Source organism: Prionailurus viverrinus, chromosome D4 (assembly GCF_022837055.1).
Source record: "Prionailurus viverrinus isolate Anna chromosome D4, UM_Priviv_1.0, whole genome shotgun sequence".
NCBI classification, from domain to species: domain Eukaryota; kingdom Metazoa; phylum Chordata; class Mammalia; order Carnivora; family Felidae; genus Prionailurus; species Prionailurus viverrinus.
The window spans coordinates 64535929-64824286 of NC_062573.1; positions in this window are offsets into that span (position 1 = coordinate 64535929).

A 288358-nucleotide genomic window follows, 5' to 3' on the forward strand; every position below is an offset into this window, starting at 1 on the left:
AGCTATTTTAGGATATATCTTGAACACCAGTATAGCTCCTTTGACACCATCTGCTCTCATTTGGAGGACTATATATTTAAGTCCCCCAACAGCAACTGGGCTCAAACCCAGTGCTGACTCTACAGTCCAGTTCAGGATAAATGCTGTCCTGTTGTTAGGTGTTGACCTTTAGATGAGACATTTAAATCCCCCTGCCAACATTCCACACCTTCTGCTTAAATTGGCACAGTATAAAAGATGTGGCTGCAAGAGCATTCAACAGTGGTCATAGTTGCTTGCATATTATCATAATAATAGAAGCATGTGATTTATTCCTTTGAAAAAAGAGTTGGACAATATAATCCAATATAATAAATCATTCTTGCTATGAGGATCATGGTGGCATCAAGAAAGCAACTTGCACTCACATTAGGATTTTTTTTTTCTTTCCACAGAACTAGTCTTGCCTCATAATGAAATAAGAATACTTATCTAAGTGCCTGGGATGAATACCTGCCTTCATATGTGACATTTGCCAGTGAACTCCAAAAAAGAGTAATTTCTGTCCAAATTCCTTTTAAAACCACAATTCCCAAGTGTGGCAAGGGTGGTAAAACTTGGTTTTCAAAGCCATCAAAACAGACCTTAATAATTAACTCGAAAGTTATTTCAAATAATATGTAGTTCAAAATATAAATTACTGATATTATCCTTTGGATTGGGAAGGAACTGGCTGGCAAAAATCAGAAATTAAAGGCTTTTAACACAATGAGTCAAATCGTTTTTTTTTTTTTTTTTTTTGCTGTATTTCATGAATGCTTCTGCACTCTGGAAAACAAATGAGTGTTGTTTTGTTGAATTGTAAAGTAGTTATAATGTGTTTATCGTGTGCTCAAAACTAAACTGCTGACTTCCAAGTATATTTTCTCCCAGCACCTAATACTCCTTCCTCCTCTCTTATAGTTCACAATAAATGCTGATGGCATGAAATTTTGTACACAGAGAATAAACGTGTGACTATGAATCTAGACTCTTCCTTACCACTGATGACATGGACATTTTCTATGATTTATTGAGAAAACATAGTTCTTTAAATTAAACCAATATTAATTGTGCACTTCCATTTTTCTAGGCAATATGCTAAGTAACAGATATAAATAGAAGGGCAAATAAGATGTGGTCCCTAATCCAAGGATTTCACTCCCTATCTTCACTGCTCTTCTGTGTCTCTACAACTATTATTTATAGCAAAATAAGCTGAGTAACACAGTCAAATTGCAATCACATAACCCATTCCACTTTTTGCAGCTGAACAGGTTGGCTGGAGAGTACTGGTGATCAATATATGACAAAGATGAAATTAATAGGTTGGACTAAGGTTACAGCCGAATTTCTGTGAAGTTGGGGGACATTTAACTATGTTCTCTATTGTTGACAATACAGGGCAAAAATGAAAAAACATCCATCAAGACTTCCAAAATATAAGACAGTATCATTTATGCATCAAGTGAACATTAATTTTTAAAAATTAGATGTAATGTGTCCAAAAAAAGATACAATATCTCAAGAAATTTATGTGACCATAGATGTTATCTTGACAAACACCATGGAATTGAATCCCTTCTATATAACTAGCATGTCAGCTGGTGGATCCATATTTGAACATTGCTAGGGAGAAGGAATTTCTTCAAGGCATGGTCCATTCCTCTTCTGATACATTTCTAAAGATAGCCATCTCCACTGCCACCCCACCACTCCAGTCAAAACAATCCCTAATTCTTTCACATTCATCAATAATATCATTGATTTATGAATATATATCTATCATAACAATTCACTTTTGTTCCTCTTAAAAGATAGACCATAGAAATGGACCCAAGACTCTAGGTGTACCTATACAAAGAGGTTGACTAGGACCATCACTTCCTTTAGTTGAGACAATATAATGTTATTGATGTAATCTACCGTTCTGTTAGTGTCTTAGGCAACTCTAGCTACACTAATCCAAATGAAACTTTGAGTTATCAGGATGTTATCCTTTCATATAAATTCTTTAATTCTGTAGGCCTAATACAAATCAGGCACAGACATAACCACTTCTCAAGAGTGTGCACAGTGAGCTTACCATGATGAAGGATGCAAGATTCTAGACCTAAAACCAAAAACTGTCAACAAAAGATCAGCAAAATGGGATCTTTGTGCCAAACAGAATTTATACAATGTAAAACCCGTTTCATAAAAAAAATCCTCTTTACCTCTAGATCAGATATACCTTAATTATGACCCAGGTCCAACTTCAACATACCCAAATCCAACCCTTGATTTTACAGAGAAGACTAATTTTTCTTGGAAATATATTTGGAATTTTATGATGTAAATTAAAAAAAAAATCTGCTTCTCTCTTACTTCATACAGAAAGAATGTGTCTAGAACACTCACTACTTACATATCTTATAGTATTAATATTTGTATTGTAATTGATCTGTTCAACAGGAAACTCTCTAAAAAGATTCTCTAAGTTCCTATAGAAAAGGGGATTTTGGGGGTGCCTGGGTGGCGCAGTCGGTTAAGCGTCCGACTTCAGTCAGGTCACGATCTCGCGGTCCGTGAGTTTGAGCCCCGCGTCGGGCTCTGGGCTGATGGCTCAGAGCCTGGAGCCTGTTTCCAATTCTGTGTCTCCCTCTCTCTCTGCCCCTCCCCCGTTCATGCTCTGTCTCTCTCTGTCCCAAAAATAAATAAACGTTGAAAAAAAATTAAAAAAAAAAAAAAAGAAAAGGGGATTTTGTTCCAATTTTGTATTTCTAATATGTAGAAAAGTACCTGGGGTAGAGTACATCTTCTTACCACTGGTTGAATGAAAATGAAGAATCTACACTCAGTGCCAAACATCAAGACAACTTATAGTTATCATAGAGATGTTGGGTATTATTTTACATATATATGATTTTACATATATATCATATATATGTATGTGTATATATATATATGATTATATATCATACATTATTATTACCCTCTGTGGAGGTAGATGGCAGGATTACATAGCTCTAACCTACTTCAAATTAAATATGTCAATGTGACTTTCTATGGCCAATAAAATTTGAACAGAAGGAACATGGGTCAATTCTTGGTGAAAGCTTTTAAGAGACTGTATATGATTCACCTCAGTAATTTTTCCTACCACAGTGATATAATATTGCAGATGGGTGAGGTCCTGTCAGTCTGGGTCCTATCCAAGATGAACGTGAGCTATGAGTAAAATTCATATCAGTATAAAATGAATGTTTTATTTTAGGCCACTAATATTTGTGTGTAGCCTACTGTATGGGTATACAATCTAAATGTTCATCAATAGTGAATGGATCACTATATTCTTGTAGATGTATACAATGGAATACTACATAGCAGTGAAAATCAAGTAGCAGCATATATTAATATGAATGAATCACACAAATATAATGTTAGAAAAAAAGAACTGTTGTAGAAGGATATGTGTACTATGAAATACATGGACCTTCAACAGTATTAGTAATAATATATTTCTTAAACTGGGTAATATATATTCTTAAACTGGTAAATATACCTGAGTAGGTTATTAATCTTTTCTGTATCATACTTTTCTTATGAGATAAAAAGGTTTTTAATTAAATAGAATTATATATTCTGTTGGATAATTACTGAATTCAAAAATCAAACTGAGACTTTGTTAAGAATTTAACTAGTCTGGGGCACCTGGTTGCTCAGTTGGTTAAGTCTCTGACTTCAATTCAGGTCATGATCTCGCAGTTCGTGAGTTAGAGCCCTGTGTCGGGCTGTGTGCTGACAGCTCAGAGCCTGGAGCCTGCTTCGGATTCTGTGTCTCCATCTCTCTCTCCCCCTCTCCCTCCATCCCTCTCTCTCTCTCCCTCTCTCTCTTAAAGATAAATAAATATTAAAAATTTTAAAAAAAGAATTTAGTCTAAAAAACTCTAAATTTCCCTCACTCCTCTAAGTAGAGCTACTGAGTGACAACTTTGAAAGCCAGAGCACAAGATCCATGATCAAGATGTGGGTTGTTCATGTCTCCCTACTATCAGTTTTCATCTTCCACAGCCACCAGTGAGTGTGTGCTGGGGAGCCGTTTAAGAAACACATCCTATGTTGATTTGCTAAGAGATACTGAGGAGGGTCGAGTGGCTGGTTGACTGAAAGAGTAAGAGAATGCAGTGAAAAGACGACACTGCTCAACCTGGACATAAGTGTTTACATTACAAAATAATTTATATTTCCAACAACTCACAAAACAAGACCTGGGGGTATTCCCTGCCCCCAATAATTCATTTCTCTTCTTCACCATTTTTTTGCTCTTCATAATAAGGAGGAATTTTTATTTAGAGCTACTAGAGGCACATTTGTATCACATTTGTAAGAACAGCTAAGTTATCAATGAAAACAGCTAATAACCTTTGTTACAGGATTGTTCACATCTAAATAAAGGCAAGCATAAAGGCAACGATTGCTCTAACTCATTCAGTGGCTAAATGTCACTTACAGGTATTACTATGATCTAAGATACATATGGAAAAGTAATCGTATAGGTCTTTTAAAAAAAAGGCAACTGACAACATCTAAAATGCTTACTGATGATTTCATTTCTTTGTTGCTATTGTTTTAATAATAACATAGGAGGACAACAAATCCTTTTTGGTCACTTAAAAAGAAAAGAAGAAACAACAACACCCCCAGAAAATAATTATGTGAGTACTAGGAATGCTATTATATAAGCCTTTAAATTTATCAAGTGTTTGCAATGGAAGACCACATATCCCATTCCCCATTAATGAGTATTATAAATTTTTAATCTTTCCCAGTTTCACAGATGAAAAATAGAATCTCACTGTTGTTTTAACTTGCACCAAAAAGGTTTGAATGCCTTGTATGTATTTAGTGGCCATTTCAAGTATCTCTTTTGAGAATTTTCTTCATGTCTTCTGCAGCCCAGGGTCACAGAGCATGGAAGATGCCAAACTTTACCAGTAGTCAAATCTAATCCAAATAGCTGTTCTGTCCTAGGAGGTCGGAGAAGATGGAACCTGACATTTCGTTGCCAAGCCTCCTGGAGCTTGGCAATACAGAACTGTGCAGAACTGGATGACTACATTTTTCTCCAGCTTTCCCAACCAGGTACCACCTACCTGGCAAGCATTGGGAGTAGGGTAATGGCCACTGCCACCACCTACTCAACAGAGGCCTTCTGCAGCATGCAGCTGGGGAAAGGGGATCTGCCAATGTCTACTGGCTACCAATCCACTGGAATAGTTCTCCCACTCAAGAAATGTAGGAGAGCTGAGACCTGCCACTCCACTGCCACTCCACTGCTGGAACCGCTTTTCTGGAACATGTAGCTGTGAGGCAATAGGTGCAGTCCCGAGCACAAATGCCATGTTCTCATGCAAGATTCTGTAACCTCTGCTGAATAAATGTCCCTTAATGTGTCATAAGCCCTTTGATCCATCTCCAGAGACTTTACATAATTGTCTTTGCTCATTTTGACCAGCTCAATGTCTCTCAGGGGGAGAGGTTTTCCCCAGCTCCACTATAAACACCTTGTTTATAGTAAATTTTGACATAGAAAACTTCAAATAGTTATAGAATCTAAACTATCAATCTTTTTCATGGTTCTAAACAGACTTGTTTTAAGTTTAGGAAAGACTTCCACATAATTGATTCAGATAAATATTAATCTAGAACCCAATTTTTATATTTAAATATATAAACCATATAAAATCTAAATCTTATTTCATTTTTTAAGGTATGATTTTTTTTTGTTTTCATTACTAATTAGCCAAAATTTCTAGCACTACTTTTCATGTAATCTCTGCTTACTGTACCATTTTTAACATACACTTAGGCCTAATTTTAGATTTTTATTTTGTTCCATGGGTTAATTTTGACATACGGTAGCTTTATCGATCATTTTAATATTTGGTAGTGCAAATATTAAACACATTATTCTTTCTAGATTAATGTTTCCTTCCTTGTTATATAGCTGGTTGTATTCCATAATTTCAAAATCATTTCATCAGATACAGCCAAAAATGCACTGTACTACTTGCATTACATAATTTATGATAAACTTGGGGAACTCTGATATCTTTAAAATCTTTATTCTTCCTAACTGAGAACAGGGTAGGTCTTTTCAATTGTTTAATTCTTCTTAAGTGTCTCAGTAAATGTTTTGTAGAATTTTTTATGTGGGTCTTCCAGATTTTGTTTTAGGCTTAAATTTACGTTGCTATTCTGAATGGCATTTTTCCTGTTATATTTTCTAAATGGTTATTGTCAATCTATAAGAACTACGTGAATTTATGTATTATATAATTTGTGAGAAGTACCTTTATCGAACTCCGTTTCTATTACTAGTCCTCAGGGCTTTCCAGTCAATTCTTTTAGATTTTTCTAGGTAACTAACACTGCCATTTAAAAATAATTGTATTTTAAATATTTTCATAGTTTCTTTTTCTTATATTATTTCCTTGGATGGAAATTCCAAGGCAAAATTAAACAGCAATAATGCACATGCTTACTTGTATTATTAACAGGCACATAATATTTGTCACAAGGATGTCAACTCTCCATCATCCCCAGCCCAATATGCTCTCATCTAGCCTTGAACCTAAAAATCTTAGAATAGAAACTATTCCATTCCTTACCTTGCTAGATAAGTAGCAAGTAGGAGTCCTCTTTGAGTTCACCAGCATCTTGGGATGTATCACAGAAACATCGTCCCTAGAGAAATGAATCAATTGGAGCATGAGATTTTAAAGCACCAAAATAGCACAAAATTACCTCAAACCATAACTGAATGGCACTCAGGCAATATCTTCAAGGTGCCAGATGAAGTCTCATGGTGTATGATGCGGTCAGGCAAACCAGAGTCAATTCCTTGGACTCTATCCAAGTAACCTTCATGATATTTTTTTTTTCTTCTAGTCCACTGGCATCAGCTTCCCCAAGGCTGTGGATTTACTATGAGGCCATTCAGTGTTAAGGCTTAGGAATGTGAACATCTAGATCCAAGGCTCCTCCTCGTTAGCTTTGCTCTCTGCACTCTGGCAATGAAAAATCTAGTATCACTCTCTTTCCTGGGCTGTCTTGATGAACTCCTTTCCTTGTAAGTTGCCTTAAGTTTCTATATATTCATTCACAAGGAAACTACCCTTAATATTTTAATTATGTAGAAGGAAAACAGACACAAATTTAATTTCTATTACTATCTTTTAGGTACTGTGTAAAGCTATTTACAAATTATCATATGATATAATAATAGCAACCCCATAAGAAAATTCTATTATTTACCTCCATTTTACAGATGTGGAAACTGAGACTTATAGATGTAAAATGTGCTCTCAAATATTACTCTATACTTTCCTTAATTTTTGACGTTTAGTTCAAACATGTGCTTCAGGTTTAGAAGAGTTTTTATCATGCTAAGTATATATCCTTCTATTCCTACTCTGTAAAAGTGTTCTTTATACATTGAAGTTGAATTTATCAAATGCCTTTTTAGCATTATTTGCAATGATCACATAATTTTCCACTTTCTTTGATCTCTTGATATGATGAATTGTTTTCATAAATTTTCTGCTTTTAAATTTTCTTTGCATGTCTGTGATAAGGCCAACATGTTCATAGTGTATTAGTATTTTAATAGAATGCAGTATTTGAGTTGCTATTATTTATTTAGGGTTTCTGGATCTTTATTCTTAAGTGAGTTAGCTATTTTCACATTCATAAAATGAATTGGGCATCAATCCATCTTTTTCTAAACTTAATAAAATGTTCATAGCATATTATTATTTTAATACAGTCTGTATTTGAGTTGCCATTATTTATTTAGGGTTTTTGAATTTTTATTCTTATGTGAACTAGCTATATTTTGCAATTCACAAAATGAATTGGGAATCAATTCATATTTTTCAAAGTTCAATAACATTTTAAATAATATAGGAATTATAGGATTGGGGGAAAACACCCTCAAATATTAGCCTGGCATCGTCTTCAGAGTTAGCCTTTAAAAATTTTCTCAAATTATTCCATGAATATTCAGATTTTCTATTGCCTATTGAATTATTCTTAAACATTCACATTTTCCTAGCAAATTGTCTCAAATTAATAAGAATAAAAGTTGCTCATCACAGTCACTCCATATCTGATCTTAGAATCATTTTTTGCATCAATTGCCCCCTTGTTGACCAGCTACTCTCTGCCTGACACTGGTCAGAGCACGGATGAACAAAACATATACGGTTTCAGGCCCTGTAGGATCTTACAGTCTAGTGGGTAAGAACAACCAAACACATAAGCACACAAGTAATTACAAATTGTTATAAGTACTACGAAGGTAACAACCTACAGTAAGAGAAAACAACTGGGGTAGGATTACAGGGCTAAGAGAAATTCAAAATTAGATGGAGAAGTATGGGAAGACCTCACTATGGTGTGATATTTAAATCCAGACCTAGAAGACTAGGAAGAACAAGTTCTGTGAAGGAAAGTAAGAAAAAAAATCCCAAAATATTCCAAGGCAGGACAGACCCCCCTGTATTTGAGGTATTGAAAGAAGTGCAAGGTGACTAAAACCCAGGTGATGTGGAGAGGGCCTTGCGAGGACGTTGGAGAGCCAGGCAAGTAAATGAAGCATGCAGGTCTTTCAACAGCTACTGGAGAATTCCTATAAAGGAGATTGGGTACTGGCAACAATCAGTTCAGAAGGAAACATTGTAAATGACTGTACATAGTTCTTTCTGTACAATGCAGAATAATTCAGCCATCCGTATCTAAGAATGAGATTATGTATCATAAGCATTTTGTAAATCACAGTAAAGAGTTTAGATAATTTTTTTAATTACTAGACTTTGCATTTTAACAGGTTTTGGTTTATAAAAGTTGGTTTATAAATAAAACAGGTTTGGTTTATAAATATAATAATATATATTTAAATATAAAAAAACAGGTTTGGTTTATCAATAAAAGTTAAGCAGAAAGTAAAGAAAGTTCCCCGATAACCCCTTTCTCTCCCACCCTCATTTGCTCCCCCACGTCACCACCTCACATAACCTCCCACCCAACTTTCCCTATTATTAACATCTTACATTAGTGTGGTACGTTTGTTACAAATGATGACAGTTTGGGCAATTATGAATAAATCATAATGAATTGTTATTTATATCCATAATTTACATTAGGGTTCACTCTTAGTGTTGTACTTTCTACAGGTTTTGGCAAATGTTTAATGTCATGTATACATCATTACGGTGTCATACAGAATAATTTCATCACCTTAAAACTCCCGTGCTCTATCCATTCATCCCTTTCTCCCTCCCACCACTGACAACCACTGATTTTTTTACTGTCTCCATAATTTTGCCTTTTCCAGAATGCCATATAGTTGAAATCATTCAATATGTAGCCTTTTCAGACTGGATACTTTGATTTAGCAATACGCAATTAAAGTTTTGTCATGTGTCTCCATGGTTTGATAGCTCATTTCTATTTATCACTGAAGTAAATTCCACTGTCTGAATGTATGACAGTTTGTTCATCCATTCACCTCTTGAAGGACATGCTGATTGCTTCCAAGTTTGGGCAGTTAAGAATAAAGCTGCTATAAATATTTTTGTGCAGATTAGTTTACGGGCTAGACATTATTTTACCAGCACTGGCAATCCAGCAATGAATTTTGAATATATATTCATTAAAAAGACAACCCTCTGTCACTGCTGTGTTTAGAATAGTGTAGAGAAGGCATGTGTGAAAATGAGGCTAGTAAGGAGGCTACTGCAATAATCCAGGCAAGAGGGACTCACAGCGTGGACCAGGGTGGGGCTGAAGAGATGAGAAGAGAATTCATTGGGTTATATAATATGGAAGGACTTGCTTAAAAAAGGAAAAGGTAAAACAATAAAGACTGAGATTTCTGAGCTGTAAAACTAAGAGATAACCTCTTTGTTATATCTTCTATTGAGATAGGGAAGAAGAGTTGAGGAACATGTTTGAGGGAAAGCAGGCAACCAAGAGTTCAACTGCACATATATCAAAAGTGAAATACCTGGTTTACCTCTAAGAAAAAGTACCAAATAAAGAGCTAAATATACACATTTCAAGGAATGGACTTGGAGTGGGAATGTAAGGTTGGAAATCACAGATGAGTGAGTGCTGTTCAAATCCAAGGGAGAAGAGGGCTAAGGACCAGCATTGAGGAGCTCCAATATTTGGAGTTCACAGAGGAAAAGCAACTTTCAAAGGAAACAAAGGGTGTCCAAGGAACTATAAGGAAATCCAGTGCAGCGGAGCATAATAAAAGCCAAATGAAGAATGCTTTGAGGAAGGAAACTTCAGCCATCAATTGTGCCTTTTGAGTGTTTTTCCTTCATTTCATGTTAGTTAGAGGCTATCAATGTTTTTTCTTAAAGAATCAATTCTTGAGCTTATTTTCACTGCTTTTTTTCTTAAATTTATTCTCAGTAATTCCTTCTGTTACTGTTTTGTTTTTATCTACTCCATGCATTGAATTTTTTCATTTGTGCACTTAATTTGTTTAATAACTAAATGGTTTAAACAAACAATTTACTTCTGGATTATAATATTCTTCATTTACCAGAAAACATTGTGTGAACATTTTTGCTATCATTATTTTTTAACTAGTGTGTAATTTCATGTTTTACTTCCTGACAATAACATAGTAAGAGAGTGTCTTATCTAAATTTCCTTTTTTTGTTGTTGATATTCTTTATTATTGATATTGTTAATATTTTTGTTGCCGTTTGGCCAGGTAATACAACCTTACAAAATTTATGATTTGGGGAATTTATTGAGACTCTGTTGTATAACACATGATAAGTTTTATAAAAAACATTTAGGCCAACCCAAGAGAAAATATATTTTGTTTATGTAAGTTGTTGAGTTATATAGGTTTCTATTAAACCAATATTATTGTTTTATTATCTTCTACTTTCTTGGTTTATTTTTCCTATTTCATCTGTCAAAACTTACAGATTTTATATAGTAACATTTGTACTATCATCATGATTATATATCCTTTGTATTTCTAATAGTTTTTATTTATATCTTAAGCTATATGTTTATTCATCAAATAAAGTTCATGACAACCATACTTCATTGCAGTTTCTAACATTCTTGCAATGTAAAGTAATAAGGCTTAATGGTTATTTGCCTTGCATTTATACTCAAATAATGGCTTGAAATCTACACTAATGTTAATTTAATATCAAGTACTTTATTCCCTGGCTTTTGTCTATTAACTTTACATAGCCATTACTTTTTAATTATTCTCCATAATTTTATTTTAGGTAACATTTTTATATAAAGCATAGAGCTTTTTTAAACTATTTTTTATTTATTTTTTAAAGTTTTTATTTAAATTCTAGCTAGTTAAACATAGTGTAATATTGGTTTCAGAAGTAGAATTTAGTGATTGACCACTTACATATAACACCCAGTACTCATCACAAGTGCCCTCCTTAATACCCATCACCCATTTAGCCTATCCATCTCCATCAACCCTCAGTTTGTTCTCTATAGTTAAGAGTGTCTTATGGTTTCCCTCCCTTTCTCTTTTTTTCTCCCCTTCCCCTGTGTTCATCTGTTTTGCTTCTTATGTTCCACATATTAATGAAATCATATGGTATTTGCCTTTCTCTGACTTAGTTTGGTTAGCATAATACACTCTAGTTCCATCCACACCATTGCAAATGGCAAGATTTCACTCTTTTTGATGGCTGAACAATATTCTATTATATATATTATTTGGCTATTGTTGATAATGTTGCTATAAATATTGAGGTGCATGTACCCCTCTGAATCAGTATTTTTGTATCCTTCAGGTAACTACCTAGTAGTGCAATTCCTGGGTTATAGGCTAGCTATATTTTTAATTTTTTGAGTAACCTCCATACTGTTTTCCAGAGTGGCTACACCAGTTTGCACTCCCACCAATAGTGTAAGAGGGTTCCCCTTTCTCTGCATTCTTGCCAACATTTGTTAATATTCCCTCTTAATGTAAATGGACTAAATGCTCCAATCGAAAGATGTAGGGTATCAAAATGCAATGCCTATAATAGACTCATTTTAGACCTAAAGACACCTGCAGATTGAAAATGAGAGGATGGAAAACCATTTATCATGCTAATGGATGTCAAAAGAAAGCCAGAGTAGCCATACTTATAACAGACAAACTAAATTTTAAACCAAAGATTATAACTGATGAAGAAGGGTACTATATCATAATTAAGGGGTCTATCCAACAAGAAGATCTAGCAATTATAAATATTATGCCATCTTGGAAGACTCAAACATATAAATCAGTTAATAACAAACATAAAGAAACTCATTGATAAAAATACAATAATAGAGGACTTTAACACCCCACTTACAACAATGGACAGATAATCTAAGCAGAAAAACAACAAGGAAACAATGGCTTTGAATGACACACTGGACCGATGGATTTAACAGACACATTCAGAATATTCTATCCTAAAGCGGCAGAATACACATTCTTTTCGAGTGCACATGCAACATTCTCCAAAACAGATCACATACCTCAAAAAGTACAGAAAGATTGAGATCATACCATGCATATTTTCAGATCACAATGGTATGAAACTGAAAGTCAACCACAGAAAAAATTTGGAAGGACCACAAATACATCGAAGTTACAGAACATCCTATTAAAAAATGAATAGGTTAATGAAGAAATTAAAGAAGAAATAAAAAAAATACATGGAATCAAATGAAAATGAAAACATGACAGTCTAAAACCTTTGGGATGCAGCAAAAGCAGTTATAGGGGGAAGTATACAGCAATACAGCCTATTTCAAGAAACAAGAAAAGTCTCAAATACACAACCTGACCTTACACCTAAAGAAGCTAGAAAGGGAACAGCAAACAAAGCCTAAAGCTAGCAGAAGAACTTAAAAAAAAAATCCCAGTTATTTTTTAGTACCTATATTTTACCTGGTTTTATCTATTTTCTTGAATAATAAATATATGGTTTTTTATTATTTTACATTTTGGTTCTTTGTATTTTTGACATTTCTAAAATCTTTTTTCTTTAATAACGTATGTTAACTATCTTTTTTCAAGTCAAAGATTTTTCTAAGCATAGTCAAATATTCTCTGATTATCAATATCTGTTGACTCCCTTATATGAAATAGGGAAATTAATCCTTTTTAATTTGTTTCCAACCATTTTCTGTTTTAATCTATATAATTTACCCTCTGGACCAAATTTATTTTTGTACATCTTAAATGTTCTCTTTCAATAATTATGTATGATATTCATATTCTCATTTGCATTTACTTATGACAAATAATTTTACTTAATGGTAAATTTACTTGGTTTTGAATTTACTACCCATCTTCCTCAAAGTGTGACCTAACTCTATTTAAGTTGTTCGTTTTCAATTCATCTCTTAGCTGACTGCTAATTAGTCTTTGGTTATTTTTTCCTCTCAGGAAATATACGTAACTGAACTACTCTTTCAGTCATTGCCTTTTTGTTTGTTCCCCTATGAATGACAATTTGTTGTGAAATTATTGGATTAAGGCCTTTTCCCCAGGAAACATTTATTTCATGGTGTCATATCATTAACACTGTTAGAGAGGAAAAGTCTGAAACACATCTGATAGTTCTTTTTTCTATTATTTTTGATTAGATGCTTCCAAGATCTCTTTATGTTTAAATATAATTTCTTTAGAATAAAGAAATAATGAGTCCTTCTGTTTCAGTAGAGGCATTCATTTGTCAGAATCATTTTCATCTTTTATAGGTTTTGTCTGTTACACTTACTCTAATCTCCATATATCTGTCACCATCTCTATAGATATGTTTGCCTCTTAACCTGTCCTTCTGTACTCTAGTTGAACTTACCAAGTTTGTTTTCCAAACTGCTCCTTTTATTTTCTGCACATATTAATTCTAGTATTATACTTTATTTTCTTACTTTTCTAAAATTAATCTTACTAGCTCCTATTTAATTCTCCCTATCTCTTCTTCCCAATTCCTCATGCTAATATGTAATCTCTCTTACCTTTAATATTTAATATTAAAGATATTAAATTTATTGCAAGTGCAAAGCAAGTGTCTACAATTACATCTGTAGGCAATATTTTTAAGTTGTATTCTCTTCCTTTGCATTCAGGATGTCATTTTTTACTGCTCCTAAGCTAAAAATCCTTTCTATAAACACTTCTCCCCAGTTTCTAGATGTAGTTTATTTTTCTCTGGTCAATATATTCGGGAGTTTGGGTGATGAGAGAGAAAGATAAGGATAATATCTTACTAAGAATTTTAGAAAAATAAATAAATAAATAAAAACTGAAATAATTGCATATATAAAAAGCATGTAAATTTTGTGTTATATTAGGCTTAACTTACATATTTTCATGGAGGGAAGAGGTACAGAACTGATTTTCAATGAGCTTATATTATGCAAAATCAGGAAAAAAAATTAAATTTAATAGTTTTTGCCTTACCAAGATTTGGGGATATTGACAGTGTCTTATATATAAAACCAACATGTTAAATTCACAACCTCATTAGGACATTGAGAGAAAGCTCTATTCAAACTACAGATGGATAAAGGGAGGCTCAACTAGCCAGTTGCTCAAGACACCATAACTCAATAGAGAAGTCAGGTTCAGAATCACAAAGCCTACCAATCCACACAGTTAAAACTGAAAATCAATAAAGGAATTTAATAATTTGAAAATTCAAACACCATGGTGCTATTTTTAAGAGCTGAAAGCAAAATATTGATTCATAACATTTCCCCCTTTTTTTTTGTACTCCTGTCAAATTGTTACTTTTCCTAGCAACAACACATTCAGAAATGGAAAATGCTGAACTGCATTAGTCAAGAAAATCCAACTGAAAGGCACACATTAATTTTGTGAATTTGTTCAAAATAATAATGATTTTGAGTATCACGCATCATGTAAAATCAGACTGTCACTAAAGTCTGACATGTGCAAGAAAAGTCCCCTCAGAGTTCACTAATGAACAAAGCACTATGTAGTAACAGCAATTCTAGCAATAAATGGAGTAATTAGAATGTGCTTGGTAATAGTGACACATAATTACGGCAATCACATCAAAACTGAATGAAAATAAAGGGGAAGAGAATAGAGGTCTAATCTTCATATTAAAAAGAAATAAAATAATAAGTTAAATCTCATGCAGGAGGAAACTCTCCTTATTCCAAATGCACACAGGCAGCTCAGACCAGCCCATTCACAGCTGTTTGTGGCTGGTTAACCACCTGACTGTCTCAGATACAAAACCTTTCGCTCTCCAGCCCTGGGGAGATACAAGTCTTGGGGGACAGGCTTGGCTGTTTGGCTTCCTATTTATTAACAGAATTTTCCTTCTCTGAGGCACATGGTCTGTCCATGCCAATTTAGGATAAATTACTTCCGCAGGTGATCAGCTGTTCCTCATCTCCTTTGAGATCAGAGAAAGAAAGAAAAGCTTAACCATGAACATGTAGAATCTAAAGGGACTAAGAATCACTCTGACAGGGAGTTGTCTAAGCACTGGAATGGGTTACTAAATTAGACTTTGACACTAGAGAAATACTACTGAACTGAACTTTATGAGGGTAGTCGTATATTCAGAAAACATCTTAATTTAAAACTGTTAGCCAAAAGAAAGCAGTTTTAAACAATATACTGCTTAGAGGATGTAGATGTTCTACTGATGGGCACTACATGTATATGTAATTTTTCTGGGAGAGAGAGAGAGGGAGAGAGGAAGGGAGAAAAGCCCCAGAGCTTTAAATTTTTCAATGGTGAGAAATGATCCTTGTATTCTAACATCTTGCTACTCAAAGTTTGGTCTACAAAGCAGCACAATCAGGATTCACCAGGAATTTGTCAAAAATGCAGCACCTCAAGCCCCACCCACACTTGTTGAATCAGAATCTGCATTTTAAAAAGATCCCCAAGGGATCTGTATGGCATTAAAGTTCTAGATGCATTGATTTAACAAACTCACAGGATACCAGAGGGAAGAGATCTTGGAAAAGGTCTAATATCATTTTTCAAATTCAAAAATTCACTGAAATTGCATGGCTAAGAGGCAATAAATGTCAGATGACCAATTAATGTTAGAGATAAAATCTAGATCCTGGAACACTGTTCTGTCCATGATCTACACTATCAACCAAGAATTTCCAAATACCCAACAAAATGAAAAAAAAAAACTGCTCAATTACTGTTTCCCGACTCCTCCCCCATTCAATTTTATATTAATATTCTAGTACTGGACTCGATATTTAAAAAAAATACAACTTTCTCATAAATGAATGCCCTGTCAAAGTATAAACCCGTTAACAGGACAGATTTACTGAACGTCAAGGTTATGTATTTAAAAGATCTTCTCTCTTCCAGTCATTACTGCTGCAATCAAAGGTACTGTGAGAGATTGCTGGAAATGATTAAATGTGTTTGATTTTAGATTGATAACTCTGGTCAGAAGGGTGAGAGAATACTGGAGAAGGAGGAAGGCAGGAAAACCAGGGAAGGTGGGAGGGGAAAGCAGGAGCCTAGTGGTGGCACTGCTGTGGCATGCCTGTCTGACATCACTGGCTTAACATTTGTATTTCAGTCCATCGCCTGACTAATAACACCATGTAGTGAAATAAAGCACCCATTCTGGAGGTAATTGTTATGTGGTGGAATATAAACAAGCCCCATTCTGCAGTATATTTACCACAGTGCATATTTACGAGTTGGGTTTAATTAAAAGTCGGGAACACTAGAGCTATTTTTTAACTAGATGCCTATTATCTAGTGTCAAATGCTTGGTTTTAATCACGCATTTTATATCATCGTGACCTAGATCACTGCCTGTGACATATGAGATAGTGTGTTGTCTTTCCTGAGAAGATGTAGCAGGGCTTGATGGATGTTTTCTCATTCCTAACCTCATTACTACCAGCTTCCCATCCATCTAATAAAATGCTATGATAGAGAGTGGGAAGGTGCTATAAATCATAATATTCCAGCCGCTTCCAGCAGATTCATTAGAAATGCTGACTATATATCTCACAAACAGAAAGTCAACACACAAAGTAGGTTGCTGCTTCTCCCCAGGACCAAGACACCCTGTTCCTTGCCTCTGCCTCTCCCAGAGGAGGAGAGGTTCCTTTTAAATGGCAAAACCCGCCATTTAATGAACGACTACATAGCCCTCTGTCCTAATGTGCTTTATCCAATACAGAGTTGATAGATACTAGATTCAGTCTTGTTATACACAATCTGATCATTATTCCTCTGACTGGAAAGGCTGTCAACCTCTAAGTGTCAAGGAGATGGATTCAGTTAAAATAGATTAAGTCTTGGAGTTTTTATCCTTATTGTTTTTGTCCTGACAAAGACAAGGCCCTTTGTGTCTCCTTAAGGTCAAGGTGGAAGCTGCTGAAGAGATAAGTGAGAGCTCTGACATTACCTTCATATAATCAGGCATGAAACCTTGGTGACATCCTTGTCTCTTCCCTCTTTTTAAATCACCCATTTTGCTCCTTTATGCAACAAGCATGTCAGGAAGATCTACCACGGGCTAGGCACTATGTCAGATACTGGGCTGTGTAAATCAGATATGGCCTTCCCTCAAGGATCTTGCACATTAAACTCAGAATACAGTGAAAATGCAGAAGTCCTAATCCAGTGGGCAGGATAGTGGTGGTCAAGGAAGACTTCCTGGAGGTCATGAAACCTAAGCTCACCAGACAAGAGGGAAGCAACTATTCTAGAGAGAGAAAGCAGAGCACATGCAAAGATTCAGAACTGTAAGGAAGCTATGATCCATCTGAGACCAAGAGGTGCAGGGAATGGTAAGAAAGGAATTTAAAGCAATAGAGCCCAGACCATGAAAGACCCTGCATGTTCTATAAATAAATTTAAGCTATTCTGAGAGCAATAGGTAGCTATTAAACAGGTTCCAGCAGAACAATGACATGGTGAGTTTGGCCACCAGGGATACTCTCACAGGTGGGGAACGGAGAATGGATGAGTGGGGGACAAGAAGTGAGTCAGGGAAACCAGTAAGAAGGCAGTGGCAGTAACAACATGAGGTGTGAGACTGAAGAAAGCTGGAAGTGGTTGAGAACTATTTTTGAGATGGAAAGACAGGACTGTGATTGATTGGGTGGCTATAACTTAGCTGGTCCCCAAATCTTCTTTCAAATTAAGCCTTATTCAGCTGTTCCTCTTTGTTTGTACAACCACTACAGGCTCTTTCCAAGATGATAAGCCCTGTGCTGCACTGTAACTGACATCCAAATCTAGGCTGATCTCTCTGGTCTCCAATTCATGTTCTACAACCTAATAAATCCTCAAGGGCCTCTTCTCTGTTCTGAAATCTCCAGTGTCTGTCATGCACCTGATCCCTACTGTCCACAGAAATAGTCCTCAAACTTTAGCTAATATCTCAATCACTACAATGCTGGGGTGGGGACTTGTGGGAAATGCAGAAGCCCAGATCTTATCAAGATAAAATTTCTGATTTAGATATGGCATGGTATCTAGAGATAAGTCTTTTAAACAAACATTCAAGATATTATGATAGGAAATGCACTTTGAGATAAAATTCAGAGCTATAGCCTGGAATTCATGGATCTCAACAATTTCTGTATCCTACAGTGACTTGATATCCATTGTAATTTGCCTCTCTCTCCAAACTGCTTTCTGTTGTCCTCTGGCTTCGTTTCTTACTGTAAAAATGACTATGCTATGATCACTCCCACATCCATGTCTTCAATCATGTTGCTCTGCCTCTACCCTCTGCTTTTCTGAATTCAGTCCATGTGTGAGAGCTGCAAAGGGCATGGGAGAGATTAACTGATGCTGAGTTACATTAGAACCTTACTATTCTATGACTCATTTTAAATCCCACCTCTTCATAAGCTCATCTCTGATTACTCCAGCCTTCACAGCCTCCTTTCTGAACTTAATCAGTCCCTCTTTTTCTTTCTTTTTTTTTCGCATTTAATTGTAAAAACTATTTTATAGCTTACTGAACACAGTATAGAATTGAAATTTAGAGCATGGAAACTGGAATCAAATACACCTGGATAAGATCCTGACTTGAACATTTACTAAGTGTATGGTATTGGGAAAGTTTCTAAACCTCAGCTTCCTTATCTGTAAAATGGAAATAATTAAAGTTTCTGCCTTGTAGAACTATTGCAAAGAATAAAAGAGACAATCTGCCAAAAGCAATTAGTACAGTGCTTGAAACTCATTAAGACATTTTATAAACATTACTAAAAACCAGTATAATAGCCTTTGCCTCTGCTTACAACTGAGTTGTAAGCAACTTGAAGACAGAGGTTGAAACTTCTATTCTATCACTGACCACTTCCCCCATTCTAGAACCTGACCCAGAATAGCATCACCGATGGGATGCTTGTGGATTGATGCTCGTAGTGCACTAAAATAAAAATAAGTGAGCATAGCAGAAATGAAGCTTAATACACAAACTCAGGTATTCCAGAATTGTCACATGCCCACGTTTTCTTTAAATTATTTCAAATGTGACTACAGCTCCATCCTACTATATTGAAGGAAATTTAGTGCTAGTCATGATTAGCTATCCTGGGAAGAAGAGTCCCAGGGCCTTGTTTAGCATCAGAACATCAGGCAGTTCTCACACTGATCACTACGGAGATGCCCAGGGACATTTTGTAGGTCATAGCAAGCTTAGCTGCTTCTCTGGCTTGCATGGGATGTAGGCAATTGGACTAGGTTTGGAACTCCTGAACTCAGAGTTCAGTTCCCAGTGCTTTACTTGGCCATGATTTCTGAGATCTTGTCATCTCCCTAGGACTTTGCTAGGAGAAAGACATGAGCCAAGAAGGTCCTAATCATTCTCTTTCCCCATCTTAGTCCAAGGGATAACCTCCCTGAACACCCTGCCTTGGGAGACATCTCCCTCTCTTACTCTCGGGGCACCTAATAATAACTTTAATGGGGTACCTACATAATGGCTTTAATAAGTTTAGGATTCTGCTCCCAGTCCTACCAAAACAAAAATTCTTGAAGCAGGAAATTATTAAGGGTCTGAATCCTGTGTAAAATGAGGAAAGAAAAATAAATGAAAGGATAGCAAGAACAAATTAATATTTTAATAAATGTTCCTTCCAAACAAGAGGAATCGATTTGCCCAAACGCAGAAGGATAAAAGCACAAAAGAAAGGGAGGCTGGAATGTTAACAGCATATTACCTTTTTGAGTTGGACCAGACCTTTTTTTCCATGATTTTGGCACTGGGAAAAAGAATGGGCCCTTGGTCAAGGTTAGGATACATTCTGTCTCCTTTCCAAATTTTAGGAAAATTGTAGATTGTTACAATGAGAGTGCCATCCATATAGGCAAAGCACATCTTGCCTCTTGAAAGAACAAAGGCTCAGAGAAGCCATAAAAATTGCTCATAAGTCTTCTTAGACATCAAAGGACTCTTACCAACAACAAGCAGATGACTTAGTGAAAGTAAATCGGGAACATATGGATTAAGATTCTCTTAAAATACACATGGGTTTAGAAACTAGGTGAGGAGGGAACTGCTTAGGGCCAAATGCATTCTGGATTTTCTAAACACATGTGTGTGGCTATCACCACTAACACTCTGCTACCCCACCCTCACACACAGACATACAAATAGTCTCTCACTGCATGACCCAGAGACCTAGAAATGGTAAGACTCCTAGAGACCACACACCATGGGAGATTCAGAGCTATTTACCCAAGGTTAGATTAATTCAACAGATGACTTTTCTAAAGTTTTCAGAAAAGGGGGGGGGGGGGGGAGAAGGAAAAGTCAGCTGGTGATTCAAGATAAAAATGAACATATTTTTTATTTTCATTTCTGATTTCAATAATAAACACATGTCTACTTTGTTGGCATCCGTTTTCTTGTCTATAAAATGTAGAAAGTGGATCTCAGAAATGCTCAAATGCACAGACCAGGTTTTTCATCTGCTATTCCTCTTTGTTCTTCCTTTCCTAATTTGGGCATACGCCCATTATTAAAGCAATAATGAAATAAGCTCTGCAAGTTGAGCTAAAAAATATCCCAATCCAACTTTGAGCCCAGGAAAAACTGAGAGGAAATGAAAATGAGTCTCTCAAGTATCCACAACTTACTTTTTCTGCTCCTCTTCTGTCCCTGGAACACCACTACAAAGCACCTCTGTCCTGATGCTCACCCCAACAACCGAAAGCAGTCCATTAGAGAACTCATACTCAGGGCTGACCTAAAGGATATGATGATCTCTTTGTACACAGAATGTAGTTTGGAACTTAAAAAAACTGATTAATGACAATCAGGAAGCTCCAAGAGTTAGGTCTAAAATTATAAGATTAGAAATTGAAAGGAATGAGGTAAGACATTTTATTACATATTTAAATCTTCATTAATAATTCGAGAGAAAAAGTTACTATCAGTACCATCAGCATTGGGCAGATTTAATATCTACTTAAGACTTCTTTCTAAAACCAGGTTTCTCATTCATAATGTTCCTACTATCCTGAACTTGAAACAACTCATTCTAGGAAAGCCTGTTTGTCTTCTGATAGAAGAAGTAAAGATATTTATGTACTAAAACTATTATTCAGTAGCTCTCTATCAGTGTGGTGACTGTTGTGGTATGATCACAGTTAATTTCATAATCACTATTCTAGATTGTATGCAAAGTAGATAATGATTGAGATCTACATTTTATTTACTTATTTTTTTAATATATGAAATTTATTGTCAAATTGGTTTCCATACAACACCCAGTGCTCATCCCAAAAGGTGCCCTCCTCAATACCCATCACCCACCCTCCCCTCCCTCCCACCCCCTGTCAACCCTCAGTTTGTTCTCAGTTTTTAACAGTCTCTTATGCTTTGGCTCTCTCCCACTCTAACCTCTTTTTTTTTTTCCTTCCCCTCCCCCATGGGTTCCTGTTAAGTTTCTCAGGATCCACATAAGAGTGAAACCATATGGTATCTGTCTTTCTCTGTATGGCTTATTTCACTTAGCATCACACTCTCCAGTTCCATCCACGTTGCTACAAAAGGCCATATTTCATTTTTTCTCATTGCCACGTAGTATTCCATTGTGTATATAAACCACCATTTCTTTATCCATTCATCAGTTGATGGACATTTAGGCTCTTTCCATAATTTGGCTATTGTTGAGAGTGCTATGAACATTGGGGTACAAATGGCCCTATGCATCAGTACTCCTGTATCCCTTGGGTCAATTCCTAGCAGTGCTATTGCTGGGTCATAGGGTAGGTCTATTTTTAATTTTCTGAGGAACCTCCACACTGCTTTCCAGAGTGGCTGCACCAATTTGCATTCCCACCAACAGTGCAAGAGGGTTCCCGTTTCTCCCCATCCTCTCCAGCATCTATAGTCTCCTGATTTGTTCATTTTGGCCACTCTGACTGGCGTGAGGTGATATCTGAGTGTGGTTTTGATTTGTATTTCCCTGATAAGGAGTGACGTTGAACATCTTTTCATGTGCCTGTTGGCCATCTGGATGTCTTCTTTAGAGAAGTGTCTATTCATGTTTTCTGCCCATTTCTTCACTGGGTTATTTGTTTTTCGGGTGTGGAGTTTGGTGAGCTGAGATCTACATTTTAAATAGTGATCTAAGTCCTGTCCAAGAGCCGCTGATATCATCAGACCTTAATGTAGAACTAAGTTTTGAGTTAATGACATAAGTGAACCCAGATACAGTAGTGACATCAAAACACATGACCTACAATGATTCTTTTCCTTACAACCTGAGAATATCACTTCTAACATGGATGAAATATCAAGATATACATATCCTAATCTGCTTGAAATATTCTCTGCTGTCACCATGACCAGCCAGACCATGTTAGTCTCTCCTCTTATATGCTCCCATAGCACTTTGTACTTCCTTATAATACTTAGGATTGTGAGATCTGAGAGGGAAGGAATTGTCACTATCTTCTTCTCAACTGTATTTTCAGAGCCTAAACAGAGCATGGCATAAAAAATAAATATCTGCTGAAATACACATAAATAAATGAATTTTATTTCAAAGCTCTGTTTACCTAAATTGATACTGAATAATTTTTTTGCTGATTCTCCAGTCTAGCCATCTCTGTCTTCCTAGTTTACGAACATAATAATTGGTGTCTTTGAGTCTTCAATGGGCATTTTAAGGCATTTATTTGTTACTCTCAATATGTGATTTGAGAGCACCATTAATTCCATTTCATGGATGACAAGCCTGAGGCAAAACCTTCTATTTCTGGTCCTAAAAAATAAATGTAGTTCCTGAATAAGGGTGAAGGTGAGCACTCAGAAAATCCTGACTTTCAACTCCATTTATAATTTCTTAAAAGGAAAAGATCTTAAAATGTTCCTGTGGAAACAAGGCCCTCCTGGTGGGTTTTGTAGACATGCTTTTATAGGCAGATAAGCAAAATTAAAACCTGATAATGAAAATGCACTTAAAGAATCATTCAGAGTAAGAAATCACACTGCACATGAAGACACATACATTGAAGTGATCCAGGTGGAGTTTATTAAAGCCTATTCTGTTGACACTCCAATGCATTTTATGTTGGGGTCACAGAGCTGAATAATAAAAATAGCATCCTTATATGAAAAATCCTATCCAGATAAAAATTCAAAATATACAAGTATGTGAAGACTTAATTTGAAGTCCCCATTAATGTATCTCTTTACAAATCTACTGGCCAAGGATAAAGATATTGCAGAGCTCTTCTTGCTCATTTTTTAATAAATTCACAGAAGACAACAAAAGAAGGATTTGTTATTTTGTAAAAATGCTGCATACAGACACCATAGGAAAAGAATATTCTAAGCATTTAGACCCATTTTTGCCATAGCATGGACTTTTAAATAATGAGACATCTGTACAGAGAGTACAAAAGGCATGGCATGAACAGAACACACAGGAGATCTGGCTTCTACTAAAACGGTTGTTAACATATGTTCAAATATGCGTTGTGTAGAGGAGCTGACACTGAAACAATGCCAGGGTATTTCAAAACAGAGTTGGACAAGCCACACAAATTAATACATGCTCTTTATATTTCCTGGTTTGGAAATCATTTGTAATGAATAGTGACGGAGAGTATCAGTTTCCCTTTCATACTAAACTTCATTGGCTTTTCCAAACCAAAACAAGAATAGTAATTGTGTGAATATCTCAAATGGAAATACATGTTTGTTAAGTTGTTTATAAAATAAACATCATTAAATATATTTCAAACATAATATAATTTTGCTACCTGATAGCTTTAATGAGTGGAAGAGATTCAGTTTGGTGCCACGGTTACAGTGTCTCAGTGTATTCACAACTACAGGTATGCTGTCAGTAGTGAAATAAATTAAATCTTTAAACCTAACATGCTAAGTAAAATAAACTCGTAAATTTGATTTGTTGAAAATCTGGGAATTTCTGACAAAGGCAGGCACAAAGTGTCTAAAATGTATTAAATTACAATTTTAAGCATCTTGTAATGCTTTAAAAGAGTATTCAAAAGGTATTTCCCTATAAAAAGTGAATATTGAGGCACATGAGTAAGAACTTCCTCTTAACTGAATACTTACCAATAATGATACACGAGCAGTTTTTATACATTGGCCATTGATTTAACTTTGTGCTAAAAGTTTCTACCACAACCTCTTTTAAGTTCTGGTTCAGTTCAATTGAAAATGCCTCTGAAATTGCAAAGCAAACCATTTAAACACTGTTACTACTTTTAAGTATTTAATTGTATGACTCCAATGCTGTGGAACCAAACAAAATACAGAAGTAAATTGGATGATGAGTCTGATAAAAGACTTTGATTGCCATTCAAACCCTCAATTTTCAAATTTAGGTGTTAGTCCAAATAGCCAAGATATTCTCATTGATTTCTTTGTAACAAGTAGGCAAGCATAAAGTAATGTTATACATATAAGAAAAGACTTTTTTTTTTTTGTAATTTGAAATTCCATATAAGGATTCAGTCTTTAAAGAGTTTATAATGCTAATAATGATTGAAAACCACTGACCTGATCCAAACTCTTCCCTCGACAAATGGTTTAAGAAGGCTGGAAAGACTAAGATACTGCCAAAGATTGGTCAGCCTTTCTGGGCTTTTCAGTCTTTAATGTGCAGGAGTAATTGTGAATTTCCACAAAGGGAGGTATTCTGTGGTCTTAGTTTGGAATCCCCCAGAAGCAGACCCCAGAAGAGGATTTGAATGCTAGTGGCATTGGCAGGGATGGGGTGGTGGGTTGCAGAAAACAAGGGTAGTGAATAGAAAAGTGAAAAATGAAGAGAAATCAGCAAATCAAGAGTGTGTTATCAAGACAGTTGACTGAGGGCAAGTGGAGCATAATTCCACAGTAGAACCTATGTTGTTTATCTCTCACACCTGAGAGGTGGGAGAGCTCTGTATTCATACACCACCTGCCGTCAGTTACTGGAAGAGGTTAACTCCAAAATGTATGAATTCTGGCACTTCTAATGCCGGGAAGGCCGGGAAGTCAGGCCCAGCATAGAAATGGAAAGGCCTGGGAATACGTGCAGAGCCCAAGGAGCTGCTACAAATACATGGCATTTCCCAAACTACACAACTTCCATTAAAAATTCATTGTTTTAGAAACACTAAAATCAGTGTAAACACTATACAATAAACAGTGCTTTTACCTACATTACCTAATCTGAGTCTCAGAACACCATTTATTATTATCATCATTGTACAAATGAGAAAAATCAAGGTCTACATAGGTTAATGGTTACTGGTAGACCCAGAAAGCAAACTTGGGTTTCCGATCTTAAGACTCAAATTCTCAAGTACATCAAACTGCTTCTTTCAGAAAACGCATTTTCAACTAATATATATCAGTCATTTTTGCCTTTTTAATCCATGAACGCCCCTTATAAAGACCTTTTATTCTATTAAAATGACCCACGACCATACCACATATACAGTCCTGAAGAACTAGTTGATTTGACATTTTTTAGATAACTTTGAATTCCATGGTTACTATAGAGATAGTGAAACTTGCTGTCACTTTAATGTACTGCTCTGTCTATAGTATTACTGATAGGTACCTGAGATAGCCTTATAAATTTTAAGCTTTTATGTGCCTTCTATATTTCACAGTATAGGATCACAATTTATAATGATATGATGTATTGTTATAGAAATTGTCAGCCAGCAAAGTCTAAATATATTTTAAAGATTTGCAGTTACTAACTGTACTGTAGGAAAAACAAAAAGTCTTCAAAAGTGTATAGATCAATGATTTGGGTGGGGTTTTTTGGTTTTTGTTTTTGTTTGTTTATTTGTCTGTTTTTTTGAGCTAACGCTGAGTATTTACTATGTGCCCAGCAATGATCTAAGTAATTTATATATATTAATTCATGAGTCCTCAGAACAGTCCTCTGGGGTAAGTACCTTATCATCTACTGTATTTGACAAATAGGAAACTGAGGCACAAAGAACTTACATAGCTTGCCCAATTTATATAGCTTATAAATGGTAATATTGAGATTTGAATCCATGAGATCTGGCTTCATAGGCTAACTCAGAGACGTTTTGCCTCTGCCATTCCAGACTTACCACAAAGTACTGAGTGCTATGAATTGGCCCCTTAATTATTATTGAGGTTCTAATTATTTTTTAATACAGTTTTTTTTAATGTATACTTATTTTTCAGGGAGAGAGAGAGACAGAGACAGAGTGTGACCAGGGGAGGGGCAGAGAGAGGGAGACACCAAATCCGAAGCAGGCTCTGAGCTGTCAGCACAGAGTCTGATGCAGGGCTTGAATTATTGAGGTTTTAACTCTTATTTAATCAGGGTAAAGGAAAGTACTTTCAACATTTCTAAACAATAATTGTCAGATAAAAGATCGTTTAGACTTGTGCCTACATTTTGCATAATGACTTCTAACAGACCTGACCCAAACTATCTTAGGTAGAATTTAAATTCCTGAGTTCTCACTGACATTTTATTCTCAAGGGCTTTTTAAAATTTTCACTTACTGAAATAAAATCTTCATATGCATAATTAGAGGTTACAAATGGGAAACGAGGGGGAGAGAGGGAGAGAGAATGTAAATTTCTAGACCGAAACAGAAAACGTTGGTAAGTTAGAAAGTCACTTTCTTGCTAAACTAAATCAAAGGACATTATTCTGAACAGAGGTATATCTTAATTTGTTTAACAGATATTCTCCTGAAAGAGTTATAGGTCGATTCAAAATACGTGAAACCACATATTAACTAACTTTGCTTTTTTTTTGTTTTCCCATTGACCCAACCTTCAAAGGTGTTTTACCTCCTTTTTGAGTGATTGATCAAGTAGCAAATAAACCTTAAACCTGGAAGTACAGTAGTAAACCTTCTTTGTAAATCAAAGCATCCTTTCAGAATGATAACATCTTTAATGGAGCAAAGCAGGGAATAAGCAGAAACTTATTTTCTTGATGAGAATCTATGGCTTTATAACATTGCATGTGAGGGAAAGGAGGCTGCTATTGAAGATGTTTGGGGAAAATGAAGTCTTTCTAAAATATGTAAAGAGACACTGAATGAAAGACTCCAGACACTAATGCATACAAGGTCCATGACTCCAAAACTTCTCAGTTAAAACTACATTAATAACAAGGTAGACGTCACAGTTGCAATAGAAAAGTCATTTTAAGAGGATAAACATTAATGCCAGCGTGGTGAGGTCAGCACTTATGCAGTGACATCATGCCAATAAGTAATTTCAACATTACCATAGTGATCACACTGGCATCCTTCCTACCAGCTACATCGCATCCAATGATAGCCCAATAATCTAATGGATTACTCACTACAATCATCAAAGCTAGTGAGGGACAGCTGGGGATCTTATCTACTTCTGAGAAGTAGGGATGAAAGAGATACTTCAGTTTTCACTTATGTGGTTGATATTCACTCTGCATGTTTTTTAATTAAAACAAAGACATTACGGGCACCTGGGTGGCTCAGTCAGTTGAGTATCCAACTCTTGATTTCAGCTCAGGTCATGATCTTGTGGTTCATGGGATTGGGACCCATGTCAGGCCTTGTGCTGGCAGTGTGGAGCCTGCTTGGGATTTTCCTGTTCTTTCTCTTCCCTTCACCCCCATGACTGCACATGCAAGTGTTCTCTACTCTCTCTCTCTTTCCCAATAAATAAATAATAAAAAACTTTTAAAAAATTTTAAAAAGATATCAAATTATCAAGTCATCTAAATATATAGATAATATTAAGTGATTACAAATATAAACAAACTTAATTGTGTGCATGTGTATAAATGTGGCTTAATGTAAGATTTCAAGTCTAAAAAGTACTCCACATATGTGCATTTTAAATATCTGTATTCTTTTCATGTGGTCACAGGTGGGTATTCCTTTAGTTGTGAGAGCAGTTCAAATTCTTCAAATGAAGAGGAACAGAGTCATTCTCTGGAAGAAGTTTTAAACCCTTTCCAACTGCCCACTCAAAGTAAAGCAACTTATACTCACACACATTAATACAAATGTTTGTAGTCACATGAGTGTGTTTGACAAGTCATACATTAGCTGACACCCACTACATTCTTTAAGTCACTATAGTGTTTTAAATTTCAACTAACTTAAAATCAAATTGACCAAATGCTGAGGCAGACAAGTGTCTGAAGGGTAAGATATATACCATGACTCATTTGGTTGAGGTCTTTATGTTTGACTCTAGTCATAGAAGTAAATTAGACAACTGCTCCCAATTTACGATATTGACAGGTAATATATATATATATATATATATATATATATATATATATATATATGTTGTATATGTATATATACACATCATGACTCCTGAACTCAAGGAGCTTCCACTCCATCTGCAGGAATGAAAACAACTTATGGTGAATTATTTAGAAATGATTCAGTGTCAAACAGAGGAGGGAGAATTTGACCCTGACCTTGAAGTATGAGTATAGAGAACTAACTCAGGTGAAAATAAGTAAGGGAACAGCATGAGCTGGGGGGGAATGGGCACGCAGAGGGCAATAGTGAGAGGAAGGAGAAGAGTTCTGTGTGATGGGAAAAGGAGTTTAAATTGGAGAATCATGAAAATATGTTTGAATAGGTAAAGCAGGACTAATCCAAAATCATAGAGGTTAAAGTTTTTATTGTTCCAAAAATTAGGAAAAGCTGTTGTATTTTAAATCAAGAGGCATCAGAATAAGCTTAAAGGTTTATTTTTATTGTTTTTATTCTATTGTTTAATAAATATCCTATTCCTTCCTTCTTTTAAAAATATACTCTTTAGTTCTTTCATTAAGAGTGGTGAGGGGGCACCTGGGTGGCTTAGTTAGTTAAGTGTCTAACTCTTGATTTTGGCTCTGGTCAACATCTCATGGTTCATAACATGGAGCCCTGCCTAGGGCTCTATGCTCACAGCAAGGAGCCTGCTTGTTATTTCTCCCTTCTCTCTCTCTGCTCTTTCCCCCACTCATGTGGGCATGCATCATCTCTCTTTCTCTCTCCCAAAGTAAATAAATAAACTTAAAAAAAAAGGAATTGCTAGTAGATAATTTTAACAGCCTTTGGGGACTTTGAAACTTTGTGTGTGGGTTTTTTTTTTGTTTTTTTTTTTGCTGTTTTGGTGGTGATATTTTGTTTTTGTCTTTTCTTCCTAGAGGGCCAATGTAAAACTTTATTTTCTCTTTTTCTTTTTTTTCTTTTAAATGTTTATTTATTTTGAGAGAGAGAGAGAAAGAGGCAGAGAGAGAGCATATGCACGCACGACTGGGGGGAGGGGCAGAGAATGAGGAAAGAGAGAGAATCCCAAGCAGTTCTGAGCCGAAGCAGTGAGCTGGACATGGGCCTTGATCTCAACCTTAGTGAGATCATGATCTGAGCCAAAACCAAGAGTCAGACACTTAACCTACTGAGCCATCAGGCACCTCTTTTGTCTTATTCTTGAATAATACTTTTATTAGATATATTCTAAACTGTGGGCTCTTCTAGTTTCCAGCCCCCGCATTTAAGAGGTTGTAATTTGTCACTCCCATCAACATAACCAAAAACAAAGCTAAAAAAAAACACAAATCAACAACTCTTCCTCGATCCAAAAGAGAACTTAGGTCACAGAGCAAACTACTGCCCCCCACATTTAATAGTCAAGTACAGAAATCCAGAGAATCACAACTTACCAATCAGAAACCTCTGCAGGAATTAGTACCAGGGTAAGTAAACCTAAAGAGTAATTAATGAATTGCTGGAGGTTCAAGGTGGACAAACTTTAAGAGTTAGAAACTTAGTGGGGGGTCCAGTCTTAGCGGGGGCCTCCACACTTTCATGAGTTTATCTCTAGAAGCTCTATCAGGTTTCTCTTACAGTAAAGAAAAATCCCGTTGTCTTTCCCATAGGAGGAAAAAAACAGTCACTTTGAAATATGCCCAGAGCATTCTTATTTTCTTAGCAAGGCCTGTCTTCAAGAGAACTTTTTCACCAGAACCTAATCAAATGGGGTTTTACCAAAGATTAACCAACCTTGGGAAAGAGAAAAGTCTAACTCTAGCCTCTCAAAAGTTCCTGTCCCACCTACAAAGTAAAAAATAAAATAAAATAAAGCTAAGAAGCACTTGTGAAGGTCACAGCCCAGGAAAACAGGCTCACTAACAGACAGAAATCAAATGGATGACAGAATGCTTTCCTGTCCCCTATACCTTATTACCATATCAACAGGGTTCCTATAATGATAACAAGAGAATATAAATGGAAGAACCGTGCATCCCAGCCATTACTTAAGAAAAAGTCTCTGGAGAAATCCCCAAACAACAGGGGAGACAAAAAACAAACAAACAAAAACAAGGGTACCACAGGAAATTTTAGCTTCTGACACCTGCAGCTACTGTAAACTAAACACAGCCTAACCCAATACATATAAAACCTCCCCAAATGTTTTATTACCTCAGTTGCTTTTATCTACTCCTGCATGTCCTACATGTCCTGTTTACAACAAAAAAATTACAAGGCATACTAAACGATAAAAACACAATTTGAAAAGACATCAGAACTTGGAATGTCTGGCCTGCTCAGTCGGTACAGTATTTGACTCTTGATCTTGGGGTTGTGAATTCAAGCCCCATGTTGGGTGTAGAGATTACTTAAAAAAAGAAAACCAAACAAACAAAAACTAGACTCAGAGACGGTGGAAGTATCAGACCAAGAATTTAAAACAACTAACTCTAAACTAACACTTGAATACATTATTCCATTTTTTTGTACGTTATTATAGTGGTTATGTATCCTTTCATTCTAAATACTGTTTATTTTGTAGACAATCTGTGTTTTCTTTATAGTTGCTGTTAAAATTATTTCTTCATTTTTTGTGTGCTACAATTTTTCTATGATACTGCCAGGAATGGATTTATTTACACTGCTAGAACTTTTGTTTCTTGAAATGGTGTTGTGATATTTTTCCTCAGTTCTAAAAAATTTTAACCCAATACTCTTTGAATATTAGCATCCATGATTATGAAACTATTTACATGTTGGTTTCTTATTCTATCCATAATATTTATAAATCTCTCTTTCATATTTTCCAACTTTCTCATCTGAAATGTAATCCATTTAATTTCTTAAAATTGATCTTCCAGTCTAATTTCTCTTTAGTTATGTCTAAACTTATGTTTAGTCTGTTCATCTAGCTTTAATTTATCTCAATTTCAAAGATTACATTTCATATTCTTAAAAGTTATATATCTGATCTTTTGCAAATATACTATGCTTATATGGTATCTTATTAATAATTCATAAGAGTTTAGTGTTATAGTATCTAATTAAGAGTGTTCATTCCAAACATTCTGGTGAGGCCTGATATAAATTGTATTTACTGAATCTCAATCATAATTGTAAGCTTATATATTTCATAGCTTTTTTAAGTTCATAGGTAGCCTAAGTTTTTCCGTGAATTCTACAGACTCTGGTTTGGAAAATGTTCCTCCAAGATGACCCTTTGTTTGCCTATGTCAGGTACTCTGGGGCTAATTAACATAGGACCAATGTTTATGTTCACTTTTCAGTTGGGGTTTTCTCACCACACCAAAACCACAAAATCAGACTCTAAATGGAACTTCAGTTTCTAAACAAAGGAAAGTTTCTTTGTTATTTTTCTGTGTCATTGAGTAGAATCTTAAAACTTTGGTAGTTAGCTATTACCAAGTATCTTTTTCTTAACCTCCTCTACTCCAGGACTGTTGTGGCATTTGTTCATAGACCAGTACTTGGTTACTTTCCTTTCTTGCATGAATTTTTGAAGAAATTTTTATGTTTTTCTTACTGTGTCTAAGAGTTTGCAGTGGCAGTATGGTTATATTGGTTTAGACCATATCTTTCCAAAACTAAAGTCCTAAACTATTTTTTAATTCAGTATTTTTTAAATCTCCAGGTGAACTTTAATTTTCTACCACAAGCAAAGGAGAATAAACTTTAGAAAATAAAGGGAAGATAGGGGGCGCCTGCATGGCTCAGTTGGTTAGCAACAGACTTTGGCTCAGGTCATGATCTCATGGTTCCTGGGTTTGAGCCCCGCGTCAGACTCCGTGGTGACAGCTCAGAGCCTGAGCCTGCTTCGGATTCTGTGTCACCCTCTATCTCTGCCCCTCCCCCGTTCAACACTCTGTGTCTCTCTCTCAGAACTAAACATTAAAGGGGTGCCTGGGTGGCTCCGTCGGTTAAGCGTCTGACTTTGGCTCAGGGTGTGATCTCACAGTTTGTGAGTTTGAGCCCTGCATCAGGGTCTGTGCTGGCAGCTTAGAGCCTGGAGCCTGCTTCAAATTCTGTGTCTCCCTCTCTCTCTCTGCTCCTCCTCCACTCATGCTCTGTCTCTCTTTCTCTCCTTCAAAAATAAATAAAAACATTAAAAACAATTTTTAGAAATAAACATTAAAAATTAAAAAATATATACAGGGGAGATAGATCTATGGCTATGTTTTTTTTATCTCTTTATATAATACAGATACGGACACAGGATGCACACATACTCCCCACTTCCTCTCCTTCACAGAATGTATCTGAATTGAGGATGGTAGTGAGGGCAGAACAGGAGGAGTCAGAACTGTCAACTAAAAAGGGAAAATATTTTATTCTATACTAAGAATCTAAAACCCAAAGATTGAGACCAAACTCATTCTGTCATTTACCCATGTATCCAAGCAAGTGGGTAGATGAACCATGGGGCATGGCACCAGACAAACTGCCTAAAGTGGGAATGGACTCTTTGGGACAGGGGCAGGGGCTGACATGGGTAGGCAGTTACTACAAAACTGACAATAGCCACCAGGGGTAACTGGAATAAACCAAGTGAGAATCCATTAGAAATAATTTTTTTAAAAAGCCCTAAATACCAGGAATCCCAAATATTAATGTGTCTCCTAATCTCTAAAATGGAAATAACAGTCGCACTTGCCTTCTTAAAGCTGTGGTCAGGAATATGGGGCGCCTGGGTGGCGCAGTCGGTTAAGCGTCCTACTTCAGCTCAGGTCACGATCTCACCATTTGTGAGTTTAAGCTCCACATCAGGCTCTGTGCTGACAGCTTGGAACCTGGAGCCTGCTTCAGATTCTGTGTCTCCCTCTGTCTCTGTCCCTCCCCTCCTCGCACTCTGTCTCTCCCTTTCTCTCAAAAATAAATAAATATTAAAAAAAATGATCTTGGGGCGCCTGGGTGGCGCAGTCGGTTAAGCGTCCGACTTCAGCCAGGTCACGATCTAGCGGCCCGTGAGTTCGAGCCCCGCGTCAGGCTCTGGGCTGATGGCTCAGAGCCTGGAGCCTGTTTCCGATTCTGTGTCTCCCTCTCTCTCTGCCCCTCCCCCATTCATGCTCTGTCTCTCTCTGTCCCAAAAATAAATAAACGTTGAAAAAAAATTTAAAAAAAAAAGCTGTGGTCAGGAATAGTATGAAAATATTAGTAATGACTAGAGCACAGCCGCCAACCAATCAGAACCAGAGGTAAAAATTCAGTCCAGCCACATACCACCACCTATAGGTGAACACCCTAGTTGTAGTATATGTTAAATGAGATGGTATAAGCAAAGCATTGCTCATTGTACCTGACACAGACTGAGTACTCAATAAATATAAACTGTTATTATTAGTCAATTTTGAAAACAGAGATTAAACTCAGAGTCACATCTGGACCTGCAGTTAGAGAAGATCAAATAAAAGCAACCTGGAAACAAACAAAGAAGAACTGAGGTTTACCAAACATAAGATTAATGTTTTCAGCTAATTTTTTTTTTATGAAATTTATTGACAAATTGGTTTCCATACAACACCCAGTGCTCATCCCAAAAGGTGCCCTCCTCAATACCCATCACCCACCCTCTCCTCCCTCCCACCCCTCATCAACCCTCAGTTTGTTCTCAGTTTTTAACAGTCTCTTATGCTTTGGCTCTCTCCCACTCTAACCTCTTTTTTTTTTTTTCCTTCCCCTCCCCCATGGGTTCCTGTTAAGTTTCTCAGGATCCACATAAGAGTGAAACCATATGGTATCTGTCTTTCTCTGTATGGCTTATTTCACTTAGCATCACACTCTCCAGTTCCATCCACGTTGCTACAAAAGGCCATATTTCATTTTTTCTCTTTGCCACGTAATATTCCATTGTGTATATAAACCACCATTTCTTTATCCATTCATCAGTTGATGGACATTTAGGCTCTTTCCATAATTTGGCTATTGTTGAGAGTGCTGCTATGAACATTGGGGTACAAGTGGCCCTATGCATCAGTACTCCTGTATCCCTTGGATAAATTCCTAGCAGTGCTATTGCTGGGTCATAGGGTAGGTCTATTTTTAATTTTCTGAGGAACCTCCACACTGCTTTCCAGAGCGGCTGCACCAATTTGCATTCCCACCAACAGTGCAAGAGGGTTCCCGTTTCTCCACATCCTCTCCAGCATCTATAGTCTCCTGATTTGTTCATTTTGGCCACTCTGACTGGAGTGAGGTGATACCTGAGTGTGGTTTTGATTTGTATTTCCCTGATAAGGAGCGACTCAGCTAATTTTTTTTTAACTGGTATATTCATGCAGCAAGGGAGTTATTTGCCAAGAGAACTAAAATTATGTCAGCAATGCTCAGAAAGTATACCTGACCTGACTGGTGTCATACAGTAATTCTGAGACACAGCCAGAAAAATATGGGTTTCCTAATTCTTGTTCTATCATATCAAAAGCCCTCTAAAAAATAATGATAATTTATATTAATATGGATTTTTTTATTTGAAAGGTTCCAAAACATTTTAACATGCATCATTTTCAATGATTATCAGTAAATAAACAAATAGATGCACTATTTGTTTAGTAAGAAAAAAAGTAGAGCAATACAACTGGATTTCAAATCCACTTTAGGGTGATCCAAATTTAAAGAATGTGTTGTTCTAAATGCCATAGCTCAAGAACTCAGCAAGTTCAATATATATCGATGCAAATATGTTAGATGCAGTGAAGATAGTTGCCATGGTAATCTCCATATGATGGATGGATGGATAGATTAAATTTTTGTTTTGAGCTTCTGAAAACAAAAATATGACACAAAGCAAAAATTGCTTGAAATCGTATCTCTCAAAAGAATCTTTTCCTGGTAATACTCAAGACACATCAAAAAGAGCCTTATATACCTATGGATTTGTCAATTAAAATTTTGACTTAGTCTTCTCCTTTTATGATACGGAAAATGTAAATCAGAAAATATAGTATTTAAAAGCCTAGCCTCTGGAACCTGGAATCCTGGCTCCATCCACTCCTAGCTGAGGGCTGTCAGGCAAGTTGCTTGACCTCACTATGCATGTGTCCTATTTATACAATGGGTATACAACAGAACCTACTTCATAAGCTTGTTATGAGAATTGAATGAGTTGGTGTATGTTAAGTTCCTACAGAAGTGCTTAGCACAGAGCACATTCTCAATAAATGCTAGTTTTGTTTTTTTATTGTACTCCTCATTGACACTTTCCCACATGACTTTTAAAAGGATTTTTAAAATTTTTCGTTTTGTTTTAATGGTGGGGCTATAGCAAGGGCTTTTTAGACTGGATGCTATAGTTACGAATGTACTCATCAAGCAATAAAACAGCAAGCAATAAATATCAGCAAGCAATAAAACAAAACATGACCTGTAGTGACTTAAAAAAAAATAGAGAGTTCTTTTTTGTCAAATAAGAAGAAACCCAAAGGCAGGTGACTACTGACACTGATTCAGTGGTTCCCTGACGTCTGAGTCTGCAACTGGCCATCTCTTGATCTGTACTTGGAGCTACTTTAGCTCCAGACATTCAAGACAGGGAGAAAGTAGAAGGGACAAGAGTGACTCCGGCAACATCTTCCCCTTTTCTTAGGAAAAAAAAAAAGAACATTCCCCACACACGCCCAACAGTACTCCATCCACGTCTCATGGGACAGAACTCTGCCACTTCCCCGACCTTGCCCAGACTCTCAGACCCTACCCAGCTAGGAGAAAGCCCGAGGAAGCTATTATTTAGCCAGGCATTCTGCCATCCTGTTCAAAATTGGAATTCTGTTGGCAAGAAAGAGGAGGAATGGATAGTGTTTGCCACAGGTGCATAGGGGATCTTGCAGCATCTGATAAAAAGAATTCATTAGGTAATGCTCTCTGAACACTTTGAGAATAAAATGAGATGTGCAATGTCTACGTAGTTTCAGCTGCCAGTTAGAGCACATATTTTGCCTTCTCTTCCTTTCTGAATTTATTCCTTCTGTTGGGACTCTCATTCTGCCTATAATCAGAATTTAGGAATTACTGTATGTGGGTTAATGCAGCCACATTACCATGGAAAGCAATCGCCTCTAGGTTGTTGTGGTACTTCTGCAGGTGTATGTAAAGGTATCGGGAACAAAAATCTGAAATACTCACAGACTCCCATTGCTTTGCTCCAGAATCCATACTTACTCTGTCTCTGCAATGTACATCATCAAAAGAGTGCAGGTGCTCAGCCTGACTGAATTGAGCCCTCTTCCCTCCAGACTACCACAATTCTCATTCAGGGGAGTTGTACAGCGGATGTGATGAAAGAAACCTCTCCCTAATTATGGAGATTTGTCGTTGGCGTTGGAGGTTATTTTTTGTATTATTTACACTATTCTGTCTGGTGGTAATATTTCTGTCTGCTGGTGACAATTACATTGCTCTTGACTGGCACAGACCAGCAGTTTGTGATAGTTCTGAAAAGCCAGTGTGCAGCACATGTCACTGGCAGACATATTAACGTTGGCGATGAGGAGTGCATGTGATGTAACACGATTAGATGGCACTAAGATAAAGGACCATCTTGAAGTCCATGAATAACCAAGAAGCAGTAAGGTGACAACTATCAATTATTTATTGCCCTTGTCCAGTATATTATTAACAGCTCCAGGAAAGCACACAGTCTTCTTTTCCTGCTCTCTCCCTCATGTTAATGCTTGACTCCTTAGCTTATGGGAAGTTACATCCTAAGGGAGACATTTTGCTCTCAGCTACCATTAGACAATCCAGAGGAAAAAACTGAAATGACCTCAAGGCAGACTACATTCAGATTTTTTTTTGGCTACCAAAAAAGATGCATTGCTCTCTACTCTCCGCTAGTGATTTCTCTTATCACCTTCACATGCAGAGCCTCCTCTTTACTCTACTTCCCTCAAGTCCAGGGACCGCTGATTTAACAACAGTTCACACTTAGAGGAGACATAGTCATGTTCTATGATTAAATCTCATGCATATACCTGCAAGTTCAGCCCTCATTTCCTAGGGAGATGGTTATAGGATTTTATTCTCATTTTACTGCTGAGTCAGGAAGAGGCTATTTTATATCTTAGCTTACATAAAGCACAGAAACATTATACATAGGTACTAGTTAGGCTACTTTCAGTTGCAAATAATAGCCAATCTGTCTCTAAATTATTTTAAACACTAAGAAAATTATCTCGCCCATGCAGACAGTAATGTCACCTATGCGAGCTTTTCACCTCTTTGTCCCACTAGGTATGGCACTGGTTCCCTGATCAGTTGTTCTAAGATCAAACAAGGCTCTGTTCCTTCTCATTTCTATCCAGCAAGCAAGAGAGAGAGAGTGTCTTCTCAACTAAGCAGAAAAAGGACCTGTTTCCAGCCTGACTGAGGTCACGGGGTCATGTGCTCATTACAAATAGTCCCAAGGGGAATATCATATACTGATTGTGTTATGCTTGGTCTCCAGGGCCAATCCATAGTGAAGAGTGTAGAGTATATACTGACTGGTTTAAACTCATCTGGAGCTGGCGATGACATTAGTGACCCCTAAATGACAAGAGCTATTAGGGAGTGGACACCTTAACAAAATCTGAGCTATGTGAAAGAGGAAGGAACTAATCAAGTAACAGTACACAGTAGGTGATATAAATGTTTATGAAACACCAGGGTTCTTCACAACTGAGTGGACACATAAAAAGATAATATTTTTAAAGTCTATTTATTTTGAGAGAGAGAGAACATGCGCGAGCGGGGTAGGGCAGAGAGAATCCCAAGCAGGCTCCATGCTGTCAGCACCAGGCCCAACACAGGGCTCGATCCCACAAACAGTGAGATCACGATCTGAGCTGAAACCAAGAGTCAGACACTTAATCTACCAAGCCACCTGGGCTCCCCAAAAAGATAATTTTATTAACATAAAACACATTGCTAATTCTAAAAAGTTATTCATTGTAAAGATTTTATCAAAGAGAAGTTACTATCTATAACCATAGAACTATTGCATCTGTTTATTATTTGTCTTGCGTTTAATGATAAAGTTGCTACTATACTGGTATTATATGGATCTTTTATATAAAAACAGAGTTGTGAAAAACTCGAGAAGTCATTTGATTTCTGTCCTCAGGTAAAACTTCATCATCACTCTTCCTTGGGTATTTACTTGTTGATCACTAATAGACTTCAATGAAAAACTATTCTTTTGTTAATCAGTACCTACTATGTGCTAGATACTAAAGACACCATTGTAGATTTCAAGGAGCTCACAGACCTGAGAAGAAGACCTACAAATAAGAGAATAGATCTCTAGAAAAACAGATTTCCACCAGTCTGGTGGTAGGAAGGATGTGCTCAGAATCTTCCTGGGTGAGATCATTCAACTTAGTCTCAAAGAAAGCCAACTATAAAAGTAGGAAGAACAGAAAGCAGAAATTATCAACACTTCATACTACTGAAATGAGACAGAAAAGTAAAAATTGAGTCCACAATGGAAGAGAAGATCTAAAGCCTCCAAAGGTGTGCTAAGGAGTTTTGACTCTCTCACCCAATGGCAGGAAGCCATTGAAGTACAGAGAAAGAGCCCAGCCTGTTTGGCACTCCTGGTAGTCTATTCTGGCAGTTGTGTGGAAGATGGAGTTTAAAGGAGAATTTCGTGAAGAATTTTAAAGGATACTCACTGTGAGGAAATCAAAATGTAATATTTATTGACTAACCTCAAAATGTGAGCACTGTGCCACTTTCACATAATAATCTTTTAACCCTTATAACAATTCTGAGATAGTTTTTAATAGGTTTTTAACAAGAGAAAACTGAGGTATTAAGGGGAAAATAGAAGAAGGAGCACAGCTTTCTTGGGATTATAGAGATAACACATGTGATCACTAAATTGAACAGTCAGTATCACTTATGAAAACTGGGTCCAATCTGGAAGCACAAAAGCAAAATTAGGATTTGAAATATGGTGTTCTGGGATTCTTAGTTAAGTTTACTAGTCTTCCATATAATGTGTACTTTTAAGCATAATAATATTAATAATAATAATGACATATAGAGGTCACAAAGTATTTTCATATTTGCATCTTCATTATAACTAACCTAATCCATTAATTCTCTGGGCTACTTTATTTATAGAAAAAATAATTTAATAATAATAAAAATAATACAGAGCACATGCCATGAGCCAGAATGTATACTAAGATCCTTACATGTATTTATTGCCTGTTGATACCTACATCAACCGTATCAGGTAGGTATTATTTTTATCCTGCTGTTTATAGGTAACCATACTCAAGTGAGAGAGTAACTTCTCTCTCAGTAACTTCTTTGCCAAAGATCATTCAGGCATCACTTGCATAGGTGAAATAAAAACCTTGCCAATTTGACTTCAAAACTCCAACCCTTAACAATTTCACTTTGCAGCTTCCTGAGTCCAGGCATTTTTTTGAGAATCTGCTCTGGATCCAACTCCCATTAAGTTTGCTTGTAGCTATAAAGGATGTATAATTTCTAACTGCTCTTGCCTGCAAGATATGATTACCACGTGGAAATAATTTTAAAATGGCACTAAATAGAGTATAATACAGTACAGAACAATGTAGTGTGGATTACCATAGCTTTAGGAGTTCAAAGAAAAATGAGACCAAAGTGGTCTGATGTAGTCAGGGCAAGTTTTAGGGATGCAAGTCTTGAACTAACTCTTTGAAGAATGGTTAGGATTTCTCTAGATAAGTAAAGACAAGGGTAGGGAGAGGCATTATGTCATGAAAGGAAAGCATTAAGGGAAACAAAGTTTTGCACTGCAAGGATAATTTCCCTAAAAAACTGGTAGGACACTTCTAGGAGAAAACACAGAAGTAAATCTTGGTGACCAGTTTGGCAATGTCATTTCTGATACAACATCAAAAGCATGACTTGAAAAAGAATAAAAAATGATTAAGTTGGACACCTTTAAAAACTTCTGCTCTGTGAAAGAAACTATTAACAGAGTGAAAGCCACAGACTAGAAGAAAATATTTGCAAAACACATATTGGATAAACGACTTGTCCAAAATATACCAAGAACCCTTAGAATTCAACAGTAGGAAAATAACAACCCAATTAAAAAAACTGGAAAAAGATCTAAACAGACACTTGACCAAAGAGGATCTACAGATGGTGAATAAGCATATAGAAAGAAATTCAACATCATATTCATTTGTGAATTGCAAATTAAACCCACTAGAATGGCCAAAATCCAAAACACTGACAACACCAATATCTGGTGATATCAAACAACAGGGACTCTCATTCACTGATGGTGATAATGCAAAATGGTTCAACCACCTTAGACAGTGTGGTGTTTCCTACAAAGCTAAACATAGGCTTACCAAAAGCTCCAGAAATCACACTCCTAGGTGTTTAACAACATGAATTGAAAACTTATGTCCCTACAAAAACCTGCACCTAATGTTTATATCAGCTTCATTCATAATTGCCAAAACTTTCAAACAACTAGATGTCCTTCAATAGGTGGATGGATACAAACTGTGGTATATCCATACAACAGAATATTATGCTAAAATCAGATGAACTATCAAGCTATGAAAAAAAGGAGGAAACTTAAATGAATATTACTAAGTAAAAGAAGCCAATCTGGTGGTTCCAACTACATGATGCTCCAGAAAAGGCAAAACTATGGGAGACAGTAAAATGATCAGTAGGTGCCAAGGGGGTCAGAGGAAAGGGGGAGGGATACATTGGTGGAGTACAGGGCATTTTTAGGGCAGAGAAACTATTCAGTAGGATACTGTAATGGTGGATATATGACATTATAGATGTGAGAAAACCTATAAAATGTACAATAGCAAAAGTGAACTTTAATGTAAATCATAGGCTTAAGGTAATAATAATGTATCAGTTTGGTTGATCAGTTATAACAAAAGCACCACACTAATGCAACATGTTAATAATAGGAGGAACTGTGGAATAGGAGGAAGTAGGAGGGGTATATGGTAACTCTCTATACTTTACAAGCAATTTTTCTATAAACATAAAACTACTCTAAAAAAAATAAAATCTTCTTTAAAAACTGATAGAAAAATTCCTTGCTTAATTTTACCAAATATGCTTTTAAGCCACCATGTCCATTCCCAGAGAGCACTCACAATATGGGATGAATTGGGAGATCTATAAATATTCAACATTTACAACATTAGTTTCTTGTATATGTTCCAGCCTGCTTGGTAGTTCCCCCAGATGCCAACCATGCTTTGATTCTCCATTTTTTGGCCTCATTTTGTCTTTTTCACTTAACTCTTAGCCTTACTTCTCTTTTTTATATTTCTATAGGATGGGGTATGCATGCATTTTTGTATACACATACTAAACTCAACAAATATATGAATATGAGCATAGTAGTATTCAATAAATTCAACATGAACTGACAGCAACAATTACAGCAAACACTATGTAGCTGACACTCTTATAATCTATATAGGCTAACAAATTTAGTCCTGACAATATCAACATCAAATCACTGAAATTTTTAAATTGGTAACCATTATGTTTTTGAGATTAACAAAACAGTAATATGTTGAAGGTCACACTTAAAGTATATATTTCTGCTTTTCTGATTTATGTTGACCCTTAATTATTAAACAGTACCTCAGCCTAAAGTTGGCATTAGCCCAGCATAGAATATTAACCTATATATACATAGTGTCATACAAGTTGGAGATGCCCAAGACTCAGAGTTTGATAGAAATTAGGTTGAATCAGAGATATTTGAAGTGACAATCAATGGAAAATTTCAAAACATACAAAGAGGATGCATTAAAACACCAGAATTTTTTTGTCATGAACTATCGTCAATATATTTGCAATGATGGTAGTAAAGAAAACAAAGGGCTGGGGAAATGTTCATGGCCAGGTAATATTGTGATATTACTATATTATCTATTTTCTAACTATTGATCGATAGATTGATCTATTGATCTGTCCACCTAGGTATGTATTATTCATACTATTCTATGTACTATATCATATATCACATATTGTATATATTAAATTATTATACTTGGTGTATGTACATATAAAATTATTTCTCTTGCATGTGAAATATGTCTAATTAGAACTAAGAATATAGAAAACAATAAAATCTAATTATTCAAACACCTGTATGCATATATATATCTCACCTCTATCAGCTCTCTGACCTTGTCAAATAGAATATAGTGAGATTACTTGGCAATATCTAGTAGCTTCAATTACGCCCTGTGTGAGTTAGTGAGCATTGGAAGACTCTTCAAAATGGGGTGTCAGGGAAAAGGATTGATGCTCTCACGAACTGACTTGCTGTGCTAATCAATAAGATTTAAAATATATACACATACACCCATATACACACAGGAAGAGGATTAGTAACTTAATCTTAATCTCCAAATTACCCACAGCCTGTCTTGGTAGAATCTTTTTACATATCCTTTATTTATAGGGAAAGGCCCACTGTTTCAGGTATTGGTTGGGAATATAGCCTTTCTCACCCTAGTTTTTGATTCGCCAAAAGACACTTCAATTTCAACCTCTAGAACTCAGTTATTAAAATGTATGCCATTGCTTTACCAAATAGAGATATAAAATTTTTTCTTTAATTTTAAAAAAGTCAATTATCCAATTCATGATTGACAAACATTTTCTGTAAAGGTCCAGAGAGTAAATATTTTAGGCTTTGTGGGCCTTAGGGTCTCTGTAGCAATTGCTCAACTCTGCCACCATGGTGCAAAAGAGGCATAGACAATATATAAATGAATGGGCATGGTTGTATTTCCATAAAATTTTATTTACAAAAACAGGTGGCAGGCTGAATTTTTCCCATAGGCCATAGTTTGCCCACACCTGATCTGATCTAATATTCATTTTCTAAAAGATGAAAGGACTCCATGGATCTTTGTGTTAGTAATTATGGTTGTTACTCCTTTCCATACGATTACAGAGAATCATTCCTCTCTGTATCTATTCCCTGAGTAGTCCTCTCCCACAATGGCTTTGCTGAGCCATGTGACTTGTTTGACCAATGAGATATCACCAAATAAGATGCAAGTAAAAGCTAGACAAACGCTTGTGTGCTGGGACTCACCTTGTCTGCTTAGTCTTCTAGAACTACATGTAAAAGGTTGGGCAAACCCCCTAGAGAAGGAGAGAGCATGCAGACAGTAGCCTGAGCTGTCCCAACCATGGCCCAAATATAAGATTGAGTCTAGTGCAACATCTGGTGTTGCAGAGCCAAGCCATCTCAGCTGGACCCAGCCCTAGTTGCCACCCCACAGAATCATAAACCAAGAAGTGGTTGTTTTGAACCATTATTTTGGGCTAGTCTGGTGCACAGCCAGAGGTAAATAATATAATAACCTAGAAGTATAAAAACCACAAATAATCATTCTCAAACATATTTTCTCTGTCAGTGTAACCAAAGCAAGAAATAAATGAGCTATATATTTTACTTGTGAATATGTGGCTTTCTTAACAGTCCATTCAGATGATTCTAAACTTCCAGATTTTCCTAATATTCAACTGGACTATTCTGATATTTCTCTGAATATTCAGAATAACAGCTAAGATTCACCAAGTAATTAATAATAAACCTTCAGTTCCCTTCATTAAAAAGTCTCCATGATGATAATTCATAGAGAAACTAATAGAAATAGCTAGTTTTCTAAATTTTTTTTAACATTTTTATTTATTCATTTTTGAGACAGAGAGAGACAGAGCATGAATGGGGGAAGGTCAGAGAGAGAGGGAGACACAGAATCTGAAACAGGTTCCAGGCTCTGAGCTGTTAGCACAGAGCCTGACACAGGGCTCGAACTCACAGACCGCGAGATCATGACCTGAGCCGAAGTTGGACACCCAACCGACTGAGCCACCTAGGCGCCCCTAGTTTTGTAAAGACACTACCCTGAGATTCCCACAAACTACTTTCCCTTGGCTTACAAATACCAAATCCAAGTGGAGTTTTATTTAACAAATTGTCATGTTAAGTGATTAATTCATGAATCATTGGATTAATACATATCATGTTCCAAGTTTACGAAAGTCCTGGATTCTAGACTTTTTTGATGTCATTCTCAAGACTGTGTTGTGTTCTTAATAAGCTTGGTATTGCCAATATGTCTGCCTTAGGAGACAACAAAAAAATCCAACTTCATGAATACTGATCACATTATTTTATAAATTTCCTTAATACTAAGTCTTGAAATATATATAGCCAAGAAAACTATGGAGCACATATACTTTGCATATGAAATTTCCTTGGGTGAGACTCGGAGGCAAGTTAAAATTTTCTAAGCCTGCAAAGATAAGCAATGACTCTTACATGGAAAACTGATTTCCTACAATTGACAAGGATCTACAGCAAGATTTAAAGGATACCAGTTAGAATTAGTGAAATGTGACATTATGGATTATGAGTGTTAAAGTAGGGAAACCTTTGCATTTGGGTTGAATTTTCTGATATCATGTTTTCATAGATGTGTTTGTTGGTAGGCTATACAGTACACTGCAACATGGTTTGTGGAAAACAGAATATCATTATAAGTCTTTTGTTCTCTCATCTGTAGAGTATTTGGCTCATGAATAATCCTATAATATGTGATAGTTACTCTTTACTAATTAAAATAATAAACTAAAGTATTCTGGGGGAGGAGAGTCTCTAAAACCTGGGGAAAGATTCAGAACAGTCCAAGATGAAGATAAGTTCAAAGATATATTTTGGGAAGTTTCAAAAGCATTGGGAAGAAGTTAATAGATGAAGGGCAGACAAGGTAAGGAATTATAGGTAATAATGGGAGCATCGAGACCCTGCAAAACTGCACCTGGAGACTAGAAATAGTGTCATTTCTGGAATGGAGAACATGGGACCTGTTATGGGAAAAGGAACTCTCTATTCAAGATGCCAGAACATATTTAGAAGGACTGGGTCCAGATTCCACAGGCCTCCTGCCTCACTAGCCTGGATTCTTCAACCACTGGCAATCTTGTACTAGAGAGGTAGTTAGGTATAATGAGACAAAGAAGCAAACATGCTCTTTCAACAACTAAGACATACACCACACTTATTTTTGCTAACCATGCTGAATTTGACTTAGACAAAGAAAACCTGTATGGGTAACATCCTAAAGGTCTGAGCACTAAATTGATTCATTTATGTGAATGCTATACCCCAGCAGGGTATCTGGCATCTAGGAGACCCTCAACAAATGTTTTTTTCTTCTTTTTCTCTCCTGCCTCTAGCATAAAAGAAGTCACACACTGACTCTGGCAAGGTCAATTCCCTTTTGCTTCCACTTCTTTTCCTACAAAGTGGATGGACTCATTTAGTCAACTTTTCAGGTTCTTTCCATCTATAAATCTATGAATTGTGAAAGGATATTACAGGTGTTCACAATAACCCTCTAGTTTATATAAATATGTATGCAAAATATTAACATACTCATTATGGTGATCCTAATATAATGTGTCACCTGCTCTTTTAGATTTTAGAAATTATTAATTGGACAGAAACTTGCAAACCAATTTTGTAGTTGATGAAGTCCAGTGAACACATTCTCACAGAACACATATGTGCTATTTTGTCTAGGAAAGGAAGATTAAATGTTATCAGCCCCCTGCCCATTTCAGTTGGAGCAACTGAGCTAAGCACTTGCCCCAGGTTCGCAAAGGAGGTAATGTCAGAGCCAGGCTGAACACACAGGGGTCCCCCTGTCCCTAAGCCTGTGCTCACTTCACACCTCTCAGTCAAAGCCAGGATTGTTCCTGGTGCCAGATTATGCTCAGCAGTGCTTTCATTTTTTATTATTTAAAGATTTCAGGGATGTGAGGAATGATTAAATATGAGTTCTAAGAGATATAAAAGGATATGGAAAAAACTCAGGGGACTTCAGTGAAAAATATATGCTGCCATTATTCAAGTTTCTATTCTTATCATAAAGAAACATGCATATCTAAATTTGGGAGTAATAATACTGTGGAACTGAGGTACTACTATTAAATAACAAAAGGAGCATATCAATTGGGGACCACTGCTACAGGATGACATTTTTTTCCTACTATTTGTGAACACACATGCCTTCATGGTGGGACAATTCACTTACCAGTTATTGAGCCTATGATTTAATTCTTATCTGCTTTCCTAATTACTTCATGGATTTCAGATTGCGTAAAAATAACCAGTTAGCATCTGTTAGGCAGGGGATTGATTTTGGCCGATCTCACATCCATTTGTAGTCACATTTATAGACTAGAGACTTCCTCCAAGGTCTGTACTCACACAGAAGCAGAGAGAACCTGAGGTACTGGAGATTCAGAAAATGTAAATCCCTCCCAGAAAGTCTTTTTTTTTTTTCATCATTTGCTTTTTCACTCCAGCCATTAGAAGTTACTCATCCAGGAAACATTAGCCTCCCTACTAAGCCACGAAAGGACTTGGTTTGATCCTGAAGTTTGTGAAATCAAGACCCTATAGTCAAGGTTAGGTTTCCAGTTTTCTGTAAAAGTTTCTAACCAATAGCAACTTGAGAAGCTAAGCAAAATGCTTAAAGCCTTGCCATTCCAAGAACCAGCAGCATCAATGTTACCTAGGATCTTTAAAAAAACAACAACAACAACAAAAAACACAGAATTTCACACCTCACCAAGAACCTGCTGAATCAGCACCTAGATTTGAACAAGAACCCCAAGAATTTGTATACTTGTTAAAGATTGAGAAGCACAGTCTTAAAGAATTTCTGGCACATGTACTCCAATGTTTATAGTGGCACTATCAACAACAGCCAAATTATGGAAAGAGCCCAAATGTCCATCAACTGATATATGTATGTGTGTATGTATGTGTGTGTATATATATATATATATATATATATATATATATATATATATACACCACTTTCTCTGTATATATGTAATGGAATATTACCCAGCCATCACAAAGAATGAAATCTTGCCATTAGCAACAATGTGGATGGAACTACAGTGCATTATGCTAAGCAAAATAAGTCCATCAGAGAAAGACAAATACCATATGATTTCACTCATGTGGAATTTAAGAAATACAACAGATGAACATGAGAAAAAAGAGAAAGGAAGCAAAACACAAGAGACTCTTAACTATAAAGAACAAATTGAGGGTTGCTGGAGGGGAGGCTGGTCAAGTTATGGACTAAATGGATAATGGATATTAAGGAGGGCATTTATTGTGATGAGCACTGGGTGTTACATGTAAGGGTGAATCACTAAATTTTGCTTCTGAAACCAATAGTATGCTATATGTCAACTAACTTGAATTTAAATACAAACTTGGAAGAAGAATAAATAAATAAATAAATAGTTGAATTTCTTGGGAATAAAAAGAATTTCTGGGTCAAGACTATGCTGTCTTTCAGAAGGACACATCTCAAACACATTTGGGTAGGGGAGAGAGGTAGGTGTGTGGGAGAATCATAGACCACAATCCTAGAAGGGTATAGATTTTGCTTTGTTATTAAGAGCAATAATAACTCAACTATGAAATAAAGTAATATTTTAGGATCCTGAGTCTCACATGCTGCCATTCTAAGAGGATTTAGGGAACAGCTATGGTTTTTCTCTTTCAAGTGTTCCTTTCCCTTACAACTATCTTTTGGTAACAGAACTCCTTTTTCCCTCTTTTCTTTCACTTATTTCATGTGGTACAAGAGTTAACCACATCACAAGATAAAGACAGATCACAGTGACAACACTGTATCGGCTCCTGAATCCAGCCATATCTGAAGATTTTTTTGTGCTTTATGCTTGTGTATGACAAGGGATTGCCCTTTATTCTTAAGCTAGTTTAAATTGAGTCTCTATAAGTAATTAATGAAAAAGTTCTGACAAATATAGTAGCCTATCAATTTTTTAATGTTTATTTTTGAGAGAGAGGGAGACAGAGTACAAGTGGGGGAGGGGCAGAGAAAGAGGGAAATACAGAATCCGAGGCAGGCTCCAGGCTCTGACCTTTCAGCACAGAGCCTGATGTAGAGCTCGAACTCACGAACCACAAGATCATGACCTGAGCCAAAGTTGGACACTTAACCGACTGAGACACCCAGGTGTCCCTCAATTTTATTTTCTGATGCCCCTATTCACTGATACCTATAAGTCACCAAGCATTTGAGAAAAAGTTCCAACATAAATGTAAGATTTTTACAAAAGAAAGAAGAGAGAGATACTTGTAAAATTTTTCAAATATTCAGAGTAATAAAAGGAAATGTTATGTCTATAAAACAATAACTCCATGCTATGTGAAATAGAAAAGCAGAAACACAAAAGAACAAGAAGAGTAATTAAAATATGCTAACCAAAATAAACATGTTAACATTATAAGTGTTAGAAGACAAAGTTGAGAAAAGTCTCTCAGTAAAATAAAAATATAGAATAATAGAGCTAGGAAAAGTGAGAAAAATAACAAAAATTGGAGAATTAAATTCAGGAGCTTTACCTTCTCATTGAGAAGAGTTCCAAAAAGAGATAAAAGGGAAAATAAGGGCTGGTAACTATCACATAATATAAAGGAAAAATTCTAAGAAGTGAAGGATATGCATTTCAAATCACACAGGTCCACTGAAAGCCCAGAACAATTATTGTAAAAAGTATCAAAGTACATCATCATGAAAAGATATACTACAGAATATGGGAAAGTTATCTATATGAAATCCAGGAAGTAAGGAGGGTAGTAAAAAAATGTCTCAGAATGCCATCTCTCTGACAGAAACAGAAAGTGAAAGACTAGGGTAAATTGGAGAGATGTCAAAGGAGGGTGTTGGGGAGGAACAATTTTCTATACCATTCAAAGTCCTTCTAGCTGGACTAAGGATCAAATTAAAAAGAGACAGATTAACAGGAAATAATCAATTTAATAGCCTACTTATGGGGAATCCATACAGACATGGAAATTCCAAAGACAATGAGGCAACATAATGCTTATAGGAGCTAAGGAGAGGGACAGAGGTATGAGGATAGAAGAGGAGAAAGACCATTAGTAGGAAGGTAAAAGGAGATGTTTGGAAAACAAAGGTTGCCTTATCACATAGTAAAGTTTCTTAAGTAAAGAGGAATGGGGAGAGACGTGTTGTAAGCAGTGTGGCCTCTGCACAGGCCAACAGCAAAATCATGAAAAGTGCATCCTTTTCATAGGGGAAGTCACCTACTTGATGTGCCAGGAGTGGAAGCTACCTCCATGGTACAAAAACAAAAAGTAACTGGATTTTGAGGAACCTCAGTAGATAATCAATGAGAATTTCAGAAAGGATGAAAATAAAAAGGAGTGTATTTGACCGGACTCAAACTCTGAGGCTTAGTTAAAATTCTGTAGAAATTATGGAAGTCAAACTGCTAGGGCAGAGTAATTTTAGGAATAGTAGAAATAATTTGTTTAATGACAGGAGAAGAAGAAGCAATAAATAAAAATATGACAGTTTTCTGAACATGGGTGAAAGCTGAGAGTTCAAAGAAATTGGACAAGAAAGAGAAAAACTAACAAAGGAAGAAAGAGGTTATATTGCTGCTTGAAAATTGCAAAGATCCATAGTACAGGCAACTTTCCAGGTAAGTCAATATCATGTCTAAAGAATTAAATCCCTAAGTTGATATTTACTGTGTGACCCTGAGCAATTCAATTAACGTTTTAGATCTCAGTTTCCAATCTGTAAAATGAAGATAATACCTACCACACAGTGTTGATAAGAACACAACATTGAAATTATTTTAATAGATAGGAGCATGTAGGAAAAGGTAAATTTCTATGGGAAATGTTCCAGTGTGAAAGAAAAATCCTCACCAAAAGAATCATAAAAAAAGAATAAAGTTAGTGAGGTGAGAACACCAGGGTACAAAAGAAGCTCCTGGTTTTGCTATCTGTCTTCCTTGGAAGAATATGCCAAGGTTATCATCTGTTTGGACATCCCAAAATTGATCCATTCTGATTTGGTCCTGGCATTTGTATTGATGAGAACAATATAATAATCTAGAAATTAAAGAAAAATTTTTTTCAACATTGAAAAATATTTCCAATGGCACAGCAATTTAAGCAAAGATGAGTATTTACATGATGGGAAAATCTAGAAACAAATAATAGAAATACAATTTTAGAAAAAATAGCAAATATATGTCAGAAAGGCTGTTAGGTGATTTGTGGCAAAAGCCTCTTTTTCCCATTATGATTTTTATTTTGTTTCGCAACAACCTGGTTTGCCTCACTCTGACTTTCATTGCTTTGGCTGTGTATTTGAAATTTCTGATTTCTTGCTTTATTAGTCCCTCATTGCATTATATCCAAGTCCTTTAGCATGTGACATAATAAGAAATAAATATTTAACTTGATAATGCAACTAACTACAGATATCTAATTTCCCATAGCATAAAGAGAGTCAGGAATAGTAATTTCCTTGCATGTTGATGGATATTTCCATCCAAGTTTGGATGATAATGGTTACCAAAAGCTATTTTAGGCTTTCAGATGGTTTTCAGAAAAAAAAAAAATCAAATGATCATAAATTGAATTCATTTGAGATAATTCTTCAAAGAGAAAACCCAAAATTTTCCTTTTTTTTTTTTTGGTCAACCTTTAAATCATCATTGGAATATATACCCCCTCCCTCAAATCCTTAGATACATAGATGTTTTTTCTGATTCCACAGCTTCCCATAGCACTGATAAAATCAGGTGAGTTTAAGCTATTACCCAAAACTGTCATTTTGTGAAAAAAATTAAGTAAAATGATAAGCTGAAAGACACTACATGCAACAGTCTGAATGGATATTTGGAATGCATTTACAGCCACATTTTTTTTCTTTCCTTTGGGGAAACATTTTTTTATTCTAAGGATAAAAAAACTGACATTATCACAGGGGCTTTGTAGTCTGAAATGAATGAGTTGCATTAAGGGAAACTGGCATTTGTTGTCTTGAATTTCCCAAGAAATGATGGAGATTCCTGACCAGAAATCATCCATTAAGGCTATCCCTATTTATTTGTTCAGCCTCTGGTTTCAATATCTGAAATCCTATACTAGCACTTCCCTTAGTTTTATATTTACAAATGGAATTCAACTCTTAGGTTTTGTTTTTTTTTTTCAAATTTTTGTTAACGTTTATTTATTTTTGAGACAGAGAGAGACAGGGCATGACAGGGGAGGGACAGAGAGGGAGGGGACACAGAATCGGAAGCAGGCTCCAGGCTCTGAGCCATCAGCCCAGAGCCCAATGTGGGGCTCGAACTCATGGACCGCGAGATCGTGACCTGAGCTGAAGTCGGACGCTTAACTGACTGCGCCACCCAGGCGCCCCTCAACTGTTAGTTTTTTTTTAAATGATTTAAAAAACTGACAATAATTAGATACTACACTACTTCTCAAATTGCATAAAATCTAGGATTTGGAAACATCAACAAATGCAATAATGACACAGAAGGATGTCCTATATATCAAATTTACCATTAGGACCACCCATCCTATAATTGCTAGGTATTATGTAATTTATTTAACATTGAATGATATTTCTACTGGATTTTTTTTCTATTAGAGTGGCCCCTGCAATGCATGAAAAAGAATTCCCCATTATAAATATAATTACTTTTTGGTAGAGGGTTTAACAGATATTCTTTCAAAATAGGCAAGTGAGTTAGCAGACCCAGACTATGAGTTCCATTTCTGATGCTACATGTCCTCCCTTCAGAATCTTGTTTATTGGGTACCTGGTGGTTCTGTTGATTAGTTCTTGAGGAAAACCCATAATTCTCTAAATAAAGCTAAAAGCAAATAGTTTCAACAGTTTATAATGTGACAGACTGTCAAAAGGAAAACCACAGGTCCAAACTGGGGCTTAATACTTACATTAATCGTGGTTTCAACCTCCCCCAGAAATGTTAGGAATTTTCTGGTCAGCACCAATGAGGTACCTGTTCTGTGGGCCCTCTCTATCTCCCAAAGGTAGGTAAGATAATCTTCATGATAAGACCCTCTGCTCTTCCCCCTAAGGGAAAGTGGTATTGCCTGAAACAATCCTTTCTTTAATTTTGGTGATAAGTTCTTGCCCACCCTCCTTTCTATAAAAACTCCATTTTGTATAACTCCTCTAAGCATCATTGTACTTTCTGGATGGGATGCTACCCAATTCATGAATCAGTTAATAAAGCCAATTAGACCTTCAAACTTACTCAGTTGAATTTTGTTTTTTAACAAAATCTTTAACAAAATGCATATCAAAATTTAAGCACCTCAAACTGTGTTCTGTGTGATTTCCCACCTGCCTTGCTTTGCTTTCAGTAGAAAATTCTCAAACGGTTAGAGACAGCAATGACTTGGAAAGGTATTCACTGGGCAAACTTTCAATCATTTTTTATGCCACATGAACAGGAGATTTTAGAAATGCCATGACTGTCCTTCACCAGTTTCAACACCCTAAAAAAGAAAAACAAAAACCTTCAACCATAATAGGCAGTGCCCTTGTACTCTATTCTGACAACCTACTGAAAGGCTACCTCTCAACTGTGCTGGACACTTAGGGCACATTGCCACCCAAAAGAGTATTATTAGTGCACTGTTTCACTGCAGTCAATTACAATGAGAACTCTTCACACAGACTAGAATCCAGATTTTTACACAGACAGGTATAACCTGATGGCTTCAAACTATGTCAGCAGCAAGTTGAAAGTTGTGTGTTTAAAGTGATTTTGTTTGGGTTGTTATTGTTAAAATAGAATTCATTTACCATAAAATTCACCCTGTTAAAGTGCACAATTCAGTGGGTTTTAGTATATTTATAAAGTTGTGCAGTCATCACTAATATCTAATTCAAGAACATTTTCATTACTCCAAAAAGAAACTTCTGTAAGCATTAGCAGTCTTTACTCTTCTCCCCTCCCATCCCTGAAAACCATAGATTTACTTTCTGTCTCTATGAATGTGTGTTTCTTGGACATGTATTATAAAAGGAATTATATATGTGGCCTTTGTGCCCGGCTTGTTTCACTTAGCATAATATTTTCAAGATTAATCCATTCTGTAGCAAGTATCAGTACTTCATTTCTTTTAATAGTTAAACAGTACTATATAGTGTATGAATAAATCACATTTATTTATCTGTTCTTCAGTTAATGGAAAAGTTCTTTGCAAAAGTGCAAAAGTTCTTTGCACTTATTAACTATTATAACAATGCTGCCATGAATATTCAGGTACAAGATTTTACATAGGTATAGGTTTTCCAGTAACCTGGGTATATACCTATGCTGGAATTACTGGAACATATAAGGTAACTCTATGTTCAATATTTTTGAAAACTGCCAACTGTTTTCCAAAGTGGCTACATCATTTCACATTTCCACCAGCAGTATAGGAGGGCTCCCCATCTCCTTATCCTTACCAACACTTGTTGTCGCTCATCTATTTGATTATAGCCAACCTAGTGTGTACAAAGTCCTATTACATTGTGGATTGATTTGCATTTTCCCAATGACAAATGATGTTTAGTACCTTTTCATGTGCTTATTGGCCACTGCATACCTTCTTTGAAGAAATATCTATTCTATTCAAATTCTTTGCCCACTTGTTCTATATAACTGCTTTACTGAGATATAATTCACATACCATACAATGCACCCATTCAAATATAAAATTCACTGGTTTTTAATATATTCACAGATTGTCCACATCAGCTTTGGAAAATGTACATTACCCCAAAAGGCAGTTACTTCCCATTTGTCCTAAATCTCAAATCCCATGCAACTACCAATCTATTTTCTGTCTGGATAGATTTTTCTATTCTATAAATAAATTTATATGAAATGTGGTCTTTTGTGACTGGCTTCAAGGAGTATAATGTTTTAAGATCCATCCATGCTTTCCCATGTTTTAATATTTCATTTGTTTTCATGGCTGAATAATATTCCCTTGTATGGATAAACCATAATTTATTTATCTGTTCTTCCATTGATGGACAACTGGATCATTTCCACATTGGGGTAACGATGAATAATAATGCTATAAACATCTATGTATCAGTTTTTCTGTAGACATATTTTCAACTGAGTATATTCCTAAAGTGGAATTGCTGGTTCAGATAGTAACTTTAATGTTTAACATATTCATGAATTATCAGACTATTTTCCAAAACTGGTGTACCATTTTACATTCTTACTAGCAACATACAAGGGCTTTAATTTCTCCATATCCTTGCCAACACTTATTATCTTTTTTATTACAACCATCCCAGTGGCTGCGAAATGGTATCATGTTGTGGTTTTGATTTGCATTTCCCTGATGACTAACAGTATCTTTTCATGTGATTACTGGTCATTTTTATATCTCCATTAAAAATATGTCTATTCAGTTACTTTGACCATGTTTTAACTGGGTTATTTATCTTTTTATTCTTGAGTTGTAAGAATTCTTTACATATTCTGGATACAACTTCCTTATCAGATACATGATTTGAAAATATTTTCTCCCAGGGCACCTGGGTCGTTCAGTCAGTTAAGTATCCAACTTTGGATCAGGTCATGATCTTGTGGTTCATGAGTTTGAGCCCTGGGTAGGGCTCTGTGCTGACAGCTCAGAGCCTGGAGCCTGCTTCAGATTCTGTGTCTTCCTCCCTCTCTGCCCCTACCTCATTCACACTCTGTCTCTCTCTTTGTCTCTCAAAAATAAATAAACATTAAAAAAATTAGAAAATATTTTCTACCATTCTGTGGCTTTTTACTTTCTTGAATAATATCCATTGAAGCACAAAACTTTAAATTTTGATAAATCTAATTGATCTAAATTTTCTTTTATTTCTTGTATATTTGGTGTCAAATCTAAGAAACCATTATCTACTCCAAATTAACAGATATTTATGTCTATGTTTTACTCTAAAGTCTTACAGTTTTAACTCTGATACGTAGGTCTTTGCCCTATTTTGGAATTATTGTGTATGGTATAAGATAGGGATCTAACTTCATAGTTTTTTCAGTATCATTCATTGAAAAGAACTCTTTTTTCCCTAGAATAGTCATGTCACCCTTGTCAAAAATCAATTGACCATACATGTAAGAGTTTATTGCTGAAGTATCAATTGTACTCCATTCATCCATATGTCTATCCTTTTTTTTAAATTTTTTAATATGAAATTTATTGTCAAATTGGTTTCCATACAACACCCAGTGCTTATCCCAACAGGTACCCTCCTCAATGCCCATCACCCGCCCTCCCCTACCTCCCACTCCCCATCAACCCTCAGTTTGTTCTAAGTTTTTAAGAGTCTCTTATGTTTTGGCTGTCTCCCTCTCTAACTTTTTTTTTCTTTCCCCTCCCCCAGGGTCTTCTGTTAAGTTTCTCAGGATCCACATAAGAGTGAAAACATGTGGTATCTGCCTTTCTCTGTATGACTTATTTCACTTAGCACAACACTCCATCCACATTGCTACAAAAGGCCATATTTCATTCTTTCTCATTGCCACGTAGTATTCCATTGTGTACATAAACCACAATTTCTTTATCCATTCATTAGTTGATGGACATTTAGGCTCTTTCCATAATTTGGCTATTGTTGAAAGTGCTGCTATAAACATTGGGGTACAAGTGCCCCTATGCATCAGCACTCCTGTATCCCTTGGGTAAATTCCTAGCAGTGCTATTACTGGGTCATAGGGTAGGACTATTTTAATTTTTTGAGGAACCTCCACACTTTTTTCCAGAGCATTTGCACTAGTTTGCAATCCCACCAACAGTGCTAGAGGGTTCCTGTTTCTCTACATCCTCGCCAGGATCTATAATCTCCTGATTTGTTCGTTTTAGCCACTCTGACTGGCGTGAGGTGGTATCTCAGTGTGGTTTTGATTATTTCCCTCAGGAGGAGTGACGTTGAACATCTTTTCATGTGCCTGTTGGCTATCTGGATATCTTCTTTAGAGAAGTGTCTGTTCATGTTTTCTGCCCACTTCTTCACTGGATTATTTGTTTTTTGGGTGTGGAGTTTGGTGAGTTCTTTATAGATCTTGGATACTAGCCCTTTGTCAGATATGTCATTTGCAAATATCTTTTCCCATTCCGTTGGTTGCCTTTAGTTTTGTTGATTGTTTCCTTTGCTGTGCAGAAGCTTTTTATCTTAATGAGGTCCCAATAGTTCATTTTTGCTTTTAATTCCCTTGCCTCTGGGGATGTGTCAAGTAAGAAATTGCTGTAGCTGAGGTCAGAGAGGTCTTTTCCTGCTTTCTCCTCTAGGGTTTTGATGGTTTCATGTCTCACACTTAGGTCCTTTATCTACTTTGAGTTTCTTTTTGTGAATGGTGTAAGAAAGTGGTCTAGTTTCATCCTTCTGCATGTTGCTGTCCAGTTCTCCCAGCACCATTTGTTAAAGAGACTGTCTTTTTTCCATTGGATATTCTTTCCTGCTTTGTCAAAGATTAGTTAGCCATACTTTTGTGGGTCCAGTTCTGGAGTCTCTATTCCATTCCATTGGTCTATGTGTCTGTTTTTGTGCCAATACCATGCTGTCTTGATGATGACAGCTTTGTAGTAGAGGCTAAAGTCTGGGATTGTGATGCCTCCCACTTTGGTCTTCTTCTTCAATATTACTTTGGCTATTCGGAGTCTTTTGTGGTTCCATACAAATTTTAGGATTGCTTGTTCTAGCTTTGAGAAGAATGCTGGTGCAAATAAGAGTCCAGGACCAGATGACTTCCCTGGGGAATTCTACCAGACATTTAAAGCAGAGATAATACCTATCCTTCTCAAGCTGTTCCAAAAAATAGAAAGGGAAAGAAAATTTCCAGACTCATTCTATGAAGCCAGCATTACTTTGATTTCCAAACCAGACAAAGACCCAGCAAAAAAAGAGAACTCCAGGCCAATATCCCTGATAAATATGGATGCAAAAATTCTCAATAAGATACTAGCAAATCGAATTCAAGAGCATATAAAAAGAATTATTCACCAGGATCAAGTGGGATTCATTCCTGGGTTGCAGGGCTGGTTCAATATTCACAAATCAATCAATGTGATACATCACATTAATAAAAGAAAAGATAAGAACCATATGAGCCTGTCAATCGATGCAGAAAAAGCATCTGACAAAATTCAGCATCCTTTCTTAATAAAAACCCTCGAGAAAGTCGGGATAGAAGGAAGATACTTAAACATCATAAAAGCCATTTATGAAAAGCCCACAGCTAATATCATCCTCAATGGGGAAAAACTGAGAGCTTTCCCCCTGAGATCAGGAACACGACAGGGATGTCCACTCTCACCGCTGTTGTTTAACATAGTGTTGGAAGTGCTAGCATCAGCAATCAGACAGCAAAAGGAAATCAAGGCATCAAAATTGGCAAAGATGAAGTCAAGCTTGCACTTTTTGCAGATGAGATGACATTATACATGGAAAACCCGACAGACTCCACCAAAAGTCTGCTAGAACTGATTCATGAATTCAGCAAAGTCGCAGGATACAAAATTAATGTACAGAATTTAGTTGCATTTTTATACACTAATAATGAAGCAACAGAAAGACAAATAAAGAAACTGATCCCATTCACAACTGCACCAAGAATCATAAAATACCAGGAATAAACCTAACCAAAGATGTAAAAGATCTGCAGGCTGAAAACTATAGAAAGCTTATGAAGGAAATTGAAGAAGATACAAAGAAATGGAAAAACATTCTGTGCTCATGGATTGGAAGAATAAATATTGTTAAAATGTCAATACAATCCCATATGTCTATCCTTAAACCAGTACTACCTATTCTTCATTACTGTAGCTTTCTAGTGAGTTTTGAAATCAAGAAGTGTGATGGGGCGCCTGGGTGGCACAGTCAGTTAAACATCCAACTCTGGCTCAGGTCATGACCTCACTGTTCCTCAGTTCAAGCCCTGCATCAGGCTCTGTGTTGACAGTAAGAGTCTGGAGCCTGCTTCAGATTCTGTGTCTCCCTCTCTCTCTGCCCCTGCCCTGCTGACACTCTGTCTCTGTCTCTCAAAAAGTGAATAAATGTTAAAAAAAAAAAAAGTGTGAGTCCTTCCACTTTGCTCTTCTTTCTCAAGATTGTGTTAGCTATACTTAGTCACTTGTATTTTCATATAAAATTTAAGTTCTGCTTGTCAATTTCCATAAAGAAAATTGGCAGTTAGGATTTTGACAGGGATTGCATTAAATCTATTGATTAATTTCAGGACTATTTCCATCTTAGAAGTATTAAGTCTTCCAATTCAGGAAAATGGATTTCATTTATTTATGTCTTCTTTAATTTCTTAAAATGATGTTTTACAGGTTTTTGATATACAAGTTTTATCCTTTTTTAAGTGAAATTTATTACTAAGTATTTTATTCTTTTTGATGTTATTATAAGTGGAATTGTTTTTATCATTTCATTTTCAGATCATTCACAGCCAGCATATGAAAATATAAATAATTTTTGTATACTCACATCCTACAGCTTTCCTGCAAGTATTTATTAGCTCTAATAGTTTTCTTAAGATCTTCTAGGTGTTAACATATGTCATCTGTGAACAAAGATAGTTCATTTCTTATCTAATCAAAATGAGTTGTACTTTTCCTTATCTAATTTTCCTGGCTAGAAACTCAGATCAAATGTTGCATAAAACTAGTACAAATAAATATCCTTGTTCTGTTCCTGACATTAGGGGAAAAACTTTCAGTCTTTCACCATTAAGTATAATATTAGCTTTGGATTTTTTTATAGATGTCCTTTATTAGTTAAGGAAGTTCCCTTCTAATCCTAGTTTTTAAATTTTTTTATCATGAAAGGATGCTGAATTTTGTCAAATGCTTTTTGTATATCTATTGAGATGATCAAAGGATTTTGCCCTTTATTCTATTAATATTGTGTACTATAGTGTTTTCCATAAATTGAACCAACTCTGCATTCCTGGGATATCTATCACTACATTATATGTAACTTTTTAAACATGTTGTTGGATTCCCTAGCTAGTATTTCTTTGAGGATGTTTTATAACTCTATTACTAAGAGATACTGGTCTTTAGTTTTCTTAGAAAGTTTTTTGTTTTATTTTGTCTTGGGTTTTTTTTCTTTTCTTATTTTGGTATAAGAATAATAGTGGCTCACAGAATAAATAGAAACTATTCACCTCCTCTTCTATTCTTTGGATGAGTTTATAAGAACTGGTCTTACTTCTTTAAATGTTTGATAGAAATTGCCAGTGAAGTCATCTGAGTGAGGGCCTTCCCGTGTGGGAAGGTTTTGTTTTGTTTTGCTTTAATTACCACTTTGCTTTAATTCACTTGTTATAGGTCTGTTCATAGTTTTTCTATTTCTACTTGAGTCAGTTTTGGTAGTTTTGTCATTGTAAAAATCTGCTCATTTGTTCTAAATTATCTTGTTTGTTGGCATACATTTATTCATAGTATTCCCTTATAATTTTTTTTCTTTTATTCCTTATTTTAGTAAGTTGAGCTTTTTCTCTTTTTCTTGGCCAGTATAGCCAAAGGCTTGTCAATTTTAAAAAATCTTTACAAAAGAATCAATTTTCAGTTACGTTTTCTGTATTGTTTTTCTATTATCTATTTCATTTACTTCTGCCTTAATCTTTAGTTTTCCCTTCCTCGGCTTGTTTTGAGGGTATTTTGATGTTCTTTCTCCAGTTTCTTAGCTGAATTGCTTTGAGATCTTTCACTTCTTTAATGTAAATACTTGTAACTAAACTACACATTTCTTTCTAAGCATTGCTTTCCCTGTATTCTCTAAATTGTAGTATATTATTTTTTCATTCTCATTAATTTCAAAGAATTTTCCAATTTTCCTTGTGATTTCTTCTCTGGCCTTTGGTTATTTAGAAGTGTGTTATTTAATTCCCACATATTTATAAATTTTCTTCTGTTACTGATTACTATTTTCATTCCATTGTGGCTGGAGAACATATTATATATAATTTCAATCTTTTTAAATTTATTGAAACTTGTTTATCACCTATGATATGATCTCTCTTGAAGAATGTTCCATGTGTACTTGCTATTGATAGGTGAGAGTTCTGTAGATGTCTGGTAAGTCACAGTATTATTCAAGTTGGTTTACAGTGTTATTCAAGTCCTTAACACCTCATTGATCCTCTGTTTTTGCCATTTTTTTTTTAATTTTTTTTTCCCAACGTTTATTTATTTTTGGGACAGAGAGAGACAGAGCATGAACGGGGGAGGGGCAGAGAGAGAGGGAGACACAGAATCGGAAACAGGCTCCAGGCTCTGAGCCATCAGCCCAGAGCCTGACGCGGGGCTCGAACTCACAGAGTGCAAGATCGTGACCTGGCTGAAGTCGGACGCTTAACCGACTGCGCCACCCAGGCGCCCCTGTTTTTGCCATTTTTGAAAGTGGTATAATGAAGTCCCCAACTACTATTGTTGTACTGATTATTTTTCCCTTTAATTCTATTAGTTTTTGTTCATTTACATGGGGGTTTCTTGTCAGATGCATAAATCTTTATAATTTGATATCTTGTTGATGAAAGACACTTTCATTATTGTAAAAGATCTCTCTTGGCTTCTAGTAACAATTTTTGTCTTAAAGTCAATTTCATCTGATATTAGTAGATCCACTTTAGCTCTTTTTTGGTTACTGTTTGCATGGTATATCTTGTTCCATCCATTTATTTTCACCTATTTGTGTCCTTGAATCTATAAAGTATGTAACTTATAGTGTATTCCCTTGTCATTTATTTTATATATATTTTGAATTATTTTCTTAATGGTCATCCTGGAAATTAATACCAACTTAATATCAATAGTTCACTAATACTTTGATCCTATATCAATCCATTCCCTCTCCCTCCTTTGTGTTATTATTGTAAGAATTACATTGTTATACATCATATGCCCATCAACACTACTTTATAAATATTGTTTTATACAGTTATTTAAAAAAAAACACATGGGAGAAGAAAAGAGTTACAACCAAAAAGCACATTTGTATTGTCTTTTAGATCTATGTAGTTACATTTATTGGTACTCTTTATTTCTTCACGTGGATTTGAGTTACTGTGTATTGTCCTTTCATTGACACATGAAAGTCTTTTTTTAGTACTTCATGTACTAAAGGTCTGCTAGTAACTAATTCTCTCTGTTTTTGTTTATCTGGGAATGTTTTAATTTCTCATTTATTTTGAAGGACAGTTTTGCAAGATACAGAATTCTTGATTAATAGGGGCTTTGTATGTTTTGGGGGGTTTTTTGGAGTACTTTGAATATGGTATCTCACTCCTTTCAGGCCTCCAAGGTTTGTTGGGAAATCAGCTGTCAATCTTACTGGAAATCCTTTTAAATAATGGGCCACACCCCCCTTGCTGCTTTCAAGATTTCCTCATTGTTTGTGTATTTCTAGTTTAATTATATTGTACCTAGGTATAGATCTTTTTGAGCTTATCCTACTGGGGGTTTGTTGTCAATGTACTAAATCTTTTTTTATATCAAATTTAGGAATATTCCAACAAATATTCCTTCAAATGTATATTATTTTGCTCCTTTCTCTCTTCTTCTGTGACTCCTATATGCATAAGTAGATACACTTAATGATGTCTCAAAGGTATATGAGAATGTGCTCATTTTTCTTCATCCTGTTTCTTTCTGTTCCATCAGACATATAATTGCTATCTTTAAGTTCATGGATTCTTTCTTCTGCCTGCTCAAATCAACTGTTAACCTGCTATAATGAATTTTTTATTTCAGTGACTATATGTCAAAATTTCTATTGAGTTCTTTTGCACAATTTCTCTTAATTCATAGTCTCTGTCACTCTCACGTATTCTTTAAAATTTTTAGACAAGGATTCCATTCATTCTTTGAATATATTTTAAATAACTGAATTAAAGTCTCTGTCTAGGATCTCCAATGTCTGGGGCCCTCAGAAAAAAATTTAAACTGTTTTTTTTTCCCTGTATATGGGCCATACTTTTTGTTTCTTTGCATGTCTCTCTCTCTCTTTCTTTTTTCTTTCTTTTTTTTTTTTTTGTAACTAGACATTCTAAATAATATAATGTGGCAACTGTGGAAATCAGAGTCCTCTCTCTCTCCGGGGTTTCTTGTAGTTATTTGTTGTTGCTACTGCTTTTAGCTTATTTAGTGTCTTTCCTGAACTAATTCTTAAGTTCGATATTTGACATGGGTGGCCACTGAAGTCTTTGTTTGGTTAGCTTAGTGGTTAATGATTAGACGGATATTCTCCTAAATTATTTAAAGTCCATAGCCTCGATGAGTAGCTCTGTATGTATGTTGGGGCATTCCTTTGATACACAGGCACGCAGTTTACTACTTTGCCTTAGCCTTCACTTCCTACTTGCATGGATCTCAAGGTCAGCTAGAGGTTAGAGCTACAGACTTCTTTGGTCTTTTCTGGACATGCTCATAGCCCTTCAGATGTACATAGCATTCCAGATCACCAGGGATATGTCAGGTCTTTTAAAACTCTCTGTGACATCTTATTCACAAGTTTTCCTTTTAAGATTTTTGGTCAACTTGTGGTTTGCCCCAACTGTTATTACCACCTCAGGCAGCTGTGATATTATACAATTGGAACTGACTGTTGTTGATAAATGCTCCTGTAGAAAATGCTGTTGGCATGGGCTGAGGTCTGAGTTAGGCCAAATAAAGGCAAGTTCTAAAAGTGGGAATTATTTGGGGGAACTGCCTAACAAGTCAAATAATGACAGTTATATGGGAACCAGGCTTTGGAAGAGCTCTAATCCCCTTCTCTAGAGTTCTACCTCTTTCTCCAGAGGCTGCGAGGCTGAGGAGTTCTGGCATAATTACAAGAGTATTGGTTTTAAAGGCTACTACATGGCTATGGAGAAGGGGATAGGTCTAAAGCAAATTAAAATGCTACAGTGCTCACTGTTTTTACTAAGATTCAGCCAATTATATTAAATAAATACTCCTCAGATGGTTACAAGCCTTTGGTTCATTTCCAGAGTTTGGAACAAGTTGATTGTGACTTTTTTTTTTCCCAGTGTTATTTGAGCTTTATAGAGGAGAAAAAAATTTTTAGGTCCTTCCTGCTATTCCTGCTGATATCACGCCAAAGTGTTTTTATTAGTGGTTGGTTTGCCAAATTTAACCATATTGGAGTGAAATATATTTAAGAGAGTTATTGAAATATATGTAACTTAGTAAATGAACAAGAACTGTAAAAGAATATGGGAAAATTAAGTTTATTTATTAGGGATTTAGAATTCTGGAAGATATTTTAATTTTTTTAAAGACATAATTTATGTATAATAGAATGTTCAAATCTTAGTGTACAGCTTGATGGATTTTTGTATATGTATATAGCTACATAAGCATCACTTAAATCAAGATATATAACATCCATCTCCCAAAAAGTTCCTCCAACCTCTTTCCCTGCTATACTCTTCCTCTAGAGATAATCATTATTGTGACTTTATCACAATTATCACTATAGGTTACCTTGACCTATTCTTGAATTTTAAATAAATAAAATCTTATTAGTAACTATGCTTTTGTGTCTGGCTTCTTTTATTCAACATAACTTTTTAGGAGTGATCCATATTGTTGAACTCCTATGTAAGGAGTTCACTCTTTTCTATTACTGTTAGAATATACCATTGCTTGCTTATCCATCCTTCTACTGATGAACATTTGTGGTGCTTCCATTTGGGGACTGTTATGAATAAAGATGCTACAAACATTCCTGTACTGTCTTTTGGTGGGCACATGCATTCATTCCTCTTGGGTATATACCTAGAAGTGAAACTGCTGGATCATTAGGTAGATATATATATAGCTTTTATAGGTACTGCCAAACAGTTGGCCCAGTGGCCAAACCAATTTATAATCAATAGTGAATAAAGGCTTCTGCTGCTCTACATCTTATCTAAAATTTGGTATGATCAGTCTTTTTCATTTTAGCCGTTCTGGTAGTGTGCAGGGTTTCTTGTTGGGATTTGAATTTGCATTTCTCTGATGAGAAATCATATTGAGCACTTTTTAATATGCTTATGGGCAATTTTAATTTCTGCTCTGACCTCTATTTTGGCTATAAAATTTCTTAATTCTATCATTACTGAGATTTTGCCATCTACCCAAGATAAAGATATTAAATACTCTGTCCTCAAATAACTCAGAATATAAAGAGAGAGGTATACAAATAAATAAATGGTTAAAATCTAGTGTGATAAATGCAATGATATAGGCAAACAGAGGAGACACAGGTAATCCAACTATGTAGACTAAGAAAAGCTTCTTAAAATTACTTCTTCAACTAAGATGTAGACATAGAAGGGGGTTAACCAGATGGGCAAATTGCAGGAGAACAAAGTAGGAAAGGACATTTCAAGATAAGAGAACAAGAAACAGAGATCCTGCCTTTGGATCACTTTGGTTCCTTTATTTTAAAAAAATGATAATTAAAAAAAATTAAAATTCCCCAAAATGGAGGCATTCAAACTGAGCCCGAAAAATATTCATTCAATGCCAGAAATGGTATTACAGAGTACCAATTTAGGAGTTGATGATGGTTCAGTGCAGTCATATCTCAAGGGGAACCCTCATTCAACTGAATCATGGTTAATTATGGTAGAACTATCCCAGCTCTGCAAAGGAATCCAGTTGATCAGAATTCTGCAAACTTAGAGGATGAAGAAAGCAACCTGGCACACTTTAAAAAAGAAAAGGAACAATTCTTCCACCCTAGGATTTTAATAATTATATATATTACCACTATTATAATTGCTATTATTATTAATGTTATTATTGCAGCAGTGACCATTATGGTGTGTTTGCCATGTACTAGGCAGTATGTGAAGCACTCTAAATACAGCCATATGAAGTGGCTACTATTTTTATCCCAATTTCACAGATTATGAAACTGAAGTTACAAAGAATTTGTTCAGTGTCACACAATTAGAGAGATGGAATTTAAATTCAGGTCTGATTACAGAGCCTGTATTTTAATTTTAAAATCTTCTGAATTACAACTAGATGCCCTTTAGTAAAAAAAGCATTATTTTCTCATTCCAACTCTCTGACCCTCAGAGCAAGAGAGGTATTTATATGTTTGCAGCAGAAACTTCGCATTTCTAGCCAGATTGTTTATTGCACATAACATTCCCATTCTGATCCTACGATATAATGTCACCTTACAAATCTCACCTAAATGATATCTCTATCTGGTCTCATCTAAATTTCTTCTTCCAACTCCTATTAGTTTTAGTTGATGTAATTATTACATTCTTCAGATATGCTCTTAGGCCAACTGCTATATTAATAAGGGCAATATAAATAATTAACTTGATCTCCTGTTTTGGTGGTTTGTATTTCTTTTGACATTGTAATAGCCTAGGCAAATAATAAAATAAATATTTGGCATATGTGAATATATAACAAATTCGGTATAAAAAATTAAGTAAGTAGATTAGTAGTTAGGATATTATGGCTCTTAGCTCCGTGTCTTACCTCCCCCCAGCCAAGAACATTAGAAGAGAAGAGAAAATAAAAGAAACTAGCTACTCAGCTGTATTTAGACAAATAAGAGTATTTACTTATTAGGATGTCTCTCTGTACAATTAGTCAAATTTCTCAATTAGACTGTTATTTCAGCATCTATTAGAATCAAGAAAAGAAGGAGAGACATTGAGTTTAGATGAGTTTTACTCTTATAAGATAAAGACTTAGCAGGAATTTGGGAAAAGATCAGCTTACACTGAAATTTTAAAATAAAAATAAGAATGTTCAGGGGACGTGTGAGGCCTTTAAATGAATTTTAATTTAATTTCTTTAGATGTTAATGGCTTTTGCGGGCAACACTGTTTTCTAAATGTCAGGGAATATAGGTTTCTGTAAGCACTAGTACTAGGGAAAAAACATATTAAATTTGGCTCTTAAGGTGAGCTTGGATGAGAACAAACGGGAAATGTAAGGTCACAAATCGTGTTTAGACAAACGACACAGCAGAGTGACTAATCTAGCCTTAATATGTATTAGAAGGCAACGTTGCCTAGTGCACATACTCAGTACATAGAAACCGAGCATGCTTAGGACTTCAATTCTCTTAGCATTTATTCGTTTCAGAAGGCAATATGTGAATACAGCTTACTTGCACTATTTCTCTTCATTAGGTCACATAATTATTATACGTTATATTGTTAACATGATAAATATTGCACTTAAACATTTTCATTAAAAATAACCTCTAGGGGCGCCTGGGTGGCGCAGTCGGTTGGGCGTCCGACTTCAGCCAGGTCACGATCTCGCGGTCCGTGAGTTCGAGCCCCGCGTCGGGCTCTGGGCTGATGGCTCGGAGCCTGGAGCCTGTTTCCGATTCTGTGTCTCCCTCTCTCTCTGCCCCTCCCCCGTTCATGCTCTGTCTCTCTCTGTCCCAAAAATAAATTAAAAAAAAACGTTGAAGAAAAAAAAAAATTAAAAAAAAATAAATAAATAACCGCTAAAGGCTGATGCAACCTAACTGTGTGATGTAGAAAAACTGGAGGTGGTGGAAGGGAGAGATGGATAATGATGGGCAGAAAAAAGAATCGTATCATGGGTCTCAGAATTGAGAGAAATGAATGAATGACATGGTCTAATAATTTTCCCTCAATCATGGCATTCAAGTTTTCTAGCCAAGTTATAAAAAATAATATGACTTTAATTACATGGTTACAGCTTTACCTTTATGTGTGTGTATATATATATATATATATATATATATATATATATATATATATATATATAATAATACTTACCCTACTTTGCAAAACCCACCATAGTATTTTCTATCTAAATTCTATTTAGCTTGAGTGTTGAAGGTATTAAGAAAAATAGCAAGGGGCACCTGGGTAGGTCAGTCGGTTAAGTGTCAGACTTCAGCTCAGGTCATGATCTCATGGCTCATGGGTTCAAGGTTCACACTGGGCTATGCACTGACAGTGTGGAGCTTGCTTGGGATTCTCTCTCTCTCTCCCTGCTTCTCCCCCACTTGCACTTTCTCTCTCTCTCAAAAATAAAAAACAAACTTGAAAGCAAGCAAGCAACAGAGCGAGCGTGCACTGGAGATAATGGGAATTGGTTTCTTTAAACAAACACAAAAAAGAAAACCCCAAACACATCTGGGTCAGGGCAGTCAGAAAGAAGAGTCAGAGGGTGAATTTAGGCAATGGTATATCTAGGCAATATGTGAAAACTAAGTGGTCAGAGTAAAAGTGGGGTAATTGACTAATAAGCTAGGAAGACCCTAGACTGGAAATCATGACCAGTACTTATCTTTAGTAAGAAAGGTGTCCAAAGAATTCTCAAGAAAAATAGGGAAATGTTAAGCACACAGTCTAGATAATTAACATTTAGGTTAAATGCCTGGCCTCTGAAACCAGACTATCTTGATTTAGATCACTGTTCTACCATATTAGCAATGGGAACCTCAAACCTCTCAGTGCCTCAGTTTTCCTAATCTGTGAACAGGGATGATATTAATTGTATCTCTCTCATAGGATTTTGGTGATGAATAAATGGGTATGTGCCTTGCATATGCCGAACACCATCCACACATTTATTATTATTATTATTGTTATTGTTATTATTATTTTGCCCCCCAAATATGAAGGCTTTGGGAAAAATAAAAATGCCTAAAGCAGATAAACACAAAATGAAAGAAACTAAACAAAAGTTTTAGATCAGTTGGACTTAGTGATAAAAGCATTTGATGGAAATTCCACATTTTGTGTTGCTTTCTAACTTTCAGTGGTAAAATTACAGGCATATGTGTTGTAAGACCCCTAAATAAAATCTTAGGCTAGAAAGCCTGTGCCACATTTTAGACAGATAGCATCTAAAGACAGTACTAGTTCTGGTACGTGGGTGGGGTTATGTGGCAGACCCTCATGTTCTGTCTTGGTCCACTTATCTGCATGTGAGCTATGGAGGCTGTTGGGAAATTGAGTTCTGAGCACACATGCAATACAGACCAATAGAGATGTGTTTCTTGTGCATATACGAGACACAGATGTGTATATCCACGGGTCTGACCACAGAAAGCCAAATTTCAGTCAAGTGTGATGGGGCCCCCGAGAAAGAAATCATGCTGAGGGCAGAAAAACCACCATGTGCCAAAGCGGCCTACTGTTACAAGGGATAAGTAGATTTAAGAGCAAAAATTCTGCTACACTTTGGGCCCAACTATAGCCCGGAAGTAGGAAAAGTGGGTTTTTCCTCTCATTTCAGGGGACTGTCATGTTGTCATGAGGGTCTATAGCAGAGCTGTTCCATAGGACTTTCAAGTAGTGATGAAAATGTTCTCATCTGTGCTGTCCAAGAGGGCTGCCACTAGAACATGTGGCTAATTAGCATTTGAAATATGGCTAGTGTGACAGAGGAAATGAATTTTTAATTTTATTTAATTTTAATTAACGTAAATATAAATTTAAATAATCACATGTTGGTAGTGTCTACTGCACTAGACAGTACAGACTAAAAAGCATCATTGGCCAGCAGCAAAGTGCCTGTGAAGCTTCACTGTCACTAAGATAAAGCAACTCAGTTGCTTAGTGGTCAAGAATATGAAGCCTGGAATCAACTATCTGACTTTTATCCTGGCTCTACATCTTGTTAACAAGGTAAAAAGTTGACATATGGGACTTCCGCCTTCTGTTTGGGATGTAGGAAACTGGGAAAAACATATTCCCACCCTTACAAAACAAAAACAAAAAATATCAGACAATCTGAAAATGTGCAGCTTTTCTTGAACTCATCAGAGAGCTGAGACTTCTGGGCAATAAACTAACTAGGAATTTAAGGAAAGACTGGTACCTTCAATAAGAGCCAGGACACTAACACTTCCTTACCTAAGGCAGATGCAGCCAGACACTGAGAAGAATTTAACAAAAACTCTTAACAAATTGGCAAAGGCCAAATGTGGGCTCAGGAGAGAATACAGACCCCTAGGCGCTACAGATATAAGGGAATTTTTATAGATTCTTTCCCACATACCCAATTAAGAGATTGGAGAGTCTGGAGAAAGAATTCCTCAAGGTGCATAGTGGGGTAACGCAACAGCAGTCACCCAGATTATTTTCCCCTTTTCTGGTCTCCTCTACAGAACCAAAGCCTTCACCTTGAGGACCCTGGTGAAAACACATTTCATCTAGGTGAAGGAAAACAAACAAACAAACAAACAAAACCCAGGCTTTACCCATAGGGAAGGGACGAGAATACATGCTGGGCTCACACCTCTGGCTGGGACCAGGGCAGGACTCCTAAAAAAGCCATACCTCTTAGACTCAGCAATCCAGTACCACTGGGCTTAATCACAAACACAGATAATGCCCTTCTCTAACCCTCCCCTAGAACCAGGCATTAAATAACAAGTAACCCTGGTGCAAGAACATGGAAGAGGGTCAGGAACATGAAGAGAAGACCTCTGAGGCACAGCACAAAGGGCACACCTAAAACTAAGGACAGAAAATACTGAGAAAAGCTTCTAGCAAACGAGTCTCTACCCTAAGTACAAGGTAATGCCAGAGAAATCTGTAGTCAGCAGCACACCAAAAGTAATCAGAACAAGAACAAATCCTAAACCTAGCTCAATTCCTGACAAGATTAACTCATATCCCCACACTAAAAGGGAATAAAAGATATTTCCATTTCTAAGCATAAAAACTACCTGTTTCTACGGTTTTACATAAGAGTTTTGGCTTTCAACAACAACAAAAATTATAAGGCATACAAAAAAGCAAGAATAAAAACAACAAACTATTGCCCCACATCAGGCTGTGCTGACAACACGGAGCCTGCTTGGGATTCTCTCTCCCTTTCTCCTTCTCTGTCCCTCCCCCGTTCTCTCTCTCTCTCTCTCTCTCTCTCTCTCTCTCTTGCTTTTGCTCTCTCTCTCACTCTCTCAAAATAAATAAATAAACATTAAAAAAACACACACACTATCAAAATACAAAGCAATTAACCGAATCAGATACAGATATAAAGAGATATTAGGACTATCAGACAAGAAATTTAGGATAACTATAATTAATTTGTTAAGGGCTCTAACAGAAAAGATGGACAAAATACAAGATCAGATAAGTAATTTCAACAGAGAAATGGAAACCATCAGAAAAAAATCAAATGCAAATGCTAGAAATGAAAAACACAGAGATGAAGAATGCATTTCGTCAGTAGATTTGACATAGCCATGGGGGAAAAGAATCAGTGTATTGGAAAATAAGCCAATGGAAATTACCCAAACTGAAACACACAGAGACAACAGTAGGAAAAAAATTCAGAGGATCCAAGACCTGCAGAATCATATCAAACTGTTCTACATAAATATAATTAAAATAAATAAATTAAAATAAAAGAAGAGAGCAAAAAAAGGCAGAAAAAATATTTGAAGATATAATCAATAATTTTCCAAAAGAAATGACAGATACAAAATCACAGATCCAATCTCAGAGAACACCAAACAGGAGGGTAGGGGAATAGAAGGGAGGGAAACAAACAAAGAAACAATAAAATTGTTCAACTTTATGTGCTTTAGCATTCTTATCTGTAAATCAGATATAGTAACATTGTTTCTTCTGAGGGTTAGATGAAACTTACCAAAACACTTAGAAGAGTGATGAAAACACAGCCAATACTCAATAAAGGTTATTATGCAAGGGCACAATTCCACCATTACCAAGAAGTGACAGCAGAATTTAATCCTAGTGATGTGACACAGGAACAGACTTTTATCAGTAAATCAAGGACAATGTCTGGGAGTCCTTGCTTACCTAGCCATAACAATAATGAGACTACTAATGGGCACATATAAATTGCTATTCTGGGGATTCCTAGAAATACGTTGACAATAGAACACTGCAAGTTGCTGCATTTTCTACATGAGTGAGAACTTGGGAGTTAACAAGAAAGTGGTATTGATAAGACTCAAAGCACAGGATAGGGATCCCTGGGACACTAAATATTAATAATATACCAAGCACTGTGCTATACCCTTTACAGATTTCATTTCATGTCTTTCCAACAGCATATCTCTAGGGTAGCTATTAGTATTATTCCCAATTTACAAATAAGGCTCAGAAAGATTAGTGACTTCCCAGGTCCAAATTGCTAATAAACAGTGGTGCCAAGTTTTGAACCCAGATCTGCCTATATCCCAAGCCAAAATTCTGTCCCAAACATAACTCTATATCTCTGTTATTTGCCATTTATGAGTGCTCAAATTCACTTAATTCCTGACCTACCTTAGATTATACAGGAATAGTACTTTACTTAGGTGTTCTAATTCATTCTCATGTCTGTGTATTCATAAAACTTCTAAGTAGCACAGAAAGGCTCATTCAATACTCCAACACTGGAATTTTATTGTGCCCTAGCCACTGTGCTAGGTTCTTTGCACAAGTTAATTACCTCATGAGCTCACAAAGGAGGTATCAGTAAACATAGTCTACAGATTTAAAGATTGAGGTATGTGTCAGATACCCTTTGTGCCTCATGCCCCTGGTGTAGAAAAGGTGGGCTAGATGCTTAAGAGTGATCTATACTCTCTCCAGAGTTCTCTACAATAGTGGTAATCTGTTCCCTAATGTACCTATATTGGCTTCCTCACTTTGCCTATCTCACTTTTCTATTCCTTTGTCAAGGCTTTCTAGAATCACTTCCCAATAATTACCTGTACTAAAATCCTTCTCATAAGGTCACCTTTTGGAAGAACTCAAACTAAGTCGCACTGTAATTAGTGTTTGGACAAATTTTAAATTTAACTTTTAAAAATAATTTTTAACCTGCTCCATATTATAATTACCCCCCCAAAAATTTAATATTAATGTTTGGGCCCTACCCACAAAGATTTTGATTCAGTGGTCTGGGTGGGGCCAAATATCAGTATATTTAAAATGCTCTTAACAGGATTCTCCTTTGTAGCCAGGGTAGAGAATCTCTTCTCTAAAGTGTGTTTCTACTGCAGCAATATGTTGACACATGGCTCACTCTTCCAGTGGGCCATGAATAACTTAACGGTAGAGGTTTTGTCTTAGTCATCTTTTTATTTCAGTTTCTTAGTCTGGTAAATAATATGTATTCTTTAAATATGTGTTGAATGAAAAGAATCCATTCAAGTAATGTTACTCTGGGGAATAGCTCATGTGGTTGGTGGTTTTAAATATGTATCCACACATTCTTTGATACTCGTCCTTTCAAAAAGTACTCCCTTTGAGTATGAGCTGAATTTAGCAATTAATTTCTAATGAATAGATTATGGAAGTAGGAATAGTATGCCACTTCTCAGACTAGGTCATAAAAGACGCAGCTTCCATCTTGGATGCCAGTGTGTATGCTCTCTCTTGCTCTCTCTCTCTCTCTCTCTTTTTCTCTCAGATCACTCACTTTCGGGGTCATGGGGTGAGCAGTTCTATGAGAGGCCCCCAACTCCAGACAAAAAAATGTAAGACTAAAGTGGATGTTTGTAAAAATATCATACCTATTGCACTGTATTTCTTGTCTTCGTTGGAAGGCCCATATTACAACCCTTTTAAGTTAGCCCAGTTCCATTTTGGCTATAACTTTGAGTTTGCCATGACAGTTTTTGTAGGCCACTGTGTCCTTACCAAAGTGAGAGAAGTTCTGCTACTACTCTGTAGGACTACATGCTATAAAAAGAGTACTTGCTTATTATTTAAAGCTTAGTGAAAATGAAATATTTCCAAGAGGAAAAATTTTAAAAAAACTGTCTGGTTTTGGTCGCAGGCCTTCTTTCTACATAGCGGTAAAGTGTCTAAGATCAGGTCTCCTGAGCCTTAGTTCAAGAAAAGTGAGAGAATTCACACTTCCTCTACTTTTTTGTTATATTTGGACCCTTGACAGATTGGACAATGTCCACCTGCATTGGTGAGGGTTATCTTCTTTACTCAGTCTACTGATTCTGTTGATTCTTCTGGAAACAGCACTCACAGACACACTATCAGTTGATTCCTCAAGGCAGAAGCTCCTAGAAGAAGGTAGTAAGGAAGTAGAAGAAGCAAGACAGAAAGAGAAAGAAGCCAATCAAGGTTGGGATTTCCTTTCTAATCAAGTCTGACACTCACCCTGATCCAGGAGGTAGAGTTCATTCTAAAGAGTAAGGAGACTCCAGTGCCCAACAGCAAACTTGGCCAAGTGTAAGGTGCTAGCAGTTAGTAGCAAAATTTGGAAAAGATGAGGGATGATTTACACAGTGACTCAAGAGGATCTGAATGAAACCCCAACAGAGATTTCTACAGAAACTAACTTTAGACACTAACAACATTACTCTTTGTATGCACAATTGCTATAATTAGCAAATAAAAACAGGATGCTTAAATTTGAATTTTAGATCAGCAATGAATGTTTGAGTAGAAGTATGTACTACATTGTATTTGGAACGCTTTTAGTTTTTTGTGGGTTTTTGTTTGTTTTTGGGGGTTTGGGGGTTTTTTGTTTGTTTGTTTTACTTTTGCCAAATGAAAAAGACCTCTTTAGTCAGGAGGGTTGTATCTTTGGTCAGCAGGCACCCCATCCTACCAACCAATCAGTTTGAAAGCCTACCCTTATTGTGTTTACACAACATGAAATACCAGGTTAAAAACTAAAGATGCTCAAATATGTCACTCATTTATTCATTTACCAACCCGTCCCATAAACATTTACTAAGTGCTAACTGCCAGGCACATTGCTGCATGCTGGGAATAAAATGGTGAGCAAAGTCGGACTTTATATCTGTCCTAATGGGGCTAATGATTTCGAATATCTAGCTACATAAACACATTTTAAATTTTCATAGATGCCTGGCATCCTATAAACATTTTCTGGATCTAAAGGAAACACTGCTTATGTGATCAACATTATTCTTTTTTGAAATGCTTTAGACATTCATTTGGAAGTGAAGGGTAGAGGATATCACTATTTAAATATTCAACTCATTTGATTCTATGTGTCATTTGACCTATATGACTTAATCTAATTTTACCAATTAAAGAAGTATAGAAGTTAATTCCCAGAAATATGTCAGAAAAAAACTCTCTATGTATAATTTGGTGTTTTTTGGAATGGGCTCTTCAAGAGCATGCCACAAAGTGTATTATATTTTAATAATACAATAAATAATTTATTCAGAGAACAACAGACTTGTCAAAGATGGTTTTCAACTAAAATATTTACAAAAGGATCACAGGTGTTTTCAAAGTATTATACTCTATTATTTTATATCATGAGTAAATCTATACCACCACCACCACCATCACAATGGCTTTTTAAACTATTCTAGTATAGCCAAGTGTACTATTTTTATTTTTGGTTATAGTCAATAGCACACATTTCCTCAGAGACAACAGATTTTTGTTATGTTGCCAATTCAAGTCTTCAATGTCTTAATTTCATTCAAAAGTGCAATATTGTTTAATCTGCTTTACAGAAGGACTCTGCAACCAGTACAGACCTATTTTAGCAACAGCTGGAAAAAGAAATTATTATTTTTAGATGTAACTTTGCAATCAGGGTACAAAATACAGATGAACTTCATGGGGTCCCTTTTACTTTAATCTGAAAATTGCTTCAGTGTTATGTACCTTCTTTGTTTAAAAGGAAACAAAAAAATTTTAACAGAAGAATAAACAACTGAGTCAGCTTTAATAGAAGAATATTCACAAATATCTACATAAGAAAACCTAATGGAGATTTAAAAAATCTAGCCCTCCGGTTTCTGCATGCTATTTTGAAAACTCATTTTGTCCCTCAGAATATTTAAGGAGACAAAGTTTGGTAAAGAACAATGTCACCCCAAAGCACTGGCAGTGATTACCTCAAATCACTCCCCTGGAATATAGATTCTGACAAAAGCTTAGCAAAGGTTTTCTATACAACATTGGTCAAAGTTTAAGAAAAACTAACTAGAAGTGTCAGCCAGCCAACTTCCTGATTACTGACCCTAAGGCTCTTCAAGAAGCAAATCAGGCCTTCACGTCCCATCTGTTTGTCACCTTGCAGTGAGACAGAGAATTCCATTGTCCCAGGCTGGCCACAGTCTAATGGGAGCTGGGAATATGAAGAATCCCAAGGAAATCACATTCTTGTGAAGATAAAATGAATATCCTTGAGCAATCCATAAACAATTCCAATTTACTACCCAGGAAATTGCATAATATCCCCAGTGTATTCCAGGGGATACTAATTCCTGGGACTCTAATAGGTATTATTGGGGATGGAAGAGGGGTAAATCCTAAAGTCAAATGTTTGAAACACCTGAAAAAAAGTTGAAAGGACTTTCTTTCACCCAGTAAGATCTTTTAATATGCTAATATGTAATGTGACCCTCCAAAGGTATGGGCTTTGCAGCTTTCTAATCTTTGTTTTTAAGCCCCAGAGCCTTTTTTCCATCTGAAGTAATCACTGTTGTTCAGAAAGCACTCATCTCTGTGCTTCCTCCATCCACCAAGCAAGAAACTTTGAATTTTAAAGAAAGGGTCCAAACTTGAAGGAGTGAAATGCCGAAGCGTGCATTTCACTAGGTAGACAAACAATAGATGTAGGAGATTTTGATGAGGTATTTCAACCTCACAGGGCTTCTGGTGACACATCTGCCACCAAGAATCAGGGACAGCCTTGCTAGCACATACACAGAAAAACAGAACTTCTTATCCTGAGCTTTTGGAAGTGAAAGCTGCTTTCCAGAGTTGGCTCTTATCTTCAAATTATACTTTTTTCAAATTGTAAGGAACCACCTTTAATTTATTTTCTCCTAGGACTGAGACTTAATCTTCTAGGAACAAAAGGGAAAAGCTGTTAAACTATCATATGCAAATATACTCTTTACAAAAGAGACCAGCTATTCTGCTACAACAGCTACATGGTAAAATGCAAAACTTGCAAAGTGTTCATTGCATCCAAAGCATATGCAAATGAATATTCCCGTGAGGTCAAGCCAATCCATTTTCTTCTCCCAAAAGTGTCCTCTGCAATAGGTCACTTCATTTTAGATGCTCAGTATAATGTCTTTGTTACTCACACACTATGTTAGACGAATTTGCTACATGGAATATTCATTTCCAGCAAGTAAGTTGTTTCTTATACAGTTAACAAAACAATAGCATTTGTAAACTCTGTTTAGACAAAATAATAATAATAATAATAATAATAATAACAATAATAATAAATCAGATATACTCGGTAAAAGTTGCTGATTTTTGGTGGGGGCAATATACTCTTGATACGTTTTCTCTCTTTTCTTTTTTCTTTTCTAAAGCTTATTATTTATCTATAGGTCTCTGGTTTTCTTCTTATTGAAGTGGAGAGGAAAGAGCACTGTCAATTTCAAAACAGCCTGCTACTGACACATCAGAAGAGGATTTAATTATTCTGGCATAAAAAGCTAGGAAAGCAAAATAAATACATTTAACAGAGAGACACTCAGCTACTCTAATTGCTTATGCGCTATAAGGGCTTTCAAATAATAAGCCCTTAAGTAATAAATTAATATGGGAAAGAATAATGATACCCAGGTGCAAAACCTTAATCTGAGAGCTGGGCCCCATACTCAATAGCATAATTGCCTCTATTACCACATTCTGGCCTAACATAAGGGTTTTAGCCATGGAAACTAGATGGAAATGAAAGACAAACTATGTTCAAATCAGAGGATCACACAATAGAGACCAGGTATCTAAATAGCTACTTGAAATGTAAAAGCAAGCTACAGTTTTATACAAGATATTTCATTTAAATACGTGCCTGTGCCACCCATGTTCTAAGCCATAAAAGCATGAGTTAAGAAAATTCTTCATTAAGAACTTCAGTGTTCTTAGTCAAAATCCTTGTAGAAGGAACTTCTTTAATTTCCAAATAACACCTCAAGCTACTCCATCATAACTAGATTCTGCTGTTTAAAAAACACCCTCGGGGTCTCCTGGGTGGTTCAGTCAGTTAAATGTCTAACTTCAGCTCAGGTCATGATCTCACTGTTCACGAGTTCAAGTCCTATGGTCAGGCTCTGTGCTGACAGCTCAGAGCAGGCTCTGTGCTGACAGCTCAGAGCAGGCTCTGTGCTGACAGCTCAGAGCCTGGAGCCTGCTTCAGATTCCTTGTCTCCCTCTCTCTTCCCCTCCCCTACCCATACTCTGTCTCTTTGTCTCTCTCTCTCAAAAATAAATAAAACATTAAAAAAACAAAAATAAAATAAAGAACAAAAAAACAGCCTCCTGGATCGCCTGGCTGGCTCAGTCGGTGGAGCATGTGACCCTTGATCTTGGGGTTATAGGCTCAGGTCCCTTTTTGAGTATAGAGATTACTTAAAAATAAAGCCTTTAATCAATCAATCAATCAATCAATAAGTAAGTAAAAATTTAAAAGACCCTCTTCTATGCATTTATGAATGAATTTATGAATACATTTATGTTTATCTTTTCTTTTGGTATATTCATACAGTTATTTACCTGAATGACTAACATATGCTAGATAATGATGTTTCTGGAGTTCACATTTCTTAACTCCAAAAGAGCACACTATTTGGAAAAAAAAATTCAAGTTCAGGCCAACATCTTCTGGATGTGTTCTCTTGATTCTTCTTTTCATCATCAAGATTAAAGAAAAGGATATCCTACCAGTCCACGATTCTGAAATCTGAAAGATTCTGACACTTGAAAGTTTTTCGCACTTTATTTGGCAGCAGAACCTGACTATTCCTACACTGAACCAAAGAAATATTAATGTATTTGATTATATGATATTGCCTGACTCCTCTGTGGTTGTTGCAAAATATACAATGTGTATACTGCATTACCTTTTTAAAGTCGCAAAAATTCCTAACTATAGTATTAGACCTAAGAATGTGGAAGAGAGATTGCAACCTTACTTCTATATATGGACTGAACTGCAGTTTGACTTACCTACCAACACATATATAAATGACTGAAAAGTGTGGCAACTCACGCATTACAAGCAAGATTGCTAGAATTGCCGTATTTCTCCTGTGATGCATTCCACGTGACCTGCATCTCATAGTCTGGGGTCTCCGGGACTCCTAATAGATCATCTAGATCCAATATATCACTATTTCATAAGGTAATATTAACAAGAGGTTAACATTCTTCTATTATTAAATGGGTAGATGTTTTTTTAAATTTAAGCCCGTTACCAATTTCATTGTTGAATATTTCTCAAAGACTCCCAGATAAAGAATCTTTTACTATGTATATGGATACATTTGCATTGAACATAACACAAGAAACTCTAGACTGTTACCTAGAATATGAACCTAGAGTCAGAATTTTTTATTTTTACTTTAAATTCATCTAACAGTTGAATTTTTTTTTACCTTGAGCAGGTATGACCTCTGTAATTAAAAAATAATGACCTCTTTAAAATTTTAAATGTAAAAGTGTTAATGCTACTATATTATTTCATCTTCTTTTATTATCTAGACATAGATATCATGCTCAGTCAACTAGTAGGGGACCTTTTCAGATATGGCTCATTAATACTAGCTCTTTCTCTTCCATTTCTCTTATTCTCACTGCATTTGAAGTTCCTCTTGTTTGAAATCTGTATGATTTCCTTTGCAGTCCCTGAAGAGTGTGTAACAGACCTCTCTACAACCAAAAACGGAAGAAAAGCGTCCTTCCCACATCTCTCAAGTTCTGTTTCAGTATAAACACCACCAGGATGGAATGAACAAATGCTCAAATAGAGTCAGAGACTTCTATTGTTGATGGCCAAGCAAAGTCACAGGACATTTTCAGAGTGAGTTCCAAACAGGTCAAATTTAACAACTACCAGTATCCTTCTCTATCCCTCTTTAGCACTCTAGAGTGTAACTTCTCTGGCTGAGAAGTTCTCCTTCCTAGCCTCAGATCCACAAGTAAAATCATATTACAAATATTCTCTCTCTACACGGATTTATGTCAGTCTGGTTTGGAGAATATGGGCTAATGTTCTGTAAAAACTAGAGCAATCTCATATTGTATTTTTCACAGAAATGTAGAGCAAACAATAAAATTTTGGTACATTTTTCTATCCCTTATGTATTATAATGTAGTATTTAAGGAGACAGGTGTTGAACCCGGATTATTTGAGTGAAATTCCACCTAAATTAGACACTTTCGAACTTAATAGATATCAGAATCAAGGTCCTTTTTAGACCATGCCTCTGTAAAGAACCAACCTGTAATCCCCCTCTAAAAGTTCGTTAAAAAAACATCTCTTTTTCCATATTATCTCAGATGATATAATTCCTCACAGATTTTTCATTTGTTCAATCTAATTTCTAAGTTAATATTTTAGGAATGACTACTTTGGGACAAACTGCCACTATATATGGATGACTGAAACAAGGTTCTTATTCACAATAAGCTTAAAATTTAGTTAAAATTATGTTATAACTCCCCCAATGTAGCTACAGCTATGTATATATGCAATCAAACTGAAGAAAATACACATGTCTGCATTGAAATAACCACTTTAAAAATGCCTGCACCAAATGTCAATACTACCCAAAGCTATCTACACATTCAATGCAATCCCAATCAAAATTGCACCAGCATTCTTCTCGAAACAAGAACAAGCAATCCTAAAATTCATATGGAACCACAAAAGGCCCCGAATAGCCAAAGGAATTTTGAAGAAGAAGACCAAAGCAGGAGGCATCACAATCCCAGACTTTAGCCTCTACTACAAAGCTGTCATCATCAAGACAGCATGGTATTGGCACAAAAACAGACACATAGACCAATGGAATGGAATAGAAACCCCAAAACTAGACCCACAAATGTATGGCCAACTAATCTTTGACAGAGCAGGAAAGAACATCCAATGGAAAAAAGACAGTCTCTTTAACAAATGGTGCTAGGAGAACTGGACAGCAACATGCAGAAGGTTGAAACTAGACCACTTTCTCACACCATTCACAAAAATAAACTCAAAATGGATAAAGGACCTGAATGTGAGACAGGAAACCATCAAAACCCTAGAGGAGAAAGCAGGAAAAGACCTCTCTGACCTCAGCTGTAGCAATCTGTTACTCGACACATCCCCAAAGGCAAGGGAATTAAAAGCAAAAATAAATTACTGGGACCTTATGAAGATAAAAAGCTTCTGCACAGCAAAGGAAACAACCAACAAAACTAAAGGGCAACCAACGGAATGGGAAAAGATATTCGCAAATGACATATCGGACAAAGGGCTAGTATCCAAAATCTATAAAGAGCTCACCAAACTCCACACCCGAAAAACAAATAACCCAGTGAAGAAATGGGCAGAAAACATGAATAGACACTTCTCTAAAGAAGACATCCAGATGGCCAACAGGCACATGAAAAGATGTTCAACGTCACTCCTTATCAGGGAAATACAAATCAAAACCACACTCAGGTATCACCTCACGCCAGTCAGAGTGGCCAAAATGAACAAATCAGAAGACTATAGATGCTGGCGAGGATGTGGAGAAACGGGAACCCTCTTGCACTGTTGGTGGGAATGCAAATTGGTACAGCCACTCTGGAAAACAGTGTGGAAGTTCCTCAGAAAATTAAAAATAGACCTATCCTATGACCCAGCAATAGCACTGCTAGGAATTGACCCAAGGGATACAGGAGTACTGATGCATAGGGCCACTTGTACCCCAATGTTTATAGTAGCACTCTCAACAATAGCCAAATTATGGAAAGAGCCTAAATGTCCATCAACTGATGAATGGATAAAGAAATTGTGGTTTATATACACAATGGAGTACTACATGGCAATGAGAAAAAATGAAATATGGCCCTTTGTAGCAACGTGGATGGAACTGGAGAGTGTGATGCTAAGTGGAATAAGCCATACAGAGAAAGGCGGATTCCATATGTTTTCACTCTTATGTGGATCCTGAGAAACTTAACAGAAACCCATGGGGGAGGGGAAGGAAAAAAAAAAAAAGAGGTTAGAGTGGGAGAGAGCCAAAGCATAAGAGACTCTTAAAAACTGAGAACAAACTGAGGGTTGATGGGGGGTGGGAGGGAGGGCAGGGTGGGTGATGGGTGTTGAGGAGGGCACCTTTTGGGATAAGCACTGGGTGTTGTATGGAAACCAATTTGACAATAAATTTCATATATTGAAAAAAAAATAAAAATAAAAACAAAAACAAAAATAAAAATAAAAATGCCTGCACCATGACACAGTGTTCCTACTTGGAAGTTTCAGGCTGGCTGTTTTCATATTCTATATTAGCCCCTCACCCCTTATTTATTCTTGGATTCATTTAAATTTACCTGTCATGTCCTCTGGTACAGTGAAAGCCCCTTGGAATATAAAGGATGGAAAATTAAGAGAACACTATCCGTCTCATGACCAAAACAGGAACACCAGTAACAGAGAAGGTGAACTCAATTGTCTCTGCTCTCTCTCCCTTGCCCAGCCTTCTCCATCTCTGTGTTGGACACCACCATTCATCCAACTGTGCACACCAGGAACATATCAATTAATCTATGATTAACTAGTCCTTAATGGATTTTACTTCCTAAACATTCCTCAACAATACCATTCATTGTTCCCTTCCCTTTCTCTACGTCTCAGTCTAAGCTATCAATCATCCTTGGAATAAGAGTCTCCCAGGGGACTCCTGAAATTCATTTTCCAACCCTTTGTCATCAATGCAGATAGAATGCCTTTAAAAATAATTATAAAAGTAATACATGGTCAAGATAAGAACTTCAAAATTCCAAACATGTAGACTTCCCAAATCTCAGCCTCACATCCCACAAATGAGAAGTAACTACCACTCACCATTTCTCATAGACCATTCTAGGTAACCTTAGTATGCATACATTCTAATGTTGGTTGAGGACTTGGGTGGCCTAAAAAAGGAAAGGATTCACATCCAAGGAAGCAACAAACAATTAAAAAGTAATTCTAATCTTATTTTCGTCTTTAGGTAAATATGGAAGACTATCAAACCTTGGACAATTATACGGTACTGTTTAAAATACTCTTGCCTGGGGAACCTAGCTGGCTCAGTCAGTCAAGCATCTGACTTTGGCTCAGGTCATGATCTCATAGTTCACGAGTTCGAGCCCTGCTTTGGGCTCTGCACTGACAGCTCAGAGCCTCAAGCCTGCTTTGGATTCTATGTCCCCCTCTCTCTCTCTGCCCTTCCCTGACTTGTGCTCTCTCTCTCTCTCAAAAATAAATAAATAAACATTAAAAAATGATAAATAAATAAATGAATGAATGAATGAATGAATGAATAAATAAATAAATAAATAAATAAATAAATAAATAAATAAAGTCCTACCTCTCTGCTCTCATTGTCTTATATCCCCACAGGGGTCCAGAGCCTCACTCTCTTGAAACTTATAACTCTGAATGTTTTTGCCCCATTCATTCTTTAAATCTCAGCTACAACATCCTGGGAGGGCAACTCTGACCCCCAGAGCAAGTCAGGTCCACCACTATGCAAGTTCACAGCATTCTGAGCTCCTCTTTCACAGTACATTGTTGTCAAGTAACTTATTCTATAATTAGTTGGCTGGTTGATGTCTGCTGCTCTAAGATTTCACAAGGGCAGGGACCATATCTCTCTTGTTCACCTCTGCTTTACCAGTACTTAGCAGAGCACCAAGAAAGTAGAAAGTCTCAAAGTGTGTTAAGTGAGTGAATGAATGAATGGTCAAGATAATCACTGATAGTAATAGTAAATAAATTTTAAACAGTACACATGAAAATTATAACATTGTCATAACATATGACATTGTTTCTATAAGAAAGAAAAATTCTAGGTTTTCAAAAACTGACTTACACATTCACTTTTAAAAAGTAAGTTGTTTGTGTGGGTGGAACTAGAGTATATTATGCTAAGTGAAATAAGTCAGAGAAAGACAAATATCATATGTTTACAGTCATGTGGAATTTAAGAAACACAACAAATGAACATAGGGGAAAGGAAAGAAAAATAAGATAAAAACAGAGAGGGAGGCAAATCATAAGAGACTCTTAAATACAGAGAACTGAGAGTTGCTGGAGGGGAGGTGGGTGAGAAGATGGGCTAAATGGATGATGGGCATTACAGAGGGCCTTTGTTGGGATAACCACTGGGTGTTATATGTAAGTGATGAATCACTGGGTTCTATTCCTGAAACCAATACTACACTGTATGTTAACTAACTTGAATTTAAATAAATAAATTTTGAAAAGAAAGGCAAAAAAAAGTAAGTTGTTTGCAATCTGCCCATATTTATTTTTTTTTTAATGTTTATTTTTGAGAGACAGAGAGAGACAGAGTGTGAGCAGGTGAGGGGCAGAGAGAGGAGACACAGAATCTGAAGCAGGCTCCAGGCTCTGAGTTGTCAGCACAGACAGAGCCTGATGTGGGGCTAGAACTCACGGGCTATGAGATCATTACCTGAGCCAAAGTCAGACACTTAACTGACGGAGCCACCCAGGCGTCCCTCATTTTAATTTGAGAATATAGATCCCAGATAAGTGAAACAGGTTTTTTTAAAAATTCTTGTTCTTTGTACAATGAAACCAAAACCAGGATGAACTGACCTCTAAGATGACAGAGTTCTTTGGTGAGAGAGCCAGGATAGGAAGGTAGGGCTCTAGTGGCAAAGGGATTAGGAGAAGGGAATCAGTGAGGGGCAGCAGGGGAAGAAATCCTATCATTTCAGCAGAAAACATCTAACCAACACCCAGATTCTTTCTAAAGTCAATCACCCTAAACCTTATATCTTAATGCATATTTATATAGATGACACAAGGGTACATGGTAAATAAGGCAGTTAAAAACATAAATGGCCCAACCTCTCAACACATAATGCTTTAAGAAATACAAGATCAGGGGAGCCTAGGTGGCTCTGTTGGTTGAGTGTAGGACTTTGATTTCAGCTCAGGTCATGATCCCAAGGTCATGGGATCATGCCCCGCATCTGGCTCAACAATGAGCATGGAGCCTGCTTAAGATTTTCTCTCTTTCTCCCTCTGCCCCTCCCCGCTGCTCACACTCTCAAAAGAAAGAAAGAAAGAAAGAAAGAAAGAAAGAAAGAAAGAAAGAAAGAAAGAAAGAAAGAAAGAGGGAGGGAGGAAGAAAGAAAAGATCAAGAACATATACAATCATGTTCATATATATCAAGGTTGCTGCAAATCCTAAATTGACATATACCCACATACTGTTTCCACCTATTGCTGCATATCAAAAAATCCACAAGTTAGTGTCATAAAAAAAAAACAATCATCGTAATAGCTGACAATTTTGTGGGATAACTGGGGCTCAGCTGGGAGATTCTTCAGCAGATCTTGCTGGGGTCTTTTATGCAGTGCCAGTCAAATGGCAACTAGAGCTGGAACAGCCAAAATGGCTTCACTTATTTGTGTAGTGCCTTTGGCTGGCTCAAATTTAGATTCCCAAGCAAGTGTTCCAAAAGGACAAACTTCAATGTAAAAGTGTTTATAACCTTGCATGACACTTGCCTATTTCAGATTAGCCAATCCCAAAGTCTATGTGGGAGAGGACTACAGGGTCTTAACTGCCAGGGGACATTGTTAATTAAGGGGCCACTTAATTAACAATTAAACACAAGGTGTTATTTACATCAAAGTTATTTACATCAGTTGTGCCAAAGGTCACTCAGAGAAAATATACAAGCCCATATAGTTCACTTGACTGCTGGGAGATGACCCCTCTACTGGTTTTCTTTTTATGTCATTGATCATTCCTTCTTCGACTCTGCTTGACCTTAAAATGTTGTAGTGCCCCAGCCCAGTAATTACACAGCTTCTCCACCCGGTCCAAACTCATTCTCTAGATGATCTCATTCACTTTCATGACTTTTACACATCATCAATACTCTGAATACTTCCAAATGTGTATTTCTACCACTGGCCTTTTGCCATTCTGAACTCCAGAATTCCGTGTCCAAATGCTTTCTAAATATCTCCACTTGAGGGGCCAACAGCCATCTTAGTTAAGAATTGACTTTTTATTTTACTAATGTGAATACATTCATCTAGTTGCTTACAAAAAACATTCTGCAGCTATTCTTGATTCCTCTCTTTCCCTAACAACCCATATCCAAAATATTAGCAAATGCTATTGTCTCTACCTTTAAAACGTGTCCTATATATGGAACTCTTCCTTCATAGAAGAGTGGCTGACCAAGCCACCATCATCCGTCACCCAGATTATTGTAATAACCTCCTAAATGGCTTGCTTTCATTTCTGCTCCTCTTCATTCTGGTCTTCTCATAGGAGCAGGAGGGATACTTTATTTATTTATTTATTTATTTATTTATTTACATTTATTTATTTTCTGAGAGACATAGAGAGACAGAGCACAAGTTGGGGAGGGGCAGAGAGAGAAGGAGACACAGAATACAAAGCAGGCTCCAGGCTCCAAGCTGTCAGCACAGAGTCCGATGCAGGGCTCAAACTCACAAACTGTGAGATCATGACCTGAGCCGAAGTCGGACGCTTAACTGACTGAGCACCCAGACGCACCAGGGAGGGACACTCTAAAAAGTAAATTTGATCACAGCATTGCTATGCTCAAACCTTCCAATGGCTTCTCACTTCCCTTAGAGTGGGGGAAAAGACTCTGAAGACTTCATTCACCCTTCAAGGCCCAATACAAGCTTATACCTTCTTTCTCCTAGGCCAATCTCCTACCACCTTCTCTTTTGTACATTCCATTACAGTCACACCAGGTTCTTTGCTATTAGTCAAACATAACAAAGCACATTGCCACCTCAGGGCCTTAGCACTGTAATCCTTTTTACCCAGAACCTTCCTTCTCCAGATATCTGCATGGTTCATTCTCCTCACTCAAGTCTCTGCTTATATTTCATTTCATTAAAAAGACCTTTGCTATCCACCTTATCCAGTAACAGCCACATTCAGCAGTACCATACAGGTACTAAACAAGTCTAATCAGCCCTCCAGAATATCCATTAATATTCATTCCCTTATCCTGACTTATTTTCCTTCATAAAACATATCAATTCATGACATTATAAGACATATTAATCTGTATATTTTTTTCATTGTATCTCTATCATTCACTTCCCAGAATATGAACTCTTTAGAAGAGATTATTCTTTGTTTTGTTCATTACTATAATACCAACACCTAGAAAAGAGTCTTCTTGATATATATTTTTAATAAAGTAATAATGAATGCACAATTAATATCTATTGTTGAAAAATATAGATTCTCAAGAAGATCAAAGCAGTAGACTTGTCCTAATACTCAATCTAAGTTAAAACAAAGAAGACATATTACTTGGATGATTTTGGCAAAATATGATCTAATTTACTAGGAACTTAATAAATATAAAAAGCATTATAAAGCAGAGAATGAAAATTGGACTGAGATTTAGGAAATGGGTGAACATCCTGATTGGGATTCAAACATATTTTTATGACACTGATGTAAATATGGAGAGCCTCAGGAAAATCTCCTTTCATATAAAAGCCCAATATGTCCACATAATGATTTTCCTTCTTAAGAAAAACACACAGAATTAATAGATAATGACTATTGTTCTTAAGCAAAGTATGCCAAGATCTTTGTGTCCCTTCCAAGAAAAAGGCTACATGTGATACATGCAAACCCTCCATCAAATAGCACCTTATTCCCTCAAAAATCTTACTTGAATGCTTTATAAGTTTCTACAAAAGACTGTGAAGAAATTTTTCTCAGTGTCCCAAATAAGGAGGAGAGAGAAAGGAGGACACGAGGAAGGAGGAGGTGGGTGAGGAAGAGAAGGGGAAAAGGAGAAGGGAGAGGAGGAGGGGAAGATAGAGGGGAAAGGAGGAAAAAATAAAAAGGAGAAGTAGAGGAAGAAGATGAGGACAACTGATGATAGATAGAAATACTCTTCTCTGAACCCACCCTAAACAGTTATTTGATGGCCCTGCAGGGGCTAGGAAGAAAGCCAGGAATAGAACCTCTTGCTGCCTGCCCCACTGCCAACTAAGCTCATGCTAAACCAGCTCTGGAGCTCTGAGATAGTTTGAGTGAAGGATCCCACATTCAGGTGAAGAGCAGAATGATTACACCTCACATGGCAGTGTATGGGTATTGATGGGCTCTACGTCATGGTGTGCTATAGCTTATGAATCATTGCTATCAAATATTCAAAGCAATATTTGTAGAGCTCTGATCTTGTTCAGAGAGAGGAGAGAGACTCATAAGTGATGGAATAAAGTAAGTCATTGTATTGGGCAAGTCACTATACTTCATAAAATTTAGTTTTCTCATCTGTTAGAAGAATGGTGGATGGGGTGTTTTCTATAATCCCTTCTAGCTCTAACATTATTTTTCCTAATTATTTAAATTATATTTCTCTTATCAGTAATCAATTTAGTTACTCTTAAATTGTTATTTATGGAAAGCTGTGTTCAGCAAAGTTTTAATAGGTTATAGGTTTTATTCACAAAAGCATTCCATGGTAAAAAATAAGTCTGAAAAACACTGAGATGGTCATGGCTATACATGTTTATTTCTGGCAGTATATCTCCTCCCTACTGATATGCTAATGTACTTTATAAATATCCCAAAGAAGAACAGTCCACAGCACATAGCACTTCCAAATTTTATCAACCATATTTATCTAGAAACTCTGTCATTCCAGTTAAAGATGATGAATAGGCAACAAATATTTATCTCCTCTCCATCCTGAAAGTTCATGTAAATTACTATAAAAGAAAAAAAAAGTAAGGTTAAACCATCAATGCAAAGAAAATAGAAAGGCCAATAGCTAATAAGAGTTCCCAACAAACTTGTGGAACATAATCAAAGCAGCTGCAGGGGCGCCTAGGTGGTGCAGTCGGTTAAGCGTCCGACTTCAGCCAGGTCACGATCTCGCGGTCCATGAGTTCGAGCCCCGCGTCAGGCTCTGGGCTGATGGCTCAGAGCCTGGAGCCTGTTTCCGATTCTGTGTCTCCCTCTCTCTCTGCCCCTCCCCCGTTCATGCTCTGTCTCTCTCTGTCCCAAAAATAAATAAACGTTGAAAAAAAAATTTTTTTAATTAAAAAAAAAAAAAAAGCAGCTGCAGAAATACAGGAAGAGGATAGAGGAAGCCACAAGCCAAACAATGTATGAAGAACAATTCAGTGAATTCTGTCCATGATCAAAGAGAACTGCAGAGAGACTCTGGTCTCAAAAATATACATACCATGTTGTGGAAGAGGAATGAGCAAGCTTAGAAGGGAGATATAGAGATGAAAACAGAAGATTAATTGGAAGTTTCTATACGAAATAATCAATAGCCCCATCTTCTCATTCCCACATACAACATAAATTGGGGTTCATGATATGTGATTTAAAATGAAAAATACATATTTGGTCTTCAAGTGTGTTTCAGGCACAGAGCTCCTAAAAATGCTTGGAATTTCCTAAGTGATTAGAGCAGCCATAAAGGAGTCTTATGCTGTTGATAACAAGTCTCTTTCAGCCACACCTAAGTATATGTTAAAGAGATAATTTTTAGAAAGCCCCTGGGTAACCTAAGAACAGAGGCTGGTTGCCAGAGAAACTAACCATATGAAACTTCAGCTCCATCCCTAACCCCCTTGCACTCCTCCCCAACCTCCAGGGAGGGGAAGAGACTAGAGTTTAAATCAAGCACCAGCGGTCAATGATTTAATAAAGCATGCCTACATAATGAAGACTCCATAAACATCCTAAAACCACGGTGTTTGGAGAGCTTCCAGATTGATGAACAAGGACTCATCCATGTGCTGGGAGAGTAGCACACCTCAAGCTGCATGGCGACAGAAAGATGCTCCTCTGCTTAGGACCCTCTGGACCTCATCTTAGGTATCTCTGTGTCTGGCTGTTCATTTGTATCCTTTAATAGTTTTTATAATAACCCAGTAATCTGGTAAATACACTGTTTTCCTGAGTTCTGGGAGCTGCTCTAACAAATTAATTGAACCCGAGGAGGGAATCATAGGAACCTGTGATTTACATAGTACAGCCGGTGGACCAAAAGTACAGGTAACCACTTGGACCTGTGATTTTCATCTTAAGTGGGTTGGGAGGAGTTTTGTGGGACTGAACCTTTAATCTGTGGGATCTGATGCTACCTCCAAGTAGAGAGTGTCAGAATTGAGTTAAGTTATAGAACACCTAGCTTGATGTGGCAGAATTACTTGATTAATGTGTGGAAAACCCAAACCTCTGGTGTCAGAAGTCAAGTAGTGTTGTATTATGTTATTTAGAGTAGAGAAGATACACTGAAATGTGTTGTTTTTCTAAACAGTGTTCAGTATCACAAGGTGGAGGCCAAAGAAGATATTGGATGATTCCGGAAGAGATCTCCACATTCATTCATATAGAGACATTCTACCAGACCATTCACTCCAAAGAGAAGTTTTCCAGTTGATACTCTTACCAATGAACTCAAATCTGCTGATAATCTTTTGTTACCTCACTTGTGAAATTTCACTGGGTGTGTTAGAAGGTGTGGGGGGTGGACTAAAAACAGACAACTCAGGGAACTAAGGATAGTTTTGTGTTTTGTTGTTGTTGTTGTTTTAAAGAAATTGAATTAGCATCCTCAGAGATTTTTGAAAAAATGCATCAATAAAACAATCATAAAAGAAGAAAGAACTCTTAAAAATAAAGAATATGATTGCCAAAAATATTAGTAGAATAAATCACTCACTCAGGATATAGATCCAAAAGACTAAAAATATTAGAGACAATCTGAACACATTAGAGTTTATAGTCCAAGAGTCTAAAGTTCAAATGGTAGGAGTCACAGAATGACAGTACAGAGAAAATGAAAGTGGGAAAATCAAGAACTCAATGAAGATGCTTTTCCAGAATTCAAGGAAATTCCAGAAATCAAGGACTCAAGCCTCACAATAGTGGCCAGTACAACCAAAGATGTCCATCTGGAAACATCACTATGACATGTCCAAACTTAAGAATAATGAGAAGAACTTTAAGATTTCCAGAGAGAAAACGTAACATACAGAGGAATGAGAATCAGATTGGCATCAGACTTTTCATCCAAAATAACATATGGCATAATAACATAATTCTGAGGAAAAATTATTTTCAGATTAAAATCTCCCAGCAGCAAAATTATCATGTAATGATATAACAGAAAAGTAATCATATCACACTAAAAACCTCTCTCTCTTGTACAACACTTTGCTGTTACTGGAAATTTCATGCCTTTACCTACTCATTATAAAATACAGGATTTTTTAAATTCTTTATTTCTTTTGATTTTGAGAATGTTCTTGTTGTCAATCTTTTTCCCTTCACACCTTATTTCCTAAACTTAATTTTTATGCACTCCTCAATGTGCCCATAGATCCATGTATCTACCAATAAAGACTTTTTGGCAGTCTACTATATGCTATGCATATCGTCGTTGCTTAGAGGTCATGGTGCCTGCCTTCAGAAAACTTGCTATGTAATGAGAGTGGCAGGCATTTAAACAAACAATTATAATCTTCTTGAGGTAAGTGCCATGGGGATAAGATGGAGTGCCACACAGTACAACCAAGGATTAGCATTGCCATCACATAATAAAACACCTAACGTCATCTTTAACTTGTTTTATTAATTTACACTCATTTACTCATTTTAAGTTATACCCCAATTTCTTACAGTGTCCCTTTTTTTAAGTTTACTTATTTATTGTGAGAAAGAGTGTGTGTGCATGAGCAGGGAGGGGCAGAGACAGAATCCCAAGCAGGCTCCATGCTGTTAGCACAGGGCTCGAAGCAGGGCTGGATCTCATGAACCAGGAGATCATGACCTGAGCCGAAATCAAGAGTCAGATGCTTAACCAACTGAGCCACCCAGGCATTCCTTACAGCACTCTTTCTTATTTTATCTCCAGGATCAGGTCTAAAACAGTGCTGCCCCAAACTGATATTTGGGGCACATGAGCACACTGCCAATATTTACTGTCGAATAGATTAATTATTGTTGATTCAGTAAGTACTGAGTTTAACACATTTTACAATCAAGAGCTCATTTCTATTGTCATAATAAACTTACTTCTAAGGGACTTAGGAGAAACGTAGCTCCCAAGTTTTTAACTTTATGCTATGCTGCCCTGTAAACAATCAAAATTAATCTGTGTATGACATAGTTTTAAGCTAAAATATAGTTTTAAAAGACAATTGCAGGTAATAGTTTCAAAATTGAGAAGCAGGGTTGATAATTTATTTTCTAATGAAACTAATGACTATTTTTACTGCTATCATTATTACTATCCTATACCTTTCTATGAAATATCAAATTCCTAGAGAGTCATGTCTCTACCCAGAGTTACTCTCTGCTCTGTTTGTGAACCAGAAGGGGAAACCGAGAACGTTAAATTTTTTTCAAAATATGAATCAGAATTGCAGGGACAAAGCTACAATTTGATCATTGATTTGGAATTCTGCCCATTAGACTCTTCCCTGAGCAATGACCTGCTTTTCTTCACTTTACCTTTCTGCCATGGTGAGAGAACACAGCAGTAGGGGAACTTAGCTCAGGGACTCTTTACACTGAACTCTGCTGTTCTTGCCACACCCTCACACTGCCTTGCTTTCTGAATTAGGCCTTTCGCACCTTTAGGACTTTCATAAGGATAACGAATATTTTGGGAGGACAAGGAGGGCAGTTTCTGAGAAAACATTCTCTTTTTTTCCTTGTTATTTACTAACACTGAATGGTTTTAGAAGCAATGTATTTGAAATCAGATCCCAAAGTACTACGCCACAGAGCCAGAAAGTAATTTCAAGGAAACTACAGAGCCGAAATTGACTTAACCATTCACAGCAACGATATAGGATCATAATACAGAGTGCATAATGTTGGCAGGGACAGGAGAAGGCATACTGGGGGTTCTGGATGCAGCAAGATGAATGGGATGGGAGAGCTGGAGCGTAGTCAAAGTTTGGTACTTTGAGCTTTTACACTGAACTAAAGTGGTTGTAATGACTTTATTTGGGCTAAACAGAAAAACAAAGTAAAATATAAGTTTTCTAAAATAATTTAGCCATCAAAGAGCAGTATTTATCAATGTCTAATGCTGGAGTTCTGGTCTACTTGCATCAGAAATACCTGTGTGATTTGTTAAAGACAGACTCCAGAACTCTCCATCAGGCCTAGTAAATTAGAAACTCTGAGGGAAAAGATCTGGAAACTCGTATTTTAAGAAACATCTTTGGTGAATTTTTCTGTACACTGAAGGTCAAGAATAATGGCAATAAAGTAATCAATTTAGGGAAGGAAACTGACAGGCCAGGTTATGATAGGCAGCTGGATAAACATTACAAAAAATATAATATACTGTCAGGTCAACTGGGCAAATGCAATCAATGGACTGTAAACATCCATGAGGGGAAATGTAATGCCCAAAGAAAGGAAAATAAGTCAAATAGACACTGGGAATTATGAGGCAAATGAAAAATCAAATGGGCAAAACTGGCAGGGGCAAGCAGGGGGCAGAATGAAAGAATGACAATGGAACCTCTGAAAGAAGATAGATTGAGATGTCGGGGGGAATCGCGGTGAGGTGCTCTACAGCTGGCTCTTGTAGCAGTGAAAATATATTTGAGATGCCAACATCATTGTCTCATAATCTGAGGTTGTCCCTAACCGTTGAACATCACTCAGGCAAATCTTCTAAACAGTTAAAACAATAGTCTCCCTCTTATCTTCAAAACAACAGGTGTGGAGCACCTGAACGGTTCAGTGGGTTGAGCATCCGACTCTGGATTTTGGCTCAGGTCAAGATCCCAGGGTCATGGGATGGAGCCCTGCACTGGGCTCCTTGCTGAGCATGGAGCTTACTTGGGATTCTCTCTTTTTCCTCCTCTGCCACTCCCCGCCCCCCCATGCTCTCTCTCTCTCTCTCTCTTTCCCTCTGCCCCTCTCCACTCCTCATGTGCTCACTTTCTCTCTCTCTAAAATAAAATAAAATAAAATAAAATAAAATAAAATAAAATAAAACAACAGCAACAAAACAGGTATGGCCCTGGCACTATTTTCTGGCTTGATGGACATTCTAGGCCATCCCAGGCAAACATCCTATTGTTTTCTCTGCTATTTTCTGCTGAATCTAGTTATCACCTTTTTCTCTGTGGATACAGAGCTTTAAATTACCCAGGTGAATAAGGAGCCCACAGTCAAATTAGCAGAGCAGCTAAAATAGTAAGAGAAGGCTATTATCGAATGTGTATTTTATAAAGCTTTCTGTATTCAAGTCTATAGAAGAGCAAGAAAGGAAAGTACATTTTAAAATTGTGTGGTAGTGAGAACAGGACTTATTTTAAAAGTTCTATTAGACAGCAGGGAGGTAAAACAAACCACGGAAGAATTCAAGGGTGCAGGTGAAATAGATTTTTCATGACTATCTTGTTTATAACCAATGTACCAAGCTTATCTTCAATAATGAAATGCAACACTAATCTTAGAGATATTCAGTGGCCTAGGAATCAAAGCTCCCATCCTAGGCTCATGGCGCACCTTACTAATCAATCATAACATCTTCAGACGGAGCCCAGCAGAGCCTCCTAAACCTGTTCAACATCCTCCAGCAGCCCAAACCAAATAAGGCACATGGAATAATACCTTTCACAAGATTGACTACAATGTTGCCACTTAACCATATTTTCTTCTTTCTTCTGCACTCTCAGCACAGACCCCAATGTGGGTTTGATTTTACCAACAGTAAACTCATTACCTGAGCCAAAGTTGGATGCTCAATGAACTGAGCCACCCAGGTGCCCAGGATGCCACTTTCCTGCTGCCCTATAAGTGCTCCTGATTTTACTATGAGTATCTGCAGAAAAACTAATTCCTCTCTCTCCACAGAGATGCTTGCTCCCCTTGCCTCTTCCTACTAAGAGCATTCACTTCTCTCAAGTTTAGCAAACAGTTTGCACCTATTTAATTTATATAGTCTCTAATATTTTCCTTTGGGTCCACAGACAATATGATCTGGTCCTTGTGTTTTTGTAATTCAGATTATGTTACTTTGATTCAGGACATGGAAAAAGACTTATTTTCCTTTGAAAGCACTTAAATAGGGTTTCTTTGTAAAATTCAGTATGATTGATTTGGGTACCTAGAAAGTCCTATGTCATGTGAGCATGAGCACTCCAACAGTCTTTTTATCCTAAAGACAAGGTAGTGAAGTAAGTCTAATGCATTTTCAATCCGATTAGAAGAAGGCTCTTCAGGGGCTCCTGGGTGGCCCAGTTGATTAAGGGTCTTGATTTTGACTCAGTTCATGATCTCTCAGTTTGTGAGTTTGAGCCCCACATTGGGCTCTGTGCTGACAGCACAGAGACTGTTCGGGATTCCTCTCTCTCCCTCCCCTGCTCACACTCTCTTTCTCTCTTTCTCTCTCTCTCTCTCTCTCTCTTTCTCTCAAAATAAATAAATAAAACTTAAAAAAAGAAAAAGAAGAAAACTCTTCAAAACTGTAAAGAATTCAGGGGTCCCTGGATGTCTTAGGTAAGCGTCCAACTTCAGCACACGTCATGATCTCGTGGTTCATGAGTTAGAGCCCCACAACAGACTCTGTGCTAACAGCTCAGAGCCTGGAGCTTGCTTCAGATTCTGTCTTCCTCTCTCTCTGCCCCACTCCTGTTCACGCTCTGCCTCTTTCTCTCTCTCTCAAAAATAAATAAATATTTAAAAAAAATTTTTTTTAATGTAAAGAATTCAGCTTCAGCTGGGTTCCAAATAGAGAGAATCTAACCGTAGGAGGAGCCTTCCTGCATCACCCAAGAACATGGGCATAAATCCAGGAGTTACAAATACTTTATGTGCTACTAGCTGAGTCATGAGGTAGATAGACACCTGCAACGTGGGAGAGCCCAGGGATCTGGTTGAGCTCCTGGAGCCATACAATGAATTGTAGATAATGGGTAGATAATGTATTAAGGGTATCCAGGCATGCTTTGCAAAGATATCAGGAAACACAACCTATACTCCAACAATCATCAGTATATAAGGAGGTAAACACCTTTTAATCCAACCTACCCCTCATTTGATATTTGGGATAATGGAGATCTAGAAATAATAACTAACTTGGCTTAAAGTTACACAGAGAAGGAAACTCCAGTTTCCTGGTTCTAGGCCCGTCCTTTCTGCACTGGCCACCAATCCATCAGTTCTTAGTTACAAATAGTTCATACTGACTTAGTGTTTGAGAAGTATTCTTTTTGTTTAAAAAAATATGTATTTCTGAATGAATCGTCCTTCCCTCTTCCTACTGTCTCTGTGGCCTTGGCTCTTCTGCTCTTCATTAATATTATGCTGTATTATGGTAACATTTTGTTAGAGAGTCAACGTATGACTTTAAAAGACAAATTAGTTATTTATTGAACAAAGGTAAATAGAAGTTATTATTTAGAGTTTAATGATAATTTAGAGATCAAAAAATAAAGCAGGAAAGTATTGAATCATAAATAATGTAGACTGGGAAGCCAGTAATGAGGTTTTGCTTCCTTTCTGTCTACAGGGTTGTAAAACACTAACTTCTAAGAAATTTTACAGATAGTTCTCAAAGGAAGAATTAGTGCTGTATCTATATTTTTTCTTGATACTTTAGAACACACAATCCAACCTTTGTGATCCTACATGAATGGTACTGTACTATACTCATTATCTGCTTCCTTCATTCTCTACTGTCAGCTCCTACTGACAGTGAAAAAGTTGCTTTTGGAATATACACTTTGTCATATTTTGCTTCTTTATAAAAATATGTATCCATAACTATAACTTTTAAACAATAGTGGACATCCAGTCTCTTTTTGGAGGTGTGGAAACCTGGAAAGAGCATTATCATTCCTAGCGTTTTGGTAGGGAAAAAAAAAAAGCTGAACAAACATCATGACTTTTCTTGAACCTAGAACTGTGCTAATATCATAGGGGCCACCAACTGGCCCAGAATCTAGGGCGAAATAGGCACCTATCACGAGAGACAGGGTATAAGCAGTAACTTGCCTAGGTCAAATGTCAGTAAGAAGTTGATCTAATTTGATTAGATTAAAGTAGATATCTAAAAAGCAAACATCAATAAGAAAAGTTCAGCTAGGAAGACAGACACATTTCTGGAGGCCAACAGTACACTGGTAAGAGGGTAAAGCCTTAAGTGGAAACAAGTATTTTCTTTTTCTTTCACAAGCAAGGCTTTTCTTTTTCTTTCACAAACCCATAGGATAGTCACTGAAATGACTGGGAGAATCCTGAAGTCTCCCTTCTAGTGCAGAAGTAGAAATGGAAACAGTGGTCACCATAAGAAGGGCAAGAAATTTGCCCAGACCTTTCTCTCCCTTCTTACCTACAAAAAAAAAAAAAAAAAAAAAAAAAAAAAAATCAAGCTTTAATCTGTGGGAAAAGGGAGTAAACACCATTTCACTTAGGACATTAGTAGAATTCCACTGCATCTTGGGAAAAAGAACAAGAAATAAACCTGTACCCCTGAGGGAGAAGCAGGCATATGTGCAAAGTTCAGAACATCACTCGGGGAGGGGCATGATGTCTGACAATGCCACATCCCCAAGATGCAGGGACACAGTGACTATCTAAGACTGAGGCTTAAATAAAACAAAGGAAAATGCCCACCCCACTCCTGCTCCCCACAGCCAGGCTAATAAACACTGAGTCACAAGTCACAACGCAAGAGACAAACCTCTCTGAGGCACAGCACAAAGCAAAGACTTAAAGCTGAGGAAGAGCAATCATTCAAAGATAATTCTTCTCTCAAATGAACCCCTACCCTAAACAAAAAGTATCCCTACAGGAATTTAAAGGGCATAATGTAATCAAGGTAATCATGGCAACAATAAACCTCAAATCTAGCCTAACTCTTAATTGGATTAACAAGAAATCCTGGTACTAAAGGCTTGACTGAAGGAAATGTATGCCCATTTCCAAGGACAAAAATTATTTATGTCAAATCTCTAATGTCCTACACAAGATATTCAGCTTTCAACAGAAAAGGATAAGGCATATAAAAAGTCATGAAGGAACATACTCCCAAAGGACAAAGTGATCATAACCAGAGTCAGATAGGACAAAGATGTTAAATGTCTGACATAAAATTTAAAATAACTATGATTAATATATGAAGGGATCACATGGAATGGCTAGACAACACCAAAGATGAGATGGATAATCCAGTACATAGATGGAAAGTGTAAGAAAGAATGAGATGGAAATGCTAGAAATCAAAACCATAGTAACAAAGAAGAAGAATGCCTTCAATGAGCTTTTAAGTAGAGTCAACACTAAAGGTGACTAAAGAATCAATGGACTAGAAAATATGTCAAAAAAATTATCAAAACTGACATACACAGAGACAAAAAGAGAGAAAAACACACATGTATAACACACATGTAGTTGGAATCCCAGATGGAAAAGAGAGATAGAAAAGGACAGAGGAAATATATGAAAAATAACAACCAAGAATTTTTCAAGATTAACATGATAGACACCAAACCACAGATCCAAGAAACACAGGAGAAGGGGAAAAAGAAAAAAAAGACACATATGCAAATCTCATCTAAATCACTAAAAGAAAAACACAAAGAGTAAACTTTAAAGGCAACATAAGGAAAAAGATACATTACATGCAAAGAAAAAAAGATGAAAACAATGGAAGTCTCTTCAGAAACTATGCAAGCTAAAGATAATAGAGTATTATCTTCAAAATACTAAAAGATGAAATTGTGAACCTCAAATTCAATCTTCAGCAAAAATTACTTTCAAAAATGAAGGAGACATAAAAATTTTTACACACACAAGCAAACCGACAGAATTTATTGCCAGTCTACCTTCTCTATAAGAAATACTGGGACTGGGGCGCCTGGGTGGCGCAGTTGGTTAAGCATCCGACTTCAGCCAGGTCACCATCTCACGGTCCGTGAGTTCGAGCCCTGCGTCAGGCTCTGGGCTGATGGCTCAGAGCCTGGAGCCTGTTTCCAATTCTGTGTCTCCCTCTCTCTCTGCCCCTCCCCCGTTCATGCTCTGTCTCTCTCTGTCCCAAAAATAAATAAACGTTGAAAAAAATGAATAAATAAAAGAAATACTGGGACTGACATTAGCAAAATGGCCAAATAAGATGTCCCTCTCCTGTATCCCCTCTGAACAGTTTGGCATCCACCCAGTGGTAAAAATGCCTTTGTGGGAGAGGTGGGATCCCAGCAGAAATCTGTGAAACCTCAGTTCAGTCCAAGACTGAGGAAACACATTTTGAGAAGGCAGACTCACACTGATAGCTGACAAGCTGATCATGGACCCAGCTACAGACACAGAAAAATCTCTGTACCCCTGAGGACTCAGCTACAGCTCACAAGCATCATACATCAAGGTACCTAGGAGGAGTCACACCCCACTTTGCATTGGGTAATATGAATATAGAATTTGATTCCAGCAGTAGACCTGGAAGTAGCCTGTGAACTGGCTCTAGCCCCTCTAGGTTTCAGTCCAGAAGCCCTAGAAGAAAGTCCACTACAGTTGGTCAAACTGTAGATTCTGAAAGACCTCTGTAATTGGGCTCCAGTTCATCCCAACCACAACCTGCAAACAGTCCTGCTGACATGGCGACCTGGCAGGAAACAGTCCCATCTGTGCCCCCAGAAATCCTTAAAGGGCCCTTGGTTCCAGCCCTTTGTCAGCCACAGTCTTCCAGAAGTCCTGAGGTCCCAAGATATCAGCAAGAGATACTCTCATCTATGCCCTCAGAGATCCTAGAAGGGCCCTATATTCAGTTCCAGCCCCTCTCACAGTCCCAGTCACAGTCCACAAGCAGTCCTGTGACAGCTCCAGTCACAGTCCACAAGAAGACCTGCCAGCACAGGAACCCAGTGGAGACTCTGAGGGCCACACCTCAGGACATCCAGAAATGGCCCCATTCTTGGATCCAGGCCCTTTAGCCATGATCAGGGAGCAGTCAGGTCTACTCAAGAACCTGATGGGGAGACACAGTCACCCATGGCTCCAGAGCCAGGTCTAAAGACCTCAATCTTGGCTGTGTAACCTGAAAGAGCCCTGGGACTTACTTTCAGTGCCTCTCAGCCATAGTTCAGGGCCAGACCTGCCCACCCAGGAATCCATCCAATGACAAGGCAGGAGCCCACCCAGGAATCTGGCAGGATCCATACCTGTCCATGCACCTGCTAATAGGCCCATTGACTAAGAACCAAACTGTGGACCCTCAAGGAGACCACTGTCACAGCACCACCCTACTTAACAAAAGTACAGAAGCCAGTCTAATCCACCCAAGAAAAAGGCAGGATCCACACTCACCCAAGCCCCTGGTAATAAGCCCACCAACCACAGGACCACTGAAAACCCAGTGACAGCCTCACAACCAGTTCCAACCCAGCACGATTGTAATTCTGGAGGTAATGCCATCAGCTCCAGGAACCAACAGGAGAGGGTGTTTAACTATAAAAACCAGGGTATAAAGACTGGAAGAGGTGTTTACTCCTTCAAATACACAGACACCAATGCAAGGCTACATGGATACTGAAGAATCAGTTAAATATAATACCAAAGGTAACTACTAAAGATCTATTAACTGACTCCAAAGAAATGAATGTTTATGATTTCCCTAACAAAGAATTCAAAATACTATTCTTAGAGAAACTCAGTTGAAATGATTATATAACAATATAAAAATAACAAATGATTATAGGGGCACCTGGGTGGCTCAGTCAGTAAAGCATCCCACTCTGGCTCAGGTCATGATCTCACAGCTCATGGGTGTGAGCCCCATGTCAGCAGACTCTGTGCTGACAGCTTGGAGCCTGGAGTCTGCTTTGGATCCTGGGACTCCCTCTCTCTCTGCCCTTCCCCCACCCATTCTCTCTTTCCCTCTCTCTCTCTTAAAAATAAACATTAAAAAATTTAAAATTAATAAATAAAAAATAACATTATAGAACAAAAATGTATAGGAGTATAAAAATCATTAGTAAAAGTATATATAATACTTTTAATAATACAGAATACCCTAATACAGTAATAGTTACATGTAAAATTATTTTATCTGTAGTATGAAAGTTAAAAAACAGTAACATTAAAAATAACTATAACTACAATAATTTATTAATGGCTGCACAATATAAAAATATATGCTGTTGTGATATCAACAGCATAAAGTATGAGGGGAGTTGGAGTAAAAGGATAGAGCTTTTGTATGGGTTTGAAGGTAAACTGTTATCAATTTAAATAGACTGTTATATCTACAACATGTCTTATATAAATCTCATGATAACCACAAAGGAAAAATGTACAGTAGATACACAAGAAATAAAAAGAAATGAATTAAAACATACTATTACAAAAAAAATAAGTAAATAAATAAATAAATCACAATTGAAGACAGCAAGAGAGGAAGAAAGGAATGAAGGAATTAAAAAAACAGAAATCAGTTAATAAAATGGCAACAGTAAGTCCTTACCAATAATTCCTTTAAGCAATAATTGATCTCATTCTCCAATCAAAATACACAGTGGCTTAATGGATGGAAAAAAAAAAAAAAAACAAGATCCAAAAACATCGTTCCTATAAGAGACTAACTTTAGCTTAAGGACATACACAGGCTGAAAGTGAAGGGATGGAAAAAGACATTTCATATAAAGGGTAACCAAAAGAAGCAGGAATATCTATACTTTTATCAGATAATATAGATTTTCAGTCAAAATGAGTCATAACAGACAAGGAAGGTCATTATATACCAATAAAAGGGTCAATTCAACAAGAGGATATAATAATTGTAAATATACATGCAATCAACATTGGAGCACCTAAATATTTAAAGAAAATATTAACAGAACTCAAGAGAGAAATAGACAACAATGAATAGTAGAATACTTTAATGTCTCACTTTCAACACTGGGTAAATCATCCAGACATAAAACTAATAAGGAAACAGTGGACCTAATAACACTGTAGACCAAAGAGACCTAACAGACATATAGAAAACCTACAGCACCAAAATACACATCTTCTGAAGCACACACAGAACATCCTCCAGGACAGAACATATTCTGAAGCACAAAAGAAAGACTTAACAAATTTAATAAGATTGTAAACATATCAAATATCTTTTCTGAACCCAATGGTATGGAACTAGAAATCAATAATTATAGGAAAATGGAAAAATTCACAAATATGTTTAAATTAAACAACGTACTCCTGAACAATCAATGGTCAAAGAAGAAATCTAAAAGGAAATTATAAAGAATCTTGAAACAAATGAAAACAAAAATAAAATGTACTAAAAATTATAAGATGTAGCAAGAGCAGTTCTAAGAGGGAAATAGAGTAATAAATGCCCACATTAAGAGAAAAGAAAGATCTCAAACAAACAACTTAGCTTTAGACTTTAAAGAATTAAAAAAGAAGAAAAATATATGGCCAAATTTACCAGAAGAAAGAAAATAGTAAAGATTCAAGCAGAAATAAAGACACCAGAAAAAACTCAGAGAAACAAAGAACTGGTTGAAAAGACAACAAAATTGACAAACCATTGGCTGGAGTCACCAAGAAAAAAGAGAGAAGTCAAATGAGCAAAATTATAAATGAAAGAGGAAGTATTATAACTGATAACCACATAAATACAAAGACTCCTAATAGGCTACTATGAACAATTATACATCAACATATTGGATTCCTTAGGGGAAATGGATAAATTCCTGGAAACATACACCCTTCCAAGAATGAGTCATGAAGAAATCAAAAATTAAAACAGACCAGTAACAACTAAGGAGATTGAATCAATAATCTTAAACCCCTCAACAAAGGAAAGTCCAAGACCAGATGGTTTCTTCAATAAATTCTACCAAACATCTAAAGAATACCAATTATTCTCAAATTGTTCCAAAAAACAGAAGAGTAGGAAACACTCCCAAATTCATTTACAAGGCTATCATTATCCTGATACCAAAGTCAGATAAGGACATTACAAGAAAAGAAAAGTACAGGTCACTATCCCTAATGAACATAGATGTATAAGTTCTCAACAAATTACTAGCGACTCAAATATAACAGCACATTAAAAAGATCATATACCATGATAACATGGGATTTATCACTGAGATGCAAGGATGGCTTAACATATACAAACCAATCAATGTGATACACCACATTAATAGAATGAAAGATAAAAACCATATGATCATCTCAATAGATGCAGAAAATGTGTTTGACAAAATTCAACACCCTATCATGGTAAAAATTCTCAACAAATTGGTAAGAGAAAGAATATAGCTCAACATAATAAAGGCCATACATTACAATAAAATGGAAACAATAAAAAACAGAAAGCTTTTCCTCTAAAATCAGGAACAAGACAAGGATGTCCACCCTTGCCCCTCTTATTCAACATAGTACTCTAAGTCATACCTAGAGCAATTATGTAAGAAAAACAAAGGCAACCAAATCAGAAAAAAAAGTAAAATTGTCTTTGTTTGCAATGTCATGATCTTTTTTTTAATGTTTATTTATTTATTTCAAGAAACAGAAAGGACGCGCACGCACAAGCAGAAAGGGGCAGAGAGGAGAAAGAAAATCCCAAGTAAGGTCTGTCCTATCAGTGCAGAGCCCAATGTGGGGCTCGATCTCATGAGCTATGAGATTATGACCTGAGCCAAAATCAAGAGTCAACCAGCTGAGCCACCCAGGCACCCTACAGATGTCATGATCTTACATACAGAAAATCCTACACTCCACCAAAAAACTGATAGAAAGAATAATGACTTCAGTAAAACTGAAGGATACACAATCAACACACAAAATTCAGTTGCATTTGTATACACTAACAACAAACTATATGAAAAATATATTAAGAAATTATCCATTTATAATATTTATAATATACCAAGGAATAAATTTAACCAAAAAGGGGAAAGACATGTACAATAACATGTACACTGAAAACTATAAGAAGTTGATTAAAGGAATTTTAAAAGATAAATAAATGTAACGATACCTCATGTTCATGGAATGGAAGAATTAATGCTGTTAAAATGTTCATATTACTTAAAGTCATGATGGACTCAATGCAATTCCTATCCACATTCTGATGGCATGTTTCGAAAAAAAAGAAAAACCAATCCTAAAACTTTTATGGAACCACAAAAGACCTCAAAGAGCCAAAGCAATCTTGAGAAAGGAAAACAGAGCTGGAGGTATCATAGTTCCTGATTTCAAACTATAGTACAAAGCTACAGAAACCAAAACAGTATGATCTGTAATAAAAACAGACACACAGACCACTGAAAAAGAATCAAACACCCAAAAATAAACCCATGCATATATGGTTAACTAATATTTGACAGACGGCCATGTAAACTCAATGGGAAAAGTGTAGACTTCTCTAATAGTGTTGGGAAAACTGCATATCCATATGCAAAAGAATGAAATTATTCCCTTATCTTATTCCACTCACAAAATATTAACTTGAAGTGGATTAAAGACTTAAATCTATGAACTGAAACTATAAAATTCCTAGAATAAACCAGAGAAATTCTTTTTTTAATATATTTTTTAATGTTTATTTAGTTTTGAGAGAGGGAGACAGAGTGTGGGTGGGGGAGGGGCCGAGAGACAGGGAGACACAGAATCAGAAGCAGGTTCCAGGCTTTGAGCTGTCAGTACAGAGCCCTATGCAGGGCTCGAACTCATGAATCACGAGATCATGACCTGAGTTGAAGTCAGATGCTTAACTGACTGAGCCACCCAGGTGCCTCATGAAAAATCTCTTTGACATTGGTCTTTGCAAGAAGTTTTTGGATGTGACATCAAAAGCACAAGAAACAAAAACAAAAATCAGCAAGTATAACTATATCAAACCAAAAAGCTTTTTCACAGCAAAAGAAATAATGAAGAAACTGAAGAGGCAGCATAGGCAATGGGAGAAAATACTGGCAAACCATATATCAGATAAGAGGTTAATGTATGTAATGTATCAAAATACATATGGAACTCATATAACTCAATAGCAAAAAGACTAATCATCTGATTTTTTTTCACGTGTAGAGGATCTAACTAGAAAACTTGCAAATGGCCAACAGGTACATAAAAAGATGCTCAACACCACTAGCCATCAGAGAAATGCAAATCAAAATCACAGTGAGGTATATCAAAACACAAGATATTAATGTTAACAAGGATGTCGAGAAAAGGGAACTCCTGTGCACTACTGGTGGGAATGTAATTTGGTACAGCCTATAGAAAATGGTATAGATATCCCTCAAAAAATTAAAAATAGAACTACTGTACGACCTAGCAATTTATTTCAGGGAATATATTCAAAGGAAATGAAAACATATCTCAAAGAGATCTCTGTACCCCCATGTTTATTGCAACATTATTCACAATAGCCAGGGTATAGAAACAAACTAAGTGCCCACTGACAAATAAATGGATAAAGAAAATGTGACATATATATCTATGTGACATCTATATCTATATATTCCACATACATATATTACATATATATATATGTATTCCATATATATGTGTATATATACATACATATGTATGTGTGTATATATATACATTAGCTTATATATATGTGTGTGTGTATATGTGTATATATATACATGTGTATATGTGTATATAGACACATATATATAAGCTAATGAGGAGATATTGGTTAAAGGGTACGAACTTTTCTGGAGATCTAATATACAGCACGGTGATTATAGTTAACAACACTGCAATATATATTTCAACGTTGCTTAAAGGGTAAATGTTTCATGTTCTTACTAAAGAAAAAAATTGTATTTATGTAAGGTGATGGATGTGTTAACTAACCTTATGATGGTTATGAGTTTGCAATACATATGTGTATCAAATCATTACATTGTACAATTTGTACTTATACAATTGTATCCATCAATTAGATCTTAATAATGATGGGGGAGGGGGGAAGTAATATTAAAGAAGAAGGAATGACACAAGATAGAAACTTGTATATATACAGAGAAATAAATAGTGCTTAAAACAGAACAAATGCAGGTAAATTACAATTCATTTTTTCCTCTTTTAATTGGCCTAAAACATAACTGAAAAGAGAAAAAAAGTAGTAGTAATGAATTGTGTTTATAGCATATATAAAATTAAAATTTAGCACAATAGTACCACAAAGAATAAGAAGGAGGAATTGAAAATATACTGTTGTAAGGTACAATGTATGAAATACTTTAAAAATACCTTAAAGGCAGATTCTGATTAATTATAGATATATATTGTAAACTCTACGGTAATTGCTAAAAATTAAACTAGAAATACCTAACAGAAAGATATACGGAAAAGCCCCAATTATTTGAAAATTAAATAGCACATTTATAAATAACCCTTGGATCAAAAAGGAACTATCAAAGCAACTTGAAAGAATATGTTGAACTATATGAAATAAAAATTAGTATGTCAAAATTTGTGGGATGTAGCAAATACAATACTTAGAGGAAGTTTTATAGCATTAAATTCTTACATTAAAAAAAGTTCTCAAATCAGTAATCTAAAATTCCATTTTAAGAACTACATAAAGAAGAGCAAAGTAAGCCCAAAACATGATATGGGGAGAAAATTATACAGATAGGGTAGAAATCAATGAGGTTAAAGAAAAAAAATACAGAGCATTAATCAGACACACCAAAAAATTCACTCAATAATACAGATGATTTCAATAGTTATATAGCTATTAAATAAATTATATTCATAATCTAAATCTTCCAAAAAAGAAAACTCCAGACTCACATGGTTTCACTGGTGAACTATAGCAAACATTTAAGAAATAAATAATACTAATTCTACACAATCTCTTCCAAAAAATAGAAAAGTTAGGAACACTTCCCAACTCATTTATGAGGCAAACATTACACTAATAACAAAATAAAGCTATCAAAAGAAAACTCCACATCAATATCTTTAATAAACATGGATGGAAAATCCCTCAACAAAGTTACCAAATCAAACTCAACAATAAACACATGATGTCCTCACGAATGTGCTTCAGACTCTCAGGCCAGAGAAGACCAGAAGTCAGGGGCTTAGCCAGGAGCTGGTGCAGGTAAATGCATAGTAAAGATTATTTCAGGCAAGAATGCCCAATGAATGCTATAACCTTAGGGGGAAATTTTGATGAACAACAGGACTGAATGATCTTAAATATCTCCTCACAAACTGTTTATTAATTGCAAAAGAAATAATAGTAACTCTACTATACAGAAATCAGATCACCCCTTGATTGGTGATCAAAATTAACATGAAAAGATTGTGTGTCTGCAGACGCAATATCCTGAAAAGGACGCAGTGTTGCTTATATAGCACACATGCCAGGAGTACAGAGTCTAAATCAAATCTGGAGGAAAGACAAGACAAATTCATAAGGAGGAATTTTCTATTTTCTATTTAGAAGTTGGAGTATGGGGGAAGGGGTAGCTGTATTATATCAAATGTCAATCTGAAGAAAGAAAGGCTGTGGCAATGTTCCAGATTAAAGGAAACTAAAAAGACAAGACAGTGAAATGTAATACTTGATCCTATGCTTGATCCCATAATGGAGGAAAACAAATGCTAAAAAAAGGCATTACTGGGTCAACTGATAAAATTGAAACAGATGGGGTATTAGATGAAAATACTATATTAATATTTTCACTGAATTCACTGAAATTGATAACAATATGGTAGTTATTTAAGAAAATTCCCTATTATTAGGAAATATACACTGAAATATTTAGGGATAAAGGGTCCTGATGTAGGCAACTGACTCTCAAATGGTTCAGAAAATACATACATAGTCTCTCTCTCTCTCTCTCACACACACACACATACACACACACACACACACAAAGGCAGAGAGAAGACAGAGAGCTCAAATTAGAAGTCAAATGAGGTAGAATGTTGACTATTCTTATTGTGCTATGAATGTGCTGTTCTTATTTTGCAACTTTTATGTGAATCTGAAATTATTTCCAAATAAAAAGTTTGTAATGAGGTATATCTGTAGGTGATGCCACAAAAAGTTGTGCAGAACAAATTATATGAAATAAGCAAAGTACTATAAAATTGAAAAGATATAATTCTATTATATAAATTTAAAAATCATTAAAATCAGAGGAGAAAGAAAGGGGGGAAGAAGGAAGGAGGGAGGGACAGAGGAAGGAAATAAATAAAAAATAAAATAACTTCTCTGAAAGAATACTGAAAACAAACTTAACCATACTTATCTGTCCACTATTACAAGAAGAGTCTAAAGAAGTAGGGAGACTTCCTTTTTTGTTTTTATTTTTCTTTTTTTCACTTTATACCTCTACAGTTTGAATTTTTTACTTCGTAGAAAACAATGTATTATACAAAACAATGCCAAAGTTAGTATAAATAATAGTATTTTATAACATGGATTGAATATTAAATTGCATCAATATGTAGAATGTGTGTTTCTTACATACTGTGAGCCAAAGTATTTTTAAGTTATCAAAAACCTGGCACCAAGTAAAAGGTCCTTGCCTGTCGATTTGCTTTTAGAGAAGACCTTAAAATCACGAGGACCCTTTTGGTCCGGAGTAGTTGAATGTTCAAATTCAAAGTTGAAGACCACAGTTCAGGTTTAAAATTGTTATAAAACCAAGACAAGAATGCCCCTAGCCTACTTCCTTTCTTACTCTATTTGGCCTCAGGCTTTTATACAAGGATGAATAAATGGCTCTTTTTATTTATGTTTGGTACCTGACACCATCCTACACTACTTAGAAATATGGATAGATAGATAGATAGATAGATATAGATATATATATCTATATATATATAGATATATATAGATATATCTATATATAGATAGATAGATAGATAGATAGATAGATGGGGGCTGTTATGTGTATACATACACACAATTTATACACTAATTTATTGGTCAGGGTTATAACCGACAAAAGAAATTTTCCTTCTATGGGGTACTTTTTAAAGGATTAGCTCAGCTAATTAAGGCCTCCTATAGCCTTGCCCCAAAGCTCTCTAAAGCAGTGTGTTTCAAAACTAAATGTGCCTATCAATCGCCTAGGGTTCTTGTTAAAATGCATATTCAGTAGGTCTGGGTAAGGGCCCTTGAGTCTGTCTGCATTTATAACAAAACCTCAAGTGATGTTGATGCTGTGTCCTGTGGACCATCACATTGAATAAGGTAGCTATAAAGACTTGAGCATAGGTAGGGATGGGAGAAACGTCTGAGTTCTTCCTTGCTTACCTTTAAAAAAATCTAATTAGGGGCGCCTGGGTGGCTCAGTCGGTTAAGCATCCAACTTCGGCTCAGGTCATGATCACGTGGTCCGTGAGTTCAAGCCCCGCGTCAGGCTCTGTGCTGACCGCTCAGAGCCTGGAGCCTGTTTCAGATTCTGTGTCTCCCTCTCTCTCTGACCCTCCCCTGTTCATGCTGTCTGTCTCAAAAATAAATATACATTAAAAAAAATTGAAAAAAATCTAATTATATTAACCCTGCTTTTATCAACCTAGCAGTCCTCAGGGCTACCTGAGAGTGGGCACTGGATCACTTTCAAGTATTCCAGTCTGGTCTGAGACTGCCCTCTCAGAAATTTTAGTCACACTGAGCCTTTAAAAAGACACACTTGTAAAATCTGCCCATCTGGTATTTTCAGTTAATGGTCACAACATTAAAAAAAAAAAAAAATCAGGGGTAGGGGTGAGGTTAACTGGTTTTCCTTCTGGTAGAAAAAAGCAACTATAATCACATCGAGACAATCTCATTCCAGTGAAAAACACATGTTGTGGAGCTAAAACTACGGAGAAGCTCCAGCCCCCAGATCATGTCTCAAACTCTTTTCAGAAGAGCTTTTTCAGAGGCACTTTTCTATAATATGTGCACACCTGTCATGTTAAGTCCACAAGCAGCCTCGTGTGAAGCAAGTATCAGTATATAACTTATGGCAGCAACTATTGTCTTCATTCTGTCTCTTACAAGCCCCTCAGGGAAAGAGAAGCACTGTCTGCCTCAGGATCTACTTCCACATCCATTACACCTGCGGGAGACTAATGTTTTAAGACTCATGGTTAATTGTCCCTAGCAAAAAAAAGATATGCACAAAAAGGTACAGGAAAACCCATAGAATCCATGGAATATCAATCATAATGTAAAAATAATTAATCCCTCAAGATGAGTGACTTAGCAGGAAACAGCCCGTATTTTATTAAAGACTAAAAGACCCTGTTGCATTCCCTGAATGGTTTAAAAAGAAAAGTCTGTTGACATCAAACATGTAGCCCACATGGATTAAATTAGGTCACTCTTCGTGTTACAGTTTAAGATTTCATAAAGTACAGCTTGTGGTTAAATCATGTGTTTCAGTTCTGAAGGGCTGGTTGATGACTTCCCAATCTTTTCAATATTGTCCCACTGGTGATATTTACCCAAGCACTACCACAGCACTCTTCAATCTGTTCTTAATAATCCAGCCCCCAGTTCTGTAGCCCGCTCCACATTTTGATTCCCAATAAACAAATATTTGTGGTGTGTTCGTGGGCTGTTTAACTGCTAGCATATTTGGTTCAGGACAGCATTCCATGAAGAAAGGGGACACATCTGTGGCCCCTGGGTTAAATGTTGTTGGGAATATGGTTTCATTGAAAGCACCAGGTCTTTTTTTCTTTGGAAGGTTCGGTGACAACTGATGGGAACTAAACCCGGACAGCTGTTAAAGGGGGACAATTCTTCCAGACTATCTAATGAGGAATTTTTCTTTTCTACTCCCTCCACCCTTACTTTATTTGAAGGCCTCAAATGCTAAAGCATTAATGGGTTTTCAAATAAGCAGGAAACAGAGAAGACAATGGAAGGGAGAGATTTCCTTTATGCATATGCAAGGTCTCCAGATGCTTCAGTTTCTGAACTTCTTAGCACAAATCTGGGCATAGTGTTAACCACTTGGGAGCTCACATAGGCAAGGAATGTTTATTCATCTCAATATCTTCCTGTTTCCAGGATTAGAGGCTGTCAAAAACAAAGACATCAGCAAGTCCATGCTGTCTGTCTTGTTTCACTTAATTCATTTTGTTTGCAGTCATAACAAGCATGTTATTTATTTAGTTGTAAGTACATACCAAAGTAAGGATGCATTCACTTTAATCCTTTAATTTAACAAGATCACATACTTTAGGAAGCCAAAGGCTTTATAGCAAGATTAGAATAAAGAGTTCTGTTTCCTCTCAGATTAAAATAGATATCCTGAAATATTTGATTTGTGGCATATCATTATGTTTGATATTTAGGTGCTCTCTTGCTGAGGTCTAAATTAGTATGTTTATTAAATTCCCTCTAAGTGGCATTTTACCCACTGTGTTTACATTTAGAATCATCTTTCATGATAAAGTCTGTCATGAAATGGGAAAACTGATTTACTGCCTAAATTTCTTCCAAGTTTGGAAGCTAAGGCCCATCTGTCAACAGAAATAAAGCCTGTGTTTGCGCGCGCGCACGCGCGTGCGCGCACACACACACACACACACACACACACACGCTTTGTTTCCTCAAAAGATCAGTGGCCCTTTAGCTAGCTCCCCTCTTTAGTTCAGTTTGTAACAGCAGAAGATGTTACTAAGTCAGTTTGTTTCTCTTCTGATTCCTGCCAATTTTTTTTCTTTCCAGCATACTTTCTTTGCACTATTAGGAGGCCAGGCTGGGTGTGCATTCAAAACCTTCTGTAGCCTGGTAAGTTTTAGGCAGAAACAACCATTTGAACAAGGAATTGTTTCCTTAGCAACATAATTCAAGCATCTACTCTTGAGGAATAGATTAAGATAAATTTTAAAATAAATTTAAAACAAGCAATCCATTTGGCTTGAGTTAAAACCACCCCCAAAAATGTTATTCCATGAATGGAAAGAAACCTTAAATGTTTAAACAACAAGAGACCATGGAAACAGTAATTCAGTTTCTACAAAGATTCTGAAGTGACTTTTATTCAGGTGACTTGCTGGCCTATGTGCAAGGGAAAAAAATATCTCTAACAAATGGTGAAATTTGCAAGGAAAGCAAAGGCCTGATGCACAAAGGTCTACCTTCCAGAGTCCAAAGTAATGGCTGCATTTCCCGCATTTGTCTTCCCTTCGCATAGAAAACTGGAGCTGACCCTTCCCCAATTCATGTTCCTCTACCAGTGACTATCCAACCTTTACTTTCTAAGACAGCCCATTCCAAGTCTGGGCCACTCAAATTTCCACCATACTAAAAAAGCACACCATCAAGCTGGGAACACTCATTAATATCTAAGCCTACAGAGATTTACCAGGTTAAGTAATCCAAACACCTGACAGTTCCTAAGAACTGGAGCTCAGAGGGGGTAAGTTGTGGTGGGAAAAAAAGAAGAGAACAGTCTTAAGAATTGTCAAGTGTCACGAAGGCAGCTGGGAACAAAGAGAAGTAGCTTGTGCACAGTGGAAAGATTACTGGTCTTGGAGTCATACAGACCAGGGTTCATTCTCCTCCTATATCATCCTCAAATGTCCAGTGATGTTCCAAATACTACATATAGTGACCCATTTATTCCTCTCAACAAATCTAGGAGATAAGAACTATTTCCTCCATTTTACAGATGGGAAAACTGTGATAACAAAAAAGTTTAATTGCCCAAGGTCTCACAGCTTATAAGGGGTGAAGCTGGAATCTGAACCTTAGGCAGCCTGGTTCAAATAATCCGCATCTTCAACAAACTATGTTTAATTTATCATGTTGTATAAGTAAGTGACTTAACCTCTGAGCCACAAGGGCTTATTTAGAAAACTAGAGATAAAAATACTAACTTCAAGTTGTGTTGTGGAAATTCAATGTGAATATGCAGGGCAATTATTAAAAACAAATTTTCTCCTTAAAAGAATGAGGTATTTGCAGAAAAGGAAACAAAGAGGGCACGGCAAGGGAGCTTTGCCTGCCTCATGCTTTTCCTGGCATGTTCCTGGGCTTTCCACCAATGGCCCATGCGTCCCCAGCCCACTAGGCTATGCACCGCATCAGGTGTTCCTCCAGCCCTCTCTGCAGATTAATGAACAGCTGCTTGAGTAGGACCACAGGGCACTTTCATCTCCAGTGCAACAGAAAGGAGCAATCAAGCGGAGAATATTAATAATGAGCCAAATCCTCATCTTCTGGAACTGCAACGGAAAACTTGGGTTATTTGTTTCAATATGTTTTCATTCTCACTACATGAACAAAATTCCTTAGCGCTAACTGGGTAAGAATTCAGTCTGCCAAGAATTACTTCCATTTACCAGAAACTGCCTTTTTCCCCTCACTTTACATTTTCCAAGCAAGACACTGTTTTGATGTTGTCACATCAACAAATATGTATTCACTGCCCACAAAGGTTCTGGAGGAGAATGCAGCAGGACCAGCAGAAACTATATGCAATTAGGGATTAAAAGAAGTGGGTTCTATTCTTGGGTCTCCTGCTCTTCTGAATGGCCCCTGATTTAACTCCACCATATTTCTTGACCTTCTTCTGCAAACTGTAATAATCTCCTGTGTTCCCTTCCAGCTCTAACTTACTGAGTTCCTAGTCACATGATACACTAGGTCTGCCATAACAAACTATCACAAACCTGGTAGCTTAAACAGCTATTGTCTCATAGTTTAGGAGGCTAGAAGTCCAAGACCAAGGTGTAAGCAGGGTTGGTTCCTTCTGGGGGCTGTGAGAAAAAAATCTGTTCGATGCTGTTCTCCTAGCATCTGGGAGTTTATTGTCAATCTTTGGCATTCCTTGGCTTGTAGAAGAATCACCTCAATCTCTGCTTTTGTCTTCACATGACATACTCGCTATGTGCATGTCTGTGTCCAAATCTTCCCCCTTTTATAAGGACACCAGTCATATTGGATTGGGGGCCCACCCTACTCCAGTATGAGCTCATTGTAACTTACCTAATTACATCCGCAATGACCCTATTTCCAAATAAGATTGCATTCTGAGGTAGTGGGGAAAGGACTTCAACATATCAATTGGGGTGGGGTGGGCACAATTCAATCCATAACAATTACCTTTTCTTAATAAAAGGTATCCCGATCTGATTTTTAGAAAAGAAAAATTTTGTTCACTGTTCACGTAACAAGATGCTGAACTGTAAGTTTCCACTGAGGTACCAAGATATGATAGATATTAGATATCAATAAAGTATAAGGAAGATTACCAGCAGAAACATTAAAATAAGAAGCTAAGAATAGATTAGATCGGTGCTTCTCAAACTTGAATGTGCATATAAATCACCTAGTGATTTTGTTAAAATGCAAATTCTGATGCAGCAGATCTGTGGTGGGCACAAGATTCTGCATTTCTAACAAGCTCCTAGGCAATACTGATACTGCTCCCCCACGGACCATATTTTGAGTAGCAAGGGATACAAAGACAGATTTGTAAAACTAAATAAAAGAGATGAAAGAATGGAGAGAGAGGGTTTCTGTGAGGTAGATTCTGAGAGCTGAGCTGTGATCCCTCCTTCTCCTTAACTCCCACATGGAAGAGATGCATATATAGGGGAATGATGCCTCCCAAACCCAAGCCTACTACAAAAGACTTCAAGCGGACCTCTTAGAGTTTGTATGTGACTCTCAGATTTTGAGTGGAGAGTGAACTGAGTGTCTCTCATCTGTGAAGCCTAACAGATTAAAGACCTGGCTCCTGGCTGCTCTGATGGCAAAAATAACTATGTTAGGATCAGCCCAAACTCCCAGAGTTTGTCACCAAAAAAGGTGTGTGAAAAATGGGCAAGAAAATCAGCTGCCTCACAACGGCATCAGTCAAGTAAGTATTTTCTGACCCCACTTCCTCTCCTCCATCTCAATGATCCAAAAGTCAGAGGAGTCGGAACAGCAGCTAGTGAGTAGAAAGGAAGGTCAATGATGAAAACACAGAAAAAACCAGCTACACTCTTTCTCAGACTGTAGGCTTTCACCTAGGGAAGGGGAGAAGATGTAAGCCAAATCGAGATAGTGCTTTCAGCTTCAATGACCAAAATATTTTATTATTTTAGAGTAACATTAGAGTAACAGGAAAGGTCATAGGACTGTCAAAGTGTTCATGCAGAAGTGAAGTCAGGAAAAGAATGACTTCTACTAAGTAGATTTAAAGAGACAGCAGGAGACAAAAATGAAGATGATTTTCAGAATACACTCTATGAGCCCTACAAGTTCATTGTGCTGGCAACAACTCTCTCCCCCAGGCAAAAGATAAGCCCCATGAGAGTAGAATCCTTGACTATCTTATTTACTGCTGTTTCCATGGCTGCTGTATTTGCACATGCAGATAAGGCACTGCCCAATGGCACTGTATCCAAGAGGATTCGATTAAATTTGTAGACACAGATTTACAGGTTTACTACCAAACTTATGCAGCAAAGGCAGTATAGCACCTTTTCTCAATAAAATCAGGATATTATGACAATTTCCAGAAAGATTCAAGTAAAACCTCACAAGGAAGCTAATTCTCATAAAGATAACCTTCCAGGCTAATGATGGCCCTGATATCCAGGGCTTTGAAGATTCTGACATACAGTGGACATTCAATAAATATTTGTGCATGAATAAGAATTGTCTATTAACACTTCTATGAATCCATATTGAAATGACTAATATTTTATCTTTTTAAGTTTATTTATTATTTTTTGAGAGAGAGAGAGGCAGAGAGAAAGGGAGATAGAGGATCCCAAGCAGGCTCCCCACTGTCATCATAGAGCCCAACTCAGGGCTGGAACTCACAAATGATGAGATCATGACCTGAGCCCAAATCAAGAGTGGGACACTTAACTGACTGAATCACCCAGGTGTTCCAAAGTGATGACTAATATTTTAAAGAAAAGCCCCAGAGAAATTGTATACAATGAAAGAGAATTTGCAAAATGGCTAGTAATAGAATTGATATACAGATATCAGTCTACATTTATACAAGCAGATAAAATATATAAAAATAAAAGATCCTATTTATAATAACAAAAAAGATAAAATATCTAAGAATAAAGACAAAAATGCACAATCTATGTGAAAAAAACTTTATAATGCCACTAAGAGTCTTGAACAAATGGAGAAAAGAAGACATACCAAACAGTAAGCCTTATTCTTGAGCACATCTGAGACCCTGAAGACCCCATAATTGGGAGGAGCTAAGAATGCCTGACATCTCCTAACAGGTGGTTGATAAAAGAGCAAGTGAAATGTTTTATTTGTCAGTGTGCCCCCCTCTCCTGCCCAATTTAAATTGTGTGCTAGACTGATTTGGCAAATTATCAGTAACACTAACTTTTTCCTCCATGCAGTTGGGTATTTTTCTAGGTTCACTGAAGAGACTCTTCAGTAAATCCCAAGAAAACATAGTCAAAGACAATTCATAAATCTGAATAGGCACAGCCACTACTCCCACCAGGGCAGAATGAAGTCCCTGAAGTCCCTACTCCCCTTGCCCCTTCTCCCTAGCATACTTGTGAATGGGCAAGGTCATTTATGGCAAGTAATACGGCCCTGAGATAGCACCACAAGGGAACTGTAGGACCCTTCACTTGCTCTTAGTAGAGAGAACTGCCATCTCCTAAATAGTCGCTTGGCTGGAACTTTATCATTCAGGTTTCAGCTCAACTATCATCTCAGAGGTGTCCCTATCTAATGCCCCACACTCCACTCTTTATCACTTTCTATTGTTTTGCAGTCATTAAGATTTTCTTCATGAGGCTTATCCATCTAAACTCATCACATTTTTTTGAGCTTATTGTCTGTGCTTTTCCAAGAGAATGAGAACAGGACATTGTATTCCCACTATCTAGAATTTGACTTTTCACCCCTTTGAGAGGTATCATGACTGTTATTTCCTCTGTTTCTTTGTTTCATCAGTATTAACCCCAGTTTATTTAATATTTATTGAGTACCTAGTATGCATCTGGCACTGTTCTAGGTGCTTGCGCTACGGCAAAGGGAAAAGAATCTCTGTCCACATGGAGTTATGACATTTCAGTGGAAAGGGGTGGATGATAAGCAAATAAATAAGTATATACCATACAGGGAATTTAATTGCCACAGGAAAAAAAACAAAGCAGGTAATGGAACAGAAAGTGATGGGATGGTTGACATGAATGTCTGGTGGGGGACCAAGGAATATCTTTCTGGGGAGGTGACCTGAAGCTTTGAAAAATAGAGCCACATAGCTACTGGAGAAGAGTACACCAGGCAGAGAGAATGTCACATGCGTAAGTCCTGAGGAGGTACAGAATTGGTGTGATCAAGAAACAAAGAAGTGAGCATGGCAGGCAGAGAATGAATGAGGAAATTAAGTAAGAAAGCAGCTGGGGACCAGATCAGGTAGTGCTCTATAGAGCAAGGTAAAAGTTGGTACTCTTATTCTTAGTGAGATGCTGAACTACCTGGAGGGTTCTGGAGTAAAATAATCTCATTTTTTGAAAGTAAACTGAGTGTACTGTGTTATTAACATGCTATGGCTTGATGGGAATGGGGAGGGGCATAAGAATAAAGAGAAAGAGGCCAGATGGGGGTCTACTGAAACAGGAAAGGAGGGGCGCCTGGGTGGCGCAGTCGGTTGAGCGTCCGACTTCAGCCAGGTCACGATCTCGCGGTCCGGGAGTTCGAGCCCCGCGTCAGGCTCTGGACTGATGGCTCGGAGCCTGGAGCCTGTTTCCGATTCTGTGTCTCCCTCTCTCTCTGCCCCTCCCCGGTTCATGCTCTGTCTCTGTCCCAAAAATAAAAAATAAAAATGTTGAAAAAAAAAAAAATTAAAAAAAAAAAAAAAAAAGAAACAGGAAAGGATGTTGGCTTGGGCCAGATGGTAAAAAAAAAAAAAAAAAAAAAGTGGGACATATTTTGAAGAAAAATATGATAGGATTTGGTGAAGGACTCACTGTGTCAAAAAATTAAAGGCACGTGTCAAAAAATCTTTTTAATAAAAAGGGGGTGCCTGGGTGGCGCTCAGTCAGTTAAGCGTCTGACTTCAGCTCAGGTCATGATCTCACGGTTTATGAGTTCCAGCCCCGCATCAGGCTCTGTGCTGACAGCTCAGAGCCTGGAGCCTGCTTTGGATTCTGTCTCCCTCTCTCTCTGCCCCTCCCCTGCTCGCACTCTCTCTCAAAAATAAATAAACATTAAAAACAAAATTTAATGGCAAATGTCAAGGTGCTGATTTCAGTTCTTTCCTCTAGCCTGTCTACTTTAAATTTTCCCAGGTAAGCTCCTAATTATATGTAGTCAGCAAATCACCTCCAGGAGCCCACCTGGGTCCTCCTCCACAGGGCAGGAGCTGGTCCCCACCTTGGACACCCCCCCACCCCGCCTCCATGACCATGTAACTATTCGGTTATTCTGAGAATCCCTACCTGCCTCTCCTGCTTTATTTTACCAATCCCTTACTCTCACCCTCCACTCAAATCAAAATATGCTGCTTCTGGAACATTTAAATCCCATCTGTTCCATAAAGCTCATTCAGCCTAAACTGATCTCTATATCTTTTAAAATTTATAGAAATTATAAAATTCATCATGAAAATAATTATGTTTTGTATTATGACACTTCTTTTTGTTGTCAATATAAGTATTTTATTATTATTTAACATTTCATGCAATCTTATATGATTAAAACATACATTTTTCATGCACACAGAATCCATCTTATATCCTTTATATTCTCTTATCACATAGCAAATAGTGTCTTATATTTAGATGATAAATAAAAATGTGTGCATCTAATATATATATGACCTCATTATACTGTAACTTTAGCCACTGTCTCCATTTCCTCACCATCCATCTCCTTCCTGTTCCTACATAATCAACCTTCTAACTACTCCAAAATGTCTGTTTTAGCTGAAATACAGGACTGATACAGGGAAGAAAGATAAGCTATAACTAAAATGGTAAGTTGCAGTATTATTTTGGAGGTCTAAAATGCAAGACTAGAGAACTAATGGTTGATCTGGTAGGCAATTGTGAGTCATGGAATATTACTGAACAAGGAGGTGATATAATAATAGCCATGTTTTACTAAAGAAAATTAATCTGCCTGTTTGCATGTTATAAATTGGAAGGGAAATAGGCAAGTGAGGGTTGATTTTTTTTAATGTTTATTTATATTTGAGAGAGAGTGTGTGTGTGTGAGCAGGGGAGGTAAAGAGAGAGAGGGGGAAAGAAGATCTGAAATGGGCTCTGCACTGACAGCAGAGAGCCCTATATGAGGCTCGAATTCACAAACCATGAGATCATGACCTGAGCCGAAGTTAGACACTCAACGGACTGAGCCACCCAGGTGCCCCTCCTTATCTGACTATTGAAAGGATTTATTGAAAAGTATTAAGGACTTGAAATAAAGGGCTGGCAGATGAAACATGAAGCATGCAATGTAAGGAATGTTCTAAATGAATCTGTAGGACTTTCAATACATTAGAAATACTGATTGAAAAAGAGAGAGGACTTACATGTGACAAGTTTTAATCCTCAATGCGTGGAAACAATTATATTGTTTATAGAAACAGGAAAGTCAGAGAAAAGTTGATTGGGGGAAGAACACAGTGAGTTATTTTCAATATGTCTAATCTGAGATGGCATTTATCTATGCAGAGGAACCCAGGAAGCAGCTAAAGATACAGGAGTAAGAAAGAAATGTTAGTATTAGATAAAGAGTTTTGTGAGAGATCATGGTTTTCAAAAGTACAGCCTTCGACTTCCCCTAAATTAGCCTGTTGCTGCCACTTAAGCTAGTCCAGTTGCCATAGCCCAAACTACCCCCAACAACAGTTTTCTCCCAACAGGAATATTCACAAGAGAGAAGAATAAAGAATTAAAGAGAAAGTACTGGTATAACGGGAGCTAGGACGGCAAGCCAGACCTCTGCTCTAATATGATTATCCTTCCTTAACTTACTCAAATTCTTCCCTTGTTATGTTATTGGGATATACACTAAAGGCCCGTGACTTTCTCTCAAATACATTCCATACCAGTAAATTTCACAGTAATGATATAGTAAATATGATAGCTGACCTGCATTGCAATAATAATGTCTTCTCAGATCTCATGCTGCACTTTATGTCTTAGTTGTGATATTATTGATTTGCCTCAATGAACCACACACCCACACACAATTTCTAAAAACTGCACTCTCTAGATGGCTTGATGAAATTCCATAGAGATCAAGCACTACATTCACAACTGACTTGCTCAGCTTCTCTCCCAGTTGATAAAAACATCAATCCAAAGATGTAGCAAGGCTAAGAGAATGCTTTTGCTGAATTGGATTAATACCAACTGGAAGCAATGGTGAATGACTCATAAAACACCAAAGCAGTGTGGATGTATTTAAAGAAGATTGAAAAAGAACACAAGTGTGATTTCTCCTGAGTCTCAACAGGTAAATTTGTAACTTACAGCCAAGAAAACCAAGAAGCAAAGTACTACCTACAACCCTAGACAAACAGGGGGAAAAAATAACAGAAATTACAGTATTTAAAACTAAACCAATCATTATGAGAACAACTAAAGTTACAGTTTAAGGAAGGAAATTGACACTGGGAAAGTGCAAAAAGATAGATACTTTGACTAGGCTTCAAGTAGTGAGAATTGACTAAGATTGACAACAAAAAGTTCCACGTGCTTTTCTTATAAGTCTGTTATGTCTCACAACTGCACATATTAACAATTAATCACCAACGTGAAGACAAAATATCCTAACTTGGAAGCAAACAAATTACATACCTATAAAGATGTGGGTTTATTTTTGAAAGAGAGAGAGCGCAACCAGGAAGAGGGGCAGAGGATCCAAAGCAGGCTCTACACTGACAGTAGCAAGCCCATGCAGGGCTCGAACTCACAAACCATGAGCCGAAGTCAGATGCTCAACCCACTGAGCCACCCAGGTGCCCCTAAAGATGTTTCAATATGGGAGAATCTTCAGAAACCATCAGTTTTAAGAGAAACTCAAGATAAAATGGTATATGCTAATTTGGGGAGCTGTGACTTTAAACATTAGGAATGTAAGCACATTGGGGACAAAAAAAAAGGTTAGGAGTAGGTTAACATTTCTTAAATTCTGTTTCCTATGATTTTATTTACATAATAACACATAGTGATTTCAAATCAATATTTAACTATTGTGTAGCATAAGCTTCTAAGACACCAGGAAAGAGAAAAATAATAGAAGAAAACAAAACAATTCCATGAAAATGAAGCACTGCTTTTTTTTAGTGTTTATTCACTTTTGAGACAGAAACAGAGCATGAGGGAGGACAGAGAGAGAGGGAGACACAGAATCAGAAGAAGGCTCCAGGTTCTGCCAGCACAGAGCCTTGCCTTATGTGGGGCTCGAACTCACAAACCAGTGAGATCATGACCTGAGCCGAAGTCAGACGCTTAACCAGCTGAACCACCCAGATGTCCCAGTGAGGCACTGCTTTAAATGTTAATGTTTGTTCCAGACACACTAACACTGCCTCTGGTATACTTTGTGTGTGTGTGTGTGTGTGTGTGTGTGTGTGTGTGTGTGTGTGTGTGTTGGAAGGCAAAGGGTATTTTTACTACCTGCATCATGTGAAAAACTGAAATCAGATCTTTCATACCTAATGAAGCAGTGGGAATACAAATAACTAGCTAGTATGTTACCAAGTAAGAGGATTATGGGTCTCTGAACAAATTAAGGCATAAAAAGCTAAACAGATAGAGGGGTGCCTGGGTGGCTCAGTTGGTTGGGCGTTCAATTTCTGCTCAAGTCATGATCTCATGGTTCATGGGTTTGAGCCCCGCATTGGGCTTGCTGCTGACGGTGTGGAGCCTCCGTCCACCCCCCTCCCTGCCCATGCCATGCTCACACACTCTCTCTCTCATAAAAATAAACATTAAAAAAATTTTATTAAAAAAAACTAAACAGATAGAAGTGAAATAACATATAAGACGAAAACCCTGTTGAAGCCACTGGATAGACTTTGTAGAGGCCAAACACTGGATAGCAGTGAACAACTCTGAGGGGTGCCACTCCCAGTCTGTGTGGATAGCTCATTTGGAGTTGTTCAATGAACAACCTATGCAGCCATAAATGGCCACCCTGCTTAGAGTAGATATGGATACATATTTTTTTTCCTGTCAACAAAGAGTCAAGTTCCAAACTACTCAAGTGCCAACTCTGGTTTAAATAATGGGTAGTGCTTTTAAAAGACCAAGCAGCTGCTTTCCAGGCCATACTCATGCACCCTCACACCTCTAGATTCCAAAGACACTGAAATAAAATTATAACATTTTCTGAAGTAATTCTGGGTGTATTTCTCATCTCTCAAATAGACTTTATTGACATAATTAACCTCTAACTAAAAGACAAGAAAATAAAGTCCAAAAACTTTAAAAGTTGGGCCTAAATACTTACAGTATTTAAAATTCTTTCTTAAGTAAGAACAAGTAAACAATTCTTATTTATTCCATCTTTCTCCAAGTTACAGTTGTGATCTTTAAACCATGAAAAAAATTAAGTCACTCTTTAACATCTTCAGACAGAACATCTTACTAAAAACATGGTAAGAAAGAGAATAGTTACCTCAAAACCAACCAATCGTTTCAAGTGCCAAGTAGCTCTCTGATGATAATAAACATTGGTTATTATGAAGTTGACCTTGGCCTGAACCTGTGACCTAAACCTCAAAGCTTATGCTAAATCAAATCTCAGTTATAGATCTATGTGACCCTCACACGAACTGCCAAATATCACTGGATTTTTGAAGTATTCAAAATTTGTCACAAAATCTCATTTATTTAAATGCCTTTAAATTCAGGATAGCTATGAAAAGCATTAATAAATTCAAAGCTAATACATTGTTTTCAATATTCAGTGTGGGTTGACTGATTTTTGGTAATCATATGCCATCCTTAAAGCAACCAAAATATGTTTGAAATAATTAGTTCACACTTAATAAATAAACAAAACCTACCCTATCTAATATGAATGTTAGATGAAACCCATTTAAAGCAATTTAATAGTTTACTCTTCAAATTACTGAGTCAAAAATGTGCAAAAGTAATGCTGTCATAATTGCCCCAGTGCTATTAAATCTACCAAGGGAGCAATGGGTGTTACATTATTTAAAATAATGACACCACCTTTCTTTCCCAGAATAAGGAGCATGAGTGAACATTTAATAAATGAAATTCAAGAAGGTCGCAGGAAAAAGCCACTTTAGAACTGAGTACCTCACAAATTCAAACTGTTTTTCTAGCACAAGTTTAACACTGGTACCATTCATATCACACAGATATCAAGTAAGTAACATGGAGGGATATCTTATTGCAGAGAACCAGAGAGCACCACATTCATTCTGCCTTTCAAAGAACTGTCACTGTAATTGCTGTAACTATACCCTGGTTTTGTGGTAGCACTTATGCCATAATTTCATTCTAAAGAAAAGGCTCAATGTACCCAGAATTCCCACATACTCTGCTCTGCCTTTTGCAATTAGGAAATTCTAGGCATTTTCCTGAGTTTAATGAAGCAAAGCCTGAGACTGAGTGAAGCAATATCAGAACTGTCATATGCCCCAGTGAGTTAGATCCCTGACCACATGAAGCATCTCAATTCTATATTCCTGGATCTTACCCTCAAACCACTTGTCTCCATCCCTAATAGTGACTGTAAAAACAAGGGCTGAAATGTTCCATTTGACTTTCAGGATAATGCCTCTACAATTTCCAAGTCCCCAGGAAAAAAGGCTCAGGAAGGTAGCAACATTGTCTATCTTGCTCATTTTTCTGAGCCAGCCACTCTTTCTGGCATGGAGAAGGTCTCAATAAATATCTGCTGATTAATTACTAAAACCCCCAGAAAGTTCATCCCAGAGATCAATCTCCATTATTGCTATAGAAGAAAACCACCATTTTCAGGATCTGGCAAAACACTCCTTTATGCATAAAGTCTTTCTTAAATGAATAAACATCCTCAGGGGCTAGATCTGAGAAACTGGTACCTATATATTGCTTAAACATGTAATGCAAAAAAAAACCCCTACGTTATGCTTAAGACCAAAATTATTATCTATTTCTTCCCTCAAACCTCCCACTACTCTGATAATTCCTCTTTCACCTCCTGACAACACACCTACCCAATCATCCAAGACAGGAGACCTCAGAAACCTTTTGCCTCCTTTTCCTTAACCCCTAGAACTATAATTAGTTACTACGCCACAGAAAGTTTTTTTCTTTAAATCCCTCTTTAATCTAGTCCCTGACCTCAATAACCAAAACCAGTACTGACTCTTACCCTGGAATATACTGCAACAAGCCAGCCCTTCCCTGTTATTCCACTTATTAATCTGTTGTAAAAGGAAATTAGGCGAGTTGAGTGTGTTTTTCATAAAGCCAGTATAATAATAACTCCACTGGCTTTATTATATAGTGTATCGTTTTCAAATTATATTTTGGACTTTTTTTTTCTCAATATATCCCTAGATTTAAAGGCCAACACATCACAGTATAAACTGTATCTACTTTTCTGCATGTTTCAAATTTGGAAAGTATTTTCCAAATACTTTCAAAATTACTTCCAAACTATGGAAAAGTGATCTGTAAGGAAAATTCCAAGTTAACATGAGTTACTTTTACAAACCCTCCCCCCAAAAAGTTGTGTGTGTATTGTGCATGTTTGTATATATGTATTTTAAGTTTATGGATTCCAGATTTGTGGAAATGCTGTTAACAGTTTTTATTTATATTATTGACATATACTAAATACATTTAAAGTGTACAGTTTGATAAGATTTAGAATATGCACGTGCAAGTGAAACCATCACCACAATCAGGATAATAAACATATCTATTACCCTCAAAAGTTTCCTCATAGAACTTCTTTGTAATTCCTCCTCCCTTATGTTCAGTGTCTTGAAAACTAGTGTTTCACACATTTTGCCTGGGTGTTTTTTTTTTCTTGGTTACTTCAGGTGACAGGGTAAATCTGGTACCTGTTTCTCCATTATCTTTTGCAGAAGCATTAATCTCTTAGTTGATTTTTTTACTATATATTTTTAGTTCTTTTCTTAGTGATCTAGGGATTGTAGGGCACATCTTAACTCATCAGAATCTACTTCAAACTAATACTAATTTATTTCTGGTAAAATATAGTAACTTTGCTGCATCCTGCATTTTTATATATTACATCTATGTATGTTATAAACCCAACAATGCAGTTATAACTTTGGTTTCATAAACTCTGATGTCTCTTAAAAATTTGTAAAGAAGATGGGGCACCTGGGTAGCTCAGTCGGTTAAGCATCCAACTCAGGTTCAGGTTGTGATCTCAAAGTTTGTGGGTTGGAGCCCCATGTCCGGCTCTGTGCTGACAGTTCAGAGCCTGGAGCCTATTTTGAATTCTGTGTCTCCCTCTCTCTCTGCCCTTCCCCTGGTCATACTCTGTCTCCCTCTGTCTCTCAAAAATAAATAAATATTAAAAAAAATTTTAATTTTAAAGAAGAAAAAAATGTATGCAGTCACATATTTAACCATTCTTAGTGCTCTTTATTCTTGTGGATTTCAGTTACTATCTAATACCATTGCTTTCATTCTAAGTGCCTTCTTTAGTATTTCTTGTAAGGCACATTCTCTCAGTCTTTGTTTATGTGAGAATGTCTTTTTTTTTAATTTCATTTCTGAAATAGTTTCATAGGTATAGAATTCTTGGAACATTTTCATAAATAATAGAATTCTTGGTTGGCAGGTTTATTTTTTTCTTTCAGCACTTTGAATATATTATTTCACTGCCTTCTGGCCTTTATTATTTCTGATGAGAAGTCAGTTGTTAATCTTATTGAGGTTCCCTTGTACTTTTACTTTTTGATCTTGATTTCAAGAGTTCCTCTGTCTTTGTCTTTCCAGTTTGATTATGATGTGATTACGTATCAATTCATCTCTTTGTGGTTATACTCTTTGGGATTTGTGGTGCTTCTTGCATCTCTAGAGTCATGTCTGTCATCAGTTTTTGAAGTTTTCTGCCATTATTGCTAAAAATATGCTTTCTACTCTTTTCTCTCTTTCTTCTCCTTCTAGAAGTCACATTATACTAATGTTGGAAAACTTATCATTGACCCACAGGTCTCTGAAGCTCTGATCATTTCTCTTCAATCTTTCTTCTTTTGGTTCTTCAGATGAGATAATTTCTACTGATCTACTTGTAGCTTGCTGATTCTTCTCAAATCTGCTGAACCTCTCTAGTGAACTTTTTCTTCAACTATAATTTTCAACTCCAAAATTTCCATGTAGTCCTTTCTAACACAGTGTAGCTCTTTACTTATATTATCTAATTATTAAGTTATTGTCATCATACTGTTCTTTAGTTTTTTAAACTTTTTAAAAAAAATTTATTTATTTTTGAAAGAGCATGAATGGGGGAGGGGCAGAGAGACACACACACACACAGAATCTGAAGGAGGCTCCAGGCTCTGAGCTGTCAGCACAGAGCCCAATGTAGGGCTCCAACCCACAAGCTGTGATATCATGACCTGAGTCAAAGTTGGATGCTCAACCAACTGAGCCACCCAAGGACCCTATTCCTTTAATTTTTAAAAAAAAAATTTTTTTCAACGTTTATTTATTTTTGGGACAGAGAGAGACAGAGCACGAACGGGGGAGGGGCAGAGAGAGAGGGAGACACAGAATCGGAAACAGGCTCCAGGCTCCGAGCCATCAGCCCAGAGCCCGACGCGGGGCTCGAACTCCTGGACCGCGAGATGGTGACCTGGCTGAAGTCGGACGCTCAACCGACTGCGCCACCCAGGCGCCCCTCCTTTAATTTTTTTAAGCATGGCTTCCTTTACTTCTTTGAACGTATTTATACTAGTTGCTTTGAAACCTTTCAACCTTTCCCCATCTAATGTCTAGACCCACTCAGGTCCTGTTGACTGCTTTTTATCCAAGTATGGGTCACCCTTTACTGTTTCTTTAAATGTTTCATTCTTTTTGTTGAAAACTGGACATCTGAGATAATATATTATAGTTATTCTAGATTCTGGTATTTTCCCTGAGAGTTGTTGCAATGTTTTGTGTGTTTGTTTTACAAACTTAGCTACTGTAAATTGTAGAGTTGACTTTCCCCACCATGTGCAACCTCTGATGTCTCTACTCAGTAATTTTTTTTTAATTCTTGTTTTATTTTTAAGCCTGGCTTTCTTAAGACCATCCCTGTGTCTGCATAGTTCAATAGTCAGCCAATGATTCATCAGAGGTTTTACTTGAGTTTTACTTGAAGCCAATAAGCCTTCTACTATTTATTATTGGATCCATGTATGGGTTCATTCAAAGTTCAAGGACTTTCTGTCCTATCCCAGCATTTATTTTCTGATAGGTTCTCTTGTATCTACTCTGCACAAGTGTGTAGTCTCTCAATTAGCCATGAATATTTGAATAGCTTGGACTCCCTTTGGCCTTGCATGTTCATTCAGCCAAGAGGTATAGTGATATTATTAATCCCCTATATGGCTGTCTCACATCTAGGATCTCTGTTTGATTTCTGAATGGTCTATTGGTCTATTGCCTTTTCCAAATAGAACTACATTTCAAATGTGCAGTTTTTGGCCTTCCTCATTTTCCTGCTTCCAGGATCACTACTTTTACTGAGAATGTTGTTGGGAGTGGGTTTTTCACCTTCCATATAAAATTAGGTGAGTTCCTGCTGGCAGCAAAGCTGCTGGCTTTCCTGGCTACCATACCAACCAAGTCGGGAAATGTAGAAGCAGCTCTAGGCAAGAACTCAACTGATTCTCAGTGTTTTTAGTCAAAGTTCAGTGGTTTTGCATGAATAAATGCTTCTCAATTTTCTTTTTGCCTTTGGTTGATTTCAAGGACCGTGAGATGTTTGCCTTTGACAATACTGTCCAGTTTTACAGTTGTTTTTAGGGCATGGACTTGCCTCCCTCCTCACTCTGCAATAAAGGAAGTTAGGGCTTCTCAATGGATTTTTCTGTGTATTATGGGTCATATTTTCCAGCTTCTTTGCATATGTAGTAATTTGTAATTGGATGCCATACATTGTGAATTTCACATACCCTTGAGCTTTGTTAGGACACAGTTAAGTTGGTTGGAAACAGTTTGATGTTATGGACTGAATGTTTGTGCTCCTCAAAATTCCTATTTTGAATTCTAACCCCTAATGTGATAGTATTAGGAGGTGAAGCCTTTGGTAAGTGGTTAGGTCAGTGGAGCCCAATGAATGGGACTAGTGCCCTTATAAAAGAGACCACAGAGGGGCCTCTCACTCTGCCATTTGAGGACACAGAGAGAAGATGGCCATAATGAGTCAGAAAGATGGCTCTCACCAAACACCAAATCTTCCAGCACCTTGATCTTAAACTTCCTAGTCTCCAGAACTGTGAAAATAAATGTCGCTAAAGCACCTAGTCTATTGGTATTTTTGTTATAGCAGTCTGAACCAAGACATGATTGAGTCTTTCTTTTAAGCTTTATTAGGTAGGAACAGAGCAGTGTTCAGTCTAAACTAATTTTGCCACATTACTGAGTAAAACTCTCCTGAATACTTTACTTGATGGCCTTATATCTTCACCTTTTCTAGAGTGAGTAAAACAGGAACCATTCTAGCTGATAAAAACAGGAACTACTTCCTGCCCTATGTGTCTCTTGGTGATTATTCCGTCTAATTTCTTCAGGTGGTGCTTTCCCTGGCCTTGGGAAGTTTCCTCAATAGCATATTCTCATAATTATCTAGCTGAAGCTTCAAGGGAGACTTGCAGATCTCTGAAGTTCTCATATACATCTCTCCTCTCAGGTTCCTTGTCCTGAAAACTCTAGCTATTGTGGTCTCCCCAGATTCCCAGCTCTGTCTCCTTATTTCAAGGAGACTACCCAGATATACCCGAGTTCTCCTTCATGTGCCATAACCTGGAAACTCTCTCCAGACAGAAAACTGGGACAATCATATGGCCATCCTCATCTGCTTCTCATCTCTCAGGAAATTGTCCTTTATTGCTTGCCATTCAATGTCTTGAAACCATTATTCCATACATTTTGTCTCTTAGTTTTTCAATCCAGGAGAGTAAATCCAGTACCTGTTGGCCCATCTTTCCCAAAGGCAGACGTTAGGAATGCTTATTTTAATCTCAAGAGCACATTTAACTGAGTCTGTTGATTTTTCCCCCTTCCATACATGTTCACTATAACTCACGACAAGCCTGACCCAGTTTTAATCATAAAACATTGTATTTATTTAAGTATTTACTGCAGCCAGCCACTGCCCAGTGCTGAGGATACAGAAACAAACTAAAATAGGAACTACATGGTAAGGGGGTCTACTGTAGCCTGGTTTCTCAGTATCTAGTCTTTCAGTGTAGCAATCTCTCTGTTCTTCCCTCATCCAGATCCACATAACTTTCTTCCACCTATTAGTCCTATTACTTCTCACTGTACATTGAATTTGCCTAATTCATTTAGGTAAAGAGAATACTTTTAAAGCCTCATATACCTTTTCCTTATGAAAGTAAATTTTTCCCTTCATGCCATCCTTCTCTAATAAAGGGAAAACATTTCCCTCTCTGTTATCTAGGCCTACATTTATTCTGTTTTTCTCTCATCACATTAATTTTATTTGGGCAAAAGAACAACAATCATGTTTAAGCTTAGGATGAGAAACAACACAGCAGGGTTCCATAAATAGAGTTTAATTGCAGTAATTACTTACGTTAATTATATATCAACTGATTATTTTTAAGACATATTTATTGAGCACCATCAGCTTTCAGAGGTACCCATCATTCTCCCACTATCTTTTTCAGATTCTAAATCCATGTTCAGAATAATCAACTATCATTTGACACATGGTATAATAAGTACCTAATGAAATCCCAATTAAAATTGTATTTGAGATGCTTAATTTTAGAGATAAATTAGAAATAATTACATGATTCAAGAATCCACATCAGACAGAAGAGACACAACTATATCTTGACTAACTGGAAAGGACAAGCACAGATGAAGCCTTTTAATGTGCTTTCCAAAACCTGTTACAAAACATTATTGTACCTTAGCAGATGGCACCGAGAAATGTCTTTTTATTTTTTTAAATAGACAGTTCCCTTTCATATGCTGACTTGAGTGATTTTAGTTCTCATTATTACTGTCATCTGTTATAGCGAGGAAAAAAGTGGGGGGGGCGGCTGGTGGGGGTGAAAGCACGTTATTTTCCATAAGGCAAGAACATCAGTATGGAGCCAGCCTTTGAGCATACTAAGTTTAATTTACTGAGCTACAATAAGCAGGAGAATGTACCAACGGTCTCTTAGCTGTTCATTTCAAACAACTTATCTTCATTTGGAGGTAAGACACTTGGTGCTTGCTGGGCACAGTGCTTCCTCTCTCTCCCCCTACGCCACCCCCAGCTAATTTTTCCCCTTAAGATTTAATGAATTCTGGAACCAATCAAATGCAAGTCGTTAAGAGATGCAAGCCAGGTAAAAGCTTTAATATCATCTCTTTCAGAGTTCAAAAGGCCACTTCTCTATACTAGGATCACAAAAATATATTTATTCCCTTCTGAAACAGCTATTTAGCCAACAAGGGGGAGCAGAAAACTGCCCATTAAATCCACCAAGACTTTGCTCAGAGCTTCCTCTCCTTTCTGCAATATCTTTGTTCAGAGGACAACAGGCACATTTACAACCTCACTTGGGGAAACTGTTAACCATACATTTCTGATCTATGTAATTTGCTGTTAAAGAACACAATAGCATCTAATAGAAAACAGCTGTTACAAAATCTACTCTTTCTGGCAGGAGCGGTTCCTAATGTAGGATTTTAATTTTATCTTCTGATTGATAACACCCCATTAGCCATATCCAGATTCCTAACTGCAAAATGACACATGGGCACTATTTTAAGCTCCCTCCCAGATGGATATCATTATGCTTGCTTGTCCCTCTGAGCAGAAAGTCCACAGTTTGGGTGGAGGAGTGTGATACAAGCACTTATTACCACCCTGACACACGAAATGGGAAATACTGGTCACAGCTGATCCGGAGTGTTCAAAATGCATAGATAAGGCAAGGAAGGAAATTTGAACAGAAGAGAAAAGATAATGGGTGTTCAGTATTATAAAAATTCAGGGGCACAAAACCAAAAGTATTCTGCATTTCCTGGAAACATGAAATATTTTCCTTTGACACTTTGGACTTTTAATTTTTGTAAGAAACACAGTATTTTCTTTGACTCATTGTGCAAGATTTTATTCAGGAATAACTAAATTTATACGGAAGATGTCCATATGGGAGAAAAGGATTAATAATTATTGAATCATCTGTCCCAAGCCCATGGCAAAAGCCAAACAATAATTACTCTAAAAAGGGGGGCATTTTTCCATGGCAACCTTGTTATAACAGTACCTGAAACAGACAAAATGTAGGTAGAATCTTCAACAAGTTTCAACAACAAAATATTCAAGAAAAAATAAATTTCATTGGAGTGGCAGTAGGAAGAAGGAAGAAAGGTCTATGCCCAAATTGAAATTCTAATAAAATTGGTGACTGATTCATCATGCTTTCTGGAATAACTTTAATTATACATCTAAAACCATCTTTCACTACCACAGGCATGACAGAAAGGCACAGAGTCATATACCAGCCTTAATGAGATCTATTTAAAGCATCTCAACAATTATTTTGTAATGACTTCAAAGTCCAAATCAAGGTACATTTCTATATGGAGTTCTAGGAGCACCTCAGGGCTGAAGTGCTGTATTCATAAGTAGAGACTATGGTTCATTAAAGGAGACAGGAGCTGGAGAAAATTACCAGGTACCCAAGTTACTGCATGGTTTGTGCAGCATTTCTTCACCAGAGAAACCTCTCTGAACAACCTTGTTTCCTCAGAGTTAGGACATTTATTTATTTATTTATTTATTTTTAACGTTTATTTATTTTTGAGACAGAGAGACACAGAGCATGAACAGGGGAGGGGCAGACAGAGAGGGAGACACAGAATCGGAAACAGGCTCCAGGCTCCAAGCCATCAGCCCAGAGCCCGACGCGGGGCTCGAACTCCCGGACCGCGAGATCGTGACCTGGCTGAAGTCGGACGCTTAACCGACTGCGCCACCCAGGCGCCCCAAGAGTTAGGACATTTATAGAGAAATATCCATTCTCTGTATGTTGATCTTTGTCATTCTCCACAATTGAATTTTTCCTGACACAACTGGGCGTGCTCAGTTTTGGTTTTTACCTTTCACTTAAGTACCACTTCCTCTAAGAAACCTTCCCAGACCCCTAGAATAGGTTGAGTCTCCCACAGTATTTTTACATGGCACTCTATGCTTCCCCTTTACCATTCCTCATCACATTGAAATTTAATGTTTTTCTATAGGAATTAAACTTTTAGTTAACCCATGAATCCATATTATGGATAATGATGATTTATCTACCTAAATACCACCACCACTACCAGTTCTTCATTGAGGGTTTCTTGGAATTTGGAGACTCCATGTTAGAATTCATTGATCTGATCTAAATCCCTTAGTTTATGAATTATGAAATATACATTATCTATGGTAATGTACCCAATCCGAGGCAGGCTTAGACTAGGACTCAGATTTCATGATTCAACACAAGCGACTTCTACTAAGTGTTGAGATCATTTTTTAACTCATTAAGAGAGTTTGACCCATGTTTCCTCCTTTCTCTCTCTCTCTCTCTCTCTCTCTCTCTCTCTCTCTCTCTCTCTCTCTCTTTTTAAAATAGGCTTCATACCCAGCATGGGAGCCCAACACAGTGCTTGAACTCACAACCCTGAGATGAAGACCTGAGCTGAGATCAAGAGTCAGATGCCTGGGACACCTGGATGGCTCAGTCAGTTAAGCATCCAACTCCTGATCTTGGCTAAGGTCATGATCTTATGGTTCTTGGGATCAAGCCCCATGTCAGGTTCTATATGAGTTGACAGCATGGAGCCTGCTTGGGATTCTCTCTCTCCCTTTCTCTGCCCCTCTTGTGCTCTCAAAAAAAAAAAAAAAAAAAAAGAGCTGGATGCTTAATCGATGGAGCCACCCAGGGCACTCCCCTCCTTTTTATTTTTGGCTCCTGCCAATTCTCCTACTTTTCCCTGAGCCTGGATCAGATAGACATTTATCAAACTGAAGGAGAGGTATACACTGATTCTATGCCATATCCCCTAAAATTGCAGAGAAAGACAAGCATATATTCCACTCTCTGTGGCAGTTTGGGCATTTGCTCATTGTATGGGCTCCACAAATCTTGCCTCATACTTTGAATCTCAAGGGAAAGAGGTGAATATGAAAGGTCAGAAAGTATTCATAACTCATGAATGAATATCCAGGGTAAGGTACCGGATGCAGATATGGGAAGTGTAGCCTCTAGTATATCTTCCTCCCTCTTTGTTATGTCACATTTATACTTAATACACTGCAACTTGTTTCCTTTTCCTTTCTTCTCACTTTTCCCTAACTTTTGGATATGGACTGTGTTGGAAATAGTTAATTTTACAACTTATGCCTTAGATTGTGGAAAATGTAAGGAGGATCACAACAGAACTGGAAAAAGCATGGACAACCCCTAAAGAGTCTAAGTCTGGAGCAAAATTAGGCAACTAAGATTCTGGGCCATATATTTGAGGATAGGTTACATTGTCAGTTCTACAAAGAGTTATATGATTATTAGATGGATGCATTTGTCTTTTTAGAGCATAAGTACAGGAAGAAAAATTTATTTACATATTGAACAGCCAACAGAGGATAGGAGTGGGAATTTTTCATTTTTTGGTCACCTATAATCTGAATCCCCTTCCTAATTTTGGAGAATCCCTTATTCTATGGATGTGGGCATTCAGGTGACCAGATAATTTATCATCCACATTGAAAAGCTATTAAGAGTTAACAGGGCACTGGTATAATCATACTGTAACAATCAACAGAAACCAGATTGTTCAAGGCAAGCCAGGACATACGGTTACTCAAGTATTATAAAAGGCAATCTCTGACTTCTACGACAGAAACCATGAAGAGGGATCCAAAATCCCTCTCCCTTCTCCTGGACAGCTAACGCACAGGCCTGTCTAGTGGCTCAATCAGATGCTCCTTGAAGAAATGATGAAAAAATGTACTGGTTGTTAAAAGACATTACTAGCAGTGGCAGAGTACTTATACCATCAAATTAAGGTTAAGAATCTAGTCAGTACTAAACATGTGATAATCTAGTGGCTCCAGGGCTAGCAAAAAACATCCTAACCATACTGTTCTTTTGCTATAACCATAACAGAGTGTGGTATCTATAGTGTCCAAAATGGCTCCCAATTAACTTAGCCTCCAGATTTCACCTTGCCCCCCTTATACCATCTCCTCCCACAATGAATCTGTTTTAATCAATGACTTGCTTTAACCAACAGAATGTAGAGGAAGTAATGCTGTGCCAGTTCTAGACCTAAAGCTGGGTATTATCTGGAAGCTTCCACTTCTAAATTTAGGGAGCCCTGAGCCACCAAGTAAGAAATCTAGTTAGCCTGCTGGAGAGACCACATATAGAGGGAGAAAATCTGGAAAAAAAAAACAAAGAACAAAACAGGACCAGTAGTTTAGCTATCCCTGCCAAAGTCTCAGACATGTGAGAATCTTAGACATTCAGCTCAGTTAAGTGCTCAGTATAGCCCCAGGCAACATCATACAAAGCTGAAGGGCCAGGCTCAGCCCAATCAACCATAGAATGAGAGGAGATGGTGTTGCTTAAAGCCACCAAGTATCAGGGTAATTTGATATACAGTAGTAGATAACTAAAACTCATAAGTAATCAATTTATCAGCCTATTTTGGTTATTCCTATTTCACTCACCTCATTCTCTAATTCTCCTGTTTCATTTCATTAATCTTCATCTTTTCTCCTGATTTACTGATGGCTTTTCTAAACATAATTATCTCCACTTTTTACACTCTAAAATAGGAGCTCCCCAACATTTCAAACAAGAGGGTCCTAATTTTACTTAAAAATTGAATGCAATAGGTATACTTTTAGCAACCATTGATTGGGAAAACATAAACTGGCAAAAAGAAATTAAGAATTCAGCAATAGTCTTAAGCAAATTTGTATATTCTTCAGAATAACGACATATATGCATTCAAAAACAAAGAATGAAACATCCATGTAGAAACATATTACTTATCCAATACTTAGGAAGTGTACAAACCTTGGATTTTATCCATAGCTCCTCACCCTCAAAATCCACATCCCACAGTGTAGAAGCCACTAAGCTGGCATACATGTTTCTCCTCTGACACTCCTTTGAGATAAACTGGTTCCCAAAATACTCAATTTCTTGGGAAAGAAAAACAATCTGGAAAACACCGTAGCTCTGGAAAGATAATATCACTGGGAGCAGATAGAATGAATACACAAATTTCTAAAAAATTTCCAAGAAACCAACTATCTTCAGAGGATTGGGACAAGGTAGAGGGAGGCCGAGGGGGAATCAACATTTTGGCAAGAAATGGCTCACAGATAGGCATAAAAGTTTTGCTAACAAGCCATCTGGATTGTCAACATAAAGCTCTTCATGAGTCCTATAAATGGTTAACCATACACACCACTTCCACCCAGTCACTTCCCTTTCCCACTTCCTTCCAATAAACAGGAAGGCACCTAGAGACAGACCTTTTTCTGTTTGGCCAAGTAGCCTACCAATGGAAAAAAATCAGTTCTTTCTGGTTTAAGAGTATGCCAAAATTTTTTAAATGGGGTTTTCTTTTGCTTATTTAATTTTGGAATTTGTTTGGCATCCCACAAACATTTCTGATAGGTAGAAGAAAATAATTAGGATAGAGAGGTGAATAGCCTCCTTTTTGATAGCATCTGATTCACTATTCCTTATTAAAATAGAAAAATGTTACCCATACAAAGTTAGGAACAATTTCTCCTCACTGTATTTTTAATGTGGATCCAGCAGTTACTTCAAATAAGGTCATTTTTATTTGCACAGGTGCCTCTCTGGAGATAACCCCAGGAATATCTTATACATATTTGTGTTTTAAAACAGGCACATAACCCTTTGGAGGAATCTAAGGAGCACCTCTTGGTAACAAATGATAGGCCAGAGCTGAGCACAAGGATGAGAGCTTATAACAGAAACACCCTAAATTGACACAACATCTTTATAGATGACATTTTTAACCTTAATGGTAACATAAAGTAATGGCATTAGTGAGAGGTCAGACAAGTGGTAAAGGTGAAGATTTTGCTTTCTGCCTTAAAAATGACCACTAGAATTTTCCCCTGAATACCTTCCACCACTTCTGTGATCATCAGCTCCTGTGATTCCTGCAAAAATAAATTTAAAAAGCAACATCTCTCCCAGACTGTCTAGATTCACGGTTCACTATCCAATCACCCAATTTCAATAAATCCCAAATTAATAATTGCAGGTATGCATCAGGATATAAATAATTTTCTTAAATTAAAAAAAATTCCCTTTTCAACAAAACTTTTTTTTCTCTCTCAACTGGGGCCCCAGGCCTGGCTAGGAATCATTAGCCATGGAATAGATATAAGAAATTCAAACATATTATGAAAATCTTTGAATAATTCAGTTACCAAGTCAGTCAGCCATGAGAGGCAAATGCCCAAGAAATCAGGCTTCATTAGCTAGCTACTGGGTTCATACAGAGCTGCCCTAAGGATTCCAAGTACTAAAAATATCCTCCATGCCAGTCCTCTCTGTCATAGCATACTATGAGTTTCTTTAAATGTTAGAACATAAGGGAAAACAGGGGCAAGATGGGGCTTAAATATTTTATCAAGTGCCTATACTCTACCCCAAACACACATACATTATTTTGTTTAATACTTATAACAAGCCATGGTAGCTACTATCTTGCCATTTTACCATTTTACAAATGAGATTCTTGAAACTCAGAGCTATCCAAGGCCATGCAGCTATGAATGGTGGATCGTCAATTTGAACACAGGTCTGGCTAACTTTACACCCCACCCATCAGTTCTGTATGGGCATAACCCCAGAGGTCTCTCTTCCCAGCCCATGCCACCTTACAATCAGGGAGTTGAAAGATGAAAGGCTAGAAGAGGAGGGCATACACAAGAAAGCAGTATGAAGTATTGCTATCAGGTAACAATTTTATAGTAAATATATATATATATATATATATATATATACACACACACACATATATATACACATATGTATACACATACATATGTGTGTGTATACATATGTATATATATATGTATATATACATATATACATACACATATATATACATATATATACATATATATATACACATATACATACATATGTGTGTGTATATATATGTGTATATATATGTATATATATATATATATATACATGTATATATAAAGTTCAATAAGACAGTACAGATTCCTGTATTTTGCAGGAATGTGTTCCAAAACAAGTCTGAGGGCCACTCTTTCCTCCTTGGACTACCCATGATTGACATTTAGCAACCTCTCATCTACCGAAGGCCCAAGCACCTCTCATACTTATCTTGTGAATCACTTTCACTGTTTTATAAAAAATGCTAAGCTTCCAATATTTGTGCTCTCTACTAATAAAAGAATAGTTGCCATCCATCTAAATAGAGACTGATTCACCATTGATTTCCAATTGCAAAGTATATACTACTGGTTATTAAAGATGATGTTTATTTTGTCCAGGCTGGGGTTTTCCCTCTGACTCAGATAACATACCAATAATTTAGTCTGGAGTAATGAATCCAGAATACTTGATCAGATATCCTCAATTTACATTTTCATCAAAGTTGGTCATTCTAATGGAGCTTATTTCCTTACTATCATTTTGAATGCCCCATACAAAGGTCCTTAACTTCAGCTATTAATTAGTAAATGTAAACTATATGGGAACAGATTTAGGAACAGATTGTGAGGCATATAATAAAATCATTAAAACCTTCTCTAGTCAGAAACGAATTTTTTGGTGCTTTGGGACTTCTAAATAAGGCTAAGAAGAGACAATTTGTCCTCATTCTGAAGAGATAGGGCACTCCTTGGCAGTAATTGGGAGCTGTTGATGAAGGCTTTCAAGATGCACTGGCAAGTGGAAGGCTGCTTCTTACAGGGTTTCTGTTGTGTGTCGGGAGGAACTCTTCTGCTTTTAACACATGTTCAGGTGGGGAATTGAAAATCTCATTCTGAAATCATCTAAGACTCACAGAACTGCTGCTTTCCCAGCCAAGTCTCAAATGGGAAAGAGGAAGGGAAAAGAAGTTCTGGGTGGGGAGGAGGGGGAGCAGGCTGTGGGAACCAAAGTTTCCACTATGTTTTTGAGTGGTAATTCTCCATGAACGAGCTGAAATACAATGGATGACGCAACATATGACTAGGGACTGTGGAAGAGCAACATAGGGCATTAATGACAGAGGTTTTGATTGCAACACATGAGATTCATAATCTCAAAGAAACTACTTTAAAAGAGTGAGGTATAACCCTTAACTCATTTTCCAATCAGTTATCTATCATCACAATAATGTTGTGCTCCAAACATGCCAAAGCTATGTGGTTTAAAACAACATTATCTTATTGTTTGTTTTGAGTCTATAGGATGACTGAGTGGTTCTGCTGACCTCACCAGGTTTGGGTCACCTCATTCAGGCTCACGGGTGTGTGTGTCTGTGTGTGTGTGTGTGTGTGTGTGTGTGTGTGTGTGTGCGCGCGCGCGCGCAAGCAGTCAGTCAGTGTGTGGATTGGGGACTGGTTTGTCTAGGAAGGCCCTGGCTAGGATGATTACCTCTCTCTCTTTTATAAATCCAGAAGACTAGCCCAGTCATGTTCTCAAGAGAACAGGTGAAAATCTCAAGTGCTTACCAAGTCTCTGCTTGCATCACATCTGCTAAAGTAAATGTCTGTCCAAAAAGTAAGTCACATGATCAAGCCCACTTCAGAGTGAGAAGGAGCTACATAGCCACAGCACAAAGAGTAGGGACACACAGATTGGGGTTCTTAATGCACTCAATCAACTAAAGAGGTCTTTCAGGAACTAATTCTAAACAAAACCTTTAACACTAGTTAACTGATGGCTCCCTATCACTATCCTCTAGGTAAAAATATACCTTCATTAGACCATACAAATCAGTTAAACAAATGGGAACAGCATAATTGGGGTTATTTAATCTTATCTTTATAGATGTGCCCTCATTAGACTCTGTAAACTTTATCATGTATCAGGAAGGGTATAGAGCTGAGAAGAATGTGGGTAATAAGTAATTTAACCACTCCCATGCCAGTGATCTGGACTGCTAAATGCTAAAAATATGTATTTCTGAAGGTTACAACATTCAAAAATCACCAACCAAGTCAGGAAAACTGAAGCCAGAGGTTGGCATAGCAAAATTTCCCATGGTATTTGTGATTACAAATTAGGCTATTAAATGAATAGCTTATTATAACAATATAAAAGTGGTAAAGCTAACGTCTCCCTAAGGACTTTGAGTTCCATAGTTCCTGACTCTTGTGGGTTTAAATTTGTAACCTGTCACTGCACTAAGTAGCTTTTACATTCAGTTATTTTGGGGGAGAAAGTAAGAGGGAGGGATGGAAGGAAGTAAGAGAGAGGGAGGGGAAAAGGAAAATAACTGAGCATATGTCTCAACAAAGCTCACTTTTATACAGTTAATGTTGCCTGCTTTATCCCCTGTTCACAATGGGGAGCAGGTAGGATCAGCCTCCTTTTTGCTTGTCTAAGCTTCCAACTGAAAGAACAGGGGAACATGCTATCATTGTTCCAATTCTGGATTGATCTATCAAGAGGACTTTTCATCCCCTCCCCCCCAAAAAATAGCCATATCTTGTTGTCATTCAAACCTCCAGCTGTAGACTATTCTACATCATACATTTGGGGCTCAAGTGTGTTTTGCATAGTAATTCTAAAATATAGTATGCTTTCGAACAGTAGCTTCCTAAGTTGTGTTCTTGATTTTACCTCCCCCAAACCTCTCCTCTCTTCCCCAAAGGATCAAGGCCAAAGCCTGGAAAACACCTGTGTGAGACCTTCTCCTACTCTTAGAATTGTTAACTGTCCTATAGGAGCAGCAGTAGAATCCCACAGTGGAAAATGTGAATGACATTGTTTCCTGACAGATGATTTCTTTCTGGGATCCCAACTTCCCTCAATTTCTTGTAATGCCAAGAAATGAAGAGATATGGAGTAAATTTTTAGAACACAGAAGAAAAGAAAACATATGGAAACTGATTTTAACTTAAAGGTTTCATCGCATTCAGGACATTTGACATGAACTGAATGATTTTCTAGCCATGAGGTTAGAGATGTGACTAAACATGGACCCTGCCTCGAGCATCTCACTGTCAAATGACAATTCTGAGTTTTTAAAAGGCAACTAGAACATCACTACAGCTGTTGTTCTCCAGGTGCTTAGTAGGGGCCCACATGGAAATAAAGCAGCCAGCCTTGAGGAAGATAAAAGATCAAGGAGGGCCTACCATTCCTGCTAAATCCTCACTGGAGACCGGGAGTAGTGGACAAAGCACTTTCCCATGTGTGATGGCCAGCCAGGTGTGTAACCTTGATGAACCAAGGTATGCAACCTGGGGCAAGTTAGTTCACTTCTCTGATCTTAGTTTCCTAATAGGTAACATGAGAATAATGGGAGACACAACCTCACAGGGCTTTTGTGCGGGCTAAATGAGTTGATCTATATAAAGTGCCTGGCATAGCATCTGCAACATAATGATCGTTTCATAAACATTAGGCATTATTACTGATTGTTGCTTCTAAAATGTGTTTAGTACTGTTAGGTATTACCCTAACGTTGCAAGCAGTATCTCATTAACCTTTGAGATGCAGACTATTATTATCCCCATTAGCAGAGGAGGATACTGAAGCACACAGGAGTTAGTGAGACTTGAACCTCAGTCTTCAACTCCCATACCTGGCGCGCTGGTTAGTGTTAAAGGGTTCGTAACTGCTATCACTTTAGGGATTGGTCTCTCTTCCCAGTGAATGCTACCTTACAGTCAGCAAGTTGAAAGCTGCAAGCCTAGAATGAGGAGTGCACATACAATGAAGCAGTATGAAGTACTAATTAACAATTTGGTAGTGAGAAAAAAAATATATATAAAGTCATGCATGGGAACTGGATATTATAGCGGTCTGTAACCATTTAGCATTGGGGCAAATAAACTGCACCATTCAATGGCACTTAAAGCTAATACTATATAAGAAGGCAGTGCAATAGGGAATTGTATATTAATGATCCTAAGACCTCAAAAGAAAGTCAAATTATGTTCGGTTTTGTGTTTAAGAAATGAGGGAAGTGTGATACATTTTAAAGAAATATTCCTACCAAAGATATAGAAATTTATAAAATTTATGGTAATCAAAGGAATAAATTCCACTTACATACAAAAATCTTATTCCTAGATGGTGATACATAGAGTTTCAATCAAATTATAGGGTTGACAATGTCTTTTTTTTTAATATTTTTTTCAACGTTTATTTATTTTTGGGGGGACAGAGAGAGACAGAGCATGAACAGGGGAGGGTCAGAGAGAGAGGGAGACACAGAATCGGAAACAGGCTCCAGGCTCTGAGCCATCAGCCCAGAGCCCGACGCGGGGCTCGAACTCACAGACCGTGAGATCGTGACCTGGCTGAAGTTGGACGCTTAACCGACTGCGCCACCCAGGCGCCCCGACAATGTCTTTAAAAATCCCCTAGTCCTACTCCAATATTTTAAGGGTAAAGAAACAGACCCAGAAAGGTTAAGTGACTTGCCCAAAGTCACACAGTTAATTAATGCAGAGCTGGGACTTGAGCTTTGAAATGTTACTGAAAACACTGCTTGTTTGATTGACTGGTTGAGGGACAGAGTTCAGTTTGGACCCCAACTTTGAAATCATGGCAGGCTTTTTAAAACTCCCAATCCTTAAGCCATACCAGACTTCAATATTTTTAAAGCTCCCTGAGTGATTTAGATGTGCAGTCAAGGTTGAGAACCACTGGTTTAAACAAGTAATAATTCATACTGCATCCACCAAGAGCCACATGTTAAGCACTGGGAATGCAGTAAAGAATAACATTGCTCTTGCCCTCTGGATGCTTACACCTGGCAGACAAGCATATAAACTGATTACTATAAATCAGCGTGATGGATGGCAAGTATATTGGAATCACTTGGAGACCTCTGGAAAAAATCAGAATTGCTAGGGGTGGGGCCTGAGCAGCAGATATTTTTAAAGCTTCCCAGCCCAGTTTTGAAAACCACTACATTAGGCAATAATGTCCTACCAAAATAAGCCCTAGCTGTGAATCTTAAGGGACACATCACATTTGGACAGGAGAAGAATGAGGAAAAGATATCCAGGCACAGGGAAGAGCCCAGACATGGAGACATGAGACAGCATGGAATGCTGAGAAACTAAAAATAATGCAGGGCATCTGCAGAGTCAAGTGAATTGAAGGAATGGACAGAGGATAAATTAGACTAGAGCTAGGGGCTGGGGTGTGATGGTTTGGCATCCCACATTGAGAAACCTGAAATCTATCCTTTGAGCTAGCTTTTCATTGTGCATCTCATCAGCTTTAAAAAAATTACACATAAAAACATGATTTTTATTTGTTACATATATCTACTGCTATCATTAGTTAATATCTCAAGGCATAGATAACACTATGGGAGAACTTCTTTGTTAAAAATGTGAATAATCTTCATAATTTCTATTTTTGGCTAACTCTTTGTCAGATCTAATTAAGTCATTATTGTTTGTGCCCCACAATGTGGCTGATAAAGAGCTTGTACCAAGAGAAGGCAAAATTCCAGTTGTCAGTATTATTTCTTTGTAAGTCACTTTCCCATCTTTCTGGGAGTTCATTTGGTTAAAATCAGATGACAAAATTAAGCAGATTCACCAGGGCAATGCTTTCTACCACTCTGTTATGAAGCTCCCTCTCTTTCCTTTAGTTACCTCAACTCCAGATATGACACAGGGACAGAGTATAGGTAGCAGTGTCATTCCCTATATTAAATGGTATTATATCTTAATTTCTTAATTGTGTGTGTGTGTGTGTGTGTGTGTGTGTGTGTGTGTATCCTAACATTTCTTCCTGTAATCCATCAGTCATCTTGAACACTCTCTTTGGAAAACACTGATGTAGTGATGGATAGTACATGATAGGAGAGTTCATGATTCAAAGGGTAAAAAGATCATTGATAGTAACTGCAAAGGACAACATCCAATACTGGAGGTGGAAGACCCATTAGGTAGCTTCCAAAAGAACAAAGTGAGCAAGGATTAGACTAAGGATGAATAAGGCAGTGAGAGCAAGAATGAAGAGAAAAGGGAGTATCCTCGAAACATTGAGAAAGGGAAGTTGGCAGGTCCCATAGATTGGGCTGTGAGAGAAAAGGGGAAGAATCAAGTGTGGCTCCAACTATCTTCCATAAAGGACCAAGTTATCAAATACACAATGACAGCAACACAGGAAAAGGTATCTGTAACTGGCTGTGTGTTAACACAGCAACTTTCAAAGCTTTTACATTCCTTTCCTTTTTTAGAGGAATTCATACATTTATTTTCCCTCATAATAAAGTCAGTGCAAACTCAGAAAAGCTTATTCCTTACATATATATGAGAAGCAGACCAAACCCCCTCTCTTTACACCATCAGTCAGAGCAACTAGCTCCTTCCACCACCCTCCACTTTTAGAGAGATTTAAGCCATGAGACACAATCAAATGAACAGATGAGCTTCTCAATCAGTATCAGTATCTTAACTGCCACAGACACAACCGGCCATGGTGATGCATTATACATTTTTCATGTTGTGTGTGTCTGCCTGGTTTGTCAAAACTCAGATTTCTTTCACACTTAAACTGCTGTCATCTCAATAATGTTATTCATTGTTAGCAATGACTCCCTGTGCTATATCACAAACACAGGACATGATACATACAGTTCCAGGAAGGAATTGGCAGGATAATATCTTCTTCTATCATGTGAGCAATTACCTACTTTCCCTTTATTTCCTTTTGTTTCTTTTCCCATGACACACAATGTGTACAGTTAACACGCAATTGTGTTGAGTTATGATACTTTAGATATTTTCATCTTAGGGATGTTAAGTGCTGATACTAAGCCTTATAAACCCAGTTCTCCTATCTTGGAGTGAGATAAGAAAAAGGAAGCAGTATCTCTCTTTAGGTGTCATTATATCACATATAATATTGTTTTCTATTATATTTTCAATATAAGATATAATTACATTAATTGCTAAATGGGAAACAAGATGTGAATCATAAAACTACTGAGAAGACTGACACAGTCCCAGACAGGAGCTCCCCTGACAAAGGGGAACAACAATTTTCTACCTCTCCAGTAATTCCGCAACCACATAAAATAAGACTTTCACTCTCTTAGAAGTATTGAGAAGCGGTCTTTTATCCTCTTCACCTCTAGCTGTGAAGTTGAATGACTGATGTAACTGGTGACATAGCACAAATGTGATGTCTACTGGAAAATATGTATCTATTGGACAGAATTAAAAGCTAAGATTTGCATAGGACTGTGAGATCCTGTTCTTGCATTTTCTTTTTATTTATTCATTCACTTTGAGAGAGAGAGAGAAACAGTGCAAGAGGGGGATGGGCAGAGAGAGAGAGGGAAAAAGAAGGAATACCAAGCAGGCTCTGCATTGCCAGCACAAAGTCCAATGCAGGGCTTGAATCCACACAGCCATGAGATCATGACCTGAACTGAAAGCAAGAGTTGGATGCCTAACCAACTGAGCCACCCAGGAGCCTGCACTCTTGCATTTTCTATGCTTGACATGAAGCCTCACTTTATCAACTGTGTAGTAGTCTATTCTGTAGTTTTCCACACATACTGATCCAGAAGTCCAGATGCAGGGTGGGGTAGAAATATGCAGAAGCCCATTTTAGCTTTGGGTCCAGTCAATAAGGCTACCATTCTGGGATATTAACTGTCATCCTGAAATCTCCAACAGTAGGGTCATGTAATGAATGATGGCAGGTCAGTAAAGCAAGAGAAGGCAAGGTGACATAGAGACGAAGCTACCAGGAATACCATGACAAAGATTTCATCTATTCCAGTGTTTCTGCAGCTTTAGTGAGCATAAGAGTTACCTAGCAGGCTTATGATAATACAGATTCCTGGGCCTCATCCCCGAGTGTCTGATTCAATAGGTCTGAGACGGGACCCAGGCATATACTCCAACTATTTCCCATTCTGCCAGGTCTTGAACCATACTTTGAGTAGCACTGATCTACGATTAGCAGGAAAAATGAGCCCCAAGGAAGACAGACCAAAATTTTCCCCAAGAGACAGGTATCAGGTGCAGGAAATCTCTTCCTGAGACCAACCAGTGCAAATGTATGTGGGAGATGACAGTGCATCTTCATGTTTACAAAAGGAGGATGGGATCTGGTGAATTGTATCAGTGACCCAATCCTTCAGCGCTTCCTGTATCCTTTACCATGTGATTTTGTAATCATCTTGCTACAGAGGGAGAATATATTTCCCTGCATTTGGGTAATGGGATGTTAGCAATGTATTGTAACTAAAGGCTTGAAAAACCCTTGCCTAGCTGGCCTTCCCTCTTAGATTTCTGTTATTACATGTCCCTGCTAGCCGGCTGGCTCCAGTGAGAGGATGAGAGACTTGGGGAGGAGGGTCTAACTGCCCTTCTGAGACCAGCTCACACCAGCCAACTGACCCCCAGACATCTGGTGAGTTCAGCCAAGAGCAACAAAGCCACCCAGCCATGATCAGTTTCTTTTAGTCAACCCTCAATCAACCTGCAGATCTCTAAGAATAAATACTTGTAGTACTAGGAACTGAGTTCGACATAGTTTTCATGCAGCATATTTTGTGGCAATGGCAAACTGATATAGGGTCCAGGATGTTGCCTTTGGCAGCTAGGACTTCGAGAACAGCAGGAGTCATCTACAGCCATCTACAAACCTGTGAAGTTGATAAGCACTATTTTTCGGAGTCACAAATCAGGAGAGTTTAGGAATTAACAATCAATCTCAAGAAATTCCTAGGCCCATTCTGTGACTTTTAGATTAGAAAACTGAGGCTCAAAGAAAATAAGTGTCCTATCCAAGGTCATAGAGTATAATGACAGGCTAGAACCAGGTTTCCAACTCCAAGACCTGTGCTTTGTTTTCAGACTTTGTGTTTTTTTCCTCTGCATCCTGAAAGAAAATTTAAGCCTTTAAAAAAAAACTGCCATTAGTTTCCCACTATTATGTATTTCCACTCCCCTTCATTCTCTCAAGCCTATGAAACAGTCACTAAAAATTAGGATTAGCAGGAGCGGAAGTCCATATCTTTAGGATACCGAATTATACTACAGCTGATAGTAACTGTGACCAACAAGAATGAACTGTGACCAATAACAATAATTCCCTGCAAAGAAAACAAATAAATTATACCATTAGGGTGAACAGTATTTGTTTATAAGAGATAAAACCATGTGCACTATGTTTTGCTAATTTCTTCCTTATTTACACTTTTGTTCCAAAAACATTTAAAATAAACTCCACTATTTTTACAAGAATATTTAAAAAAAAACAGAGTGATTTCATTGGTTGGTGAGATTTTGCTTTTATTTTCCCTGAGAACTGTAGAAAAGAGGGTCCTATCTCTTTTAGGCTGACCTATGGCCTATTTTCACTCCATTCAGTAGCAGGCAAATGTGCCCTCCCAGCAGGTCCTGATAAACATAGGACCTTCTTGGTCATAAACTTACAGTTACTAGAGAATTTATCTCCAGACATAAATGTGATCAAGATCATAAAAAATGTCTCTGCTACCAATAGATGCTAGGTATAGTAGAAAGATCATTCATCAGGAGGCTTGGAGCCTCCGCTTATAATAAACTAATAATTACAACTATCATTTTTAAGAATTTGTTCCATATATGGTATTGTGCAAAGTATTTTTTCATTCATTCTATAAAACATTCCTTTGCCCTTTCCCCTATTACATTAAAACAGTCTTTGATTATGATCTCTTTCATATATAGAAACCAAGGTTAAGTAATTTGCCCAAGATTACAGAAAGAATAAATGGAAGAGTCAGGATTCAAATCCATGTCCTTTCTACTAAGGCTATATTTAACTACCAGTGCATGACTGCCTGGGATGATTTCACATGCAGTTTGGACAAATATCTTTGTCTCTCTGAAATATTTTCCTCACTTGTAAACTCAGCATCCATTTTTGGATTTTTGAGAGAATCATATATGTGGGAGCTTTTTAACTACAAAATGTTAACCCCCACTGGGCTGTAGAGTCAAAATTCTCATATGTTCTGTTTGTTCTGTAGAAGAAGGCAGACAGAGGAGGGTCAATAGGTCTTATAGACCCCCTAGTCTAAGTTGATAGAAAGCCTAGAGAAGATTGTTGAAAGAAGGACATCCAAAGCTGACCCCTAGTGTCCCGGTTTATTTTCACACAACTACAAAAAGTTGGAACCAGGGGAACCTTGGTGACCACAGGCTAACCCTACTCAAACTTTCTCCCTTCCTAGTTTTCCCAAAGAAGGCACCAGAGGCTATGAAATGTAAATATCCCACTCAGCTCAGAGCACTGATTAGTAGCAGAACTGGAGGCGGCACCCAGGTCTCCAGAGGCTATGACACTTTGCAGGACACAAGACTATCTCTTAAGTTACTTCAACACCATTCTTGTCCAATGACCAATTAGCACTAACTCATAAGGTTGCATGTCTTGCTCTAATTCTATGGAAAAACTACTAACCTAGAAAGAAGGAGCATAACCAAGGTAGAATTTAATCTTCACGAACCTCTTGGCATTTCCAAACTCAATAAAATGTCAAGGGTATACCTTTATGAGAAATAAACTTTGCTTTCTCTTTACATCTATCCCTTTAGAGAAGAAAGACATCTCCTTTTTATGCACTATCTGAATACTGTGCTTCACAAGTTTTGTTTTGTTTTTCCAGTCATTAATACTCCTGGCTATTTCAGATCAACCCTAGCAGGGGAAGAGAATAATGCTTCAGGAGAAAACATGAAAAGTCTCTTGCAATTGCCATTTTCTAATGCTTTGAAGCAATAGCAGCCAAGTATCTAGCCTACCTGACCCCAGAGGGCTGTGAAGGGCCCTAACATCCCGTTCAATTTATACTTTGCCAAACAGCTTTAGCACATCTGCACTGAGACTGGGATCCAAGAGTTTCAGACAGTATGCTCTCTCAAACTCCATCCTATCCCACATTTCATTTTATTTATAAATGGACAAGCAATTTACAGTTGCAGAGTTAAATTCAAAGAAGGGGCTGTGCACTTGGCATTTACATCAGGTCAGGCAGTAGAACACCACAACAAACAATAATGCAAATAGGAAACAAAGGGTCAGGGTTGTGTAGAGGGTTTTGTTATTTTTTTTTCCTATTATATACAGGATTAATAATAAACTCAGTGGGGCCTTCGCATAATGTATGCCCTGTTCAATGTCAGTGTGACCTGGTAATAATCTGCCCACCCTCAACTGTGGGAGGAAAAGGGCCATTAACAATACATTGCAAGCAAGGAAGTTTAATACAGTGAGAGTTTATAAAGTTAATAAGATGTTTAATCTATGTAAACTTTCTCTTCTTGGTTGAGGGTCTTTTCCCTTAATTTCTTCTCCTGATATCCACTCAAAGTTGTATAGGAGTTCAAAATAAACAGAGTGATTAGCAGATCCAAGGATACTTAGAGCACAACTGAACAAAAAGTTACCCCCAATGTGGATCAAACACTAGACTTAGAGCCAGTCATTGTTAAGCTAACCTTCTCAACAAATCTCAGTGAATCTGAACAAAGAAGTGAACAGTATTTTTTAAAATAAACTTTATTTTGTTTTATGAAATTTATTGACAAATTGGTTTCCATACAACACCCAGTGCTCATCCCAAAAGGTGCCCTCCTCAATACCCATCACTCACCCTCTCCTCCCTCCCACCCCCCATCAACCCTCAGTTTGTTTTCAGTTTTTAACAGTCTCTTATGCTTTGGCTCTCTCCCATTCTAACCTCTTTTTTTTTTTTCCTTCCCCTCCCCCATGGGTTCCTGTTAAGTTTCTCAGGATCCACATAAGAGTGAAACCATATGGTATCTGTCTTTCTCTGTATGGCTTATTTCACTTAGCATCACACTCTCCAGTTCCATCCACGTTGCTACAAAAGGCCATATTTCATTTTTTCTCATTGCCACGTAGTATTCCATTGTGTATATAAACCACCATTTCTTTATCCATTCATCAGTTGATGGACATTTAGGCTCTTTCCATAATTTGGCTATTGTTGAGAGTGCTGCTATGAACATTGGGGTACAAGTGGCCCTATGCATCAGTACTCCTGTATCCCTTGGATAAATTCCTAGCAGTGCTATTGCTGGGTCATAGGGTAGGTCTATTTTTAATTTTCTGAGGAACCTCCACACTGCTTTCCAGAGCGGCTGCACCACTTTGCATTCCCACCAACAGTGCAAGAGGGTTCCCGTTTCTCCACATCCTCGCCAACATCTATAGTCTCCTGATTTGTTCATTTTGGCCACTCTGACTGGCGTGAGGTGATACCTGAGTGTGTTTTTTTTTTTTTTAACATTTTATTTTTGGGACAGAGAGAGACAGAGCATGAACGGGGGAGGGGCAGAGAGAGAGGGAGACAGAATCGGAAACAGGCTCCAGGCTCTGAGCCATCAGCCCAGAGCCCGACGCGGGGCTCGAACTCACAGACCGCGAGATCGTGACCTGGCTGAAGTCGGACGCTTAACCGACTGCGCCACCCAGGCGCCCCCTGAGTGTGGTTTTGATTTGTATTTCCCTGATAAGGAGCGACGCTGAACATCTTTTCATGTGCCTGTTGGCCATCCGGATGTCTTCTTTAGAGAAGTGTCTATTCATGTTTTCTGCCCATTTCTTCACTGGGTTATTTGTTTTTCGGGTGTGGAGTTTGGTGAGCTCTTTATAGATTTGGGATACTAGCCCTTTGTCCGATATGTCATTTGCGAATATCTTTTCCCATTCCGTTGGTTGCCTTTTAGTTTTGTTGGTTGTTTCCTTGGCTGTGCAGAAGCTTTTTATCTTCATAAGGTCCCAGTAATTCACTTTTGCTTTTAATTCCCTTGCCTTTGGGGATGTGTCGAGTAAGAGATTGCTACGGCTGAGGTCAGAGAGGTCCTTTCCTGCTTTCTCCTCTAAGGTTTTGATGGTTTCCTGTCTCACATTTAGGTCCTTTATCCATTTTGAGTTTATTTTTGTGAATGGTGTGAGAAAGTGGTCTAGTTTCAACCTTCTGCATGTTGCTGTCCAGTTCTCCCAGCACCATTTGTTAAAGAGGCTGTCTTTTTTCCATTGGATGTTCTTTCCTGCTTTGTCAAAGATGAGTTGGCCATACGTTTGTGGGTCTAGTTCTGGGGTTTCTATTCTATTCCATTGGTCTATATGTCTGTTTTTGTGCCAATACCATGCTGTCTTGATGATGACAGCTTTGTAGTAGAGGCTAAAGTCTGGGATTGTGATGCCTCCTGCTTTGGTCTTCTTCTTCAAAATTCCTTTGGCTATTCGGGGCCTTTTGTGGTTCCATATGAATTTTAGGATGGCTTGTTCTAGTTTTGAGAAGAATGCTGGTGCAATTTTGATTGGGATTGCATTGAATGTGTAGATAGCTTTGGGTAGTATTGACATTTTGACAATATGTATTTTTCCAATCCATGAGCAGGGAATGTCTTTCCATTTCTTTAAATCTTCTTCAATTTCCTTCATAAGCTTTCTATAGTTTTCAGCATACAGATCCTTTATATCTTTGGTTAGATTTATTCCTAGGTATTTTATGCTTCTTGGTGCAATTGTGAATGGGATCAGTTTCTTTATTTCTCTTTCTGTTGCTTCATTGTTAGTGTATAAGAATGCAACTGATTTCTGTACATTGATTTTGTATCCTGCAACTTTGCTGAATTCATGTATCAGTTCTAGCAGACTTTTGGTGGAGTCTATCGGATTTTCCATGTATAATATCATGTCATCTGCAAAAAGCGAAAGCTTGACTTCATCTTTGCCAATTTTGATGCCTTTGATTTCCTTTTGTTGTCTGATTGCTGATGCTAGAACTTCCAGCAGTATGTTAAACAGCAGCGGTGAGAGTGGGCATCCTTGTCGTGTTCCTGATCTCAGGGAAAAAGCTCTCAGTTTTTCCCCGTTGAGGATGATGTTAGCTGTGGGCTTTTCATAAATGGCTTTTATGATCTTTAAGTATGTTCCTTCTATCCCGACTTTCTCACGGGTTTTTATTAAGAAAGGGTGCTGGATTTTGTCGAAGGCCTTCTCTGCATCGATTGACAGGATCATATGGTTCTTCTCTTTTTTTTTGTTAATGTGATGTATCACGTTGATTGATTTGCGAATGTTGAACCAGCCCTGCATCCCAGGAATGAATCCCACTTGATCATGGTGAATCATTCTTTTTATATGCCGTTGAATTCGATTTGCTAGTATCTTATTGAGAATTTTTGCATCCATATTCATCAGGGATATTGGCCTGTAGTTCTCTTTTTTTACTGGGTCTCTGTCTGGTTTAGGAATCAAAGTAATACTGGCTTCATAGAATGAGTCTGGAAGTTTTCCTTCCCTTTCTATTTCTTGGACTAGCGTGAGAAGGATAGGTATTATCTCTGCTTTAAACGTCTGGTAGAACTCCCCTGGGAAGCCATCTGGTCCTGGACACTTATTTGTTGGGAGATTTTTGATAACCGATTCAATTTCTTCGCTGGTTATGGGTCTGTTCAAGCTTTCTATTTCCTCTTGATTGAGTTTTGGAAGAGTGTGGGTGTTCAAATTTGTCCATTTCTTCCAGGTTGTCCAATTTGTTGGCATATAATTTTTCATAGTATTCCCTGATAATTGTTTGTATCTCTGAGGGACTGGTTGTAATAATTCCATTTTCATTCATGATTTTATCTATTTGGGTCATCTCCCTTTTCTTTTTGAGAAGCCTGGCTAGAGGTTTGTCAATTTTGTTTATTTTTTCAAAAAACCAACTCTTGGTTTCGTTGATCTGCTCTACAGTTTTTTTAGATTCTATATTGTTTATTTCTGCTCTGATCTTTATTATTTGTCTTCTTCTGCTGGGTTTAGGCTGCCTTTGCTGTTCTGCTTCTAGTTCCTTTAGGTGTGCTGTTAGATTTTGTATTTGGGATTTTTCTTGTTTCTTGAGATAGGCCTGGATTGCAATGTATTTTCCTCTCAGGACTGCCTTCGCTGCGTCCCAAAGCATTTGGATTGTTGTATTTTCATTTTTATTTGTTTCCATATATTTTTTAATTTCTTCTCTAATTGCCTGGTTGACCCACTCATTCGTTAGTAGGGTGTTCTTTAACCTCCATGCTTTTGGAGGTTTTCCAGACTTTTTCCTGTGGTTGATTTCAAGCTTCATAGCATTGTGGTCTGAAAGTAAGCATGGTATAATTTCAATTCTTGTAAACTTATGAAGGGCTGTTTTGTGACCCAGTATATGATCTATCTTGGAGAATGTTCCATGTGCACTCGAGAAGAAAGTATATTCTGTTGCTTTGGGATGCAGAGTTCTAAATATATCTGTCAAGTCCATCTGATCCAATGTCTCATTCAGGGCCCTTGTTTCTTTATTGACCGTGTGTCTAGATGATCTATCAATTTCTGTAAGTGGGGTGTTAAAGTCCCCTGCAATTACCACATTCTTATCAATAAGGTTGCTTATGTTTATGAGTAATTGTTTTATATATTTGGGGGCTTAGACATTTATAATTGTATTTGGCGCATAGACATTTATAATTGTTAGCTCTTCCTGATGGATAGACCCTGTAACTATTATATCATGTCCTTCTTCATCTCTTGTTACAGCCTTTAATTTAAAGTCTAGTTTGTCTGATATAAGTATGGCTACTCCAGCTTTCTTTTGGCTTCCAGTCGCATGATAAATAGTTCTCCATCCCCTCACTCTCAATCTAAAGGTGTCCTCAGGTCTAAAATGAGTCTCTTGTAGACAGAAAATACATGGGTCTTGTTTTTTTATCCATTCTGATACCCTATGTCTTTTGGTTGGCGCATTTAATCCATTTACATTCAGTGTTATTATAGAAAGATACGGGTTTAGAGTCATTGTGATGTCTGTATGTTTTATGCTTGTAGTGATGTCTCTGGGACTTTGTCTCATAGGGTTCCCCGTAGGATCTCTTGTAGGGCTGGTTTAGTGGTGACAAATTCCTTCAGTTTTTGTTTGTTTGGGAAGACCTTAATCTCTCCTTCTATTCTAAATGACAGACTTGCTGGATAAAGGATTCTTGGCTGCATATTTTTTCTGTCTAGCACCCTGAAAATCTCGTGCCAATTCTTTCTGGCCTGCCAAGTTTCAAAAGAGAGATCAGTCACGAGTCTTATAGGTCTCCCTTTATATGTGAGGACACATTTACCCCTTGCTGCTTTCAGAATTTTCTCTTTATCCTTGTATTTTGCCAGTTTCACTATGATATGTCATGCAGAAGATCGATTCAAGTTACGTCTGAAGGGAGTTCTCTGTGTCTTGGATTTCAATGCCTTTTTCCTTCCCCAGTTCAGGGAAGTTCTCAGCTATGATTTCTTCAAGTACCCCTTCAGCACCTTTCCCTCTCTCTTCCTCCTCTGGGATACCAATTATGCGTATATTATTTCTTTTTAGTGTATCACTTAGTTCTCTAATTTTCCCCTCATACTCCTGGATTTTTTTATCTCTCTTTTTCTCAGCTTCCTCTTTTTCCATAACTTTACCTTCTAGTTCACCTATTCTCTCCTCTGCCTCTTCAAGCCGAGCTGTGGTGGTTTCCATTTTGTTATGCATTTCGTTTAAAGCATTTTTCAGCTCCTCGTGACTGTTCCTTAGTCCCTTGATCTCTGCAGCAAGAGATTCTCTGCTGTCCTCTATACTGTTTTCAAGCCCAGCGATTAATTTTATGACTATTATTCTAAATTCACTTTCTGTTATATTATTTAAATCCTTTTTGATCAGCTCATTAGCTGTTGTTATTTTCTGGAGATTCTTCTGAGGGGAATTCTTCCACTTGGTCATTTTGGATAGTCCCTGGCTGGTGAGGACCTGCAGGGCACTTCCCCTGTGCTGTGGTGTATAACTGGAGTTGGTGGGCGGGGCCGCAGTCAGACCTGATGTCTGCCCCCAGCCCACCGCTGGGGCCACAGTCAGACTGGTGTGTGCCTTCTCTTCCCCTCTCCTAGGGGCGGGATTCTCTGTGGGGTGGTGTGGCTCGTCTGGGCTACTTGCACCCTGCCAGGCTTGTGATGCTGGGGATCTGGCGTATTAGCTGGGGTGGGTAGGCAAGGTGCACGGGGGCAGGAGGGGCAGGCTTAGATCGCTTCTCCTTAGGTGATCCACTTCAGGAGGGGCCCTGTGGCAGCGGGAGGGAGTCAGATCCGCTGCAGGAGGTTTGGCTCCACAGAAGCGCAGAGTTGGGTGTTTGCGCGGAGCGACCAAGTTCCCTGGCAGGAACTGGTTCTCTTTGGGATTTTGGCTGGGGGATGGGCGGGGGAGATGGCGCTGGCGAGCGCCTTTGTTCCCCACCAAACTGAGCTCTGTTGTCAGGGGGCTCAGCAGCTCTCCCTCCCTTTGTCCTCCAGCCTTCCCGCTTTCCGAGCAGAGCTGTTAACTTATGACCTCCCAGACGCTAAGTCGCGCTTGTTGTGGGAACACAGTCCGTCAGGCCCCTCCGCTTTTGCAAGCCAGACTCGGGGGCTCTGCTTGGCCGGCGAGCCGCCCCTCCGCCCCGGCTCCCTCCCGCCAGTCCGTGGAGCGCGCACCTTCTCGCGGCCCTTCCTACCCTCTTCCGTGGGCCTCTGGTCTGCGTTTGGCTCCAGCGACTCCGTTCTGCTAATCCTCTGGCGGTTTTCTGGGTTATTTAGGCAGGTGTAGATGGAATCTAAGTGATCAGCAGGACGTGCGGTGAGCCCAGCGTCCTCCTAAGCCGCCATCTTGCAAAAGCCTAAACTTTATTTTTTTTTAAGGAAATTTTAAGTTCACAGCAAAACTGAGGGGAAGGTACAGAGAGTTCTCATATACCCCTAGCCCCTAACAGGCACAGCCTCCCCTACCATCAACATCTTGCACTACAGTGGTACATTTGTTACAATCGATGGACCTACATTCACACATCATTATCACCCACAGTCCCAATAAGGTTTGCTCTTGCTGTTGTACATTGTGTGGGTTTTGGCCAATGCACAATGACATGTATCCACATTATGCTATCATACAGAGTAGATTCACTCCTCCAAAAATCATTTGATCTCCTATTCATTCTTCCTTTTCTCCTAAGCCCTGGCAACCACTCATCTTTTTACTATCTACCTAATTTCGCCTTTTCCAGAATGTCACATAGTTCAGCTCATACAGTATGTAGCCTTTTTAGACTGACTTCTTTTACTTGGTATTATGCTTTTAAGTCTCTTCCTTGCCTTTTCACAGCTTGATAGTTTGTTTCTTTTTAGTACTGAATAATATTCCAGTGTTTGGATGCATCACAGTTGATTTATCCATTTCGATGCTAAAGGGTATCTTGGTTACTTCCAACTTTTGGCAATTATGAACAAAGCTGCTATAAATATCAATGTGCAGGATTTTTTGTGGACATACATTTTGAACTACTTTTGGTAAATATCAATGAGTGTGACTGTTGCATCATACCATATGAACATGTTTAGTTTTATTTAAAAAACTGCCAAATTATCTTTCAAAGTGGTTGCACCATTTTACATTCCCTCTAACAATGAATGAGAGTTCTTATTGCTTTACATCCAGTGTTTGTTGTCAGTGTTTTTTAATTTTGACCATTATAATAGGTGTGTAGTGGAACTCTGTTTGAATTTGCAATTCTCTAATGACATGATATTTAGTATGTTTTCATATGCTTATTTGCCATCTGTACATCCTCTTTGGTAAGGTATCTATTCAGATCTTTGGTCCACTTTTTAAAAATGTTTGTTGGTTGGATGGTTGGTTGGTTGGTTGGTTGGTTGGTTTATTGGGGGAGACAGAGAGACTGAGATGAGGGGAGTGGCAGAGAGACAGGGAGAGAGAATCCCAAGCAGGCTCCACATTGTTGGTGCAGAGCCTGACATAGGGCACTAAGTCACAAACTGTGAGATCATAGCTTGAGCCAAAATCAAGAGTCATATGCTTAACTGACTGAACCACCCAGGCACCCCATCTTTGGTCCATTTTTTAAACAGTTGTTCATTGTTGAGTTTAAAGAGTTTTTTGTCCCAATACATAAAAGTTAATAATAAACATAAAATAACTATCAATAATAATACAATAATAGTAGGGGACTTTAACACCTCACTTATATTAGTAGATAGGTCATCTAAACAGAAAATCAACAAGGAAACAATGGCTTTAAATAACACACTGCAACAGATAGATTCAACAGATATATTCACCTACATTCTATTCTAAAACAGCAGAATGCACATTTTTTCAAGGGCACAGGGAACACTGTCCAGAATAGATCACATATCAGCCTACAAAACAAGCCTCAACAAATTCAAGATGACTGAAGTCACACCATGCATCTTTTCTTACCATAACACTATGACACTAGAAGTCAAACACAAGAAAAAATATGGAAAGATCACAAATACATAGAGATCAAGTAACATGTACTAAGCAATGTGGGTCAACCAGGAAATAAGAGAAGAAATTAAAAAGTGCATGGAAACAAATGAAAAAGAAAACACAATGGCTCAAAACCTTTGGGATACAGCAAAAGTGGCTCTAAGAGGGAAGTTTTATAGAAACATAGGCCTACCTCAAGAAGCAAGAAAAATCTCAAACAACCTAACTTTGCACCTAAAGGTGCTAGAAAAAGAACAATAAATAAAACCTAAAAGAACAGAAGAAAGGAAATAATAAAAATTAGAACAGAAATAAATGATATAGAAACTAAAAATATAAATAAATAAAATAGATCAGTGAAACCAGGAGCTTCTTCTTTGAAAAAATCAATTAAAATTGATAAACCTCTGATCAGAGTTATCAAGAAAAAAAGAGAAAGGGTTCAAATAAATAAAACTACAAATGAGAGGAGAAACAACAACCAATGCCACAGAAATACAATCAGACACCTGGGGGGCTAGTCGGTTAAGTGTCCAACTTCAGCTCAGGTCATGATCTCAAGGCTTGTGAGTTTAAGCCCCATGCTGGGCTCTGTGCTGACAGGTCAGAGCCTGCAGCATGCTTTGGATTCTGTGTCTCCCTCTTTCTCTGCCCCTCCTCAGCTTGCACTCTGTCTCTGTCTCTGTCTCTCTCTCTTTCTCTCTCAAAAATAACCATTAAAAAAATTTTTAATTAAAAAAAATATGATGAGACTATCATGAAAAACTATATGCCAACAAGTTAAAGAACCTAGAAGAAATGGATAAGTTCCTAGAAACATTAAAGCTACCAAAACCAAAACACAAAGAAATTGAAAATTTGGATAGACCAATAACCAGCCAAGAAACTCAGCCCAAATTGAATAATAAAAAAAATCCCAACAAACAAAAGTCCATGACCAGATGGCTTTACAGGATAATTCTTCAAACATTTGAAGAATTAACACCTATTCTTTTAAAATTATTCCAAAAAAATAGAAAGGAAGGAAAATGTCCAAATTCATTCTATGAGGCCAGCATTACCCTAACACAAAACAAGATAAGGACAACACTAAAAAAGAACTACACCCAATATCCCTGATGAACACAGATGCAAAAATTCTCAATAAAATAGCAAACCAAATTCAACAATATATTTTAAAAAATCTTTCACAATGATCAAGTGGGACTTATTCCTGGGTTGCAAGGGTGGTTCAATATTTGCAAATCAATCAATATTACACATCACATCAATGAGAGAAAGGATGAGAACTATATGATCATTTCATTAGATACAGAAAAAGCATTTGACAAAGTACAATATCCATTCACGATAAAATCCCTCAACAAAGTAGGGTTAGAGGGATCATGCCTCAACATAATAGAGGCCATAACTGAACAATCCTCAACTAACATCATCCTTAATGGAGAAAAACTGAAAGCTTTTCTCCTAAGGTCAGGAACAAGACAAGGATGTCTCCTCTCATCACTTTTACTTAACATAGTACTGGAAGTCCTAGCCACAGCAATCAGACCACTAAAAGAAATAAAAGGAATCCAGACCAGTAAGAAAGAAATAAAATTTTCACTATTTGCAGATGACATGACACCATACTTAGGACACCCAAAAACTACACCAAAAAACTGCTAGAACTGATAAATAAATTCAGTAATTCAAAAGACACAAATCAATGTACTGAAATCTGTTGAATTCTATATACCAATAATGAAGCAGCACAAAGAGAAATTAAGAAAACAAACTCATTTATAATTGCACCAAAAATAAGGTACCTTGTAATAAATCTAACCAAAGAGTCCAGTGAAAGACCTATGCTCTAAAAACTGTAAAACACTGATGAAAGAAATTGAATACCACACAAGAAAAATGGAAAGATATCCCATACTCATGAGTTGGAAAAACAAATATTGTTAAAATGTCTGTACTACCCACAGCAATCTACACAATTAATGCAATCCCTATCAAAATACCAACAGAATTTTTCACGGAACTAGAACAAACAATCCTAAAACTTGTATGGAACCACAAAAGACCCCAAATAGCCAAAGGAATGTTGAAAAACAAAACAAGAGCTGGAGGCATCATAATTCCAGACTTCAAGTTATATTACAAAGCTCTAGTCATCAAAACTGTATGGTACCAGCATAAATATATACGCAGATCAGTAGAACAGAAAACCCAGAAATAAAACCATAATTATATGGTCAAGTAATCTTTGACAAAACAGGAAACAATATCCAATGGGGGAAAAAAAAAGTCTCTTCAAAAAATGGTATTGGGAAAACTGGACCACAACATGCAGAAGGATGAAAGTAGACCACTTTCTAACAACATACACAAAAATAAATTCAAAATGGATTAAAGACCTATATGTGAGACCTGAAACCATAAAAATCCTAGAAGAGCGAGCACAGGCAATAACTTCTCTGAATCATCCATAGCAACTTTCTTCTACATAGATCCCCTGACACAAGGGAAACAGAAGCAAAAACAAAATAAACTTTTGGGACTGCTTCAAAATAAAGGCTTCTATATAGTGAAAGAAATAATCAACAAAACTAAGAGGCAACCTATGGAATGGGAGACGATATTTGCAAATGACATACCCAATAAAGGGTTAGTATAGAATATATATAAAGAACTTATAAAACTCAACATCCTGGGGCGCCTGGGTGGCACAGTTGGTTAAGCGTCCGACTTCAGCCAGGTCACGATCTCGCGGTCCATGAGTTCGAGCCCCGCGTCAGGCTCTGGGCTGATGGCTCAGAGCCTGGAGCCTGTTTCCGATTCTGTGTCTCCCTCTCTCTCTCTGCCCCTCCCCCGTTCATGCTCTGTCTCTCTCTGTCCCAAAAATAAATAAACGTTGAAAAAAAAATATTAAAAAAAAAAACTCAACATCCAAAAAACAAATAATCCAATTAAAAAACGGACAGAAGACATGAACAGACAATTCTCCAAAGACATACAGATAGCCAACAGACACATGAAAAGATGCTCATCATCACTTATCATCAGGGAAATGCAAATCAAAACTACAATGCAGTATCACCTCACATCTGTCAGAATGGCTAAAATGAAGAACACAAGAAATAACAGGTGTTGGCAAGGATATGGAAAAAAAGGAATCCTCTTGCACTGTTGGTGCAAATGCAAACTGGTGCATCCAGTGTAGAAAACAGTATGGAAGTTCCTCAAAAAGTTAAAAATAAAGCTACCTTGGAGCGCCTGGGTGACTCAGCCATTAAGCATCTGACTCTTGATTTTGGTTCAGGTCATGATCTCACAGCTGTGAGACTGAGCCCCATGTCACGCTCCACACTGGGTATGGAGCCTGCTTAAGATTCTTTCTCCTTCACCTTCTGCCTCTCCCCAGCATGCGCACTCTTTCTCTCCCTGTCTCTCTCAATAAATTAAATAACTAATTAATTAATTAAATGTTTTTTTTAAAAATAGAGCTACCTTATGACCCAGAAATCACACTACTGGGTATTTACCCAAACAATATAAAAACACTAAAACCAAAGGGATACATGCACCCCTATGTTTCTAGCAGCATTATTTACAATAGCCAAGATATGGAAGCAGCCCAAGTGTCCATTGATAGATGAATAGAAAAAGAAGATGTGATAGATATACATATAATTGAATATTATTCAGCCATAAAAAGAATTAAATCTTGCCATTTTCCATGATATGGATGGAGCTAGCAAACATAATGCTAACTGAAGTAAGTCAGAGAAAGACAAATACCATATGACTTCACTCATATGTGGAATTTCAGAAACAAAACAAACAAGCAAAAGGAAAAAAATAGGAGAGATAGAAAACAAGAAACAGATTCTAAATTATACAGAGTGCCTGGGTGGCTTAGTCGGTTGAATGTCTAACTCTTGATTTCAACTCAGGTCATGATCTCACTGTTTGTGAGATCAAGCCCCACCTCAGGCTCTATCTACACTGACAATGCAAAGCCTGCTTGGAATTCTCTTTCTGCCCCTCCCCTGCTCACACGTGCACTAACACACATGCTCGCTCACTCTCTTTCTCTCTCAAAATAAATAAACATGAAAAAAATTTAAAAAAACATAAACAGACTCTAAATTATAGAGGACAAACTAATGGTTACCGGAGAGGAGGTGGGGGATGGGATAAATATAGGTGATGGGGATTAAGAGGTGCACTTGTTATGATGATCACGGGATGATGTATGGAAGTGCTGAATTACTATATTGTACACCTGAAACTAATATCACACTGTATGTTAAGTAACTGGAATTAAAATAAAAACTGAAAATTAAAAAAATATATAAAAATAAGGAGTTCTTTGTATATTTTGAACAACAGTCCTTAATCAAATGTATCTTTTATCAATACTTTCTCCCAACTTGTGGCTTATTTTCTCATTCTTCTGACAGTATTTCTTTGGATTTGAAGCAGTCACATGCTTTTATTTTAGGATCTTGTACATTAGAACACTTGAAGACAAACAGCTTACTTTCCTTAGCATTACTTATCCATAAAATAGGGCAAATAATCGTACTTACCTTAAGGAGTTTCTGAGCAATAAAATGATCATGCATACAAATGTTGGATAGTGATTATAGATGCAGAAGCAGTTACAGAAGTAGGTCCTTAGGAGATTAAATAAAGTGACAAAATCACTTTAGGCAAATCTATTCCACCTTTAGCACTCTGTACTGAAATTTCTCTTCAAGTGTCTGCTCTCATACTATATAATCAGCTCCTTGGAGACAGGGACTGTGTCTACTTTGCAGAGTCAAGGACAAGGTCTGGTTGAATAGTAAGTACTTAACAAGTGAGCTTTGGGCTGGCACTCGCTTGGCCTATGGCCTTAAAGAATCCACTACACTTCCATGGGCTTCAGTTTTCCCACCTGTCAGATGACGGTGGTAGACTACAAGTCCTCTAGTGTCCCTAGCTTCATTGATTCAATGAATGCATCTATGCCAATCTCAGATTGCAAATGGGAGAAAGCATTAAGTGGTATTAACTCTGTTTGGGTGCCTATCTATATTTGGAAAAAGGACTTCATAATCTGGATCAATACTTGAGCTGTTTCTCAACTTAGAAGAGCAAGCCTGCTTCCATGCACACATGAAGTCAGAGTGATACATCAAACTTTACTATCTGCAAACATCTGATCCCTATTCCCTCTGACTTCATGGACCTGTCCTACTTTAGTAAAGGAGATAAAAAATGGCCACAGACTAGGAATAGGATAAAGAACCACAGAAGCATGGAATTACAACTAGAGAGAAAGCCAGAGGAGAGGAATGTCCACTTGAGATTCTTTTCTGGAGCTGCCAAAAGTTGATTCATGCTAGTGATAAAAGTCTGGGCACCTGTTGAAGCAAGAGCTGACCAGTTAAGGATCTTACATAGGATTTTTTAAAATATGCAATATAATCAGCTTAGACCATATTCTCATCCACTAGCCCCAAAAATTTATACCAGATTTTCTCTCTCTCTTTCTCTTACACACACACACACACACACACACACACACACACACACACACACACAAAGTATCTTGCTCCAAGGTCTGCAAGAGGTGAAACAAGAAAGAAAGATTCTCTCTTTGCCAAGTCAAAACAACCAGGTCCTAGTGACTTACCTTTTTTTACCCTGGTCACAAAAGAAAGAACATGAATAATGAGTTTAGGAGAAAAAACATGAAAACTTAGGGCAGTGTTTTTTGACAGATACTCCACAGAAATAAATAATTGCAACTATGAAGGCATATGAAGCTTTATAGTAAGGCTATAAGGTATGTCAAACTGTATTCAGCAGTTTTATAAATTATTTTGTTCAGATTTTCAAGCATATTTTAGTAATTTAAAGTGCATTTACACAAACAAGATACAGAATTCAATATGCAATTATCAGGCACAAAATGACACTAATTATATGACACTAAAGATCACAAAAATTTAACTTATCCTGCCAGGTTAATCCATTTTTTATTTTGTACACATATCAGAAGAAAACCTTGCTCCGGGTTTGTACACTTTACGAACTTACTATATACGTATCATTAATTGGAAAAATTAAAGGTCCACACCCATCTTTTTAAAAAATTCCCTCATGTAAAAGCACCCAAGCAAATACTTGCTACATCACAGGATATTCTGTTCATTCATGTACCAGGAAAGACTCAAACATGTCTCTTTGGCGCAAGCCTTTGACATAGCTCAGTAGTCACTTGTTCAATTATAATTGACCCAATGACACGTAGCTAACTACAGATAGCTTTGATGTTTACTCTAAGTTAGGGACTGACCTCGTTATTGAAGTTAAGAAATTTAAGCACTTATTAGATGTGGTTATGACTCAACTTGAAAACCAAACTTTTTCTACTACTCTTTTAAGTTTCTGGATCAGTTAAACTGAGGAATGTCCTGAGCTGAACGTATGCCATTTTAAAAAGGAAGACCATTAAACTATGTATCTGCATGAGTAATGAATTCCGTGATAGGGTGAACCAAACTAGGCAGCAATAAGTTGGATGCTGAGTAATGTTAAGACTATAACTTTTAGTCATGAGCTCAGATTTAAAATTTTGGTGTTGACCAAAACAGTGTTATTATTCTAACAGGTTAACTTTTTAATAGTAAAAGCTTTAAATTCAAAATTTATAATATATTTATAGAATTAAAAGCAATTCTAAATAGTTTGTATCTTAAATTCTATATAAGATTTCATTTCTAGTAAAGAATTTTTGCTGCTAAAACATTTAAATCACTCAAGTGGTAGAAAAAGGCAGTAACAGACTTGGATTCAAACCCTATTTCTGTGTAACATTTTACTGTCTGTATAACGTTAGAAAAATTATTGGGGCATCTGGGTGGCTCAGTCGGTTCAGCATCTGACTCTTGACTTCTGCTCAAGTCATGATCTCACCGTCCATGAGTTCGAGCCCTGTGTCAGGCTCTGCACTGACAGTGCAGAGCCTGCTTGAGATTCACTGTCTCTCCTCTCTTTCTGCCCCTCCCCTGCTCTCTCTGTCTCTCAAAATAAATAAATAAACATTTTTTAAAAGAGAAAAATTATTCGCCTCTCAAAATTTCTCTTTTGTGAAACTAGGATAATAATCTATTACCCTGAAGATATAATAACCTTTCCATGTTGACATATCCATGTTGACATGCAATCTTGTTACTGATATCGGTTGGTAAATATGGAAAATAGTTCAAAATATCATAAATCCTATATAATAGCTCTAGACAGCCTCCTCTCCCTACCCCAGTATCTCTCCAAATATAAAATATTGTCAAATAGGGAAGAAATGCTCACACAACCTCAGAATTTTTTTTCAGAACTAACCCTCAGAATATTTCACTGTAATACTCAATGCCTACAAAATTCTAAAGGAAACTATTTTTCAAAATTCTGTAAGTTTGATATAAAGATGACAGATAGCTGTTATCTAATATAGTAGCCACTAGCCATAAGTGGCTATTAAAATTTAAATTAATTAACTGAAATTAAACAAAACTTAATATTCAGTTCCTTAGTCACAGTAGCCACATTTCAAGTGTTCAACAGATACATGTCTAGTAGTTACTATATTGTACAGCACAGATACAGAACGTTTTCATAATCAAGAAAAGAACTATTGGAACAAGAAAAGACCCCAAATATCCAAAGTAATGTTGAAAAGGAAAACCAAGGCTGGTAGCATCACAATTCCAGACTTCAAGATGTATTACAAAGAAATCTGTAATCATCAAGACAGTATGGTACTGGCACAAAAACAGACACATAAATCAATGGAATCGGATAGAGAATCCATAAATGGACCCACAAATGTATGGCCAACTAATCTTTGACAAAGCAGTAAAGAGTATCCAATGGAAAAAAGACAGTCTCTTCAGCAAATGGTGCTGGAAAACCTGGACAGTGGCGTGCAGAAGAATGAACCTAGATCACTTTCTTATACCATACACAAAAATAAACTCAAAATGGATGAAAAACCTAAACATAAGACAGGAAGCCATCAAAATCCTAGAGGAGAAATCAGGAAACCACCTCTTTGACCTCAACTGCAGCAATTTCTTACTACACATGTTTTGAAGGCATGGGAAATAAAAGCAAAAATGAACTATTGGGACCTCATCAAGATAAAAAGCTTCTGCACAGCAAAGGCAACAATCAGCAAAACTAAAAGGCAACTGATGGAATGGGAGAAGATATCTGCAAATGACGTACTGGATAAAGGGTTAGTATCAAAAATCTATAAATAACTTACCAACACCAAAAAAACACCCAACTTATTAACACCCAAAAAACAAAAAATCCAGTGAAGAAATGGGCAAAAGACACAAACACACTTTACCAAAGATTTTTATCCAGATGGTTAACAGACACATGAAAAGATACTCAGCATCACTCATCATCAGGGAAATACAAATCAAAACCACAATGAGATACCACCTCACACCTGTCAGGCTAAAACTAACTACTGAGGAAACAACAGATGTTGGTAAGGATGCAGGGAAAGAGACACCCTTCTGTATTGTTGGTGAATGCAAACTAGTGCACCCACTCTGGAAAACATATGGAGCTTCCTCAAAAACTTAAAAATAAAGCTGCTCTATGACCAAGCAATTGCACTACTCGGTATTTTTCCAAAGGATACAAAAATGCTGATTCAAAGGAGCACACACATCCCAATTTTTATAGTAGCACTATCAACAATACCAAACTATGGAAAGAGCCCAGATGTTCATCGACTGGCAAATGGATAAAGATTTAGTATATATATACACAATGGAATATTACTCAGCGATCAAAAAGAATGAAATCTTGCCATTTGCAAAGTATCATGCTAAGCAAAATAAGTCAGTCAGAGAAAGAGAAATATCGAATGATTTCATTCATATGTGGAATTTAAGAAACAAAACAGATGAACTTAGGGGAAGGGAAGGAAAAATAAGATAAAAACAGAGAGGCAGACAAACCATAAGAGACTCTGAAATAGAGAACAAACTGAGGGTTGCTGGAGGGGTTTTAGTGGGGGGATGGGTTAAATTGGTGATGGGCATTAAAGAGGGTACTTGTTGGGATGAGCATTGGATGTTATATCTAAGTGATGAATCACTATATTCTACTCTTGAAACCATTATTACACTATATGTTAACTTAGATTTAAATTAAAAATAAATGAAAAGTACTATTGGACAACGCTTTTCCAAAGCATGAAAGAGCTCAGGTAATAAAACTTAAGAGGCCTTTATTCAATTAACTGAGAGGCAAATCAAAAAAAAAGTATTTAAGACTATAAAAATTATAGTTACAGAAAAGGATGTGAATATAACTCGATATTAAAATAATAATATAATATTACAAAGATAAAAATGGGTGGAGAAATGGAAAGTTTAATTTTCTCATCTTTAAAGACAGAGTAGAAGTGCCTGGTAACTTAGTAGGTTAAGCACTTGACTCTTGATTTTGGCTCAGGTCATGATCTCGCATTCATGAGCTCGAGCCCCGCATCAGTCTCCATGCTCACAGCACAGAGCCTGCTTGGGATTCTCTCTCTCCCTGTCCCCTGTTCCCAGGTGCTCTCATTCTTTCTGAAAAATAAATCAATATTAAAAAATAAAATAAAATAAATAATAAATACAGAGTGAATATTAACACATAGTTAAAAAGGAATTAAAAAAGACTCCTATCTTTTATAGCCTATCCATAGGCTGATTTGATGAGAAACTTTAAAGGGATCCTTTAAGAAGCCCCCCTACTTGTGTTAAAGAGAGATTTATCTAAAGTTCAGCAATTACTTCAGTTTCACTTTATCTGCCTTTCTTGCTGCAACATCATGCCAGTATGACTAAAAAAATGTATAATAAATGTTAATGACAGTTATTTTGGGATGTGAAATTGAGGGGTTTTTTTTTACTTTCTTTTGTAGTTTGAGTTTTGATTGACATTTTTATAATGAGAACTTATAATGTTTGCAAAAACAATCAAATTTTCTTTAAAAAGAGGTACTTCAATAAAAATTAAAAGTAATATGGAGAAACATAAAAAATAAGGTACATTAATAAATAAGAATATAAAACTGCAATCACCTTATGGTAATAAGAAAAATATGTATACATTTGAATAAGGATTAGAAGGCAACATTTTTAAAGTGAAAACTAGTCTTATTAAATTTTTCCCTTGAAACTTTTGGTATATTTTTAACAATATAATTACATGTGTTTTGAATTGTTTTACCAGGAGCAGAGCTTCACTGCAATCAGTCATTCGTATCCTAGTTGACATGAGAACTGAACTAATCACCTTGGCCTTTCATTACAAGTAGCCACCTCAGCATTTAAAAGATAGCCTGTTTAGGTTGAAGGAAGAAGCAATGCTTTTGAGTTTTAGGGCTAAATGGACAGATCCTGGAGTGCAGTAGCTCCTGGAATTGGTAGGGTTGAGACCCTGGTTATAACAAATCCAGATGTAATGAGAGTGATGAGATCCCACGGGAGCCACCTAGAGACTACCAGACAGTTCCCTGACATTTGAATTACTTTTAGATTTACTAACCAAGAGCATAAGGTTGTACATCAATATGGAAAGGTCCTTCAGAAATGTAGTAATTGTTGTGTGTAATGTGTATATACACATACACAGATAGTTTATTACTGAAAGAAGTTTTAGATAGTGTCTTGTTCATGCCTTCCAGTCTACCTTTTGTAGACCAATTAGCCTCTGTAGAAGGGGATAAGAAAGTATTTAAGAATATTTTTGCAGGCCTTTTCCTACATATCTGGGGGCAGAAATAATTGGAAATTTTAAATAAATACTTGCTCCTTCAATTATGATAGCACAATGAACAGTTCTGTAATATGCCAAGTTCTTCTTCCTCCTTTCTACATCATTTCAGCTGAGGTCCTCAGTGCTCTCAAACTGTTTCTTTGCTGCATAAGACACATATTATGCTTCTTTCTAAGGTAAAGAGCCCCCAAAAGCTTCTAATATTTTGTAATTTCACCATTAAAACAAATCTTTCCTGTATTCTTTTCTTTTAGCATTCTGATTTCTAGTAGAGACAATATCTCCTTTACCAAAAATGTATGGGGAAGTTAATGTGTTAACTAACTGAAGCATGAGTCTTCACTGATACTATCCCTGATATAAACTATTTAAATCTTCTCTATCATAAAACTTACTTGGATAGGATAACCAGGTACTGTGATTATCCACAGAGGAAGATTTGGACAGATGAGACTGTCCATGTACCTTAAAATCACACCAATTCAAGTATGACCATACGTGGCCATACAAATTATATATAAGTCTTTGATACCAGTCACACAGACAACAAACTGAACAGTACCCCCCGCCAAGTTGTACAGTGTACAACCTGCACAACCACACACAATAGCTCTTCACCAACTAAACAGCTGCTCATTTTTCCTGAGTGTTAAGAGGTCCCACCCATACTTGTTCTATTCCCAATTCCTAATTTCTAGTTTGTTTTCAGTTCAACCTAGAGATAAAGAAATGTTTATAAATAGTAAATATTTGGCCAATTTGCATTTTTTTTCTAAAAGAAACTGAATCCAGAAAAGCCCATATTTGACACTACGTAGATAAAAAGTGTATAGTTTTCCAACCCCAAATGCTAAGGGTATAATGTGGATTAAAGATAGGCTTCTTCCCGAAACCAAGAGCACACTGTATATACTGTATGTTAGCCAATTTGACAATATAGTATATGAAAAAAATTAAATTAAATTAAAAAAAATAAAGATAGGTTTCTTAAGCTTTCTTTCAATTAAATTCTGCTATTTCATTTACTTTTGACAAAATCCTGTCATTTTCATCCAAATGTGTACAGTCTCCCAAGTAATTTTTATCTCTGAAACTTCTTCAAGGCCTTCTTTAGACCTTAATGTCCTTCATTAGTATTTTTTAGGCTAGCTACAACCAGAACATTTGAAATCCTATTAGTGAGGGTGTCAGCAGTGCACTTGGCCTTTAAGAAGAACTTAATATTCAGCCTGATGAATGTGAATTTAGGAGCTGAATCCTCATTTCTTGTTCACACAGGGTCTAAAACCTCTCACCACTACATCTGTGCCCAGCCCATGTTTAAGTAGGCAAAAACTCCAACTGAAAATCTGCCTTCTCTTATTTCTCTCCCACCTAGACTTAATTCTCTACAGCCTATCTGAGTTACAAATGAAAGTTTTAAATTCTAGGCACTGAAAGGTATTTGGACTATAGCATGCTCTTTTCCAATGCATTTCAACCGAGGAACCCCATTTAATTCCAAGACAGTGAAATAAAAAGCTACATTGATTAAAACTCTTGAGATTCAGATCAACTTTTAAGGAGGCACTGAATCTTTTTAACATCTGCTTCCTTACCAGCAAAGGTAATACATCTTTAAATAATTTGTAAGTGTGTTAGAGCTGCCACACAGTTATTGAGAGCTCTCCTTTGGTAAATAGGGGCTGCAGGCTTCATATTTCAGACAGCTGTCATCCATTAAATATTTTAATATTGAGGGGAATTAACTTTCATATCAATAGCAATGATGAAAAAAGTTATCTCTGTAGTCAGGGCAGACGATGTCAGTGTATAACTTGTCATTTCCTTATTCAGCTGCTTCCATTTGATTTGGAATTAGAACTAGGACCTCAGAAACCAGAGCCACAGCATCCTCACACAAAGCCTGTTTCAAATTATGTGCAGCAAGTTTTTAAGCACATTAGCAACTAGAACAAGCTGTCCTCATGCTTACTGGCCTTGCTTTGTTCTTGATGGTGGAAAATCTCGCTTTAACTGCCCTCTAATTTGTTGCAGAATGCTACTGCACCAGCAGCTGCCCTGGCAGAGGATTAAACACACAAGAAAACATTATTTTTCCACACAAATTATTAACAGTGCCAAAAGCCACAAAATCCTTTTTTGAAAAAAAAAATTCTTCTCTTCTCATCCTCTTTCTTTTCCTTCGCCCATAAAACGGCCTGCAATGGATTACACCTCAGTGGGGTCTTCTGAGATACCCTCCCACACATACACTTTCAGTGTAAACATACAGAGAGGGTATTCCCATTCTGGTTTTGATAAAACACAAAAGATTCAAAAATGGGGCAAGAGGAAACCTGCCACGGCACATATAATAAATATGTCAACGAATGCAGACTCCCGAGGAGGGTACACACAGACGGTTGGGAAACCTACTTGCCTAGTACCACATACACTTATTCAAAATCTACGGGAGGAAATACATAAAGCAAGCCTCCCTCTGTTCTAATCTTGGTCTGATTACAGCTATTTCTGTGAAGCAGTTAAACATCTTGCCAAAAGGAAGAAGCGACTTGATTGCCGTTTCAGAGGGGAATTTATTAGATGTCTGCAAATAATTGTTGAGAAGACAATTGTGCCTGCCCTCATTGTCTTTCTCATTCAGTGGGCTTGCCACAACTGATTTTTTTATTTAATTACATTTGTTAGGGAGGACCATGAGGTCCTTACAGATCCATGCATACCTTGTCCTGGGTCTGAGGGAAAACTTCGAAACAATGCTTATTTTATTTTATTTTAAATTTTTTTAAATATGAAATTTATTATCAAATTGGTTTCCACACAACACCCAGGGCTCATCCCAACAGCCCCATCACCCCTCCTCCCCTACCTCCCACTCCCCATCAACCCTCAGTTTGTTCTCAGTTTTTAAGAGTCTCTTATGGTTTGGCTCCCTCCCTAACCATTTTTTTTTCCTTCCCCCTCCCCCATGGTCTTCTGTTAAGTTTCTCAGAATCCACATAAGAGTGAAAACATATGGTATCTGTCTTTCTCTGTATGACTTATTTCACTTAGCATAACACTCTCCAGTTCCATCCACGCTCAGATACCATCTCACACCAGTCAGAGTGGCTAAAATGAACACATCAGGAGACTATAGATGCTGGAGAGGATGTGGAGAAACGGGAACCCTCTTGCACTGTTGGTGGGAATGCAAACTGGTGCAGTCGCTCTGGAAAACAGTGTGGAGGTTCCTCAAAAAATTAAAAATAGATTTACCCTATGACCCAGCAATAGCACTGCTAAGGAATTTATCCAAGGGATACAGGAGGCTGGTGCATGGGGGTACTTGTACCCCAATTATAGCAGCACTTTCAACAATAGCCAAATTATGGAAAGAGCCTAAATGTCCATCAACTGATGAATGGATGAAGAAATTGTGGTTTACATACACAATGGGATACTACATGGCAATGAGAAAGAATGAAATATGGCCCTTTGTAGAAACAATGCTTATTTTTAAATAAAGGAAAGAAAAAGAAGTGGCTGTTAACCCTTATTTCAGACAAGACCAAACCACTGCCTTTTTCACTGTGACAGGTAAGAACAGTTTAGGGGTCTGAGGATCACAGAAGTAACTCCAGTAGACACCTGCTGTCTCCTAATTATCCCTTTTGAGTGGGACAGCCTGACATCCAACTAGGAATAATGAAGTTCATTAGCTGACCTCAGCGCCATAGAAAAGAGGCTCTTAGTGGAGTGAACAGCAAAAACTGCCTACTAAGGAAGTGAGGTTGACCATATGGCTTTTAGGAAGTACCTACAAACAGCAGCTTCTTCACTGATTCCCAGTTCCCATTGCTCTCCTAGCAAAAAAGCTGGCCATATAGTATTCCTGGACAAGGTTTTCTTCCTCTCACTACGACAATTCTGGGAACAGAGTGATATGTTGGTGAGTACAGAGTTCTACCACACACTTACTCTTCAAGGTTAAGGAACTGAAAAATAGACATCCAAAAAATCTCCAGAGAACTGGCCATGAAGAAAATCTCCTGATCCAGGTTCGAAGCTACTCTCTGGCCTTCACATATTCCCTGTGCCTCTCTCTTTAATTGTGCTGTCTTTTTGCATCCTTAATACTCAGTCTCTTGATCAGTTATGTCAACTCTCAAAAGTGGTCGGATGCAATGATTTGAAAAAGGCATGCATTCAAAGCTGCTTTTATTAAAAATTTCATTAAGGGATTTGCAACCTTCTCCTTTGCTTTCTGTTCCAGCTTCTCTCTGAGCTGCAAGTCAGAACAGTCCACCCAGAGGCATTCACTGAAAATTCATCACACATCATCAGTTATTAACCACACGACTCTCTGTAAATCAGGAAATAAACATCCGGGAATTCTGAGTCACCTGTTTGTACCTTAAATTCACATGGTCAAAGTGTCTGAAATTTAGGACCAAATCAAATTCTGCTAAATATAAGTGACATAATTAAAGAGATAACCAATCTATGTTTTACACAAATGCATTACCATTTTCTGACTTTTAGTCAACCATATAGACCATCTTCAAAAGGAAGAAATTGGAAATTTTTTCAATTCATAAGTAATTGTTTTAGTTCTAGCTAGGTGTATATATGTTGCTTCTGAGTTGCTTCTAACGCATATCTTAAATGCCAATTCTGTTTTTACATTGTTTTCATATATGATCATAGAAGGCATTAACTGTGTTTTCCTTACATATTTTTAGCTATGCTGCTTACACACTAGATAGATAATATAAAATATTTGGTGCTAATGAAAAGAAAGTCTATAATTCTTATTTGCTTCTCCTTCCCCTATATAGGTCCATTCTCCTACCACCCCTTATAGATAGTACCTAGCAGAGACGACCAAACACCATAATGCCAGGCATTTCTCCCCCTCCAGACACCATTTTACTACATGATTCTCAGTATCGGACTATAGAGCCATGATTCTCAGAGTGTGGTCCTGAAACTAGCAACCTCCGCATCACCTGGGAATTTGTTAAAGAAGAAAATTCTCAGACCTCAGCCTAGACCTACTGAATTAGAAGTATGTGCACTGAGATATCACCCCATGCCAGTCAGAGCGGCTAAAATGAACAAATCAGGAGACTATAGATGCTGGAGAGGATGTGGAGAAACAGGAACCCTCTTGCACTGTTGGTGGGAATGCAAACTGGTGCAGTCGCTCTGGAAAACAGTGTGGAGGTTCCTCAAAAAATTAAAAATAGATCTACCCTATGACCCAGGAATAGCACTGCTAAGAATTTACCCAAGGGATACAGGAGTGCTGATGCATAGGGGCACTGTACCCCAATGTTTATAGCAGCACTTTCAACAATAGTCAAATTATGGGAAGAGCCTAAATGACCATCAACTGATGAATGGATAAAGAAGTTGTGGTTTACACATACAATGGAATACTACTTGGCAATGAGAAAGAATGAAACATGGCCTTTTGTAGCAACGTGGATGGAACTGGAGAGTGTGATGCTAAGTGAAATAAGTCATACAGAGAAAGACAGATACCATATGTTTTCACTCTTATGTGGATCCTGAGAAACTTAACAGAAGATCATGGGGGAGGGGAAGGGAAAAAAAAGTTAGAGAAAGAGGGAGGCAAACCATAAGAGATTCTTAAAAACTGAGAATAAACTGAGGTTTGATGCGGGGTGGGAGGGAGGGGAAAGTGGGTGATGGGCATTGAGAAGGGCACTTGTTGGGATGAGCACTGGGTGTTGTATGGAAGCCAATTTGACAATAAATTTCATATTTTTAAAAAAAAGTGTGTGGAGCATAGAAATCTGTGTCTTAAGAAGCTCTCCAGGGAAATTCTCATGTTTGAGAAAGACTGCTCTCTCCAGTATGACCTCCAACATACCTCACTGGCAGAGTCAGATGCGGTCACACTTTCCCACAACACTGCCATGCCTTCTGCTGGACTCTAGTTTCCAAGAGCTCCCATTTGGGGCTCCCCATTCAGGTTAGTCCTTTGAAAGTTGAACCCCATTTCCAAAAATATCCCTTTCTCTGTGTTCTCCATCAGAATCTTTATCTTCATAGTAACCTTTTCTGCTCCTAGAGAGAAACTGCTCAGCCCAAATAAACAAATGTCTAATGGTGGAATTATGAGCCTTGTAGCAAGCATATGAGGTAGAGAAAATTCTGTAAAATACTCTTTAGTACTTTTCAAATCATGTCATATGAATAATCACTCAATATGGCTATATGAGAAGCTTCAAGAATTGTGCAAGATCTGGGTTTGCTAACTTTATTTTTTAATGTTTATTTTTTAGAGAGAGAGAGAGACAGACAGACAGGCAGAGCACCAGTGGGGGAGGGGCAAAGAGAAAGGGAGACACAGAATCTGAAGTAGGCTCCAGGCTCTGAGCTGTCAGCACAGAGCCTGATGCAGGACTTGAACACACAAGCAGCAAGATCATGACCCGAGCCAAAGTCGGACACTTAACCGACTGAGCCACCCAGGCACTCCAGGGTTTGCTAACTTTTGATGACAAGCCACTTACTTTAATGTCCTCATCAACAAAATGGGCCTCAAAATATCTTCCCTATGGAGCATTAATGAGAATTAATGATACTTTCCAAAAATGCATCTAGTATTGTACCTAGCATGGAAAAGATGCTCAGTAAGTAGAAAATCCATGAGTATAATGTAAAGTGTGTGGCTCTGAAGTCAAGGTGACATGAGCTCCAATCCCAGACCAGTTATGACTCTAGGGAAACTACACTGCCTCTCTGAGTCATAGTTTCTCTAAGTGGAAATACTATCTATTTACATTATGCTATCTATTGTACAAGAATGTCTTGAAACTTAGATTACATGATCCTATATCACCCTGTATAAATTATGCAACACAAATAAAAAGATGCTCATCTTCTTTTCCCCTATGAATATGGGGTGGGGAGAAAACCAGTGAAGGGTGAAAAGCATATAGCAAATAAAACTGACCTGCATTAATGATATGGTTATATTTTACTAGTTTTGTAGCCTTAGACAAATTATTACTCATAGTTCATTACCATGAGTCCTGACTTCCACATTTATTGTAGTTGAACAATTACTCCTATCTTTCAAGGTTGTAAGGTTTAAATGCAGTGATGAATGTGGGCAAAAAGATTAACATAGCAACAGGCTTAGAGTAGGTGCTCCATGTAAGTTGGTTTTGTTATTATTATTATTATTATTATTATTATTGCCATTGTTGTTATTAAATTGTGGCTATTTCTTGATGGCTTGGCAGTTGTAAAACCTTATTTGCTTTCTATTAGGTTTCAATTGAGAGAACATTTTTTTGTCCTTTTAAATGCACATAACTTTTATTAGCCATTTTTTTTTTTGCCATTTTGGGTTTAAAGAGTAGTTTTGTGGATTTGTTTAATATCAATCTGATAAACAGATCCAACAAGTTAATGACCACATTCTGACATGTTTTCCAAAACAATGCCACCTTGTATGGCCTCTTGAGACACAGACAGCTTTCCCTGGAGAGATCCTTTTATTTATTTGTTTATTTTTTTTAATTTTTTTTTGTAATGTTTGTTTATTTTTGAGACAAAGACAGAGCGTGAATGGGGGAGGGGCAGAGAGAGAGGGAGACACAGAAGCAGAAGCAGGCTCCAGGTTCCGAGCTGTCAGCACAGAGCCCGACGCGAGGCTCGAACTCACGGACCGTGAGATCATGACCTGAGCCGAAGTCGAAGGCTCAACCAACTGAGCCACCCAGGCGCCCCTATTTGTTTATTTTTTACACAGTCCATCTTTCTGCTATAGCACTTACTGCACACTACAGTTAGATGAACATTGTTTAGAACTACAGATTTTGGACTATCTGAGGATAGTTTTGCACCCAGTTTTGCATTGGCCTCCATCATTTTATTGCTCAATAAATAACACTCAATTACATTGAATCTGGATAGCACACAGAGCATTTTCCTCATTGTTTAGTTGATTGGGAGTTAGAAAATTACATACCAAAAACACTATTTCTCAAGTACAAGTCTCTAATACTAATAAAAGTCTAATACTATAGCTAAGACACACATATTTTTTAAAGTATGCTACACATTCCTGAAGAACTGATTTCTATTTCTATTTTTACTTTTTATTGAGATATAATTGGGATATAACATTATATTAGTTTCAAGTATACAACATAATGATTCGATGTAAGTATGTACTATGAAAATATCATTGCAATAAGTCTAGTTAATATCTATCACCACATGAAGTTTTTTTCTTATGATGAGAACTTTTGAGATCTACTCTCTTAGCAACTTCCAAATATGCAATATGGTATTATTAACTACAGTCACCATGCCATATATTACATCCCCAGGACTTATTGTACAACTGAAGGTTTGTATTTTTTTACTCCTTTCACACATTTTGCCTACCCCCAGCCCCCATCTTTTCTTTAAAACTCATAATTTGCAGCAGACTTCTCAAGAAACTTCCTCTTATCCTTCATTACACATAGAGAAACTGAAGGTCATGGATGTTAAGTCACTTGCTTGTCTTTGCACCCATAAGCGCTGGGACAACAGACTAAATTATTCCCTTTGACCCTTTTACCTTTTAAAAATAAGCCTTTGTGGAATGAAAGGAAAGGAAAGGAAAGGAAAGGAAAGGAAAGGAAAGGGGAAAGGGGAAAGGGGAAAGGGGAAAGGGGAAAGGGGAAAGGGGAAAGGGGAAAGGGAAAGGGAAAGGGAAAGGGAAAGGGAAAGGGAAAGGAAAGGAACAGAAAGGCAAGGCAAGGCAAGGCAAGGCAAGGCAAGGCAAGGCAAGGCAAGGCAAGGCAGGGCAGGACAGGGCAGGGCAGATCAGGAAGGGAGGGAAGGAGGGGGAAAAAAAAGAAATGCATGAGCTCTAAACCATAGCCCTGCCTTACTCCATACCTCCATCTCACCCACCCCAGGTGCACAAAATGACTCAATTCAACAAATATTTATTGACTACCCACTATGTGCCAGATACTGTTCTAGGCACTGATTAGAACAGAACAGGTGCTGGTTCAAACCCGAATTCTCAAACCTGCCAATCTTTCTTCACACCCAGAATATTCTGGGGTTTGTCATCTGACATTTCCAAGTCTTTGCCAACTTGCCTCAGGTCATGAAAAATCCTTAGAAACTGGCCCTTTATTGTTCTTGTAGTTACCAGGTGATGATGCCAGTGCCAGCTATCTGGGATTTGGGTTAGTTTTTTGTCCATGGATTTCTTATATTCCTAAAAGACTAAGTGTGACTCCCAGTTCTTCCCTAAGGAATAATGTTTTTCTCTCAGGACCCAGAATCAGACTTTCCAATACTCTGAGTTTTTGTAACCAGGCTTCAGTCTCCAACCAGGACATTCAATTCTACTGCCATATCCTCATTCAGTCAGTGTACAGGCATTTTCCATCAACTCACTCATTCTAGTCTTGGTTCCCAGACTCCATGTCTCCAGTTGCTATGGGAGGTTGATAATGATTCAAGAATTAAAGTCTGAAATGAGAGCAGCCCCAGAGATTGTTCTTCACAAACAGAATTTGAGTGAGGTGTCTAAAACTGTATTGTCTTCAGGAATCAGGCAAATAATGTAAATGAATAAAGACATCTATGTACAACACAGTAGGAAGAGATGAGGCCTGCGTAAAATAGAGAAACCATGCAAATTCCAATTAAGAAAGAGAACACTGGGCAAGCCACCAAGTCACAGCTGCTTCAGCTTTCTTCAAGGGCATAATGGAGGCTTCTTGGGCTTTGTAGCCAACACTTGGCACATTACCTGCACTTGGTAGGTGCCTGAGTCAAGGAATGAGTGAAAGAACAGAGTGACTAGCACGCTAGAGCTGAAAAAGAGACCTTAGACTGTGCCTCACAAAATGGGAGATGATAAACCTCATTCATTTGAAGGTTTTTTTGCTCCCAAGACTGTGCCTCTGAGACCTTTTGAAACTTATAATAATCCTCAAATTAACCTGCCTAAAGGATTTCATTTTTTTTAATTTTTTTTAATGTTTATTTATTCTTGAGACAGAGACAGAGCATGAACAGGGGAGGGGCAGAGAGAGACAGAGAGAGAGAGACACAGAATCTGAAACAGGCTCCAGGCTCTGAGCTGTCAGCACAGAGCCCTATGCAGGGCTTGAACCCACGAACTGTGAGATCATGACCTGAGCCGAAGTTGGACACTTAACAAACTGAGCCACCCAGGTGTCCCAAGGATTTCATTTTTTTTAATGTTTTATTTATTTTTGAGAGAGAGAGAGAGATACAGAGCATGAGTGGTAGAGGGGCAGAGAGAGAGAGAGAGGGAGACACAGAATCAGAAGCAGATTCCAGGTTCTGAGCTGTCAGCACAGAGCCCGATGCGGGGCTCCAACTCAAAAACTGCGAGATCATGACCAAAGCTGAAATCGGACACCTAACCAACTGAGCCACCCAGGTGTCCCATAAAGGATTTCACTTTTACTGGGGCTTCATTATAGATATATATGTAGGTAATCAATGGATAGGTGATGAATATTAATATCAATGCCTCCCTTTAAAACAACTCAGGGTGTCAAAAAATTTTAAAAATTCGATATCAACTCCTTTGATGTAGCAATAAATCAGATGAAGTGATGAAAAGAGAAATAAGTGAAAGCAGGAGAGGAAAAAACATAAGCAACTAGAATCAGGGGCTCACTTGATGGATGAAGTTGTTTCAGTCCAAGTTGTCTTCAGACATCAAAGTTATCCCCTTCACTCATCTCTGGAAGTATGGGTGGAGGAAGATAGTGAGGACAGGCTTTGGACAATAAAGAATAAAAGAGGTATGAGTACTTCAGGCCTAGGAAACTCCCTCTTGCACTGTTGCTACACTTATCCTTCTGGGGGCAATCCAGGAAAGAGGGCATTATTTTGTATTCCACAAGGCCCTATACATTCAGTGCCTGGAGATGATGGCATGTGACTTTCAGCCTTCCAATCCTCCAGGGATAGGCCAAATTATTCACAAAAGCTGCCAGAATCCAATGTTCTCATGAATGTGTTTTATCCCTCAGATGCACCTCCCCCTTTCTCTTCTTGCCTTATTCTTCCAGTCTTCTCTGCCTGTTGCCCCCTGATCATGGGTTGCAGTGGACCAATGTGACCAACTCCCGATCAGTTACCTTTCTCCTTTTTTACTACACATTTCCATGTTGATAGCACTGCACCCCCAGTAATTTATTAATGGCTTTATTCCAGGACTATATTCCTTTCCCATGGTTGCTATAAAAAAAAATTAACACAAACTTGGTGGCCTACAATGCTAGAAATGTATTATCTTATAGTTCTGGAGGCTACAAGTCTAAAATCAGTGTCACTTGGCCAAAATCAAGTTGTTGAGAAGGCCATACTCCCTTTGGGGGCTCTAAGGAAAGAATCCATTCCTCACCTCTTCTAAATTCTGGTAGCTTCTAGAATTCCTTGGCTTGTGACTACATTACCCTAATCTCTGCCTCTGTGGTCACACTGCTTCCTCCTCTTCTATAAAATTTCCCTCTACCTCTGTCCCTATAAAGACACCTGTGATGGCATTTAGGGCCCACACAGATAATCTGGGATAATCTCATCTCAACATCCTTAACTTCATCACACCTACAAAGACCTTTTTCCAAATAAGCTAACATTTATAGTTTCTTGGGATTAGGAAGGGAAGAGGCATAGGCACATTTTTTTTAGCTAATTACAAGGACCTTCTCACATAATTTGATTCCATTAACAGCCCCAACCCCAAACCAAGAGCATTGTTCCCCAGACAGTTACAATGTTGTTCCATTTGAATGCCGGCAGCTAAATGCCACTATCATCTTAGGTGGGAAAGTACATTAACCTAAGAAGTTTCTCAAATATAAAGGTCTGTCTTATTTAAATGCCTGCTTCTCCTTCGTCTAGTTTTTCACAGATGCTCAAATCAACAGCAATGTTCTTTTCCTCACTGTAATAGTCTGTTATACCTTCTCCATCCCCCTTTCCCTCTCTGTAATCCGAAGTGTGGATGGTGAGACAGAAATGGGGATGGTGAGAAATTAACAGAGTCTATGGACTCATTCCTAAATCTGGCATTGTTATCTCTCCTGAACTAAGTCTCTATAGCAGATCTCATATATGTGAGATCTTTCCCTCCAAAGATTTAGACAGGGCACAAGTCAGGCCCATGTGGAGTCATAGCTCTCTGAAGAAAGTAAACTTCTCTCAGCTTTTCTAGAGATGAAAACAGTGGCTTCTCCACCTTCCACCCTGAGAAAGCTCTCTTGGGGAGACCCGTACTGTGCTCATGTTTGTTCAGGTGGCCTGATATTCGCCACAAGACATTCTTTCCCAAGCAAGCTCAAAAGGCAGCCTCCCGCTTCTGTAAAATATGTGGATTGAGTTTCTTTGAATGAAAAAGCATAGCATATTCAACCCACTTAGAGGAACTCATAAGCCTTCCACTGTGGGGAAAGTGTTACTTGAACCAGCCAAAGGATGCCACCCAAGCGTAACCAGGAAAGTGGTTTCCCACTTGAATCCAAATATGATTTGGGCTCTTTTGGGGGTGGATTTATGTTTCTTTCAACTACAGCACTTGGGCAGAAGAAGCTTCTTTTGCCAAGAAACAAAGAACATGCTCTGTACCCTTTATCAGTTCTCATAAAAGTTTTCCAGTTCTCCTCATGCTGTGCTGAGAAAGAAAACAAAAATTATCCATGGCTTTGTAAAAATCTGTTGCTTTTGGGAAATGTTCTTTTCTGGGCAGTATGAAAATCAGTTTCTGACTAAAACAGAGGAAAATTAAAGTGATGTTTTTTTAATCCTAAGGTTTTAAGAAAACAATGAGACATTCATGCTGTAGAAATTGTTAAATTTGTTCAAAATCCAAAAATAGCCTTGGAAAAGCCTAGGACCCTTTACAGATGTGTTGGGACCCATACTTTAAAGAGTTTGCTAATGAAGGACTAAAATGTCCAAATCCTTTAAGTAACAGGATGGAGTTTTATTTACATAGAGAATGCCTTTTGGAAGGAATCAGGAAGCAGTTTCAGGCCAAGACCACATTGGAGTTGAGGCCAGCAAGCTATAAATGAAGCTGAGCTTGGATATGGTTTGCTGTCTGCTACAGAAGCCCCATCATCAAAAGAAGAAAGTTTGTCCCCTTCTAATTGAGGGAACAACTGTTCTTTCTGCTGGTTCCACACTTGTTTCTGCACTACAGCCATCGAAATGAGTAATCAAGCCAGAAGTACCTGTTGTTAGGCTATTTGAGAAGCTATCAGGAAAAAAAATCCTGGTTTTCAAGAAGCAAAACTTTTTTCTTCGCTCTTGGCTCTGACAAGATTGGAGCTCTGGTTTCTTGGCTGATGGCTTTAATTCTGACCTCAGCTAAGTCTCTTTCAAATGCTGTCTTTATTGTTTTCAGAGCACCCACTTTCCTTATATTTGAAAAATGTGTGCATGTATGAATATGTATGTATTTTACTTCAGTTCTTTTCCTTTGGGACATTGAACTAAGAGGAAAGAGATGATCGTGTGACATTCAGGGGAAGTTTGCTGACATTCTTTGTTTCTAAATCTCCTGATACTTAACAATTAGCTATTTACCTTCTTCCACCAGAACAGAACACTCTATAGCATTCCATACATATCACACTATCTCTCACTTATGACCTCAACTTCTTCCAACTCTATCTCTTTACCATGAAAAACATATCATTCATGATTCAGTTCAGATCCTACACCTTCTGGAGAGATTTCTCAATTCTAGCTCCCACTCATTGACACAGGCTGGGTTAGATGTCTCTCCTCTGTGTTACCATGGAAATCTCTGCACCTCTCTACCATCAAACTTACTGCCCTATGTTGTAATTGAATATTCACTAGTTTGACTTCCTTATTAAACAGCTTCATAGCCCCGGTGCCTGGCAAAAAGTTGCTAATCAGTAAATGCTCCTTAACCTGTACTGTATTTGAAGTATTTTTTCTTTCCATTTATAAGAATTGATGGACCCCAAAAACTTGACTTATCTTCATCAGTAGCATGTCTTTGTAGTCCAATTTGTAAAAGAACTTTTCTTTTCCTAGACTAGGCCTGAGCTGTGGGAAAAGAAGTATTTCATCGTCAGTTATAGACAGAGCTATTCCTATAGCTAAAATGACCTGAATGTTGATTTCTACACGCTGTGCCTCTGGCACTTCTGAAAGAAACATTGTTCTTAAAGCGATTGAAGGGATTTAGGGTTTCACTGAACCATGATGTAGGCTGCCTCAGCTGAACTGCTGAATCTGTTTGCTTGCCACCAGAATCCAGTCTCCAGAATAAAGCAACATTAAAAGAAAATTAACCCTCATAATTGCTTCCCCAACAGATTTTGTTGTCCACATGGGATTACATACAGGATGACCAAGTTTCCCATAACCTTAACCAATGGTCCTGAACTCCCCATCCTGGGCTGATGAGCACAAGTCAAGAATCCAAATCCCTTTTCTCCTAAGGGCTAATCCTTTTCAATGAGATGTTCACAGACCTATGTTATTAATGTAGATTTAAAGAAAAGGGGAAAGAAAAAGAAACAATCACATTCTCAAGGAATTCAAGGTTGCATGACTGAAAAGGGAACTCAAGATTTTCACGCTTAAGTGTTCATAACTGAAGGTCCTGCCGGGTTGTAGAATGTGTGCACATCGCTTATTCCAATGGACATCTTAGATAAAGGAGATCATCTGGCTTTAGATTTAATAAAATGATCTTTCAGGGTACTAAAGATAAGACATGAGAAGCTATCACTGAGCTTTCAAAAGCCTACAATGGCCTGATTTTAAATCAAATGAAAAATTTCATTTCAGATCAAATCGGTAAAAATCTGGATACAGGCCAGAAAAAAAAAAAAAAAAAAAAGGTAGCAAAACTCCATCATATGAGCAGAAATAATCAATCATGAGGTTCAGAAAGAACACTGAAAAGTCATTTGCCTTTGCTTCCAGCCTCCAGCCCAACTGCCTTTAACCACTCTGAGGTCAATGTATATACTGGTGGTACCCAGACATGAACCATAGACCTATGGGTGGCAGGGCTCAGAATCATTAAAAGAGGTCCAAGAATCCACATGAGTGTCAAGTGTTGGCTGAGACTGACTAAGCAATATGTCTCACCAAACACAAAATATCACTTATTAACTGCATTTAAAGTTTAGTTTTTTATTTTAAAGCTTGTTTTTGTTTTGTTTTGTGTTTTTTTTAGCAATCTCTATACCTAACGTGGGGCTTGAGCTCACATCCCCACAATCGAGAGTCATATGCTTTCCCAACTGAGCCAGCCAGGCTCCCCTAACTGTATTTAGATACTGATTTCAAAGCGTTACTGATTTCATAGCTGTTTTTCTTCTTCAAATGGTTTCTCCAACAATAGACCCTACAAGCAACATTACACTCAGGGTTGGGCCCGAGGGACAAGGATATGTGAATATATTTAGAAGTTAACTTTTTATAAAAGAATAGCATCCACGCATGTGAATATTTTTGACATTAAAATGTTAGAAATACTGTACTACATGTTTTTATCAACAATCTACAACACATTTGCATATTCTGCACATTCAGTTTATCTCAGGGCTTCTTAGTCTTCATAGGCAGAAGAGTCTTCAAAAAGTCTAATCTTAAATTCTTCCTGCTACAATTTTACCTGAGCTTAATTTATTATGCCTTTTTGAAGTTATAAGATGATTACTATAGCTCTTCATATAGCCAATGACTACTGACTTACCCTCTATTCCAGGTTCCTCCTCCTGTAGCTGAATAACTTACAAATCCTCCCACACAGAGTCATATTTCAATACTTACACTGCTATTCTCTAGAACAATACTGTCCAATAGAACTTTTTGCAATGATGGAAATGTTCTATACCTGTGTTGTTCAATATAGTAGCAAGTAACCACAAGTGACCACAGAACAATTAAAATGAGCCAATGATAGGCGCACCTGGGTGGCTCAGTCGGTTAAATGTACGACTTCGGCTCAGGTCATGATCTTGTGGTTTATGAGTTCAAGCCCCACAACAGGCTCTGTGCTGACAGCTGACAGCCCGGAGCCTGCTTCAGATTCTGTATCTCCCTCTCTCTCTGCCCCTTCACTGCTCACACTCTGAACTTCTCTCTCTCAATCATAAAATAAAATAAACATTAAAAAACTTTTAAAAATAAGCCAATGATCACAAAACTAAAACAAATAATCCTAAAATCTGTATGGAACCACAAAAGATCCCAAATAGTCAAAACAATCTTGAAAAAGAAAAAAACAAAGCTGGAGATATCACAATCCCATATTTCAAGATATACTACAAAGCTGTAATAATCAAAATACTATGGTACTGGCACAAAAAAAAGACACATTCATCATCTGGAATAGAGAGTCCAGAAATAAATCCACATTTATATGGTCAATTAATCTATGACAAAGGAAGCAATAATATATAATGAGGAAAATAGAGTCTTTTCAACAAATGGCTCTGGGAAAATTAGACAGCTACATGTGAAAAAATGAAACTGGACCATTTTCTTATACCATATACAAAAATAAGATGGATTAAAGACCTAAATGTGAGACTTGAAACCATAAAACTCCTACAATAAAGCATTAGTCAGTAATTGCTTTGACATCAGCCATAGAAACATTTTTGTAGGTATGTCTCCTCTGGCAAGGAAAACTAAACCATTGGGACTGTATCAAAATAAAAACCTTTTGCCAGTGAAGGAAACCATCAACAAAACAAAAAGGCAACCTACTGAATGGGAGAAGATATTTGGGAGAATGATATACCTGAAAAGGGGTTAATATCCAAAATATATAAAGAATTTCTACAACTCAGCATACCCCAAAAGATAACCTGATTAAAATGGGCAGAGGACCTGAACAGACATTTTTCCAAAGAACAAAATACAGATGGCCAACAGACACAGGAAAAGATGTTTGTTCAACATCACTAACCATCAGGAAAATGCAAATCAAAACCACAATGAGATATCACCTCACACCTGTTAGAATGGCTAAAATCAAAAGGACAACATATAACAAGTGTTGACGAGGATGTGGAGAAAAAGGAACCTTCAAGCACTGTTAGTAGGAATATAAACTAGAATAGTCACTGTGGAAAACACTATGGAGTTTCCTCAAAAAATTAAAAATAAAAATAAAAATACCATATGATCCAGTAATTGTACTATTACCGAGTAGTTATGAAAACATTAATTCAAAAAGATATATGCACCCCTATGTTTATTGTAGCATTATTTCCAATAGCCAAGATATGGAAGCAACCCAAATGTCTATCCTTAAATGAGTGGATAAATAAGATGTGGTATGTGTATGTGTATGTGTGTGTGTGTGTGTGTGTGTGTGTGTATTCAAATATTACTCAGCCATAAAAAGAATGAATCTTACCATTTGCAACAACATGCATGGGCCTAGAGGATATAATGATGAATGAAATAAGTCAGAGAAAGACAAACACCATATGAGTTCACTCATATATGGAATTTAATAAGCAAAACAAAAAAAAAATAAACAAGAAAGTAGGTTCTAAAATACAAAAAGCAAAATGGTGGTTTCCAGAGGAGAGGTACGTAGGGGGATGGTTAAAATAGATAAAGGGGATTAAAAATACACTGATTTTGATGAGCACTGAGAAATGTATAGAATTGGTGAATCATTACATAATACACCTGAAACTAATGTAACACTATGTTAATTATACTTAATTTTTTTTAAAAAGAGCAGAAAAAATAAAATGAGCCACCGAGATTTGAGGAACTAAACTTTTTATGTTAACTGATTTACATTCAAATTTAAATAGACACATAAGGCCAGTGGCTAGCATACTGGATAATGCAGATCTAAACAGCATTCATATCCTAATCATCTTATTTAATTATAGTATCCCCCAAATGCAGAAAATAGCCCAATAAAGACCTAACTGATTCCAAAAGCTGGATTATTTTATTTTACACATAGCACCATGGTGCCAATGAGGGCAATGACATGGAAGCATATTAGCTTTATAAACAAAGCCAAACAAAATATACACATTATCCTAGCCTAATATAAAAGGACTGCATAAATGAGCGCAGCTCTGGAAAAAGTTTCCCATGTCCTTAGAAAATAATGTATCCAAAGGCCTCAGAAGTTCACCTTTATAGACAAGGACCTGTTTATTCCATTAGTTGTACCTTAAATGTCTTGATTCTATAACAGGAAGCTTTGTTGCCCAGCATGATTCTTCATTCCTTTTTCTTATATATTTACTAAAAAACAATAATTTACTTTCTTAAATTTTTTTTAATGTTTATTTATATTTGAGAGAGAGACAGAGTGTGAGTGCGGGAGGAGCAGAGAGAGAGGGAGACACAGAATCCAAAGCAGGCTCCAGGCTTCCAGCCGTCAGCACAGAGCCCGACATGGGGCTTGAACTCACAAACCGTGAGATCATGACCTAAGCCAAAGTCAGATGCTTACTGACTGAGCCACCCAGGCACCCCAATGATTTACTCTCTTGATATTGAGATTCTTTTTCCTTCCTTAAGTGATTTAGTCTGAATGGATCCCCACTGAGCTGCCAAACACTGACCACTGTGGTGTTTCATTCAACTGCTACTCTTATATTGACACTGAATCATTGCAAATCTCATTGCCAACTAGGTATGAACCCACTTAATGGTAATCTAATTTAAACCATGTTTTTCCAGGAACACAAACATAGGACCAAATCTATCCTTTAATTTTGTTAAATAGGACTTGCTAAGCACTATTCCTGGAGCTGGAAGAACACTACAACATGATGTAAGACCCAGTCCCCAATCTAAAATAGCTTAAATAGGGGCCCCTGGGTGGCTCAGTCGGTTTAGCATCCGACTTCGGCTCAGGTCATGATCTCACAGTTCATGGGTTCAGGTCCCACACTGGGCTCTGTGCTGACAGCTCAGAGCCTGGAGCCTGCTTCAGATTCTCTCTCTCTCTCTCTCTCTCTCTCTCTCTCTCTCTCTCTCTCTCAAAAATAAACATTAAAAAATGTTTAAATAAATAAAATAGCTTAAACATATAACATTTTATACTAATAATCAGAGAGTTAAGGGGTTCTCTTTTATTTATCACTTTTTCAATGTCCAATTATGCTACATTCCTCCAATTTATAATGATGTGTCTTCTGAAATTTCTGGATTCGTGAGCAGAGTGATTGCATGGTAATACCTGAACTTCTTTGTATTTCTGGTTCCTTAAAACTGCTTTGTTAAAACTTGCTATGATGCAGTATCTGTAAATTATCTCCAGTCCCTCAAAGGCATTATTATTCCCCTATGTTAAATAAACTTTGTCTTGAAACACTTAGAAGTGCCCCATTTATTAACTTTATTGAAAAAATAGAATACTATGGCTTAGAGCTCAAACTTTGATTCTTATTCTCTGAATTTCATTCTCACCTTTTTGTTTTGTGTAATCAATAAAACACAAGTGAAATACCATTAAAATCTTATTGCATTGAATAATTTTAAAATATTCTATTTTTCAGACATAAATTTTGTAGACTAATAATAACTAACATCTGCCCAGCACTTTATAGTTCAGAAGATCTCACTTAGTCTTCATATAATCCCACATGCTCTCATTGTTACTCTGCACATTACAAAACTACAGTTTAGTAGTAAGGTGGCTTCTCCAAGAGAACATGTGGAAATTATGATCTAGAGTAGTACTTTACATTTTGTGTCCAGTGAATCTTGGTTTGCCATAAAATAGAAAACAATGAATACCATATACCGTTGTTGAACTCAAAAAGCTCATTACCATACTTAAAGCTCTGAAAAGCTCTGCACTTAAAAAATAATCTGTTTAGGGGCATTTGGGTGGCTCAGTCAGTTAAGTGTCTGGTTAAGCTCTTGGTTTCAGCTTGGGTCACAATCTCGTAGTTTCATGAGTTTGAGCCCTGCATCTGGCTCTGTGCTGGCAGCGTGGAGCTTGCTTGCGATTCTCTCTCTCTCCCTCTGTCTCTGTCTCTCCCCCATCATGCTGTGTCTGTCTCTCTCAAATATATAATCTTTAAAAACAAAACAAAAAAATAATCTGTTTAACTTTTAACCCAAGTATTTCCCAAACTTATTTAGCCACAGAATGTTTTATTTTTAAAAAATATAATTTATTGGTCTACCAAATACCCTTTGAAAAAATATTGAGCTATAAAATGTCCTTAAAATATCAAAGGTGATAGGAAATGGGGTGACTATATAAAACTTCTTAACTCTCACATATTTGGGCTGTTACACTTCATGTAACCCTAATGTCTAAATATTCTAAATGTCCTCTTCTCAAAATATCCTCAGTTAATGTGTCTGTGATGTACCTGTGCCCAGGAAATAAAGCTAAAACTATGGTTCCATTAATGCTTCAGCAAGAAACATTAGAAATATGGGTTTGTTTCTAAATGTGAGGGCCAAGAAGCTAAAATAAAGTTATAATTATGTAAGTAGTGTCTATCATCCTGAATAGTGGTCTGGCAAAGCTCCTCCTCAAGACTGCATTCCTAGAGCACCAGGCATTCTTTCAGCCTAGAAGAACTTCTCTGGTGTCCCTAGGAGGTCTCTCAAATAGAAAGCCTCTGCTTCAAACAGAACCAACAGACACATCTCCTCACTTCCTCTCAGTCCTCAGGCCCAGTCTTTGTTGCCCTTTGCTTAACTTCCTAAATTAGCTGAATTAGTATAGCTGTCCTAAAAGATAGCAAACTCAAACTAGCTTAAGTCCTTGGATAACCTCAAGATGTGCCACTTCCTAATTCAATAATATGAAAAATAAGTAACAGAAGATCGCCAAATGGTACATCCTTCCAAGAGAAGCTATTTAAGAAAAGGAAGGTGAAGGGTGGCAGGGTAGTCTGGAAGCTGGCCCAGAATAATTGTGTTTAAGAACAGGAATATCTTAAAAGGAATGACCATGACCACCAATCAGACAAGCACTCTGGCTTGGCCTTCACCCACTTCATCTCAACTTGAACCTTGTTTCCTTCATGAGTAGAACTTAATCACAACAGAAACGAGACCTTTGAATCTGCAAGAAACAGTTCATCAAGACTGTCTCTGCCATCAGCAAAAGAAGACTTAACTTTGCTTTCGGTTTGCAGTCTTAGCATCTCTGTTTGATTGGGCCTGCCTTTTCTCTGCTGCACTCTTTTCCTGACAGACCCATCCTGTCCTTACCCAAAGTTTCCTGGCTTTTACAAACTATTCATTTGAAACCTGGCTCAGTCTCCTGTCAGAATTAGTCTTCCCTCCTCTGATTCCCTCCCCTGTCTCCACCAGCGCTATTCTTCTCTAGAAAGAAAAATAAAGGGCTGGGCCAGTTGGATGTTAGCTCTTCAGAATCAATAAAAAAAGGGCTTTCACTGGAATAAAATGGTATGATGGTAACATACAAATTGATCTTGCTCATCAAAGCTGATAGTATACTTGAAAAGAAAAAAATCCTGACTGATAATAATCTTGCCTCTGTTAAATAGATGTTAAAAAATTTTTTTAATATTGGTTTTAATAACATCAAATTATTAGATATTTCAGAATCTCCCACTGGTGCAGTCTAGGCCTATTTATCTGTTAGAATGCAAACACAATATAGTTAGTTGCATGTCTGCCTGTGTCATTTTATACTTGCATTCCCCAGAAATTAGCGCAATACCTTGCATTTGGTAGGTGTTCAATAAAAGTATGTTAGATGAATTAACTGATAGTCTTTCTTACTCCCAACTGTAGGCTATAATCTAATAGAAATTGGAAAAGAGGGCTGGCTATTTCCTCAGTTACACCCAAGCTATTTAATTACCTTAATTTCTCCAGGAAGTTTTGAAAAAAATAAAAAAGCATCAATTGAGAGAGAAAAACCAGTTCCTTCTGTAAGGATAACCTGTGCTTGCCTATGAGACAACTATTTTGTGGAAGAAGATAGTAGAGAGATGGGATTTAGCAGAGTTGATAAAATGTACAGCTTTCCTATTCCTTCCAAGTTGAATATTGACTAAATGGTCTCTTTATTTGTTTTGTAATTCTCTAAACCATTATACACACACCCAACGCCAAATGCAAATAATGCATTTATCCACTCTTGAGATTTTCCACCAGACTCTTTACCTCCATTAATGCCTCCATTAATGCAGAGAAAGTTGAAGGCAAATAGCTAACATAGTAAATTGGGCTAGAAGTGAATTTACCCATTTGGTCTTTTCCTCTGCCTTTCTCATTCTGCTGCCACTTCATCATACTGTTAACATACATGCATGTACATGCTCGTGCACATGCATACACATACACACTCCAAATGAAACCATGATATGAAATAAATTCATCTCCATTATACAGAAAATTCATTTCCATTGCTTAGGTTTCTTATGCTATGTTCTTTGGACTTAGCCAGATCCAAATTCTATTCCAGCTCTACCATTTAGTAACCATATGCATGACCTTTGGCAAGTCATATAACATCTCTGAGACTCAGTTTTCTTTTGGAAAATGAAGCTGATGATGTTTCAGCAATCAGTCTTTCAGACTTTCTGGGAAAGTTTAAGTTGCATGATATATATTCATATCATATATGTATGATATATGTAATAAATATAATATATATAATATATAAATATATAAATGTATAATATATAAAATGTATATAAAAATAATATATATAAATATCCAGAAAAGTTGCAAATACAGAGTAAATACTCAATACAAGTGCCTCATTCTTACTGATTAAGTTGTCTTCTGAGAAGCTGGAACATACCCCAATGAATTTCTAACTGTTGTAAATTTGAAGTTGTTTGTATGCGCTCAACCATACCCTACAGCATGCCCAAAGTCTCTGCTGGCCTCTGCTGGGCCTTTGTAAGAATCAGGATCTTCCAAGCCCCCTACTCAACCTTCAGCATTCAGACACCCCAACCACATCCCCAACACACATAGTCCTGCAGGCCAGCTACTATGGAGAGGAGCAGGGCCTGGATTTTATCTCCCAGTTGACTCCTTACCCAGGCCCTTTTGCAGTTCACAAGCTACACGGTCATATGAGGGAAGTCTGAGTGTTTCAGTACTCCAAATCAGAGCCTTTCTAAACCTTTGTCTTCACCTTATCCCCAATGAACAGTGAAGGTAGTTCTTCAAATCCTACTTTCAATAAGAATTGCTTAGGCATCATTGTTATCATTAACAAGAACTCCGAAAATATCTCCTCAATTTTGGGGCACAAAAATGGGAAAGAACTAGACCTTATAGTAGCATTTCTAAAACTGGAAACTTTGACTACTAGCATAGAAATTATGCTCTCAGACTTGGCAATTTCCCAGGAAAGCTGATGCAAAGACTCCTGGGAGTTCAAGAACTCAGAATTGGGTTTGCAGCGTAGGATGGATGGTATGTGCCCAGACCAAGTGGCCCACAATAAGTCAGAACCCAGAGTGTATACAGCACCAACTACAAACAAGAAAGACTTGCATTCTGCTCAGTTCTGTCTCTGCATATACTAAGAGGTAATGCTGGGCCACACACTTTGCTTCTCTGGGATGCAATTTCCTCATCTACAAAATAAGAGTTAATACATACCCTATTCCTTAACAATTCCCCCCAAATTTTTGAGCTTCAAGTAGGTAGGATGGTATATGTGAACTTTAAATAAAAAAGGCAATATGAATAATTCATTATCAATCTTTGTCCCCCAAAATTCATCAGAATCACAGTAATAAACCAGCTGTTGAACCAATGTCAAAGAAACAAGCAAATAAAATATGATTATCATTAAGATGTTTAAGTGTCAATACCCAACTCAGGCATCGCCGTTTCTGCAGACCCATTCCTGACTCTCTACCCCATGCCATTCTTTCCCGGGACAAAAGATACTTGCCCTCGGTGTTGCTGCTATTTTTCGTAGTTACTTCTTTGTTGCACATACTCCCAAGGAATTATAGTTATTTGTTTGCTTGTCTGTCACCCCTGCTAGACTGTGAGTCATTGCAGGCTGGAGCCATATCTGTAGCCCAACTGTGACCTGGCTCAGTGCCTCCCACATAACCCTGCTGTAGGTGTCGCAGAAGGTGAGCGGAACGGAAAGCCGCCTGACCCGTGTTCTTTTCTCAACTCTGCACCTCATCAATGCCATGAGCTTGCACAGATCCCTTTTCTTCTGTGAAACAATGACAATAGACTAACTCAAGTTTGCTAACAGCTGTGCTCCAGGCCCAGTCTAGCCCCCAGACATGGCTTTTGGCCTGATAGCAGTTGGCATCCATAGTGTTAAAAAGAAAACTAAACTAATTATGAACACTTAGATCTCAGAAATCACATAAAATTATAATTTTCAGCTTCTCTTCAAAAAATGAAAAGCTCTCACAGCACTGGGCTTCTTCCACTCTTTCTAGCCACAATTGGTGGAGCTGGCTGGTGGCTTGATCCCTAAGACAGGCTAGATGCTGTCTGGTCCACCACAGTCCCTATTCCCTCTTGGCTGAGTCACTCATTCCATTCAAGTTTTCTAAATGTATTCTAGCCCCAATAACATCATTCTCGGTCTACAGGAATCCTCTCCCAAACAGATACAAACACACACTCACCCGCACAGGCACACGTTTCTTACCACAGAAACAGGAAGCTCTGAAGCCCACTGATGCTACCATACTACTCACTATCTTCGTTTCAGGCTGAAATCCTTAGTAATTAATGAATAAAAGGAAGGGATATCAAATACAGGAAAAAACAGGAAGGAGGAGGAAGAGAGTGAAGCTTTAGCTACAAAGAGTGCTACCAGACATATCATGATATCATGTGAGGAAAATTAGATAGTTTTAGAGTGCCAGATTTTCCATACAGCAAAGCAATCATTTTGTCTATGATCCTGAAAACATACATAATAGCTGATGTGAAAAACTGGAAGTTAATCGTCAGAAATTATTGTGGCTTTGGGTGTCACTCCCACTGCGGTTCTCTCCCTCCTGCTCCCCATGGCCTTCTTGCAAGGAGCTGCAACTAGCAATTTGAAATTTACACACCTTCACAGATGGGTTGCCCCCATCTGTAGCATATCCATAACTTCCCAAGGCAAAGCTGCCATTACTTACAGTATAATCAGTGGCACAGCGGGTGTAAGAGGAGGAGAGACCTAGGTACATATTACTAAGAAGCCTGATGAGTCCAACATACTGATTGCCTCTAACAAGTACTGCCCCAGGAAATTTAAAACAGCACATTTCAATGTGCATGGCACACATCTTCTACACCCACGGTGGTTTTTGACTGGACAGATCAACAACAGCCCAGCCTGCATTTTCTCTCCAGCTTCCTCCATACTCTGGCTAGATCAGTTACAGCACAGAGCCCAGCATAAGCTCTGTCTTCTGAATCTTCAGCCGGTCACTTACACAACTACCTGCATCCCCAAATTCCCAGGGCTTCCCCCTTCCCCCAAACTTTAAGTTGGTAACTGTAAGAAAAAAAAATTATTAAACATGCTGTATATTAGTATTCTTATCCGACACCATGGTGTTTTGAAACTAATCCGTCAGCTAATGAAGAGCAGGAAAGTCTTATTTTATAATTTTGTTTTATTAGAATCTGTGCTTTGGGGGTGGGAGATTTTCATAAGAAACTTGATACCAAGCACAATCAAATTGCTAACTGTTCCACTCTCTCCCAAAATATTCAAAGTGTAGTTTTCAGTCAGTGTCTCCATCTCATGAACACTGTTTTCAAAGGTGATAGGTCTGTAAAAATCTTAACATCTCTGGATTTCCTCAACTGCAAAACAAAACACATGAATTAAGCTCTAAAGCAATGTTTCTCAAATTTTAACATGCAAATGAATCACCTGAACATCCTTCTAAAATACGATTTTAAATCACTAAGTTTAGAGTGGGCCTGACATTCTGCAGTCCTAACAAGCTTCCGGATGCTGCTAATAACTGTTGGTCCAGGGACCACATTCTAAGAGCAAGATGCTGAAGTACTGGTTCTCAAACTTGGCTACAAATTGGATCACCTAGGAAGAAAAGCTAACAATGACCGGTGCCACCCCCAGGACCTGTTTTAATTGAATGGTTGTGTTTGAGGATGAGTTTTTTAAGTTCCCCCAGGTGATTATAATGCACAGCAAAGTTTGAGAACCTCTGCTCCCTTCCTTAAAAGTTTAAAATCATGACCTTTATTTTTTAATCACATTACATTTATATAGTGAAATTCCTCATAGCTATTATCTCATGACAACCCAGAGAGATAAGCAAGGCAAACACTATTAACTTTGATTTACAAATGAGATAACCAACCACCCAAGAATCAGGTGACTTGATTAATAGCATACAGCTAATAGCAGACCTTCTGCTACTGGAACACAGTTTTCCTGATACCCAACCTGTGTTTTCCCCAGACTGTTTCATACTAGCTTGTACATACCAATAATGACAAGCAAAGAAAGAAAAAGATGGCAGCTTTTCTGCCCCAAATTCCACTAAGAATGATATGAATGGCAATATAACAGAGAAATGCGTGCAACTAGTAAAACAATCAAAGGTATAATTGGTGGAGGAGTTACTTGGTTGCTCTGGATGCACAATAAGGTTGCTACGGTTATGTCAGCAGGACCAGTCATTACATGTCAAGTGAGCACAGCAAGATGGATTAACTAACTCAGTACTCGGAACACAACAAAACGTACTGGCGGGTGGGCGGGGGTGCGCCATAACTCATCCTGGGCAAGAGACCAGACAGTCTGCCATCTGATAAAACTAATAACTCATTAGAACTTATTGAGATAGCCATCCCACCTCTACACATTTGCAAAACCTACACAGAAACAAAACAAACTTAAGAGTTCTGATATCAGAACTAAGACAAATGTAGAAATTAAGGAAGAGGTGGAAAGAAAAATAATGACATATTTAAACCTTACTATGGATCAGCCATTTGTATGAATTTTCATGAAAGGTAAGTTTTATTATTCCCATTTTATAGAGAGAAAAGTGACTCACAGAGTCCTTTACACCAAGTTACACACTTCAAAGTCAAAGCTGAGTTTAAGCCTAAATCTGTCTGATTTCAACTCCCCGTGTCTGTTCAGCTATTTCTCACTGATTCCTACACACACATTAAACAATCCTCAGGTTAACTACCATTCTTCCCCAAATCTTCATCTTGTCTATACAGCAGGAATAAAATGCTATTATAATGTCACAGCTCTTTGCTCCATCCCTCTGAAGGAAAATGAAAGCACTGTTTATGGGTAGATAAGCTGGCCAAAACAAAAACAAAAACAAAAAACATCCACTGACTTTTTTGCCTTTTGGTTTTGCAAAGGTGAAGCCCAAATTCTTTTCAACAACAGAAGTTGCAAAATAGCAGCCTAAGGTCAGATCCAGCGTGCAGACATGTCTAGTTAAAATATACAGTACTGATCCTCATAGTGTTTTTAAAATTTTAGAATTTAACAAACCAAAAAGCAACAACATTTAAATACATTAACACGTGGAAATATGGATTTCTGGTGTGTTTCAAAAATGCTGGGAGGGTTGGGAACACCAGCACCATGCTCTCTTATAGAATAATGAGCACAGCTGAAGTATGAGCTCTCCATTTGCCACAGTCCCATCTTTCCCTATTCACTATTTGTGTCAGATGACAATTGTCATCACACTTAAGATGACACTATTAAAGGCTGAATAACAAAACATACACCAAGAGGTCTACCCATTTATTTCAAGAAAAACTGAGGATAGCATACTTTTTCTTCTATCTAGCCCATATCATCCATTTACATTTAACAGGTTTCAAAGATATCTGAGTTTGTAAATCCTGCCCTTCAGGAATAGGTGGGTTGAGAAAACTAGATGCTAAACTCTTCTACCTAATAATATAAAAGGCCTTCTTAAATGGAGGTAGTGTTGCATTGAGAATGAGGTTATGAATTTACTGGGGCATGAACTGGAGCCTAGAGGTAAATAGAAAAAAAAATAATTTTTAAACGCTTTTATTTATTTATTTTTAGAGAGAGAAAGAAAGAGCGTGAACAGGAGAGGAACAGAGAGAGAGAAGAGACAGGATCCCAAGCAGGCTATGCTCTGTCAGCATGCAGCCCGCAATGGGGCTCAATCTCATGAACCGTAAGATCATCACCTGAACCAAAATGAAGAGTTGGATACTTAACCAACGGAGCCACCCAGGAGACCCTAAATAGAAAATTTTTTATTGTTCCTTTTTCTTTGCAGCTCAAGAGAAAGTTGGGTGTCACAGTGCTGAACAGGAGAATCCTAGCCAAAGGACTCACCTTGTTAAGATAAAGATGGCCACTGGGTTGGCAAAGGAGAAGCAAAACCAGGCACAGGCACTCTATGGAGGAATATGGCCTATAACTCTAGGAGTTATAATATGTACAGTCTGGTTTAAAATTTTTTCTGTGTTGTAATTTTCTAAGTAATCTGCAGTCCTTCAGCAGAGTTTGTAAAATGTTGGAATCTACATTTGTGCTACAGAGAATCAGATGCAGGGTGTGTGTTCACATACGGAACAGAATCAGAAGGGAATATGGCAGCAGCCTGGAGAACCTTGCCACAAGACTCCCAAATGGGACTTGAGAGAGCCAGAACAAAGTCTGAGGCAGCAGGCATCCCCCAAAATAGGATTTGGAGAATATGTATGTGATCCTCGGGAATTCCCAGATTCGTAGGGGATAAAAACCTAAAGACAAGCCTTCCTGTGGTTATATTGGGTGTGACTGTAAGGAGCTATACTATTTCAATGCATTTCAATGTACCAGGAATTTCAATTTCAATGCAAAGGGAAATGTGGCCCTAACACCTAGGGAACTTGGGAAAACTGGTTTACTAATGAAGATAGTGAACAGTAATACCTGTTCAATGCAACACTGCCTCCATTTAAGAAGGCCCTTTACATTATCAGGTAGAAGAGTTTAGCATCTAGTTTTCTCAACCCACCTATTCCTGAAGAGCAGGATTTACAAACATTTCTATGGAATGCCTCCAACCCTGCTGATGTAGAAAACAATTCATAATAAATAAAAAGGAATAAAAATAATGAATAACATTAGATGTAGCTATGCCTTCTTAACAGGTTTTAAAATTTTTTCCAGACACATAATCAAAATACCCAAAAACTGAAAAGTAATTCAGTGTTTATGGGGTAAAAGTGTGCCTAGAGTTCCGAGTAAACATTTGAACCTATACAGATCATATGATTCACTTATCTTTGGCCCTTATATATCCAGCACCCAGATGTTTCACACATAATAGGAACTCTTCATTTTAAATGAAAAAGGTTTTAAAGAGTCTGAGGAAGAGATCTGAAAGTTAAGTTAGCCATTCACAAAACAATAATCAGAATTCTGACATGGTATTTCTGAAATGTCCCCAACAAGTCACAATTACCATTAAATGAAATGTGGGTGTTGGGCGATAAGCTAAGTTTTTCATCGGCTGAAAATTTAGCACTCATACTAGGTACTTCTTTGTCCCACACAATCCTCAGTAACCCTAGGATGCAAATATTATTCCACTTATCAACTATTACATGATAAAGACTGTTGTGCCCTTCTGTGTTCAAAATACAAATGTATTTGCAACACCAAGAGCAAACCATGGAGAAAAGATACAAAAGGTAGAAAACAGCTATTCATGACCCATTACTAGAGAAATCAAAAGATCTGTTCCTCCTACTTGTTTGCTTTTTTGGAAGACTCATATTGGTCAAAGCAATAATTATTGATAAATGAGCTTCAAAGTCATCCTTTGGCACAACAGATCAAGAATAACATCTGTGTAAATGTAATATCACAACATAAACACTCAAAGCCACAGAGAAGAAAATAATGCTGTTTGGTTTGGTTTCATTTAGGGGAGCTTATTATATATTTTTTTGAACAAGCCGTTCTCTCTATAAAACTCAGCTAGCAAATCTGCCTTGCCTATTATCATTGTGAGGATAATGTAGCAAACAGATGGAGGGTTTCATACAATTTGTTGAACTAAATTTAACAGGTTTGGCTGTGAGTGTTAACTTATTTTTATATTCTATTTGTGCTATGTTTGTAATAGATGCACACACATGAATAAAAACAGAAAATCTGTACACACAGTACAGCTGGTTTGATAATGTTTTCATTTTAGCATCACATACTCCTAATTAGAAGGCTTTATATTTGGCCACCAAGAAATGCTGGCTGCAGGGCTGCTTGTATGGCATTCACATGACAAGAAAATCTTCATCAATAATGTAGGAACATTTGAATCCTTTCTCCACCTATGATACCATGTGTGAAAGGGAATAGGACAGATTCATTAAATTAATAATGACCTACTAAATAAAAGAACAATTGAGTAGTACACCACAAAATTTAATAGGTGGAGTTCATTTGGCCCAGAGGCCCAAGCAGGAATGTGTCTATGACAGATAAAACATGGAGCACTATGTCAAAAATATGAGCCAAGAAAATTGAGTGTCATTAAATGTTAAAGGATAGCAAGAATCTTCAAACTTCAGCTCAACTTTACAATTCAAACTCTACTATTAAGGAGGCTTTCATTTTATCAACACAAGGAACCAACTGGAACATAATTGAGAAACCATTTAGGCAATATCCTTCTAAAATTGATTATTAACTCCAGTTGCCCTGTGATCATATTTCTTAATTCATCGAAATAGCAAGATGGAAACTATAAAAGTAATATATGTCATAGTACCTAGAAATGAAGAGTGCTGGTCCTCAGAAACCTCTCCTCTATACTGAAAAGCAAACTGTGGGTCCGTGCACAGGAAGATAGAGGCACATTCATATACACACCAAAATAGATCCAAGCAAGGAAAAAATGGCAAGGCACAGCTCCACATTCAGAATCTTAGATTCTCCAGAAATATAAAATATGATATGTAGATGTCTAAAGAAAAGGCCTTTTAAACTTCTTTAAATCAAACGGTCCTTTATTTAAGCGGGCTTCGCCCTCTAGTAAATTGCAGTGTATTTGGATGTTTGAAGGAATTTCTACAATTAGGAAACAGGGCCTGAGCCCCACTTGCCCTCAATTAAAGTCCCCACTCTCCTTGTCAAAGCTTCCCAGTGCCTCCTCCTCTTACGCTTCACAGAGCAAAGAGAGGTGAAAGAGTCACTGATTTTAATTGTACCAGCCTTTCCCCAGGCACAAGCCTTAGCAAGACTTTTATTTAAAAGAGATACGACAGCATCTCATTCACCTGGCATGTTCTCTTAAGCGATATCTGCTTGAATAAAAATAGTATCTACACAACGTTAAATTAATGGTATGGATCAGATATGAACCACCTAAAGTCTCTGCTCCCTAAAGTTGATTGGAACTTAAATATTTTAGCAGTTTCTGAAGCAAACCAGTATCTGTTACAAAGTAAAGAAAGTGTTTAAAAAAATAACCACAGATGTAGTGATGATGCGTGGACAGGAGATAGAGAGAAAACAAAATATAGCCTGAAAATAAAACAAAATAGAAACTTACTCAATAAATTCATCATTATAGCCATAAAAAAAAACCTAGTACATTCCATCAAGCTTATATCTGTCTCTGTACAGTAAGAATATACCCTTCCATCAATCAATGGCCAGTATCCTCACTTTATGAAGTATAAAACTCCCAGAACGTTATTTTTAAGGTATTTAAGTTGGCAATCTTTGTTTCATTCTAGTTATAATAAATAACACTTTTGTTGAATTAGCGTCTGTTTAGAGACCAAGATTTTTTACTGAAATCAAGTTCAATCAGCATGTTAACCTTCAATGATATTTTTGTTGAGACTTCCTCTATGTAATATTACAAGTATTTTATATTTTTAAAATTCTCTTCTAAAAAAATACCTTCCTAACAACCATTGTTCTTCAAATCAATGTTAGTACCAAAAATAAAAGACCTTCACTGTCCATATCCTTCATTTTTCTCCCTAGTTCTTACTAAGAATCCTTAGGAGGGATTTTCCTTTTTTGTTGTTGTTTAATTCTCAGAATTTCTTTAATTGTTCAATTTTCTAAAATATTCCTTATGCCTTTAAGTGTCTGATTCTGTCTTCAGACATTAAAGACTTCAGGTGCTTTTTTTCTAGCTTGTACCTTGCTCAGTATTGGGCACGCTGGGAAAATAAAAAAGACAGAATCCATCATTCCTGTCCTGTATTTTATTTTATTTTATTCTTATTGAAGTATAATTGGCATACAATATCCTATTAGTTTCAGGTGTACATCACAGGGATTCAATATTTTTATATATTATGAAGTGATCCCCACAATAAGTCTAGTTACCACCTGTCACCATACAAAGTTATTACAATATTATTGACTACAGTACCTATGCTGTACATTGCTTCTCCATGACTTATTTATTTTATAACTGGAAATCCATGCCTCTTTATCCCTTTCCTATTTTGCCCACACCCCAATCCCTATGTTTTGAAAGCTTACTATTAGAGACCCAAAATATTTGGAACCCTTTGAAAATTTTATTTCTAGCTGAAGACACAAGACATATGCAGAAATGATAGCAAAATGTTTGTCATCAACTTCATGTGTAGCATAGATTGAGCATATTACAGAAATTTCTAGAAGAAAAACACAACTTCTCAGTCTCTCTTTTGAAACCCGTATTTCCAAGTGCCATCTAGATAAAACATAGGTCAAATTCAGCATGTTCCAAAAAAATAATAATTTCTACTACTTTCTATTATTGTGTCAGTTTTCTATAATAATAATCATTCTAATTGTAATTCACCAGTTCAGTTTTCTACAAGCAGCCCTTAAGACTGTCGCTCTCATTCTCCATATCCGATCTATGTTTGATTCTAGCTTCTAAATACTTCTCAATTCTGTCCCTACTGCCTCTCTCCTGTTCCCACAGTGACTGTTTCAGTGAAGGAAACAATTTTATCTCATTTGGACCATTGCTTCCATTCCCTAATGCATTACACTTCCTGCCCATTCACTACCAGAAGAATCTTTCTAAAATATACATCTCAACAAAAAATAGCCCACTGATGTTTCCTTCTGGATTAAAGGTTAAGTGTAAATCCCCTCCCCCCCCCCTTTTTTTCATTTCAGCCCCTAGGATCTGTCTCAGTGTGACCACAGCCTTCCTTTTCAGCCCTGCCCAGCCTCCATTCACTTGCACCCTAACTCCAGTCTCATGGACATTCCCTGAACACCTCAAGCTTTTTCACACTCCAAGCCTCTACTCATTCTGCTACTTTTGTCAATAATGCCCTTTCCTCATTTGCCTCGAATCCCTGCCAGACCCAGTTCCTGTGAGAAACCTTTCACAAATCTTGGGGAATCAGTCCCCCCACCTTGCTTATCTTCCAAAATACTGTGTTCTCATGTCTCTATTACAGAATTTTCACACATATTTAAATATGTAAATATTTAATAATTTAGTAAATAATTTAAGTAAATTTAAGTAAATGATTTACTTACTTTTTAAAGTTTATTTATTTATTTTGAGGGGAGAGGGGCAGAGAGAAAGGAGAGAGAGAATCCCAAGCAGGCTCCGCATTGTCAGCACAGAGGCTGTCACAGGGCTCAGTCTCACAAACTGTGAGATCATGACCTGAGCCAAGATCAAGAGTCAGACACTTAACTGCCTGAGCCACCTAGGTGCTCCTAAATAATTTATTCATATAACTATCTCTTGAACCCCTGAAATACATAAAGTTTGGACATTCATCTTTAAGTCACCAGTATCTACCACTGTGTTTGGCATAGTAGCTAGCCAACAAATGTTGAATAAATATGTTAGAGAGGGCACTTATAGAGGAAGTGGGACTTCAAGCTTTGCCTGAAGAAATGAAATACATAGCCTGTTGAAGAGTCCACAAATACTCAGGCCTCATCAGAATGAACCCTATTATAAGAAATGGTTCATCCAAAGTCTTTTCTATGTACCAGCTTAAAATATCAGTGCTTTGCTGGGTTGATTATAAATAATTTTCTTCCTCTGAATAACAGCCAGTCATCAGATATATTGGATAAGAAGAGAACTGAATTCCTCACAGATCATTATATCTGTTACCAAGTAGAAATTATCCTTCAAATGCTCCATCTATAACCTTACCAACTACAGAAAGAAACCACTGGATTTACACAACTTTCATCAAAGAGTAAACTAATATGACACTCAGAAGAGCCAAAGGAGCTTGGACGGACAAAAAGGAAGACAGGTGAATATGTGGCATATTTCTCATTTTCCTGAGAATTCAAAGACCATGCTTTTACTCATTAATTTACTTTTGACCAATTGAACACCATCTCTATTTCACCTAAGCTCTTTCAAGACACACAACTTGGGGTGGGGGTGGGGATTGGAGAGAAAATATTTCATAATTAGACAATGCAATGAATATTTTGGGGGTGGCTGTGGGCATTTGTTGCAATGATATATAAGTACAGATATTAATCTTATATAGGTAACAAAGGTTTGATTTTCATGTTTGTACCCTAGAAAGTTGTGCTCTTGGTCATTGAGTTTCCACCTCTAAAGTATATTTGGAACTTGAGCAGAGATTGTATGTATCCTTTCTATCTCAAATCTCTAATTTTACCTAGATCAATGGACCTCTTGGGGTCCCAGAGACTATAGGAAAATCTGTCAAGTCAAAACTACTTTCATATTAATAACAAGATGCCTGTACACTGGTATTTTCCATAGTAACACTGCAACAGACTAAATGCAGTTGCGGATATAAAAATCCAGATGTCTTTGTGCCAGACATTAGAGATTTGTAAAAGTAACTCCACTTTCTCTAAATATTCTTGTTTTGGAAACAGTTATTTTGCATAAAAATGTTATTTATGGGGTGCCTAGGTGGCTCAGATGGTTAAGCATACAACTCAATTTTGGCTTGGGTCATGACTGCACTATTCACAAGTTCAAGCCCCATGTCAGGCTCTGTGCTGATGGTGAAGAGCCTGCTTGGGATTCTCTTTCCCTCTCTCTCTGCCCCTCATGCGCTATCTCTCTCTCTCTCTCAAAATAAATAAACTCAAAAATAAAAATTAAAAAAGATGTTATTTATGAATAGTGTATAACAGGTTTGGTTTTTAATGAATTAATGAGTAAATTTTCTTAAAATTATCAGCTTTTTTTTTAATTTGACAGAGCATGAGAGAGCAGGGGAGGGGGTAAATAATTTTTTTAAGCTAAAGGAGTTTGTTTTTTTAATGTTTATTTATGTATCTTGAGAGAGAAAGACAGAGAGCATGGGGGAGGGCCAGAGAGAGAATCCAAGCAGGCTCTACACTGTCAGCAAAGAGCCTGATGATGGGCTCAAACTCACAAACCATGAGATCATGACCTGAGCCAAATTCAAGAGTCGGATGCTTAACCGACTGAGCCACCCAGGTGCCTAGAAAGAGAGAAAATCTTAAGCAGACTCCACACTCAGTGCAGAGCCTGAAGTGGGGCTCGATCCCACAGTCCTGAGATCATAACCTGAACCGAAATCATGAGTTGGATGCTCAACTGACTGAGCCACCCAGATGCTCCTAAAATTATCAGCTTTAATTTCTAATATGGTACTGATAGCTATAAGCCACATAAACACAAGCTCTCCGGGATCCTCAGTAATTTTTAAGAGTGTTAAAGCATCTTCAGATTCAAAAAATTGAGAACTGGGGCCCCTGGGTGGCGCAGTCGGTTAAGCGTCCGACTTCAGCCAGGTCACGATCTCGCGGTCCGGGAGTTCGAGCCCCGCGTCGGGCTCTGGGCTGATGGCTCAGAGCCTGGAGCCTGTTTCCGATTCTGTGTCTCCCTCTCTCTCTGCCCCTCCCCCGTTCATGCTCTGTCTCTCTCTGTCCCAAAAATAAATAAACGTTGAAAAAAAAAAAAAAATTGAGAACTGCTGATTTAGATAAAACGTTGAGCTAATCAGTGGTAAAACTGGCAGCTCTGGTATTCAAGCCAAACTATTCAAATTACTCCTGAAATACCGTCAACGGAGTTTCTTAAAAGACCTGATCTGAGGATTTGACTCTTCCACTAACTTACTGGCTAACTTCTATGATATCAATTAGTTGTTTGTGTTTCCATTTTTTTTAATCTGTAAAATGAACTAATACTTATAGAATGTTACTAAGTAACCAGGATTATTCTAAATGCTTCATAGGTACTAATAACTTAATCCTCACAGCAACCCTATGAAGAATGTACTACTTTACTATCCCCATTGTACACAGAATAAAATGGAAGCAGAGGAAGATAAAATAATTTATCCAAGGTCATACACTTGAAAAGCTTTAGAACTGGGGTTTGCACCCCTATAATATGGGTTATTAGACCTCTTTAAGCACTATGTAATGTGACAGTTTCCCAAACACTACAAGTCATATACACTGAATGTTCATCTCCTTTGGCTTTGTACAATCTGCACCCCTAGGCTGTTTGTCTTTTAGTTTTGACTTAAGTCCCTTCTTGTAAATTCTTTCTCTAATACTATTTTCCAAACATGGGCCATTGGGTATATACAAATAAGATCATCACATTACTCCAGACGTTTATGCTAAGTCTCCCAATTTGTAAAATTCCAAACAGACCAAATAAAACAAGTCTATGCACTGAATATGACTCATAGGCTATCAGTGTGCAAACTCTAATATAACAGGAACTAATTCTTTCACTTCATGAAATATTACAGTATCATACTTTATGTGATTTTTAACCAAAAATGTTGGAGAAATTGTGTGATTATAAAAAGAATTAACAATACTATAACTACCACTTCACAGAATGAAACTACTTGAACAGACAGGAACTATCCAAAGAACATATTATTTACAATACTGACTTACCAAATCCATGGAAAAGCTGAATGCTAAGTGGCTGGAAAAGTACAAAGAGAAAGTGGCAGAAGGAAGGAAAAGCAGATCATACCAATCCCCAACTCAAAAAAGCCACCCCAGTGGCTTCCAAGTGTAGCTGGAATAAAATCCAAACTCCCAATCACAGTCTTCAAGACCCTGCACAATCTTCCCCTAATCTCTGCACTGTGGCATGCAGGCTTCTTTTCTGTTTTTTCAGTATGTTACAGTTGAGCTCTGACTAATGTAGAGGTCAGGGGCACTGACCCCTTGTGCAGTTGAAAATCTACATACAAGTTTTGACTCAACCAAAACTTAACTACTAATAGCCTACTGTTAATGGGGAGGCTTATGTTAACATGAAGAGTCAATTAACATGTATTTTGTATGCTATGTGTATTATAAGATGTATTCTTACAATAAAGTAAGATAGAGAAAAGAAAAGGTTATTAAGAAAGTCATAAGGAACGGGCACCTAGGTGGTTCAGTCAGTTAAGCATCTGACTCTTCATTTTAGTTCAGGTGATGATCTCCTGGTTAGTGAGTTCAAGCCCTGCATTGGGTTCTGTGCTGACAGCACGCAGCCTGCTTGGGATTCTCTCTCTCTACCCCTCCCCTGCTTGCTTTCTATCCTATCTCTCTCAAAATAAATAAAAAATAAACTTAAAAAAAAAGAAAATCATAAGGAAGAGAAAATACATTTATAATAGTATGCTGCATTTATTGAAAGAAATCGACATATAAGTGGTTCCCCATAGTCCATACCCATGTGTTCAAGGTTAACTGTTAATCCTACTTCAGGGTCTCTGGATTATGGTTCCCTCTGCCTTGGAGTTCTCTTTTTTCCAAATCTTCAGCTTAAAGTCATTTCCTTAAAAAGACCTCCCCAGACTACTCTATAAAATTAGTCCTGCCAGTCCCATTCCCACATTACAATACTCATCTCATTATCTTTTAGAATTTATATGTAATAGCTATAAAATGTCTTGTATGTTTATTGGTTTACCTATTTATCTTATGTCTTCTCCCACCATACAGTACACAAACATCAGAGAACCTACCTGTCTTCTATTTCCAACAATGCCTAACATCTAGAAAGCACTTAATAAATATTGTTGAATAAATAAAAGACTCTAAATATGTACTGGTTGTGCATCATCAGGTTCATATATGTACAGAACCATTGTAGAAAGATATTGTCCATCCCTCTAGGATTAATTTCTTTCTTCTTATTGCTCAAAGTAAGGTGAGTTACTGAAGCCAGTTTCCCTGGAACATTAGAAAAATTAGCTAGAGAGATGAGATATTGAGAGACAAGGTCTAATAGATACTCTGACTGAACTCAGTTGAAAGCCTTTAGATGCATTATTGATTATGCAGCCATTCAGCCTCTTGCTGTTTGCACATCAGCATTTGCATCAAGGAATCAACTCTAGTTGGATCTATCTAAAACCATCCAAACAGAAGTCATTTATTCCAGTAATTAAAAACAAATACGGTCGTGAGGTTCCTGCAAAAAATAAAAGGATATTTATTAAGTACACTACCTTAAGGAGTTCTATTAAATTGTATTCTTGAGTGATCCTTAGATATATAGCACACTAATTAATATTGGGCCACCTTTTATTAGGAATTGATGTTTCTCATGCATGTCAGTGCACAGTAGATAATTTGAACGAAAATATGTTGGCTAAAGAAAGAGTGAGCTAATAGCAGCTTTTGATCTGGGAAATTTGCCAATCTTGATAGCATCAAATGTGCATAGTATATTAAGGAAAGTTCTTATCTCTCTGTATTTAACTTCTTTATTAAGAACTTTCCCATACAATCTGTAGACAGATTTGACCAAAGAAATAAGATAGTAAAATGTCTTCTTCACTTTTAAACTCACAAATAGACCTTCTACCCTGAAGGATTAACTTTCTTGGCCATTTGATGATGCATAATATCTCTTTGAAAGTAAATGTTTCTGAGATAACTCTACAGGGTGTGAGTCTTACAGCTCACTAGAGTATACTTTCTAAAGTATACGTTTTATAAAGACAACCTTCAAAAAAACATTGTATGACCTTAGATTTGCCTATACACTAGAGATCCACTACCACCGGTCTACAGTACCTACTCTATGAAAGAAATTACATCTTCTACTTCTTAATGACTGAATCCAGAAATCTTTATTTCATCTACTTCCTTGTGCTCATAACCAACTACCTCTCTTCTTTAAACTGCTGAGATCCAGCACATTCCAACTCTTCATTGACCCTCATTCCAAGTTTTCACTGATCCTCCCAAGCTCATTTTTGGCTTCCAGATCTGCCATTTAACCTTGTAACAATTTTTAGAAGTGGGATATGGCAAACAAATATCAATATAGTACAAGGAAATGATCACTCCTGTACACAAGAAAGTCTCTATCTATATTTGGGTTTTATGTCATTTATATTTCAGAGTAGTATTCTGAAGTTTATATAGCACAGTTACATTCATTCATTGATTTTATCATACTGTGATAATGACTAGACAGTTGTATTAGGTGTATTAGTCAAAGTTCTCCAGAGAAATAGAACCAGTACTGTGTGTGTGAGTGTATGTATATGTTTGTGTGTGTGTGTGTGTGTGTGTGTGTGTGTGTGTGTGTAAGAGAGAGACAGACAGAGACAGAGATTTTTTAAAATTGGCTCACACAATTATGGAGGCTGGCAAGTCCAAAATCTTCAGGGCTGGAGAACTAGGAAAAAGTTGATGCTGTAGTCCCAAGCCTAAATGCAATCTGGAGGCAGAGTTCCTTCTTCTTTGGGGGACCTCAATCTTTTCCCTTACTTTTAACTGTTGGGATAAGGCCCACCCACATTATGGAGGGTAATCTACTTTACTCAAAGTTTATTGATTTCAATGGTAGTCACATCTTAAAAAATGCCTTCATGGTCAACATTAACATGGGTGTTTAACCAAAAACAGGGTACCATGGCCTACCCAAGTTGACACATAAAATTAATCATTGCAATATTATTAATTAATATTATTCAGCACTAAAAAAAAAAAAAAAACAAGCTATCAAGCCATGAAAAGACATGGAAGAAACTTCAATGCATATTACTAATTAGTATTATTATTAATTTAATATTATTGCAAGTGTACAGATAAGGAGATAAGTTTTGTAAGACTTAATCTAACCAAAGTAATCAGCTACCACATATTGGCCCTCACACTAGAAACCAGATGTTTTTACTCCTCATCACATGCACATTCCACCAGTTATATTACCTCTTACACTACTGCAGTAGCTTTCAATTTTTGTGGAAGTAAGTTTTAAATTACCTCCAATGAGAGACCCAGAATCCAAACAATATTTAGCTCTGACTTCATGGCCAAAACCTCAAACCTGCCCAATGTCAAGAGCATAAAACTCCCTTTGAGGGGGTGAATGCTGACACATATAATATGAGCCTTCAAGGGTAGACTAAGACATCAATTTTAGAATGTCACTCCAGAGAGTACTTCAGAATTCACAAAAGCTACTTCACCTTTCAACATGAATTTCCAAATTCCAGAAGTATTTCTCAGCACACAGAGCCAGACAGCACAGAACATAAAATTTTACATCAAAAATGAACCCTGAGGTAAAAGACAATGTCAAGAGAATGAATGAGAAGACAAGCCACAGATTGGGAGAAATATTTGCAGAAGACACATCTGATAAAAAACTATTATCCAAAGTATACAAAGAACTCTGAAAACTCAACAATAAGAAAACAACCTGATTAAAAAATGGACCAAAGACTGTAACCTCACCAAAGAAGATAGCTGATGGAAAATAAACATATGAAAAGATGCCCAACACCACATTGTCATTAGAGAAATGCAAATTAAAATAACAATGAGGTAGCACTACACACCTATTAGAAAAGCTTTGGCCCAGAACACTGACAACACCAAAGGCTTAGAAGGATGTAAACTAACAGAAATATTTCAGAACCACAACTTTAGCTGTCTGTTTGTAACTAAATGTCTACATGGTCTTTCCACTCAGATTTTGAAACCAACCTTTATATTTAACTTGTCCAGAATCCAACACATAATCTCTTTCCCTGCCAAACCTGGCCCTCATAATGAATGGCACCATCATCCATCTATCTACTCAAGCCTTGAAATTACCCTTGATACCTTTCTTTCTCTTCCACTTTGATACCATGTAACCAATCATAAGGTCTTGCCAATTTTACCTTCTAAATAACTCTTACATTTTTCCCCTTTTTTCCATTTCCAGTGTTGCCTGCCATCTCAGTCCAAACTACCATCATACATCAACTGGACTATTTCTCTCACTGTTCCACTCAAATCCTTTCTGGCCCCCCACCCATTGCAGTCAATCTGAATAAACTTTATAATTGCAAATATAATTGTGTCATTCCTCCCATAGTCAACTATGACTTCCTAATAGATCTTCCTTCAACCTCCAAGACCATGACACTTTACATGGCACTGTCTCTCCTCATAATAGTTCTTTCAATCTTACACTATTTGTGTGATTATTTTATTAACACCTAAATAGAATCCATATATGCTCTTTGACCACCATAATACGCCAAGTATACATGGATTCAATAAAAAATTCAATGTATATTCTTAAATGAATATATACATATTTAATAGAATGAGACCTCTAAGAAATATTAATCTTGCATCTTGATTCCCTCCCAAATGGTCTAATATTGCAGAAATTGAAAGTCCAAATAGTTTCTAAGGTCTCTTCTTGTTTATCTAATCTGTGTTTCTAAAGGCTACTGTAAACAGCAAAGAAAACACCCCCCACCCCACCACAGGGAAAGTGTATATGACAACTCTCAAGAGGACGTTAAGGGACCCTTTGGCTGATGATGAAGACACAGAGCTATATGTATTTACACAAGAGAGAGGAAAAGAATGTGAGGACATGCAGGCCATATCCCCTGAAGAATTCAAAGAGAACTTCATAAAATATGAGCTTGGTTTGAGAATAAACCCAGTGAGGAAGGAAGTGACTTTCTAGGATTTTAAACAGGGAAAGCAAGAAATAGAATAATCCAAAAGAATTACAATAAGAGCAACAAGAAGGCAGGCCACTGCTTCAAGAAAGTCTAAATGAAGGATTCCCCATATTCAGAGCCATTAAGAACTAGATTGGCAGACTTTCAAGGGATCAAAAATTTGGCAGGATAAGAGAAGGAGGATTTGCCAGATTAATATACCAACCACTGACAAGAAATCTGTCTATGTTAATTAAGCATATTTATATACATGTATGTTAACAGTTCTTGTCCCATATATCAGATAATCCCAGGACAGCTAGGAGAGGAGAATATAACAGTCCTATAATATTCAATAATATAATGATATCTGGATAGTATATTAGTACACCAATATGAGTTTTTCATTTATAACCAAGTAGATACTAAAGCATAAACAGCTTTGTTTTTTAAGAACTTTTAGATAAAAAGACCTAAAAATATAGCAAACGTAGATGTTACCACATGAAAGAGGGTCCCTTCATCAATTAAATAAGATTTAATATTCCTCTGAAGTAGAATACCTAAAGTTAGGATTTTTCTTTTTGAAAAGTAAGGTATGGAGAAATCTTCTGGGTAAAAGTGTCCAACTGAGAGTACACATTTCCCCTTCCTTCTTCTCCAGAACCTCTTAAAACTATTTTGAAGGAATAAAAGAGGTGTAAATCTATAATAGAGAATTATATTCTCTAAAGTTTGAGGGAGTAAATTTTCAACAAATACCTAAGATAGAAAAGAAATAAAAGAATGTCAATAACTGAAATAGAAAGGAGAAAGTTACAGACTAGAATATTTGTGAAGAGAATTTCAGTCATTGAGGGAGTAGAATCTTGGAGTTACTGTGAAATACAAATCAGCCAATGAGTGGATGGGGTTTGGAAGTGGCCTGAAAAACTAGGGTTAATAAAAGGTCTCTCTATATGAATGATCAACCCCTCACTCTCTTCTCGTACACCCTCAGTCAGGAATAGCTTCCCACCCACTCATTTTAGAGTTAAGACTACTGGTTGATTAGGTCTACCTGTACACACGGAACTCAGAGGGCCTACCTACTTTCTCATTCTAATATATGAACAGATACCCATACATTAGAGGTCATTTGAAGAAAACTACATGAAAAATAAAGGCCAAAGTGAACAAATAGAAAAACTGAATCTGAAGGAAACTGATTTAAAAAAAAATTAATCTCTCATAGATAATACTCACAAATGTTCAAGAAGACATGTGAGCTAAAAAGAAAAACAGAATGCAATGAAAAAAGCAAAAATCAGAAAATGAGAAAATGGTCTAAAATATTAAAAGCATGATTGAAAAAAAATTAAAAGCTGAGGAATTCTTCCAGAATGTGGAACAAAAGATAGAAATAAACATATAGAGAGAATCAATCTAAAAAGTCAAACATGTGACGAATAGGAATTCTAGCGAGAACAGAAAAAACAAAGGAAAGATTATTAGCAAAATAGTAATAAATGAAAATTGCCCAAAGCTGAAGACGTAAAAATTCAAAAGGATCTAACAGACATTAACAGAGAATCCATGCTTAAACACAATTTTATGAAATTTCAAAACAAAAAGGAGAGAGAAATCTAACATCTGAGAAACAGAGAGGATAACCAAAACACAGCACCTACAGAGGAACAAGAGTCAGGCTACTGTCAGAGTTCTCATTAGAAGTAGCAGCGAGAAGACAGTTGGGCAAGATTTTCAAAATACCAAAAGAAAGTTTTTCAATCCTAAAAAACTACACCCTGACAAATTTTCAGATAAATGTAAAAAGAAAACAAATCATTTTTTGACATAAGGCCTCAGAAAGTTTACTTATATTCTGTAGAAGTTGCTTAAAGCTATCTCCCAGCAAAATAGGAGTGAAAACCAAGAAAGATGATGTAAGACACAAAGAACAAACAACAAACCAAAAAAATACATGAAAAGAAATCCCAGGGTGACAACCTACAAAGCAATCTGTGCAAATTATAACCAGAATCATTTGGATCCAGGAATATCTTCAAGACAAAAAAAAAAAAAGGTATGGATTATAAGCATTAGAAAAAGTAAACAAATAGCTATAAATCATCATAGGTATAATAAAGTAAGCATTTATTTCTTAAGGGGGAAGATGGCAATCATAAATCCTGGGTGAGGGGGAATGTATGGGAAAGAAATGGCCTAATATAAAACAAAGTAAAATAAAATATAATAATTGAGCAACTGATGGAGTCTATGAAAGAGGTCTCTTCAATTTTATTCTTCATGTTAAGTGATAACATCGAAACTGTAGAGACTGAAATGTAATCATAGCACATATTGGCTCTCCAATGAATAACACTTATATAATAGAGAGCAATACATGTAATGGTCAAAGGAACCATGGCAGAATACAAAATGGCCACAATTCTCCACCTTTCTCTATAAGCACACTACTATAACATAACTTTCTAGCAATTCCCAACAACAAGTGAAGTCTATTTCCTTTACTCTTGAATGTGGGCCAATTATGTGACTTCTTTTGCCAATAGAAAGCAGCAGAAGTGACAGTGTGCCATTTCCAAGCCTAAGCCTCATGACACCTGGCCTGCTTCTGCTCTCTCTTTCAGAACCTTACCAGCAGTCATCTGAGCAAAACCAGACTAGCACTGGGTGATGAGATACACATGGCTACTCTTCCCCTTTGCCCCAACCAATATCCATCTAACCTGCAGAAGCAGGGTTACCTCAGTGCCTACAGATGCTGGAGCAAACCAGCCAAACCCCAAAGAACTACTCATTTAAGGCCAGACCAGATTGTTGGCCCATAGAATCATGAGCTAAAGAAATGGTGCTGTTTTAAGTCACTGAAATTTTGGTGTGATTTGGTACATAACAAAAGCTAACTCAAAGGGGTGTGTGGTGACTTAGTCAGTTAAACATCTGACTCTTGATCCCAGCTCAGGTCTTGATCTCAGTGTCATTAGTTAAAGCCCTGTGTTGGCCTCCATGCTGGCCATGGAGCCTACCTTAAAAAGAAAAAAAAAAAAGAAAAAAAGAAAAAGAAGACAGAAATGCACTGAGCAAGACTATACTAATATAAATCATGACCACCACTTTTAGTTAGTTAACTTGCCAACATCTCAGTTTCCATACCTATAAAATATTTGGGGGGGACTAATTTATATGTGTAAAGAAATCTGAGCTATTGTATACAAAGCAATTAGAACGGTGCCTGGCACATTGTAAGCAATCAATTAGTTATTATTATTTAAAACAGACAAAACTTGAATGGTATTTATTAATTTCTAACATCTAGAGTTATGCACAAAACACAGACAACTTAACAACAGCTATAGAATGGTATGAAAATGTTAACAGTCTTGTGAAAAATGCAGCCTTCAGAGGCTGGGAGGTAGAAAAAGGAAGGAACAGGTGGAAGGAAGGGTAGGGGGTTAATATATTCATCATATAAAGTGATGAGTCTAGAGGCACTGTCTAAAACTAAAAACAAAGAAATACAACTAAAATAAGTAGAGGTTATATGAAAATGTATCTTTATAAAGGTAAAAAAATGAGAAATTGAACAGTGATATAATTTTCAAAAATTAAGAAAACGGGGAGAAATAAAGGTGGGAGATGGCATCCTCATATATCCTCAGTTATCATCTATTATCTGTCATAGCAAGAAGAATGAAAAGTTTAAAGGTGAAAACTCCAGAATTTGTGCTCAATGCATATTTACTTACAGATATAAAACAAAAAGTCCAGGTTGCCTCTGCAGACTGGGATGGGAAAAGGTGGAACAATGAAAATTCTTCTATCCTATTAGTTTTCTTAACGATGTGCACATAATTTTGATAATTTTTTTCTTTTTTATAAAAGAAGGTACAAAGAAGATTCCCCAAACCATCCATACTTCCTAGCTTTAGGTTTACAAAATACAATGTTTTTCAAAATCACAGTCTGGTAAAATTTTATAATATTCAGAACCTAAAAGGTTGAAAACCCTCAGGAAAGCAACTTAAAAAATTTCTTAATAAATGACTTACATCTTTGTTTGCTGGGGATTCAGAAAGTTAAAATTCTGGATCCTAAGTGAGGTGCATTTCATGCCCAAAAACTAAAAGAGAGGAAGACCCTCTCCTCTACTGCATGCTTACTTTATTGCCCCTCATTTCCTAGAAACTGTGTCATTTCTCTCCTCGCACTGGAGCCTACTTCTGTAGTATCTCCTATGTCCCATTGCTACCCCTGCCACACTACCCTTCCTCTGAAGCATAGCAAAAAGAGCATCACCTTGGAAGAAGATATCTGAGTTTAGTCCCAGCTCTGATACTTCTGCTCTATGTGGCTATGGTAAGGCTACTTCTCCTAACAGAAAAGCAATGCCTCCCTGACTCACTGTCTTTCAGAATTACATTGAATTGTATATAGTATTTGGATGTACATATAGAGAGCAAGTGATGCACCACTTTTCACAGTAATTATTTAATAAATAGGCATTTCCAGGTTACAGAAGGACAATGAAGAAGATGCAGTAACATAATCAGAACAAAAATTTTCCTTTACCTCCTGGGATCCCAAGTTCCTTTTAAGCCAGGAACATAGGGAGATTCTGGAACTCTTCATGCTGTAGTCACCAGCACCACATTGGCCTTTGCAAATCCTCTCCAAAGGCAATCCATGGACAGCTTTATCTCTGCAACAAAGTTCACATGTGGAGATGTAAAAGGTTGACTTTTTCCAAAACATTTCTGAAATCATTCCTCAGAAGGGTAAAAAGTACTGGGACATATAACATTTACTTTAAAATAGGTTCATGGGCAGAAATTTACTTAATTTTTGTATAGTAAAAGAAATGGGCAAAGATCTCAAATGCAAGAACAGAGAAAACATTACTTGCCCAGCCTGTTTGGAACAGTGGATGACTGCCAAAACAGAGACCCTCTGGTCCTTAAAAAAAGGGGTTCTTAGGGGATTGTGGTTGCAAAATCACTAATTACATCATTATGTGGGGGGAAAAAATCTACAAATTTTAATTACTAAAGTACCTGGAAAAAATACCACATACTTAATAATGGTCTGGGTGTTATAATTTGGACACTTCTAAAGCCCACTTCCCAGGGCTGCTATGTAAGAACAGTCATGATTTTAACACATTTTGCTGTAGGTTCTTATAGAAGTTCTACACTCAAAATGAAGTCAATAAGCTACTACTTTGAAAATCGTTCCTTAGAGGTCTGTGTTTTTTCCAAAGATTCTATCACAGACCCTGACATACAACTTATTCCCCATGAACCATTCAGATTTGCAAACAATGTTACCAATCACAATTTATCTTGTCTTCCCTAGCCATGACATGTCTTTATGTTCTTTTATCTCAGACTAAAGCAGTGACAAGAAATTTCCATTAAAGGGATATTTTATTTTCACTTTTCAGTCTTTTCAGAAAAAAAAAAAAATAGATGTTACCTCCCACAGAAATGCACAGTATTATCATTTGCCATTAAAAAAAAAAAAACAATCTGTTATTATTCAAGAGCAAATGATGCATGTGGGAGAAATAATTGTAGAAATGCCATGTTTTCTCTCAAAAAGATTAAGTACAGGTAAAGGAATACTAAGAATGCTGCTTTGGCAAATACACGTGCCTGAAGTGAGCTCCTCATCCCACAATAGGAAAGCCAAATTCAAACCCTTTCAGTTCCATGCATCAAAACACATTTAAAAAGAAATAGAAAAAACACTGGAAACCCAAGGAGTAATGATGAGTGAAATACAAAAGTATTATCATTTTGTCTGAATTATTCAATATTTGAATATTTGAACTTAAATATGAATGAGGAAGGCAGGAATTCCAGAATGGTGAAGTGAGGAGCTCAGATGACACACTCCTCAGCAAGCAACAAACTAGTGAAAATTATATAAAGTCTCTGGAAATTGTCCTAAGAGCATAAATCAAACACAGAAATATCAATTCAAGAAAATATATTAAATCTTGGTAAGAACACCAAGAGTCTGTGGGGTTTGGGCCTTGACACATTCCATTATGTACACATTATGCACCACCCCCTCTCCAGGATACAGAAGGGTCTACCCCAGGCATGTGTGGCCAAGAAGACAGACTCTTTCTCCCCCAGCACCCAATATGGGGCTATAATTTCAGCCAAAGCAGGGTGCTCATGCCTCAGCCCTTTGTTGAAGAAGTTCTTTTCTGGGTGGCATAGCTGAGAGGACCAGGTCACTCTTCTACCAACTGGCTCCACTCGGGGTGGAAACTCTACCCTAGGAGAAGTAAGCCAAGAATACTAGGGCCCCAGCTACCCCACCCCAGATCACTCATATGACAGATACTCCATGCAATAATACCAAGGGTTACTACCCCTCTTCACTTAAGAGAGGTTCAGGGGAAGGGGTCACTCTAGAAAAGCAGGTCCCTGCCCCTAGTTCCAGGGCAGTAACTCTGGGGTTCTGACCAGCTATAAAGGCAGGACATAAAGGCAAAGAGCTCTACAACCCTGCTTGGAGGGACTCACTTTATTTGCAACAAGTAGAGAACTCCATTTCTAAAAGTGTGGCTATGTTTCAATAAGGCTTTATTTACAAAAACAGGGATGTTAAAGTTCAAACTAAGTGTTCAAATATAAACTTGTACATAAATGGTCACAGAAGCAATATTTAAAAAAGCCAAAAGGAAACAACCCAAATGTCCATCTGATGATGGATAATGTGGTATATATCCATACAACTGAATATTATACAACAGTAAAAAGAAAAGTACTGATACATGCTACAACATTGATGAACCTGGAAAACATTATGCTAAGTTAAAAGAATCCAGGCATTATTAAAGGTCACACATTGTATAATTCCCTTTATATTAAATGTCCAAAATAAGCAAATCTATGGAAACATAAAGTAGATTAGTGGTTACTTAAGGATGGTGGGAGGAGATGTGAAGGAATGGCAAGTGACTGCTAATGAGTACAGGATTTCTTTAAGGGGAGAAAAAAAATATTCTAAAATTTTATTCTGGTGACTGCTGTACAACTCTATGAATATATAACAATAAGTTGTATTGTTTAAATGGGTCAATTTTATGATTTATGAGTTATATCTCATAAACTTATTTTTTTTAAAAGAATCTATACTGACCCAAGGTTATATTCTCATCATTACTTTGTAAACTGCTCTTTTCTTGTAACATTTCTTTCTTCTAGAAGTGAAATATACATAATTTTTATTTAATTGATAAAACTGATTAGTAGAGTTTTTTAAGTATAAATAGATTCACTAAAAATAAAACATGTGAATAGGGAAGAGTGGGAAAAGGTTAGGGGTGAGAGATAGATTTTCTTCCTAATGTAAGGCTGCAATATCCCACCCACCCTCACTCCCACTGCTACTATGGTCTAAAGCTGTTCTGGGGACCCACTACCAGCCCAATAAAACCTAAAAAGAAGTATAAAACTGTACACAGGCATACTAACCATCTCTGCAGACCCCTGGCTGTCCATCCCACTTTATGTAGCCTGATTATCCTGACACAGTGATCTCTCCCAACATTTCAGGAGCCCTTTGCCTGCCCCTAGAAGGTCACCTATCTTCTATAAAATGTTTAAGCCTATTATTTTCCATAGGTCAGTTGGATGTGGTTTCCCCAGGTTCACTCCAGCCTAGGAACATAAAAGTACCATGGGAAAACCAAATTGGTAAATTTATGAATGTTGACTATCAGATGCACTTTGGAGCATTAATATAGTATCCTTTACATTAAACATGGGATTTCTACATATAATGTTAAATATATGTGCCCTATTTTGAACTGTAACTATTTTATTTGCTTTGAGTCTGTCATGGGGGCAAACATAGAAAGACTCTACTTACACTTTTCAAAACCTGCATTTGTCACAAGCACTGAGTTGCTCTTGCAGAAGCTTTATTATTCAACACATTAAGTAATGAATCTGAGAAAAATTAGTGTTCATTGTGTTGAAAATAAAATAAATGAATATTTATGTGTTAATAGCTTTAATATCTATTAAAGTCTGCTAGAATGATGTTTTTCACTAAAAATAGTTTGTTCAAATACATTTCACCAAGGAATATTTTGATATTCTAGTACTGTATTTAACTAAGATTCTCTATGATGGTATTTTTTAATCACTTGAATTTACATCACCCAAAACACAATTTGGAAAAAATCCTCTGGTAACCACTTTGTACACTTGAATTAGCCTTATAAACAGGAAGCCACATTTTATCATGAGCAAAAATCTCTGAATATAAGGAAGAGTGGTTTTGGTTTCTCATGTCAACCTCTCTATGTTTAATTAACTTCCAAACTTCACTGAATGTATTTGTTTTCATTCCTCCTATTTATTTTTATATCTCTTAAAGCACACCTATGATCTTAGGTTTAAAGAGACAGGAGAAGACTTGGAAATAACAGTTAATGAAAACTTTTAAAGTAGTCATGCCAATGGAGGGGGAAAATGAAGTCTTGTCTAGACCCAGTCAGCTCTGTTTGACCTAGTTAGAGTTAAATGATATATCAATGGGAAATTCAAAGTAAGCAAACTACGCAAAGTTCTGCAAAAGGTAGCTCTGATGACTTGAGAAGAATGACATCTGATCCTTCTAAAGAAAACACATTTCTCATGGCTGTCAGCGTACTAACAAGGAAGAGAAGGGAATAAGCTAAAGCATAAATATTACTATTCCTAGAGGATGTCCTTCAAGAAAGGAAGGCTTTGTCTTGGCTGTGTTTATATAAATCTTTGGAATATCTGACCAAAAAAATTCACATAAATGCAAGTCACAGCCAATGAAGTAGAAACTAGTTCAATATGTCCAAACACAAACTCCAGGCAACCACAGAAAAAAAATATCATGTTCTCTTGGAGCTTCCATAGTAAATAAATAATGAAGATGACATTGCTAAGATTGTACAACAGTGGTCAGACTGCAAATGTGACTTTAGTTAATAGACTGACCAAATCAGAACCCAAGAATGTGTTAGAAAAGAGCTGCTACGAGATGGGTTAGTACATATTTTTTTGTGAAACAAGTCAAGCACTTACAGTGAGTGGAACTAAACGGTACTCTAAATTGAATAAAGTTGAACTATTTGCAGAAGATGGCGGTGTAGGAGGATGTTGGGCTCACCTTGTCCTGCTGATTGCTTAGATTCCACCTACATCTGCCTAAATAACCCAAAAAACCACCAGAAGACTAGCATAACAGACTCTCCAGAGCCAAGCATAGAAAAGAGGCCTACGGAAGAGGGTAGGAAGGGCAGAAAAGCAGTGAGTGCTACACGAACTGGCGGGAGGGAGCCGAGGTGGTGGAGGGGCAGCCCATCGGGCAAGGGAGAGCCCCTGAAGTCTGGCTTGCAAAAGCGGAGGGGCCGGAATCCATGAGTTCTGACAGCCAGCGGGACTTAACATCTGGAATGGTAAAAGTCAACAGCTCTGCTCTGAGAGAGCAGGCAGGGTGAGAGGATGCCAGGAGGGAGAGTTGTTGAGCCCCGGAAGGACAGAGCTCATAGGGGGAAAAGCACTGGCAAGCGCCATTTCCCTCTCCCATCCCGTGGCCAAAATTCCAAAGGGAACCAGTTCTTGACACCAAACTTGCTTGCACCGCACAAACGCCCAACACTGTGCTTCTGTGGATCCATCCCTCTGACGGGCCTGCCTCCCTCCCAGTGCTGCAGTGCCCCTCCCACAGGGAACCACTGAGGGCAAAGCTAGCTCAGCCTGCCCCTCCTGCCCCTGTGCACCCTGTGGATCCACCCCGGCTAATACATCCTTGGCCAGATCCCACCGAAACAGTACCTGGCAGTGTGCAAGCAGCCCAGACAGGGGCCACACCACTCCACAGTGAGTCCTGCTCCTGGGAGAGGGCAACACAAGGTACACACCAGTCTAACTGTGGCCCCAGGGTTAGGCTGAGGGCAGACATTGGGTCTGACTGCGGCCCCGCCCACCAACACAAGTTTCTCCGGAAAGCACAGGGGAAGTACCCTGCAGTTTGGAGCTACCGCAGGGGCTAACCAAAATGACGAAATGGAAGAATTCTCCTCAAAAGAAACTCCAGGAAGTAGCAACAGCTAATGAATTGATCAAAACTGATTTAAGCAATATAATGGAACAAGAATTTAGAATAATAGTCATAAAATTAATTTCTGGGCTTGAAAAAAACATAGAGGACAGCAGAGAATCTATTGCTACAGAGATCAAGGCACTAAAAAATAGTTATAAGGAACTAAAAAATGCTATAAATGAGGTGCAAAATAAAATGGAGATGGCCATAGCACAGATTGAAGAGGCAGAAGAGAGAATAGGTGAATTAGAGGATAAAATTAGGGAAAAAGAGGAAGCTGAGAAAAAGAGAGATTTAAAAAAATCCAGGTGTTTGAGGGGAGAATTAGAGAACTAAGTGATGCAATCAAAGGAAACAACATCCGTATCATAGGAATTCCAGAAGAATAAGAGAGAGAGAAAGGGGGTAAAGGTGTATTTGAACAAATCATACCTGAGAACTTCCCTGATCTGGGGAAGGAAACAGGCATTGAAGTCCAAGAGGCACAGAGAACTCCCTTCAGACATAACTTGAATTGATCTTCTGCATGACATATTATAGTGAAACTGGCAAAATACAAGGATAAAGAGAGAATTCTGAAGGAGCTAGGGATAAACAGGCCCTAACGTACAAAAGGTAGACACATAAGGGGCACCTAGGTGCCTCAGTCGTTAAGCATCCAACTTTGGCTCAGGTCATGATGTCACAGTTTGTGAGTTTAAGCCCCACATCAGGCTCTGTGCCGAGAGCTCAGAGCCTGGAGCCTGCTTCAGATCCTGTGTCTCCTTCTCTCTCTACCCCTCCCCTGCTTGCACTGTGTCTCTCTCCCTCTCTCAAAAATAAATGAACATTAAAAAATAATTTTTTTAAAAGGTAGACACATAAGGGTAGTAGCAGACCTATCTACTGAAACTTGGCAGGCCAGAAAGGAATGGCAGAAAATCTGTGATGGCAGGAAATGTGACAAACAGAAAAAATATACAGCCAAGAATCCTTTATCCAGCAAGTCTGTCATTCAGAATAGAAGGAGGGATAAAAGTTTTCCCAAACAAACAAAAACTGAAGGAATTCATCACCACTAAAACAGCCCTACAAGAGATCCTAAGAGGGACTCTGTGAGTGAAATGTTGCAAGGACCAAAAGTACCAGAGATATCACTACAAGCATGAAACCTACAGACTTCACAATGACTCTAAACCCATATTTTTCTATAATAACACTAAATGCAAATGGACTAAATTCTCCAACCAAAAGATATACGGTATCAGAATGGATAAAAAAACAAGACCCATCTATCTGCTGTCTACAAGAGACTAATTTTAGACCTGAGGACACCTTCAGATTGAAAGTGAGGGGATGGAGAACTATCTATCATGCTACTGGAGGTCAAAAGAAAGCTGGAGTAGCCATACTTATATCAGACAAACTACACTTTAACTTAAAGGCTATAACAAGAGATGAAGAAGGGCATTATATAATAATTACAGGGTCTACCAATCAGGAAGAGCTAACAATTATAAATGTCTATGTGCCAAATACAGGAGCCCCCAAATTTATAAAACAATTAATCACAGACATAAGCAACCTTTTTGATAAGAATTTGGTAATTAGAGGGGACTTTAATACTCCACTTACAATAATAGATAGATCATCTAGACACAAAATGAATAAAGAAACAAGGGCCCTGAATGATACATTGGATCAGATGTACTTGACAGATACATTTAGAACTCTGCATCCCAAAGCAACAGAATACTTTCTTCTCAAGTGCACATGGAACATTCTCCAGATAGATCACATACTGGGTCACAAAACAGCCCTTTATAAGTATAAAAGAATTGAGATCATACCATGCATACTTTCAGACCACAATGCTATGAAACTTGAAATCAACCACAGGAAAAAGTCTGGAAAACCTCCAAAAGCATGGAGGTTAAAGAACACCTTACTAAAGAATGAATGGGTCAACCAGGCAATTAGAGAAGAAGTTTTAAAACATATGGAAACAAATGAAAATGAAAATACAAAAATACAAACACTTTGGGATGCAGTAAAGGCAGTCCTGAGAGGAAAATACATTGCAATCCAGGCCTATCTCAAGAAATAAGAAAAATCTCAAATACAAAATCTAACAGCACACCTAAAGGAAATAGAAGCAGAACAGCAAAGACTTCCCAAACCCAGGAGAAGAGAAATAGTAAAGATCAGAGCAGAAATAAACAATATAGAATCTAAAAAATCTGTAGAGCAGATCAATGAAACCAAGAGTTGGTTTTTTGAAAAATAAATAAAATTGATAAATGTCTAGCCAGGCTTCTCAAAAAGAAAAGGGAGATGACCCAAATAGATAAAATCATGAATGAAAATGGAATTATTACAACCAATCCCTCAGAAATACAAGCAATTATCAGGGAATACTATGAAAAATTATATGCCAACAAACTGGACAACCTGAAAGAAATGGACAAATTCCTAAACACCCACACACTTCCAAAATTCAAACAGGAGGAAATAGAAAGCTTTAACAGACCCATAACCAGCGAAGAAATTGAATCAGTTATCAAAAATCTCCCAACAAATAAGAGTCCAGGACCAGATGGCTTCCCTGGGGAATTCTACCAGACATTAAAGCAGAGATAATACCTATCCTTCTCAAGCTGTTCCAAAAAATAGAAAGGGAAGGAAAACTTCCAGACTCATTCTATGAAGCCAGCATTACTTTGGTTCCTAAACCAGACAGAGACCCGGCAAAAAAAGAGAACTACAGGCCAATATCCCTGATGAATATGGAAGCAAAAGTTCTCAACAAGAAAATAGCAAATCAAATTCAAGAGCATATAAAAAGAATTATTCACCAGGATCAAGTGGGATTCATTCCTGGGTTGCAGGGCTGGTTCAATATTCACAAATCAATCAATGTGATACATCACATTAATAAAAGAAAAGATAAGAACCATATGAGCCTGTCAATCGATGCAGAAAAAGCATCGGACAAAATTCAGCATCCTTTCTTAATAAAAACCCTTGAGAAAGTCGGGATAGAAGGAAGATACTTAAACATCATAAAAGCCATTTATGAAAAGCCCACAGCTAATATCATCCTCAATGGGGAAAAACTGAGAGCTTTCCCCCCTGAGATCAGGAACACGATAGGGATGTCCACTCTCACCGCTGTTGTTTAACATAGTGTTGGAAGTGCTAGCATCAGCAATCAGACAGCAAAAGGAAATCAAGGCATCAAAATTGGCAAAGATGAAGTCAAGCTTTCACTTTTTGCAGATGACATGATATTATACATGGAAAACCCAACAGACTCCACCTCTGCTAGAACTGATTCATGTATTTCAGCAAAGTCGCAGGATACAAAATTAATGTACAGAAATCAGTTGCATTCTTATACACTAATAATGAAGGGGCAGAAAGACAAATAAAGAAACCGATCCCATTCACAATTGCACCAAGAAGCATAAAATACCTAGGAATAAACCTAACCAAAGATGTAAAAGATCTGTAGGCTGAAAACTATAGAAAGCTTATGAAGGAAATTGAGAAGACATAAAGAAATGGAAAAACATTCCGTGCTCATGGATTGGAAGAATAAATATTGTTAAAATGTCAATACTACCCAAAGCAATGTACACATTTAATGCAATCCCAATCAAAATTGGACCAGCATTCTTCTCAAAGCTACAACAAGCAATCCTAAAATTTGTATGGGACCACAAAAGACCCCGAATAGCCAAAGTAATTTTGAAGAAGAAGACCAAAGTGGGAGGCATCACAATCCCAGACAGCATGGTATTGGCACAAAAACAGACACAGAGACCACTGGAATAGAATAGAGACTCCAGAATTGGACCCACAAAAGTATGGCCAACTAATCTTTGACAAAGCAGGAAAGAACATCCAATGGAAAAAAGACAGTCTCTTTAACAAATGGTGCTGGGAGAACTGGACAGCAACATGCAGAAGAATGAAACTATACCACTTTCTTACACCATACAGAAAAATAAACTCAAAGTAGATAAAGGACCTAAATGTGAGACAGGAAACCATCAAAACCCTAGAGGAGAGAAAGCAGGAAAAAAACCTCTCTGACCTCAGCCGCAGCAATTTCTTACTTGACACATCTCCAATGGCAAGGGAATTAAAAGCAAAAATGAACTATTGGCACTTCATGAAGATAAAAAGCTTCTGCACTGCAAAGGAAACAATCAACAAAACTGAAAGGCAACCAATGGAATGGGAAAAGATATTTGGAAATGACATATCAGACAAAGGACTAGTATCCAAAATCTATAAAGAACTCACCAAACTCCACACCCGAAAAACAAATAATCTAGTGAAGAAATGGGCAGAAGACATGAGTAGACACTTCTCTAAAGAAGACATCCAGATGGCCAACAGACACATGAAAAGATACTCAACATCACTCCTCATCAGGGAAATACAAATCAAAACCACACTGAGATACCACCTCATGCCGGTCAGAGTGGCTAAAATGAACAAATCAGGAGACTATAGATGCTGGCAAGGATGTGGAGAAATGGGAACCCTCTTGCACTGTTGGTGGGAATGGAAACTGGTGCCGCTCTGGAAAATGGTGTGGAGGTTCCTCAAAAAATTAAAAATAGACCTACCCTATGACCCAGCAATAGCACTGCTAGGAATTTATCTAAGGGATAAAGAAGTGCTGATGCATAGGGGCACTTGTATCCCAATGTTTATAGCAGCACTGTCAACAATAATATGAATTATGTATTCATATTATTTGGAATTATTTCCATTATTATGGAAAGAGCCTAAATGTCCATCAACTGATGAATGGATAAAGAAGTTGTGATTTATACATACAATAGAATGCTACTTGGCAATGAGAAAGAATGAAATATGGCCTTTTGTAGCAACGTGGATGGAACTGGAGACTGTTATGCTAAGTGAAGTAAGTCATACAGAGAAAGGCAGATACCATATGTTTTCACTCTTATGTGGATCCTGAGAAACTTAACAGAAAACCATGGGGGAGAGGAAGGGGGGAAAAAAAGTTAGAGATGGAAGGAGGCAAACCATAAAAGACTCTTAAAAACTGAGAATAAACTGAGGGTTCATGGGGGGTGGGAGGGAGGGGAAAGTGGGTGATGGGCACTGAGGAGGGCACCTGTTGGGATGAGCACTGGATGTTGTATGGAAACCAATTTGACAATAAACTTCATATTAAAAAAAAATAAAGATATTTGAGAAGAAAAAAATAAATTGAATAAAGTTAACGAAGCTATGAAGTGTAGTGAAGCCATAAGTTCTTCATTAATGGTTCAAAAACAAAAGGAATGACAATGGTCCTAACTCACATCAGTGGGGAAATAGCAAAAATAACCTCTTCTTCTCCAATCCCAGTCATGTGAAGATCTTCGATATGTGGTTTACCTCAACAGACATTCTCAGGCATTAAGAGAATGTTTTTTTGGAACATACATAGCTCATCTCATGTATAGAAAGTAAAAAATTAACTCTAGTGTAAGTCTACTAATACTGAAAGCAATATTCCCAAACACCTATGATTATATAAGTCATATGTCTCTAAGAAATAGTAAATAAAAGGATCTAAGTACAACAAAATAGTCCAAATTTGGCATCATTCTAAGGTCATTCTTTAAAATCAACTGCCTCTGTGCCTCTCTCCTGCTCTCTATGTATACACATGTATATGTATATATTGTTTAGTGGATCACAAAATTTATTTGAGAAATATAGATGTGGCAACAGTATCTCTGTCTTTATTTAAAGGCTTTCCCCTCAAGATATTCACATCATTTCCTACCATATCTCTTAAAGAGGACTATGAAGTCAAGATATTTGCAAGAGTACACTATTTTCCCAAACCTCATAGAGTATAACTTTGTCCCGATTAAAAGTAAGACCTCTTATTTCACTAGTGGTTCAGACTGTTCACAAAGGATCTCAGGTCTCACTCAATAATTCTTAGGATTGCCTCAACCATGTCTTATAGGAGTTCACAAGCAGTCCTCCATATAACCAACTAGGCTCCACCATGTTCTTCCCATCCTAACCCCCTTCACTGATGTCTACTGCTTGAAAAATAACATAAGGGCAGTTTACTAAATTCAATGTAGCAGCAGCTCACCATGAAGACTTGATGTCTATGGAAGGACACTGACTCCTGTTGCTTGCAATGGTGACTGAAAAATCTTGTGAAGAAAATGATACTAATTTCCCCCAGAGACTTCAATATTCTGAAACAGCTGTGTGCTTTCTACAGAAGTGGAGGGGCTGTGCTTCTTCCCTGTTTTCCAACACTGTTTGCCACAGGAGGACTAAAGTGAAGTATGTACCCATTTGTCTCACAGAGGACCTCAAGGAAAGGGCTCATCTTTCACTTTTATTATCCTTCCCTCTCCCTCTCTTCCCCACCACCGCACCCCTGCCCTCCAAAATGCTTAGATAAAGATCCATGCAACCAGGCCAAGGGATTAATCTAACAACAACAACAACAACAAAAAAGACCTTGTGCTGTAATCCTTATTCCTTCATTTCCTAGGCTTCTACCTCAAATATATACTTCCTCAGTATCTTCCAACAACAACAACAACAACAACAACAACAACAACAACAACAAAAAAGGAAAATCTCATCCAAACTGATCCATCCAAATAGTCTCCTGGCAGGCTGTCCACCAGTTCATTAGATACATCTGAATCCTTACTTGGATTAATATAAAGGCCTCAGTTACCTAAGGAAACTCAAGATGAAGCAAAATCCTCTCTGAGATTATCTAGTCTCAGAAATAAAGTCCAAATGTGAAGTAGCTATAGTTTGAAGAGTGGGTATGAAACAACTCTATAACAAGCTATTCATACTAGAAGGATTCCTTAGCTGGAGATACAAATGGTGACTCCCAACCAAGAGACAATGTGAAAGCACAGGCTGGGGACTAACACTAAGAGCTATAAGATGGAGACAGAGGTCTTTTCTTTGTTGACAAAGGATACTGAGCCCAAGGAAGAAAAGCATGTGGTATGTATATTCTCCATCTATTGATCTGTCATTATGAACCAGATAATATTATGACAGAACCTGAAAATGGTATGGGAAGGGAAGGAAGGTAATAGAGTACCAAAGCATACCAGTCACCAAAATTGTTGTTTTCAACAAATTATGTTTTTAGAACTGTTTTGGAAATAAAGTAGGCAGTGAACACAATCCTAATAGATGTAAAAACTAGGTGTAACCACATAGTCTTGTGGAATTGGAATGTCCTTTAGAATTCTGGTTATATCATTTTAAAAGCGGAGGGGGCAGGTGGTGCCTGGGTGGTTCAGTCAGTTAAGCAACCAATTCTTGATTTTGGTTCAGGTCATAATCTCATGGTTCATGAGATCAAGCCCTACAACAGGATCTACACTGACAGTGAGAAGTCTGCTTGGGATTCTCCTTCTCCCTCTCTCTCTGTCCTTCACCAGCTCACAAGCTGGTACACTCTCTAAGTAAATAAACATTTCTTTAAATAACAATAAAAATAGAAGGGGTAGAGAAAGAGAAAGCCTTTTAGTCCCTTACAAACTGTGCTTAATAAGCTTAACTGATTTAAACCCAACAGGCCTTTATTAGAACATGAAAAGATGTTTGGGTTCCTCCCACAGAAGGAAGCAAGGAAAATCTTTATCCCACTATCTGTTTTTTTCTCTCTGAAAGTTCTCTTACAAAGGGCTATTCTAGGATAAAAGCTCTGGAGAACACACAAGACCTGGCAGACTGAGAAATGGTAAATTTTAAAAAGAGTAAGAAAGATTCTCCTTCTTTAAGAAGGGAGGTCATGTGGCTGCTCTCCAACACCGTCTTCTTGGTTGTAATACCATCGGATGAAGGAAGTCAATCAGTTCTTCTGTTTAAACCACTTCAAATTGCATTTCTGCCACTTGCAACCAAAAAGGTCTGACAAATACACTGCACAAGAAAGCAGACATTACAAATCATAAAAAATGTAATGGGAAAAGTAAAATAAACCAATCAACTAACTAGCTGAGATTACGTTTATGACATTATGACATGATTGCAAATTCATTTCAGAAAATGAGTAAAAAGGAACACGGGGATGATAAATCATTAGTGCAGGGTCACATAAGGCTCTGTGCTCTGGCATCTGAGGTGACATTAAAACTTAGAAATCCTGGAGCCAACCATTTTTCCTAGCCATTATGTATTAACAGTAAGTCCTGATTCAGAAATAAAAAAAAGAGGTAGCTGATTATGGACATTTACTCCTTTGACATGAAATATTTGAAACAGCCCACTGGTCCCTATTTTTAGATTAAAAACCAATCACTGGAAAAGGCCCATAACCAGCACAGTAATGAGCCCATGGCCATTTATTTATAGTTAGCTCTAGCTGATTCATGAGCTGCAACTCAATGTCTGGTAAGTACTATGTGACTCCTGGACTTTATCAACTTATTTATGGGTGGCCAAGACTTCTCCCATAGAGTGTGTATATATGCAAACACACTGCCTTGTGTGTGGGTGTAGAGGAAAGAGAAAGAAATATATATTCAGTAGTGTACAACCTGACTACATTTTATGAATCTGTCCAATCACATTTGGCTTTTCCATAACTTACTAAGACCATCCACGCTGAATTTACTGCAGGCTGCATGCAAAACTAGCAGTGCAGGCAAGATGGTAATGAGAGTCTAAGAGAGACACATGCATTTTCATATATATTAATAGTTTATATGGAGGAAAAAAACCTGAAAGATAAAAGAGGCATCAAATATTTCCAGAATGACAGATGAAATACTGAAGTGATGAAATACTGAAATTATAGTCCTTTGAAGTAGGCTCTGGGTAAACTAACTACACAGCACATGGCAAGAAATGTGTGGCAACAGTTGTGATGAAATTTGCCTTGATTAATTCCCCCATGTGAAAAGATAAATCTTGCTAAGGAGGTTCTGCAAGTTCAGTGAATGGAAGCCAAATATTCACACTGCCATTTGAGTTCAAAAAGAGAACTAAGCCTAATACTAATGCATTTGCATCATGCACAAGCCTTCCCTGTAACTTATTAAGAAAATACACATTTTGTATCCACCTTCTTTTCATGTTTCTTACTTATGACTGTTGTGAGTGTTGACCATTCTGTTCCTGAAATTAAAGCTTACAAATGCATGTGTTTTATAGCACGTTTGGTGTCTATTAGCTCTTAAATGTGTTCATTAATATGATCAACTACAAAATTCATTTTTAGAAGATATGATGAAAGGGAGAGAAAATGTGGTTCTGGAATTATGTAAATAGATTGGAAATATATTTAGTACCAAAAAGAATGGTATTTGCTGCAAACAAGGGAGGATATTGTATTTAATATTTCTACTAAAAAATGTATATGATAACTGGGGTTTCACCATAACTAGACTCCGTAACCAAGAGATAAAGGAAAATACTCTATTTTGAGGCCAGGTTCCCTAAAATTAATTTAGGTTGGAAAACTTTTAATCATTGGGCAAGTTTATTCTACTCAAAGAAGAAATAAAATTAAAAACACAATCCTTCTTAGTGCCTCATCATAGTCAATAAAAGATGGAAGATAGTAAATATCTTTCATTTGTATAAGGATTTACAATCTATAAAATCCATTCTCATTAACTATTTTGTTTGATTCTCTTTCTTGGTCTCATTTTATAGAAAACTGGATTTGGAGAAGTCAAGTTGCTTATCCAGAATTATACACTTTATAAATGTGGGAGCCAAGGTTAAAACCCTATCTTTCCCATAAAGTAGTATTTTTTTCCATGTTTGTTTATTTTTGAGAGGGAGAGAGAGATCACAAGTAGGGAAGGGGCAGAGAGGGAGACACAGAATCTGAAGCAGGCTCTAGGCTCTGAGCTGTCAGCACAGAGACTGACACAGGGCTCGAACCTACGAACCGCGAGATCATGACCTGAGCCAGTCAGACACTTAACCGACTGAGCCACGCAGGCACCCCATAAAATACTATTTAAGAGCAGAATGGAAGATGGAAAGCCTACTATATGTTGTACAGTATTCTGGTGGATTCTCAGCTGTTCACTCATGTAATTATATAATTACCCTTGTAAGATAGGAAATATCATTCCCATTCACAGATGACAAAACTGGAGACTCCCAAGTACTGTAAAATTTACCAAAGTCCCACAGGTATTTAAGTGCTGGCAGGGATGAAAAGCTAGTTGTGTCTGATACTAAAATCAAGTTCCTCCCATAATAGGTAAAATCATACATCTATGGCATGCACAACTTTTATTATGCAATGACAGACAAGAACAAAATTAAGAAGAATAATTCACTTTGTTTTCAGAAAATTACTTTGTCAGCAGGTACTTATTAAAAGCCAACCAAGGGGCACCCAGGTGGCTCAGTCGGTTGAGTGTCCGACTTCGGCTCAGGTAATGATCTCACAGCTCGTGAGTTCAAGCCCCGCGTTAGGCTCTGTGCTGACAGCTCGGAGCCTGGAGCCTGCTTCGGGTTCTGTGCCTCCCTCTCTCTCTGCCCCTAACCCACTCGCATTCTGTCTCTGTCTCTCTCAAAAATAAATAAACATTAAAAAAAATTTTTTAAGCCAACCAAGTGCTTTAGCATTGTATTCAGAATTGTAAGAGAAATAGAAGCAGAAAACAAGCTTCCTTTTCCCAAAGAGATTTCAACACAGAACAACTTTAAAATGCTAAAAATATATGTATTGTTATACAATAGCATTAAGGAATATTTAATGCAAACAAAATAAAGAAAGGAATTAGTAAAATAAATAAAGCTATTACTCTAGATCACTGGGACAGAAAAAGGGAGAAAAACAAAAATATTATATGAGCTGGCAGATGTTCTGTATCAGTGATACAGTAGGAAAGAGAATGTTGATCCATATGGTTTAATATGAGCTAAAATTTAACTCAAAGTTAAAGGGAGATACTAGCTGAACTCTGGATTAGTTGCCCATAGCCCTCCTTGTGTTCTCTTTCTCAGTGTAACTGAAAGGGAGAGAGTCATGTGCTAAGAGTGGTGGTGGATAGAAAGGCACTATCTCTAGGAGTGGAATTTACTGGGACAGATGCCTAACTCACATCATCACTAAACATCATCTGTATTTCTCACCCCATTTATTTGTTTATTCTTCCCTTAAAGATATGTGTGAAGTGCCTACTGCATGCCAGGCATCAGACTAGGGGCTGTGGGTATGATACTGACCAAGACAGCGATGGCCCTAGCCAACACCACCCAGAGCAATGCACAGACTTCACTGGAGTGAAGGTATAATCTAGGAGGAAAAATTCAGAATTTGGGATCAGAAGACCTGAGGTTATGCTCTAATTCAATATTTGCATATATGATTACATTTGCATACATAATCATATATTATATATGGCTCAATGTGCTCATCTATGAAATAAAAACAAAATACCTATTCACATGTTTTGTACAAGGAAGAATAGGGAAAGCATATGAAAACAATTGTAAAGAGAGAAAGTACACAAGTGTGAATTGTTACTTTTATGTTATGTATCCAGTCTTATCATTGCGGTTCCTTTCTCACTTCAAAAGTCATATATATGTACTGGCTCTACTCAGAAATATATGTTCAGAAAACAGCTTACACTGAATATAAATAGAAATTGCCTTTTGGTTATTCACTTCTCTTGCATTTACCCACTCCACCTTGCTCCATGACAGTTAAATTGCCATTGCTACTGCTTTTGTACATATACAAACTTCTTTCCTTGTTCATAGCTATCTTTTATGTTTTAAAAAATTCATACTTTCCCCCAAGATCTCAACTCAGGTGATCTCATAAATCAGTAGCCATAGAAACCTCACTCCAAAATGTTTCAGGATTATTATTTGAGCTATATTGTCAGCTCCTACAACACTAGCCTTACCTTAGCTATTTGGCATGAGTACCTCTGCCATAACCCTACCCTAGAACCAACCAATAAGGAACTTGATGAAAGTAGCCTAACAGTGTATGCCCCACAAGTGGCAAGAGTAGAATAAGTTCATTGCCTCCAGGTGACAAAGGGATAGCCAGACACTCCTAAGATACTATCCAATGAAGGCCAACCCAAAGCATTATTCCCTAAAAGGGCTCTACCTTACTTCCCATTTTTCTGTCTAGAACCAGTTTGCCTGCACTATTCCTGTTCTCCCCTTATTGGCCTGCATATAATTTTCCTGGATAATGCAACACACTCTAAAACCCTTTAGATAGATACTCAACATCATCAAAAGCATACCTCTATCTCTTCTTTGCAAGAATTAAAGCTGACAGATCTTAGAAAAACCTGTGGATTAGTCTCATTCCTTCCTGGATTCCATGTCCCTTCTCTGGGGTTCCATTTTTACCCTCATTTTGTCCCTTACTCTTCCTGACTTTCCTCTAGTGCTGCCTTCCCCTGGCTCACGGCCTCTTCTCCTAGCAAACCAAACCACATGACTGCAGTGTTTCTAACCTTTTGCCAGAAGCCAGCACTGACAGTTGTAGAGTAGGAGGAGGTGTGACTCACTCTTTTGAGAATTGGTTGCCACACATGTCAAAGCCCCAATACATTTTCATGCAACATTTTCATGCAAGAGACAAGTATAAGCTCCAGGACTCAGCCAACTCAAGTTATTTGTTTTTGAAATATGATGCCAACTAACATCTGCCACATTTGATTATCCTGATTTGCTTAAGGAACTCTCTCCAGAGTTAATATCTTTATCTAGGGAGATATAATTTCACCTTGGTGTCTAAAGTATAAAACAGAATCATTCTTTTGAGGTGATCCTCACAGTGGGTCACAGTGGAGTAAAATGATCAAAGATCTGGCACTCTTAAAATCTAGGTTAAAGTCCCAAATCTGTTGTATAACAACAGTGGGACCTTACTTTTTCTAGCCTCACTAGAAAGGGAGGGAGAGATTTTCAAGTTGATTACTAAGACACTCCCAGCTCTAATATTCTCTTTTAAGTTTTCCACTAAAAATAGCTAAGAAGTTTAACAAATAAGTAGGGATAAAATTGTTTCCATTTTGGGCCCAAATTACCCTCTTCCAAATAAGTTACAGAATAATCATTTTAATTTTTCAGTTCTTTAAATATACAAATTTTCCACAGACTGTCAAGTCTTTCAATAAACAAATTATTTAAAAGTGACAATATCAGGAGCAGGACAAGTCAGGAGGAACAAAACAAACATATACAATCTAGTGGGGAAACAGACCTCTAGAGGTAAATAACTAACCAAACAAAATAGGTTCTCCATCTCTCTTACGTTTATTAATGTGTCTTCAAATCCCTAAAGAATACCTATCACAGAACATACAACAATAATTATTTTTGATGGAAGAATGATTGAATGAGTGGAAGGAAGGAAGGAAGGAAGGAAGGAAGGGCCGGAGGGAGGTAGGAAGGAAGGAAAATCTGCATCATAGACTCTCCGGAGTTTGTTCCAGGACACAAGAATAACTATAAGACAAAACCTAATGGTCTAGCTGCTCACTGCTGTTAACACTCTAGTAAGATATGACATTAGATATACAAGTAGCCTTCTGAGAAGTGATTTAACCTGACCATTGTAAAATTAGCCTTTGCACTAGAAAGGAAAAAAATGTCATAGGAAATGATGTCTAGGTGAGTAAGAATACTTTGAGAGCATGGAGAGTAGGGAAATATATATATGAATGGGCCTGAGTACCAGAGGAAGTAGTGAAAACATCTCAGAAGTATAAAAGCTACTTATCTTGGTTACACTACTCACAAGATTCAAGTTCTAGGAAAGAAAGGAGGAAGGAAAGGAAAGAAAGGAAAGGAAAGGAAAGGAAAGGAAAGGAAAGGAAAGGACAGGAAAGGAAAGAAAGGAAAGGAAAGGAAAGGAAAGGAAAGGAAAGGAAAGGAAAGGAAAATGGTGGGCAAATGTTTACCTAAATGTATTTACTAAATTCATGAATACATGCTATTTTGCAATTTTTTTTAATGTTTATTTTTGAGAGAGACAGAGTGTGAATGGGGAAGGGGCAGAGAGAGAAAGGGAGACACAGAATCTGAAACAGGCTCCAGGCTCTGAGCTGTCAGCACAGAGCCCGATGCGGGGCTCGAACTTGGGAATGGAGAGATCATGACCTAGGCTGAAGTTTGACGTTTAACCGACTGAGCCACCCAGGTGCCCCGTTATTTTGAAATTTGATTCCAAAGTTGTTTTAAGTCGTTCCTAAAATACTTCTTCCATAATATTTGTAGCACATAATTGATAAGACCCTTTTTAGCACATCCTTGTGATTTGCTGTCCAAAAAAGAGGCAAAGTCATTTTGACAGATCTTGGTATAAATCAAACATAGTCAGTGTAAATCAAATACATTTTATAAATGAGCTTAATTAGTTACAATTTTTGCAGCAACTTGCTCATTTGAACAGGGACACAGAACATTTTCTGAGGTTTTAAGTTTATTAAGAAAATGAGGTGATTATTAAAACCATGAAAGAAATCTGACTTCCTTTATTAAAAGGTATATTTTCCAATGCATCTATATATGATATGTTCTTGAGAATATTCTTAAAATTTTTATATCTAGGGCTCTTTACTTAAACCATCATCACACATTTTAAACTCATTGTGTCCATGGTACTACTAGGTACTAAGATATTTGTGGAATGTGAATAATACACAGAACTAGACCTCAAAGCATTTATGGTCTATAGATTTTACTGACTTGTAATAGCCATTTGGATTCTCAGTACAGTTGACAATAAAAAAATCAAGAAATTGTAGCATAAAAGTATATTTAATGAAAGGGCAGTCATTTCCAACAAGACAGCTCTCAGAGGATGGCTGGAAAAGCTTGACATTTGGCTTATGATGAGGTAATTGGATCTTATCCTGATACTTTCATTAGAAAAGAAAGGCATTTGATGTTCTCCTTCAAAACTGAGTTCCAGCTAAAATGGCTGCCACCATAACCCCTACCATCACCATCACCACCACCATCACCAACACCATAGCTTTTCCAATAACAAATATTTATCAACCACAGTTTATGTGAACAATATAGACTGGTGAAAATAGAATGGGTCTTACAACTGAATAGATATAAATAATAAAGTCTCACTACAGGCCAGGAACTGTTCTCAGTGTTTTGCACGTATTAATACATATAATCCTCTCAACAAGTCTGCTAAATAAGGAAAATGATGTAAGAAGTTATACACTTTGCCCTTGTTTTATAGATAAGAAAACTGAGGTTCAGAGAGGTCAAGTAACTTGCCTAAGGCAAGTTAAAGGTGATGGTAGAAGTGGGATTTGGACCCACTGATCAAAAAATCCGTGCTCTCAACTACTGAGCTAGGCTATCTTATTACACAAATTTGATAAGGAAACATAATCAACCTCCAATTCCTTGTCCTTTAAAAAAAAAAAAGAAATGTGGCAAAAAGAATAATAGAATATTTTATAGAGGAAGAACTGAGTCTTAAATAATATACAAGAATTTGATAATAAGACTTAGGTTTAAAGACTTCACAGGCAGAGAGAACAGTATTTTTATTACTATTTTATAAAGAGCACGCACACAAGCTAGGGAGAGGAGCAGACGGAGAGAGAATCTTAAACAGATTCCACACTCAGTGCAGAGCCAAATGCAGGGCTCAATCCCATGACCCAGGGGTCATGACCTGAGCTGAAATTAAGAGTTGGTGACTCAACCAAGCTACCCAGGCACCTGAGGGAAAAGTATTATAAGGGTCCAGAGACATGAAAGAACAGAGAATGATTAAAAGAGTATAAGCAATTAAGAATGGATGGACTACAATGAAAAATTAGGAAATGGATTTTTTTTTTTATTCTTGGGAATAAATGTAAGAAAAGAAGTATAAAACTTTACTCTGGAAACTATAAAACATTGCAGAAAGTAGATTTACCTACTTGGGAAAAACAATCCCATGTTCATGATCAGGAAGACTTAACATTGTTCAGATGGCAATACTCCTTCAAACAGTCTACAGATTCAATGCAGCCCTCATCACAATTCCGGCTGACTTTAATATAGAAATTGTCCAGTTTATTCTAAAATTCAGATAGAATTGCAAAGGAACTAGAATACCAAAAACAATCTTAGAAAAGAAGAGAAAAGTGGGAGGACTCATGCTTCCCAATTTCAAAACTTACTATAAAGCAACAGTCAATAAGACAGTTTGGCACTGGCATAAGAATAGACATAGATGGTTGGAAAGAACTGAGAATCCAGAAATAAACTCTTATATCTATGGTCAACTGATTTTCAACACCAGTGCCAAGACTATGCAATAGGGAAAGAATAGGTTTTTCAAACAAATGGTGCTGGGACATCTAAATACCCACATGCCAAAGAATGAAATTGGTCCCTTACTTCACACCATACACAAAAATAAATTCAAAATGGATCAAAGACCTAAATGTAAGAGCTTAAACTGTAAGACTCTTAGAAGAAAACATGAAGGTAAATCTTCATGACCTTGGGTTTGGCAAAGGACTCTTAGATATGACACCAAAAGCATAAGCAACAAAAGAAAATAAAATAGAATGCTCTTCATCATAATTAAAAATATTTATGTTTTTGCTAATGGATATCAAAATAAAGTTGGAGTAACCATACTTATATAAGTATATATTATACTTATATATAAGTAACCATACTTATATATAAAGTTGGAGTAACCATACCAACTAGATTTTAAGACAAAGACTGTAACAACAGATGAAGAAGGGCACTATGTCATAATTAAGGGGTCTATCCAATTGTAAATATTTATGTCCCCAACTTTAAGCACCCAAATATATAAATTGATTAATCACAAACATAAGCAAACTTACTGATAATAATACCATTATTGTAGGAGACTTTAATACTCCACTTACAGGAGTGGAAAGATCGTTTAAGCAGAAAATCAACCAGGAAACAATGGCTCTGAATGACACACTGTACCAGATGGACTTAACAGATATATTCAGAATATTTCATCTTAAAGCAACAGAATACACGTTTTTCTCAAGTGCTCGTGGAACATTCACCAGAATAAATCACATATTGGGTCACAAATCAGCCCTCAACACATACAAAAAGATTGAGATCATACCATGCATATTTTCAGATCACAATGCTATGAAACGTGAAAGCAACCATAAAAAAAATTGGGAAGTCCTCAAATACATGGAGGTTAAAGAATATCTTGCTAAAGAATGAAAAGGTTAAATAGGAAATTAAATAAGAAATTAAAAAATACATGGAAGCAAGTGAAAATGAAAACATGACAGTCCAAACCATTTGGGATGCAGCAAAGGCAGTCCTAAGAGGAAAACACACTGCAATTCAGGACTATCTCCAGAAGCAAGAAAGGTCCCAAATGCATAACATAATCTTACACCTAAAGGCACTAGAAAAGTGGCAGCAAATAAAGCTCAAAGTCAACAGAAAAAGGGAAATAATAAATATTAGAGCAGAAATAAATGACATTGAATCCAAAACAACAAAAAACAAAAACAAACAAAAAACAGTAGAACAGATCAGTGAAATTAAAAGCTGGTTTTTTTGAAAGAATAAACAAAATTGATAACCCCCTAGCCAGACTTCTCAAAAAGAAGAGAGGACCCAAATAGATAAAATCACGAATAAAAGAGGAGAGATCACCCAACACTACAGAAATACAAACAATTATAAGCAAATACTATGAAAAATTATATGCCAACAAACTGGAAAATCTGAAAGAAATGGACAAATTCCTAGACATTCACACACTACCAAAACTCAAACAGGAAGATATAGAATTTTGGAATAGGCCCATAAGCAACAAAGAAATTGAATAGGTTATCAAAAATCTCCCAACAAATAAGAGTCCTGGGCCGGATGGCTTCCCAGGCATTTAAATTCTACCAGGCATTTAATGAGTGAATACTCATTCTCCTCAAACTGTTCCAAAAAATAGAAATGAAAGGAAAGCTTCCAGACTCATTCTATGAAACCAGAATTACCTTCGTTCCAAAACCATATAAAGATCCCACTAAAAAGATGCCAAAATGCTCAACAAGATACTACTAAAAAATATTTCAACAGTACATTAAAAAGAATTATTCACCTTGATCGAATGGGATTTATTCCTGGGCTAAAGGGCTGATTCAACATTCACAAATCAATCAATGTGATACATTACATTAATAAAAGAAAGGATAAGAACCAAATAATCCTTTCAATAGATGATGAAAAAGCATTTGACAAAATACAAAGTCTTTCTTGGTAAAAACCCTCAATAAAGTATGGATAAAAGGAACATACCTTAACATCACAAAAGTCATATATGAAAGACCCACAGATAATATTACCCTCAATGGGGAGAAACTGAGAGCTTTCCCCCTAAGATCAGAAACATGACAGGGATGTCTACTCTCACCCTGTTGTTCAACATGGTACTGGAAGTCCTAATCTCAGCAATCAGACAAGACAAAGAAATAAAAGGCATCCAAATAGGCAAGGAAGAAATCAAACTTTCACTCTTTGCAGATGACATGATAGTCTACATGGAAAAGCTTAAAGATTCCACCAAAAAACTGCTCAAGTTGATACATGAATCCAGCAAAGTCACAGGATACAAAATCAATGTACAGAAATCAGTTACATTTCTACACACCAATAATGAAGCAGCAGAAAGAGATATCAAGGAATCAATCCCATTTACAACTGCAACAAAAACCGTAAAATACCTAGGAATAAACCTAACCAAAGAGGTAAAAGATCTGTATGCTGAAAATTATAGAAAGTTTATGAAAGACACTGAAGAAGACTCAAAGTAATGGAAAAATATTCCATGCTCCTGGATAGGAAGAACAAATATTGTTAAAATGTTGATACTACCCAAAACAATCTACATATTCAATGCAACTCCTATCAAAATAACACCAGCATTCTTCACAGAGCTAAAAACAAAACAAAAAATTTGTATGGAACCAGAAAAGACCCCAAATAGCCAATAATGCTGAAAAAGAAAACCAAAGCTGGAGGCATCACAATTCTGTACCTTAAGCTGTATTACAAACCTGTAATCATCAAGACAGTATGGTACTGGCATAAAAATAGACACAAACATCAGTAGAATAGAACAGAGAGCCCAGAAAAGGACCCACAATAGCATGGCCAACTAATCTTTGACAAAAAAGGAGAGTATTCAATGGAAAAAGAGTCTCTTCAGCAAATGGTGCTGGGAGAACTGGATAGTGACATGCACAACAATGAATCTGGACCACTTTGTTACACTATACACATAAATAAACTCAAAATGGATGAAAGACCTAAATGTAAGACAGGAAACCATCAAAATCCTACAGAAGAAAACAGGCAGCAATCTCTTTGACCTAGGTCACAGCAACTTCTTACTTGACAGGTCTCCAGAGGCAAAGAAAATAAAAGTAAAAATGAATGATTGGGACCTCATGAAGATAAAAAGCTTCTGCACAGCAAAGAAAGCAATAACAAAACTAAAAGGCAACCAACAGAATGGGAGAAGATATTTGCAAGTGACATATCAGACAAAGGTGTAGTATCCAAAATCTAGAAAGAACTTACCAAACTCAACACCTAAAAACCAAATAATCTAGTGAATAAATGGGCAGAAGACATAAATAGACACTTTTCTCAAGAAATCCATATGGCTAACAGACACATGACAAGATGCTCAACATCGCTCATCATCAGAGAAATACAAATAAAAACCACAGTGAGATACTACCTCACACCTGTCAGAATGGCTAAAATGAACAATTCAGGAAACAACAGATTAAACAATTAAAAATAAAACTGCCCTATGATCCAGCAATTACACTATTAGGTATTTATTCAAAGGATACAAAAATGCTGATTTGAAGGGGCACATGCACCCCGATGTTTATAGTAGCACTATCAACAACAGCAATTATAGAAAGAACCCAAATATCCATCAACTAATGAATGGATAAATAAGATGTATGTATACATGTGTACATATGTACATACACGTACATACACACACACGATGGAATACTACACAGCGATGAAAAAGAATGAAACCTTGCCATTTGCAATAACGTGGATGGAACTAGAGTGTATTATGCTAAGTGAAACAAGTCAGTCCGAGAAAGATATCATATGATTTCACTCATATGTGGAATTTGAGAAACACAACAGATTAACATAGGGGAAGAGAAGGAAAAATAAGATAAAAACAGAGAGGGAGGCAAACTCTAAGAGACTCCAAAATACAGAGAACTGAGGGTTGCTGGAAGGGAGATGGGTGGAGGGATGGGTTAAATCAGTGATGGGCATTAAGGAGGGCAATTTTTAGGATAAGCACTGGATGTCCTATGTAAGGGATGAATGACTGAGTTCTACACCTGAAGCCAAGACTACACTGTAACTACACTGTATATTAACAAACTTGAATTTAAATTAAACAAAATATTTATGTATTAAAGCATACCATCAGGAAAGTGAAAGGCAATGAAAAAACTGAGAGAAAATATATTTTATTCTCATTATTCATAGCAACTCTGTTACTAAAGTTACTACAAACACTGAATTAGCAAATAGGGAATCATTGCTCCTAAGGAAAATACAGGATTAGTTTTCTGCAAGCCTTTGGTCACAGCATTTTTATCAACCAATGAATTCATAACCTTTTTTGTGTTTCTGTTTAAAGACAACATTTTAAATATATACTGTTGATTCCCTGACACTGAACTCATGGCTAACAGCAATATAACTTATGCATGAATAAAGCTTATTTAACACATATAGTTTCTCCTTAAGGCACATCACAGCCTTCTTGTACTTAGGGACACTAAACAGCATTTCAGCATTACACTTGAGAGTTATTTTAAACAGCAGAGTGACCAACAATAAGCACAAAAAAGAAGAAAAAAAATCTGTCACTAAATAGATCAAAAAAAGGAAACTTATTTACAATATGAGAGCTGAAACAAGAAAGCAGAAGTCCGCTTTATGCCACCTCACCTGGGAATGTACACACCAGGCAACTCTTTTTTTTTTTTTTTTTTTTGCCACTCTGCACATCTACATGTCCTTGAATGTGAAAGTACTACAAGTATTGACTGGGGGCTACAAATAAATTTCAGTGAGTAGGAAAATTTGCAAATATGGAATCCATGAATAGAAACAACTGTATTTGCAAATCATATACCTCATAAGGTTCTTGTGTACAGGAATATACAATTAAACAATTAAAAACTACAAATAACACAACTGAATGTGGGCAAAGGATTTGAATAGACATTTCTGCATTATGAAATTCATATGACTAATAACCACACAAAAATGTTCCTCAAAATCATTAGTCATCTGGGAAATGCAAATCAAAACCACTATGAGATACCACTTTAAACCCACCAGAATAACTAGAATCAAAAAGTTGGAAAGGGGCACCTGGCTGGCTCAGTCAGTGAACCATATGACACTTGATCTCAGGGTTGTGGGTTTGAGTCCCACATTGGGTGTAGATGTTACTTTAAAAACAAAATCTTTTTTAAAAAAGTCAAATAACAACAAGTATTGGCAAGGATGAGAAGAAATTGGAAGCTTCACACACTGCCAGTAGGAATGTAAAATGGGACAACCCCTTTGGAAAATAGCATGGACTTTACCAAATGATTAAACATAGTTAACATATGACCCAGAAATTCCACTCCTAGATATATATCCAAAAGAAACGAAATCATATGTTTACACATAAACTTGGACATGAATGTTTATAGCAGCATTATTCTTAATAGCCTAAAGGTAGAAACAACTCAAATGTCCATCAACTGCTAAATGCATAGACAAAATGTCGTACATCAATTCAATGGAATATTATTTGGCCACATAAAGTACTGACAAATGCTACAACATGAATAAAACTTGAAAACATTATGCTAAGTGAAAGAAGCGAGTCACAAAAGACCAAGAAGTATATTATTCTATTCCTATAAAAGTCCAAACAGTGAGATTTATGGACATAGAAAGTAGATTAGTGGTTGCTTAGGCCTGAGTAGGGGGATAGGAAGGTGGGATGGTGAGATAAGAAGGTGATAGCTAAAGGGTATGAGATTTCTTTACAAGGTGATGGAAATGTTCTAAAATTGGTGACCCTTTCAGATATACTAACAACCACTGAACTGTATACTTTAAATGGGTGAATTGTACTGTATGTGAGTTATATCCCAATAAAGCTATTTTTAAAAAAGAATGCATGGAGCATAGAATTTAACAGTGGTCATTCTGAGATACTGGCCTAGAATCAAAGTAGACATACCATGAGGCAAGAGAGAACAAAGGCAAGCCAAAATTATGTTCCTCTCCACACCAAGCTATTTCACTCAACCTTCCTCTGGCTAACCCATACAAAAGCAAATTTTCTGCCTTCAGCAACATTTGCTTAGAAGATACCGAAATTGAATGTTGGGCATTATCACAATTGGTTCTAACAAACTGAAGTTGACAAATGGCCATAAACTCTAAATTACCCCAGAATTTCAGACTTTCTTCTAGACTTATTTAAAGACTTTTTCCTGACCAGTGGACAAAAGGACTATTTTAACTAAACACACACAGACCAAAGAATATTCTACCCTATCCAGAGTGCTAGTTTTCTTTAAAAGAAATTCTTGTTTATTTTTGAGGGAAAGAGAAAGAGTGAGCACGAGTGGGGGAGGGGCAGAGAGGGAGGAAGACACAGAATCTGAAGCAGGTCCAGGTTCCCAGCTGTCAGCACAGAGCCTGATGTGGGGCTTGAACTCACAAACAGTGAGATCATGACCTGAGTTGAAGTTGGACGCTTAACCGACTATGACACCTAGGTGCCCCAAGAGTGCTAGTTTCAATCTTTAACACGACTACCTGAAACTTCCTTTAGAACACATTTCCCCCTCTGTGTCCACTCAGTGAATTTCTTCTCTGCCTGACAAATAGATTTAACTTTGTTTTTTAAAGTTCCTTTAATTTCTGCTTTGTTATTTGGCACCCTTTACCTATGATTCCCCCTTTCCTCTCACTTCTTACCACATGTGCCTCTCTTCTTGTACTTTCATTCTTTCCTTCCTTCCTACTCCTAAATCCACCCCTAAAATTCCCAAATAAGGAATCTCAGGATTGCTATCATCACAAACCATTGTTCTCTTTCTTTTGACTTTTACAAGAGTCTGTGCTCACCACCATCATCTATTCAGCTTTATTCACATCCCTCCTTTTGTATGGAATGCCCTTCCACCTCTTCTTGGCATCTTTACCTGTTAAAATCCACCCAGTACATAGAAACCCACTTTAAATTGCTTGGTACTGCCTCACAAAGAAACCTTCCCCAATGGCCTCAGAAAAAAAGTGATCCCTTGCTTCTCTGAACTCTTCAAATCTTTGCTTATAGTTTTCTCATGTCATTTGTCACTTTCCATCAGAGGTTCCAGCTACTAATATTATTCAATTAATTTTCCTAAAAGACAGAATGCTGTTTGAAATTCAGGGTATTTACAAGAAAAAGATACATTGTCCATAGTTATTCTAGAGGAAAAAATTGCTGAGTTTGGTCTTTGAGCTCTTCTACTTTTGCATATTTCTCTAGGTATTTCTAGTACTAAAAAACAACTGATGTATCTATAATGCTTTATATTTAAAGATAATTTTCAATGCATTTAGTCCTCAAAAGAATGCTGAGAGATAAGTATTTTTATTAGCTCTATTTTACAGATGAAGGAACTTAGAGAGTTAGGGACCTGATGAATGTTATACAATAGTTCCAGTTTGTAAATCCCACCCACTGCTTTCTGCTGATGGTGTCATCAATAAAAACTGGGGGTATTCTACAGGACAAGTTACTAAAGTGATAGGCAAAGCCACATATTCTGTGTTTCTATAAAATTAGGCAATAGTATACACTTCAGTACCTTGAATTTCCTTACCTATTAACACACCATCCACCCAGTCATATCTTGTACTCTTGGTGGTTGAACGTCGCTCACCTTTCCTCCAGTTAACATTTATAAAAATTTTTTTTACATTTATTTTATTTTTGAGAGACAGAGTGAGACAGAGCGTGAGCTGGCGAGGGACAGAGAGAGAAGGAGACACAGAATCTGAAGCAGGCTCCAGGCTCTGAGCAAGTTGTCAGCACACAGCCCGATGTGGGGCTCGAACCCACAAACCATGAGACCATGACCTGAGCTGAAGTCAGATGCTCAGCTGACTAAACCACCCAGGAGCACCCCCCCCCATACTCTTGTTAACATTTAATACCTATATAATTCTAGTGATTTATCTAGTCTATTGATGTTGAATCCCATCTGAAAGTCACAGGATGCTGAAGACTCACAAAGAAGAGATAGGCAACCTCTAAAAACAAACATCGTTATTTCAAGGGCAAAGATCATACTACAAGACTAACAGATCCTTGATAACTCCACCTTACAATTATGGGAAGAGACAACTAGGAAGACACTGTAAAACACCATGACAGAACAGATTTTCCCTCTAATTTATAAAAGCCTATTCAGAATGTATAATTTTGAGTTAGGCTGAAAACACATATGGCTTCACGTCCAAGGGTCCAGTCAAGAATCAAGAAATTAAAAATCAACCGTGAGATTCTTAACCCAGATAAGCCTTTGTCTTCTTATAAATTGCTCCAAGACTCCAAAGAAATCCAAGTTCCTATAAATGGGGCCCTGGCAAGAACAACATTGGCAAACTTTGTTTTATTATACTTTCCTGATACTGTGTTTTTTACAAATTGAAAGTTTGCGGCAACCCTGCATTGAGCAAGCCTATCAATGCCAGTTTGCCAACAGCATTTGCTCATTTCATGTCTCTGTGGCACATTTTGGTAATTTTCATAATACTTCAAAATTTTTCAATATTATTGTATTTATTATGGTGATCAGTTACCTTTAGTGTTACTATTAAAATTATTTTGAGACACCATGAACTGTACCCGTGGGATGGCAAAATTGTATGTGTTTTGACTTCACCAACTGGTCATTCCTCTATCTCTCTCCCTCTCTTCAGGCCTCCCTATTCCTCGAGACACAACAATATTGAAATTGCACTAGTTCATAACCTTACAGTGTTCAAGTGTTCAAGTGAACAATAACCCTTTCAGTGTAAAGCGAAGGGAAGAGCCATATGTTATCCACCTTACATCAAAAATTAGAAATGACTAAGCCTAGTGAGAAAGAGATGTTGAAAGCCTAAAAAGACTCAGCCTCTTGTGCCAGTTAGCCAAGTTGTGAATGCAAAAGAAAAGTTCTTGAAGAAATGAGAAGTGCTACTCCAGTGAGTACACAAATGGTAAACACACACACACACACACACACACACACACACACACACACACACAAAACCCCACCAGCCTTATTGCTGATATGAAGAAAGTTTAAGTGGCCTGGATAGAAAATCAAACCAGCCACAACATTCCTTTAAGCCAAAGTCTAATCCAGAGCAAGGCTCTAATTGTCTTCAATTCTATGAAGGCTGATAGGGGTGAGGAAGCTGCTGAAGAAAAGTCTGAAGCTAGCAGAGGTTGATTCATGAGATTTAAAGAGACAAACCATCTGCATAAAGTAAAAGCACAAGGTAAAGCAGCAAGTACTGATGTAGAAGCTGCAACAAGTTATCCACAAGATCTAGCCAAGATAATTAATGAAGGTGGCTACACTAAACAACAGACTTACAATATAGATGAAACAGCATTCTAATGGAAGAAGATGCCATCTAGGACTTTCATAGCTACAGAGGAGAAATCAATGCCTAGCTTCAAAGCCTCAAAGAACAGACTGACTCTCCTTTTCAAAGCTAATGCAGCTAGAGACTTTCGGTTAAAGCCAACATTCATTTACCATTCTGAAAATCCCAGGGCCCTTAAGAGTTATGTTAAGTCTACTCTGCCTATGCTTTATAAATGCAAAAACAAAGCCTGGATGACAGGATATCTGTTTACAACATGGTTTACTCATTATTTTGAGGTCATTGTTGAGACCCACTCAGAAAAAAAAAAAAAGATTCCTTTCATATTACTGTTCATTGACAATGTTCCTGGTCACCCAAGACCAATGTACCTGGTCATCCATCACTCTAATGGATACGTACAACAAGCTTAATGTTTCCATGTGTGCTAACACATCATTCTGTAGCCCGTGGATCAAGGAGCAATTTCAACTTTCAAGTCTTATTATTTAAGAAATACATTTCATAAGGCTACAGCCGCCACAGACTGTGATTCCTCCAACGGATCTGGGCAAAGTAAACTGAAAATCTTCTGGAAAGGATTCACCATTATAGATGTCCCTGAGATCATTCATGATCCATGGGAAGAAATAAAAATATCAACAGGGACAGGAGTTTTGAAGAAGTTTATTCCAATCCTCATGACTTTGAGGGGTTCATGACTTAAGTGGAAAAAGTAACTGTGGGTGTGGTAGAAAGAGCAAGGGAACTAGAATTAGAAGTGCAGCCTGAAGATGTGATTGAATTGCTGGAATCTCATGATAAAACTATAACAGATGAGTAGTTGCTTCTTATGGATGAGCAAAGAAAGTTGTTTTTTGAGTTAGAATCTACTCCTGCTGAAAATGCTATGAATATTGTTGAAATGACAACAAAACATTTAGAATATTATATAAATTTAGTTGATAAAGCAGTGGCAGAGTTTAAGAAAATTGACTCCAATTATGACACAAGTTCTACTGTAGATAAAAAGCTATCAAACGGTATCATATGCTACAGAGAAGTCATTCTTGAAAGAAAGACAATTGATACAGCAAACTTCATTGTTACCTTATTTTAAGAAATTGCCACAGACACCCCAACCTTTAACCGCCGCCATCCTGATGAGTCAACAGCCATCAATATCAGGCAAGATCCTCCACCAGCAAAAAGATTACAAACTGCTGAAACTCAGATGATAGTTAGCATTTTTTAGCAATCAAATACTTTTTAATTATGGTACATACATTGCTCTTTTAGACATAACGTTATTGAACAGTTAATAGAGTATACAATAGTGCAAATATAACTTTTATATGCACTGGGAAATGAAAAACATAATTTGACTCACTTTACTGCAATATTCAATTTTTTGCGGTGGTCTAGAACGAGCCCACAATATCTTTGAGGTATGCCTATAGCTCCCATTTAAAAAATCCTGTTCTCAACTAGATTTTAAGTTTCCTCTGGTCAGGGACCACAGTTTGCAAATCTTCTCTGTTCTTCCTCAGCATCTCATTGTCTTGTACAGATAATGCCTAGTGAAAGTGCTTGCCTTGAATTAGATTAATCCACAAAGATAAACTGACAAGATAATTCCCTATCTAGCATAGACATGACAATGTACTTATCAAGAAGTTAGTTCTAAACAGTGGTCTATATTAAAAAGGGAAAGTTTGATTCATGTTCTGGATCCCTTAAGCTATCCCTGTCTATTTCACAGGTGGCATATCAATAGAAATCTCTCTCACATATGGAAAAAATGAAACACAAAATTTAATTTCAAAAAAGTTCATACATAAGATTTAACATTTTATCAGAATATCAGTTACGCTACACTTTGTACATTAGGACTACTCATTTAATTTGTGAAAATGAATATTTTCAAGTTTTTTTTTTTATTTATTTTGAGAGAGTCAGAGACAGTGCAAGTAGGGGAGGGAGAGGAAGGGAGAGAGAGAGAATCCCAAGCAGGCTCCCTGCTGCCAGCACAGAGCCTGATGCAGGGCTCAAACCTACAAAGCCATGAGATCAGGACCTGAGCTGAAACCAAGAGTTGGACACTTAACCAATTCAGTTAACCAGGTGCCCCAACAATGAATTTTTAAATAAAAATTGTGGATACATAACTGAAAAAAATAAATCTTAATGTTCCTCCTTCTGAGATTTTGAAAAAATATTTAATTTACTAAACAATTAAATGTCTTAATGTTTTAAGCCAAACACTCTTCCTTGTCCCAAATGTTTTCCGAAATAACTTTTTCCTTGTTAATTTCCAAATCTTGGCTGCATTTCCTGCTAATTTCAAACATATGTCATATATGAAATATGTTTTTTTCCAAGCCTAATTTTGGCAGGAGGGCGTTTGGAACTGGCATAGAAAGATTTGGGGACAGGGGCGCCTGGGTGGCGCAGTCGGTTAAGCGTCCGACTTCAGCCAGGTCACGATCTCGCGGTCCGTGAGTTCGAGCCCTGCGTCGGGCTCTGGGCTGATGGCTCAGAGCCTGGAGCCTGTTTCCGATTCTGTGTCTCCCTCTCTCTCTGCCCCTCTCCCGTTCATGCTCTGTCTCTCTCTGTCCCAAAAATAAATAAACATTGAAAAAAAAATTAAAAAAAAAAAAAAGATTTGGGGACAAACAAACAGGACAGCTTGAAGCTGCCACAACTTCATAAAAATTTTATTTTTTTCATCTATCTCCAGGTCCACAAAGGCAAGGGCAACAATGAAGGGTAAGTGGGCTCTAATATAAATTTCAACATGAGGTAAAACACACCTTGAAGTTTTTTATGTGACCCTGTAACTTGATTTCCAAAAAAAAATCACTTCTAAATAGTAATAACTTTTTTTAGGATATAGGATGCAACATGAAGTTAAGACCATCCATAACTAGAGCAATAAAATCCTCATATTATCACTCTAGTTCCCTGAGATTTATAGTCAAATGAAATAAATGGGTAAAGCAATGTGAAAAATTCTTCTTAACCTTCCAAAGTTTCACTGTACTGATAACATTTGGAAAACACCAGACATTTCCAAGTATATAAAATCTATTTTTTTCAGATCCTCTAACACTGATTTTGTGGTCTGAGTACTCAATAGATAAAAAGAATATGATTTTCTCACAGCTTTCCAGATCAGTACTTGAGGACCAAGACATACACTAAGTCACAAATGTTTTTTTCCCAATGAACATTCAAATTTATCATATAGGTAAACATGAAGAACAGTTTGTAATATAAAAAGAAACCCAGTCTGGAGGCATGAAACAGGGTCCTAATCCCAATTCCATCCGTTTCGAAAACAGCAGATTGAATCCGTGGCCATGATTATTCACCCCTCCCTGTATCTATAACCTTTCAGTTGTTACTTTGCAGTTCATCAATAGCTAGAGTCTATTCTGTCAACCTTTGTGACTTGTGAAAGGAAGCGATATTTTGACAGTTCCAAACCTAAGCCTCCAAAGATATAGTACATTTTCTGCGCTTGCTCTCCACACCCCTTTCACCACAAGAACATGCCTGGGCTAGCCTACTGGAGAATGGCACACATGGAACAGAGGTAAGTCTAATGACCCAGACATAAGAGAACAGGTCAAGGTTAGCAAAGTCACATACCAGTTCACAGCCGACCAAAGACACATGAACGAGCTTCACCAAGCTCAATCCAAATCAGTAAAAACCCTCAGCTGAGTTACATACTTAGCTGTTCTAAGCTTCTGGTTGGTATTTGGAACTTCTAAATATGGGAATTTTTTTTTAATTTTTAATGCAGGTATAACTAACTGATACCTATCTCTAGCTTATTTAAGTGACTTCCTTATTTAACTGACATAATAGTATAGATAATTAATAACAAGTACATTTAAGAACTCTATATAAATTACTACTAATAAATTAAGTGTTAGGAAAGTATTAAATTAAAAACCTACAAATGTTTCATTGCTTATAATGACCTGCATGTTTCATCTATTGGAATTAAGTATTAAATTTAGGCCCAAATGCAAAAACTGGCTCTGTTACAGATCAGCAGATGGCACCTATTCAAATACCAAGAGGAGCTTGATTCACAGATTTGAAAAGGTTTAAAAAATCAGACAATAAAATTATTTTTGTATGTCCCTGATTTTTAAATGAAGAGATTATTTTAGCAACTTAAATCATTCACTTCATTTTTAAAACCTTGTTTTCACTTAAACTTACTTTTAAATTTCCTCTAAGACTAGCTTAGTCTGGGAGATTTTAGTTCTAAGTGGCATTCAGCCGCTGCCACTCCCTTCTCCTAAAATACCTATAAGGAACCAAAAAAAGAGATTAAATATAGTAACATTTAAAACTGACTATCTACCAGAGAGGCCAATATGGAAGAACTTCATGGAAGTCTTCTCTGCCTCTCACATCCATGAAATACAGCCACATGAACACGAAACCATCCTGCACACCTAGTAAACTGATTTGAAGATTAACACAACAGTCTGCACAACCTGAACCACAGAACTCGACAGGTATGTGGCGTGGAGAGGTGAACCAGGGAGAGAGAAGCCATGGAGGTCAGGGAGCTGTTTTTGCTTGTGGAGAGAGGACAGAGATGAGGGAGAGTACAGCAAAAGCACACACACCCACCCCCACAAAAGGACCTGGAAAGAAAATGGAAAAGTGGAAACAGGCACAGGGATTGAACAAAAAAGGGAGAAAGGTGAAAGGAAAGGGTTTAAATTCCATTAAGACCCTATAAATGGGAGAGAGTAGAGACTGAAACTCTGTAGCCTGATACCTGGAGGTGCTCTGGTGGGAAAAGCAAATCCCCAGGAGCAGCGTGAAGTCTGGGTGGGAGGGTTCGTCCTCAGGCCACATGGGGAGAGGTGGTTCCCCTGCTGGGAGCACATTTGGTAGTCTGTGTGTCCACCCCATCAGACCCTAGAGATCCCAGCAGACCCCAGAGAACAACCATATTCGCTGGTGCTGGAACAAGGTGGTTAAGGGTGAAGGATGTTGCCAGATGTGTGTTGTGATTTTCCATAATCCCTGAAATGCTGCTGCTACACGATCACGTGAACTTTTTCTGGGGCAGGCTGGCACCCAGCAGCATTTTCTGTGCATCAGCAGAAGCACTGTCCCGCAAACATTCCTGGGTGCGACCAGCACCTGGCCATTGCTCAGTGAGATCCTCCCCAAGGAAGTCTGAGCAGGTCAAAGCCACAGTCCCTCAGAAGGCAGGGGTCGGGAAACACAGCCGCATCTGAGATAAAACTCAAGAGGGAGGTGCCGCCTAGCAACCTGACAGCTTGATCATGGACAGTGTAAAAGCAGGGAGTGGACAGAAGCCGGACACAAAGGACAGGTGGGCGATTACTGATCCGGGAGGACAGAGTTCCAATACTAGAGACTGGGTAGCTGGGTGACGCCATTTTCAACCCTCCCATGAATGCGCATACATACCTACAAGTGCCACAACAATCCACCCCGGTAATTAAGCAGCAAGCAGCGCCATCTAGTGGAGAACAGAACCATTATGCTAAGCCCCGCCTAACTGGGCCAATCTCCCTCTTCAGGAACACCACAGGTCTCTCCGCCTGCTTATTTTACAGACTATAAAGTGCTTCATAGTTTGACTTCTAGGGGAAAAAGAAGTAATTTCAATCATATTTCAGTCAGTTCGCTGGTCCAACTATTCAATTTTTTTTTCTTTGTCATTTCTTTTTTTTCTTGAATACAGAAAGAGAAAACATTTATTTTTATTTTCAATTTTTATTAAAAATATTTTTAATTTTATTCCACGATTTTTTTACTTTTTTATAAATTTTTCAAATTCTATTTTACTTTCATCATTTCATTTTATTCTATACCATGCATTCATTATTTCAAATTTTCAAATGTTTTCCTTTTTTGTCTTTGTCCCTTTTGTCTCTAATCTATCAAGCCCCTTTCAGCACCCAGACCAAAACACACCTAGGATCCAACATCATTTATTTGATTTGTGTGTGTGTGTGTGTGTGTGTTTGTTGTTTTTAATTTTTTATTTTATTTTTTTTACTTTATTGATTCATTTTCTTCCTTCAAAATGATGAAACATAGCAATTCACCCCAAAAGAAAGACAGGAAGTAATGACAGCCAGGGACTTAACACAGATACAAGCAAGATGTCTGAACCAGAATTTAGAATCACGATAATAAGAATACTAGCTGCGGCTGAAAATAGATTAGAGTCCTTTTCTGCAGAGATAAAAGAAGTAAAAGCTAGTCAGGATGAAATAAAAAAAATGCTATAACTGAGATGCAGTCTCGAATGGTTGCCACAGCAGCAAAGATGGATGAGGCAGAGCAGTGAATCAGCGATGTAGAGGGCAAACTTATGGAGAATAATGAAGCAGGAAAAAAGAGGGAGACTAAGGCAAAAGAGCATGATTAAGAATTATAGAAATCAGTGACTCATTAAAAAGGAACAACATCAGGGGCGCCTGGGTGGCGCAGTCGGTTAAGCGTCCGACTTCAGCCAGGTCACAATCTCGCGGTCCGTGAGTTCGAGCCCCGCGTCGGGCTCTGGGCTGATGGCTCAGAGCCTGGAGCCTGTTTCTGATTCTGTGTCTCCCTCTCTCTCTGTCCCCTTGCCCGTTCATGCTCTGTCTCTCTCTGTCCCAAAAATAAATAAACGTTGAAAAAGGAACAACATCAGAATCATAGGGGTCCCAAAAGATGAAGACAGAGAAAATGGTAGAAGGTTATGTGAGCAAATCATAGCTAAATTTTCCTAACCTGGGGAAAGACACAGACATCAAAATCCAGGAAGCACAGAGGAATCCCATTAGATTCCTGATCATCAACAGAAAACTGATCATCGACAAGGCTTTAATAGATTCTCAAAATACTAAGGCAAGGAAAGAATCATGAAAGCAGTAAGGGAAAGAAGTCCTTAACCTACAAGTGAAGACAGATCAGGATCCCAGCAGACCTATCCACAGAAATTTGGCAGGCCAGAAAAGAGTGGCAGGATATATTCAATGTGCTGAATAAGAAAAAAATATGCAGCCAAGAATTCTTTATCCAGCAAGGCTGTCATTCAAAATAGAAGGAGAGAGAGAGAGTTTCCCATACAAACAAAAATTAAAGGAGTTCATGACTACTAAACCACCCTGCAAGAAGTTTTAAGGAGGATTCTCTGAGGGGAGAAAAGATGGGGGAAAAAAGGCAACAAAGACTAGAAAGGACCAGAGAACACCACCAGAAACATCAACTCTACAAGCAACATAATGGCAATACATTCTTATCTTTCAGTACTATTTTAAATGTCAATGGATTAAATGCTCCAATCAAAAGACATAAGGTAACAGAATGGATAACAAAAGAAGATCCATCCATATGCTGTTTACAAGAGACCAACTTTAGACCTAAAGATACCTTCAGATTGAAATTAAGGGGATGGAGAACCATCTATCATGCTAATGGTCAATAAAAGAGGGCCACAGTACCTACACTTATATCAGAAAATCTAGACATTTAAGTAAAGACTGTAACAAGATATGAAGAAGGGCATTATGTCATAATTAAGGGGTCTATCCACCAAGAAGACCTAACAATTATAAACATTTATGCTCTAAATGAGAAGGAACCCAAATATATAAATCAATTAACCACAAACATAAAGAAACTCATTGATAATAATACCATAATAGTAGGGGACTTCAACACCCCACTTACAACAATGGACAGATCATCTAATCAGAAAATCAACAAGGAAACTATGGCTTTGAATGACACACTGGACCAGATGGACTTAACAGATATATTCAGAACATTTCATACTAAAGCAGTGGAATATACATTCTTCTCCAATTCACATGGCACATTCTCCAGAATAGACCACATACTGGGACACAGCCCTCACCAAGTACAAAAGATCAAGTACAAAAAGATTGAGATTATACCATGCATGCTTTCAGACCACAGTGCTATGAAACTGGAAATCAACCACAAGAAAAAAATTGGAAAGGTAACAAATACTTGGAGACTAAAGAACATCCTACTAAAGAATGAATGGGCTAACCAAGAAATTAAAGAGGAAATTAAAAAGTAATGGAAGCCAATGAAAATGATAACACCACAGCTCAAAACCTCTGGGACACAGCAAAGGTGGTCGTAAGAGGAAAGTATATAGCAATCCAGGCCTTCCTAAAGAAAGAAAAAATGTCTCAGACACACAACCTAAGCTTACACCTTAAAGAGCTGGAAAAAGAACAGCAAATAAAACCCCAAACCAGAAGAAGACAGGAAATAATAAAGATAAGAGCAGAAATGAATGCTATCAAAACCAAAAAAACCAAAAAAACACAGTAGAACAGATCAATGAAACCAGGATCTGGTTCTTTGAAAGAATTTAAAAAACTGATAAACCCCCAGCCAATTTGATCAAAAAGAAAAAGTAAAGTACCCAAATAAATAAAATCAAGAATGAAAGAGGAGATACCACAATCAACACAGCAGAAAAACAAACAATAATAAGTGAATATTATAAGTAATATATGCCAATAGAATGGGCAATCTGGAAGAAATGGACAAATTCCTTAAAAAATATAAACTACCGGGGCGCCTGGGTGGCGCAGTCGGTTAAGCGTCCGACTTCGGCCAGGTCACGATCTCGCGGTCCGTGAGTTCGAGCCCCGCGTCGGGCTCTGGGCTGATGGCTCAGAGCCTGGAGCCTGTTTCCGATTCTGTGTCTCCCTCTCTCTGCCCCCTCCCCCGTTCATGCTCTGTTTCTCTCTGTCCCAAAAATAAATAAACGTTGAAAAAAAAAATTTTAAATAAAAAAAATATATAAACTACCAAACCTGAAACAGGAAGAAACAGAAAACTTTAACAGACCCATAACCAGTAAAGAAATCGAAGTAGTAATCAAAAATCTCCCAAAAACCAAGAGTCCAGGGCCAGATGGCTTTCCAGGGGAATTCTACCAAACATTTAAGGAAGAGTTAACACCTATTGTCTTGAAACTGTTCCAAAAAATAGAAATGGAAGGAAAACTTGCAAACTCTTTCTATGAAGCCAGCATTACCTTGATTCCAAAACCAAAGACTCCACTAAAAAAGAACTACAGACCAATTTCCCTGATGAACATGGATGCAAAAATACTCAACAAGATATTAGCCAACCGGCATCAACAATACCTTAAAAAAATTATTCAAGTGGGATTTATACCTGAGATGCAGGGCTAGTTCAATATCTGCAAAACAATTAACATGATTCATCAAATCAATAACAGAAAGGACAAGAACCATATGATCCTCTCAACAGATGCAGAGAAAGCATTCGACAAAATACAGCATCCTTGCTTGATAAAAACCCTCAAGAATGTAGGGATAGAAGGAGTATACCTAGAGATCATAAAAGCCATATATCAATGACCCAACGCTAATATGATCCTCAGTGGGGAAAACCTGAGAGCTTTCCCCCTGAAGTCAGGAACAAGACAGGGATGTCCACTCTCACCACTGTTATTCAACATAGTATTGGAAGTCTTAGCCTCTGCAATCAGACAACACAAAGAAATAAAAGGCATCCAAATCGACCAGGAGGAGGTCAAACTTTCACCCTTCGCAGATGACTTGATACTCTATATGGAAAACCCTAAAGACTCCACCAAAAACCTGCTAGAATTGATTCATGAATTCAGCAAAGTTGCAGGATATAAAATCAATACACAGAAATCGGTTGCATTCCTATACACCAAGAATGAAGCAACAGAAAGAGAAATCAAGGAATCGATCCCATTTACAATTGCACCAAAAACCATAAAATACCTAGGAATAAATATAACCAAAACGTGAACAATCTATACACTGAAAATTATAGAAAGCTTATGAAAGAAATTGAGGAAAACACAAAAAAATGGAAAAAGATTCCATGCTCCTGGATAGGAAGAACAAATATTGCTAAAATGTCGATACTACCCAAAGCAATCTACATATTCAATGCAATCCCTATCAAAATAACACCAGCATTCTTCACAGAGCTAGAACAAACAATCCTAAAATTTTTATGAAACCAGAAAAGACCCAAAATAGCCAAAGCAATCTTGAAAAAGAAAACCAAAGCTATACTACAAAGGTGTAATCATCAAGACAGTATGGTACTGGCACAAGAACAGACATTCAGATCAATGGAACAGAATAGAGAACCCAGAAATGGATCCACAAACGTATGGCCAACTAATCTTTGACAAAGCAGGAAAGAATATCCAATGGGATAAAGACAGTCTCTTCAGTAAGTGGTGCTGGGAAAACTGGACAGCAACATGCAGAAGAATGAACCTGGACCAATTTCTTACACCATACAGAAAAATAAACTCAAAATGGATGAAAGACCTCAATGTAAAACAGGAAGCTATCAAAATTCTCAAGGAGAAAGCAGGCAAAAATCTCTTTGATCTTGGCCGCAGCAACTTCTTATTCAACACGTCTCCAGAGGCAAGGGAAACAAAAGCAAAAATGAACTACTGGGACCTCATCAAAATAAAATCTTCTGCACAGGGAAGGAAACAATCACCAACAGAATGGGAGAAGATATTTGCAAATGACATATCAGGTAAAGGGTTAGTATCTAAAATCTATAAGAACTTATCAAACTCAACACCCAAAAAACAAACAATCCAGTGAAGAAATGGACAAAAAACATGAATAGACACTTCTCCAAAGAAAAGACATCCAGATGGCCAACCAGCACATGAAAAAATGCTCAACATCACTCATCATCAGAGAAATACAAATCAAAACCACAATGAGATACCACCTTACACCTGTCAGAATGGCTAACATTAACAACTCAGGCAACGATAGATGTTGGTGACAATGCAGAGTAAGAGGATCTCTTTTGCATTGTTGGTGGGAATGCAAGATGGTGCAGCCACTCTGGAAAACAGTATGGAGGTTCCTCAAAAAACTAAAAATAGAACTACCCTACGACCTACCAATTGCACTACAAGGCATTTATTCAAGGGATACAGGTGTGCTGTTTCGAAGGGACACATACACCCCCATGTTTATAGCAGCACTATCAACAATAGCCAAAATATGGAAAGAGCCCAAATGTCCATAGATGGATGAATAGATAAAGAAGATGTGATATGTATATATCACATCTAAAGAAGATGTATATATATATACACACACACACACACACACACACAATGTAGTATTACTCGGCAATCAAAAAGAATGATATCTTGCCATTTGCAACTATGTGGATGGAACTGGAGAGTATTATGCTAAGTGAAATTAGTTAGTCAGAGAAACAAAAAAATCATATGATTTCCCTCATATGATGACTTTAAGAGACAAAACAGATGAACATAAGGGAAGGGAAACAAAAATAATATAAAAACAGGAAAGGGGACAAAACAGAAGAGTCTCGTAAATATGGAGAACATATTGAGGGTTACCGGAGGGGGTGTGGGAGGGGGGATGGGCTAAATGGATAAGGGGCACTAAGGAATTTACTCCTGAAATCACTGTTGCACTATATGCTAATTTGGATGTAAATTTTAAAAAATTCAAAAGAAAATTAAAAGAAAGAAAATAATAAATTTCTAAATTTAGTCCCTAAAAAAGAAAAAAAGCTATATAAGAGATATACTCAAAACCACTATAAATAAATCAAAATGAGATTTTATGATAACTCAAAAAATTTTCAGTAATTCACAGGAAGGCAAGAAAATGACAAGAAAGGGGAAAAAACAGAGGGAACAAGGGAAAACAAGATAGCAGACTTAAGCCCTAGCATATCAAAATTGTATTAATATACATAGTCTAAATGCACTAATTAAAACACAGAGAATAGGACAGTGGATTAAGAAGTGTGACCCAACCGTATGCTATCTGCAAGAAATTCATTTCAAATATAACAATATAGATAGGTTAAAAATAAAGGGTTGAAAAAAGATATAAAGCAACAATTAATCAAAAAAAGCAGAAGTGGCTGCATTAAATCAGATAAAATAAACTACAGAGCAAAGAAAGTTACCAGAAAGAATGAGGGACATTATATAATAATATAAGCATCAATCCACTAAGAAGATAAACAATCTTAAATATATATATACCAAACAATACAGCTGCAAATATGCAAAGTAAAAACTATTAGAACTGAAAAGAAGTAGAAATATGTACAATTATAGTTGAAGACATCAAAAATCCTCCCTCAACAATTCATAGAACTAGACTGAAAAAGAGCAAGGATACAGAAGAATTCAACCACACCATCAACCAAGAGGACTTGATTAATATTCATAGAACATTATACCCAACCAGAGCAGAATATACATTCTTTTCAAATGCCCACAGAACATGTACCAAGATAAACTATATCCAAGACAACAAAATGAACTATAACAAATTTAAAATAATAGAAATCATAGGTGTTTTCTTTGACAATGATGAAATCAAACTTGAAATCAATAAAAGAAAGATAATAGGAAAATCTCTGAACACTTGGAATCTAAATAAGACAATTCTGAAATAAACTAATCTAAATAAAACAATTCTGAAATAAACTGTGGGTTAAAAAAAAAAGTCTCCAGGGGAATAACAAAATATTAGTTGAATGGATGAAAATAAAAACTTAACATATCAAAATTTGTGAGACATAGTAAAAGAAGTGCTAAGGTGGAAATTTATACAAATTCTGTATGCATTCTGTATACAAAATGCATACATCACAAAGAAGTCTCAACCAATAATTTATGTTCCCAACTCAAGAACCTAGAAGAACAAAATAAACCCAAAGCAACCATAAGGAATAAAACAATAAAAATATGAGGAGAAATTAATGAAATAAAAAATGAAAAAAAAAAGGAAAATATCAGTGAAACAAAGAGCTGTTTTTTTAGAAAAATCAGTAACATTGGCAATGCTCTAGCAGGAAATATAAAGAAAAAAGAAAGGAAAATGACACAAATTTCTATTATCAGTAATGAAACAAATGATATAAGTACAGACCCTATAGGTATTTAAAAGATAATAACAAAACACTATAAACAACACATTTATATGAAAAGGACCAATTCCTCAAAAATCACAAATTATTGCAACTCACATGAGTATTAGATGAATAGCCCCATTACTAATAAGAAACGAATTATCTTTAAAGCCTCATTCAATTAAGTATCTGACTCTTAATTTCACCTCAGGTCATGATCTCATGGTCATGAGACACTTCATTTTCTGAAGCTAGTGTTACCATGATACGAAAACCAGACAGACAAGTCACACACACATACAAACTACAGACCAATATTCACATGAGTATAGGTGTAAAAATCCTTAACAAAATATTAACAAATAGAATTCATCAATATATAAAAAGAATTATATAGCATGACTAACTTGAAATTATTAAAGGGATGAAAGGCTGGCTCAATATAAAATAAGAAAAACTATCGGTTTAACATACAAAGTATCAACAGACGATCTGTCAATGTAATCTAAGAGGCTAAAGAAACTCACAGAATATCAATGCAGAAAAAACATCTGATAAAATTCAACATCCTTCAAGTTTTAAAAAAAAGTCTAAAAAGTCTAAAGAATTAAGTCTAAAAAAGTGACAAAGAAGGGAACTTCCTCAACTTGAGAGAGAGGATCTACAAAGAAACCCAGCGCTAATGCGATACTATGATTAAAGACTGGGAACAAAGGGGGTCCACAATCATCACTCTCTCAAATATTAAAAATAAATTGCAATGGGCATTGAGGAGGGCACCTGTTGGGATGAGCACTGGGTGTTGTATGGAAACCAATTTGACAATAAATATCATCTTAAAAAATTAAAATAAAATAAAATAAATAAAAATAAAAATAAAGTCCAATTAGTACAGTAAGCAAACCTAATGAATGAAGATCAGAAAGAAAGAAAGTGTCAGGGCACCTGGGTGGCTCAGTCAGTTAAGCATCTGACTTCTGCTCAGGTCATGATCTCATGGTTTGTGAGTCTGAGCCCTGCTTCAGGCTCTGTGCTGATCACTCCGAGCCTGGAGCCTGCTTCAGTTTCTGTGTCTCCCTCTTTCTCTGCCCCTCTCCTGCTTGTGCTCTGTCTCTCTCTCTCTCTCTCTCTCTCTCTCTCTCTCTCTCTCTCTCTCAAAAATGAATAAACATTACAAAAATAATTTTTTTTTAAAAAGAAAGAAATTGTCTGATTTGCAGATGAAAGAATTGTGTACTTAGAAAATCCCAAGGAACCTAAAAACCCTCTAAGAATTAAGTGAGTTCAACAAGGTCATATGATACAAAGTAAATATTTTTTGTATTTTTACATATTAGCAATGAACATGTGAATCTCAAAATTAAAAAAAAGGATTCCATTTACAATTGCTTAAAAAGGTACATAGGACTTGTATGCTAAGGACTACACAGCACTGATGAATTCAAAGAATATCTAAATAAAAGAAAAGATATAAAATGTTCATAGATTTGAAGCTCATCACAGTAAAGATATAATCTCTCCCCAACTTGATACACTGGCATAACATAACTCCTATCAAAATCCCAGCAAGATTTCTTGTAGACAATATTATTCTAAAATGAATATACAAAGATAAAATAATTAGCATAGCTAAAATGATTTTGAAAAAAAAAGAATAAAGTGGTAGGAATAAGTCTACATGATTTCAAAATTTATTATACAGTATATTTTTATATGTATGTTTTCATTTTTGTGTACTTATATATATGTACGTGTATATGTATGCATGTATAGGTACATAAATATAATTCTATAATAATATATACAATAGTCAAGATTGTGTGGCATTAATGGAGAAACAAACATATAGATCAATGGAACAGAATAAAGAACCCAGAAACAGACCCACACAAATATGTCCAACCAATTTTGACAAAGTATAAAAAACAATATGCTAAGGAAGTCCTTCCATAAATGGTGCTAGAGCAAATGGACATCCAGAAATTTAAAAAGAAGAAGAACCTCAACCTGAGCCTCATACGTTATATAAAAATTTGTTCAAAATGGATCAAAGACTTAAATGTAAAACTCTAAAGCTTTTAGAAAAAAACATAGAAGAAAACCTTTGGAATCTAAAGCCAGGCAAAGAATTCATAGACTTGACACCAAGGGCATTATCCATACAAAAACAAAGAGAGAGAGAGCAGCAGGACCATGAGCCATGACAAATAGTCTATGCTAATAATATGATTTATGGTTAGAGGTGAGGGGACCTTGGTTGGAGGTGAGGGCTTTGAGCCACGTGGCAGCACCTTAACCTCTGGAAGGGCTACAGACTAAGATCAGTCACATAGGTAGTCAACCATATCTACATGACCAAGCCCCAATAAAAGCTCTGTAGTTGGTGTCTCCTATATCCTGCCTTATGCATCTCTTGCCTTGGTTGATTTTAATGTTTCTTTTCACTGTAATAAACTGTAACAGTGAGTATAACAGCTTTGTGGCATTCTATAAATACTTCTAATGAACTTTTAAAAGGCAGTCTTAGAGACACCAAACTTGCAGCTGGTGTCAGAAGTGAAGGTGTCTTACGGACTTCCTGAACTCTGCAGAAAGAGAGAGAGAAAAAAAGAAAAGCTAACATAAAATCACTTGAAGGCCAGATAATTTTACTATTGATTATTTGTAACTTCTAATGAACAGATGACACCCATGTTATAGAAATTACATGCAAATATTTTTAAAGGTGCAAAATGACCCAAATAATCTTATGAAATCAACATTAAAATTATACGAAATACTAATTTTAAATAATAGAAAAACATACTAAGGGAAAAAAAACAGTCACAAAGGACCATATACTGTATGATTCCATTTATATGAAATGTCTAGAACAGGCAAATCTAAACATAGATGTTAAAGATATCGATGGTTGCCTGGGACTAATGGGAGAAAAGAGACACAGTGTAATGGGAGGCGGGTGACAGCTAAAGATGAGGTTTCTTTTTAGAATGAGAAAATGTACTAAAATTGATTGTGGCAAGGGATGCATAACTGTGAATTTAATAAAAGCTACAGAATGTACATTTTAAATGGTTGGATTATATGGGATGTGAATTAGGCTCCTAAAAATATAATGTAACGTAACATAATATAATGTAACATAATAATATATAATATAAATAGCAATCATACATATAAGTTGACAGATTTCATTTATTACTATATATCCTACAAAAAAATACTAAAACAAGTGTAACTGAATTATTTATGAACCATCCACTATGACCAAGTAGGATTCATTCCAAGACTTTAAGGATGGTTTAATATTAGGAAATAAATATATTAACATGTGCCAAAATTCTCACTGAGTTTTTTTTTTAATTTTTTAATGTTTATTTTTGAGAGAGAAAGAGAGAGAGAGAGAGAGACAGAGAGCAGGGATGGGGCAGAAAGAGAGGGAGACACAGAATCCGAAGCAGGATCCAGGCTCTGAGCTGTCAGCACAGAGCCCGATGGGGGGTCTTGAACTCACTAGCTGTGAGATCATGACCTGACCCAAAGTCAGCCGCCCAACTGACTGAGCCACCCAGACATCCTGAGTTTTTTTTAAATTAAGTTCCTTTTACCAGAAGCATAGTTGATTAAAGTCAATACATATACAGTTGTTTTATTTTATTATATATATTTTTTTTATTTTTGATAGAGACAGAGAGAACATGAACAGGGGTTGGGGGGAGGGGGGCAGAGAGAGAGGGAGACAGAGAATCCCAAGCAGGCTCCATGAGATCAGCTCACAGACCACCACGCGGGGCTCGAATCCATGAAACCACGAGATCATGACCTGAGCCAAAGTCAAGAGTTGGACACTTAACCAACTGAGCCACCCAGGTGCCCTATTTATTTTTTTAAAACTAGACATATTGGGGAGTCTCCTGGCAGTGACTATTATGGTTGACTTCCAACACTGATTCCATCTTATTTCTTGACTAATTTAGGTCCTGGTTAATTTAGGCCAATCTCTTCCTACAGTCAATGATTAATTCAGGGATAGGTAAATGTAAATTTATTAGGAAAGTATATTTCTTACTCTTAAGAGATTTATAAGAAATTGACTTTTCTCATTTGCTCAATGTTAATGTGTACAGTGCTATTAGTGGAATCCACCAACAGACCATGAGGGAAAACAATCTAAGTATGGAGTGAATAATATGGATAGAAAGCAGTGTTTTTTTGTTTGTTTGTTTATGGTGACATAGTTTAGTCAGTATGTTGATATCTGTTACTTGTGGCCAAAAACAACCTAACAAATATACAAATATAAGAAATACATGGCTAAAATAAGTAGTGATAACAATGTCTTTAACTTAACAATAAACCTATTTACCAATGAGCGCTAAAGAGTTCTCCACAAGAACCCAAGCAATATACTTATTATCAAAGTGTTAAAGTCTTTGGAAACTAACCTTGCAATAAGACATTAAGGAGAAATAAGAAGTACAACTACTAAGCAGAATATAAAATAGCACCTAATACAATATTAGGTGTCAGAATTAATTGCCTTACATACATTAACTCATTGAATTCATAAAGCAATTCTATTACATGGATGCCATTGTTATCTTCATTTCACAGGTAAAGGATGGAGAATTAAAGTAATAATGGCAGAAGTTGGGATTTGCTCGCAGGCACACTGGTGTCAGAGATCATAGCTTCAATATACACACCTCTTTCATAATTTGCACATGAAATAACTATTTACCTATAACACTGACAAACACAAGATAATAAACTCTAAAAGCCAGAATTACAAATAATATTCTAGATACAAGATTAAAAGAGTTTACAACTGATTTCTTCCTCCTAACCTCCAGGATGGCTATAACTAACTCAAAAAATTGTTAGGAGTATATTTACAGTGGTTCCAAGATAAAAATCTTCACTAAGGATTTGTACTGGACCAAGCACCTGCACCTCACTGTTGAAATTATTTACCAAGTAGTAGAGAATTTATATTGATTACACACAGCTCACTGGAGTATGGGCTCTACTCCTGTATCCCTAAAGAGGCTACACAATAAGCTGTATGAAAGTTGAAGGGCCCCTGGCGGTGCCTGGGTGGATCAGTTAGTTAAGCATTTGACTCTTGATTTCAGCTCAGGTCATGATCTCACAGTTGGTGGGATCGAGCCCCGCACTGGGCTCTGCACTGACAGTGTGGAGCCTGCTTGGGATTCTCCCTATCCCTCTCTCTCTGCCCCTACCCTGCATGCACGCATGCTCTCTCTCTCTCTCAAAATAAATATATAAACTTAAAAAAAAATAAAACTCGAAGGGCCCCTGGAATTGATGGCTTCCCTAAGTTGAGATGGTCTGCCCACACAGCCTTATCTCCTAATGTCTGTGAATATATCAAGTGTGAAGTAGCTGGGATATTGGAAGCTGTGCCTGAAAATCATAAAACCTCTTCTTGGGGCGCCTGGGTGGCGCAGTCGGTTAAGCGTCCGACTTCAGCCAGGTCACGATCTCGCGGTCCGTGAGTTCGAGCCCCGCGTTGGGCTCTGGGCTGATGGCTCAGAGCCTGGAGCCTGTTTCCGATTCTGTGTCTCCCTCTCTCTCTGCCCCTCCCCCGTTCATGCTCTGTCTCTCTCTGTCCCAAAAATAAATAAACGTTGAAAAAAAAAATTAAAAAAAAAAAAAACCTCTTCTATGTTGTTGTGCATACTGTTTTCATGTCTATCTGTATTTTTCCTAATGTTAAATTGACTTAAAGCTGCATGAAACCCATCGTGTCTTGTGATTTCGGTTACTGCTCCAAAACCAGACCAATGATACAGAACAGGCACTGCATGAGAAAAAATCAGTTCATTTCTTATATGCCTGAAATAACAAGTTAGAGGGTATATTGCAGAATAGCATCCTTAAACAAAAACAAAAGTATACAATAATGCTAGAAAAAAATGTACTCCAATATTTAATGATGGCAAAGGTGAAATGAGATAAGGATTTTCTAACTTTTCTTTGGTAGGAATCTAATAGAATACACTCTTTCTAGGGGAATAAATTGATATACATTAAAATGAAAATTTAAAATACTCCTGTCATTTTTGTTCTTGTTGTTTATTTATTTTTGTGAGAGATAGCAGAAATGGGAAGAGGCAGAGAGAATGCCAAGCAGGCTTCACACTGTCAGCCCTAAGCCATGCAGGGTTCAAAGCCACAAACTACGAGATCATGACCTGAGCCAAAATGAAGAGCCAGGCACCTAACTGCCTGAGCCACCCAGGCACCCCTAAAATACTCCTGTCTTTTTAACCATTCAGTTCATTTCTAAGAAGGTATCATAATAAAATACTCAGGGCCTAGACAAATATATACAAACCACACTACTCATCACAGTGTTAGAATTTTAAAAAAGATTTCTAGAAAGGTAAATAAACATGACTTACTTATAGTAGTCATTATAAAATAATGTTTTTAAAGTATGTTAAATAGCTTAAGATAAGATAAAAGATAGAAAACTAAGGGGGAAAAAAAGCAGAATCCAAGACTGTATAGAACATAATTCCAATTGTGCTATACACACACCATTTAAGCACGTATGTTGAAAATAAACTAAAATATCAACCATTTTCTTTCAGAGAGTAAGATTATGGCTAATTTTTGTTTTCTCTGTATACAACTAAAATACAATCTCCATGAGAGCAAGAGTATATCTGTCTTGTTCACTGCTATATTTTAGAATGCTTCATAAAATACTAAGTGGTAAAGAAATATATCTAGATGGAATACTTCCTCCATTCTCTAAAATAATTATTTATTACTTTCTCTTATGGCATTTTGAATTGTTATTTTTTAACGTATGTATGTCTTTAGAATCTCTATTTGAATTAAATCCTATTTACTAATTTGTAAATGGGCAACTTTCTGTATATGGAAATTTATGTATCACATAATTCTAATCCAAAAAAATGTTGCTTCTAATTTCATGTCTATATACCCAAACATTGAATTTTTATTTAGTTATTTCCTTTGCTCAAAAAAAAAGAATACTTAGGAAGTATATTTCCAGAATCTTTTTGACGTTATGTTTTCCCCCTTATTCTCTATTTTTGCACCAAAAAAAATATAGTTAGATAAAGAATATAATTCAAAGAGATAAACTTGGGCCTCATTAATGAAATGTTTTCATAAGGCTTCTTCTTTAATAAATACAAATTTAAAATATATGTGAAATGAAGTTCTGACTGATTATCAGGGCTACGCAAAAATAAACAGTCTTGATCAAAATTTCATGAATACATGTGGAGCATTGTGATTCTCCAGGAGAAACACTGGTTCCAAACAACAGCTGTTGACAAACTCTTTGACTGAAATAGTGAAGGCCAGTTCAAACTAGTTTCAGCAAAAAGGAAATTTAATGATTTACTGAATCAGGAAGCCAAGAATACATACGACGTCTGACACAGGAAAATCAATGGGCTCAAACAATATTATCAGGGCTATCTTTCTCTCTCCACTTCATGATTCTATTACTCTACCTACTTACATTCTGCATGCAGCTATCTTCACATGGTAGTCATTTAGCCACCAAAAAACCAATCATACCTTTCAGCTTACCATCCCCAAGTTAACATTTTCAGAAATAGAATCTCACTGTCCATCAGTATATCAACCCTATGGAATTTTCTACTTACCTTACACAAAGTTGGTCAAACTATTTTTTTGCCTTGTACATATAAAGAAATAGTACCAATTAGGGCAAGATACATAAACTTCAATTGCTTGGATAATTACTGTGTTAAAAGAGAAAAGTTGTTCCCATTATTCCACAAACATAAGACACACCTCGCCACATTTAAAAAAAAGCACATAAAATTATGTTACCGATATATCTAGTAATACATGTTCCGTCCAGGCTTATCATTTATGACTAAGAAGATAACATAGATGGCTATAACATACATTTAGCAATAATAATAATAATAATAATAATAATAACAGAACTAATGAATGGCAATCCCATCAACCAGAATACTGATACTAACACAGCATGATAGAGGATTATGAACATCTTTCAAATACCCAAGCTCCAAGTTCCATGGGAACAAATTTCCCAGGCCACATAAGATATATTTTAGTTTTATTATATTACGGATCAAACGATTTAAACAATCACTTTTAGTCTGAAAGAGAGGAATTTCTAAGTTGTGACCAAAGAATAATCTAGGCCCCAACACAAGCTTCCTCATTAATAATAACCATCATCCCTTTTCTATCTGAAAAGGTCAAAGGGCTTTACTGATACAATTTTCCATACCGTCTGAGCATCACCATATTTCAATGAACATTGCTTCAAAGCCAGACTCCCATTCAACCCACCTTTGACTCCTCTATCCCTTCAAGCCCTCACATTCAATCAGTTACTAAATTTCCTGGTTTTTTCCTTAAGACATGTCTCAAATTTGTTCCTCTGTCTCCATTTTTCCTGCCACCATTGCAGTCCACATCATCAACTTTTGCCAATACTCTAGTCTCCAGGTTTTTTTCTCTCCCTTCCATCTCGCCTTTAAAACCCTGCCCAATTATCTCTCTAACATAGTACTTATATCCTGCCACACCCTTGCCCATGAGCCTATACTCCAGTCAATCCTTCAATCTCAGAGGAGGAGCTTTTAATAGCATTGATGCCCAAGTTCTACCTAAAAAGTTTCTGATTTAATTCATCTGAGACAGAGCCCAGTCATTAAATTTTCTTTAAAGGTTTCTCAGTTGTTTCTAATGGACATCCATGTCTGGGAACCACTGCAACGAATCTCTACCGCCTATTAAGTCAAACTAAAACTGTAGCAGACACTGCAGGTAATATGCTCAGATTCCTTCCTGTTCCTTTGCCCTTTCGCTGTGCCCATCCCATGGCTTCAGTGTCATTTGTTTCTTTTTCTTTACGTTAATTTATTTATTTTGAGAGAGAGACAGCATGTGCCGGAGGGGTGGAGAGAATCCCAAGCAGGCTCTGCACTGTCAGCGGGAGGAGCCAGAAGCAGGGTTCAGACTCAAGAACTGGTGATATCATGACCTGAGCCAAAATCAAGAACTGGATGCTTCACTGCCCAAGTCACCCAGGTACCCCAGAGTGATTTGTTTCTAATTGCCATCAGCATATGCTACTCTCTGATGACTCCCCTTGTGTACTAGAGCTACTACCTCCTTGCTCCTGCAGAGAAAAGGGTCTGGGGGTTTATATCCCTTGGGGTAGCCCTTAATCAATGCCTACATAATGTGGGAGTATAAATGTCTATGGATCCAGGCATATTCTGGGTATAATTTACCCTTTGAACTCCCTTGCAGGACCAGAGTGAGACAGGGACTTTACCTAAAAACACACATACCTTTGCTTGGCTTCTTCTCCTTCCTTTCATTCCCTTAACTCATTTCATCTGAGAGCACTTCCTTAAGAAATCACTTGCGGGGTGCCTGGGTGGCTCAGTTCATTAAGCATCTGATTTCAACTCATGTCATGATCTTGTGTTCCCTTGATTTGAGCCCCTCATCTGGCTTGGAGCCTAGAGCCTGCTTTGGATTCTATGTTTCCCTCTCTCTGTCCCTCCCCCACTCACCCTCTGTCTCTCTGTCTCTGTCTCTCCCAAAAATAAACATTAAAAAGAAAAAAGAAAAAGAAAGAAATCACTTGCACACAAAACCTCATCACAAGGTCTGCTTATGAAGAATCCAACCTGTCTGAAATCTTGGTCAAAACAGTTCAGAACTTGGTCCCACCAAGTTTTCTGCAACCATTCATTATCTACCTGGGGTGCTAGTTTTCTCATCCACTGTACTCACCCACAGAACTCTTTAAGCCTGCTATTTCCCAAGTGACCTCTGTGAGTATCAAAACTTCCTACCTTTCACAAAGAAGCTCTAGATATCACTCCCACCCCATGCATAGCCCAAGGCCCTACCTATGATAAGTGTTCAACAAATGTGGTTTGAACTGGTGCTGCTTTGACAATTCTAGCACACAAAACTCTAGGTGTATTCTCCAACTTCTATATTTAATGTCATATCCTCATTCATTTGTTGACTTATTCAGTAGATATTTATGTGATTATTAGGCCCCAGGGACTGTGCTCATCATGAAGAATGAAACAATGAGTAAGGATATTTCTGACTCCATGGAGCTTACATTCAAGTTAAAGATACAGATGTTCAGCAAATAATCACACAAATAAATGCTGATTTATAACCATGAACATCTAGGGGTGCCTGGGTGGCTCAGTCAGTTGAGCAACCGACTTCAGCTCAGGTCATAATCTCACGGTTTGTGGGTTCAAGCCCTGCGTCGGGATCTGTGCTGACAGCTCAGAGCCTGGAGCCTGCTTCTGATTGTGTCTCCGTCTCTCTCTGCCCCTCCCCCACTCATGCTCTGTCTCTGTCTCAGAAATAAACATTAAAAAACATTTTTTTTTATAACCATGAACATCTAAGGTGAGATAAATGGTGCTATGAAAGAACAGGAAAGTAATAAATGTCCTTAGCTAAGACTTCTCTGAATAAATAATGAAGAAATGATGACCTAAAATTTTCATCCTGTTCTCTATTTTAGGGTTTTTGGTTGCACCCCCCAAATTTCATACAAATTTTGTGTGACCATGTATTACTTTTTTAATAGATTTTCAAGGGGCCCATAACCACAACTTTTGCATGATGCCAAACCTATACAAAACAGGTCTTGTTTATTAATTGCCTCCTACATGTGCCCTGTCTGCAGGTACCTGTTCATAGAAATGTTAACTTTTTTTTTTGTATTTGATATCATTTAGTATAATGTTAGCCATATGGTCATCACTTAACAAATTATTTGTTTTCCTCACCCTGTTCTTAGCCTTAGTATTTCCACAGAACTCAGACTCACAAAAATAAAGTATCAACTGAGGAACTTTTCCAGACTAAATCTAACCACTAAAAAAACACAGAGCTAATATGCCCCAAAATAGGAAGAAAATGATATAAAAAGCATTCAATCCAAATGAGGAGTGAAAAGTTCAAAAGAATTCCAAATAATACAAGGGACAAAGAGACACTGGACAAAGAGCCAATGAATAACAAGAAAGTATATTTAAACCCAAGTAAATCAATAATCACATTAAGTGTAAACAGGCTGTATTAGTTTTCCACTGCTACCATAACAAATTACCACAAACTTACTGTCTTGAAACAACACAAATTAATTATCTTACAGTTCTCAACAATGAAACTCTGGTACAGGCCTCATCTAACTACAGCCAAGATGTCTACTAGATGTACTCCTTCATAGAGACTCTCTGAATCTATTTCCTTGCTCATTCAAGTTGTTGGCAGAATTAAGACCCTTCCAATTTGTAGACATGAAGTCTTTCACTTTCTATCAGCTGAGGGCTGTTATAACTCCTAGTAACTGTCTGAGCTCATTGTTGCCTTCCTCCATCTTCAAAACCAACAGAAGATCAAAGATTCTCTCACATTTTGAATTTCTCCCGCCTCTCCTTCTGTCTTCAAATCTCTGATTTCTGCTGGGAAAAGTTCTCAGATATTAAGGGCTCACATGATTACACTAGTCCACATGTTATTCCAAGATCTCCCCATTTTAAGGACAGCCGGTAAACAACCTAAATTCCATCTGAAAACTTAATTACCTTATACTATGTAAGGTACCATATTCACAGGTTCCAAGGATGAGGACATGAACATCTATAAGGGGCCATTATTCTACCTACCACATAGTTTAAACATTCATTAAAAGATACAAACTGTCAAAATGGATTAAAAAGCAAGACCCAACTACAACTACCTATAAGAAACCCACTTTAAATATAAAGAAACAAACTGTCTAAATTTTCAAAAAGAAAGAAAAAGATAAACCATGAGGAAAGTGATGCAAAATGGTAGATGACAGGACTCCGGGAAGCTTTGAAAAGCTCTTCCATACACCAGAGAAATCCACACACCTGTACACAGCAGAACATATGTACTGAAAAGACCTGGGAAGAAAATAGGGTTTCACCTGTAGCTAATCTTTAGGCTCAACAAAAACAAGAAGTGAGTGCTCCAGCACAGAGCCAATCTGCAAAGACCTGGAGTCTTCTCTTTCTTTTCTTTTTCTTTTCTCCGATCATGTAAGAAAGTCTCTAACAAGCAACTAATTAAGCACTAAGCTGAAGAAACAGAGGCTTCAAAACCACACACAACAAAAAATAGTCTTTATAAAAATGGTATAGACCAAAATGGAGTGTTGAATCACTATACTGAACACCTAAAAATAATATCATACTGTATGTTAACTGGAATTTAAATAAAAATTTAAAAAACACAAAACAAAATAGTGTCGACCAAAATTGACTGTGTAATGACTGCACATATCTATGAATATATTAAAAAATCATTGAATTATAAACTTTAAATTGGTTAACTATGTGGTACATGAATTATATCTAAATAAACTCTTTTTAAACTGGTTTCAAAAAGTCACTAAACAAACAACAACCTACAGTCAGCAACAACTAATCCTGGGGGTGGGTAGGAATATGATCTCCAGAGTTACAACATCCTAAAACTCAAAATGCCCAGTTTTCAACAATAAACTACGAGGAATGCAAAGAAATAAAAAAGTATGCTCCATTCACAATAGAAAAAAGAACTTATCAGAAACTCATCCTAAGAAGTATAGTCATTAGACTTGCTAGACAAAAACTATCTTAAAAATACTCAAAGAGCTAAAGGAAACCATGGACAAAGAACTAAAGGAAATCAGGAAATTGACATTTCAACCAAAAGAGAATATCAAAAAACAGACAGAACTTATAAAAAGGCACCAAATATAAATATTGAAGCTGGAATACATTTTAAAAAAATGGAAAATTCACTACAGGAACTTAACATCAGATTTCTGCAGGCTGAAGAAAGAATCAGCAAACATGAAGATATGTCAAATGTAATTGAAAGAAAAAAGAAAACTGACGTACTTACATTATATCAGACAAACTAAATTACAGAGAAAAGAATATTACATGAGAGAATGAGGGTCATTTTATAATAAAAAAGTGGTCAAATCAATCAACCAAGAATCCTAAACATTGATATCCCTAATAACAGAGTTTCAAAATACAAGAAGGAAAAATAGCATTTAGTGGAGAAACAGACAAATCCACAATTACAGTCAAATATTTCAATAGCCCTCTCTCAGTAAGTGACCAAACAGACAAAAAAAAAAAAAACCAGTATGGATGTTTCTTAAGAAATACAAACTATCTGAACACACGAATATGAAATAGATAATTTGAATAGCTCTGTAACTGTAAAGGAAATAAATTTATAATTTAAAAACTCCCAAAAAAGAAAATCTCCAGAGTCCTATGGTTGCACTGGAAAATTCAACCAAGTGTTTAAAGAAGAAATACCACCAATTCTACAAAATTTCTTCCACAAAATCACTTCCAGAAAATAGAGGAGGACAGAACATGTTCCAATTCATTTTATGAAATACAACCCCGATACAGAAATGAGAAAAAGTCAGTACAAAAATAAGGAAACTACAGACCAATATCATTCATGAATACACATGTAAATATCCCTCACAAAATATTAGCAAAGAGAATTCAACATCTACATAAAGGGAATTATACACATAACTAAGTAGCATTTATTCCAGGAATTCAAAGCTGGTTCAGTATTAGAAAATCAATCAGAATAATCCACCTTATTTAACAGACTAAAGAAGACTAATCACAGGATCACATCTATTAATACAGAAAACACTTGATGAAATTCAACACCCATTCATGATTAAAAACTCTCAGGCAAATAGCAAAAGAGGGAAGTTCTTCAACTTGACAAAGAGCAACTACAAAAAACCTACAGTTAACATGACTTTTATGGTGAAAAACTGAATGTTACCACCCTAAGATCGGAAACAAGGCAAGTCTGTCTGCTCTCACCACTCTTATTAATAAACGCAGTGTTCAAAGCTCTGGCCAGTGCAAATAAGGCACAGAGATCAGAAAGGTGGAAATAAAACTGCCTCTATTTGTAGATGATATAATTCTCTACATAAAAAATCTAAAGGAATCTACAAAAACATCTCTATGAATTGATATGTGAGGTCAGCAAGGTAAAAGAATATAAAATAAACATACAAAATCTATTCTATTTGTATATGTTATCAATGAGAACACAGACACAAAAGCTTAAAATGCACTATCATTTATAATCACTAAAAAAATATTTATGTGTACAAAACATGTTAAAAACTTAGATGTTGAGAGCTACACAATATTTATGAAAGAAATTCAAGAAAACATAAATGAATAGCTATACTATGTTCATAGGTTGGAAGATTCAACATAGTAAAGATGTGAATTCTCCCTCAACTGACATATACATTCAACACAATTGCTATCAAAATCCCAGCAGATTTTTTTATAGACACAATTTTCTACAATTTATAATGAAAGGCAATGGAACTGGAATAACTAACACAATTTTGAAAAAGATGAATAAAGCAGAAAGAATCAGTCTATCCAATTTTAAAACTTAGCCTATTACAGCTACAATAATCAAGACTATGTGTATAATTATCACAGATAGATACATACATCACTGAAACTGAATAGAGAACCAAGAAATAGAACCATACAAATATGTTCAATGAATTTTTGACAAAGTACAAAAACAATTCAATGAAGTAAAGCTAGCTTTTCAATAAATAATGCTGGAGCAAGTGGACATCCATACGCCAAACAAATAAACTTCAGCCTAGGTCTCATACCTCATGTAAAAATTAATTCAGGGTGCCTGGGTGACTCAGTTGGTTAAGCATCCAACTCTTAATTTCAGCTCAGTCATGATCTTCCTGTTTGTGAGACAGAGCTCTGCCTCTGGCTCTGCGCTGACAGCACAGCTGACTGCTTGAGATTCTCTTTCTCTCTCTCACTCTCTCTCTCTCTCTCTCTCTCTCTCTCTCTCTGCCCCTCCCTGGCTCAGGTGCTCCCAGTCTCTCACTCAAAATAAAGAAGCCTTTTAAAAAATTAACTCAAAATGGATCACAGACTTGAATGTAAAACATAATACCATAAAATTTTTTAAAAAATAAGAGAAACTCTTCAAGATCTAAAGCAAGGCACAGAGTTCTTAGATGTGACACCAAAAAAATGACCCATAAAAGGAAAAGTTTACCAACTGATCTTCATCAAACATTAAAACTATTGCTCTGCAAAACACTGGTAATAGGATGAAAAGACAAGCTATGGATTGGGAGGAAATACTACTTGCAAACTACATGTCCAACATAAGGTTAGTATCAACAATATGTAAAGAACTCTGGCAACTCACTGGTAAAAATAAAAAAAAAAAGGCAAATAATCCAATTATAACATGGATGAAAGACATGAAGAGGCATTTTTCACCAAAAGACAGATGGCAAAGAAGTCAAAGAAAAATGTTTAATATCATTTGTCATTCAGGAAGTACAATTCTAACCACAATGATATATCACTACACACTTATTGGAACGGCTAAAGAAATTTTTTTTTTAAATACTGACAACACCAATGCTGGCAAGGATGATGACAAACTAGATCATCATGCTGTTGATGGAAAATATAAAAGAAACAACCACAGTTTCCGTATCTTAAAAAACTAAACATGCAATTTGGTGATCATCCTAGAAAAATGAAAACTTATGTTCACACAAAAACCTGTATACAAATGTTCACAGTATTTTTATTCACAAGTGGAAAACCCCACCTGTTGTTCAGCCAATGGTTAAAAAGACTGTAGAACATCCAAGCTATGGAATACTATTCAGCAATTAAAAAAAAAAAGTGAACTGAAACACACAACAGCCTAGATGAATCTCCAGAGAACTAACCTGAGTAAAAACGGCAAATTCCAGCAAGTTACATAGAATATGATTCCATATATATAAAATACTACTTAAACTGCTTAACTATAAAAATGGAAAAACACATGCAGGAGAGTAGGGGCAGGAGGGAAGCATGGCTATACAATGACAACAGGCAGAATACCTGCAGTGATAGGAGTATTCTGTACCTTGACTGTATGCTATAGTTTTGTAAGATATTATGATTGAGACAGCTGGAAAAAGTATACATAAGCTCTATATCTTTTTTATTTTAATTTTTGTTAGCGTTCATTTATTTTTGAGAGAGAGAGAAAGAGCATAAGGAGGGAAGGGACAGAGCGAGAGGGAGACAGAATCTGAAGCAAGCTCTATTTCTTACAACTGTATGTGAATCTGCTTTTGTCTCAAAATAAAAACTTTGATTTTAAAAGCTCAAAATGAATGGGAAGATATGACTATGTTTGTTAGCTTGATTATGATTTCACTATCAAAACTCATCAAGTTGTAGAGCTCTTGGGTGGCTCAGTTGGTTAAGCATCCCACTTGGGTCCAGGTCATGATCTCATAGTTTGTGAATTTGAGCCCCGCATAAAGGCTCTGTGCTAACAGCTCAAAGCCTGGAGCCTACTTCAGATTCTCTATCTCCCTGGCTCCCTTCCCCTCCCCTTGCTCGCGCTCTCTCTCTCTCTCTCTCTCTCTCTCAAAAAAAATTAAATAAACATTAAAAAATAAAGACAGTTTCAAAACTCACCAAGGTGTACACTTTTAAATACATGCACTTTTTTGCATATCAATTATGTCTCAAGAAAGGTGGGTGGGGCAAGATACAGTATTGCTCTTAGTATTCCCCCCTCTTGGAGCCAATAGGTGAACCAAGCAAAATCGGCATCCATACCAAAAGGGCTAGAAGAGGGCAGTTAGAGAGGTGTCAGCAGTGTCCCAGAGCTGAGTCAGAACCCAAGCAGTATGCAGAGGGGCTTCGCATAGAAGAGTTGCCTGGTGCGTATTGGTGTCTACATGACACAGCTGCCACACACGTTAATATTTAAGCAGTAAAAGAGGATAACCATACTTGGAGGAGACAGTGGTGGTGATGAGAAATTGCTTCCATACAGGATGACGGATTGAACAAGTACATATATTAAAAAATTAATGCAACCAGATTTCTCATTGTTAGACAAAGAAGATAAAAACTTGGAAAGGTAGAAAACTAGAAAGAACCCTCTGGTAGTACATAGGAAATGGAGGTATTGGTGTAAACACGTGAATCTCAACATATATAGATATAGAGAGAAATAAACTAATATTTAAATGTGTGAGTGTGTGTGTGTGTGTGTGCGTGTGTGATTTTACATATACATATTTCCTAGCCCTATTTACTGAAAGAACCTGCAAGCAGCAACATCCTAATAATAATGAATACTTCTACCATAATTACCTCGGCTTCCCAGTACCATTCTCCAATAAGAAAACAGGGCTACCTGGAAAAATGGCTGAACCCAGGATCATGCAGGGGAAAGCATACAATGAGTCTAAAAGACCTCTTTGTGTCAGAAAATAGAAAGTGATTGGGGTATCAAAATAACACAGATGTCAGGCTGAAGTAATGAGTTAAACGTGAAAATTTGGGCATCAAAATATTGACAGTAGCATACTGAATTAAATCAAGTAGGAAACCGATCATCTATATTGATATAAATACCAAGGAAATTAATTAATTAATTAATTGATATGGAATGAGATGCTGGATTTTGTTTTGGAAGGCGGTATTTAACTTTAATAAGAATGTTTTAATTTTGACTCAGGGGATGTAAACATACATTACTAATATAATTAAAAATTTAATTATAAAACATAGCTCAGGACCTGAAGGGTCTTACCTTCTATTTGTGGGAAATACAGTATATTGTGAGAGCTCTAGGATTTCTCTGCACAACATATTTTTCAGTTCCTCCATGTACTAGCTGACTAGCTACAGGAAAAAAGAAGAAGGAGGAATGTAAAATGGCTCTTGTGTTTCTTGATTGGGTTTCTTGATTAGGTGTTCAGGTGCTACTGAGACTGGGGAAGGGAAGATTAGCGATAAAGGAAGACTACAGGTTAAGTTTGGAAGATCTTACACTGAGGACGCATTAGCAAGCAGGTGGTTTCCTTGCCTTGAAACTCAGAGGTATTGAGGAGGGCACCTGTTGGGATGAGCACTGGGTGTTGTATGGAAACCAATTTGACAATAAATTTCATATTAAAAAAGAAAAAGAATCTCAGAGGAGAATCCAGCGCTGAAACACGTAAACACCTGAGTGGATAATTCATCTAGGAGCATGGAGAAAGAGAAAAGCATTTGTTCTGGGAACAGAATCCTGGGTTAATCAGACATTTAGGAAAAGCTTTGTTCTGTTTAGAACAGGACGGTTTATAATCAAGTACAATTATGACCAAACGTACTAAACAAAATACTAAAATTCAAAAAATTCAGACTCCACCCAAATGTCAACAAAAAGTGAATATACTACTCTACTACATATTAGATTATCATAAAAATGTTATGAAAGCATATAATAGCACAAAAATGTCTATGATACAGTTTTTCCTTTAAGTTCACATTACCTAAGAAATGTTGAAAGTAGGAATAGCATGCATCCTCTAAGAAGATGCATGAAAAAGCTAATGGTAATTGTCCTGAAGGTGGGACTCTATGAGAATTCTCCTCCAATTTTCCACATCTTTCCAATACACTAATAGTGCACTTTCTAGTAGGGGAAATAGTCACAAATACGATTCTCTTCCACCTCCTACTACGATAAACATGGTGACGCTTAACACAGAACCGGACACAGAGAGGCATAAATATATCAACACCTGCAATTTAAGGCAATTACGTGAGAGTTTCTGCTTAATAAAAAACTTGTAATCCGCCTGCTGTTGAGACTCACCTCCTGCTATCCGGGATCCTGAAAGGTGGGACAAATGGTTCTGCCTCTTCCTCTCCGTCCAGAAGGCCTCAATTGGTTTATACCTGGGGATCCCCCCCCCCAACCATTCCTACTAGACTCACAGCTGGATCCAAAGAGCAATTAAAGCTCTTGTGGCTCCTTTGAAAACAACTAGCAGACTGTGAGCATCCTACCAGTTACCGGTTTCGCAGGGAATCAGAAATGAGGATTCCTAATTTAGTGTACGAACTTGCATCTTGAAGCCTCACTCTCCTGACTGGTGCAGGCATTTCCAAGGCACTGGCGTCTAGGGGCTGCAAGGCCCACGTGGTCACCATCTGCACCCCCCAACCCGTGCAGTAACATCGGCCCTTAACACTACTCAAAACTTCATTTGATCATTCCAGGCCTCAGGACCACCCCTATGAGATATTTTATCTCTGCACCTAGAGATGCCGTCTGAGAAAGGCTTCTTGGGCAAGACCAGGCAGCTGGTGTAAAGTGACGTCTTAACATCAGCCAACATCGCCGCTATATTCCACACTAGGTTCGCCCGCGCAAGCGCCCTCCAGTGACCTCGGCAACAGGGGCCCCGCGGCCCAGGCGCAGCCCCACCCCCGGGCGTCAGCACGTTTTCCCAGGCAGCAGCCTCCTGTGGGAGGGAGTCAGGGGTTGCGCGGCCTGAAGGAACAACCGCCAGGATGGAAATGGCAGACTTTGGGAAGGATCCCTCTGTCAGCGCAGGAGACAAGGTCATTCCAGCATCCAGAAACCTTCGTCAAAATCTATCTTTGAGGCAAATAAAACTCTCGTCTTCCAGAAGTGATGGACACAGATTCCAGAAGTCTGAGGTGAGAGGGCTAACCGTTAGACTGCCCAACATGGCCGCCATCGCCAGGGCAAACACCACAACCTCTGGGGGCCGCCCCTGGGGGTGGCTCCCGGGACCGTTCGCCCCTGATATGGCTAGCCCTGAACGTCGCCACGCCTCTGTGCGTGTCCCCAACAGGACGTGGCCCCGCCCTTGGTGCCGCTCCCTTTGGGCGCGAAGCCGCCCCTGCGTGTGACTCCCTGGGCCCTACTCTGCCCGCTGCGTGGCTCCCCTGGACGTCGCCACGCCCCTGGGCGTGTCGTTAACAGGACTGGGCCCCGCTCTGGGTGCAGCTCGCTTTGGGGGCGGAGCCGCCCCGGGGTGTGACTGGCCTCTGCACTTGGCCCAAGGCCAGACCGACCTCCCCTGGGAAAAGCCTCCCTTTGCTCCTACTTCCCGCCAGAGGTTTTCGAGCTCCGTTGCGTCTGCCAGCCAGACTGTGGTGAGGTACGCATGGTTCGGTCCTCTGGAAAAGCAGATGACTAAGCCAAATATTCCAGCACAGTGGGAAAAGTGTTGTAAATTGGGAAGCGGGGACAGATCCCCGGGGAACCCTTCACAGTATAATAGGAAGGAAAGAGGAAAGAAGGGATGGGGATTCACGTTTTGGTTTCCTTACTCTTTGGTATCTGCTAGCGATGAAAAGATCCGGTGACTTCTCATTTCCCTGTGGTGATCCAGCACACATGCTGGACGAGTGGGGATTGTGGAGAAATTGTAGGCGAGTGAAACCGTTTTGAAGCGCTTAGGCAAGAGAATTGACTGAGGAACCGTCCTAGAAGCTCCCCGAAGACAGGGAGCTTTGTTTCCTTCCCCGTGTGCCCCCAATGCTTAGAAGGAAGCCCAGTACACAGTAAACACCGAGGGAATGAATGGTTGTCTTCAGGCAGTGTTGGCGCTGCCCATTGGTATGGAACATTTATGGTGGCATCAGTTACTTTCTTGTGCGATTTTATCCAAGAGGGTCAGCCCCTTATCGGAAGACGGGTCTAAAAAGGACAGAACCGACTTTGGCAAGGGTGACAGATGAAAGGCAAGTGGGGAAGGCTGTTGAGAGTGGAGCTCTTTAGGTTTGGGATTAAGTGGTGGACCACGAAGTTTTCCTTGGAGAGGGAAGAAATGAAGAAAAACGCTGTCAGATGCCCAGGGAGACGTATAAAGTGGCTTGTAGTTCCTGCTGAATAGGTTGAAGAATTGGCATTCTGAGGGCATAAACTGAAAGACTAAAACCGGGTGGAATGTCAGACTGCTTTTTCAGGTGGCAGAAGTGTTCCCGGTGATAAGTTCTGGGCTGCGGCCACAACTAGACTGGAATGCAGGTAAAGGGCTCTAGGATGAGAAGGGGTAGACAGTGAGAGGACAGATTATGGGATGGTCTGTCCACATGGATGTTGGGGCCTCTGACTGATTGCTGCCACCTCAAGTTCCTGTCCTGGGCCCCATCCCACTTCTGGCCTGTCCCAGGGTCTGTGCAGAATCAGCATTTCCTGCAACTCCCAAGCATTAGTCAGTGGCATAACTCTGGACAGGAAGGCAGAACTGGGGCAGTGAGAGAGAGGGATGTAGCCGATCTGGTTTTGTTTTGGCACCCAGCATTCACTCACCTTCTGGAAATAGTCCCTGTGTTGACCCCCAGGGAATTAACCCCATTCTCAGTCTCAGTCCATGTAAAGATGGAGTTGTCTTTCCCAGACAGTCTTATTTTAAGATGGGTGTCTAACTCAAGGCTTGGCCAAAAGATGGTTTTATGCTTTTTGGCAGCAGTGACTGGTCGGGGACGGCATGTGACCCAGCTGGAGACAGTAAGGCGCAATGGGATTTTGCAGGGACTATGAGAGACAACCCATTTTCAGCTCTACTTAGTGCTTGAAAAGTACACGTAAAGGTACAAAATGACAGAAAGTCAGTCCAGAATCTAGTGCCAAGAAACGGATACAAACTGAACCTTGATGGCATCAACTGAGCCCCAACTTGAACCCTCCTGCCTGACGCCAGCCTTACTGCTAGATTTTCTCAGGTACCCGAGTCAACAGATACTCTTTCTTAAGTCAGTCCCATTGTTTTTGCTGTCATTGACAGCCAAATAATTCCTCACAGTGCAAGGGCACTCTCCATCCTAGCTCCCTCTTCCCATGCTAGCACACTAAGTGTATATTACCTTCTCTGTCCTCCAGATTGCCCTTCTAGAAGAGGGGATTAAGAAACCCACTTTGAAGGATCATAAATATTAAATGGGAAGCTACACATAAAAGCATGTTTTCCAAATTGAAGTGCAATAAGCATTGCCTAATTTTTCGGAATTAAATTAAATCTTGTTCAAAGCCCCCATTTCAAAGGAAGGCATCCTATATTAGTCATGACTGTCAGTGGGGTTGGTGGGGGAAGATTTTGCTATCAAGCAAATATTCGCTATCAGGCAAGTAAGTATATACCAAAGAGCCTCTGTGATTAAGCCCACCATAGTTGCTACTGGGATGGTCATTGTCCAAGCTCATTTGGCCCATTGAAAGGCCACTGGTTGTATAGCCTCTATTCCGAGCACGGGCAATGTGGTGTTTTGTGGCAGCTCCCAAATAATGGGACTTGATTCATCGTCTCAGCAAACATCATTTCATCCTTTGAAAGAATTGTCTTGTCTCCTAGAGAACTTCCTCACAGAACCATCTACGTAAGGAACACATCTTTACATCATTATGATCAAGTTGCTGGACCACTGGTACCTTAAGCAACTCTCCTTTCAGCCTAGCACTTCTGTCATCCCGTCTCTCCTCTCTCCGGAGGACACTTGGCCAGATTTTCATCACACTTTTGAGAGTCTTGAGAGGACTGTGCGATACGTGCCTCGCAACTTCTCTTTGGGGTCAGAAAACATGAAGGCCATTTGTGACCCCTGAGAGGAGAAGCCCAGAGCTTCCAGTAAGACTACAGGAGATGTTAACTTTTTATTCCTTTTGGAGTCACCTCTGACAGGGAATAGAGAGGAAGCATTCAATAGTTTGGTAAATTATCCTGCCTCAAATGAAGGTTACCCAAACTTGGAAAGAATCCCTACAGAGGAAAATGATCCACTCTTGTCATTGCCAGCCCAGCCTCCACCCCAGGAGGAAGCACTACTTCACTTAATTTTTATTTCATGTTCATTTATTTGTGAGAGAGAAGGAGACTGAGCCCAAGCAGGGAAGGGCAGAGAGAAAGGGAGACACAGAATCCTAAGCAGGCTCCAGGCTCTGAGCTGTCCACACAGAGCCCGACGCGGGGCTCAAACTCACGAACCATGAGATCATGACCTGAGCTGAAGTCAGATGCTCAAGCAATTCAACAGCCCGGGCGCCCCCACTGATACACTTCTGTAATAATCGGTTCTTTCCCTGCTCCCCAACCCCACCTATGAAGGAAGGAACAGACCTTGAGTCGCTTGGGAGAGAAGGAGGCAGCCTCCACAAGTCTCTGAACCCGCCACTTCGCCTGCCTAATGAAGACCGTATGTGCCCTTGGGACACAGGAAAATACCCTGATTTAGTCTCTGATCCAGGGCCAATGGAAGTCCTAGGGGAAAAGCCTCAAGAGAAGAGCCCCTTCTCGAGGCCTGAGCTCCTTCACTGCGACTGCTGATTGGGACACAGTTCTCAATGTTAATCCCTCTGAAGGCTGCCTCTATGAACTTGATTGCCTTAGGCGGCACCTGACAGCAGAAAAGTTCCCAGTGCCTGAAGCTGGGATCTGGGGTCCCCATGCCCAATCCGTATCAACGTACCAATCAATTCATGCATTTTGGCAACCCTGACATTAGGTTTGGAGTTAGATTTAAGGTTGTAAAGATTCAGTTAGCCCATTCCCACTGCATTATATGTCAGTGAAAATTCTCGAGGCGCAACACTATATCATGTAAATGATACTCCCCCGGCTTCTCATAACACAGCGATACTTGAGAGTAGGCACAAAGCACATCTTTTCCTGGAAAAATGGATCATCTGTCCAGTCATTTTTCAGCAAATACAATTTCTTGCTTTTTATGACAGTACTGCTTTCCTATAGGAACAAGAATCTGAAGAAGGGACACTAATCCTAGAAGCTGAACAAAAGTATAAGATCATTCATCGATGGTACTACCATATCGTTTAGACAGATGACGTCCTGGATGTTCTGAGTATGCAAATTCTGTCTCGTTAACTCATTCAATATTTTCTCAGAATGGAGGCAATGGACACTCGGTGTGACTTGTCATGTGACCACAGGCCATTAACTCAACCCCTTTAAACCACCACATCTCCCTTGGTTAGAAGTCCTCAAGCCATAGGTACATGGAAGATATCCCAAGATGGGAGTTACATCCCAAGATGTTCTAAGATCCCAGTGCTAGCTTTCCTATCAATTGGGCAACTCATTTTCTCTGATGTGCTAGGTTGAAGAATCAAATTGAACTCAGAGATGTGCTATACTAAATATATTAATAACAGGAATTGAATCTTGCAGCCTGTAGGGTTTCCTTCCTCTCTCAGATTGTCTATATCTACAGAAGCTGAAGGTTACTTCTTTAGCCCGAAGGCCTGGGAGCTAGGGCAAAGTGGAGAAAGTGGTTGAGATAGGATAAGCCATACTGCACCTAAGCTTTCTTCCCCTCTTAAGTCTGAATGCTGGGGAGTCAGGTGCTTGCAAGTGTTCATTTTACTTTACCTTTCAGGATGACCCCACACCAACTTTACCTCTGTATCACCTGTTCTTCCTTCTTTGGATGCTCCAATCTGTTGGATGTTTTGTTACCAGCTGCCATTCCACGTAGCCATTAAACAGCTTTGACCTTGAGGACATGAATATGGATGAGGAGAAGGATCCAGTTGGCACCTTTGGCCCCTTTTGCTTCAGTGAACTGAGTAGGGTGTCCAAGAAGGAACCATTGCCTTAGGAAGACTCCTAAGATTGCAATGATTCCCACCTCCTGAAGTTTACAATTGTGTGTAATTACCCCTCCCCTTGAGCACTGGTTGACCTTAGTGATTTGTCTCCAACAGAATAAAGGAAAGGTAATGGGATGCCACTTCCATTATTAGTTTATAAAAGATTATAACTTCTGTCTTGTTTGCAAACTAGGAAGTTTTGATGAAGGAAGTTGCTGTGTCAGAGAAACCCACGTGACCAGGAACCAGCGAACTCCCACCCAGGGCCAACAGGGTATTGAGGACCTCAGGCCAACAGGCTTTGAGGCATGCATCCTGCCAACAACTGTAAGTGAATACAGAAGTGGGTCCTTCCCCAGGCACGCCTTCACATGAGAACCTAGCCTCAGCTGACACCTTAATGACAGCCTTCTGAGAGACCCTGAAGCAGAAAATCCAGATAGGCCTACCCTGAGATTCTGACCCACAAAAATTGTCAGATGATGAATACGTGTTTTTAAGCCAGTAAATTTTGGGATATCCATTACACAGCAATTCATAACTAATGCACCTCTAAATTACTGTCACTGTGGTGTAAAATGTAGCATGTCTGGGAAAGCAGGCACCATATAGGAGCACAGCTTCCCTGACAACATCCTGGAGGTGCTGTCTTCATGCTCAAAGACGATCTTGTGTTCTCATAGGCCAAAATGGTATCCCTGTGCTCTCATAAGCCCTGAGTAGTCTCCGGGAGGTGACGCCTACATGCCATAATACCTCATCGCACCCTACAGCTATATATAGGTCAGGATACTTTGGGAGGAGATGAACAAACAGGTGGAGCCAAGGTGTAGACTTTAAGGGGTTTTCTCACTTGGTGAAGGCCTGAACGTTTTCAGAGTAAGCCTTTTGTACTTCTTATGAAAAAAATTCTACATTTTAAATACAGGACCCCTGAGCAGGGTCAAATAAAGAGCCCCAGGATAAAACTGAGAAGGCCACTTCTTACAAGGGACCAGGATGGATGTAGAAGCCCAAAGAGGAAATCGGTAAGAGCTGAACTCACTTCTTCCTTTCCCAAGGCACAAGTCCCCCCTCCTATACGCCACCACCCCACAATCCCAGTGCACTACACAGAAAAACGCCCACTCTCTATTAGAACAAACGTTTATTGAGGAGGGTTAATATTCTTGGTTGTGCTGAAGAAAGGTTGCTCTGATCAGAGGATATGTTATCGTGAAAACTGTAAGGCTTTCTCAACACGGACTAAATGATTTCTTTAGGGAAATTTCTTCTCCCTCAAAGTGCTGGGGAAGCATTTTCTGCTTGAATAGAAGAGTCGAATCTCTGAACACAGTGCTTTCATCAGCGGTGAGGGGGGCTGCAAGGACCTGGCATACTTGATGCACACAGGTGGGCCCTAGGTGATGCACGGGCTCCCTGGAGGACAGAGAAGAAGCGAGTTGGCTTGGAGTTAATAGCTGCTTCTTGAAGGCCCCAACTTTCTGGGGAATTCCGGTCCTGTGTCTGTTCTGCCTGACACTTGTAAGACACTTCTGTTCACAGAGACGGCTTCTTGGCTACAGAACTCGATCCTGGCCCGTTTGCCATGTGGTGTGTCAGAGAAAGCCTGATAGTTGGAAGGATGCCTCTTGTCAGGCCCTGCCTGGGCTGGGAGTTCTTCCTTCTGCTGGCTTAACTCTGAGGCCTTAGATTCATACCTACCTGCCACCTTCACGCCTAGGATCTTCCCAGTGGCAATCATGAGCTCATGAGCTTCAGGAGGCCCAGCACTCACAAGAGCAGTCAGTCACACTTTCAACTGGGTCTCGGTGCTGGCAACTTTCCTGCTTTGTGATTTTTTTCATGGCCTTGATCCACTTGATACATCGCCTCATCTTTTTTCTGAAGTAACTCTCGGAAAGAAACTGTTCGTTCTGTGACAGAGGTGAGGAAGCACTCTCTAATCTTCTGTCCTCAACACGGTGGCTCTTCTTTCTGGCTACCGATGTCCCTACCCCTGAATCCTCCCTTCTACATTTTCCTGCTTTGGAAGCCTGAGGTCTCACTTTCTCTGCACTTTTTCTTTGTGGAAAATTCTTAGGCTGGCACTCACCTAAGACCAGCTTAGAGGGCCAGGACTCCTGCTCCGTGCTGTGTTGTCCTCCAAGTGGACATGCGGCACCTGGGACTCTCCCATATCCCCACTACAGTCACTCTGGGACTGAGTCAGTGAGGCCTTGGACGTCAAGCTGTTGGAAGTAAGGGGCATGCCAGTGGCATCCATGCTTGAGCTTGATTGTGGTCCTCCCTCTACAGTTTCAACTTTAACTCACTAAGGAGCTGTCTTTTAAGGTCTGAAAGTTTAGAATCTTGGGGAGCCAGTGTTTTTGGTGAGGGCTGTTCAGTGGTCCGCACAGCTTCTACCTTATTCAAATTGACATTTGTCATTTTGGAGCTTTCCAACTCACTGGTTGTCAAGACTTCACAAGATTGGGATTGAAGAGTACACACCTCCTCGGTGTTGAATACGCCCTTGGACAACTTGTGCTTTGGAAAATGGTCTCAATTCTTCTGCACCATCACTCTGCCCTGAGCCATTTCAGTTCCATCGCCAGGACTCACATTCTCATCCTTTGGCTCATGTCCAGCTTCAGCTTGCTTTGGGGGTACCTCTGGGCCACATCTGCTGTCTAGTACAGCCTCCCTCTGTCTCACTTGAGCTATGATGCTGTGTGTAAGGGACTGGAAGTCTGACTTCCATACGCAGCTGTCTGGATACCCTCTGCAAGCTCATGGTTGGTGTCAGAGAGTGATGCTTTCAGGGCCCTCTGTCCTTCATTGCCCACAGGTGACATGGCAGGGAGAGACTGATCCAGGGTGGGGACTGAATTTGGTGTTCTCATCCTGTTGCCATGAAAAGTTTTAGAGCTTCTCTCACGGGGGTTAGAAAACTCAGCTTTGGAATCCACCAGAAAAATATGCATGGCTGAGGAGGGAATGTCTAATTGGGGAAGAGGCCATGTTGTGGCTTCTCTCAACATAGAGAATTTTATGGATTCAAGAACCCTGAGCGGTAGACCCCACCTCCGACTCATCCAAAATCTTACAATATGGGCCGCTAGCAGCCGTCGGGTATTGGGATTGAGAAAGGAAGGCTCCAGAATGGTAATCTGGCAGCAAACCCTACCCACCATTGTCTTTTTTGATTTGTGTTTTCCATTTTAGTCTTGGAACCCCCACACAAAGGCAGTGCATTGTCATCAGCCAGCCATGAACAACACACACCTGTAGGAATCCTACCCGCAGTAATCTACCAAAATTTCTTGTTCAAATGCAATCTAAGGTCAGATTTCATTTGGTTCTGGTCTGTGTCCTTCATTGAGACATTTAGCAATTCATTCCCTGAGTGACTCCTTGAATGACACACACAGTTACTTTTTTCTCCAAAGAAGCCCTAAGACCCTTCACTAGGTAGCATTCTGAGACCCTTTGTGGGCTGCCTTCTGGGCTCTTCTCTAGATTTACCCAAGATCCTCATCATGTTCATCCTTAGCTGGAACTCTGTTGGGACCCTCTCATGGAAACTTTCTGGGAAACTCGATTCAGTCTTTGCTAGATCCTTGCTACTGTGGCCCTGGAGCTCAGAGAATTTTGAGCAAACATGTCTGCTTTTTTGCTGAGACATTTCTGTTCATGTACACTTAGGCTCCATCAGTGCTAGAGACTCTAGATTTCTACAGGCATGCAGGCACCAGCATGGGATTACCTTCCTTGGACCGTGAAACTACAGTTTCTCCTGGGGTTCACAGGTAATATGGAAATGGCCAGGAATCATGGAACCTGGTATACCGGCATGGGATGGCCAGCTAACCAATGGAAAGTTGGGGGCTTGAGGACAAATGGCTTCAGGAGATCTTGGGAACCCAGGGACTAAACCCCACAAACTTTCCTGGTGCTTCTTCAACACGTGCTATGGCACATGCTGGTTTTCAGTCAAGACAGGAGAGTCTGACTCATTCTTGGATCCTTGGAAAAACACTCCACAGTCCCTATTCTGGGGTGAAGAAGACAATGGTATGATTGGTAGGCGAGGTTGAAGGTGGGCCTGGGGGTTCACCTGAGTGAAAGGTAGCGGCTGGGATTGGGACAAGTTTTGAGGCCAGGGTCGGGAATATAAACCGGGAGAGGAAGGCGATGGGAATGAGGGTGGAGTAGAATTTCTTGATCCTGCATTTTGACTGCAGAAGCATTACGGCATCCATTGAATAAGACAAAGTGAGACCCTAGTGGGGAAGTACTACTAGAAACCAGGAGAGTGTCTACTAAGGACTCACTATGCGAGGAGGGAAGACCCCAGACGAGCTGGCTATATTTCTGATACAAGTTTTCCCCCAAACACTTGAGATCGAGGAGCTGCTGACAAATGCACAGGTGCTCTGGTTTGCCTTCAACATTCCAGCCAGTTTTGGGGGCTGTGGTGACCTGTACATCGAAGGGCTGCAGTGAATTCACTGAAGATGTCCTTTGGTATTCTGGTCACGTATGTTTTGAAAATGGTCCCTCTTCTTTTTCTTTCTTCTCCAAAATCTGTAAAGGCATTCTCTTTTTCATTTGTCTCTCTAAGACTGCCTGTATGTTAAGGTCAAGGGAAGAAATTCCACCTGCCTCCTTGTGCCTGTTAGCAGGGTCTCCCCAGAGATGGGTTTCTGGTAGATGGAAGTAATCTTGCTCTTGCTGAAAATTAGAGTGTGATAATGTGGGGAGGAACATGTTCTGTGCATGAGCCTGCCAACAGGAGAATCCGGAAATTGACGAGCTTAAATGAGCACTACCTCTGATTGTTGGGATACAAGTGGACCATCCACCAGGGCTATCTGGAGATGAGGTCTCTGGAACAGGCTTCAAGGAGATTGAAATCGATTTAGATTGAGTCGCAGTTAAAGTGCAGTCTGGTGGTGGTGAAACAGACAGGGCTGGTGTGCATGATGACAAGCAAATGAATCAGTGGGATTCTTTGTCTGGGACAGACGTGGTAAGAGGTTGATGTCTTGGAAAAAGGTGGGGTCAAGAGAAAAGATGGTATTCAGAAGTAAAGTGGACTCGGCTTGGGCAATAGGATCCCCTTTCTGAATGTCATGTAGTAGGAGAGGGGGGAAAGGCAGTGGGTTGGGGTGATCCCACCCACTGGGAATCTGGAACTCAAAGGAGGAAAAGACTCGGGTGGAAGAGAGTGACCTGGTCATGAGGATAAGAAAACCTTAGGTGAGAAAAGGGAGGGGGTGGTGGAAACGGCTCAGGCAAAAGGGCTGGTTTTAGGTCTCCTGGAGGGACTGCTGTGAAGGCAGGGGAAGGACAGAATGATGAGTCTGTCACAGGGGCTGTGGCAGCCAAGGGGATCACAGAGAGAGTAGCGTCTTCCAGGACCTCCAAGAACAGCAGCTGATTGACCTCAGCTGTTGTACTATTACACACCTGACAGAAGGGGTCTGGACATAACAGTTGACGAAAGTGCATGGTATCATGATGCCGGCACAGGGGGCTGCAGGAGACAGGAGGTACAAAGCTGCAGCCACGGCCAAAACAAACATATGTGGCTCTGGCAATTCTGGCAAAAGTAGTGCCACCCCCCATCCCGAAGGCTTTCCCATTCTGACTCTGAGGATTTTCTATCCCATGTCAACCCCAGCCTTCCCTGAAGCCCTAGAAATTCATAGACTCTGCTAAAAAAGGTGGGGGCGGGGGTGTCAGGAAAGAAGGCAATGTTTAGTCACCTTTGCAGAAGAGAAATCACCTTTCTTATCTCCTCAACTTCGTTCTGGCAAGTTCTCCAACCTGGGAAACCAGGAGATTGGTG